This window comes from Rissa tridactyla, chromosome 1 (assembly GCF_028500815.1).
Source record: "Rissa tridactyla isolate bRisTri1 chromosome 1, bRisTri1.patW.cur.20221130, whole genome shotgun sequence".
NCBI lineage: Eukaryota > Metazoa > Chordata > Aves > Charadriiformes > Laridae > Rissa > Rissa tridactyla.
Window position 1 is genome coordinate 131262909 of NC_071466.1, and position 244538 is coordinate 131507446.

General features: G+C 39.1%; 1 protein-coding gene across 4 annotated transcripts; it reads left to right on the top strand.

The window, feature by feature from the left end:
• Nucleotides 1–27211: 27211 nt before the first annotated feature.
• Nucleotides 27212–238435, top strand: STXBP5L (syntaxin binding protein 5L). 4 transcript variants are annotated; one of them, XM_054212115.1, is made up of 29 exons: nucleotides 27227–27424; nucleotides 45067–45164; nucleotides 99671–99752; nucleotides 102985–103085; nucleotides 122418–122552; nucleotides 135093–135156; nucleotides 142422–142505; nucleotides 155486–155609; nucleotides 157224–157302; nucleotides 157482–157636; nucleotides 158932–159004; nucleotides 160323–160470; nucleotides 162145–162212; nucleotides 163449–163489; nucleotides 166804–167021; nucleotides 170979–171151; nucleotides 179492–179617; nucleotides 184064–184215; nucleotides 185850–185921; nucleotides 193033–193098; nucleotides 201455–201505; nucleotides 213394–213564; nucleotides 225555–225653; nucleotides 229374–229613; nucleotides 230573–230933; nucleotides 231898–232063; nucleotides 234584–234695; nucleotides 235084–235304; nucleotides 236378–238435. In XM_054212115.1, the coding sequence occupies exons 1-29, from the start codon at nucleotides 27227–27229 to the stop codon at nucleotides 236417–236419; spliced, it is 3720 nt and encodes a 1239-aa protein (XP_054068090.1). In that variant the 3' UTR covers nucleotides 236420–238435. The 4 variants fall into 4 exon arrangements, with proteins under 4 accessions (XP_054068081.1, XP_054068090.1, XP_054068098.1 ...); XM_054212106.1 differs by lacking the exon at nucleotides 201455–201505 and having other exon boundaries at nucleotides 27212–27424; nucleotides 225552–225653; XM_054212123.1 differs by lacking the exon at nucleotides 225555–225653.
• The last annotated feature ends 6103 nt before the right edge of the window (nucleotides 238436–244538 follow it).

Here is a 244538-nt window from a genome sequence, read left to right on the forward strand (position 1 = left end):
ACCTCTTGGATCATCAAATCCTCCTGCTAGCTGTACTGCCACACCAAATAATCCTCTTAATTAAAATAGTGATATTAATCTTAAAGTAGTTCTTTTTGTCTCCAGATCCCAAGGGGTGAGGGGGAGCGTAGAAACCATTTTACAACCCTCCTTGTGATTTCATACTTAAACTTGTTTATTGGCATTTCATACCCAATTTTTCCCGACAAAAAACATCACTCATCAAGTTCAGTAACTTCTCTTCCCTGTGCTAGTCCCTGTAGGTCCAGTGTTAAAGGAGGCAGAGCTGCCAATTGTGATACACAAAATGAAGACATATTCATTGAATATTTATGTTCTGTATTTGGAAACAAATGGGATGTGCTTATTTCTCAGGAAGGCTTATTTCTCTACTTTCTATCTCATCAGTAGCCGTAGAGGATGTCAAATAGCAAGCGTTATAGCAATACACGGTAGCAGTACCAGACAATTTGCGACCAAGAGTATTGAAAGAAGTACCCGAGCAGCTTCCTGAATCACTGACAGTGATTTGTAAAAAATACTGAAAGACGAGGAAAGCTACAAAGGACCAGAAACATGCTGAAGTTATGCTCTTGATTAAACAGCATGAGCCAGGGTTGTCCTCAGGAATCAGGACGTCCTGGGCACTGCTCCTCTGCATGTACAGCAGACTTGGTTGTATGTCTGTCTGGTCTCTCCCACAGACAGAGGGAGCACCTGGGCAGCTGGTACAGCAGGCCTGGTGCCATGCTGACCACACGCTAGCCAGCAGCATCCCAGCCCCTTCAAACTGTGAGTCTGCGCTTAAAAATGGTATTGCGATGACCTGGATTTCCCAAACCCAATTAGTCTGACACCAGTCCCAGGCAAAATTACGGCTAAGCAGATACAGGAGGCGAATAAAGCATTAACGAATGGTAGCACAGTCAATGCCAGCCAATGCCAAAACCTATTTTCTTAAAAGCAATCAATGAAACCTCTTATAAAAATGAGATTTCATATTTATCTGATTAAAGTTATCTTTATAGATCGCTGGAAACCAGAGATGTCTATTTGACAGTTTCATGTGTCCTTCTGATTTAAAAAAAAAAAAGAAGGGAAATTAAAAAAATTAGTGTAGCCTATACTACATTGGTGAGATTAAAAGACTGGTTCATAGACGTCCAAGTAATTGTCAAAGAGAAAGAGCTCAGTAAGTAGTTTTCATAAGAGCTTCAAGTTCAGTCCCGAGAAGATCAAGAACTGACTTTGGTTGCGTTCTATAAATACACGCAAGGGCAACAATTTCTGGCAGTAGATAGCTCTATCATCTTGCTAAGCTAGATTTGTCAAATAGCACAGCTAAGGCTGACGCTACGCAAGTCACAGGTAGGAAGAAGAAAAGATTTTGAAGGGGGAGCAGCTGACCATGAGACCAGCAAACAGTGGGTTCACCCCTGTTTGAAACCCTGGGCTGCCATTTGCCCAGACAAACTCTGCGCGGGCAGCCCCTGCGGGGGCTGGTGGCCAGCGCCAGGCAGCAAGTCCGCCTGACTCAGAGGAACTCTGTGCGCTCCACCATTTTGGAAAGGGGCATGGGTGTCTTTCCATCTTAAGTACTTCAGTTTAATCCCACAGCGCACCGTAGCGGTGTCAGCCCACACCACAGGACGTGCATCGTTACGAGCTCCCCAGCTGGTGAGCCCTTCAGTTCCTGGAGGACCAGCAAGAGCATCGCACCACGGGTCGGTATTTCAGAGTGCCCGTCACTGCGTCTGAGCTTTGCCTCTCTGCCTTTCTCTTGGTGGTCTCTCTATCTCCTCTCTTCAGGGCAGCCACCGAACCTGGGGGCAGATATAACAACAAATATTCACGATACCTCTTGCAAGAGCCATCATCTGATTGTTGCCTGCATGCAGTTTTCAAACAGCCGCTCGGGCTGTTTTCAGGCAGCTGCTTGCAAACATTGCAGATACACACACATTTGAATTTCATTATCTCATCTGTTGCATGGGAATCACTCAGCTAGATATTTGGGGTCATATCACATCACTTCTGGCACTGAAATTTCTATGAAGTTACCTTCGGAAGGGAGGAATCTGCATAACCAACTCCCGAAGCACCTAATCTCAGTAAAAGACCACTTCTGGGACAACCTGAAAAGCAGGAAATGATGGGCCAAGGGGTTTAAACTGACAGACAGACTTGGCTGACCAACAACACCCACAGGACTCCTGAATGAGAACAAATGCTCTCCTGGTAGGAAGATCACCTTGGCCCTGCCAAAGATTCCAGTGCCATCTGGGATCTCGCTGCACCGCATGGCTGCTGCTTAGTGGATAAGCAGGTCTCCACTTTTAAAACAAAAAGATGCAGAAAGGGCAAACTTGGGGTAGTCGTGCTAATGGTATCTCAGGCACTTTTCCGTAAGGCAGCAGTGAAGTAGCATCAGAGCAGACCTGTGGAGTGAAAGAGTTGGTGTTTGGGGTGCAGGGCAGACTAGCTCTGGTTTGGACCCATGGATTAAACCACCATTAGCTATGGACTGACCCACCGTTATCAACTGGCTCATGTTAGGAGTCTTCCTGGAGCGTGACTTTGGCTTCCATTTCACATGAAAGGAATCTGCTTGTGTGCTCCACGGCTGCTCCATGTTGCAAGCCAAAGCAGGAGATGGGGGACAACCAGGAATGTCTCAGCAAAAGCGCTCACCTAATCCAAATTAAAATGCTGACGTTGAGACACCTACAGCTGCTCACGCTGCAGTATGCTGGAGACTAATGGAGCTGAATATTTAGGGTTATCAAACTGTGATAAAAATTGCTACCACTGGCGCATCTTTTTCTTTCAGGGAAGCTGCTTAACAGGGAAAGCTTTTTTTTCCTTCAAGTCATCACAGATGGTCATCCGATTTTGTAAGGGTGCCAGACTCTCAGTCTACTGTTAAAGTGGTGGAACTTCTGTTCCTAATCGCACGATGGCTGATAATGACATGGGAAGGACGATCTTGCACATTCTCTTTCTTTCCCTCACTTAAACGGGTAGCTTGAACAAAATGGATGTACATACTACATGGCTTCTTCCTATGCCATTGGAAGGAAATACAAATGCCCCGAGTACATTCTTTCTTGTATAGCTGACCTTCTCTGTAAATGCTGGTTCTTAGCATACAGAAGTGTCTGCTTTGAATGCAGAATCAGTGTTGGACACATTCTGCACAATCTGACCCAAAGCCTGTTGGAGTCAATGGAAACTTCTTTTATCCTTGGCAGGGCTCTGAACAGACTTGCAGAGCTGTTTCCCACAATGTGAAGCGGAACGGCTTAGATGTACCACGATAGTTGTTTTTCCTAAAATGTCCACAAAATTGAGGCATACGGAGTGAGAGACAGACAGCATGCAGGAGAGATCTACCTACCTGTCCTACACATTTCAGCAAAACAAATCAAAACACCTGTCAAGACATACAAGGTTGAGCCTACAAAGCTCTAAGCAGTCTTTGAGGTGATGACAGCTCTTACCTCTCATTGACCTCTGTGGAGAATCATGCACTGTAAGTGTCAAATCCCAAGGTTTAGTGAGGCAGGAAGTCTTTTTTTTTCTACTCTTTTTCCTCTGGACATCAATGGCTGTGTTTTGCTTTGCTCTACTCTGGTTCTCTGAGCAGTGTGTTACAGGCAGGGAAGGAGAACGACTGAAGCATGCAAGCCCAGACATTTTCTGTTGGCTTATGACACAGCATGAATATGCTGTAATGGCAGGAGTTTGTATTTATCTTCGGAATTTCATTTCAATTATTGTTCTATATCTGCCTGTCTCTTCTAATATTCACTGGATACAAGGAAATGGCATTGCAATAGCCATCGATATATTAGGTAGGGGATGGTTACTGGCACAATAGTGATGATCAAAGGATGACATGCTGCTCTTCACATGTATGAAAAGACACTTTATTTATTCAGAAGCAGCACTGAAAAAGCTACATCCCAATTAAGGTGTAAACTGTGTGGCTTGGAACGTGCAGGGAAATGGCTGCACGTCCCCTCTGCAGAGACTGCTTGAGAAATGGCAGCAATGGGGGCTGCAACAGTAGCAGAGGGAGAAAACATCACAAAGGTGAACAGGACGGGAACAAGTGATACCATCATCATCCATCTGTGTGAGCTTGTCTGTGGCTGTGGAGATGGCAGTTGTAAAAGGTTCCTAGTTTTTCTAATGCCTGTGAGCACGGACTGCTGCTAACCCTCTGTGTCCGCGCCAGGTTGCATGACTATGTCCCCTTGCTGTAGCTGGCTCCCCACATGCTGTGGGGAACAAGGCAAAAATTTGATTCCTCTTCCCACTAGAAGGTTTTTACCTTACCTAACATCAGCCAGCAGCTTCATGGGTCTTCCCTTCTAGCAGGTCAGTCACGAGTGCCCATGTCCCCATCCGTCTTTTTCTAATCTCAGCTGAAAACATCACTGGTTTTCCTTTCCTGCAGTCTCTTAACATCCTTTTTTTTATTGTACACTACTATTTATTATGTAAGGAGCGCCTGTATTATCTAACTCACTGAGCATTTTGGGGATATGGTTTCCGTGAAAGCGGCTGTGCAGCATCACTGTGCTGAACTGTGAAATACCACCACCGAGGGTACCTCCCGCCTCTGTTGGAACAGCTTTCTGCTGCTAAACTCTTCACAGGTTTAGAAACACCATCTCTACTTATTCTCAGGTGTTTCAGAAGTCCATAAACATACACACACATGCATATATATGTGTCTGTGCATACAATTCCACGTGTCTATGGTGTGTCTCAGGAAGATGTGATAACCTGCCATATAATCTGTAGTCTTGGCTCAGCTGCAGCTTTCTGCACCCTGGGCTGGTTACCATGCATCCTTGGCTGCCCCACCGGCACACCAGTCTATTTCCCAAAGAGCTTTTGTCTGTAATGCTGTGTCTCAGATCCCAGCCACAGCTTTTCTCCCCTCCACACCCAAACTGGCTACTTTCTCCAAACAAACTGGCCTACCGTTTCACGAACCCTGATTCTCCCCTTTAACCCAAAAGACATTTGTTTTCCTTTGTCCCGGGGGTAGACCATCTCTGTTTTTTCTACACGCTGACTCTCCTTTCTGCTGATCCACCACAGGACTATTTAGCGACTCCATCTGAATTTTTGGTCTCGGGGATTAAGGGCTGTTGTGTGATTTATTTATTTTTCGCCCATGATTTGTTAGTCTTTCTCTGACTTCTCCCCATGCCACTCCTCTTCCTCTCATTCAGCCATAGGTTTGCCAGAGCCCTGGGCTATGCGTACTCTGCGGATCTGTTTTAGTTCCCTGTCAATTATTTCTCCTTGTTTACGGTAACGGCTCATATCACATTTTATTACTGAGGCTCATGTGCCTTTCACATCATTGCTTTCAGAACACTGAATTTATTCTGAAATGTGTCTGGTTTTTAGTCTAGCTCCTCACTGTTTCCTAAACCCAGGGGGATTTTGTTGTTGGTTTTGCATCTTTTTTTGCTGGCTGCAACTGTGTCAATGGTCCAGGTTTATTGCTCAAGTTTCTGTAAGAAACACGGAAATTTTTTTCCTTCTCTTCTTTGACTTCCAAGCCTTTTAGCCACCTCTGCCCCTACATTCTCTCCCTTCTGAGCCTTAAGTGCTGTGCTCCCTTGCCGGTCATTGTGTCGAACACAAAGATGAAATGACTGGGGTGTGTGAAAGCGCTCGCCGACACTTCAATATTATCTCTTCTCCTGCAGGATATCACAGTTAACCCTGCGTCTCCACTGCCCTCTACAACCGCCTCATTTCATTTGGAGGGAACTCGGTGCTCACAGCAGCATGGGATTAACACCTCCGCTGCTGCTGCGTACAGGCAGAGAGCTAGCTTCCTCTCCCATGGCGCCGCCGAAGCATCTCGCACTTGACCACCTGTGTCACTGCAGGATTAAGGGCAGCGCGGAGCTGTTTATCCCTCTTGCAGTTCCTCCAAGTCAGTAGCCCCTTCTGTCAGGGCCCGATTTCACCTGTGAAGCTGAATTTTCTAGAGGGCACGCGTGATCGTTTTAGAGGAGCTCCTGCTATCCCCTTACCAGAAGGAGGGAAGCTCATGTTTCTGAGGGCCACTTTTTAAAAAATCCACTATAGCTGATCTGGGATGGGGGGAAATGGGAGCAATGTACTCTGTTTATAATGTAAACAGGATGTAAGACTTCCCCAGATGCTTCTACTTTTGCCAACTCCAAATGATTAAAAAGCATCAGGTCTCAAAACACGCGACTGTCTTTAAAATTTGTGACATTTGAGAATATAAATTTAGAATGTTTATTCACGCTCCGCATTCTGGGGCTGGAATTGTGTTTAATAGAACCTTCCTTTTTCTTTAAGAAAGGAAGATTTTACCTCAGACGCTGGAGCATGGAAAACATGAACTGCCCAGCGAGGTTATAGCTCAGGAACGGCTCAATGCTTCAGTAACATTGGCAAAACTGAATTTTACTATTCCAGGATTTAGGGTCTTTGGAAAAGGAGACAGAAAAAAGGATAGGCCTGGGTGGAAGAAACAGGAGAAAGCCCTGGAGAGATGAGTTTGTTGCTGTTGAGAAGAGAGGGTGGCTACCTCTACCTTGAAGACTTGCTGTCCCCCACCAGTTCCAAAGACTCCAGCTCTTCTTTCAGCAACACCACGTAATGTGGCTTTCCATGGCTCAGGCAAAGCAGGCTGAAAAAATATGATGGTTTTGCTACCCCTAAGAGTCTGTTGTCTTAGGTGACAACGTCTTCTCTATGTCTAGAGCCCCATCCATCTTATCTCCTGGCAGAAGTCTCTCTGGAAAAGGATTTTAAGGAGATCAGGCTACAGAGTGCTTCTGTGAGATGGGGGAGACTGCCAGACCCACCTTTTTTCCTGTGACTGGCAAAAACGACCAGGAGAAATTTGGGGAGCATTTCACCCAAAGTGTGTATCTGGCTACTGCAAGAAGAGAAAGCATCTCAGGAAAGTGAGAGCTCCATTGAGGGGGATCACAAGCCAGAAAGCCATAAGATTGGGAAAAACAGGTGTTTCAAACTTCCTTTATGTTCCTGAAGCTGGAGGGCAGACCCTCATATTCCTATGTTGTTGTGCAAAACAGATAATTAAACATAGACATAGACAACTAGACAGAAGTGATGACTTGGGTGGTCTTAAGTAGGGACAAAGGAAAACTCTGAGTAGGAACTTGTAACTGTGATGAATCCTCTGCACAACAGCAGGTTAATAGATGTTATCTGCTGTTAGCAGATAACAGATCTCAAAAGGAAGAGTCTGTAACACTGAGCAACAGATGGAGTCAGACCAGGACAACCCAAGTTTTCCACCTTAATTGACATAAGGCAGCTGTTGTATAGCCTCTGCTGCTGTATCTGTCCACCAAAAGCGTGATACTGGCCTGTGACTTGGGTTGGAGGGATTTCACCAGTTGACAGTGTCTTACAGAGCTGGCAAAGCTGACTCCAGGGGGCTTCTGTACTATATACATATGCCAGTGTGGCCACTCTTAAGGCAGGTCTTACGGATTTCAATCACAGCTTGCAGCTCTCAATGAACTTGGAAAAACCCTACACCCTTTCTGTGCCTCAGTTTACCTTTTCTAAGGGATACCAATAATGATATTCTCTTATTACAGAAGGGCTGATGAGAACATATTAGTTCATGTTAATAAAGCAGTTGGAGACCCTTCAGTTACTACAGGAAAGACATGCAGAGTATTTTGTTTTATTGTAGTTGTATGAAGATTGAAACACATAACTACTTTCCACTGAAAAGGAGAATTCCTTTCGAAAGCCTTACCTAATAGCAGCTAGGAAGCAACAAGACAAATCAAAAACCAAATCTATGAAGTAACCATTTCAAAATGAAGACACAGAAAACTTGAAGATAGACTATCACCCAACGTAGCACAACAAAATGTAAGCTAGGTAACCAGTTGAGTAATCACAACCGCTGGTGATTACTTGTGAGCATTCCTGAAAGGGAAGTGTGACCCTAAATGTTATCTGTTGGAAAGAGTATAAAACAATTTTCTCTTTCAAGAAAAGAGATGACTTCCTCTCCATACAGGTAATGGAGGACGGGGAACTACAACAGAAAGAACACCTAGCCAAAAGCTAGAAAATAGGTAGAGGAATTACTAACGTAGTTGTGTAAGCAGCTACAGCAAAATAAGGTGATAAATAGCAGGCAACTGGGGCTTATAAGGCATCTGGCAAACCAACTTAATTATATTATCCGACAGGATAACAAGCCTAATGGACAAAAAATACTCCACGGTAGCTTTTTGTATAGTTCCCTGAGATGTCCTATATGTGGATTACTCAAATCTGAATGGTACTTCTCAAGCTCCAGCTCTTTCAGTGTGTGCCAAATGCAGGGAAGTGTGTCGCACCATGCAGTGTTTTGCAGCCAACACACAGTCATTTTAAACTACACGACTGTTTGAAAGATGTTTTTTCAACCTACAAATCTACAAAAGCCACTGAATGAAAAGTGGATTACACCATATCCTCTTTCATAAGAAGGATTTGAATCTTAAACTTCAATACTCCAGAAGGGCTCAAAACCACAGCTATGCAGATGTTTTGCTATTAGAGCAGACAGTAGAGGTGATGCATATAATCTTGGTTTATTTTGCCATCAGATGGTAGTTGGCAGTTTGTTGGAGGTGGAAAAATTGTTGGAGCTGTGAACGGAAACCTTCTTCCAAATTCATCAAGAAGGCTGTTGCCCAAGGGTGCATACTTCTCCTTGCTGCCCATGATGCCACTTACCCGCCTGATCTCTTATGGTGAGGTGGAATCGTTCATGCACCCTTACTTGTTTAAGCCAGCGTAGGATGAGATCTTTCCCTGGCCTTCTCTATAATACATTTTCAGGCAACTAGCAAGGGGACTAGGAGAGGCGTAGAATGGTGCAAACCTAAGTAATGCCATGCCATGTCAGACGCTCTCTGAAGAGGTTACAGAGCTCTGTTTGAAATGCTAGCCATGGTCAGTATACTGGCATTCCTACAGTAAAAGGTATTTATTCCCTGTGTCCTGTTTTTGGCTCTATAAACACCATGGGATCCAGTGGTTAAAAATTTCATAGCTAGCACAAGGACTTCGTTAGTATCACTGCTAGGAGCTGAAAACATGAGCCAGGTGTGGCATGGATGACATGGGTCAGATCTGCTGACACAGAGGTACTAGAAAATTCATGAACCTCACTGTGGTCTTGCTACTGGAGGAGGACAAAAAGCCATATTCTCAGCAGAGGTCACACAAGAACACAGTTTGGTCCATTCCTCCTGAGAAGGTGTGGAGCAAGTGTTTGAACTCTCTGTCTTCTACTGGTTTCTGCTCTCAGTTGCACCCTATATGACTTTGTACTCTATGAGTCCTCTCTTACCTTTAGGTTAAATGACAAGGAAACAGGAAAAGCTATTTCTTTGGGAGATGACAACAGAGTGTCCACTATAGGAATGTCAAGTGGGGTGAAAAACTTATGATACATCTGCCTTGTACAAAGCCTGTTGAGAAAGAGTCAAACACCCAGGAAGTGTTAGTGGTGGAGGATTAAGCAAGGAGGTCTCCTGTCGTGCCCAAGCAACCCCTCGCAACTTGAGAACAGACTACGCAGAGCCTAACCATACCTGCAGGATAGAAAGATGGAAGGATGTACGTAACTCCGGAGGGTGAGAATATACAAAGTGTGAGCTAGAGAAATGAGCTGAAATCAATAAATTGAAGTTCAACCCCAATAAATATAAAGGAAGGCATGAATAAACATGAGCACAGAGAAATGGAGAGATCACAGGAAAGAGCTGTAGGGTTAATGAGAACATAGTCAAGGGGGAATTGCTAGATGTGGCTGGCACGAATGCACAAACTGCTATATCAAATGGATATTGAGATTAATAGGTGTCATGACTTTAAGCAAGTAATGTAGCTGGAGAGTATCAAAGCATGTTTTGGTCAGCACAATTCAAAAAATATCTAAGGCAAATGGACAGAAATGAGGTGAAAGAATGCAAAAATCAGCGAATCTGTGCCCATTTTGTTTGTAAAAAAAAAGCCCCAATACTCAGTGTAAGGTTTTCTTAATGCTGATATGAGTAAGTCTCCTAACTATGGAGCTTAGAGGAATAGGACCTCAGCTTCCTCCACGGGGGAAAACGGAATCTAATTAGTCATATTTACAGGAATTACAGTTTTGTTTACTTGTGGCTTCACATGTCTTGTTCTTTTGCTTTATTTATGAACGGAACAACCCCTAACTAATAATGTGTTATTGCTGTGACTGTGCCCATTGAAAGGCACAGGGAATGTACGTATAGGCTTTAGAGAAGGTGAAATGCAGCTAGGCAATAACTTTCTGGATTTGGGACAAGGATGCAAAAGTATTAAGAAAGGGAAGAGAGCTCTGCCTAGAAGCCCCTAAATTACTGTCATGAAGCCCAGACTTTCCAGACTTGGACCAGACCCTGGGATAATCCTTGCACCTCCCAAGCCTGGCCTGGTGGTGGTAAGGTGACTTCACAGCAAAGACCAAGTCAGACCATTTGCAAAGGTGCACAGGTGACATGAGTGTTACCTGACTGAACCAGCACCAGAAGGAGGGCAGGCCAATCCAAAAGTGATGAGCCACACCAGAAGGCACAGATTTATCTGGGGAAGACAGAGAAAAGTCTCTGTGCCCCTGATACCTGTAACTGTGAGTAAGCAGCAACAACTCTCTCCGTTCTTCCATTTACACAGCAGTGGCTATACGATGTTGAGATATCCACCCCAGTTTTAGATTACAGTGGAGGTGAGCATGGGCTACCACCTTGCCAAGAAACAGTACGGGATGATAGAGGAAAGAAAAAATCCCAAGGGACAACAGAAACAAATTATAACTCATCTCTGGTTAACTTCCGCTCTTGGCAACCTGTTAACTCTTTCACTGGTGGTAGTTACTGGAGAAATACCCAGCTACCACAGCTACATCTACATTGCCAAAGGCCATCCACTCTAAGACATGCTTGCCCTGATTTCCAAGACAAGTCATGAAGTGGAGCAGTCTCCCTGGTCAGGGCCAGTCCCCTCTAGAGAATGGCCATGTGCTTTCTGACTCGTGCTTGCTCTGGATGTTCTTCAAATTCCCCACGGAGCTCCTGTGGCTCTGAGACACAACTCTTTCTGGTGTTTTTCTTTTTTTCTCACTTCAATGTGTGTTAAAACAAAAGATCTGTACCGGAGCCCCACCTGTTTTTAAGTAGGTATGTGCCATGAAGTATGGTGGAGGTATTTCATTCTCCAGTCCTAGCTCTGTTGGCCTAGATAGTGACTCACCTCACATGTTTCAGATTCTTCTTTTGAGGAGAGGAGGTGTGATACAGGTCCCACAGCTGTGCAGAAGATAAGAGTTTGTTATGCTTGCAAGACAGATCTTAATTACTAAGTGCAAATTGTTATTTGGTGTTAAAGTGCTGGGAGAAGATAAATGAAAGCAGAGGAAATATTCAGTAGCTGCTGAAAAGGACCTACAACACCCAGACACAAGGAGATATCTCATTAATTACTTGCTTTAGTCCCCTTTGGGCTCAGAAGGCAGCGGCAATAGAATTACTTTTGTTTGCAGCTGTGGGTTCTGTTTTGACTGAGATACATGTTTTCTATTTATACTTTGACACGTTTCTTTTTGGTATGGGAATTAATTGCCTACAATTTACCTAGAGCCTGTACTTTGATTCACGCGCCAATCATTCTTGCCTCAGAGTGTCTCAAACCCAGCAGCAGGAATAGGGGCTGCTAAGGACCAAGCATCCTTCCAGCATAGACTGAGCCATTCAGGACTTCAGCCATTAAATGTCAGCACAAGTAGGTATGTGATATTCAGCATTTGATTCTACCCAAAAAAATGCACTGAAGTAGCAGCAGCTGTTGCTGGACTGAATTCCAGAGAAAATCTCTCCTCCTAGAGACCAGCTTTGTCATTCTGTTTCACTTGTCCAATATTTTCTATTACAAATCTTGAGAAAATCTCAGAGAAAAGTAACAGAAATTAGTGAGGGACTACGTTACTAAGAAGTAGTAAACCAGTATTTTTTCCACAGATAAAGCATAGCTACTTCAGACTGGCAAGGGGCCCTAACTTGTGATGCCACCTCCTAACCCCAGTCCAAATGCACCATCAGAGCTGTCAGAGGTGTCTCATGAGAGCAGGACAACTGTGAAGTCTGACCTTATGTCTGAATTTCCTGAAATTTGAAAGATACTGTGGGCCTAGGGACTTGCTTCAGAACCGCTCCTTGCTAAATGGAGTTTGTAACTCTCTTAAAAATAGCTTAGCCCCAAGAACCATCCACATTTGTACCGGCTTGCCAGGCGGGAGGGTCAGGAGGGAGCATCAGTAATTGCAGCTACTTTTGAGCTAGGACCCAGAATGCAGGTCTGCCTGTGCCGTCCTTGCTCCTTCCCACCTTGTCCCCAAAAATAACAGAACACGTGAAAGAATATTTGGTCACCTTTCCATCGTGCTTTGTCACTGCTACCCATGATCTTGGCAGTTTATATTTATCCAGGGAGAGAGGAGGCGAAACAAAAAACCAGAAGGGAAGATGGAGGAGTGGATGAGAAACTAACAATTTCTAAAACTGTAAAACCTGACAGGCTTTGGTATTACAACATCATGGTGGATGGCTGCACAATGAAGAGCTGGCTTCTGTTGTTAGCAATACTATCAGCAATTTCCCATCCAGCTGGGAAAGATTTTTTGTTAATACACATCATGATTTTAATAGCATGTGTGTAGGTGGTGAAGAATTGGATTTTTTTAAACTTTATAATCAAGGTGAGAGGAGGCAGGCACAGTACATGAGAGAAACACGTAGTGTCAAAATACTCTCATCTATTATCCCCCAGGTCACACTGGCAGATCCTTCCCACCTCCCACCTACTGACTGGTTGGTCTTAAAGTGGAGAACTATACCCTGCTCTGAGCACTTGGCTTTTTTGATTTATTTATTGTAAAAACTGAGCTAAAGGTGGAGAAGAAGTACCGCTGAGTATATCTCTTACTTTCTGAGGTTAAAAGTGATTGCTCACACCTTGCATCCAAAAAAATGTCCACATGCAGACCTCAGTGTAAACTGGGCCTATGGAAGGGAATCCAAACAGCGTTTGCTTAGTAGAAGATGAAAAGAAACGTGCAAAAATGCAAAACCCATCAAAGACAAGGCAATTAGTAGTTTTACTGTTAATATGTGTAAATGCAATAGAAAGAGCTTTGCACTCTGGTAACTTGGGTTTAAAGCATAGCCCGCTTCATCTTCACAAGAATGTTTTTACCCTCCCCTAATGACAAGGAGACCGGCTCCAGGGCTGCTTTTTGTTGCACTTTGCCCAGTGGCTGCTGGAAGGGGCCATCTCCCCTGTCCCAGCCGTGCGCTCCTGCTACTTTCCCTGCATTAGCTCTAAGCTCTAGAGGTTGTGCAACTGCCGGTTGAGCTGAGTGGACAGGCTGATCTGTAAGAAAACTGCCACAGCCAAAAAGAACATAGTTTCAACATATTGATCCGAGTTACGCTTGTGACCTCACAAGATCGGACACAAAGGATGGAGCAGGAGGCAAGGGAGAGATGGCTGGTGTAACGTCAGATTAAGCCAGGCCAGCTCTGCCCTACTATCATCGACACAAAGCCCAAATAAGTGGTCATCCGTTACTTAACTTCCTCTTTATAAAGTAAGGGGAAGATTGATTGAAAACTCAGGTGGTTGGCCTGGTGCCACTCCCATAATTAATACAAAAATGTTAGGCCCTGTGTGAAGTTTGCTGGCCCACAGATGTGCTGAGGACTCCTCTGCACTCGTTGTGGTGAAGGATGGAGATTCATTTATCCTGCTCACTGTCCACTGAACGGAGCTCTGTCTTCAAATACATATGCTGTCTCCAAGGCTGGCACGGCACCCTGGTCTCTGTGCTTCTGCGTCAGCCACATTTGGTTAGAATGACAGAAACTTTCCAACCCCTCCAATGTGTCTCTTATGTCTGAAATGTTTTGCGGTGGTTCCATAGCCTTGGCCCTAAAACTTTTTTTCTCTCTGCAAGCTCCCTGTAATTTCATCTACAAACAGATTCAACCACCATCACTACACTGACAAACACACTGCTGACTGGTGTCAGTCTCCTGTCCAAACTAACATCTCAGCTTTTGTCTGACATATTTTGGGGCTAGACAGCTGTCAACTTAAATTCAGTATGACCAAAACAGAAAACTGAATTTGTTTTTTCCCCTCCTGATTTTTCTCCCTTCTGTTTTTTCCCTTCCTTCTCTACCCAAATCAACATTGAAAACCTATGCCCTCCTTCTAACACACCGGTATCTATTCTGAATCAGCTTTCTCCAAAGTCTCCCACCCAGATTCTGTTTAAGTCTTCCTGGCTCCCATTATGTAATATTCTAAAATCCTGCCTGTCCTGTTCATTGACCAAACTACATCTCTCATGTGCTACCGGTTTATCAGCTCCTGCTTCTAATAAGGCTGTCACAACAGAGATTTTACTACTTCTGGCTATTACATTATTACGATACTAGGCCAGAGCAGGTTGCATGGCAAAAGAAGGAAGTGAAGCCCAAACAAGATGTTTCAATAAACACTTGTGATGCAGTCAGAAAAAAGCATAAGAGCTTCATAAATTCTGTACCTGTGAGTTAAGCTAGGCAAAAACTGAGACTCGGTATGTCTTTACACTTTCTGTTGTCAAAGCTTATTTAAAATTAATAGCAGTAATATTTTTATCTCAGCATGATAGCACGGGGTTGTAAATATGGTGTTTTGTACTCAAAATTGATTTTAATGTAGTATCAGAATGACTGTAATATAGGGCCTTACCTATCTCCCAGTATTTTATCTGTAATTGTTCCTAGAAGTTGGAAAAACTTCAAAAGCAAGTTGACATCAGCTTAAGTCAGCCACCTTTCCTGAGGTAAAAGAGCATCTGAATAAAATATAATGACCCCTCTGTTCTGGGAATGATTTTGTGAGGTAGGATTCTCCCAGAGCTCAGCGAACAGTCTTAGGGGATTTCCTTGCTGGATGAGTCTAGTGTGGAGGCTGTGTGAGCAAATGCCTTAGAGGAAGCTAGAACAGAATAGCTGCTTAAGGAGATTAATGACTGGATTCCTTAAAAGCTACTTATGGGATAGGTGATCTCTTATGTGTGAGCCAAAGACAATTAATTAAAATGGGTCAATTAGCCTGTCAAATACAACATGCATCCTGAGTTCAAGCTTTTATCTATTCACACCAGAAATTGTAAAATAAAGGGAGGGGGAAGACCTACTTGAATCACACATGGCAGATGAAGACTATGAGTTGCTGAAGAGGTAGAATAGTTCCTTCAGCTTCCATGAGTCCCACACTCGTGAATAGGTACATGCTGATGTGTTGGGTCCTGTCACAGTGTACATCACAGCAACCATCTGCATCTGCAGTGTCCTTTAGTGTAACAGAGTCATAACAAATTACAGAGACAGAAAAATGTGCCACCTAACACTGCAACAAAACCCTTTCTTGAGCGGAGGAGTCAAATCCCAACTATGTAAGCAAAGAGGGAATCGTAAGGAATTTGAGTCTTTTTTTTTGTCTTCTAAATAAACATAGTGGCATCAGTAGCATCAGAATAGAAAAACCTTAAAATGTTGAGGTTTTTGTCCTCAGGATGCAGCACAGATTGAATTGTAGCACAAATCCCTGTAAAGAGAAGACAAACCCACCTTGATAGAATCGGTTTTGGTGAGCCCAAACTAACTGCAGCGATTACAATACTAAGTCAGTTGGTTATGTGATATATTTTAAAGAACAGACTGATGAGAACTAGAAACCTTCTTTGTTCTATCAGTCACTCGAAATGCATTTCCTTCCAAATGTGTCTAGAATCTGCACAAGCATCAATGTATGTAAATTCAGAGATGAAAGCAATAATTCATACTGGTAGGAAAGCATAATGCATTTCTAGTATGAATGCCAATCATCCTCCATAGGTTATATTGCTGAGCAACGAATAGGAAGTGTACGTGCACCTGATCAAAACTGAGTATTTCAGACGGCACACAATCCATAAAATGTCTGGGGATCTTAATGTTCAAAATGAGTGAGAACTTTGGGTTTACAACTTGTTTGTAAGCACACGGCAGATGCAAAGCAGGGCTGGGATGCTGTGTTCATGTTAACCAAGAATGGAAAGTTTTAGACACACCTCCCCCTGATTTTTCAAGAAATGCTGGGCTCACAAGGAAAAGGTCAGAATCTGTCCTGTCTGGGGGACAAGAGTAAGGAGCCTTTGATGAATCACCCAAACTCCTACAGTCCAAGCACCAGTATGCAAACTTAAATACCAAATAAATTAGTATTTGTATCTGTTATACCTATTCACCTTCAAACCTGCCAACAGGTGAAACAAATGACCAAAATATATGACAAATGAGTGAAAAGTAAAGTACTTAGGTTTGGGTGCATGTTGTTTAATAACTGCCAGATTCTCAGTGTTATCCTTTAGACCAGGATTTATAGTTAGATTTATTTTACAGAAATGAGAAAACGAATCTCAAAAATACAGAAAACTGAATTCTATCATGAAGAAACTATCAAAATGCTCCATATGATTTATCAGTTTGAACAATTTCCTAACACTGGAGCCAAAGATTAAATGTGATTTTCCTTGTGGATAGAGATGAGCGTGATGTGACGTACATGAGTGGGCTATGCAATTATTTGCTAGTCACTTTGCTAGAACAATAGAAAGATTTTTGAATTCTTTTCCTGGATTTGGGCAATAAAGCATGGCTTTATGACACAGATGGGATAAGCAAGCACATCAGTCTGGTGTATCCCACCTAGAAGTCAGTGGGTCTGCCTGAGAGAGACTTGAATTTGCAACGTGGGAGCAGTTTCTACCAGATATTTCAGCAAATTCCTCCTGCAGCTTCTTGGGAAACTCCTTTAGTTCAATGGTCATCACACAAAGCTTGAGATGTAGGACAGCTGTGTTTAATTCTCCACTGACAAAGGCATCAAACTGGCCGAGGTTAGGACAGACTTTCACTGATAGTCTGCCCAATATTAAGCTCTCCCTCACACACAGACTTGCTAATGCACGAACTGTAATCCCCCAGCCCAACCAAGTGGCCACAGCTCCTGCTCAAGCTTGAGAATTTGATTCACATGAGGTTCAGAGGTGGAGCTTGGTGGCCACCTCTGTCCCTTTCCTGCCAGGAGCACGAGACTTTCCCTGTGCTTCTGTTCTGTGGGGCAGCTGCATCTCCCAGGACCTGTGCCGCAGCCCCCTGCTTCTGCTTCCTGGGCCCTGCTTCTCCCTTCTGCCACTCAGACTCAGAGGTCCTTCTGCTCATCCTTAAATGTCAGTTCAAACAGACCTTTCCTCATGCTCAGATTCAGTCCTGCAGCAAAACCAATGGACCACATTTAACTCACTCAATTACGAGGCCTAGAGATACATGGTATATATGATATATGACAGGCTGATCAGAAGCTACAGGAACAGAAACAACACCATCACCATAAGCAGGTGAGGTGAGAAGAATAGATATCCTTTCCTATAGCAGAAATTAAAAGCCTTCCTCAGTAATTAGAAATGGAATCAGGGCATCCTGGCTCTTTGTTTTTCCTTAGAAGAGAGGTTCTCTGGTCATCTCTTGCTTGAGATGCCTTATTTTTGAGTACAATGGAAGACGGAGCCTGGCACAACTGAACTGTAGGCTGTCCCTCAAAATGTAATTGTTCAAAATACCCTGGATTTTTTAGATTAAATAAGTGAAGCTGAAGTTTAACAGACCTGAGTCACTGGCAAATCCTTTATAAAATACAGGAGTGCATGTCAGTGACAGATATTTTGGGCTAGTTTGAGTCAACGGGAAGACTGAATAAGTATGTCAGGTTTAGAAGATGGTTCTGGTACAAATAAAATGCGAGCAACATTTTGAAAAAAATAATTCTGATATTTTCAAAACAAACATTTCCTGGTTTAATTTACATTTCGACATTTATTACAATATATTTACAAATATTTTAACACTGTTTTGAACTTCTGAACCAGAAACAAATTATTCCTGTCACCCTAAATAAAATATACTGATTATACACTGAAGAGTTAAGCTCAAATCTGGCCTGAGGTGGATAGCAGGCATTCTCATTTCTTCAGTGCCTGAAGAAATGGCCATTTATAGGATTACACACAGCACACAAATTGCAGAGGGACAGGCTTTATGTTCAGCATTGTGTTGCAGATCAGCACCGCACTAACTTCTTAGCTGGAAAGCACTCTGCAAATATCCGCTACCTGAAGGATGCAGATGGGACAGCAAGGATCCAAAGCCCCTGAGACAACTCAATCCTATCAGGCACTACATACCAAATTCCTATTTGATACATCACGTTGGCATAATGAAAATCCCTGACTGAGAGACAGAACAAGGGATGAGGAATAATGCAGCTGTCATTCCTGGCACGAAGAAACATTTTTTTAACTTCTAGGACTGATTGGATTTTCACTGCTAACATTTCTGCCAGACTTCCTCTCAATGAAGCGTCCAGACTAGGATGGAATATTTCGTAGGATACTTGCAGAGGAGACAGAATGGTCCGATCTGCCTTCAATTTGTTCTTAAATTAAGATTAAAGGGGAAAAATGGCATGATGGAGGGAGGGGAAAAGGAAGGCATAAGAGCCATTGCAGTGATCAGATTCAACCACGGACCAGCTCAGGCTGATGTAATCCTTAGACAGCTCATTAGGTTGTTTGCAGTCCTTCTGCGATGAAGGACCAAGGCATGGCTGTGGTCAGGATGTGGCCCTGGTTTGGGGAATGGTTTGGAGGGAGGATACTATAGAGTATTAGTTAGCTTTTCTTCACAGACTTCATAAAAGTGCTGGAAGTCAGACTGCAGGTAGCATTTCTTACCTGGAGCCTTCTGATGAGGCTCTTTATTGTGAAGTATTGCTTAGTCTAGAAGAGACAAGCATATTGGTCTTGCAGGTCAATAGTAATGTATTTGCAGAACATATCAATTGCTAAAAATGAAAGATGCAGGCATAAAACTGAATGCTCTTAATGACAGAAGGATTGAAATACCGGAATGTGGGCTCCATTTTCCCTTTGCTCTCCTTTTCTCTCTCTGCCTTCATCTTTCCAACTCCTCTTTTATGCAAATACCTACTCTAAATTTAAGGCCATCTACATGAATTGCCAGTCACCTGCTTTTGGACCAAGGTTATAACAGGTCTAGACTTTTCTATGAAGATTTTTTTGCCCAGAGACCAAGGATGTGATATCTGATGTTTTGTGAACTGACACATCATATTTTTGGTTCCTATGATTCATAGAACTAGTTTGAGTGAATGGACCTTTTTACCCTATAATTTAAACTGAAGGATATTGAAGGGCAGCTGAAATTTTCCCCAGCTAAAAAGAAGTCTCTTTTCTGTAAGTATTGGAAGAACACCCCCCCTAAAATGCAAACTGTGCTGATGGTTTTCCTATAGAGCAAGTGTAGACTCATTAAACATATTTTTTTCCTTTCTAACTCCTTATGCTCTTATTTTATAGTCTCCTGTAAGTGGAATATGAATTCAAAGATTATGTTTCAAACTCACAAGACTGTGTGGGCTTGAAAGCAACGAAGACAAGTAGCCCAGTCCTAATTGAGACCTTTGTTAGTGCAGAATCTAGTAAAATGAACTAACAATTTGGAATACATTAGCTGTCACTTCAAATGCCACTGATAATTTGCAAAAAAACTCAGAGCAATAACGGGAAAAGGCATAAAACGTCAAATTTGTAGCAAAGCTGACAACAAAAGGAATATTCACTGTGAATTACAGTCTTCCTGATTTGCTAAAGCTCTTACTGATTCTGCATTAATAAAGGATCTTGTTCTCTCACGGGATTTAAATACAGTAGATTATCTAACATGCTCAAGTAATGCTTTAAGTTCTTTATCTGAAAGCTTATCCTTGATGACCTGGAAATCTGTGATCTCTTGCTAACATGTTTGGGAGGGTGATTGGTCAATTTGGTGATCTGGCTGTATATTACCTGGACAGGTACACCTTTGGTCAAGAACCACTAGCCTTTCTTTCTATTGAGAACTATCCCATTTTCACAGCTTTTCTGGAAAGCTCTTCTGAGAAATAACAACTGACTTTGAAAAGGCATCAGTTCCTGCTGTTTTGCAGCTACTAGCGAAGATGAAAATGTTCAGAATGGAAAAAGGACCAATGAAAATATTTCGCAAGAAAAATCAGAAAAGGTACACATTGATCAAAAGTCAGACACATTTTTGGTGGAAATTAAAACTTCAGGGTAAGAAAATAACAACTTTACTTTCTGACAGTCTGCGCCAGTTACTAAAAATATTTTAATGAACCATTACACCTTTAGATATATTGGATGTGCACAGGCTGAATTGCAAACCTGGGTCATTAGAAGTTCAAATAGCCTGGCTCACAGCAGGACCTGGAAACGCCAGACAGTTTTGTCTAATCCTTACTGAAGGAGTAAGAGGGGAAAGAGGTAGCTAAGCTAAGTGACAACTAGTGATCTATAAAATGAAGTCTTAAGAAAAGGGCTTAAGAGGAAGAACTAGAAAACTGTGCGTGGAATACAACGCAAGTTGGCTGCAGAGAGAAGACCAAAAATTCAGCCTGAGAATTACAATAAAGGCTGATAAGAAATCTGTGGTGACGTGTTACATGGCATATATTAACTACCATAGTATTTCGCCAGCCTCTTAGACCAGTTTTGTGTCCCAGGCGAGGCCCCACATTGTCATGACTAGAACTCACGTTATCTCTATTAAACATGCTACAGTTTTGCATATTTTCTATAGTAAAGATACAGCACGTAGCTGCTGTGCTGATAATAATCACTGAGGCTCTAATTTTTCTGTGGCTTCTGTTACAGCCTGTACTCCACAGTGTGTTAGAAAAAGACCCCTGCTTTCAGAGCAACCAAATCTAAGTCGAGTCCCACTGCAGCCTTGGGAGAACCCTCTACAAGAAATACATTTCTCTACCACAACAGGACAGTCTGTAAAAACTATTCAAAATTTTATGTCCCCGACTGCTGTTTAGGTGGCTTGTGATAGTTCTTTACTGAGAAATGCAGCTCGCCCTGGGTAGGGCATATATTCAGAATGTAACTCAACAGGCCACCATCACGATGAAGTTACATGGCGTGCCTGAGCTGAATTAAGCTTAACAAACTGGAGACTACCCTCATCGCCCTGTGCAGGGCTGTAGCTCTGCCTGTCTTTGCACTGGCTCTGGTGCTTGTCTGACCCTGCACAGAGCTAATCCAGCTCATTAAACCAAAGGAAAACTATTGACTTTCCTAGCAAATTAATTTGTTGCTGAAGGGACAAAAAATGTACGAGCTCAAGTGGATACAGGACCTTCCCTTTCAACAGCTCAGAACTGATCACCTCAAGCTGTAACAGATAACTCTATCCATGGGCTAATTTACACCTGTACTTGGCCCATTATGGAAAATGGAGTTCTTATTACAAAATTATATTCTCAGTTTTGTACAGACATATCCCACCTTGTCGCAGCTTCTTCATTAAAAAATCTGGTCCCCGAGCATGCATAAAAGATCTAATTTTTATGGTAAATATTTCTATCCTGTACTTGTGAAGAAAAAAAAAAGGATAATGTATTAATATTACATGAGGATGAGAAATTATTTTTCTGTCCATTGACACCTATGAAGGATGAAAATGGCACTGCTGTTTTTCAATCAGCATCCTCTGTGGCACCTGAGTATCCAAAGATCCTAAAATAGTAGGAGACTTCCAGCTTTCTAATGTTGATTTTCAACAGCTCTCTGTGCAGCTACAAATTCGAAGGGCCAAAGGAAAACTCACATTATTCCAGGAATCAAGCAGAATGACCCAGGTAATAATAGACCCGGCATCTTCAGTAATCCGAGACAAAACAGTGATGTTATGTGAATTAAAGCAGTCGCACTATGTGTGATTCAATCAATAAGGAGTTAAAGGGTAGGAATATAATGAAAGCAAGTCCACATGGCTTTATGGAAACAAGTCTTGACAAGCAGGCCTGACTTCACTTTTTGATGAGATTACAGGTTTGTTTGATCAAGGTAACCACATGGATGTGATAGACTTGGACCTTCCTAATGAATTTGATTTAGTACTGCTTGACATTTTGATTAAAACATTAGCATTATATAGCCTTAATAAAACACATTAAATAGATTAAGATCTGGCTAATTGATAGAGTTCAGCAAGCTGTTCTAACCAGATACTCAGCACTGACTGGGGATATTTTTAGTGGGGCTCTGCAGGCAGGAACACTATGCTTGCTGCCATTTGATGTTCTGGAATTACACAGAAACATGGATAATATTGGCAAATGTCCCGAAGTCTAATGAGGAATAGACAGCCATGGAAAGTCACAGTTTTGCCTGCATTGGCATAAATGAGTTTCTGGTATTTGATTACGTCTTTTCTCTTCAGTTCTGCGCAAGCACAGAAGTTCTCTTGCAGGGTGTAGTTGCAAGACTGTGGTCTAGTCAGCTGCTGATGCGCGTAAAATGATTTCTCTCAAGGGTCATTGATTTTGGCTACTAATTCATGTGTTATCAAAAGGAGTATTATGAATTGTTTAAAAAGTGTAAACTGTGAAACCAGAAACCACCTGAGAATGATCTTTAAAAGGCAAAGATGGCTTACTGCACACTTCTACACGTCTTTATTTAAACTAGCACGAATATAAACCTGAGATTAAAATATGTTTGCAGCTTTACAAAGTCAGGAAATTCTAGCCCATTGGCTGAAGCAGAATTTGTGATCAAAAAAATAAAACAAGAAAGCCAGATGAGGCAAGCAAAAATACCCCCAAAAGAACTGACCAGAATGTTAATGATCAGTCATATATAAAGCATATACAACCTCTACTACTATCATTTTCTGGTCAGCTGATCTAAGCACATCTTTCCTCATTCTCCATTTGCTTGGTTAGCTCTTGAATTGGACTGAGATGACATAATGCTGAGTTAATATTAGTCTTTGCTAGGTTTGATTCTGACCAATCTTTTAATATTGCTACATGTAGTTACAAGCTTACCTAAGCAAAAATCAAAATGAGAATTCATACTAATTTTGATAGTGTAGACTGTTAAAGATGCTCTTTCTCAGCAAAATCTCACAAGCAAACTGTTATCCTTGTAACATTTGGTTTCTGTTTGACCTTGCCGAACAAGATGACTGATAAACGTAAAAGATACTATCCAGAAGAAAACACTGTCTCCCCTTACTGTCTAAAATACAGATTCAGATACATATATTCCACAATGGGGAATGTCTTCTTACATTTGTTATATATCAATTTAACATCTAAAATCTTTCCACATTTTCATCATTTTACAAACCGATTATTAAAACTCTTGGTGTCAAAACTATGCAACCTCAGAAGTGTGCTACAAAACATCGATACCATCTAAACACAGTGCAAACCACCAACTGAATGCCTCGTTTATCTACTGTTTTTTCCTCCACTAAACAAAAGCGGATGTCTGTGTCAAAAACAAATTGTTCCTTTTTCTTTTTTTTTTTCTTGTGTTTTTGTTTTTCCGTTACAACAAAACTCCTCACCAGCTAGATCATTCAATGGGACACCTTTCTGTGCACGTCATCACTATTATTGAGCTTTCCTATGTCCTGCACTGTCCTGTCTCCCTCTGCACCACCCCACAACTCTCATGTCCATTGCTCTGTCTCTGCTTCTGGATTTGTGTCCAGCTTGGAGCAAAATTTTCAAAAGGGACCTATATCCCTTACAATCACAAGTAGTGAACCACAGCATTTTTCTCCGTTGGTGGTTTTAAGCAGGACTCCTCAATGTTTTGTTAGGCAGTATCTGGTTTTGTTGTGGTTGGTTTTTTTTTTTTCTACAAGTCTGTTTTCTTAACAGGACGGTGGCAGCGTGAGGATCCTTGCCCTTTCGGATACTCTCATCTAATCATCAATATCCAGCTCTTCGTACTGATTCTCTGCAAGACAAATGTTGCTGATATTCCAAAAATGTATGCATCTAATTCCACTTCCAAATGCTTTTTAACATTCTTCTAATTTTGGTCCTTCCTTTTCTTTACTTAAAACTAACCATCTTACCTCTGTCCTCCCTAGAACTATGCCACCATTACATTACCAGATTTTCTCCCTAACACCTCCTGACTGCCAGTCTATTCTCTTTTTTGCACGTCTGTCCATGACATTTTCATCATCCTAGTTATTTCATTTTTAACCTTATCTTTCCCTTTCCTATTCACAATTCATATTGTTATCTTTCTTTTGGGTTTTGTTAGCTTGCCTTTTTTCTTTTTTTCACTTGCGCTGCCTATGGTGAACATAATATCACTAGGACATGTCATTCTTCAAATAGCTTCAGTTGAGTTTTTACTTTTCCTTATTCTCCAAAACTCTGCACTTATATCTTTACAGATTTGCTTACTCAGTTCCATCCTCTTTTTCATTTGTCTCTTAGCCATAGTCCTCATAAATTTTGTTTCCTATACAAAGTTCTGTTCCTTTCTTTCTGTCTACAGAAACCTATCAACCTTTCCAGTTTCATCAGCAATGTATCCTTTATTTTTCATGAGGACATAAGTGAAGCTACAGTTACTCTTTGAATTTCACGGTCTTTTTATTGTTCAAATAGGGAGTACCTGTGAACACACAGGGATTAGATGAAGGGGGAAAAAACTTATGGAGCTCAGTGTAAGAAGCTGAAATAAACACGTATTACCTTGATTCACAGAACTGTAGGATTTACAAAAAACTGTTTAGGTATTAGAGCTGGTATCAGAACTGTACTAAGTGCTCCTGAAGAAGCTGCAAAATGAGGTGACCGATGTGCATTGCTTCTATGGTTTTATTATACAAGAAGAGGTGCTATATATTTAGCACCGCACAGAACAAGTTTGTTCTTTACACGGTTTTAGTCATTTCCAAGCTTCCAACTATGTTGACAGCGCTGTGCCATGAGTCACTTTAATAGCTACCTCATTCGTTTCTGACCTGGATAACCTTTTTATAGAGCCTGGTGTACAATGTAAACGCTTCTCCTGCCACATTGCTAACTCCAGAGGCCGGAGACGCCATCCCACGTCGCCTGCTCCCACGACTTCGGGGCAAGCCTCGGAGAACCACAGGCCTGGAAAGGCAACTGTGGGTTACTTTATTCCCCTCAGGGATTTGTGAGGTGCCAGGCGGTATCGGTAGATGGGCTGGACACCGACCCACACAGGCCGCTGTGGAAATGAAGGCTCAGGGCCGTTGCGCAGGGCCTCACCCTGTCACCGCCGGCACTGCCACCTCCCCGGACATTTCGTGTTTGTTGGGCCTGACGCTGAGAAACAAACTTCATCTCTCTCCACTCACACACCAACCCAAGCGGGTCCTGTCCCCTTCATCTCCGCGCCCCCGGCCGCGGCTGCCCCCCCGGCCTCCGCCGCGGGGCGCCCTCGCCCCTCAGAGCGGCCGCAGCGCGCGCACCCCGCCGCAGTGGGGCGTGGCCAGCGCGCGGGGGCTACGGCCCCGCCCCCCGCGGCGAAACTGGCCCCGCCCCCGGAGCCCGGGGGGCGGGGCGGAGGGAAGGCGTCTCACACAGCGGTGCGGCCTTTTCCCATTGGTGGGAGCGAGCGCCCGTCGCCGCGGCGCCCCAATCAGGTTGCCGGGGTCCAACGGCGGCACTCAGCCATGCCGCCCCTACTGTAGCAAGCGGCGGCCTGAGGGCTCCGCCTTGGAGGAGCAGTCCCCACCCTCCGTCCCTCTCCGCCACTCACCTCCACCCAACCCGCCCTCAACAACCAATCGGAAGGCTGCCGCTGCCGTCAATCACCACCCTTTGCCCCGCCCTGCCTCCTTCCCGCTTCCCCCACACTCCCCCCGGTGGAGCTGGTGCGGCGGGCGGGGCAGGGCGTGAGGGAGGAGGAGGAGGAGGAGGAGGAGGAGGAGGAGGAGGAGGAGGAGGAGGAGGAGGAAGGCGGAGGAGGCGGAGCCGTTGGAGTCGCCGCCGCCGCCGCCGCTGGTTTCAGTACCTCGGAGAACGGCTGCGAGCGGGCGGGCGGGAGCCTCCGCAGCCGGCTGGGAGCGCAGCCGCCGCCGCCGTCGCCGCTGTCACCCTCCGCTCCCCTGCCCCGCTCCCCTCCGCGCCAGGCACAGGCGCCCCCGGGGCGGGGAGACAGTTAAGGAACCGTCGCCTCAGAGCGATCGGCCGCGCCGGGCGCGTCGCCCCCCCGCTTAACCCCCCGGAGCCAAGGGAGTCCCGTCCCCCCGGAGCGGTCCCGGGGGTACGGCGACGGCACAGGCTCGGTGACCGGGACGGGCGGGAGGGCTGAGGAAGTTGGAGGGGGGGTTGTCCGTCACCTCAGCGAGGGCCCGGGGACGACCGGGTCTGGCTGAGGGAGGCTCGCTCGTTAACCGTCGCTCGGTCCTGAGGGGGGAGTGAGGAAAGTGAGGGGCTCCCATCCGTCCGGGAGCCCGAGGCGGGGAAGGGGGGGTCAGGGGCCGGCGGCAGCCGGTGGGGTGGGCGGGTAGCCGGCAGCCGGAGCGGTGAGGAGAGAGGCGGCGGGGGGAGCGGGAATCGGGCTCTTCTCGAACCCCCTGGGCTGCAAAGGTTGAGCCCCTGACTGAAAAGGGGCTTTTTTTTTGAGGGGAAGGGGCAGTTGAACGTAGCCGAATTGTTGTCGTTTCGTTAAAAATAGTCAAGCGCCGAAGGCAAATCGTAGGCAGGGAAGGTAGAGAGATGGAGCCCGCTGTTTTGGATGCCGGCGTGAATTTTTTATTTACTTTTCAGTTTTAACCACTGCTAAATGTGGATTTTGTGAGAGAACCAGATGGCGGTTGTTCCATTGTTCCTTGTTTGAACGTAAATCTTAGTTCTGCCGCTTGTGGATTTTTTATTTATTTTTTTTTTAATTTCTTTTTCAAAAGGACCTTTCCAGGTAGCTTTCACATCTGACAAAATGAAGCCTTTGTATTTTTCAATCAATTACACCTAATACTGACATTCTGTTTGGTACAAGGGACTAAAGTGCTGCCTCACTCAGAGGACCATTAAAGACTTTTTCTTTCGCTACATGTAGCTGAATGTGTTACGACACATCCTTTCTCCCCCCCCAAATCTTCCGAAAGATTTTTCCAAAATGAAGAAATTTAATTTTCGCAAAGTTTTGGATGGTTTAACTGCCTCATCCCCTGGTGGAAGCAGTGGTGGTGGCAGTGGTGGTGGAAGCGGGGCTGGTGGTGGCTCCGTGCACCCCGGAGGGACTGCAGGAGCTGCAGGGACACCCAGAGATGAGATCCAGGAGACGCTCACTTCAGATTATTTTCAAATTTGTAAGGTAAGGGCTGTAATATTATATTTTTTTTACTATGGAAATAATGAAAGCTATGTTGTGTCGGGGGGGGCAGTAATATGATACCAATAAGCCTTTTACTTGAGAGCTGCAGTGGTTGTATAAGGACTTTGGAATGAAAAGACAGGGATCTCGTTGATGTTTTTTTCTTCCTGCTGCAGAGTTGGGGTGGTCAGTAAATTCATTAAAATCTTGATTTCAGCATTCAGGGCCAAATCCTAAATTCATGCTTCGACCCCAAACTAGTAACAGGATTGTGGGCAGGAAAGGAAAGCAATTGGTGCTAGCACAGGTAACATTAACAAGTTATTAGAAATTCAAAATTGTATACATCTACTTCCCTTCCTCACTCTTCTCATCCTGTCTTCCTTTCCCTCTCTTTTTTTAAGAAAAAGGCACAGTCTAGAACTAAAGGACAGTGCAGTGACTACTGAACCTAGCACTTCAATTATTTGTGAGGGATTGGGTGTAGATACTGGGTATTTTCTTAGCGTTAGTACTGAAGATTATGATTATATGACAGTAAACTTAGTGGGACAGCATAAATAGCAAAAGTTGCCAAATTTGTTTGGCATTGGTTTTTATGTATTGGTTAGGTCCTTAAGTGGGAATTTTCTTTGAGTAGAAAGCATAAGATAACGCTGTGTGTTTTATGTTTTGTATCTGTTTTCTGCAACAAAGCTTTCAGTGGTGTTCTTAAATGCACAAGTAAAATCAGTACAAACTATTTGGTACTTCTAACCAACCCTGGAATATTTTTGTAATGAAGACTAAAAATTAAAGGAGAGATTATATTATGATCCTCTGCTGTTATCTTTAACTTTGATATTAATTCTCTTGCCTTTTCTAGAAGTTTTGTTTGCTTATTTGTTTTGTTTAGAAGCTTTGAACCCAGAATTTTAAATTAGTGCAATTTACATTATTAAGAGTAAATGAACTTCATCTATTAAGTATACTTTCCTTTTATTAACCAGATACCAATTGATTTGAAATTTATGTTATGGCCAACTCCAGCATATTGTCATTTCTTTTTGTGTTTTGGGAAGAAGGAAGAAATATAAACAAACAAGACAAACCTGTAAGACAGTTTGTGTACAGATCTTGTGCTTGGGAAACACACAGCTTTCCTGATCTCAGATACCATGAATCTAATTCTATTTGGTTTTCAGCTACAGCTAGTGACAAATCTCTTTAAATAGAGTTCAGGGGAAGAAGCATGAACCCCCATGACTTGAAGAGTCAGAGACCTTTGGAGTAGGTTCTACATAATTCTAATTTCTGGAGGTTTTACAGTCCTTTGCCATCCTGAACCAAAACAGGTTAAGGCCTTTTGAGTCAAATTATTCTGTAGTTTAATAGTGTGTCAGTGAATAGTATATTAGAATCATACCTGTTTCCCAGGGTTGAATTCGACTCCTTTTGCTTATGTACACAGTAATTTAGCATTTTGTGAAACTCAGTACAGCGATTTCCCATTTTTGTCACTTCGGTAAAAAGGTAATGCAAATAACCAAGATGCATTAACATATCATTAGCAGGTCTGACATTCAGAGACTTCTAAGTAAAGCTAAAACTTAACATGGTTCTTCAAGTTTAAGTCATTTGATAGGGCCAAAGATCTGTATTTGGTATGAAATATTTTTATTTTGTATGGTGTATTTGCAAAAATCGTCAACATAAGATGAAAAGATATTTATTTTCTGCTTAATCTCCATTATTTCCCTTCTTTGGCTTGATATTACTTGAAGACGGTGTTATGTTCTGATAGATCTACTTGGAAATATATCTGATAGATCTACTTGGAAATAGATCCACTTGGTGTATAGAAATATGTCATTTTGAGAAGATTTTAGTAGGCGATATCTGCCTGTCTTAGTTCTCAGGGTAAAATGTTCTCAACAAAGTAAATAGTTGTATAGGAAGGCTTTTGGTTGCTTGCAGCAGCACTTGCTTATCAATGCACGGTACTGCAGAAGTCTACCCTATAGTATACAAAACACCAGCTTCCTTTTTTCAAGATACAAAAGTATGCTAAAAGCAAACCTCCAAAATACTCGGTTATTATGTGCTCATAAAACACTGCAGTGTTTATTCAACAAGCTCTACTTAATCAGCTATGTTACAGTTTAGTAACATTACAAGCATGTTTGAGTGAACCAACAAAATCCCCCAGGCTCCAACCCTGCGTTATGTACTATGCAAGTGTACCGAAGGCAGTGGGACTTCACGCAGGCGCAGCTTTCATCCTGCGTGCTTCAGGGTGCAGGATCCGAGCCATAATTTGTACCTCAATCAATTTGAATTCAATTAAAAATACAGCAAGACACATAACATCCAAGCTTTATGTTCCCCAAGCTTTTGTTGTGTAGAACTTCAGGTATTTCAACTGTCTATTTTCATGTTAAGTTACATAAGTTCTATAGGCTGCATATTTAAGGATCCATGGTCTGTGATCCTGCTGCACGCAGAACTGAGTAAAGCTAATGGCAGTTTTGTTTTGTTATGATCTGCAGGTTCAAGGCAGGTGGGCTCACAGTCTTAAGTAGCACCCCCAAAGTGATTTTCCTTTCTTTGCTGATTATAAAATCTTCATTTAGATATGAAGCATAAAAGCTGACTCATACTTAAGAATTAAAGGCCCTTACCCTGCAGGTTTTATTTAAATAAATTGCCTTTCTGAAGTTTGTGGAAGGTCTGCTTGACTAGAAACACAGATCCAGTCCTCTACCAGAACATAGTTTTTATTGGTAACACACCTGATTTCATTAGTAACACACCTGAAAGTTGTCTCTCCATTTTGTGACATTTTTAGGATGCTTATTACCACAGTGTCTTTTTGAGGTATAGATTAGAACTTAATAGAAGTAAATTGAATGTTTCATTTTACACTGAGATGTTCGTAATGAGTTACTTTTGGCATTTATATTTAAATCATTAATGTAATCTCCTGTATTGAAAGACTAAAAAGGAAATGCTCTTGAAACTATTACATATGAAATAGCTACGGCCTTTTTAAAGCATGATAAATTTATATGTTGGTAGCTGTACTAATGAATCAGTGGCACCATTTTCAAAGTATTCATGTAATGTGAAATTTTGTCAGAACTGTATTTTGTGACAACAGGAAATTGAGGTATAGTTTATGTTACATCTAGGGCTGCTCCTGGGATTTGGGTATCCGAGCGGAAATCATGAAAATATCGATTACAGTTCACATTAATCGAGTTGAATGTGTGAGATAGATAACAACACCGTGCCAAAAACTAGGCAGGATCTAGTAGAATATGTTAGTGAAGTTTATATTAATTTTAATAGGGATAGACCTAGTTTCCTTGATTTTGCTCCTTTATATTTTCCCTCTGTATATATGTTTTTTTTCTGACAAGGATTTTTTAGGCTCAACTATATTTGTCCATAGCATATAGAAACTAAAATACAGCACTTGGGAGAGATGTCCTATTAATATAGGAAGTGAGATGATCACAGTTAGGATGTTGTAAATCATTTAATTAGAACTTGTAGCAGAAAGAACATAAAAGGAGAAAACAGTGATTTTATTACGTTTGCAGAACATTGATTGTTAGGGGATGATGCAGTTGGGAAAAACTGAGTAAGAATGAAGATGTAAATTTTTTGAACGTAGAGTGCATATTCTTCATGAAAAGAAGCCTCCGACAGAGAACTACTTGAGCTTTCCTTGAAGAGCAATCATAGGGTTGAATTTGTAGAGCATGATGTTAATAACTTTATGCAGAAAATGTCTGAAATCAAAGACCTCACTTAAGAGCATAGTAACAGTTGCACTTTCCTAGACGTACGATTAATCTAGTCTGGAATTTTTCTTTAGCTGTAGGCAGCAACTTGATACCCTAGAAAAGGTTCAAGAACCACCAAATTCATCTTCTCGCAGAATTATTCCCCAAATGCGGGTAGTTATGGACTGCTTTTAAACCCCGAAGCATGAGATGTGTATTCTCTCCAGTCTTCAGTGTTATTACTGGGTAGTCTTGCTATCTAGTAAATGTCCCTTTGAATCTTGCTGTATTATTCGTATTGATAGTATAGTCATAGTTTCTGTATGCACATTACCCAGTTTTTATACAAAACCCATGGAGGCCACAATAGTTTTAGGTTTTTGTTGAAACTGGTATGGAAGCCCATGGCCGATTACAGTTGTGCCTTTCTAACCCTACTTATCAGACAAAAACAGATCCTCAAGATACATCCTATCAGTAGCCAATTTGAATACCTTCATTATCTGGATTTCCTATGAGGTGGTCATGAATTTTAATTCCCAGAGTTTATACATGGTAAAATTTTATTTTGTCAACCTATGAAGATGAACATTTAGTTCCTCTGACGGCAGTCAAGTAGGTACTCTAACTGCAAATGCAACATGATGCTACAGTTCAAGGATAATAGAAGATGAATTTTGGAACGGCAGTTTAAGAATGATTCTGCAGTAGCAAATAGTTCTATTTTTGCTTATGAAGAATAAAAAAAATATTTTTTGTTACAAGCTATCCATATTGTTTTAGTTAGCTTGAGCTGTTTGGTTAAGCTGTGTTGTTTCCTTAGTAAGGTCATTCGCGGGGAGGGGTGGGTGGAAATAGTGTGTGAAGTGCTAGATTTCAGAGAAACCCGATTTTAAAATAAATATTAACACGTATTTGTAAGTGCTCAGATTTCATGCGATACTTAAATGGTAAATAAGATAATGTTGGGAAGGTTTTTTCCTATATATCAGAGTTTGGAACTAACGTTCAAAACCCTATTCTGTTTAAAACTACCGTGTCATAAATGACACTTCTGTAATTAGATGATGATAATTTTATGAAATGTGTGATGAACATAATGTATTTTTAAAATGTTTGTATTCATTAGAAATAGGATTAATCAGTGGTAAAGAGCATAGCACATTAAAAGCTTCTTTTTTAAAGAACTTTGGGGATTTTGAGCTACCTATAGTAGTACAACTGGACTCACTTGTTTTGTTTTTTGCAAATACCTCTTTTTTGCATCACTATATTGTTAATCAAATATTAATCCTAAATGCATTAATGCAGACCCTTCATGGCCAACATATGCCATTATAGCTTCAAAACCATTTTAAGACTTTTAAGGGTGCAAAACAAAGTTCCAAATTTCTTAAGTTTGCTTGCGCATACAACCTTTAATTATGAGATCCCATTTTTATTCTGTAGGTCTAATTTAGTAAAACGAATAGTGTGTGCTCAATAGAAAGCACTCCAATATTTCTTTGCATACTTAGAACTCAGAGCATACCTGAATATTAAGTTCCCCATGGACTTTCGCAACAGGAGTGCTCACCACTGTAGTTTTGAAAACTTCATAAACATTAATGAATTGATCTTCGTAATGTTTCTGTGAGGTGGAGATATTATTATTCCTGCTGTACAGATGAGGAACCGAGGCACAGAAAATCCCAAATGCCAGATTGTTTAGCGTCCGCTGTTTTGAGTTTCTAGCTTGACCTGCTTTGAATCTGATTTTTTAAGTGTATTTAACATTTTTGTACCACTTACTTATATCTTCCCATTATGCCTCCCATTTTTTTCACATTCTGTTGCAAGTATTGTGCACACCTACAGAGTAGTCTTTAGGCTAGTTATTCATACTGTCAATTTGTATGTCCACCTTACATAGTCAGAACTGCTCTGAATTTCCTTCCTGTCTCAAATGACTACAGATGGAATTCTGGCTCCACATTGGACCTTTGAATTGTACCTAAGATGTATGAATATCATTAACCGCCATTATCTCAAATTGGCCCATCACAAAGTGGAAACAAGATTAGCAACCACATGTGAAAAGCTTAGTTCATGGCCCTTGGCTTGATCGTTTATAAAACTAAGTGATAAGACCATTGATAGAATTTCCTTTCTGCAATTTTCTATCTGAATTGTACCTTGCACCTTCCTATTTGGTACCAAATAGACAAGTTTGGCAGACATCAGCTCTTTAATTGCTTATTTTTGTCTTGTCTGTAGGACAGACCAGACTGTACCGTGCATGGAGTGAGGCAAAAGTTCTATGGCAGAAAAAGATAATTTAATTAATCCCTACAAAAGGGGAATAAATTCATGTTCCACAGATTATCTTAGTTCATGCATGTTCGTATTTTTCTGCTTTTTATGGTTGACCTTGCATTTTTAGCAATATAAGAATCATAGAATATCCTGAGTTGGAAGGGACCCACGAGGATCACCGAGTTCAACTCCTGACTCTGCACAGGGCAACCTAAAAGTTAAACTATTTACTGTAATTTTGTATGTCATTCCAAGTGGGAGGTTTTGGATTTGGTTTTGTTTTTTAATCCAAGGATTTATTAATTTCAGTCACATGGTGTCCGTGGATAAAGAATTGAAATTCAGGATATACTTTTTCCTCACAAGAAAGAGACAACATCCCTCCTCACTGAAAGTGCGTATTAAGGATAGCTTAATATTCTTTCTGTACAGGGGTCACTTTTTCACAGGCACTTGTGCAGAGATCAGACCATCATAACAGAACTCCAGCCTTACTTCCCTGAGCTGATGATGAGACTAGGACATCCCTAGATATTCCTGGAAATGGTGAAAAAAACATGGAACATACCGAGTAACACAGCGTCTTCACATTTACATAGCACAGGCCTGACCTCTACAATCTGGTGTGGTGATGCTGTCTCTCATCCTGTGAGAACTGTATTGAATTTATACCTGGGACACAGGGCTTTTCTCACAAAGTTAATTCCCATCCCCAAGTTTCCTCTTGTTGTCTCTCCTTTATTTTGGGTTCTATCATTTTTATCCTCTTAACTGTTATTGCCTGCTAGTGGGAGCTGGACACACTGGATATACTCTACATCCCCTGTGGGTCGCCAGTTAGTTAAGGAGAAATTTTCTTACTATTGTAGTGGGAAAAGCGATTTTTAATCTCTTCTGGGGATGTTGGTCGACTGCTGGCTGAATATGAGCCAGCAGTGTGTCCAGATGGCCAAGAAGGCCAACAGCATCCTGGCCTGTATCAGGAACAGTGTGGTGAGTAGGACTAGGGAAGTGATCATCCTCCTGTACTCGGCACTAGTGAGGCCCCACCTTGAGTACTGTGTCCAGTTTTGGGGCCCTCACTACAGGAAAGACATTGAGGTGCTGGAGCATGTCCAGAGAAGGGCAATAAAGCTGGTGAGGGGTCTAGAGCACAAGTCTTATGAGGAGCGGCTGAGGGAACTGGCGTTGTTTAGCCTGGAAAAAAGGAGGCTGAGGGGAGACCTTATCGCTTTCTACACTACCTGAAAGGAGGCTGTAGCGAGGTGGGGGTCGATTTCTTCTCCCAAGGAACAGGGGACAGGACAAGAGGAAATGGCCTCAAGTTGCACAAGGGGAGGTTTAGACTGGATGTTAGGAAAAATGTTTACACTGAAAGGGTTATTAAGTATTGGAACAGGCTGCCCAGGGAAGTGGTTGAGTCACCATCCCTGGAAGTATTTAAAAGACAGGTAGACATAGCGCTTAGAGATTTGGTTTAGTGATGGTTTTTGATAGCGTTAGGTTGATGGTTGGACTCGATGATCTGAAACATCCCTTCCAACCTAGGCAATTCTGTGATTCTATGATTCTGTGATATAGGAAATTCAGCCTGGTTGGTCCATATCGCAGAGGGTGTTCTGATCATAGACCTGTCGTGTAAAACATCGGTTGTATAAGCAGCTTTTTTTTTCTACTTATTTCTGAAAGAAAAAGACTTATACTTCATTTCTTAAAGAAATTACTGAGAAATTACTCAGAGGTTCATCACAGATAAAAATATGAAGTAGGGGAAGATTATTTTTTTTCCAACACATATACTGCGTAAAATGTGTAGCTGTCCTCAGCAGAGGTGGACTAAATCTAAGACAGACGCCATTCTCACTTGATTAATTTAGATGAATTTCCATTCATATCTGACTGTTATTGTGAGACATCTGATACTACCCGGTGTATAGTATATGCCCAAATCCTTTTTTAAGGTCTGTGTGGAAATACTGTGAAAAGTTAGTATTAGTACGTTCACTTTATAAACAGAGAAAAGGAAGCAGTAGAGAAGTGAACTAATGTACGTGTTTATTGTCTATTCCAAGACAAAGTGTTTATAAAAGCAGCCTATAGAGTTATATTAATTTGTCACAATGTATGTTAGAATCATTTTAGGGGAAGATTAGAGGACTGTGTGATTAGAAGTATAAGTAATGTGCATCTGTGGAGAGGAGAGAAAGCAATATCGTTAGGTACAGATGGCTGGTAAATACACTCAAATGTAATAAGATGTTATCTTTGTGCAGTGCTGTGTCCATTCCTAACAGATCACCAGCAAAGACTATGAATAGCAAAAAATACTAGAGACAATCTGTTGCCTGTAGCTAGGGTCAAAGTCTGCTGAGGTACACTTTTTATGGTTCCTTTGAAGTTAAGTTGTATACAGTACTGAAAGAAAAATGACCCTTAATATTTAAAGCTTTGAGTTGATAAATGCATGCACTCAAAAGCAGCCTTACTGAATCCAGTGGTAAATGTGCAGATACAGGTGTAATACGGTAGCATGTCTTTTTGCAGAATTTGAATACAATCAGTTAAAAATAATTGCTTATATGCCATTAAAAAATCTGCTATATAAGAATGCTGTGAGGTCAAACACTCAGAAGTCAGGTCCCTTATTCAGCTAATATTCAGTTAATGTCTGTATGTGCAGCAATCCAGTCTTTCCGACATCTTTTTATTCTCTTGAAATGTCTGGTTATATTTTGTTCCTGTCCTCCGTCACATTTAGTCTGAACAGTAAACAACACTGGGAAAGATGGATGCTATTCTGTGTGTGCACTTTGCAATGGTTCCTGTGAGAAAATCTCTGCCTTATCCATGGGACATCACAAAAAGTCATACTAAATAAATCATGAATGTTCATCTCAGCTTCGTTCATCCCATTCCATCTATTGTATCCCTTAAGGATGGATATGTGCTTTTAGCTACACCTGTCCAGCATCAGTTGTATTACAGATACATGCCATTGTAGCTGTGGAAAAATTTAATTGTAGTGGGTCCAAAGAACCCTAGTTTATTCATCATTTGTCTCTACATATATTTTTAAATGTTCACTGAATGAGGCCAAGGCAGGAAAACTGGCATGTGGTTATGTAAACAGAGATCTAATTCTTATGATCTTTGGATATAGTGTCTTCATTTGTGTCTGTGAGCTATGGCCTTGGTAGCATTATGGGCAATGCAGCTGGGGATAGTAATATGCAATATCTGCTGGATTTCACTGCTGTTAAAGGGCAAAAAGCTGCCACAAAATATCTCCATTTCCTTTGGAATGTATCTTCAGCATATATGAGATGAGATGCTGGCCAATATCTCCAGATTAACTTCTGGATTCAATATCAGAAAAAAAGTCCTCAAATTGGGTACAATGTGCATACAGAAAGAAGGTAGGAGAAGATTAATTATGAATTAGTAATAAATAGTAAACAATGTTGCAAATGCTAGTCATGAAATCTGGTAGTAGCATTTGTATACAGGAATGTCAATTTATGTTGCAAAATAAAAGTTTTCCACAGGAATACACCAATAATACAGATTATATCAAAGTAGGGTTTTAACACTGTGTTTCTATAGCTTTAAAAAAAAAGCAACAAACAAACAACCTTCAAGAACTTTGTCGTATTGCAAAATTTTTTTCTATTGTAGTAGCATGGAATTTTCTTGCAAATTTTTTTGATTCCCCAATATGACTGATTTTTTGAAATTAAAATATTCTGAAAGCGGGAAACAGAGCATCTACTTCAGAACAGTAACCACAATCAGGCATAACAGAACAGGACATAATCAGCCTAAAGTAGCAAAGTTCCAGAAAATCCAAAAATGGCAAGACATGCAAAATTAATTAGAGTTATTGCTATGTTTGTCTGGTGTAACTTTAATAAAAACAGATTTTTTTTATTATTTCTCATTAAAGTTAAGAAATCATGTTATTCTCTGCATCTGCAGTCATAGTGAAGACAAGAATATTTTGAATTGACAGACAATTGAAGACAAAGATATGTTGAATGATTTTACAATTCTTGTAAATACCCATAAAACAGATCTCCATCAGACAGATGATATTCTGAACCAAATTATTTCAAGGTCTAGAGTAATATGGTTAAATGATGCAACAACAACAACAAAATCAATATGAACTACTATTTGAATTACTTTGACTGTGATGATTCCCCATTTGGACAGTAGTCTTGCTTAAGCAGGTAGGCCAAACTGAGGTTTGAAATCAGTGGTTTTGCGTTGGGGCATTTTTAAATTATTTTACATTAAAGCAAAGGCTAAGTATAGTTTTATTAAAGTCCGTGGCATTTTTCTACAGGTTGATGCCCTATTTTTTCTTGCTAGTTTAAATGGCAAAAGTGGGAAGTCCATTACAGCATACTTACTGAACAATAGATCCAATTCCTTCATTGTGTTCTCCATTTTCCTCCCTTTTTGTATATATTTTTTTTTAACTTGATAGAGTTCTTTTAGACAGAATGGGAAGGGAAGAGGTGGAATCATTTTGCATACAGTGTCTTCTCTTCAACTTAGGGTTTCTCCAAAGAGGATAATACCTACCTTGGGATGATTATATTCATGTGTATTACCCTGTAACTTATTTTATTAACTTATTACGCTGTAACTCAGTGCTGTAGTAGATGTGTCAAGACCGTGTAGCTGTCAAGTGGTTGCTTGGCCACAGCAACAACACTGATTTAAATAGATCAAACAAGTAAGATTAAAATCCAACCACTCTGCTTTGAGCAGGAGAGGTTGGACAAGACAGTGTAGAGTTCCCTTCCAACCTCACCTGCATGTGAACTGGGAATAATGCAGTTTGAGGATCAATGTCATTTTATTTATCTGTGGATTTTTTCTGTCTGAATTATATTAATTTGGTATTTTTTACACACTACAGTATATTTCAAAGAACAAGCATTAGGAGAATGCTTTTGGACCTTCCGAAGGCCTTATTTTTCCCCTATGGTTCACTTAACTTTGTATTTGTATCAATATGAATCATATGCGAATAGGAGGACCATCCTTACTTGAACATAGAATCATAGAACTGTCTATTGGAAGGGATCTTTCAGATCATGATAGTCTTTAACATCCAGTTTGCAGAACTGAACATGGCAGTAGAAAAGTTTCCGCAGAGATCTTTGTCATGAAAAGAAGGACTTTAGTGAGGACTGCAAGATTTCTTCTTAATTTTACTTATTTATTTTTAAAACTAGTTGTCTGGAAGGTGCCTTTGGATGTACTTTCTTTTTCAGGGCCAAGCAGTAACAGGAAACTGAAAAATTATGTAATGTGTGGTAGAACTAGCATGTTTCAAAAAAACAGTCATATGGTCTGCATACAGGCTTTTTAAAAATAGTAGAATGAAAACAATACATATTAAAAATATGGACTTGATACTAATTTTTGCAAACTTATGTTTTAGTTTTTAAAAGTACATTAAGCTGTTTCTAAAGGAAAAAGGCTTTCATATGTTCATAGCACAAAAATAGATAATATACAAATCAGTTCATTTCAAATACTCTATCTCTGATTTTTTCATATAAATGTAACTATCAGTGTATAATATTTGTGAAACTAAACTGTTAAAATTCAGGTTGGGTCTGAAGTTCATTTTATGTACAGGACAGATATTTTCTCAAAATTCTACCATAGCTTATTAAGTGACCTTTTATAACAAAATAAGTTTTGTAATTTAAAAAGTAAAAGACAATACAAATTTGCCTATTGCTGAAAGTACTACTCTTCTATGCCAAAAGCTGTGTATGTAAATATTAAGAAACTTTTTTACTAATGTGATTGTTCCCTGTGCATATCTTTTCTTCCTGGCCCCGTATTCCCTATTTCAGTACCACTTTTCTTTTTCCCTTGTGTACCCACATTTTCCATGTTTTTTCTGTACTGTGTTTTTCTCCACCAATACCACTCTCCTTTTTCTCCCTCTCTCAGATGCACTGCTGCTGGTGAAGATAATAACCTCATAAGAAATACCGTGCTGAGACAAACCAATGGTCCATATCGCCCAGCAGTCAGTCTCTGACAGTGGCAATAGAATATGTCATTTAGGGAGAGTAATAAGTTAGACCACTTTCTGCAGTCCATTCCCTTTCTAATCTCCCATCATCCACCATCACAGGATTGGAGATGTCAGAGTGTATCCTTAGCCAGTCCTTTTAGAATCCCTTTATCGATAATATCCATGAACTTGTCTAATGCCTTTTTGAATCTGCGGAGGCTGTCAGCCTTCACAATCTCGTATGGTGGCAAGTTTCAGAAGTTCATTACCTGTTGTGTAAATAACTATTTTCTTTTTTGCTGTTTTAAACTGATCTTTCATTTGTTTTGAATGGCTCTGTGGTTTTGCCAAATAACAGTTCCACATTTAGCTTACCCACTCTCTTGAATATATAAATTTCAGTCACATCCCTCCACAGCCGCCTTCTCTCCAAACTGAAGTTGCACCACTTTTAGTCTTTCCTGATACAGCTTGTGTCCATCACCTTGAGCATTAGTTGCTTTCCCTCTGTCAGCTCTGACTACTTCTTCAGATGTGGAGACCAAAGCTGCATACAGTACTCAAGTAATGGGCTCACAGATGTTTTATGTAGCAGCAAAATGATGCCCTCTGTCTTATTCTTAATACTCCTGATGATTGGACATGTTACTTGGCTTTTTGCGTTGCTGCTGCACATTAAACCAAAGACTTCAGAGGAACGCCAACCATGCCCACAAAATCACTCCTGAATTGTAAATGCTAGTTCCAAATACAGCATTGTGTAAGCCTAGTTAAGATTTTTGGTTTTCCTCTAGATGCCTTATCTTACATCTATTCACACTGAAGCTCATTTATCACTACCTTGCCCATTTATTCAGGCTAATGAGGTCTTTCAGGAGTTGGTCACCATTGGTACTGAATTTCACTATCCAAAGGAGCTTACTATTGACTATGAACTTGGAGATTTCAGTGTTTGCTACCTTTTATAGATCATTAAAGATGATGATTAAAATGGGTCCAAGCACTCATCCATGGAGTACCCTACTTTTGAGTTTTCTTCATGATAAAAGTACATTAAACCCTATACTTTCTTTTCTGTTATCAGCTTCCAGTCCACAAAAAAAACTTTTCTTCAGTCCCATGACAACTTTGTTTCTTTAATAATATTGTCGTGGAATGTTATTGGAAGGCTTTTGGAAAACTTACATATATTCATATCCCCAAAAAAGGTAGGTTGTAGAATATCCTGTGACCATGCTCAGAAGCTCTGGCTCCTAATGTAGATTAAGAGCTACATGAAATTGGGTTTGAAATTTTGGAAAGGTTTAGCTAAGCTGGGATTTTTACAAAAAATACCCCTTTGAAAAATTAAAATTTAACTAATAAAAAACATATCCCTTCTGTATCATTTTCTTAAGTTGGAACGCTACTGATATATTGTCCTCTTTCCATCTTTCGTGAGCAGGGAGCAGTCTTACCAATCAGAGATTCCAGGTGCAGAAGCCTATAAATGAGGGATGTCATGGTCTTATAGCGATATAATGCATGGCAGCTCATCTTCATAAGCACCCATTTTCACCACTACAACCTTGGTGAAAGCTGTAATCGTTTACATTTTTTAATTTCCTACCTAGCTGAGTAAGAAGCTATATAAGTTTCAGTCAACACTTCATCCTCTATTCTGTAAACCAATCAATTACTTGCTTCAATGAGATTTTTGCATGTGGCATGTTGGTTGCAATTTGGAAGTAGATTCTACATGCTGAGTCACAGGCTTTGACTACATAGTTCAATTTTAACAAATAGGCATCTTCTCAAAAAGTTATTTACCTAAGTAAATTGGTTTTGCTATCAGATGTTACAGAAAACGGTATCTGTAAAATGTTAGTAGAAAAGTTACAAATTTTAAGTTTATGCAAATTAGCAGGAACAGTTTTGACTATTAACCCTATTGCTTAATTGATATCGTTTAAAATTGAGTTTATCCCATATTTTCTGTAGCTATTTAGAAAACGTAAAAATCACTTTGAAAAAATTGTGTCTTTGCAGTCTAATATAAACTACTGTACAATAGAAGTTAAGAAAAAAATCTTTTACTGAAAAATTGCATTATACTCCACATGAACAATTATACTGGATATTGCATATTATTACTAGTCTGATTTTCTTTTTTCAGCTAATGAAATATATCATGGTATCTTAGACAGAAAGAGATTGTTGTTGAGATTGTTGAACATTACCAAATGTTCATTGGTAGAACACTAGCAAGCCCAAATAATCAATTTCCTATATTCATTCAGGTAAATTGGTTGTGTAAAGATTGCTGTAATGATATATACATGCAACTCACAGTAAGAATAGTTGCTTAAAATTATTTAAAAGAGAATTTAAAAGAGAATAACAAAGCTGAACAAAGATTTATGCTGAAATTGTAGCTGCATTTGTAATCGTTCCATTTTAAATAAATTATTTCACGTATTGCACATAAACTGTATGTCCTGGGGAGCACAGACTACCTCTAGAGACTGCATGCCAAAAACAGAGACATAAAAGAAAGCTGGGTAGTGTGCAGAAGAGTAGTCCTGGCTCCATCTGCTGTCTGCTTTTTCTCTTTTTTTCTTTTTTTTTTTTGAACCCATGCTGATGTTTTAGGATACTTTTTTCTGCTTCTGCCTGCTATTGAGGTAGCTTAATTTTGGAAAAAGATCTACTTTGTTCTGCGTTTTCTGCTCACCATTGATAGTTTTGGTTTATATTGTTCCTACAAGACATAACTCAGATTAAGTAGGAACATACTTTTTTTTGTCACCCTAGGATCAAATTAATTTTGTGGCCTTCCCCTCTTTATCTGTATTAATAAAGGCTGTAAGGAAGCCCAGGCACAGTTCTAGAATCATCACTCGTTCTTACACGTATGCTTACACTAGCTTTTTCAATGTGTAATTGAAAAATCTACTTCAAGTGCTAGCTTTTCATGTCGATTTTTCTCAGAGTCCTTGGAAATAGAAGGGTTGTTGGACTAAGGCTGAGGAGAAGAGTCTGAGGGTATGAAGTGTTACAGCTTGTCCCTGTTTTTCCGTTGAATAGGCTTGATCTTCAGAATCGCTTCTGAGGCTTCTCTAATTTATGCTAAAATCTCAATCATAAAGACATCTTTTTATGCCTTAACTGTGTACAATATAGCTTGGCTCTCTTTCCAAACTGGTTTTGTCCTTTATTTAGAGTCCTAATAAATATAAATATTTTAGTTGAAAATTGTCATTGACGTCGATGTTCAAAAGACTTCAACAATACATATATTAATTTATTTATTCTACAAATGTCAGAATTTTGCATTCACATGAATTTATCAATTGGAATTAGTAATTGGAATCAGTGTAAATACTCAAATTTTAAAAATGGCTGCAAAATAGAAGTAACACTTTTGAGTCAATCCCAGAGTTCAAGAATTTTTACTGAACTATGACCCTGAAAAGATATACATCACTGTGCTTCCAAAACATAGTTATGTCTCAATAACAGGACACAATTAAAAATTCCAAATGGAAAGTCTGACTGTAGATTGCAGAAATACTGAAAATACAAAGCAGATGCTAAATACATAGGCAAGAATGCAAATAAGTCTTTAAAAATATTGATCTTTGCATTCTTACATCTAAAAAATAGTACTGCAAGCTAGAGTTGTAGCTAAGCATCAGAAAAACTTGCTGTGACTGCAATCCCTAGAAATTCAAACTTCATTCTAGAGAGGATTTCTAAAAATTAATAATAAAAAAGAAGATCGTTTGTGAAATATGTTTTTTTTCAGATAAGGAAGAGCATTTATTCACAAGAATACAGAAATGTCAAATATAATAGAAAATTTGTAGTGCAGTTAGGCCAAACATTCAATACACTGGAAAACACTACAATTCATAATTCCTGATGTTTTTGTGCCATGAGAGGTAAAACCATTTTTATAGTATGTAAGTCTAGTTCCAGCTTAGATGTCAGAATAAAAAAAATTGTATTTGAGTAATCATACCACTCAAGAAGATGAGAAGGTTAAAAAAAAGAAAAAACACACACAAAAAAAACCCAAAACCCAAACCCAAAGCAAACCAAACCAGAAACAGTGTTGTGGAGATCTTTGATAAATGTCTACATTAACATAAAATGTGAGTTACTTTTCTACAGCTTACTGAAGTAGCATGTGTTTCTGGATTTTTGCAGTCTAGAAACTAATAACTAGACATTCTTTTAAAAGACATCCCTTATCAGCAATAATTAAGATATGAAATGAGTAAGATTTCTTTTAAGGAAGTGGTTATTTGCTGAAAAACATACATTTGGTTGTTCCCAAACTACTTGTGAATATCAGTTCAAGTGTTTCCAGCTGTAATGGAAGAGTTGGAGTGATACAGCTGTAGAAGTCATCAGCTGCCTTTTACTCAACAGGTCTGCAATTAAGGAATCCCTTTGGTTGAAGTTGTTCCGTAGGGCCTGCTGAATGCTTCAGCAGACACAGTACATGAACAAGATAATTTCAAGGAAGAAAAAAAATCTTAAAAAGTTAAATTCCATTCAGTTCAAAGTACTTCCTCTCTGATCCCAACCATATACCAAAAAAAGAGTCAATCCTAGAGTTCAATATTATATTATATTAAATATTCTAAAACATTTTTATTATTATGCTAAAAAAAAGATACTATTTATTACCCAATTTTAGGTAAGCAGGCGCACACATAAAATGAATTACAGTTCATTTCTGTGTATATTTGTATAGTTTGGTCTAGTTATTTTCATTTTTTTTTCTTACGTTAGTGCTCTCCCTCATAAGAATAAGGAAGGTCATATTGGTCATAACCTCCAAGTTAAGATAACTTAAAATATTATTTGAGGCAGTCTTCAAACTTAAGGATGTGTTGCGTCATGCTCAGTTCATTTATTCCCCAAGGTATCTCTGCAAAAATTAGAATTAAAAGCATAGTATTATAAATAAAGATTAAGAAAGGGTGAGTGGTTCAGTTGCTCATTTTGAGAACATCTTCTCTGGCATCTTTGTTTTTTAAATTGATATTAAGGATTTTTACCTTGTAGACTCAATTCAGTTTATTGGTTTATTGGATCTATTCCCTTGGACACGTTCCATTTCTTTCTGCTGAAGCTGTTCTGTGGAGGCTGAGGTTATTTGTGACAGTGTTTTAAAAGCATATTATGTGTCTTTTTTTCAAGTTACAGTTCAGCTGCCTTGCATATTGAGGTTATCTTTCAGTATACCATATAAGCAATATATACCAGTTGTATATTGGCATATCCTTTACAATCTGCTTTGTTACAACAAAACCATTTAAAATATTGCTGACTAAAGAGCATATCTAGAAATTGACATGAGTGAAATTCATGTCTGTATTCAAAATACTGTATCTTTTAAAATACTTTTCTTGAAATGTATTGCAAATACTACAACATATAGCAAAATATAGATTCTCTTCCTATAGGCATAACATAAAACATACATGCTGTTATCAGTGGTTACAACTCAATCACTTTGCTCGTTTGTTCTGTTTCAGACGGTGCGCCATGGTTTTCCTTATCTACCCACTGCCTTAGCTTTTGACCCAGTTCAGAAAATTCTGGCAATTGGAACAAGAACAGGAGCCATACGAATGTATCCTTTCTCATTCAGAATTTACACCATTTCTATGTATTTGTAATATTGTGGTGTGAATCATCATCTACAAGCACTCAGGTAAGGTTACTGTTTATGTTATCTTCTTCTTCGTTTTTCTTTACTAGATGGACTGGAAACGCATGTGCTGTTGAGGAATTACCATTAGCTCCTTAAGGTGTCCAAAGAAAAAATTTTGATTCAGTTTTTGGCATGTGGTTTTGGCATATATTGGTTAATATAAAGCAGAATTGTTTTTTGTTTTTCAGCGTGAAAAGTGGACACTTCTCAGTATGTAAAGTTAGACTACAAAGTGGTAGTGAGCAACTTGTGAATGTGCTAGCAATAAAAAATTCATTGCTGCAATGCAGCTAGCCAAATCTTCACTGTAGCTATCTATATATGAGATATTGTTTAGGCTCTTCCAAATGAATGGTGGGAAATCAGTGATTTTAGGGCAGAATTCATCTTTTCCTGGAGGAGAAGTTGAAGCACTCTAAAAGTGCCTGTTTCTCTTCATTAATTATAAAGATGCATCAGTGCCAGCACTTTATGTATTTTTTATAGAGTAGGAATTTTAAGTTAGAAGTCTACACAGAATATAAATAAATTGAATATAAATTTAATGAAAATTCGAAAACTCTGATTTAAAAAAAATGGGAGAATATTTAAACATGATGTATTTCAAAATGTTTCTCTGCATATATTTCTTGGTTTGTCATGGTTCAACTGTATTCCAATTTGCTGAAAATACATATAAAGTAAGGAAAAAAAGTAGAAAGACTTACAGGACGGTTTAAAAGTTACAGGATACGAATTAATAAACATTTTTTACAACCTTTTTGTAGCTAAATAAATTCTGTGTTTAAAGTAGGGGACAACACTGTATAAAATACCAATCTAATCTTTCCTGATTCTTTTGCTACCATTGGTCCCAAGGTAACTATAAAACTAATGAACCCAAAGGCAGTTTACAAAGAAAAATATCCTCCTGAAGAATCAGTCTGTGCTTCATGTAACATGACTAAAACTTTGTTTTCTCCATTTTTGAGTGCTCTTGTTCTGAACAGTTTCGTTTTCATAGGCCTTATTTTATATCTGGTCCAGAACTTCTCACAAGAGTCAACTAAATCTGTAGTTATGCGACAAGGTTTGTTTTGGTAGTTATCCTCTTAATATTTACCTATATGAAGTAGATTGAATATATTCTGTTCAATTACAAAGAGGAAAATCCCCTTGAATTTGTGCGCTTCTGGGAAGGTGCAAGTCTAGTAGTCATACTTTCTTCTTTTGGGAGGTATGCAAGATGAGAAAGCTGGAGCTGTGTCCCTGGAAACTTCACTGGTATCTTCTGTGAGTGAGGGTATTGGAAATTTCATGGGTAATGTAGATGTACGAAAATAACCTTGCAGAATATTGACTCCTGAGCCCACTTCTTCTTTCCATCTCAGCAACCTGGCTTTTGTTGGAGCAGTGCTGTTACTGGCTAGGCATCCTATACCTTTATAAATCCCTCGTTTGAGAAAAATTCAAGTACAGAGCCTGCATTAATACAGGTTCATGTAGAATTAAGTTAAACCTGCATGTCCCCTGCCACAGGAATGGAACATGCAGTAGAAAATCAGTTATGTCTCTAATCTTATATGAAACTCTTTATTATATCTTCTATGGAAATGGATTTTAAAGGGTGAGAGGAAGAAGGGAGAAGAATGTTTTTCAAAGCACCGTTCCCTTTAGTATCTCTTCTCCAGTTTTGCTAGCGGACCCCCACCTCATTCACAGAAAATTTTCTACCAGTTCCAGTAATTGAATCAAATGAAAGCATCAAGATTACCAGGGAATTTAATTTTTTTTTGAGATCTCATAACATAAATGCATCTCGGCTTAGGCACACAGAGCCTGGTTTGCACAATTGAGCACTGAATTAATGGGAGCTGTGCTTTGAAGACAGAGGGTGCCTTAAAAGGAATTATTTATTCATTTTAACTAAGACTTCTCCACTTGGCTCTCAAAGGTTCACAGAACATATTATGTAGAAAACCTAGTTGTGGACTAATAACTTTGCATTTGTACACAAGGTTGAACAGTAATCAGTGAAACAGCCTGGGACCACACAAGGAACACCACTCGTTTAAGCCAGTCTTGCTGTAACCATTTTTAATTGTTGAAATCAGGCAATAAAATTCAAGTCAAGATGTAACAGATTTAGTATAGCATCTGAAAATACAATTCAGAATGAAATTTTTTGAAGCAAACTGAGAAAAGTATAAAATTTAATTGCTGAGTCTTACACAGTATCCTGTAAAAATACTTTTTAACAGAGCTGCACGATTTCATTCTGCTGTGATTGTGTTAGGTAACAGAAAGAGAGAATTTGTTCCACACATACTTGTGTTTGACCGGTCCTTCTAAACAGTACTGTGGATGTAGTGAAAGGACACTTTGGCTACCATCAGGGAAATTGCCCCAATTATTTGCTTATTTATTTATTGGTAGCACCAAAAGGGCTGAGTTTGGATCAGACTATGTTGTGCTGGGCAACGCAAAGACGTAGCAAGACAGAATTTATGTTTAGTATTCATGTAATGCTGTAGAAGAAGTTTTGCTGTGACCAGTGTTAAGTCACATAATGGTAATGTTGCTTCCCTGTCTTCCTAAAAGATTCACAAAGTGTTGGTCTTTCTATTGGTCACAAGTTAACAGGTCTCAAAAGACAAGCTGTTTCCCAAGAAAATGAAGCATGTACCTCTGTGTTGTGAATTAATGTTTAACATCACGCCTTCAGGTGATCATTTCAAATGATCCAGCAGCAGTACTGAAACTGACTATGCTAAATTGGCCTGAAATAGAGTATATTATTCATAAGTTGCTATTAGAGTACAGAGATAAATGAAAGTTCATTTTGGTATGACAGTCAATTTGTCTTCTCCTAGATTTCTTTTTAGCCCGCTTTAGATGCAGCTGCTATAGCTTCTACAGCAATGGGAATTGCTGTTGCTATGCTCTACTGATCCTAGCAGTCTCTGTGGGATTCTCAAGGAACTTCAAACAACAATGTAGGTTTTACCTACACTGATGACTGCTGGGTACTGGATCCTCGTAGGGACAGCTATGCTCCAGTCCACAGAATGAGAGTGGACTGCAAATCATCAGTGAGAGAGTATCTTCCTATTACTAACACAAGCTAACAAAATCTGCAAATAAAGGGCAAAAAACCCACTCCTGAAACAATTGCTGTGCCATCTGGTCATTCTTTTCCTTTGTCCTAAACACAGCAAATTTTATTTCTCCTCTGAGGACTTTTTTTCCTATTCGAAGCCTGTTCTCAGCTCCCATACCTTTGATCGTTGCTCAGATCATTTCTTGATACCACACTACCTGGACGATCCTTGCTTCAGGCAAACACATTCAGAAGAAGATGGGCTGTGCAACTGAATTCCTTTTCATACCATCTCCGTATCCTTCTTCCCTAGTCCCAGTCTGGAGAACCTTCTGACATTACACACAAAAAACCGAAGTGTGTAGTCTCTGGTTACTATCAGAGAAGGTTCTGTATCACCATACAAGGGGACAAGAAATTAAGAGACTTGGTCAGACTTAAGCCTGTTCCTCATTTCAGAGGAAAAAGAGAACTCTGGGGGTTTGTCACATTCCCAATCTGAATGAATATATTAAAATCAGTGGTGTTAGCAATGATTATTCCAGTATCAGATCTGAAGAAGTGGCATGTTGCTCTCAGATTTCAGGGTGCATATTTCTATATTGTCATTTATTCAGCTAACAAATGCTTGTTAAAATTCATTATAGGTACTTTCTGTAGTCCTTGAGTCCTTTCCTTTGGAATTCTTCCATCACATCAAAGATGTGCTTAGCCAGTACAGTCACCAACTTCAAACATATAGAGTAGAGCATCTACATATTTTTATATTGAGCTGATGATTATTTGGTGGTCAGCTGCAGTAAGAAATTCTGAGACTCTTCTATAGCTATTATCACCTTTGCGTATTAAGAAATGAGAGAAAGTTTGTCTTAAATCCATTGTAAAGAAAACAACTTACTGGGTCCAGAATGGCCTCCACACCACTGAAAGCTTATCCATCATCAAACAGGCTTAAATTAGTAATGTGTCTTTAGATGTGTTTTAGTGTTGTCTGTTGTTGTCATTAATACATATTTGTTGGACTTATGGGCTTCATGTTGTCATGGATGCAGGTTATGGGGCATGCAAATCTTCATTTTCACTGTTTGTTGTTGTTTGCAACAAACAGTGAAAATGAAAATTTGCATGCCCCATAACCTGCATCCATGACACATTCAAGGCCTTTCTAATAGACATAACAGCTTGCTTTTATCAGACAATGTTATCAGACAACGTAGGAGCCATTTTATACCTAAGCAAACAAAATTACTCTGACTCACTAGCACATGAAAGTGGAAGTGTTGCTCTGCCCCCACCTTTTGTTTTGATGCATGGTCCTGACACTTTCCTTGCTCTGACTCTGGTGTTTATCACATATTTCTGTAAGCAATCAAATTCACTAACCTGGCAAAATACTAGTTCTTTTTTGCTGTGTTCCTTTTTTGCCAGATTAGTGAACTGAATTACCTGGTGCATACCTCTGGTGCTAGTCAGCATGATGCATAAGGAAACTGCAAGGAGTGCATAGTTGGGATGTGACATAGAGGAGAAATAGAAATTTTGGCAGTAAGGAGCAGGTTATTAGATTGACTTGTCTTACTATGTGAAATTGCATCCTAGAAATCCAGCTATGGCAGAATGCAGTTGTCTGTGAAATTTGCTGCAAAATGTAGAAATAGCCTATCAATTTTGAGTGATATGGAGGGTAGCCTATCTTTTACTTATGTTTAAAAAATCTTCATGTAAAGCTATTTGCAAATCACAAAAATTCTACAGGCTTTGCTCAAGAGAGATTCTGCTTTAGGATCATATTTGGAATAATTTTTCTGACCTGTTTTATGTGTTTCTGCCAAAGCTTTGATAGCAAGGGTGATTTTTGAATGTCAAATACAGTACATCAATACATATTTCAATAGGTACATTTTGTGAAAAACAAAACATGGCTTCAAGATGGCCAAGAAGGCCAACAGCATCCTGGCCTGTATCAGGAACAGCGTGGTGAGTAGGACTAGGGAAGTGATCATCCTCCTGTACTTGGCACTGGTGAGGCCCCACCTCGAGTACTGTGTCCAGTTTTGGCAGTTTTGCCCTCACTACAGGAAAGACATTGAGGTGCTGGAGCGTGTCCAGAGAAGGGCAACAAAGGTGGTGGGAGGTCTAGAGCACAAGTCGTATGAGGAGCAGCTGAGGGAACTGGGGTTGTTCAGCCTGAAGAAAAGGAGGCTGAGGGGAGACCTTATTGTTCTCTACAACTACCTGAAAGGAGGCTGTAGTGAGGTAGGGGTTGGTCTCTTCTCCCAAGTAACAAGTGATAGGACAAGAGGAAATGGCCTCAAGTTGCACAAGGGGAGGTTTAGACTGGATGTTAGGAAAAATATTTACACTGAAAGGGTTATTAAGTATTGGAACAGGCTGCCCAGGGAAGTAGTTGTGTCACCATCTCTGGAGGTATTTAAAAGACGTGTAGATGTAGCACTTAGGGACAAGGTTTAGTGGTCGACTTGGTAGTGGTAGGTTAACGGTTGGACTCAATGAATTAAGGGTCTTTTCCAACCTAAATGATTCTATAAGTTTCTGTTAGTTCTTTCCATGAAACAGCCAATAATCATATGTTTGATTCCAGAGTTACTAACCCAAGTAAAGGGGAAGGTGAAATCTAAACCTAAGGTAGCTCTTTGAAACAACATGGATCCTCAGCAGCTGATGTACACAGAGAGACTATATTACTGGGAGGTAAAACTGAGGCTGTTTGTGTGCTCTAGAAAAAAACCTGGCAAAGAAAACAAATAACACTAATTAAATCATCGCCTGCAGAATTCTGAGGAGGCATGGAATTTTACAGTAAAGGAAGTGTGGTAAAGAATGTTTGACATCAGGTTGGATGTGCTTTAAAAGAAAAGAAGAGAATATAACTTGAGAGTTTGGTCTGTGAGAAGGATGGCATAACATCTAAATATAAAGTGTGACAGATTTACTCTCCCTGGAACTGCTGTCTCTTAATCTAAACAAGGTTTCAGTAGATCTTTATCCTTAAAATAAACCAACTGTGTTCCATGCTGTTTACTCTATGTGATATATTAGGCAGATGGAATGGGGGAAGCATAGACAAGATCATAAGACCAAAGTTCTGTTGTTTGACTTGGAAGAATCATTGATGCATTTCATCTTTATCTCATTGTGGAATATAATTGGGTTTTTTCCAGAGCACTTGAGTGATTCAGTGACACGAACCTCACTGATAGTCAGTACTCCTAACATAAATTCTTTTAAAAATCCTCCTGGGAATCAACACATACATATTTTATGTTTTTATATGCATAGATACCTAAATATGTTATTACAGAAATGAATTTATTGTCAGTCTGCAAGAATGAAAAATTTTTTATAAAAGATATAAAAATAATCAAATTTACCTGTATGATTAAATCTGACAGAACCAGAGTTTGGGGAATTTTAAATCCATACCGAGATTACCATGCATCTGGTTATGTGTGCAGTCATATATGTATACATATTAGGTCTCTGCATATATGAATAAATTTGGGTCCATTGGTCTATCAAGCGTCTTTCATGTTTTTTAAGTAAGCAGGTTAAATATATTACAGTTAAATGTACTGGACTTCCTTCACTTTCAGTTAGTGTTTATCCAGGAGGTAAAAATGGAATCTGACGTCTGCAAACAAATCTACTAAGAAGAAACAGATTCTCATATATTTGGAGATGCACCTAAAAATGGCATACAGGTGGATGGATCTGGCAGCATTTTAATTGAAGCTGATAGCTGCGTTTATGATCACTGTATGAAAAAAATGCTTTCTGGATGTTTGTTGCAAGAATTTTATTGAGTTTAATAAAAACCCCATAACTTACTGTGATACTGAAATGATGACTAGTGGTGATAGTCAACCATTTCAAAGAAGTCACGTGTCTTAATTAGACTTTGTGTGAGCTTTAGAGCTTTCCCTAACTTTTTTGTTCAAAACTTTGTCATTAACAGAAGTCAGGAAGTAAGGCACATCAATTTGCCCTCCTTTCCAGTCTGCTAATTATCTTTTTTAGACAAATATCCATGACTTAAATTTGGCAAACATCCTTAAAACCCTGAAATTTGTAGTCATACTACGCACTTCGTTATTTATTTTTACTCTCTTTTTCTTTTGCTTTTATCTGGCAAATACTCTTGGTGGGAGAGAGAATTGATATTTCTCCAAATAACTTAGAAAAACTAGTATCTAGGAAAAAGGAAAACCCAAAGTACATAGGTGCCTACATACACAGAAATCTTTTAGTGCTGTGAAGAGAGAGCTATTTTTGTCTAGGTACAGGCACTCATTCCATTTAAATTCTCGATGACTTCTTAAAGTTAGGTGCCTTTCTTGCACATATGTTGTTTATGGAGGGAGGCCACGGACAAAGGGGAGCTGTGGAGGGTTGAATGCCCGTCATGAGTTAGAAAGGCTACAATGACGCTGAATAACTGTCTCTGCATTGGGAATACCAGTGTAGATCTTTGGAAGTTTCTGGAACCAAAAAGATCCGTTTGTGAGGATCTTCTGTAGCACGGAATGTGAACCACATGTTGGTGGGTCAGTAGGAGATGGGACAGACATAGGTCGCACACTATTGTTCCATATTTTTTCCTGAGGTCTGAAAAATGGGGAGATGACAAAACAGAAACTATGTTCTCATTCAGGAGAAGAAGAGGGAAAGGTTTCCTTGGAGAGATTCTTTTCCCTTATCCATGGCCAGCTTAGTCCCTCTTTCCCTAACCGTGACCTAATTTCACTCCAGTTCCCATAGTTTTTACATTTCTGTTCCTCAGCCCTGACCTGTCTTTTCTTACTGGCAGCAAACAAGCAATATTCTTTCAGTCTCCTCCTTTCTTCGGACCTCTGCAAAGCAGTCTCTGAATGACATATTTTTCTAAGGAAATTGTTCAAGTCAAGAACCAAGATGTTTCCTGAGTGCTTCAGATAATAGCTTTCAAAGCCACAGATGAGTACAGAAGGAAGAATCAAAAGAGCATCATGGGAGAAACCAAGCTTGTGCAAAAGAGATTGTGGATCAAGAGATATCAGAAAGTGAATAGCTGAAGCAGCCAAGTTTTAGGGAGGCATCAAAGAATGTAAGCATAGTATCAATCTCCTCATCTGCAGGCAGGGGAAATGACCCAGAAATTTTGGGGGCCTGTTCCTTTTCAGTGTTATTGTGAAGGAGATCAAAGGTAGTTTAGAAATTTATATGTAGAATTTATCACCATTTAAGCACATTTCTACCAACCCACTCAATCCCCTTCTGGACACACAGTAAAAGTTGGTAGCCCTTCTCAATCACGTACACGAGAACCATCCTCAGTATGTGGGAGGTACTGCTTCAAAAAGAACTGTTCCTTACTATTCCTAGCTGAATGTAAAGGCTGCCCTGAGCCCTTGCAGAGGTTTTAAAAGGGACAGCAGGAACCTATGATTTGAAGACAACTGGGAATATTAACCCCCCGTCCCTTACGTAACCCCTTGCACTCAGACAAGCACTTTTGACTTCATGCCTACATGTCCTAAAGGCCACTCAAACCAGAAATGGGCTCCATCATTGTCATGGCATATTCTCATGACCTAGCAGCATGAAGATTATGCAATGTCTATTCCGGTGTAGACAAGGACCCAAACAGTGTTAAAGATCCTGTACCTGATGGTAAATAAGGCATTAGTCTTCAACAGCTCTTAGGCCAGAGTTAGGTAAGGCACAGCCATCATGCCTTCTGGTGAAGCCTATTAAGATGCTTCTAAGTATACACCGATGGTCCTCCAAGGCTTGCATAGCATGAGGTGGTAGTTCATGAGGTTTAGGTAGTTATAGGAACCCTGAGTTGTGCATTAGATAGAAATGATAAATAGTCCTCCAGTCCAACCCCCCTGCGATGAGCAGGGACATCTTCAACTAGATTACGTTGCTCAGACCCCCATCCAACCTGACCTTGAATGACCTTGCCTTTTCAAGTCCTTTGGCCTTTAACTTGGTTCCTGCTGTTCGTATCTGTGAAATGGAAAAGCATCTACCAGTGTCAAGAAGTTTTATAAAATGTAATGCATGGTTGTAAAATTATTTTAAGATTAAGAATACCAGAATTGTATTTTCCAGAGCTATAGAAAAAGGAAGTCAGTAAAGACATTCACAACAGTGATAAGCGCTGTTACAAACATTTGTGAATTATCCTGTGCATTTTGATCATGCCTCCAGTGTGTGGTTTGTATAAAGTGAATGACAAGCCATTCTTGAACACATATTTGTCAATTTCACATAAATTGACATTTCACATAAAAATGGACATAAAATTAATTTAAAGATAACTCACCTAAATGAAAACCATCATCCTGACCATAAGCTTTTCAAGCTGCCAGCTTCCTCAAGGAGGATGTCCCAGCTAAAAAGAAAACAAAGCTAGAAACTCCAATCTTTTCTGAAAGAAGAGAAGCAAATTCTTCTGTGAGAATCATCCCTAAGAATGTCTTTTCCTATGCTCCTAAAGTTTGTAGCTTAGGGTTGCTAGCATTGCGACTCTCAAATTAAAGGAAATATCAATGAAAAACTGTTTCGTTTTGTAGGCTCCTTTAGTTTTAATTGAAAGATCATTCTTTTGTACTTGAAAGTAGAAGAATCACTTTGTTAGGCTGACAGTTTTTACTACAGGGAAGAAGGTTTCTCAATTTCTTTTAGAGTAAATTAAATTACAGGAAAATCAATATCTGCAATAAGAAAACAGTGTAATTTTCAGGGCTGCTGAACAACTTAAGGACTCGAGACATTTTCCAGTTGCTTAAAAAAATGTTTAAACTATTTTTAGAGGAGTATAAATAGTGCTATATGCTACATATTCCTACAAGCATGCTACAACCTATGCTACAAGAGAGGACAGAAGAACACTAAGAGTCCTTGCCAGTTTCGTTTAGATGAATAATTCTCTCCTGACTTCAAATCCATTAGTTAATTTAATTCTGAGCAGGCAGGTAGAATGTTGTACCTTACTTGACTACTTTAGCTAGCCATAGCCATTTCTAGGGCTTCACAGAAAGATACTAAGAGACATTATATTAAAAGTGAATATTTTCCTCCTACGTTCCTACCCTAACCAATGAAATTCTGAAACACAGAGTTTATTGAGGTACAGTACAACTAGGTCTGCACGTTCAATTAATTTATTTTCCATTATTCTGCATCAGTTCTGTCCCCACACCTCTCCAACTTCGCTTCTGCTGCTGTCAGGACTCTTCACCAACCTTATGCTTCTGGGCCTGATGAGGAAGAGCTGTATCAGGGTCCTTGTCTACTTTGCCATGCTGTTCGGTGTAGAGAAAAGAAGAAGCACAGACATTCAACTTGGAGGAAAGGAGGATGAAGGAATGAAATGCAGACCCTTTGAACTACTGCATTCTTTGTATTTGTTTTTCTGTGTTCTATCCTGTGAGCTTGATGTTATATCATGAGGAGAAAAAGAGAAAATTTTGGTGGTTTCCTGAAGCAGTCTAGTTGGTTGCCTGCTTCCAAAGTAGAGGAATGGAAGTGTCTGCTCTGGTTCCCCTAGCATGTTTGAAACTTATGAGAGGGACTGAGAGTTTTTCTGTTGTTCCTAGAGGGGTATCAGATGCAGCTAAATTTATTCATGAGGGCAAAAGCTACCAAAACTGCTGCCACTGATTCCGTGGATACAGAACAGTTTAAAGATCTCTTCTACTTCCCTGGTTTAGAATAGGATCCAGAAAGTTGGCAACTGAGAAATCATAAAAGCCCTCTTCCATCAGTTCTGATGTAGTTGCCAAGACACTCCCCATGATATTTGAAAAGTCATGGCAATCAGGTGAAGTCCCTGGTGACTGGAAAAAGGGAAACATTGTAGAAAGGAGGACCTTGGGAACTACCAACCTGTCAGCCTCACCTCTGTGCCTGATCATGAAACGGAGTCTCCTTGAAGGCTAAGGCACATGGAGGACAGGCAGGTGATTTGAGACAGCCAGTGTGCTTCACCAAGGGCAAATCCTACCTGACCAACCTAGTGGCCTTCTATGATGGAGTGACTACATCAGTGGACAAGGGAAGAGCTACGAATGTCATCTATCTGGACTTCTGTAAGGCCTTTGACACAGTCCCCCACAACATCCTTCTCTAAATTGGAGAGATATGGATTTGATGGGTGGACGTTTGGTGGATGAGGAATTGGTCGGATGGTCACATCCAGAGGGTAGTGGTCAATGGCTCAACGTCCAGAGGGAGACTGGTGACAAGTAGTGTACCCCAGGGGTCCGTTTTGGGACCAGTACTGTCTAATATCTTGATAAATGTCATAGGCAGTGGGATCAAGTGCACCCTCAGCAAGTTTGCAGACCGCACCAAGCTGGGTGGTGCAGTTGACATGCCTGAGGGACGGGATGCCATTCAGAGGGACCTGGAAAAGCACAAGAAGTGGGCCTGTATGAACGTCATGAGGTTGAACAAGGCCAAGTGCAGGGTCCTGCACTTGGGTCGGGTCAACCCCAGTATCAATACACACTGGGGGATGAAGGCATTGAGCAGCCCTACCAAGAAGGACTTGGAGGTACAGGTGGATGAAAAGCTGGACATGAGCCAACAGTGTGCACTTGCAGCTCAGAAAGTGAAACGTCTCCTAGGCTGCACCAAATGCAGTGTGGCCAACAGGTTGAGGGAGGTGATTCTGCCCCTCTACTCTGTTCCTTTGAGACCCCACTGCAAGTATTGTGTCCAGCTCTGGAGCCCTCATCACTGGAAAGACATGGACCTATTAGAGCGGGTCCAGAGAAGGACCACAAAGATGATCAGAGGGCTGGAGCACCTCTTCTGTGAGGACAGGCTGAGAGAGTTGGGGTTGTTCAGCCTGGAGAAGAGAAGGCTCTGGGGAGACCTTATTGCAGCCTTTCAGTACCTAAAGGGGGCTTATAAGAAAGATGGGGACAAACTTTTTAGCAGGGTCTGTTGTGATAGGACGAGGGATAATGGTTTTAAACTAAAAGAGGGTAGATTTAGACTAGATATAAGGAAGAAATTTTTAACAATGAGGGTGGTGAAACACTGGACCAGATTGCCCAGAGAGGTGGCAGATGCACCATCCCTGCAAACATTCAAGGTCAGGTTGGATGGCGCTCTGAGCAACCTGATTTAGTTGAAGATGTCCCTGCTCATTGCAGGGTTTGGACTAGATGACCTTTAAAAGTCCCTTCCAACCCAAACTATTCTAGGATTCTATGAAAGAGATCTCTGAGCTTGCAAAGATAAGGAATCAGTAGTTAAGTAAGGATATGTTACCTGTCCTTGCTTTTGATATTTCCCATATTTAAAACTTCACCTGTGTTATCATCAGCACTTAGTTTTACAAGGGCTGTGCTTTGACAGAGAACAGGCAATGAAGGACTATTACCTCGTGTTTTAGAGCGCCAATCCAGGGTAAATATACTGCACTTCTGGACTCTTTGATATGATGTTGGCATCGTGATCGTAATTAATACACAATAGAATAGCAAATCAAGGTCGTACATGCAAATTTAACTCCTGCAGTTGGTAATCTTTTTGAATTCTTGGCTTTAATATACACTCTTTAACATTCCTTTAACACTTCAGTGTGATAATATAGTAAATAATTCTCTAAGAACTAGAGTTAGTTTTCCACTAGTGTAGGAATCATAACTTATTTTCTTGATTTAAATGTATTTTAAAAGGAGTGTTCTGAAGAAAAGGATCTGGGGGTCTTGGTAGAGAGTAAACTATCCATGAGCAAGCAATGTGCCCTTGTCGCCAAAAAGGCCAATGGAATCCTGGGCTGCATAGGGAAGAGTGTGGCCAGCAGGTCAAGGGAGGTCATTCTCCCCCTCTACTCTGCACTGGTGAGGCCACAACTGGAATACTGTGTCCAGTTCTGGGCTCCCCAGTTCAAGAGAGACAGGGAACTACTGGAACGAGTCCAGCGAAGGGCAACAAAGATGATTGAGGGACGGGAGCATCTCCCTTATGAGGAAAGGCTGAGAGAGCTGGGACTCTTTAGCCTGGAGAAGAGGAGGCTGAGGGGAGACCTTATTAATGTTTACAAGTATCTAAAGGGTGGGTTGAAGGAGGATGGAGCCAGACTCTTTTCAGTGGTTCTCAGTGACAGGACAAGGGGCAATGGGCACAAGCTGGAACACAGGAAGTTCTGATCAAATATGATAAAAAACTGCTTTATGTGAGGGTGACAGAGCCTGCCCAGGAAACAGGCTGCCCAGGGAGGTTGTGGAGTCCCCTTCTCTGGAGACTTTCAAGACCTGCCTGGATGGAGTCCAGAGTAATGTGCTGTAGGCAATCCTGCTTTAGCAGGGGAGTTGGACTATGTGATCTCTAGAGGTCCCTTCCAATTCTGAAAATTCCGTGATTCCGTGAGTGCAAATATCGAATTGATTGTTATGTAAAATTAGCTGAATTTCAGAAAAAAATAGATTATATAAAGCACCTCTCAAATAAAACCAGAATTAGAAATAGCCAAACCCATTAAACCCCTCAGTTTATTTGCCTTTTAATTAGCAGCTGTACTTTCCTAGTTAAAACTGGAATTGGTTATCATCCTGCTTGCTAGAGATACCTTTAGAGTCCAAGTTTCAATTCAATATTTCTCATTTTTGCGTTCTCTTCTTCTTCCTTAGTAGGGAGTAGAAAGAACTAATATTGTCTATGGTTCCAGGAATGATTATACCGGAAAGTCTGTCAGTACGCCATGAAGCTAAGAATGGCTATTATGAATGTAGTTAAGCCTGGTATCAAAGACATAGAAGATCAAGTTCAATCTGCCCATGTTGCTGCTTGTGGAATAATTATCTTGAACGATGCCAAAAAAAAGCTTACCTAAACTAGATAGCTTGAGAATTTAATACGAAGTATTTTCAAGCTGCTTGAAGAATCAGCAGAACCTTTTGTGAGGAGCAGACTCATGCAAGCGTCTTTCACCTAAAAAAATTAGGAAAACCTTTTGATTCTCTCTTACAAACTTTCTTAAATGCATATTTAGAAAATTTTTTATTCATCAACCAACTATAAGACCAACTACAGCTCTATCAAGTGTTATTTAAGTGAGTATTTTTATACTGTCCCTGAAAAGGATGTCTTTTTTTTTAAGTTCTAGTCAATCTATGGTTATGTAATCATAGTATGTATGCCCTGGAGCCTTCTTGTCACTGCTCATTGCAGTTATTATTCAGACATGATTCTGGAAATTTAGGCAGGTTATTTTTATCAACAGAATCTTGTAAAGTTATCTTTTAAGGAGAAATTGAGCTGTGAATCTTCATGTCAGATTCAAGCTCATAAGCATACAGGATCTCTCAGGGGGCTTTTTTATTGCAACAATTGTATTCATCAACAAACTGTATACAGTTAGTTATAGGGATCCACGGATCTCTTCCTTGAACTCCTGCTGTAAGTTTAGGTTCTCCTGATGTGCATAAGCAACTATACTTATTTTTTCTTCTAGTGGAAATTACGTTGAATTTGTCAACATTGCACAAGGCCATCATCTTGCTCTTTCACTAAGTTTGTTTAGGTCTTTTTAAAGATCCTCACTATACTTGCTAAACAAAATGACTTTGTCACATATTTAACTCTCTAGGTCTTTAACAGATTAAGAAATATAGCAAACTTTATCAGATGTACACTGAAATATTGTGACTTCAGCCTAAATGCCACTGCTTTTGGTGACACTGTATTCAGAATCTCAAAATCACATTTCAAAGTGGACTGTGCTCCCCTAACTCCTATCCATTTTGTAAATGCTTTTCAATTTCTTGAACATGCTACTGTAAATTTTTTAAGTCTGTTAGAATTCAGCTTTTCAGTTGATTGACAGTTAATCGTACCCCTTTCTTTCCTACTATATTTTTTAATCACCTGGGACGTTTTCTCTTATTCTGTGTCTCTTCAGTTTCTGCATTGTTTTCTGGTTAAGGACCCTATCTGCAGCCTTCTAACAACTGTGGAAATAGCTGTCCAGTTTCATCACCTTTTAGAAGGCCAAGCAGTACCAAGAGATCAATATCACATGAACGTTTTGGGAGGAATTATTGTTATTTTTAGGGAATAACGATTATACTGAATTCTTTATTGTTATATTTCTTATTTTAATTTTTAAAAGTTTGCAAGGTGTTAGTGTAAGACTTACTGGTTTGTGATTTCCCAGATCACCTCAAGTAGCTTTTAAAAGTATGTATTATTGTCCATGCAGTTGGGATGGGGGGGGAGTGCGGGAGGGAGGAGGGGGTTGCTAGCATCCATTCTGCTTTATTCCTATGCTCCTTCCAAAACATGATGTAAATGGCATCTGGACCTACTAGTAATTTACTTAAGAAATTAGCTGATGGTTTCTGAACCTGTGTTTCTGATATCCTCATCTTTAATAGTAATAACTAACGCATACACAAAAAAAAAGGAGCGTACATAAAGGATCCTTTGCCAATACACTCTGTTAAAAGCTGAATCAAATAAATAATTAAGTTTTTTAATATTGTTGTTTGATTGCTTCCTTTAGCCCTGGGTAACCCAGGAGATTCATCAAGTTTTGTTGTCGCTACCGTTTTGTAAGCTTGCCATTTCCAATGTGATCAAAACATTTCACTTTTTTTTTTCCCTTTACCTCTCTTAATACTCTGAACACTAGTGTAAACCTAGAGCAACTCTTCTGAGTTGAATGGGGTTGTTCCAGATGGATGTTGTACTTTCCACCTCCACATAGCTTGACTGCATTTTCCCCCAGGTTTTATTCTCCTCATTAAAATAAAATAAAATGTTTGAACAAAAACATATATTTGCTTTTTACGATAATGGGCAAAGAGTTGTATTAAAAATTGGTTTTGCATAAAGAAGTTTGGACTGTTAGCCCAGCTACTGTTCTTATAAAATCTTCATTGTAAATATTTTCTTCTACCTTTTGCCGGAAAAATAGCATCCATATTGGTTTTGTCATGTTTAATAGGTAACATAGCTTTTACTTGAAGTGAATTTGGGCTTCCAGGGACTTCTAAAACTAAGACGATATCTCTTATTAACCAATGCCTATGAGTGTAACACCAAGCAAAGTACAGGGAATCATATTGTTGGATCTCAGTCAGTTTTTTTAAAAAGGAACTTTAAACACTCTTGAGAAGCATTGCATGTAAAGGAAGACAGAATTCATTAGTTTTTAATGTTTCCATTTTGCATTTGCAGATTTGCACTAACTTTCAAATAGAACGGTTCTAAATCAGTATTTTATAATCTATACTGATACGAATTAAAACTACAAAAAAGCAACACTATAGAATGGGGAAGAGACCTTTAATCACCAAGTATCAAAATGATTAAAATGGATATCGGTACAGCTATCCCAGTTATACTGATGAGGAAACTGAGGCACTGAGTGGTAGAGTGATTTGTCCCAGTCTTTAATGAGAGATGGTTAAAGACCATAGATGCGTTGATTTCCAGGCTGGCACTTCAGCCACAAACTGTTTAATCAATGGCGTTTAGCCTGAAAGCTTGTGTGCATGTTTCTGGTGATACTCTTGTGTGTTGTCTTCCAGATCACAAGGAATTTAGGATTGATTACACTTTTGCATTGTGCTGCTGTGATAGCAACCTAACCGTGTAATGTGTTAAGGATAAGTCAAGTATATTCTGTATCTTATTTTCCCCATATACTTTACTGTTGCTCAGGCTCGATCCATAGGTTTTAGTTTACGTATCACAGTCATTGAATGTCGTATATAGCATACATGGAAATTGTTCTCAGAGTCAGGTTTCGAGCACTCTGATAGCATACATGGGTATTTGTTTAATGTTCCACTACATACAAAAATGCTATATAAAATTTGGGGTTTCATTGCCCAAATGTGCGTCACTGTGTGTTATTTTAGTTCCTATCTGAAGTGAGGAAAAAGGAAGCAGTATACACACAAAGAGAAAAGAAAAGAAGATATTCTTGGCAGTTGTATAGTTCCAGATTGCATTTGCACTGTGGAGGGACAGGTGGGGGATCTGGGAAAACACTGTGTAATGTGGCCACCTGTCAGGAAAATTACCACCTGTCTCCAGTCTTGATCTTAGTTGTTCAGAATATTAACGGAACAGAAAAACAGTGGCATCCCTGTAAGTGAAAACAGTTGATGGGTTGATCTTTTTTAATATGGTTACAAACTATTTATTACCCAGGTAATAAGACACTGAATAAATTGTTTGTACTGTGGATCAGAATATCAAAGTCTCAATCACAGTCAGACAGAACTGGCTCTTGATATCTATCTGTATGTTAGTTTAGAGGTTCTGTAACCCCGCATATTAGAAACCTCTGTTTAAGTTTTTCTTTTATCTTGCTAGTGCTCCTTTCATTTTGGTCACAGTGGCTAATTTTAATCACTGTTGCTTATGGGTTCAAGCAATTACCAACCTTATCATCCATACTGTAGAATCCCATTGTTGTTTTCTCTTACCACCTTTCTTCCAAACAGGGAATGAGAAGCTTCCAAGCTCTCCTTTGTCACTTCTTCCCTCTCTTTTCTCTCTGAAGGATGAGGCAGGGTTAAGCATTGAACATTCACTGAAGCTATGAATGCATATACAAAGACCTCAGTCTTCAGTAGTACATTGCTGCTGCTACCACAGCCAGTCTAGAGTCCTCAAGCTACTCACTATGAATCACGTCTTAAAGGAAAAACTTTCACAGGCAAGCCCTCTACCTCTTTCTTGCCTCCAGCTGTATTTTGTGACTAATTTCAATCACTTGGGCAACCTCACCTGCCACTAAATTACACTAACCTACCAGGTACTTTACATCTTGCAGCTCTGAAATGCTTCTGTTCTGCTGCATCCTCACATTCTGCAAAACTTTAGGAAACCAGTTGGTATTTTTCTGTAGCTCTGCTTATGTAAGGTTTGTCATGCCTCCTGGATTGGAAGCCTGGTATTGTCTATCTGACTATTCTGCTGAGATCTACCAAGAGAGGATAAATAGGAGAGAGGGGAGCTGAAACAACTTCATCTCAGGGTGAGGACACAGTCTTCCCAAAGTCTTCTGCTGTAGAACACTCTCCTGGTCTTGCAGAAAAATCTATTATTCAGTTACAGCATCTTCTGACTACTTATTCTCCATATAATGTAGTATTTCTGCTATTTCACAAATCTGCAGCTGCTTTCTTGCATCCTCTCAGTATCAGCAGATACCCACATTAAAGCTGCCTTAGCAAATCCAGGAGTCCTTTACTCTTACCTGCCTAGCACTCTTCTGCATGTTACTATGCCTCTATAAATTTCTCGGGTCTGATAATTGCCTTTCATTCTACAGTGTCTCAGAACTTCTCAATATACCCTGTGAGACTTACCCCCATTTGTTCATCTGCCAGGTTTTGCAGAGCTGTGACCTTCTTTTGCTACTGTTTGCAGCAGGATATATTGACAACGTACACTAATATTTGTAGCTGAACACAAAGTATTTGCAAGTATACAAAATAACTCAATAAGTAATTATAGAACTTGAAGATCTGGTGGTCATAAAGTAAGAGGACAATTTCTTGTTCTTGCAATTGAAGAACATTTCCAGTGACAGCTATAGCAGTTGCTAATAATGGAACATAAAAAAAGAAAAAAAAAAAAAAAGAAAAAAGTACTGTTTTTAACTTCTTTCAATGCAATTAGATCAGTTGAAAGGAGGAGGTGAATGAATATCATCTGACTTGGACGGTTCTCTGAATTCATCAGCAAGTCTCCAGAGATTGTTCAAATACTCTTGCATTTTCAAGTATGCTTTTTTCCAATCTTCATAAAAACTTTGTAACTCTTTGGGGTGTAGCACCACTGCAGAATCCACCAGCTGTGGGCATACGTAAGCTGGGTGCCTGGAGAACAGTTGTGGTAGGAAAGAACTCAGTGATTGAACTCACATTCTACCTGAAAATGTGAGTACATGTTGGGAGGTCAGCCCATGCTGATTGTCGTGCTGCTGCAGAGAACATTGTTACAATACCTGAGCTTTGTGAGCTCAATGTGAATTTACCTGCCTGAACTGTAGTCACATCTTTGCTGGCTATATGATTGTCTTTTTGTAACTAGAGGCTGTAATCTTTTCATACTTTACAGTAACTCATAAATGTTTAAGACAGCTTTTGAGCAATTAGTGCTGCTTCTGCTCTAGAAGTTATGAATTTGTTATGTGCAATGATTTTCATAATGTGTCACCTTAATTGATTTCAGTCAGTTTGACAAAGAAAAGCAGTAAAACTGAAAACATGTAAGATTGCAGTTTTTTAGTTGCATGAATAATGTGCAATACGAATTCCAATCTATTTTCATGAAAAAAATAACAAATGGCTTATTCCACTCTATTCTTAGCCTGGAAATGTGCTGACACATCTAATGCATCATAAGAAGTACTTTACACGTGAGTTACCTTAGTTAGCGGCTCACTGGGTCCCCACACTTGTGCTTCCTATTTATGAAGTGGCTTTACGCTTGAATGCAGTTTGTTTCATAATGCTTAAAGACAAATAACCCTTTACAGCTATTAAAATGTGAAAAAATACACTGGGCTAGAAATATCTTTTTCTGCAAGTGTTCTTTTTTTCCTTCAGAGATGTAGCCATCATGTATTTCTTATTCATCCCTTGTGCGTGACCTATCAGATTGAAGTGGCTCGCAGAGAGGAAGAGCACTCCCAAGATAAAATACTAGAAGCAGCACTAGGAGAATTCTGGTGCAGATTTATTTTTTAAAATCCACATCAAAAAGCCATTTGAGGCAATTATATCTTGACTTGTGACTATGGGCAAGCATTTTTTCAGAACAAGTTGGAAAATACATCTTGTTTATCTGTAATCATTCTCCTCTGAGAATGTGATCACATGTATTTGATGTACTTCCTAGAAATCTTGAGGATTCATACCTTAGTGAGTTCTTGGGTTGCAGCTGAGGTTGGTTGGTTGACCTTCCTAGAGAAGGTCACTTGCCAAGGCTAGGAGCCACTTGGGTAACTGGAAATGGTGAGCTGTGCTGCATACGTGAACTGGATAAGGAAGTGCTAAGGAAGAACAGTGCTGCAGTTCCTGGGACTGTCCTTTCCACCACTGCTTTCTCTCATTAGATCTTCTCCATTTGCCTCTTTTTATCCTGTTTTTTCCTCTTTGTGTTGAGGAGAAGCTTAAGAGGGGTCTCTTTTGAGTAACTCCACAGGGAAGGTCAGAAAAAAGCACTGAAATCATGAAATTGTTTCACTTTAGTAAGTTCCTAAGAATATGCAGATCCATCTCTTTTGTCCTGTACTTGGATTTCCCTTACAATGCCTATTTCAGAATTCAGAATCATAATAACTCAAGATAATCAATTTTGAAATGTAATCCAGAGCAAACTATACCACAGTGAATGTTCAAAATGAAAAATGTTCTCCTAGATATCTACTTGATACACTTGATAGAAATTTGGAGTTCCAATTGTTTGGATTAACTTAAACTGAAAGTTGCAGAAGAAAAAAAACCTTGCAGCAAAAAAATGTGTTCTCCTCTTTTCTGCTTTAATGTGTTCAGAGCCAACTCACACATTAAATAAAGTCGCTTTTGATTTAAAAACTTTAAGATATTTTTTCTTTTTAAAGATTCTTCAGCCATTAACACTTGTATGACTGGTTATATATTTGCCTAAAGCTTCAGCTCTCTCTCCATCATCCATGAGCTCAGTGAAGCTTTGCTTGAAGTTTTAATCATATTGTTAGTTTTATTGTATTGGTAGTGTGAATGGCTGGCAGCCTCTTTGTTGAAACTGTTCACCAAAAAGCTTTTTTTCTGTGCAGATGCAAATAGTGCAAGGAATAAGAAAAAAGTAAAAGGTTATTTTTCTGTTTGCATACTCTCCCATTAGATAAGTGTTAATTTACGGTCTTTTCCTTTGTAAAATACCATTAGAAATAGGAAATAGGATTAATACAGAATCAATCACTTGCTGTTTGCTTTTGCTTGCTGACTTTTTGCTTCTTAATATATACTGATATTAAGTATGACGGTTTCACTTTTGATTGTCACATAGTAATTTAATACTACCGTAGTTCCAAAATCTGCAAAACCAAATTTAAATTAGAAACAAAAATGCCAAAGAGAAGTTAAATATATGAAAGAAAGTAGTAGGAAAACCCACCAAAGTATTGTAGGCTATAACACTCTTTTAGAACCTGGATGCCTTGTGTTAGGTTTCTAGTCTGTTCAGGCAGATAACAATAGGTTGATTTTTTTCTGAAGTAAAAAGCCAACAAATCCAATGTAATTTAATTTAATAAGATTTTTTTAATAATGAACATGCAGAAAAATCACACATTTTCACTCTTTTAATCTATTTTTGAATTTGAGGAGTTCAGGACTAAAAGATGAAAAAGGTTGGAATACAATATTTAACATTATCTCAGAGGGTGCAGCTAATCTGCATGTGTTCCTACTCTGAGGACTGGTTCCATTCAGTACCCTTCACCACCAACCAGTATTCGCATCCTTCCCTCCTGCTGCCTGGTGCGCTGGAACTGGGAAATACAATCTGGGGGAAAGAAGTTGTTTTGTCGTTTGTGGTGGAGGTGTTTTCCAGCACGAGTGGTTCCCTGTTGTGTTTGTGTAGCAGTGGAATGAGCCGTAGTATCAGCACGAGGACGATGGAACTGTTCAGCCAAGGGCAGCAGCGAGAAAGTCAGGAGCATGGCTTTTGTTGATAGTGTGGACTTAAATTTGTTTAGATCAATCATGAAACCACACAGTAGGATTTCCTCCTCTGCTATTTAACGTTTGATGTTATGGATGAACTGAAGGTATTAGCTAGACTGATTTTCAATTTGTCAGGCATCTTGCAAACATGGTTTACCATGAAAAAGACAAGGTAAGGCAGAAAGACCAGACAAACAAGCAGGGCGGAGTCAGGTCATAGAGTTCCAAATATAAAAAGATGTTTCAAAAGACTGAGTGCAGTTATGTAACAGTTGTCTGTTGGTCACTGAAAACTGCAAAATTCAATGAGGAACATCTCTGTTTTCAGCAGCTCCTCTTGGGATGTAGGATGGCTATTTAATCAGAATTTCCATATATAAGGCCTTGTCTCAACAGTTATATTTCTTTATTTCAGAAGGATATCTATACAAGTAGTACAAAATTCCAAATAGCTTTTCGTCATCATCTTCAAAAGGGTGATGTCTGCATAAGCTACCTTGTTAATTAGTTTTAAATGATACCATAGTTGTAAGCTTTAACATTCTCATTCAGATGTTATGGGAGAACGTGACTGTGCCTTTCCTATCATTGACAGTTATTTATATAAATATTTTTAATCACGTTTTTGCTTTATGTTGTTTTAATCCCATCAGATAATAGAGGTGATCCAAAAACTCCAATATAACCCTTAATCCACGATTTTAATGTTTGCTTGAGTCTCTAATTTCCATCCTCCTCTCCCTTTACCCTTTCATTGTCATGGACATTGAACCATCAACATTTTGCAGCCTACTACCAGAAATGAACTACTGTTGACATCATTCCTGAATCAGTTAAAAGCAGGTTCCCACAGGACAAACACTGCATGTGTACAAATTGTTTACAGCTTCTGTGTGGTCGGTGTTGATAATAAACGTAGAATAAAGGTCCAGGGAAGTAAGCCATGCAGAGATTTGCTCTTTAATTTTGGCACTATATTGGCTGCTGCATGATCTTCATGCAAGCTAGAAATATCAAGTGCAGTTCTTTTTAAAAAATCAGTCCGTGGCTGAGACAGATGCTCTTTAGAATGAAATTTAATGATATGTGGCATTCAAGTAGTCAAAATGTTTTTTCACGTGTCAGCCTATTCCTTATCTTACTCTATTTAGCTAATTTTGTCGGATCTTATTGTCTTACTAACTGATAGCTTGTCATGGAATAGTGAAGAGTGTTATGACTCTGTCTTTGCTCTGTCCCTTTTCCTTTTCCTCCACTGTTCTCTGTCTCTAAGTGCACACTTTTCTCTTGTGAGCATGATTTTATGCATAAGAATCTGTTCTTCATTGAGTGGCTGAGTTTTAAAATGTTTTATAACATGCAGATATCACTATTTGAGCTTCTGTTCCTTTTATTTCCCTGTTGCAGTTTCATTATTGCTGGTGGAAATCTTTTTTATATATATATGTATTGAGTTTTCAATCCAAATACGTTTTTAATTGACATAAAAGCAGGTGTGTTTCACCAGTCAGGCATAATTTTACAGTTTAACAAATATCAGAAATCAAACAATATGCACGTAACAGTTGTACGGTATTCATGTACCTTATACAAAACAATATACATGGAAAAATACACACGGAAGGGTGCAAATACTATGAAACCTTTGATTTCCAAATTGGCTTAAATTAAAAAATGCTGTATGTTGAAGCAATATTCAAGTCTTGTTTCTTAAGCACTAAAAGGTTGCTGAACTCAAATAGTTGAAAGGTACTAAATTACCTATGCTATGCTTATATTTTATGCTTCAAGTGACTGTGCCAGGGAGCTTGCTGAATACATGCCCTTGCATCCTCAGAATGTAGGATGTGGGTAGCAGTTTCCTGTTGCACAAGCAGAAAAGACCTCAGCAAATTTGTATGCTGGCTGTTGCCCTCTGGACTATAAAGATAGAACAGATATACGGGGGTGAATTACAACACATTCAAGATTGACATGTGTCATACTTCAGGATTTTCCTGGAGCCAGGGGAAGTTTTTGCCATCTATACTTATTTTCAAAAAGCTTGACCAGGCTACATAGTTATCCTACTGACCTTCTGCAGTCTTGGAAAAGGATTGCATGGCCCTTAGGTTCTTAAACAATTCTTTTAACATTCATAGAAGGAAATCCTTCAGGATTAAGGTTTTTTTAACCTCTAGAGCCAGAGCATTCTTAGCTTACCATTTTTTTACCATAGTTCATATTGCTTTTTATCACTCTACAGGCTTTGACAGTAAAGCAGAGTTTAGTTAGCTGGACTTGAGTTCTGGATTTTATGAACAAGATTATATTTTACACCTGATTATTTGTGGTCTTTTTCCTAGTCACTATTTATGACAAAATCTCTTCACCTGTTTCAGATTTTCCCCACATAAATTTTTTTCACTTTTTTCTTTTGGTTGTGTGTGCTGGTGACTCGGAGGATGTATGGGCAGTGCAAAAATGTGTCCATCTGAGGGATCTGTTGAACTCCAAGAAATGGAGTATCTTGCCTCAAAACTACTCAGGTCTTTCTGTTTCTTGAGATGTCTCCCAGCATAACACTTGACCGGGGTCCACTGCGCGGGCCTAAGATTTTTTACTTTTGTTTTCTCTTTTCACTTCAAAGCCTCTGAAATAATGTGAGGGCTGTGTTTCAGCCTTATAGCACAGTGTTTTTATAACACAAGACAAAGGATGTATCTTACAAGCTCCAGAATATGGTAGGAATGCATGCAGTGGTATTTGAGGATGAAAAAACTTTGGGGATGGAGCTGAAAGACTCTCTAGGGCAGAAGAAGCCAAACCAGGCACAGCCTTTTCACATTGTCTATGGGTAGTGCTCCTTGGAATATTCCTCCCTCTGAACCACTCCCTGGTTAGGTCTCAGAGTGAGCTAAATGCATCTCTTCAAAACGGAGTCTGGGAGCTAAGTAACAATTACGTCATATGGACAATCAGGGAATCTGCTCCTAGCTGTGCTCCTGGGTATTATTTTACTTAGCAGAGTAGATGCAGTAATCTGCTTTCCAAGTGCTCCTTACATGTTGGACTACTTCCACATTCATCTATTGCATTTATATTCCCCTGCATTTAAACAGTAGATGCAAATGCATTTGATGACAGTTGTCAGAATCAGGCAGTCTGGCTACTTAAAGGTACCTACCTAATTAACCACGAGTTATGGCAACTATGGCAAAGTCACTGAGGTCTTTTCCTAGGACCGGGCATCTTAGTTAAATATCATGTTCCTCTGTCTTGTCAGCCAGTTTTTTATTTTACAGTCACTGAATTACTAAAGCCACCAATACATGAATTTTAAATATTATACAAGATATCTGTTATGCGTATATTTCATGATCTTTGGTACCCATCCTGTCTTCCCAGTTGTCAATGAAGTATCATATTTATAAATGAACATATGATGCTTTATTATTTATTTATGCTTACCTTATCAGTAAGACATATGACTTGATGTGAAGACATAAAATGCACGATTCACCCTTTTTCACTGGGTTCCTATATTACCCTCATTATTTAAAAAATAATAACTTTGTTCCATGTTTCCAGTTTGCTTCTTTTTCAAATTCAGCTTTCAGGAATTGCTTCTTGTTATGGCTTTCTCAGATTGAAGAGCTTTTCAGCAGTAATTTTTTCTTTCTTGTAGCAGATTTATAGACAATAAGCAAATAATCTCAATTGTCTTTTTGATAAACTGTACTGGTAGCTTATATACTTTCTTTGTCCTTGATTCTTTTCTGTTTTCCCTTTCTGTCTGCGAATATCACAATATTTCATTAGCTCTTTTAACATTGTCTCTAATTTCATTGTCACATATCCAAAGATAGCATTTGGTTTTAGAAGTAGTTCATAATGAGTTGCTTGTGTATTATGATTCCTGAATCCTACTTAGTCACTACTTTTCAGGATTCGATCCTCCGTTTTGTTGCGCAGGCCACACGCACTGGAATTCAGCGGGCTGACTTTCCTCCTTTTGATTTTTCCTCAAAGAATAGCCTTTGTGTTACTTGCAGATTTTACCAGCGCTGGTTTAACTTTCAAGTCACTAAAGAGATGTATGAATAACCTTGACCGGCAACTCTTTGGAGCCTTACTAGAAGCATCATATCTCTGATGACAGGAAGGACCTCATGAAATTATCCGATATCTTTGTTTCTGGCAGGTTAGCAATGCATATTAATAAAGGCATTTTGGGACAACCCAATGATCTCGGAGGAATGGACTTTGTCAGTCTTGCCTTACATCTCTTTAGGAAGGTCATTCTCACTGGCTAAAAGATTTTCTGCATTAGTGATCTATATTATAGTTTAGGAATGTTTCTTAATACATGCTGGTGATACTCAATACATCCACTCTGAAGTACTGTATAGATTTTGCAGTGTCTTCCACTTCTTGGTCTTGAAGGTTCACCCAGTAGTCATCTCATTCTTTTTTAGTTATAATCTATCCCCCCAAAAAACCTATTTATCCGATGAAATACTGTTGGCTAGTTTTCCATAAGCAAAAATGCAGAGAAACCTCTAGAAGGAAAAAAAAATCATTTGATTGTAGGTGTTTTCTGTTTGAGGAAGTGACTTCACGTTTACGTAACTATCCACCTTCCATGTCAAAGTTTTGCATGACAGCAGGATCTGTGGTTTGGAAAGAGGAAAGAGCCGGTAGGAGGCATGTATTTCTCCATATCAAGTAAGAGAATGATACCATCTTCGTGCAAGGCTCTTGTCTGACTGTGGCTTTGTAAGACAGTTCTGCGGCTCAGTGTAATATGGAAGAATGTACAATCTGCACTCTGAACAGTGCTTCTGTTCACATCTTTAAAGCAATATTCAGTCACTTTCTAACTTACGTATGCCTGTAAGAAACAGAATCACAATAATGCAAGAACCACATAACAAAAACCCATGACCTGTATTATGTGAAAGATAAAATTATCTCATTGTAATAATCCCCTTTTGCCTTAAAAACTCATTATGAATCACTTTCTTTTTAATGTAATTATTAACAAATCATCACACACAAAATCAGGAAGGCTATTCTGTTTTCCAATAACTTGTTCATATGCCTTTTGAAGATATTCCAGAGATCCTGCTAGCAAATAATTTGATTAGGTGAAACTATTTCCTTTGCTGTTTCCGAGCAAGATATTACCAAATTTAATAGCACCAAAAATATACTCCATAACTTGATATTTATAAATTGCCATGCTCCAAAAGGAAGCTCGATTATTTTTACTCCTAGTTCCAGAGTGGCTTTTTGGGATTCTGTTTAGACCTTTTCTTTTTCTGTAGCCCAGAAAGTTCAGAGTTTGAAACTAGTATCATTCCTTGAGGTTCCTAGTTTTTTAGAGTAAAATCTATTGCACAATTGCTGAATGCAAACTTGTAGGTAAGCTGCAATAAATCAGTGCATCACTGAGAATTATACTGACTCTAGGGAACATTTAAAGGTTCTCTCAATGAGTTTAAGTACAATGAATTGACCATTGTTCACGTATCTGTTACCTAATGGTGATACTATATCCAGTAAAGTATTTATTTTAAGTTAGACTGGAAAAATGATTTTTATTATGATAATATGAACAGAATATAACTCAGGAAGCCAGGTGTTTAAAATAAAAGATTGTCATGCTTATATCTGCCATTCTAATTTTAATTCTTTCTCTTGGAAATACTCTAGAGGTGATCTTTAATTACCTGAATACACAGTATTTTTTTCACAGGATCTTTAACACCATTGAAGTCAGCTGATGGATTATGTTTGGGATAAGATATACATTCAGTAGTTTTATGAACTTTATTTGGTTACTTGCCTCTATCATAATTATTCTCCTTTGTTCAAATGTTGCAAAGAATACACTGGGAGGGTTGGGGTTTTTTTGCGTCTTTAGAGTACTGCTAGCTGTTAGCACAAGCTTGCTGCCATCGTAATGCTGCTACATGGCTTCGAAGGCATGGATGTGGCCTGCTTTTGGTCTACTTGCATCCCAAAAAACTTGGATGAGTTACTGCAGTTTTCTATCTGGGTAGACTTAACTAGCAGTACCTTCTGGCTGATGTTTAGACATCTTAAAAGAGGAGACAAGAAGGGCATTGGTGACATCTGTTAAAGAATGTGAAGCAATCTGCTCATGTTCAGACCAGCTTCTGGACAGTAGCCTACTACCCACTAGAGAGCAAGGGAAGCTGCTAAGTTTCACTTGCGTACCCGTCATGACCCAGTTTGATCTCCCCAGCACTTATACTCTATGAAAGCCAGCAGAGGGAATGAGGTGAGGGTTTATGCAGAGAAGCAGAACAGCAGTAACTTATATCAGTACCCACCCACTGCTGCAAAACAAACTCACCCAGACTTCTGACAGCATTATTTTGGGAGAGTGGTAATCTTAATTACTCAGGTATCCCTGAGTTCTTGTCTTGTCCTGCTTGTCTTTTTAATTCGGTAGACATTTGTTTTCTTAGATTTCTATCTTTGATTCTAGTTCCCCACACTGACACCCCCAGTGAGGGGGAAGTATTGCTCCCCCTCACAGTTTCTGAAATTTCTGTCCAGGACGTTGCACTAAAGTAATTTCAGTGGTTTTACTAAGAGCTCTTACGAGTTCTTCAGACTTCTAATATTGCCAGTTAAATAAGTATGCTGGATCTGTAGAATCTAGTCACTGGATCTCTTCTTTTTCTAACTCCTGTGAGAAAATAGGAGGAAAAAATGGCTGGTCCACTGAGGTTTTGTATACTTTGAGGCATGTTCCAAGAAGCCCTGGTAGCACAGCTCCTCCATGGACCACCTTGTCCAGGAGCTAAGGGGAAGGCAGTATCACGGCTTGTATATAAATGAACATTCTTGACTCAAGCGTCCTTGAATATTAATGTTTGTAAGGATATGACACGTGGCACCATGTGCCTGTGTATCCTCCAATCTATTCCATGCAAAACCCCCATATATTCAAACTTCTGCATTTTTCATTTCAAAATGTACAGTTACATGTGCAAAAGGCAACCTGTTATAATATTCTATAATGATGACCTTAACATTTAGATACCCATTTATGGAAAGTGATATCCTAAAAGAATGAGAGGGAAAAAAAAACCCATTCAAATGGAAAAAATAGCAGAATAGAACAAGCAGAGCTATTTAGAAGTAGCTTCACCTCACTGGAGTGTGAGGATAAATCATCATTTTGGAAAGGTATGTGAATGAAATGTAAAATGGACATTCTCACAGTTTATAAAATCTAGAGGTGGTATTGCATGTTTCCTTTCAAGGCAGGAAAGTGTTATCACTGGTCTTTCTCTTCGAAGTAGCAAAATGAGAAACGCCAATGACAGTTCCAAAGATAGGCAACATGATTAAAAAACACTGACTAATGCTTTATACAAATGCAGAAATGGCAAATGGGCATTTTGACTGCAATGTACTGCCTGAATTATTAAATAGCTGAGGAATGAAAATGAGCAGAATTTTGGCAAGCTTTTTAAAAAGCTCATGCAGAGTTTGCCTTTTCTTTAATTGCTGCTCTTTCTAGGGGAAAAACTCATACATTTTATTAGTTTGTTTCATCTATTTAGGTTAACTCATTGATATTATTAGAATGAGTTCTCAAAACACAACATTTCAGGAATCCCAAAATCTGTAGAACAGTCTGCCCTCTGCTGCTTTCCATAATAAACTAGAAATCAAGAAGGCCTGAATTCTCATCTGCGTTCTTCCTTTGATTTGTTCTTATAATTTCCTTGTGCTTCACAGTCCTAATCTTTGTTGACCAAATTTAATTACCCTGTCTCAAAGGTGGGATTGTTGGGGCTTAAAATGTCTGCCTACAGTAGTGTTGTAGTGTTGAATCCTTTAGCACACCAACAACAGAAATGGGTCTATAGACAATGTTTCCACTTATATTCAGATGTTCACTTCACCATTGTGAGTACACAGCAGATACTCTCACCAGTGCTAACATTATACACCACACAAGTGGGATGCTGCAGTATTAGTGGGAGAAAACAGGTAGCTGTTACTGTTGGAGAAAAAGACGTGGTAACACGGGAAAGGAAGACCCTTTGTAAGTTTCCAGGACCTGAAAGTCTACAAAATTAAGCTGCCACTCTTGAATAGTTTCTTTATTTCTTTACTGCTTCAAATAGTGAAAAAATGGACAGATCTGCAAAGAAAGTAAGTTGCAGGAGCTTACAATTTTTTATCACTTAAAGGTTTTGTAAGTAGGTACTGTAAGGAAATCAAAGAATTCCAATTAATGATTTTCGGACATCAGGTAGAGCAGTGCAGGATAAGAGGATGGACTAGATGACTTTTTAAAGTCTTTTGATTGGTTTTCTCAGAGTTCTACCTTTTTTTTTATGTTACAGAGAATATCTGCGCTGCATACAATTTGAAAAAATACATAAATTTTCCTACAACCTCATACATAAATACATGCTACTTTTCTGTATAGCCACTTATAACAAAAATCTTACTTTATCTATATGGGTGGTTTTACTACTTTAATACATTAATTAATTGATACATAGTTTGATGCATTTTTCTCTCCTACATGCAGGGTGTATGATATTAGACATCAGAAACTTATATCTAGCATCAGTACAGCCAGTGTTGTTCATAGTATCTTTGCTTTCCAAGTTAAAAAAGAAAAAATATCTTATTATTGTGCTAGCTTTTGGACATTTTACTTGAAGAAGAATTTTTTCTGTGTGCATTAATTACCAAATTATAAGTGTGGATTAGGATTAAATTCAGAGAACGTGGATTCTGTTACCATACATACACTCAGTTTTTTAATTTTACAAACTGTGAACGTTGGAACAGTGTGTCATTGGGAGATGATTTGGTCTATAAATGGTTATTGCTGCAAAAACTGAGCACACAAGTTTCTAACTACAGAAATTCTTAGATCAGTAGACAAAGGAAACTGAGCTTGCTTAGTTCTAAAAAACAGATTACTTTTTAAATTGCCTAGGCACATAACTTGAGGTGTATCATTTTAGGCTCATAATTTGAGAATTGGGGTGATTCTTGCCTTCTTGGCTTAGCAAAGGACCAAAAAGAAAGAAATGCTTCAGCAAGGATTGGTTCACGTTGACACTATTGATCTGGTTCCTCTTGTGACCAAAGGTCATGCTGACTGCTAAAAAAAGAAAGTGGTTGAGCAAAAGACCACTGACTTAGAGCAAGGTTGTTATTACAGGTGGCTCAGTAAATATTGTCCTTTCAGCTGTAAGCTGAGCTGGGTTTTCTGCAGAAATTGTTGCTTCGGTTTTATTTCACTGAGTTCAAGAGGCCAATTCTCAGTGCTGAACCAAATAATACAAATAATGTAAGGTTTAGGAAAAGTACAGATTTCCAGTACAGCAGTCATATTCTGTTAGTTGAATTTTATATATGTGTGTGTATACGTGTTTATATGTGTGTGTGTGTATGTATATTTGTGTATGTATAGGTATATGTGTGTAATTCCGAAGTTTTTTGTTTTATTGAAAGGACTTGGCAGCAATTGAAAAGGGATTAAGGAGCTATAAAGTGAGATCACCTTCCTTCAAAGCTTGTGTCAGTTTAGAGCATGGGATCTGAAAACCAGAACCGGGGCAATATTTATTTTGTGTATTTTCTCCAGGTTGTCTGCACAGCGTAGGTTTTCATGTTTATTGCCTCAGGTTAGTTTCCATCTCTACATGTTGCAAGAGGAAAAAAAAAAGAATAGACAATGTTTGCTAGATTCTGATAAACGAACTATTGTGCATCCATGGATTCCTTAGAAGTCTTTTAACTTCCTTTGTTCTTCTTTTGGATTTTCTAGTGTCTTCTCTGTGTACATCCGTCTTGTTTCCAAGGTCTCCAGGAAGTAAATGGAAGGACTTTCACTGTAAAATTCTTCTATATGCTAGCAACATATATGTACCTATCAGTCTGACATGGAGGTTCAGTAGTTCAGAAATAGTATTTCACAAGCTGGGTATTGTTTGTTCCTGAGTGTCCTTCAGGTTGAAGTAGCTTCCTTTCTTCTGTTCTAGGTTCTTCGGTCACCATTCTGGTCACTGTGCTTTTAACTGTTTCAGGCAAATGCACACTGACTACACAGAGTGCTGCAGACTACTTTCATGTTATCTATAATCTTTCTGATTTTTGGCTTGCTTTTTTAAGGAGGTTTCTTTCATTTTCTCAATATTTTGTGCAGACCAGCTTTTACCAGAATTTACATTATTGGTTTCCCCACCCATTACTGAGTTCGTAGTTTATAATGGGAGGTGACCACATCAGCATTGTAGAGTCAGTTTCATAATACAGATTCTGCTAGTTAAATGCTGTGTCTCCAGAGCTTTGAAAGTGGTCTCTGAAAAATCAGCGACTACTTCATCTGAAGAGTGGAGAAGCAGCACTGAAAACTTACTGCAGGGTGAGTCAGATGAAACACAATGAAAGAACATTTTAGGGATTGCTGCAGTTTCTGCAATCGTTGGTAGTGACATTGACATTTTCAAAGGTAAACTTTTGTGTCTCTGTAGAGTGCCTATACAAGCGTTATGCATCATACAGCCTCACTTAAGCTCTTTGAAAGCTTTAAATGTTCCATGGTCTCCATTTGTCCTTTACAAGAGAATAAATTTCACTGTGATGAGGCAGTGTCTTTACTTGTTGAGCAGACATTGACTATGTGCCAAATGCAGCAGTGAACAAGTTGAGTTTGGTTTACTTACCTGGAGGTTTTGTTCCAGGCTGGGATGGCTTTTAGTGTTGTTTTCTAGGACTGTAGAAGAAACATCTTCTGAACAGCAATCCATGAGAAAATGAAATGGGGAGATGTGGGGTCTCGGGTTTACTACCTGTTTGGGGAGGGAAAGTTAGCATATGAGGTCTCAGCTTGTCAGCTCTGTTTACATCTGACTCATATAAAGAGTCACCGTGCATGACAGCATGTCTGACAAAACAAGATGGGCCTCTTACATGGACAGAACGGGACCAGAGAGTGGGGAGTGTGCAGTGAGGGCTCTAATTTTGGCAGAAGTATATGGGTTTATGGCTGAAGAATGGAGCATGCAGGTGCTGTGGTACAACCGATGGCCAGAAGAAATGAAGGGTGGTCTGGGTGTGGTACCTTTCACAGTTAAATGGAGATTTTTGACATGTGCCTCATAAAGAAAGGAAGAATTGTATATTCATTTTATCAGTGCTGCATTCTTCTGATTGGAGAATGATGTCCAGATTGGACACTAATGTCCTTGAATAGGATGAAGAGAAAGATATTTTTCATTAACAACTCCAAGATAACTGTCTAATTAATGGATTTTAACTATTTTCAAATATCACTTTATGTTTATCTCTAACACTGTTTTAAGTCTTCTGAAAAGATAACCCACTCATGCACATTAGTACATGATTTTTGGAGCTGGGTTAAGAAAGGATCATGATCAGCAGAATTGTCGCAGACTTTGTCCTGGAGCTGTGGAAAGATACTACGGATTGAATATTTCATAGTTAGCAGGGCTAATGTCTTTGGGAAGGTTAGGCCTAAGGTGAAACTAAACTATTTTCTGTTGCTCCTCTGATTACGTTACCTTACTTTGTTCTGTGGGCTGCAAATGTCTGAAGACTCTGTTTTCCTCTTCTCTCTACTGCAGTCTTTCCATTTCCCATTTAGGGATCCATGGGAGTTTTCACACAGTGTAAGAACAACTGCTGTTTAATTATCACTTTTTCATTCTGAAGAAATAAGCATAGTGAACCATTTTTCTGAAACTCTGAAATAAAAAGGAATTACAAGTTGATAGTGAAAGATAAATTACAGCTTTTGCTATTTTAATAAGTAGTATTTATTCAGTTACAGGACCACATGAATATTTTCTGTGATTATATAAATTACAAGATAACCCACATTTTAAAGTACAAACAGCAATAGTAACAACCATGTAAAATTTATAACTACTTAACTTATAAATTATTACTGTAGACCAAACTATGAAAGATCACTGCTGATATGTAGCAGTAAACAACAACTATATTTTCCTTTTATAGATTTACATATCTTTTAGTACAATAGCCTTGAATTTTCAAAATATTGCTGGTTTTACTACCTTGTTTGTGTAACCGATTTCATGTGTCAGGTGTTGTTCTACTGATTTTTGGTGCCTTACAGGTACCTCAAAGGGAATGGGAGTTTAGCCTTTTGTAGGAATCTATAGGCCACAAATCATTTGTCACTGAAAACTGGAGGTTCTAATGTATGTGCATGCTATAGACACGTATGTGTTTGTATGTATTTATGTGTGTATATATATATAAGCTGTAGTGACCAATAGTGTTCTGCATCTAGAATAAGACAGATGGTTTGATAGATTGAAAACTATAGGTATGTAAAGATAATTCAAATCGAATACTTTACTTATCTGTAGAATTCGATGATATCTATTGTTTTACCTCCAGATATGTTATTTGTGAAGGGCAGACAATAACTGTCAAGGAAAAAACTGAGCTAGTTGAAAACAAAACCTCAAAACATGGAGGTCAGAAAAAAATTCTAGGTTTTAGTAACATAAAATAACTATCATCTGAGGTGTTCTTCGAGGATGAGTATATTTAGTCAATCTGATTCTTTTGAGTCTGTGAAATAAAGATATCAAAATAGTAAGTTAACAATGCTTTTATGCATTTTATGCTTTTACACTTTTACGCATATTTATATATCCCAAATATTGTAGTGATGGAACTATGTACAGCTGTCTGCAGAGCTTTACTGCATTGCTTTTTATTAAAGCCAACCAAAGATAATAAATTGCTGTATAGCTGATACATTTTTAAAAATAGCTTATTAATCATAGGAATAGTGTCGTACAAATATCATGTGACAACAGAAATAACTGTTGGAAAGACTCATTGTATGACATAACTGAAAATATAAAAAATATCCGTTATGCGTCCCCAAGTTTTTCCAGATCCAAAATCACAAAAGTTATTAATTTCTAAGAAGTCCCATATGGGTTTTGAAAAAGCTCTAAGTGTGGAGTCCCTCATAGGTATAGACACATGTAATGTGTGTGATAAGTATATCCAGCACAGCATGGGCATAGTGTGGTCTTCCTCCTTGTGGCAGCACATTAATCATTGACAAATTTGCCAAGAACAGTGTAGGTGAGTTCTATTACCCATATCACTTCTATTCATGACAGCTTCTATTCGGTGTGCAAAATGTGCTGAGACCTCATACAGGTTCAAGAGAAATAAGCTTATGAATACTTAGTCTGTATCAGCAGGTCAGAATTTTGAGAAAGTTTTTTGTCAGAGAGGCATCTTTCACTTCTCTTTTTTTTAGCCTCATGGGGAAAGCAGTGACTGATAGCAACACAGCAGTAGGTTGTAGCAATAGGCAGGTCATCTACCTGCACTAGGAGGTAAAGTGCACGTGGACTTGCAGTACGTGGAACTGTACTATCCCCAAACTATTCAGTTCAAATTTTAGAGCATTGTGGGAGCACAGTTCAACAGAGGCCTCTTGGAGTAAAGCAACAATGCCACAGCCCTCCAGTTGGTCGGCTTACCTTCCCCAGCAGAATGATGTAGTTCACTTGCTCTCTTGATTCTATTGCACCAGCAATGTCTAAGAGACATCTTTTTTTTTATTCCTAAACCAACAGATGTAATTATAACAGATGGCATCACTTTTGCTTGGCTGGTTGTGTTTTGGTAAATGATTGTATTGGACAGCTGAAAGAGAGGTCTTCCATTTACCTTGTGGTGGTTCCTTCTACCTTCTTTGCTGGCTGGATCCCTGGGGGGAAGGTTGCATCTCTGGTGTGCTGCGGACTACTCTCAGCCACGGGAAGTTTCCAGCTGCAGGGAGAAGAAGAGTAGGGAGTGGGAGACAGAACTTTGAGGAGCTTGGTGCACAGGTGGCTCTGGTGGATGACAAAGAGGAGATCTTTTGTAGGTGCCAAAGGGGGACTGTATAGGGTTAATGTGCCACTTTGCAAGTGTACAGTGTGGAGGTTTCTTCTCATTAACTTGTATTTGGAGCTACCTCACTCGCACCAGGTCTGAGTTTTCTTCCTTTCCCTTGTTTTGGTTTGTGCCCTGAGAAGACCTGATGTCAGCAATTCTGAGCCCTCAGGGAGCTCTGGGGGTCGTCTGCTTAGGGGGAAAGGAGTAGGCGGTTCTGCTGTGATGTATGATCATGGTGGGGCCAAAGGGCAGTGCTTCTCCTGTTTTCTGATGGGAAATTTTCAGGAATAACAGAGGCAAGGCTGTGTTGTGTTCTCTCTCTCCGCTATGGGGAAATAATGTCTGAAGCGGTTCTTTGTGCTTTCCACAAATGTAAGCCTTTCTGTTCTGCAGTCTTAGGGTAGCTATGCATCATTTAATAGATCTTCTCTTCCTACTCAGTGGCTACCTCCTTCCATTCTCTTATCTTCTTGCTAAAGGCAAATGTGACCTGAAGGATCGAAAGAATTCCTGCTCTTCCTTATCTTGCATGATTACAAAATTGTCTTCAGGCTTGTCCTGAGTTCCCTACAGTTTCAGACTTTTAAACAAATTAGCCTCTTAGTCTAGCAGTATTTGTCACCAAGCAGAGTCTTCACAGATTGTGTCAATTTCTGCTTCAGTGACCTTTTTATTATGCACACCTGGAACAGATTCTGTATCAGATTCTGTATCAGACATCAGAGCTTGGAGAACTAATTTAAGTGTGAGGTGACAAGATTTCCTACCCGTGTCATTTCAAATGTACTTTTTCATAAGTTATTACAAAGACTAGTTACTGGGTTAAGAGTGTGTTACTCTGAAAAAGTGATCCTTCTTGATCACTACACTTTTTTTTTTTTTTTTGAAAAGCAGCCAGTTGATATGCATACTATGAGAAATGTTTTTCAGTCTCTTCTGAATACTGTGTTTGTGCTAGTCAACAGTCAAATTACATTAATTTGCAGAATATATACATGCTTTCATGCTGTATGAGGGGTGATGACAAGTAGAAGGACTACAGACAATACTCTAATTTCAAAATATCAGGCAGATATTGTATGCTGTTGCTTACCTGATATGATCTGTGTTATTTATTTGTCCACCTGAAATTTTCCTCATTTTTTTTATTAATAATGCAGTTTATATAGTTAGAGAATCAAAAAGCATTTTGTCTGAAGTACATGAAATTATTTCTGTTATTTTACATGTTATCTTAATTTGTTAGGGAATTACCAGAACTAGACAAGAACTCTGGATCTAACGCAAAATCAATCACAGTTGTTAATGGTTACTAATGTCTCACTTTTGAAAAATCACTCTGTTGTGCTTGGGAGATGTTTATTTTTAGTGTATTGCAAAATGTTTATTTTTAAAGGTTTAGGTGCTTTCTTTGAAACAAAAGGAATTTTATGTAGTTCTTTAATAATGCAATTATAATTCTGGGGTTTGTCTGCTTCTTTCTCCGTAATAAGGGAAAAAAGGGAACTTCTAAACCACAGTCACATTCATGAACTAAATAAAGGTTAACCCTCAAAGTGAGAGGTGCTGTTAGAGTTGAGGAATGCATTCCTCAACAACTTCTTGGTGCTTAACTACACTATAAGGCTAAAAGTATTTTCATTAATGGGTTTTCAGACTAGCCGAGGCTTTATAGGTTGAATACAATACCTTGAATGGTGCCATCAAACAATTTAGTAGAAATCTGTAGCTGACAGAGTAATTCTACAGCTAGTGAACATATTCTGAGAACCTGCACTAGGACAGGGTAAATGTTTTTTACCTTCAGTCTTGAGATGATACTGGGATTCTTCTCTAGGTAGAAATCTGTTTTTGAATATGTTAGAAGTCCAACAGCTGAGATGATAACTGCTATTTTGAGCCACAGAGTGCACAAGAGTAGTCTGTAATTTAGAAAGGTCTACCTGTCTTTTAAATCATATGTTGTTTTAGAAGCCAGGGCAGAGGAGAGGATGAAGAGACAGCAAAATAATCAACATTGAGAAATGTCTTACTTGGACAGAAATGTTCCCAAAGTGCCCTAAAAATTCATCTGTCAGCCTCTCTCTTCCTGCTGCACAGTAGCAGAGACTTTGATTATACCAGCTAGCTACAGACCATTACATTTCTGGCAGCCTTCCTGGTTAGGAAGCACACAAGTCTGATTATAGGTGGCAGCCCAAACCATCCCAGAAGCTCCAGTACTTTTGTGAGTAGCAGCAGCTGTGGTTTACATACCAAAGACTTCATACCTGCCATACCAAAGCACAGCTCAGTCTAATCTTCACCTGAAAAGAAGGTGCAAACAGAAAGAGTTTGTATTTACTTTTTCTGATCTGGGCATACTCACTGCCCCTGGACTAATTATGATGACAATTTTGAGACAAGTCTCTTAAGCGGCTGCAGAAAAAGGCCAGTAGATGACTTCAGAGACAAGGATGTCTTCTCATCAAGCAGCTGGTAATTTTAGATAAAGATAGAATTAATAATTTTATTTCCCATGAAGAAGCAGAGTGCATGCCTCATTTTCTTGAGAAGTGAATACGTGATATACCTCTCCATTTATGATTCTGTACATTAATGTAAGGGTTATTATTTATAGAATTGGTTAATTGCCTTACCAACAGGAGTGTGTGTTACTGGTACTGAGAGTTAACAGTTGGCTGCTACGTTACTAGTTTAATCCTGCACTAGTGGTTGAGGTGTTTCTTGTATTGGAGATATAAATTACCAGTCTGTGAAATCTAGATAAGGGCTATGTAACAAGAAGGCAAGGCTTATTAGGGAAGTTTTCACCATTTTCTCTCTCTTTTGCTTGCCTTCTCTTTTTGTTTTTGTGAATGAGATAGATAACTGTAGAAATCTTGATAGATTACAGCAGAGTTACAAAAATGATTTGGCTGGAAGAAGTATGGTATAATGAGAGACTTGAGGATCTCAGTCTGATTTAGTTTATTAAAAAGAAGACTGAATGATGGGTTTACTGCTTTGTACGTGTCCTTTCATAGGAATAAAATGTCTACTGAAAGGTTTTCTAAGCTAACAGAAAAATATATTAGTGGCTTGAAATTAAAGTCTGACAAATTGCCTTAATATTTTTAGCAATATGTGTAGTTAGTCTTTGAAATTAATTACCAAGGAAAGTCATAGGATCCTCATGTCTTGAAATCTTAAAATTTATTACCTTTCTGGAAGACAGGCTTCTGTTAAACAAACAGTACTGCATTCACTGAGGTGATACACGAGGTCAGACTAGATCTTTTCATGCTCCAACAACCAAGAAAATTTGCTTTTTCTCCATTAACTATCAGAGAATTTTAGTTCTAAAAATTTAATATCAGCCAGAGTAATCTTTTTTTTTTTTCAGTACTTTGTCTAGTGGTTTGTCAGGTTTTTTCTTCTGACAGTTTGTTTTAATGCTAACCCACCAATTCTAGTATGATTTGTAAAACTGGAGCTGAAAACAGAAGAGAGGTAATGATGAAAGGATGTAAGAATTTGGGTTGGACAATCAATAATTGACTACTCATACCTTTTATAATAACACGATGTATTACACAGTGATCTGAATAAATTCAGCTCTAGAAAAAGTGAGAAAATCTTGGGAAATTAAGAATCTGGGTCAAGTTTCATAACCTGTCTTGCAAAAAAAAAAAAGTCAAAACATACATAAATTAATGCAGGACACTTTGACATGTAAAGTGCCTTGGTGCAGAGCTTGGAATTTGTGGTATCTGACTCAAACAAGGCTTAAAACAAAGGGCAAGCTGCCTTTTATGCTTTGTCACCTGTATTTCTACTAGGCCTTTGCTACTAAACAATTACAGTAGGTTTGCTATTTTATGATTTTTTTCTGTTCAACAGGCTGCAGAACAGTGAAACCAGGGTCCAGCTGCGGCACCTGCATTGCACTAGAGGAGCAATATTGTTGGGGATATCATTGTGGGCCAAACATGGCCAGCATCTGAGGATTTAGTATGCAAAGACAGCGTCTGCTACGGGAAACGGGGTTTTTAAAACATTGCAGTAGAGTGCGTTAAAGCTGGTGTCATTGTCCTGGATTCACTGTTAGGTAAAGTAGGGTGCATAATGCATTGGTCATCTTGAATGAGTATCTTGAAGTTAACAGAGATTTAGGGTATTACCTGTATTACTTAAAAACAATCCCTCCCCAAAACCAGAAGGAACAGAAACAGCAAAAACTTTCCCCATGAACCTCTAAGTATCAAAAGCTATTTTCCTCTTTCAGGCATCATAGACTACAGTAGTAATGGGACAGAATAGCCAGAATAGAGGAAATATGAAATTTAGCATTGTAAAGTAATTTCTTACCATTTTTTTTATTTCTGGACCCTATTCATTAACAAACAAATACAGCAGGGAAATAATGTGCAACATGTATATTCAATGAACAGAAGTGCTTGTACTTTCCAGATGAAACAAAGTCGCTGTAGTAGTTTGTGTCAGTGGGTAGACTGTATGTACCCTCATTGCAGAGTTGTAATTCATAAGAAATGAAAGAAAATTACAAGTATTTACTGTCATGAGGTACTGAAGGGCAAGAATAGCTTGACTTGCAACCCTTGATTCTAACGTGCTGTGGATTGCCAGTGCAAAAATTAATCCCCCTAAAACTGGCAGACAGCCTTTTCTATTCTATACGGTAAGCTCAAATTTAAATTTTGAGACTTTTAATGTTTTACTGAATAGTATGTATTTGAGCTATTAGGTAGATAAACCATTCAGAGACTTTAATTGCTGTTTGATAAATATTGTTGAATATATTCTTTTTTTGATGTCAGAGGAACCACTTAATTTTGATACTATCACTATCATTTTACATTACCATTAATAATAAGTCTGTCAGAGGATTAGCGTGCAATGAATATGAATGCTGAAGATTAGAATAGGCTGTAGGAAATATAAATGTCTTTGTGAATTGGATTTAAAATCTGCTTTGGTGTGCATGCCTTTATTCAAAAAAATAATCATCATAATTTTGTTATGGGATCCTAGAAAACATGTTGAGCAACCAATGCCGTCTAATTGTAGTCAAGGAAATACGGATCATAGTCCCAGGAAAAGCTTTGGTGTAGTGAGTTTATGGTTCTCTTATTCTTGACAGTATCAGCATGGGGAATGTTTGTTTATAGGCTAGAGCCAGGGCTCCTTCTCAACAGTTGATTCTTTTAAAAAAAAATAAATTGAAGTCAAGCCACAAGAAAAATGGGACACTGAGTTGGATAGCAAAGGTCTGGTTTAAGAATTAACCTCTTTTATGTGCATAGAGCTGAACTCATTGGCAAATCTGAATCTAGAAAAGAATGTTTCACTGTGGGGTACAACAGCAGAGGACTTTTTGCGAGGTTTTCATGTTCCTGTGAAAAAATGAGTATATATATTGAATTTACATAATCTACATAATCATAGCTTAGCTTGCAGGAAAGTAGCTGTTGTAGACACCTGTCACTTTCAAGTTCTGATGCCTGTCTTTGTCAGAGAGGAGCCGAAGACCCAGTGAGACAGCGGTCAGTTTGACATCATCCCTTTCAGTGGCATTTCTTCTCTTTCTGTTTACTTACTGATCAGTTCAGTTTCTCACACTACAAATTAGTGTTATGATGTAAAATGTATAAACTATGTAACTTTATCCAAGCTATGGCCTTACATTTTTATCACGTATTAGGATGTGAGTGTATTTTATCTTTAAGAGAGATCCATCAGCAAATACGTCAGTATTCTCAGAAGACCTTCTTGTACAGCTCTTGCTTTATCTATACAGATACTGGCATTTCCTTGTGCAAACCTAAACTCTGAATCTGTTTACCTACTCTTTGTAGATTCCAAGTCCTTCCAAAGTATAAAAATCACAACACAAGAAGTCTGTGTTGAGGGGAACTGGGGTTTTATTTTTGTTTAGGGTTTTTCTTTTCTCTCTGGAGTATGCCAGAAAGCAAATTTTTTCTTTCACTGCCATTCCTTAATTTTTAAATATTTTTTGCATTACAAAGTTTTGATTGTCCTGTGCTGAGTCAGTGACTTTCTGGTAGGAATAATCTCATTTTTCTGCCTCTTGCAAACACTGATCAGCTATATCCTTCTTTCCTTGCTATCTTCATAATTCCCCTCCTCTTTTAAACACATTTCTCTATCCCTGGGTGTTTGTGTGTGTGTGTGTGCACTTGTCTTTTCCAGTCTGATTAAGTTTTTTGAGCTGATTTAGCAAATATATTGTGGTTCTGTCCCACAAAGCCTTCTTTAATATATACATATTCCTTTGGAAAGTTGATAGGCTCTTGAGCTTCAAGCATTGGAAATCTGCTCGTTTTGGTAAGTTAAGCCACAGGGCAGGGGTGACAATTAAAGGTAGGCATTCCAGTTTCCAAATTGAGAATCACCCTAATGTTTTCCTAGACAAACATCCTAAGCAATGTGGTGCTTATGTGCATTGAAGTGAAACGGAGATAAATATCTGTCTTCCTCTAGACTTTGCTCTATACCAACCTTTTGTATTTATATTATTTTATCTAGCTTTAAATTAATCTACATGCGAGTTTTTATGCTGAATTTGAAACAACAGTGGTAGGAAAAAAAAAACAAACCAACTTTTTTTTTCCCATTTACATTTGTAAAAAAGCAAGTCAGGAATGTAGAGGTGAAGGAGGCGTCTGTGCAGAGGTGCTCTTTATATTTTAATCTGCTTTTCAAGTCTTGCAGAGAATATAGGATTAAAGAAGTGCAATTTTTGTGACTATTGTTAGCGGGATGGAATAGAATAGATACAGTTTTTATGTTACTGAATGTTCAGTAATGTTTGTTAGGGTTTAACAAAATGAAAGCTAACAGTACCTCTCCACGTTTAAACTCCCACAGAAGATTTCTGGTTTGACTTTTACCCTAGTGAGAGTCAAAGGCTTTAACTAGTCAGTGGTCACCCTTCCTCATCCCACCTACAGTTTATATGCTAAAACTTCAATATGGCTATGTGAGTAATACCTCCAGCTTGTGAAAATCAATGTGGGGAGAAGCTCCCACAATTGATGTGTGTGTACACTGTCAAGCTGGATTTCTCCCTGTTTTGCTCCAGGTTTCTCTTCTCTTTTTCTCATGCAATATGTGTGATAGATTGCTATTAGGATTCTGTTTGGACTGTAAAAGCTATCTCTCCCTCGATGAAACCTAACTTAATAATTAAAATTAATATGGGGATCTCTCCAGTATGCAGTACGGATAAGCCTACACCATGCCTTGCTTCCTCTGCCCAGTTTGTTTCCATGCGGGCCTCCTCCCTCACAGCACACTGCAGAAACACAAACTAGATGAGTTTAAGGCATTTTTCTCATTGTCTGGAATAGAGACCAGGGCCCTGGTGGTGTTTCATATTGTGCTGTGCTGCACCTGCAGCTGTTACTGTAGATCTACTTCCTGAAGTAGATAACAAAGCCTGTAGATCTTGCCAAAGATTATAGCAATGGTAAAACAGAGCTGGATTGATAGTCATCCAGCCTCAACAGTCTCTGCTGGCTCTCTTCATTCTGTCGAGAGGAATTTGGATTAATGGAAGCCACCACCCCCACTACACCATCTTGCTGTCAGCTACCTGGCAGAGCCTCAGCATGAGAACTGTGCTTCAGCTATGGCAGCGTTTCAGTTCTCTCAAATTCTGCAAAGAATAATCCCTTGGAGGAAGGCAGAGCTCTCAGTCTTTTTAATTTGTATTGCCAAGGAAGTGTAAAAGTAGTTTTGATCCCTTTTGATTCTTGTCCAACAAGATCTAGAATTGGGTTATTGCGAAATAATACCGTATTAGTATGGTAAGTTCTGAAACAGTGTCCTGCTTCACTGAAATATGCAAACTCTCAGTAATTGGCATGGAAAAAACTGGGATCCTGAGAGATTTCTGCTACGTCCTGTTTTATTCCCAGAAGTAGTTTTTTCTTAAAATGTAAATGCTCTTTGGAAGTTACTCAGTATTCACCAGCTATGCCTTCAAACCTTTACTCATATTTTAACCCATGTTAACTAATGTGATTATAAATTTTTATTCAAATGAAACGTAAATGCTTAATACAGCTGACATCAAACATGAACATAGTTTGTATAACACAATCTACAAATGTCTGTTTAAAGTGACAAAATCATAGTTCATACTCACTTAGACCAAAAGGGCTTCCTGAAATACATTTTAACCAGCTGCTGGTAACCTATTTCGTGTAAATTGAATGGAAGGGCTGACTAACTGTGGCCTGTAGTGTACTTTATTTCAAAATCTGGTAAAATAATTATGTGGCTCAGGAGGATCATAAGAGTTAAGAAATGTAGAAAACATTTAACCTGTATTTTGCACTAGAAAAAAAGTAATGCCTCTTCCATGTAATTTGTTGATGAAAACTTTTCTTAAAAAAACCCAAGTTTTTACAGTAATAGACGACAAAACTATTTAAGGATGACTGTCTGTTATTTGGAATGCCTTTTAACATAGGCACATTTATATTATCTTTTCTATTGAACTAAACCTAAGAAAAAAAAGCCATGAGATAGTTCATTGAAATTTTGTCAAACTCTAAATTAAATTTTCTTCAATTATTATTTTTTTCAAATTTTATTTATTCAGACTTGAATAGCTTCATTTTCAGTTTTGGCTTCTGTTGATAGCACATGAGTGAGTTCCTGTGTGTTTTATACATCTATTCTTGCTTAACAAATGAAATTCTAGATTAACATCTTTATTAAGTGTCAAAAATAAGTATATTGATTTGCAAAAGTGCTGAGTATTAATATAGCTTAACTGAAATTTATAGAAATGTCGTTTGTCTGTTTTTCTAAGGCAGGAATGAAATTACTGCCTAATTTAACATATTGAACCTCCTTTTAAAAAGTTTTCCAATGTGAAGTATTTTCTGCCTTGTACCAGAGACCTCCTGGAATCATCCGATACTAAAAAGATGATAATAGAGCTGATGCAGTTGATGAATTTGAGGAATTGCTCATAACAGACTAACAAGCTGTGAGCAGTTTCCTGTTAAGTAATAAAATTATTTAATATTTTGGGCAGCACTGCTCTGCCTAAAAAGAACGTGGTGTATGATCTCAGCATCTATATTATCTTGTAGTTGGATAAACACTGAAATATTTGAATGAAAGTCTTTCAAAGTTAGTATTTCTTTGGCATATTGATGTTATAGAGCACATTCCTTGGAAAAATGGAAGTATTCAAACGATCAAGCGAATGAACCTCTAAACCACCTACCACTTATAAAGCCTGAGTCAAGATCAGGTACTGACTTTCTCAGCGCATTTCAGTGCATCAATACCTGTGTATTAGTGCAATTTTTTCTGACTGAAGTCCTTGCATAATATATCTCTCTAAGGATATACATAATTATACTTAGATCTCTCAGTTAAACAGAAGTGTTCTGTGATGTTATGCATGGAAATTTTCTGACATATTACTGACTAAGACTGAAAATGTATCATCACTGGGCATCACCAGACAGTCCACTTTTACTTCATTATATTTGCACAGTATACTTTGCTGCTTATTCCAGTATAATCAGAAGACTTAACAGAATGATGATTTAATTTGATTTATGAAGTTGAGTTCTTACGGTAAATATGTGAATCAGAGTACAAGCTCTACTAATAATCTGTTATTGGACAGTCACCTCACTTTCATAACCAATTAACTGTCTTGATAGCTAGTGGTCTGGAGATTTGCAGGGACTACATTTCTTAAAATTAATTCTGGGATTATTTGTTTGTTTGTTTGTTTTAGTAGGTTGATTTATTAGGCTCTGCATGTAACTGAATTTAACTTTAAAGAAAACATGTTGATTATAGAAAGCATTTATTTTGTGGTTAGAGAACTTCCTTTTGAATGCCTTGTTAGGATGCCCATAATTTTTCAGAGAAGTTTGGAATTACCTCACCGTTTCAGTAGAAACCTTTCATTCTTTGTTTCAGTTCTATGTTGATTTGTTGATAGGCTTAAGCAAGGTATGTTTGGGGGGGTCTTAGCACCTGATAAGAGCAAAATTCAGGACATTCGTATTGTAGGACTGAGTGCAAAATTGCCTATGTTAAGTCGTCATATGTGTGCTCCTGATTGCTTCTGCTTTGACCAAATTAGGAGTAAGACAATAGTGTGCACAGCAGAGCTTGTCTTAAAGTTCTGTAATAGCTTATGAAACACAGGACTATAGTAGTGTGGCAGTCATTGCTGTGAAGTACCTGGCATGAAGAATTAGCCAGAAGTAATCAGGGCAACTGTTAATTATTCTAACACCACTAAACAAAGCAGTTTTTCTTCCCCCACCCCTATTAGCCAAAATAGACAGTGAAACGTTTTTAGATAAGAGGGAACATTATTTAATCATCCGTTCTCATCTCCTACAGACTACAGGATTTGTGGTAGGTCCTTCATCACCTTATTCCTAGTCCAGTGGTTGGGGCTGGAAGTAGCATTTGGGAAAACATGCAGTCTTGTTTTAAAGATTTCCTGTAATTGCTGTTTCTGTTTAAAAGAGAAAGTGCAATGTGTGTTTTCAAGCTCTGTCATGGTATGGATGAAGGTTTAATGTATTACTTTAGTTGTATAACTTTTCCATAGCAATTACAGGAGGAATTAATATTTGGGAAAAAGTCGTCTTTTTTTTTTTTAGATACATTTAGTTTGACAGGTCTTTTGACCTTTTTTAAAAAGACTTATTATGTGATCACTTTTCATTCTATCTTCTGTCGTCACCAGTTGTTCTTCATAACTGGCAGCTCTGAAGAAAATCAGCACCTTGTGATCACTGTTACAAATTGCTAAAAATTCAACAACTACTTTAAAAAAAATCTCTGCTGTAGGAAAATATGGGAAATCTTAACGTTTGATCTTAGGTAGAGTTTATATGGATAGTCTTCCATTTTTCACTTGAAGAGCTCAAACAAAACTTCCTAAAACCTTCTCTAAACCTGTTATCAACAAATTCAGTGGTACAAGCAGGGATAACACAAATGTTAATACAACATTCGCACTTAACTTTTAAATGCAATGGGGGTTAGTATAAAGTCATTGTAGATGGTTGCATTTGCCATCAATGTGGTAACCTGCATGTGTTATGTGTGTTCTGGGTGTACATGGAGCAGATACTGTGTTAAATATTCATATCTGAAGGCTGAGAAAAAAGAAATTTAAAATGGCTGAGTTAAAGCTACCTGCCTGGATTCTTTTGTAAGGTAGTGTATATTAGACTACCATCCGTGCCCAGTGTGTACAGAAGGCCAGCAAATGGTATAATTTGCATAGTCCTCTTAAAAGGCAGTAAATTGAATAAAATACAGTTGTGTTATCAATATTTTTTATCTATATCTCTATATGTGGTTTTTCAGGCTCCTCTTGGTTATGTTAAAGTGACTTTCTGGCTTTAGGATGTTCCAAAGTACACGGCTCTCATTTGTGGCTCAGTTTAGTTTTCCATAACCTCCAGTGTACATTAGGACAAGAATATTAGTCTGTCCCAGCATATTCTCTTAGTAGCTTTTTACCAGATGTGTTTGTAAACAAGCTTTATAGATATGCTCCTCCTTCTGTTCCCCTATTTGGTATGCTTTTGACTAAACTTATGTCTGCATTTGTAAATTTCTCTGAAACAATAGCCTCTGTGAATATAGTCAATACACTATTCAGTCGCTTCTACAGATTTCAGTTTTCACTCATTGTTGCCTTTCTTGTTTTTATCTGTATGTGTCAGTGAGCTTGCTGAAGTTTATGACTACCTGACAAAAAAAGAGGAAGCCCACTGTAAATGCAAACTCTTAATGTTGTTTGTTACTACTGCAGGAAGTACAACCTCAAAATATAGATCTTTCAGGGTGGCTGCCTGGCAATGTGGAGCTTTTACAGACTAGTGACTAGATGGCTCCTTTTTTTGGAGGTGAATTTAGAGCTAGATGGTTTCTGTTAATACGCGCGCGTGTGTGTATGCATATGCAAATGCAAAATTGAAAATTATTGATATTCCACAAATGAAATATGAAATTATTCACCTACATGTTATTTGTGAAACATTGCTAGAGTCATTACCTCTGAGTATCTGCTTTTCACAATTTGCTATTTCACGTCTAGGGTTGATTGAGTTCAATCACATGGTGATTGTATTTGTATTTTGTTTCCGGAACAGATGATTCCCAATGTGACAAAGATCTTGGAAGGCAGTCTCACAAAGAGATGAAAATATATAGTCCTGTTAGTGCTCGTAATGCTTGTGGTATCTGCAGATATTTTGGGAAATAAAATAGCTTCTACATTCATAGGAATCAAAAAATTGTCAATAGTGTTGGTGTGAACTTGCATTTTACTTGAAAAATGGTCATATTTTTCATAGCATTCATTCAGCTATCCAACTGTAGCCTAGGCTTGCCATTAAATACAAGCTATCTATTAGTGCTTTAACCTTGAAGAAATCAAAAAGTTGCCAAAACCAAATTTTTTGACCTGTATATATCATAATGGATATTTAACTCTTACATAATTTGAATGCATGAACAGAGAAATCTACGTTGACAAAAATAAACAAGGCAAAGGTCATTGTAGACCAAAAGCTCGTGCTTATTGGTGCCAAAAACGCTTGTCTGTATTTATAAAATGCATCACATTTAGCATCCTAAGAGAGGAGCAAAGCACAGTAGTATTTCACCTTTTCATAGCGGAGGGGGAAAAAAAGAAGAGCTCTTTATTTAAAGAGCCGAATGAACTCAAGACATAATGAAGCTCATTGTAAAACTGAATCCTCCTATGTTTAAAACAAAAACCACTAAGGGTTATTGCTTAATGAAGCAGCGTTCAGTGAATCCACAGCAAATAGAGGGCCATAGAGCTAGGATTATGTTGCATGGTTTTTTTAAGGAATTCAGTGAGCTCAACTACACGTAGTTAACAGAATGAAGCTTGGTAGGGGAGCACTTATTTTTTGCAAAGCACTGGAGAAGTGTCAAAAATATATAAAACTATGGTTTCGTTATTTGTTAAGGTAATTAAGAGGTATCACACACATGTATTAAAAAAACTATATTGAAGTTAAGGAATAATAAAATGCTGTATATGATTTTACATGGTATTAAAGCAACCATTATGAAGCTGATATTTAGCTCTGGGTTTGATACTCCGAAGAAGTTCAGCACACATTTAAGAAGATGTGTAAAAAACCATAAGAACTATCCAAGAGCTAATAATATTGCTGTGTGACATCAAAATAAAGGAGCTCAGGGTGTTTTGTTTTGGTTTATGCAGAAGATGGATAAGGTACAGCTTGATCACAGTTCCAAAGCAGGAAATTTCTGATAATAGAAAGTTATTTAATTTAGCATAGAAAGGCATAATGAGATCCAAAAGCTTGAAACTGAGGCTAGATGTATTGATTCTACGTATAGCATGATATTCTTAATAGTGAGGATAACTAAACACTGGAGCAATATACTTTAGAAATCAGGAAGATGAGTCTCTCATGGAAAGAGGGAAAAACTCAGTTTGAAACCCATTTGCCTAGGACTGTGGCATTTATTTGTACCAGAATATGCACTCTCCTTAGTAGACAGAAAATTAATGTATGTGAGACTTACAGAAATTCCACGAAGGAACTATAAGGCTATGTATTCCAGGAACTGAAAGTAGCTATGTTCAGGACTGAAAATCTAGGTGGTAAAGATGATGTTTTCATAATTGTTATCTTTTTACAAAATTCATCCTGTGACACAGATAGAACTGACTAACCTTGCAGTGGGTGTAGTTGGTTCGTCGTGTGGCTGAATTCTTCGACCATTCAATTACTTAATTATTTAGTTAAATAATTGGTGCTTTTTTAACTGATAAATCCCTCAACTCAGTGGAATAGGTATTCTGCAAGAAAAAGCTGTCCTATATTCAAGTTACACGCTAAATCAATTTTACAGTTGGTTTATATAATGGAGTAACACCAGCCCACAAGCATCTGCTCTTAGGGTGCTGCATATTCCTACTCAAACATGTACCAGTCAATGCAGATCAGATGACAGGACTCCTTCAAGCAACAACGCTACTTCTGCAGCACCCCACAATTCCCAAATGTTTTAACAGAGAGGCTATAAATGTGGATTGCCCATTTCTATGTATGTCTTTTAATAGAACGGTGGATGTGAGACCATGGTTTCTGCTTAATAATTATAACCCCTTACTTTAGTGTTAATTTCTGTACATAGATTGTTTTTAGTCATAGAAGAAGTTAGTTAAGTAGTCAAAAAAAGTTAGAGTTACTTATTTACAGAGCTTGGTGTCGTTTTCTTCTATGGAAGAGTTTTGGTTTTGAAAAAGGTGCCATATGTAATTTAACAGTTTTTACTTGACAGAGGATATTTGTTAGCTGCTTGGCATGCCTTGGCAGGAGGTCTTTTATGATACCATGTCTTCAGCACCTCTGCCTTGCAAGGAGGAACGAATCAGACTGCAGTCCTTGTTGTTGTAAAAAGATTGAATCTGACACTACTAAAGAATCACCCATCTTAATGAAGAAAAACATGTCTTACCTCTGGACTTTCTGATCCTAAGAACCTGTGGCAGGTAACACTGGTCTCAACTCCAGGAGTTACTTCTAAAGTATCTGCACTTTGGGTTCTCAGCAAACACACAAGACTTTCAGGTCTTTGGATTCCATTAGTACTAATCTCTGACAAGAATGAGAGGCATCAGATCTGTATGTAGAGAGGCATCAGATCATACAGTAAAAATGAGTCATGGAATAAGAAAGTTGTGGGATGCTGTGGAAATTTTGGTTATAGATCACGCTTATGAGAAGCTCTGCCTGTTGATATGTCTCTTATGTGTATTCACTGGCATTCACTGGCAACTTTGGTTTACAATAAAACATATCCATGTATGCATGTGCTCGGACATCAGGCATTCAAGATACAGTATGAATATGACACGACAATACCAGATATATACTAACTGATCGTTATACAAGTGACCAAAAGGATCTGGAGGAAAAATCTGAATCGGGTTGTAATATTGGGAAATGGAAATTTTCTTAAATTTGTGATGGAATGGCCCAAGACATGAGGGTGTAAATTCTTTGTTAGTGATGTATTATGCTGTCATGGAAGTCTGCATCTTGGAAGCTGAATTCAGGTACTTAATATTAGGCATCCTAACAACTGATTTAATTTTTTTTTTTTCAAATAATGGTAAGCTTTGGAATAACAGGATGTTGAAATTCTCTGTGAAAAACTGTTGCATACAAGTGAATACAGAGCAAAATATCCTATTTCACATATACAGATCTTAAAACCAGGATTAAATGTTGTTTCCAGAATGAATTTTTTTCTGTTAGACTGTTATTACTGTTACACTTTTACTGCTTGATGCACATAATTCTGATTCTCCTTGTTTCCCTCTAGATCCCAACAGACATCCAGATGTAGTTTTCATCTTTTTCCCTTTTATGTATAAATTAGGATAATCTGGCATGTCTGTGAAGGCCCCTGGGAGATCCAACATACTGATAAGAGAGGGAAGATAGTGAGAGAGAAGATAGCATTTATCCTTGAAACCCATGATGTCTACTTTGAGGTATTCAGATATATCTGTATTAGGTCCCCCTTTTAATATCTTCAGAGATATTCCACTCTCCCTGATAGCAGAGTCATTATTTAATAAAAAGATAAAAGTAAAAGAATAAATTCAGTCCGAAGCCTGTACTATAGCTACTTGTGCTGTATGTCGTGGTAGAGTACACTGGTATGAAAAGATTTGATGAGGTAAGGTTGTACTCCTCCATGCTTGGCAGCAAAGCACAGAATTTGCAGAAGATGCGCTAAAGTGCCAAGAACGTGTGCCAAGTCATCATATCTCTTCAGCTCCTTCTGCTCGAAGGACCTCACTGCAGCTCCCAGAATGTTTGAAAACGACCATCAGTCAGTGATAATGCTGCTATTTAAGCCATCAGTCCTTACTTCAGGGCAATTGGCCAGACTGAAGCAGACGGCACAATTTCTCTCTTATTTTAGTAATTTGTGAAGTATTTCAGGCTGAACGTTTATGCAAATAAATGTGAATTATTGGAGAGTGCTTTGTTTGTTTGGGATACGCTAAATGAAATCATCTACTTTGTTAGGATATTTCCTAGAAAACTGACTTAGCATGATACTGATGCTGAAGGGTGACAGACACTTAATCGGGGCAATGCTAGGGTAATTTTCATTAAGGACAATCATTAGCTACTGCCATGTATTTATACTGAATATAAAGTGCAAGTTAAAGGGAAAACACTTACCTGTTAAAACTCCTACTCAGTTTGAAATCCCCAGTGGGTGGGTGGGTTGGTTGGTTGATTGATTCATTGGTCTTGGCGCTAGTCTTGCTTCCTCTCACCTTACAACAAGTAGTGGGGAACAATATAAAAAAAGTGTGCCACAGAGCAGTCATTCAAAATGGACCAGAGGATTACCATCGATCCTTAAAAAGTATTCCAGACTGCCATATATCATAGAATCATTGAATGTGTCGGGTTGGAAGGGACCTTTAAAGGTCATCTAGTCCAACCCCCCTGCAGTAAGCAGGGACATCTTCAACTAGATCAGATTGCTCAGACCTTCATCAAGCCTGGCCTTGAACGTCTCCAGGGATGGGGCCTCCACCACCTCTCTGGGCAACCTGTTCCAGTGTCTCACCACCCTCATTGTAAAGAACTTCTTCCTAATGTCTAATCTAAACCAACCCTGCTCTAGTTTAAAGCCATTGCCCCTCGTCCTATCGCTCCATGCCCTTGCAAACAGCCCCTCCCCAGCTTTCTCGTAGGCCCCCTTCAGGTACTGGAAGGCCGCTAAAAGGTCTCCCTGGAGTCTTCTCTTTTCCAGGCTGCACAACCCCAGCTTTCTTAGCCTGTCCTCGTAGGAGAGGTGCTCCAGCCCTCAGATCATCCTCATGGCCCTTCTCTGGACCTGTTCCAACAGGTCCCCATCCTTCTTGTGCTGAGGGCTCCAGAGCTGGACACAGTACTCCAGGTGGGGTCTCACCAGAGCAGAGTAGAGGGGGAGAATCGCCTCTGTCGATCTGCTGGCCGTGGTTCTTCTGATGCAACCCAGGATGCGAGTGCACATATCTTTATTGTCCATTTTAAATAGGCTTTTTTAATAGGCTTTTAAATTTAAATAATGCACAGTTTGGTTTTATTTTATCAGTTATGGTCGTATTCAGGCTACAGTTTGGGAACAAGTGGCAAAGAGAGTTACTTAGTTTTTTTCTCTGCCTTGCTGTCCTATAATGTAGTTATGATGGCTTATACACAGCTTTTCATCTGTAGATACCAGTACACTGAGATCACTGTCAAAGGAGGTACTGTATTCTTTTGTAAAACACTTGTCTCCAGCTTACAAACAGGGAAGAAAAGATACTTTTTTTTCCCCCTAAGTTTATCCAGTAGACCAGTTAGCAAAATCAGGAGTAAACCTCGGGTCTTGCAAGGTCAGTGGTCTCCATTCAACTGCTTGTTTAACAATTGGAAAAGTAATTACTTAATACTTTAAAGTTTTAACCCTCAAATTTGCTAATCTATGAACTTTCCTTCCCTCAGGCCAATTTTAGAATAGTTTACTACAAGTCTCTTCACCTGTAAAAGCGAAAGTAAAGATTCTGACATTTGCCTGCAGCATAGGTGGACAGTTGGCTTTTTTGTTCAGGATTTTAAATATCCTAATATGATCGTGTATAACAAGTAGATAAGGCTTTATGTTGTAAAATCTTGTTTCTGATCATAATCTTGATGTTTTGAATACATATGAAGGTGTTTCACGTGTTTCATACAACATGGTTGTTAATAATATACTTCATATTCCACTCTTTTTTTTTTTTTACTTTTTATCTTTGATAATTTTCTGGAAAAGCAATTTCTTGTTAAAGTTTCTGACTCAGATGGGAAAGACCTCCGTCTAAGTTAGAGAGATGGCAATTTAGCATGCAGAGAAAAAAACCTAAAGAGAACAGATAGAAAGCTATGTTAACGATCTATCTGGACAACGAGATATTGCTGCAAAGCAGTGTGTCGATGTTGATTCCAAGTGAACTATCTGGGTTGACAGAAGCAGTGAAACCGTGGTTTCACTCAGACTGGGGATTGGACTAGGGAACATAGTTCATAGCTAGACTTGGGCATTGTACTTCGGTTGATGAGACAGAGAGCAATAGTTACATGTGAGCTTTTATGTAAGTGTGAAATGACTCACTCTAAAAAGCATTTTCTCAGATTTAAAAAAGAAATCCTGCTACAAAATTGTGTTATTGACCTTAGTCCTAAATTATTAATAAGTACAAAAATCTGATACATTCATACATTCATGTGTTATGTGAGCCAGTAATGTATAAAAAGAAATTTAAGATGTGTCATGCTGAAGTTTTGTATTAATTCATGCAATTTATTCCACAGGCAAAAAAAACAGGCAAGAACAGATCACTCACAATTGCATGTGTTTCAGCCTGAAGATGTTGGTACTTATATTAGAACAGTGGAAAGTCAGCATGGATTCTTTTGTTTTACAGAAAGCAAGAAGAATTGAGGTCAATGAAAGGTTAATCAGAGTTTAATTGGTAGTTCTTTTTTTTCCCTCTTTACTTCTGGTGATAACAGGAATGTTAGAATCCTTGACTTTGATGGCAACAGATTGGGCAGGCCTGGTGTTGATTGCTACTGCCAACATGAAAGTGGTGCTGCAGTTCTGCAGCTCCAGTTCTTAATCAATGAGGTAAGGACATATTTACTCAGATTCTTCTGTATAAATTTCGTTGAATAAGTCAATTCATGTATTGTAATTGAGTGATATAACTTTTCACATTGACAAATTTTGCCAACAAGTAAGTGGCATACATCCAGAGGACATTCACCATGCAGCCTTTTAGAAGACTATTTATGGAACTGCACTCAGGGAAAAGTATTATCTTCATATACATCAGTATAAAGCACTGAACAAAAGGCAGTCAATATATGAATGTGTGCAGGTAGATATAAAATCCATTAAATTACTAAATATGCGGCACAATCCTGTTTCAAATAGAAATTAATAAATGACCTAAATCTTTCTATGGAAATATATTGATGGGTTTTGGCTGAAAACTCAATAGTTGGGGATATGCTGCTACTTGAAGCAAGGAAAAGCAATTGCAGGGGTCATCAATCAAACCAAGATGCTTAGTCTTTGTAAATGGCTTGTCGAAATCAAGTTGAGACAACATGAAGAGACAGTGACAGATTATAGCTTGCTCTGTGCAGAAGATCTCTGGAGATGGTAATAGGCGAGATGACTTTCTGGAGCATAGTAAGTCTGGGTTTTTTTCTAGAACCACATAACTTGGCCAAATTATAAGCTAATCATAGTTCAGTTTTAATTACTTTTCTTCCATGATATAAGGAAACACTTTTCACAGTTTCAAGTCCTCTTTCTAAGTGTGGAGATCTTAGAGCTTCTCAAGGAAAGAGTTTTAGTTTTGTGTTTTTTTAAACCTGATAAATATTTCTTTTTTTCTACACCTGTTTGGAGAAAGTATCTGAACCACAGAAACTGAGGAGGGAGGACTGAAACTTTAGAAACAATCAGTCCAGTGTAATGCTTTAGAGGAAGGCAGGGATGAAAACAGGGAGGCCAAGGTTTGAATCAGCATTCTTTCTTTTCATTAGGTGACCAGCAGAACCCTTAATACATAGGATTAATTTGATTTCTGTGGTGGAGTTTCTCTCTGATATTGGTCCAAACTCTTTGGGAGATGAGAATTAATGCATGGATTACACTGCATTAGAGAAGTCTTACCTTCAGAAATTTCATTTCATAGAATCGTTTTGGTTGGAAGAGACCTTTAAGATCAAGTCCAACCATTAACCTAGCACTGCTAAATTACCACTAAACCATGCCCCTCAGCACTACATCTACATGTTTTTTAAATACCTCCAGGGATGGCGACTCAACCATTTCCCTGGGCAGCCTGTTCCAATGTTCGACAACCCTTTCTGTGAAGAAATTTTTCCTAATATCAAATCTAAACCTCCCCTGGCACAACTTGAGGCCATTTCCTCTTGTCGTATCACCTGTTGCTTGGGAGAAGAAACCAACACTCACCTCGCTACAGCCTCCTTACAGGTCATTGTAGAGAGTGATAAGGTCTCTCCTCAGCCTCCTTTTTTCAAGGCTAAACAACTCCAGTTCCCTCAGATGCTCCTCATACGACTTGTGCTCTAGACCTCTCACCAGCTTTGTTGCCCTTCTCTGAACATGCTCCAGTATCTCAATGTCTTTCTTGTAGTGAGGGTCCCAAAACTGAACACAATACTCACGACTGCTGAGTACAAGGGGACGATCACTTCCCTAATCCTATGGCCACACTATGTCTAATACAAGCCAGGATGCTATTTGGCCTTCTTCTGGCACACTGCTGGTTCATATTCAGCCAGCTGTTGACCAACACCGCCACATCCTTTTCCACAGGGCAGCTTTCCACACATTCTTCCCCAAGGCTGTAGTGCTGCATGGGGTTGTTGTGACCCAAGTGCAGGACCTTTTAAACCTCATATCATTGGCCCTGGACCATTGATCCAGCCTGTCAAGATCCCTCTGTAGAACCTTCCTACCTTCAAGCAGACCAGCACTCCCGCCCAAGTTGGTGTCATCTGCAAACTTACTGAGGGTGCACTCGATCCCCTCGTCCAGGTCGTTGATAAAGATATTAAACAGAACAGCTCCCAGTACTGAGCCCTGGGGAACACCACTTGTGACCGGCGACCAGCTGGATTTAACTCCATTCACCACCACTCCTTGTGCCCCACCATCCAGCCATTTTTTTTACCCAGTGAAGCATACGCCTGTCCAAGCCATGAGCAGCCAGTTTCTCCAGGGCAATGCTGTGGGAAACGGTGTCAAAAGCTTCACTAAAGTCTAGGTAGACATCATCCACAGCCTCATCCACTAAGCGGGTCACCTTATCATTAGAAGGAGATCAGGTTAGTCAAGCAGGACCTGTTTTACTATGCATATCTCAGCATTGAAAAGAACAGTTGCTAGGATTAGGAAGGAAATCCAAGATGCAAAAAGAGAAGTTTACTGGTCAGTTATACTTGGTATGCACTGATCTTTCAGTTACAACCTCACCTTTCCTCAGAATAAAGCATTGCCGTCTGTTTTGGCAATATCTAATTCCTCTCTGCCATAGTAATACCCAGGGATAGATCCTTTGTACTAGACCTGATCTGAGGTGTAAATGTAGTAAACCACTGCAGCAGCAGTAGAGAGCTTCCTCTGCAGTCCATTTTCACATGGCATCACTGTTCCATGGTGAGGAGAAAGACAGTAGGAAGGAGGTAGAATAAAGTTCACTTCAAGTTGCCCAGGCAGCTAGAGGTCTCAGCCTTGGAAGATGTCCATTTTTGGGGCACCAGTCTTCAGAGTATTTCTGATCTGTGATAAAGGCAGTCCTTTTGTGTACATCTCATAGTTCTTCCTAGGTCCTGTCCCCCTGCTACCTGTCCCTACTTTCTTATCTGCATCTTGATATGACTACTAAACTGTGCTTGGCACTGTCACTCGTGTGTATCTGTGTGCACTAATCCCTTTATCCTTTAGTTATATCCTTCATGCTCACCTTTTTAAGTAAGTGTTGTCTGTTCTCCATTTTATTAATCTCTATGCTTATGTGGAAATACATGAGACTTCACATGTATAACCTCAGTTCAAAGCTTTAATTTTCATTTTGAATTGATGGAGTTTTAATTTAACTTTGTCTGATCTTGTATTAATTTGAAATATTTACATTTACCAGATCAATTCAAATTGACTATTATTTATGGTAAAACATATTTTTTCTAGAAGAAACCAACCATTTTTCATAAACAATGTTTTCTATGGGTAGGTCATTAACAGGGAGGATCACTTAAGAATAAGGAGGAATCTGCAGAAAAATAATATGTTGTGCTGTATTTTGTGTCTGCTCTAGGGTGCTTTGGTCAGTGCAAGTGCAGATGATGCACTTCATTTGTGGAATCTTCGACAGAAACGACCAGCTATCCTACATTCTCTGAAATTTAACAGAGAAAGGTAAGACTATATGAGAAAAAAAAAATATCATGAAACCCGCAAACTTACTTTCGGTATTTCTCATAATACATGCCTGTTAGTTTGCCTTTCTAAAGGTGGGTATAGTTTTGTCTTGAAATTTTTTCTTCCATTGCTTGAGTCTTGTTTCCATAGAACAAAAACTTCGCTTTCTCTTTCTGCAGCCTTCCCAGAACTAGAAAAATTTTGTCTGCTTTTTGTCAAAATGTTTTTCATTTTACCTTCTATTTGCATGAACTGGTGTGAACAACAGTGTGTTTGTTTTTCTTAAGACCAGACGCCAGCACTGTGATCCTTTCAGCTGATCAGTACTAGCTGTTCAGTACCTCAGCTGACTGCACCCAGGAAATAATTCTTTTCTGTACCTTGAAAGGGTTTTATTTTAGTGAAATAGTGGAATTTTAGCAGAAATAAATTATGAATTTGGGAAACTATGGTAAATGTCAAATGAATCAGAGACTGTTTTTCTAAATTTTATCGTATCAGTACCTAATTGTAGAAATCTCTACTGAAAATAGATTAAATGAGTGGTTGTAATTTTCAAACTCAAACAGAAACTGAGCACTTTAATCTGTATTTAGTCATTCAAGTAAAACCTTCTATGATGTTATGGAGCTTGAATGCTATACTTTTCTTAAAATTGAGAAGTTCCATGTTTCTATCGAGGAATTAAGCCAGTAGACAGAAGACCAAGACTCAGTGCATAAATGCAGCAGTTGGTTTTTTTTGAGTCCTTGAGCAATACAGTTATTCTGTACTTCATCTTTGGGATGGATATTTTTTAAATTTGAAAACCTAGATGTAATACATAGTATGGCTTTGTCTGGAAGTTTTAAGTGATATTATGATTTTCTTAGTATATACATTCAGTGTTTATGAAGGTGCAGCAACTTGGTTTAGATATTTATATATTTGCTTGTGCAGTGGTGAAAGATCTCAGTGCTTTACCAGAACTATGAAGTAAACAGGCTCATCAACGCTTTAGCTGCAGCAAATCTGAAAATTATTATGGAAATAGACTTTGTTGTTTATTATTCAGATACCTGTCATGTTTGCATTTAAATGTCACCAAGTTGCAAGTTTTGTTGTAGGAAGTACTACATAATAATTTAGAAAATATACGTCCTGATTCCAAAGAGTTTATAACCTATAGCAAAGACAAATTGTATGTTCACTTGCTAGTTACTTCTAGACAGTAAGTCATCATTTTACATATGTTGATATATTTGAATCTTGGTATTCTCATCAGATAGGTACATTATCCACAATTTGTCATTGATAAATCTAAATATTGTTGGTGTTATTCCAGTACATCTTGGTCTATCTCTCCCAGCTAGCAACCTTCCGTACAACTTAAGGAATCAATGCTTATAAGAACACAGTGTCTATTCACCTGTTTGCCTGTCATTTCTCTTCAGAGACATTAGCATCGTATCTTGGTCAAAATTTTATCAGAATTTCTTTATGAAATAAACTCACACACATATAGGCTTTGCTAAGAGCAAAACACTTATCATCACATTAACCTAAATTTTCTTTTGCTTCTGACAGCCTAAAACATTGGGCAAAATATTTGGAAGCAAGTTATTTGGAATACTGGAAACCTTTGCATAAAAACAAATGTTGTGTAATGACATTTTTGAACTGAGGTTTAAAAAGGATCTGAGGATGTAGGTTTTTTTAACAGATGCATAGCTATCTATGCTGCCTTTTGTCAAAGTCTAGTAAGTTGTGAGTAAAAAAACCCAAATATTATGCATATTTTAAGTAACCAATACAACTGCCATTTACGTAATTTTTATTAGCACATCAAAGGCTATGAGGCAAATATCCTGATACAGTGCTATACAATATTATCAAAGAAGTAAGTCCAGTTTTGAATTAAAAAAGAGTTTTCAATAAGTATGCAGAAATAACTTCTTAGGCAGTTCTTTTTTTCTCAGGGTTCTCTAGCACTGCCCCAAGTTTTTGGTTTTTTGTATTCAATGAAATGAAATCTCTTCAAATCAAATGAATGAAATCTCTTCATTTTTATTATATTTTCTTTTAACATACATTTCAATTAATTTCAAATCATCTAACTTTCTATTTTCTAAGTTTGATTACACATCTGGTATGTAAAATTCAACATAAGCCTCTGGGGAAGTGGCAAAAAAGTAAGGCTAAAACCCTAATTAACCCTCTCATTAATTTGGAACATTTCTCTGTATATATGCCTAACAGAGTTAAGTCTAAAAGGGAGCTTCCTTTTTTTTCTGAATATATTTTTTGTGTTAGAGCACAGACGTTATGAATTACGCGATGCTCAGAGAAACAGCAAATAATGGTTGCCTTAGCTATAAGAAATTTATGGCAAAATGGATGTAAAGGGAATTTGGGATGCTGATAAAGCAATAAGATCAAAATTGATTTTCTTCAGGAAATTCAAGGGTCTGTCTTCCAAAAGTTAATGTCTTCTTCACTGTCGGAACAGTTAAAAAAATAATTATTTTCATCCTCTCCTCTTCTCTTGCAAGGGGAGGTTAAGGGAAGGCAAGATTCATAGTTAAGGGAGAAAGATTCTTTCTTTTTTCTTGTTTTAAGTTTTTTAAGTTTTTTAAGACCCCAAAATTACCTGGTTTTGATGTTTCTTAAATGGGGAGAAATGCTTGTTGACAGAGAATAGGTTTTAAAATACTGATGCATGTTTTCAGAAAACAGCAAGGTATTGAAAAAGGCCATATAGGGAAGTGTTTAGACAGTCAAAGGCTAGTTCTCACAAGAACAGCATTTGTAATTTAATTTAATTTTAGATTTAGACAGCTTTTACAGAGCCAAACACATAATTATTCAGATGCATTTTACCTATGAAAATGGAGTATGTGACTGCTTCAAATTTTTCTACTTGCATGTCTCTCTGGAGGATTTATAAAAATTGTAATTTCATTCATACAGTATGTTTGCCTCCTTTGGTTTTGATTTTTTTTTTCTGAACAATTGGCAAATTTACTTCATGAAGTCACGCAATATAATGCACTTTTACTTAAAATTCTAATATTTTATCTGCTTGTGATGGAGAAGATAATTCTATTAGTCCACATTCTTGATTAATTTGACTTAAATTAATTAGCCTTCATGTCAAATCAGTTTATTATGGGTTTTCAAAATATTTGATGCATGAACCAGACAGCTGTTAGATTCTGTTAGATGGATTAACGCTACTTAAGTCTTTGGCTATTACTCAGTGCACCAGTCTTCACATTGTTGAACTGTTTAATTTGCAATTTTCTTCCGTTTCTTGACATTTAAGATTGCAGGATAATGGACTAAAATATGCTCTGAGCAGTGTTTCTGTATGTGTTTATGCAACTACTTGAGTGAAATTTCCCCAAGCGTATACATATATATATATTCCCCCTTTGCCTCCCGCAAAAGTAAAAAACCGTGTTTGTTCTTTTCTTCAGATGTTGGTAAAAACGTGGATGTAAAGACCAAAGAACTCTTAAATGCAGCACACTGGTTATCTTTCACTTACCATGTAGCATTCAGTACTAAGACACTGAACGCTTTATGAATAATAATTCACTAACAGAAGGCACTTTTGTAGCCATTAAGTCGTAGTTTGCAACCTCTCCAGATTTATTTTTTGTTCTTCTTCTGACCTGTTGTTAAAGTAATGCTGATGCAACCTCAGCAATATTAACTTGTCTCTGATAATTCACAGCTCCTTTACTAGGTGTCTCTGCAGCAAGTGTAGAAGGAACGCTGAAGAATACGACATAATGGCAAACTGATATTTTTTGTTCTATAGTGTAATGCTCTGGACTTCTTAGCAAATTATATGGTTTTGCCTTGTATCAAAATATAAGGTTATCACGTAAAATTTCTATTGCTATGATTGGAATGTAATTCAATTCAGTAAGAACCTTCAAGAAAATATAAATGTAAGCAATGTGTTTCAGTGCTTGGCCCCATGCCAAGAGCTGTAATGGTAACACAGTTGCTCAAAGACATGCTTGACAGTAGCATATGGTTGATAATATATGATTTGCTGTTCCATTTACAAATAGGACGGACAGGTAAAACGTTTTAACCTCTGGAAACACTCCATAAGAATCTTTTCAGTACTTTTGAAGGATAACATTTTGGTGATGTTCCTTATGTTAGTCCCTGCTTTTCATTCTTCGATGTCATAGGAGATGCCAGATTCATCTTCAGTAGACATTTTAGGCAAAATAAATAACTCAGCTACTGGAACTAGACACTGTCTCTATCTGCTGCAAAGAACATTAGGATTAAGCTAAAGCACTGAAAACTATTATAGACCTTAATTATTTTAACATAGTCAGAGCAGACTTCAGGAAGTATAGCTTTAAATATACTACAGTTTACGTAAGTTTCCCATTTAAGATTAGTGCAACTGGGATAGGAAAAACCAGCAGGGATCATCATACAGTCCTGCCACAGTTTATAGAAAGGATTTAAACTTTCTCAGGTTAATGATGGAAAAAACTGAGGAAAGCAAAACAAGCCACCTTGCTGATTGGCATTTGCTTCCACATCTTGCAGAAGTTTTACTTTACAACTTCTTTGTACAGAATATTTTTTTTTTTTTTGCCTTATGAAGTGTGTATTGCCAAGTATAAACACAGCACAGACCTCAAACACGTAAAATAAATATTAAATATATGTGGTGTGGCCTTGCAGCAGCGTTTGTCACTTTTGAAAGAATGATGCTCAGGGATTTCAATAACCAATTAATATTGTTAGTATGCAGTTATTGAGCTTGGAAAGATTCCTAAAGCTCATAAAGAACACCTCTGGTCTATAGGGCTGTGCCTTAGTACTGCAGGGCAGGAAAGTGAACTTTGTCAAATAGCACTTCAGAAAGACAAAAGACTGGATACAAAGTTTCTCCAGTGAGACTGATCCAAATCATGTTCATGTAGTTACTACACACCTCTGTCTTTTCTGTTAAAAAAATCACATTGCATTCTTTTTTTGGGCCTTACATCATGTTATGGCAAATTTCATAGTACCCTTGACCTGTAGGATCATTAAGAGCCATAAGCTTTTCCTGGACCAGTTGAAATGATGAATGTCTTGGACATAAAAAGAAGTTTAGCACAAGCATTTGGGTTTTTTTCTTCAGCACGCATTAGCTAAACAATCGACAAAGGCAAAAATACAAAACATATATTAGCTTGTTGATACCAAGAATGACCAGTTCTGATTTGATAGATTTATGAGATTATGCAATTCCACTAAAGTAGAATGAAAATTCACATGATCCCTAAGATTTTCCTGTAAATAGATCTTAAATATATGGGGCCTTCTAGTGGGCTGGAGCTGAAGGGACGTCCTGCTGTGGCTACTGGACTGGCCACTGAAACCTCCTCAGTCTAGTTCCCTGCAGACCAGACAACTCATATCCCTCCTTTTATATAATGAACGAGCTGACTATGTCATGCATGAAGAGATTCTGGTCCCTTGTGATCCCAGTAAGAAAAGCACTCAGACTCCATAAGTTATAATTCAAAGTGCTATTTATTAGAGCTAGCACTATAAAGAACGAGATAATATCATATATAATCTTACACCCCTGTTGATGCTGGGAACCCTGAGTTGTGCATTGTTAAACAGGCATCATCAGGAGGCTGTGCAGACCCCATCCATAGCTAGAGTTACCCCATTTGGGTCATTCAAGTTTTTCTTCTATGAAAACAACTGTATTCATTATTTCTACTACCAAACAGAAAGGACACTCACAGTAAAACTTCCTTCTGTGCTGTTAGGTAAAGGCAAGGCCACTCAGGTGGCGCAGACACCAAGTGGGAGCTGCCTGCAGGCTCCTCTGATAGAACAAGCTGGCTGCGTTTATCCTGCAGCCAAGGGTCTACAGCCTGAAGACCACACTGTACATGCAGCCCAGCGCAGCACCGGCTTGCATCTACTCAGGTCAGCTGCTGTGTGGATCACTAACTCCTCCACATGTAATGATCTCCCAGTCAGGATCGTGACACTATTATATAACTATTTGAGCTTAAGTCCACTACTCCTCCTATTAGGGAAAATTGCTTCATGCTAATTTCATCCTTCTGATGGCAAGAAACCTTCTAGCTTCAAGACTAAATTTATTTTTATGGCTCTTTTATTCCCCTTTATTGTGATTTTCTGGTATCCACACTGTCATGCATTTTAAATATTTTGTCTCTCCTTTGCAGTTAAACAGCTCATTCATATCCATTCGCAACCTGCTTTTTTCTTTTTTTTTCCACTACAAAAGTCAAGATTCTGTGTTTTCCTTTATAAATGCATGTCTTCATTCCCTTTTCTTTTCTATGGCCTTTCTTCTCATATCAGTTCTCTCTGAGCTGTTGATTAGACAGGGAAACATATTCTAGATAGAGTCCCATATGTGCTGTGGACGTTGACATTACCATTTTCTTTTGTAATCTCTGCAGAAATATGGTTACTGCTGCATACCATAATAACATCTTCCCTTTACGTGGCTGCATCTTATCAGTGCTTGTGGCCTTGCTGTGATTGACTAATACGCCCATTACACTTCTTCCCTGATGTCTATCTAGCTGGCAGGGAATGTGCTGCTTTTCAGTGCAAGCCTTTAGGAGTGGAAGCGAGACAAGTGAAATTGAAATTATCTTTTTCCATCACTTCTGTTTCATGAGTTCCAACCCTAAAGTGGAAGCTCTTATTCTTTGAAGTTTGAGGCCCTGCCCTTTGCATTTTAAATTTTATTCTATTTCCTGTACTCTTACTTGTGCAGATTGTCCTTCCTCTGCAATATTGTGTCCCTAAGAGGTTTCATTAGTATTAGTAACAAGATCATTTATGAAATTACAAGATCAGCTGTAAAACTAATACTTGAGAATCCCTTGAATATCCAGTAAAATATTTCCTTTTTCAGTAAAATCAAGAGACATTAAAAATATAATTTTATACCGATGGTTTTTATAAATGCTGTATTTAATTTTGACATATGCTAGATTTTGTACAGTAGGAATATTCTGGAATAGCCTATCTTTGGTAAACCTACCTTAGCAATACTTCTTTTCTAATCTGTACATGGTGCAATAAGCTCTATTCTGATTACAGAAATCCCGGACATATTTTTCATTCTAGAATATTAGAAAGATCTCTGTTTATATGCAGATCCAACCTTGAATTTGAGAATGTCTGTTCTTTTTTTAATGGTGACTTTCACAGTCTTCCCCAAAGTAATTTTGAGTCCACCAGGATTCTGCCAATATTATTATTTTCAGTTTCATTTCAATTAAAAATGTCCTTAAGTATGTTATGCCACAGTATCTGCTTTTATACCTCTTTGCTAAACAACTTCTCTGAAGGCAAATAGAGCTGTCTAAGATATTTAAGATCTATGTTTACACAGCTCTGTACATAAAGGTTCTATTTCTATAATGAGAATTTAAAATATGCAACAATATCATTAGCACAGTATATCCTAGAATCACAGAATGGTTTGGGTTGGAAGGGACCTTAAAGACCATCTGGTTCCAACCCCCCTGCCATGGGCAGGGACACCTCCCACTAGACCAGGCTGCTCAAAGCCCCATCCAGCCTGGCCTTGAACACTTCCAGGGATGGGGCATCCGCAGCTTCCCTGGGCAACCTCTTCCAGTGTCTCACCACCCTCACAGCAATGAATTTCTTTCTAATATCTAATCTTAATCTACCCTCTTTCAGTTTGAAACCGTTACCCCTCATCCTATCACTATACTCCCTGATAAAGTGTCCCTTCAAATATAGTAATTTGATTTTTGGTAACTTCTTAGAAAAGTCTCAAAACAGCAAATACAGTTGCCATGTTACATTGGTTACATATATGTCTTCATTTTAAAAGCATGTATCCAGGACTTAAGAAAACACATGGCAAAGCATGTAGAATAATTTGGCAAATGTTTTTCTATTTCATGGTTATCAATCATTTGCAAATGAATGCACATTTTCTTCGCATTGGTGCATTAAACACAGGTTGACAGAAAATGGCTGGTAAGCTATATATGAATTACTCTTAGAGATAACAGATGTATTTAATAGTGCAAGGACCAAAAACGGTGAAAGATGACTTACAAACAATTACTTTCTCCCTTTTGCTAAAACTGTACCAAATGAAGTGGAGATAGCCTCCACTTCGCCCAGTCCACCCCTGAGCTGTTCATTTGACTTACTACTTTATTTGAAGCTTTTTACATAAAATATTTTGGCACATACGTAGGAGTCTTGTGATTTCGTCTGAGTCTGTGGAAAGCATATCAAGTGAAGGTTTCTAACAAGAAATTTCTCAACTCTGAAACACCAAAATCACTGTTTCTAGCTGGTAGTAGGCCAGATGTTCTGGCTACAAATACAGCATAGTTAAAATGTTTGAAAGGTGAAATTTACTTATAACAGCTAATGAAATAACTTTATGAATTTGCTGTATGTATATGCATGTATGTGAATGCACATATATCTGTGTGCGCATGTGTGTACACGTGCATACGCACACACATACATGAAATAATCATGACCCACAGAGCTTCAGGATTAAAATGCAAAGCTAGCACAATTGTCTGAGGACTTAACATCAGTACAAGGACTAGAGGGCCCTCTGGCCTGACAAACCCTGTTTTCCAATTTACCTCTTCCTCTGTGTCACTCTGGCAGTAGTTCCTTTTATTATTTCTATGAGAAAACAGGTATTTCTTCAAAATTCCATTTTGCAAAACATCTTTGTGAAGTTTTGTTTTTACTACAATATGGAAGTAAAAAATGTTCTGAATTATCTAATTTTTATGTCACCTGGCCATCTCTGATTGTCTGCCTGAGTAACTGACGTGTTTGTTTCTTCCCTCAGAAAAAAATCCTTTAGCTCTCAGCAGAAGACATAATGTTGTTACACGCTGCAAAACTTTAGATCATACACTGAGCAGTGTGCTTGTTGTTTCTAATGCTTTGTAGAAACCAAAGGATGTTTGTCAGTAGATTACTGCTTTTTTGAGAAAACACAGTGTAACATGTTATGTTATTTTCACGTAGCAGCTGTGTTGCCAAATTGCTCTAAGGCCGGGTTTGGATAGCAAAATTTAAAATATATACACAGCCATACATTGAACAACCGTGTTTCATGGCCTTAGTTATAACAAATGAGAAGTCCAATACTGTAATACCAAAATGCATCATCTACTTCATATCATACATAGTCATATTAGACAAGAGCAAAAAAAGACTTTTAAAATTTAAACAAGTTCAGACAGCATAAACAGTCTACATTGTCAGTTGGAATTTTCAGCTTCCCGCAGTTAGAGTATCGTTACAGGAATTCCGTGGGTTTACTTTTTGAAGTTTTCAAATTCGAGTTTTGAGACGTCTTTCATAGTGCTGTTCAGATCTATCCTTTGACCTTTGTTACATTAGATTTCCAGTCGTGTACTAAAGCAGTGGAGAACATGCAGCCATTCTGCTGCAGTAAGTCACTTGCTTCTTGGAAATCGCACCACCCCTTTCCTGCCCAGGCACATGTCAGCTTCAAGCAGAATCCAATGCGATGATTTAGGATACTTTTCCTACTGTCACAATAAACTCTGGGCGTTATTCCAGTAAATCAGAAATAGAGCTAGTAATGTCAGTGTTGAGATTATCTCATTAAACAGTACATGAGCAGGAAGAGAAGAGAGACTACAGATTGCAGAAAAACAAGGACCGTTAATCACAGAGTCCCTGTCTACTGAAGCATAACAAATGAGAACAGCTGGTGTCCAATAAGTCTACATGATTTTAATTGATGGAAGCTGTTTAGAAAAAAAGTGGGTATACATGGAAAAAGTATACACATATAAAAATGCATGTGTTTTTTTACTTTGAAGTTAATTTCAGTATTTCAGTATTATCCTGGTAGTAGAGTCATTCAAAATAGCTTGATCGATATTGGTATAAAATAGGTTTTAAACTCATTATAGTAAGAATATATGATATAAACACAGATTAGTGTATGTTGCAGCAAACAGGGGATCAAATACTAGCATATCTTTAGTTTACTTTTCTAGCAACTACGTAAAGTCAAGCTGTTTAGCAAAAGATGAGGTTCAGCCTTTCATCTTTGATCTAAGTCCTTTTTTGAAACTATGAGATTGGGAGGCAAAAACTGTGTTTTCGATTTATAGCTTCAGTGTTGGGTGAGAGGATGAGAGAAACTCTACCCTTAGGTGTTGGGTTTTTTAATGCAGCTGCTACAAAATCAATGAAAGAAATAAATCAAAAACTTTCTCTTTTGAGAACATCTCCCTCTTCCATCCTTTATATGTTGTCTGTCTTTTATTGCTAAGAAACTCGGTACCTATTATAGCGGTCTGTATTGCCCATCACTGTCACTATCCTTGGTATTACAACTCCAGTTTTACTTACCCTTCAAAGAAATTAATGGAGAACAAGTGAAGTATTACAAATAAAAAATAGTGATTTCACAAGCCAGTAGACAAGAGAAGAATCATGTACGTTGTCTTTCCCCTAAAGATGAAAGCCAGAGTCTGTTTGCCAACCCTGTTTCATTAATTTGCTCACTCCACTGATTTTGTGGAACTTTTATTCTCATTTTTGTCGTCTAATGACCTTGAGTTGGCATCAGAAACAAATTCTAAGCCAATGAAAAGTATGCTGGTTTCTTCCAGCATCTTTTTTCTTTTTAAAGAAGCAAATTTCCGTCTTTTTTTCCTGATCCAAGCCTACACATTACACCTGTTCAGTCTACTGCATTACTGTTGTGTAATACTAAAGATCTAGCAAGGGAGGGTCAGCCACTTCCAATGTCAGGGATCCTGTTCCCACATGCAAGACATCCCAATGAATTTACAGTCAAAACATTTGTCCAAAAGGAATGAAATTAATTTTTTGTCATCTTGAAGGTTAAACAAATTATTAGTAGCACAAGCTACAAAAGTTGCCATCCCCTTGCACACTGGGATTTCAAGAGCGACTTTTAAGTTGTTCTGGAGCTCCAGTAATGCCAGTTAACGTGATGCTGTGCTGCTGTTAAGGCAGACAGCCACTGAGTTACTGAGGGTGTGAATTTAAATGCCTGCAGCGTGTGTTATAGGAAGTTACCGTGCAGCTGTCTTTTCATATATGTTACGGCATGTTGAAACGGCCAGGATGATCTTTTATGGAGTTGTAAGAAGGTTACTTATAAGAAATAAAACTGGTGAAACCCAAAGGACGTGTTGCATGCTGTATACATTGACTGTCCTTGTGAAGGGCTCATGATAAGCTCATAAGCTTTTATCTAAATACATAAATTCAGCCTTTATTCAAGGGAGATCTCCAAGTTTACTAGTCTAATAAAATGTAATGCATCTAATGTGGTTTGGAATATGCTTTTTCTAATTTATTCTAGGTTCTTTTAGGTTTGAATTAACTACTTGTAAATAATTTTTGTTAACACCCGTTATAAAGGCTCATATAGTCGCTACATTTTGTGTAGTTAACATAAGCATTTGTGTCTTAAAAGAAGTATTTATGGAATGCTGCAAATTATTAATTACAATTGTGATTGCACATTCATATGAAATAGTAAGCTCACAATTCAACAATGGGCCTAACTTTAGGCTTATAGCGTTATTTCACCTGTCTGGAAGTTTTGCATAGGAACTTCTAGCCTTTGAAGAAGCAGAGGAACAGCCTGATTTTACTTTCGATTGTTTTAACAGGGGAAGAAGGAAGATGAGGACCCAAATACGCTAATGGTAGTGCTTTGCTTTGCACTCTATATTTTAGTTTTTAACACTTTAGAGGATTAATAATCAGTCCCAATTTCTAAAAATCAGGATGCTTCAGAATGTGCCAATAGATCCAAAGAAAAAAAAGGGACCCAGCTAGGGACAAAACCAAAGTATCTTGAGAAAGAAATGGTTTTTCAGTGCATTTCGTAAAATTCCACTTCTTTTTTCGGCTTCTTGTATTCCTCTTTCTTATTCTTGTAACTTGTTTAAGTATAATATTTCAGGTAATGGACATCATGAAAAATGCAGGTATCGTAAACACTTTGAAAGCAGCAGTGGGCCACCAGCCAGTTGACACATCTAAGTAATTTGCAGTAATGAATACTTGTAGCTAAAGCAACATAAAGACAAATACAACTGTTTTGTGAACTGATTGGGTAAGATGAATAATCATCTGAGATACTGAACTTAAAAGGGACTTGGGCAAACAGATGTACAGCACTAGAAAGTATCTGTTACCACTGCTTTGACTCTATATTTCATTCCTGTTCCTTTGTAAGGAACATGTATTGAATTGCCTCCTGTAAAGCAATTCATTTTACTGTCTCTTTCTTTAAAACATTGATCTCTACAGACTATGTTAAGAGGCCTAAGTAAGTAGTCCTTCAAGTGGTCCTACTGTTTGCAAGTATTGATAGTTCAGTCAGGAAACAGACAACAGTGGCATGTGAGCTAAATGATCTCTTGTTTCACAGTGTTTAATTGTAAATAGTTTGTGACTTTCATTCATAACCTAGAATTTATTGCTAGATATGATTCACTGAGTAGTTATAAACGGAATAGTCACATTCAGCTCCTGACTAATTTGATGGAAAATAGAACTAAGTTCTAATTATTACACTCTTCATTAGATATTCTTCACCTACGCAGTCCTGTCATAACCTTTAAATGTAGCATATGCAGGATAGTCTTAAAGCAACAAAGAATATCGTAGCAGTCTGTATAACACTCAACCAGAAAAAAATTCAGAGATGGAAATGTTCATGCAGTATTTTGAGAATTTACCTAAATATTCCCTTTTGTTCAGATATCCCTAAATAACAATGGAGTTTAATACTCCAATGCATTTGTTATGCTGTCACCAGGATTCTATGCGATTTATGTACAATGTATTTTCAGCTCTACTTCACTTTCTTCTATATAAGTAATTAAAACATAAAATAAGAAGGACCAATTGATTTTAATTCAAAATAAGTGTTGACTGATGATGCTATATATGTGAAACAGCAGATTTTTCTTAATTTAAATTGAAACTAAATCACACTTTTAAAAACCAGGTGGACCACAAGAATCAGCCTCACAGCCATGTTTGGTTCATTCACTGCTAGGATCTGCATCTATAATTTTTGAAATGATCCTGTGTGGTATGTGGAGAATCTAGTTTGAATAGGAGAAAGTTTCATGTTGTGATATACTATCACCAAGACCCCGAAAGGAAAAACTGTCTGGATGTATTGAACTGCTATATATTTCACTTGACTCGTAGTCATGCCAGTTAGTAATTTACAGTATTTCCTGTGCTCTCATGTCAGCCCTAAAGACTGTGCATACACTTTAAGTAAATTAAACTAGATGTTTAAGTTAAACACTGGAAATCCCAGTAATGGAGGTCATCTTGGATTTCTGCCTTCCTAGGACTTCCTGGTATATAATCACTCAAACAGTCCATGTTGCAGGGGAGACACTGTTATTGCTACACACAGACCCAGCTCACATCTTTCTGGGGAACTGCACAACCAGTGCAAGCTGCAAACCAGTGCAAGCTGCAAACACATCACATGATATGAACGGCAAATTGCATGGATTGCTGCTATTGTACATGTCTTTTACATGTCTTACAGAGCTGATGAGCTCCAAATTTATATATAGTTCGGGGAGAAGAGTAAATACCTCCAGAGGCCAAATAGCTCATAATTTACATCCTTTGCTTGATCTGCTGGAAGCAGCTCCTTTTCTTCATTGTCTATAGCTTTAGCCTGTGCTTCTGTTTAGGTACTTGTTTTAGGCACACTTTCAGGTCAGCTACAAATTACTTTTCTTGAATATCTCTCTAAATCTTATGTTGTGCATTTAATGACTTAAAGCAATAATCTCAGCTATAACATTCCCTTGCGAACTGACAGAAAAGCAACCCTACATTTTCTGAGAATGCTGGCTAGCCAGAAGCCCCCTCAGAAAGGCCAGTCTGCTTTCATCCGCTGGAGAAGGAGGGGCACTAAATGAGTCTGGTCTTATTTGTGTGTCAATAAGGACATTTCATATTACTTCTGTGCGAAAATACCAAAACATTAAGGGAGTAGTGGGGGAAAAAAAGGGTTGGTTGGAAATAATTTGTGCTTGCTGATGGAGGGAGAGTGGGACTGTATATGAAGTCATGAGGCACGCTCGGCAGCTGTAGTTTTCATTGCTGGGAGAGGTCATCCTGCAGAAGTCAAGAAGGACTTATCTAGTGTTTTTCCTCTGGTGTGAATGTTCATCGCGGGCTACATAGGGCACATATTCCTCTCTAAAAAGAGCTGCTTTGAAAGAGGACCTGACAGAACATCAGCCAGTCATTGGCTAGTACCGGGGAGGATGGCCAGTCTATCAGGTGTCAGTGCCAAGAGAACAGCTTGTGATGATGACCAGCTGAGGTAAGTAGCATAAATTAGTGGAGAGCACTGAAAGCACCAGAGAATGCTGGAGAAGATTCCTTGAGTCAGGAGGGGAGCGATAATCACTGTAATGAAAAGACAGACTTCTGATGTGCATAAGCTTCTTAAGAAGGTGATCAGCTTTCTCAGCAGCTGAACTGATCCGTGCTGGGACAATGCTCTGTAAATTGGATGTAAGACAGTGGCTGTAACTTAGTAGTCACTGACAGCTGAGACAAGGTTGGGCCAGGACCAGGCTGGTATGCCTTGTAGCTACTGGGCTTACTTCCTGTCAACTGCTCATGTTCCCAAGTTAGTGCTTCTTCATGTTTCATCTCCCTCTTCTCCTGTAAATTTTTGAGGTTTCCATCTTTTCTGAGACCCTGGACGGTGTAGTTTATTCTGGTAGGATTCTGAGAGGGAGTTCAAGATGATTGTTTTTTGTAGGAACTTAAACGGAACCCTTCTGCCAGTCAGTGCTGGGCATAAGGACTATACATGTTCTATGCTTGTCCATATTTAAGATTATCTGTATAAAGGGAAAAGGCATAGTATAAATATAGTTGCAGTTTTGATATCAAGGAACGAGCAATTAAATTGGAAAAACTGTTCATCGTTTTGACAAAAATGCAATTTATTCTCCCCTCTTCCACAGCTCTCCCCAGTCTCCACCAGGAATAGTGTTCTAGAAAAGTTCTCCATAGTAAGAATTGGAAAACAAAATTAACAAAGCAGAGGCAGAAGGAAGTGTTCTCAAAATTATCTTTCATTTTTCTTAGAGCAATATGATTAGTGTATTAAAGACAACTTTAAGCAATATTTCAGAGAATGTAGCAGTCTAATTTACTTTAACATTGTAGTATTCTACTAATATGCAATGGGGTTTTTTGGTCGGAGTTGTTGGACTGTAGAGTGCTCTGATTTTCTGAAAAATACACCTTTTCAAGATTTGCTAGTCAGAATATATTCCTTTCTGAAATGAGGTTAAATTTTTCTGACAATGCCTCTTTAAGTTATTCCATTATCTCTCTTACATTGTTTACATAATTTTAGAAATGTTTTCAGGACTTTTGCTAAAGAGCTTTTGCTTAATAAATTCTGATTTATGTGTCTTATATGGCATGTATTGATTTTTTTTAAATTATATTTTATATCCTGTTTCCATTGGAAAACTGATGCAATGTTCCAGAATGTTTTGGCAGCATAGGAACACCTTTTTTGGTATCAGTCCATTTTTTACTATTTCTTACAATGATCAACGAGATTCATATTGTGGTTGGCTGCTCAGAGTTTATAATATCCACATTTCTGTCTGAGTTTTTCTTAAGTGATCATCATTGAGCAAATTCTCAGGTCTCTCTTTAATTGGGTTCCATGTTATCTCAAGCAGATTGACAATCTGATTAAATATTGGCAGAAGTACTTCATAGTGGCATAAATCACTACAACCCTTACCTTCTTAAGGAGAAAAATAACCTCTCTTTCTTTCTTTCTGTCTAATTGACTGTTTTTTGTAAAGGCATCAAAGAACATCTTAATTTCCTTGTGGGATATATGACTAATAGAGGGGATACCTTTCATCCACAATGAAAACTACAGTATGAGACTTCATTGTTTTCTCTTGAAGAAATCGTTATGTAATTTCAGTACTTACTTAAATGGAAGATGGTCATTAAAAATCTGAGGCTTGCTTCAAAGCTTTCAAACCTCAAAGTTAATATTTTCTGTAAAAGTGAAAAGTCAATAATACATAAAGCAGTTTGCATTTAATTTACATAATGTAAAAGAAAACTACTTCAGAGCAGTGCATAGTTTTCTGAAAATATGAAAATCATATGGCTTTGTTGGGTGAAGCCTAAGAATGTATTGTATTAAAATGCCTAGTAATCCCTATGCTCTAATAGGTTTGTTACATATCTGGATTGTCTTTAAGGGAAAAGCACTTTCTTATAAGCTCACATATTGTAAAAGGTGGTATTTGATAATGCGTAATAAAAGTTTGGGTAAACAGTGAGGACTCGTAGGGCAGTTTTCATTGTAGAAGAGAGAACATGCAGAATACTTTCTTATCTGGCTGTCCCATAAATCTATCAGAATGAAATGAAATTATTCAAGAGGAAATAGCTGAGCTCAAAACAGAAAAAATTATGGTCATTTTCTTCATTCTTTAGCAACACCTAATTCTCTTCTGGTCCTTCCTACTATATATCCAGACTTAGTAACTACTGGTGCCTGGGATTTCAGATAGGCCAGCAGGAAAATAAGTCTAGTAACTGATGGCCAGCAGTTAGTACTTTAGTCTGATTTTTCTCTTACTGTAGGACCTTGCTTTTGAAACATTCTTGACATTTTAAACCTACGGTGGGCAAATGGAGGACATTCAGTAGCTGGGAAATTAGACACCCATTTAGTTTGATGGTTGTTGTGGCAGTACATGCTGGAGATCGTAACCTAGAAGTCAATTTGAAAAAGGAAAAAAAGCAGACCAAAGCAGCCTAATATGATGTCTGAGGTGATTTTGAGACTTTATTTCCATAAAGTCTCAAAATCACCTCAGACAATCAGGGTATTGGATTCAGTCTTGCACTTTGGAGACCAAGTTCTCAACATCTTTTGCTTGTGAATGGATTTATCAGAAGACAGAACATTAATATGGCCGTAGGTGGACTTGAACCTGCTTAGTCTGATGACACAACTGCAAGAATTTGGAGTAGCAGCATTCAAGTCAACTAGGGCTCACTTCATGAGTTGTTTGTCAGTCACTAAACAAATACATTTTCAACACTTTAAAAGTCACAAATATTTTCTCTTCCTGTAATTTAACAGTTTACTACAAACAAGTGCTGAATCAATCAGTGTGAAGTGGTTAAGAGGATTTATCAACCAGGGACCAGGGAGGTTTTTGCACAGGCTGGGACCTAACAGAGCATGCATATGCTTTGGAGTGCAAGAAAGAAAAGTAGAGCTAGTACAGAAATGTGAGAAATAAAAATAACTTGGACTAAATATGAATCTAACCAGAAGTGTAGCAAATGGTTCATCTGAAGAGAAAGCAAAAGAAATGGAGTTATTTAGTTTTAAGGAGAAGGATCAGGAAAGATGTGAAAATCAGCTTCACATTTGTAAAACTACAAAGTGAAAAGGGCAAATTGTTCTTTGCATCTGTTATGAACAGAACAATAAAGCTAACAGCTTTAACTCCAGCAAGGAGTGTAGGTGGCATGGACCACCTGCGGTTCTGTCTGTCAGATATTTGTCGATCAGCCTGCACCCGCAATATAAGTACTAAGTTGCATTTTCATTTGTGCACGCTAAACTGTAATTCCCATTCTCAAAGCAATTCTCTTGAAAAACTTGGCTCTCTTTCCACTAAAGGCAGTGGAATTATTGCCAAAATTAGACAAGTAATGGTAAAACTTAGCCCTGCACAGATGGATAGAACAAAGCCTATATCATACTTGAATCAACAAAAAAAGATTTCTGTGAAGCATAAGCCTTATTCTAGATTCATGATTCAGTAGTAATTTCCCCTATAGACTAGGATGGGAAGACTGCATATTTCAGCTGTGTTCAATCCAGTGTGACACATAAGGCAAAAAAAAATATTTTGCTCACTTGAATGAATTCAATGTTAAATGTTCTGACACATGATTAGGTATTTGGAAAATTGCAGAACTATCCAAATACTGTACAGAATCTGTTTGGAATCTTTTTGTTTGTTGAGAGTACCTTACAGGGAATGATTACAGAAAGTATGTGAAATTTGCATAAATATTGAACAATTCCTTTCATTCAAAGGGTGGCAAATGTTCTACTCAAAGGGTTTTACATGACTGGGAGGGCCAAATTACTGGAAGATAGCCAGCACCCCTCTCTCTCCTTTATAGTTAATTCAGAAAGATGGCTGTACCATAAGAATGAAAAATTGAAACATGTATGTTCTTAAATACTGTTTATACATTTGTGGGGGAGGAAGTTGTTAAGGATAAAAGTTGTTGCATAGCTGTTAAATCAAGTTTTTTTATACGAAAGCTAGAAATAGCCTGCTTGTGGAACTGAATGATAAATATAATAACGCATGGCATACCAAGCCAGATATCAGCTTTTTGTCAATAATCATGAGTCTATACTATAAGATCAGATTAAGTTTCAGTCTCTGTAGGTAGCACGAATTCAATTATATTTCAGCAGCAAATGGTTTTGTAGATTTAGTTTTGCCTGATTGTACATAATATCTCTATAATAACTGTAGTATCGGAGAAACCTGAATCTCCTCATTCATCATCTGTGAAAACTTTTATGTATTATTGGAAGAAAGTGTCATGACATCTTTCCAAGCTAATACAGCACTGGTTTATCACCCTGTAAGAATCACGTGAGTGCAGGAATCAGTGTGTCTAGGATGTAATACTTAACTGCACTTGGTAATGCTCTTATCTAGTGCCCTACCCTCCCAGCTAGCCAATAAAGTGGATGTTTTCTTGTGTGAATGATGGTGTTACGCTTCTGTTGTACAAAACATTAATCCTGATGATGCCCATTAACCTCCGTTTGTTGAACTGGAAAAAATTGCTTATTCTAAGAAAGCCTAACTTGAGAGTCTTGAATACTATCATCGTGCAATTTACATACGCAGATAACATGACTTAGTTCAGTGCTCAAGTGATACGTCTCTTTTTTCCTGCCCTTAATGTAGGCAGGCAGGATGGCCCTGCTTTCTTTCATGTTCTCTTTTATGATTTTTCTGTAAATGACCCCCAAAACCTGTACATTCTTCAGAATGCTGTGCCTGCTGGGCAGGCTTTTCTCAAGTTATAGAATGGAAAGAATAGTTATTTCATCTGTAAAAGTGTTAAAAAATATTGTTGATGTGATACTTAGACACTGTTTTTGGTTTTCCTTTCCAGGATTACTTACTGCCATCTACCTTTCCAGAGTAAATGGCTTTATGTTGGAACAGAGAGGGGAAATACACACATTGTAAATATTGAGTCCTTCATTCTTTCTGGATATGTTATCATGTGGAACAAGGCAATAGAACTGTAAGTGCAGACTTTTTTGCATTTGTGTCTGTGGTCATTTTCGTAACGGTCTTAAGATTAATTTTTAAGAATCATTTATTTTTACAAATATTAGCAAATCTTTTGAAAACCTTTTATTTATTGAACACGTGCAGTATTAACTGTTTTGTTACAGGACATTGGGAATTCAGATTTGTGATAGAGACCGTGTAATTATATTTTGTATAGGTTAAAAAGTTACTTGGCAGTCTGTTTAACTATGAAGTTCCATGAAACACAGATAATAATTAATCTCACAAATTCAGATTTTGCTAGTTTTATGAGGGTAGCTTGATCACCGTCTCCTCCAAACATCCTATTAAGAGAATAATGGCATGTATTGGCCCTAAGACTCTATGGAGAACTTTTCTTCATTGAACTGTAGAATCATTTAGATGAGAAGGGACTGTAGGTCTCTAGTCCAAGCCTCCTGCTCAACATAGGGCTAATTTCAAAGTTAAATCAGTCTCATCAAACCCTGATGAAGTGATAGGAAAGGTAATGAGTTAAATGTCAGTTCTGCAACAAGCTAACACAGGTGCCTGTGACATGGATGTGAAATGGAGGGAGACTTATATAAAAATCTGAATGAGATAAGTCTGTATTTCCTGCAAGTAAAAGCTTCAACAGAAATGAAAAATTATTTCTCTGCTGTTTCCTCTGTGAAGTTCCAGCAAGACTAACTGCTGCGGGCAAACTCATAGAAACATGTAGATTCTTCACGTGTTAAGAAACGTGTAGATTTGGCACTTCAGGGCATGCTCTAGTGACAGAGATTGTAGGGGGTGGGGTTTTTTTGTGTATGGTTGCACTCGATGATCTCAAAGGTCTTTTCCGACCGTGAAGATTCTATGATTCTATGATAGTATTTCAGGTAGTTTCTGAGCCACCACTTCATGTTGTGAGGAGCCTGTAACTTCGGGTAGTAAACTGAAATTCACCAAGCTTAGTGAACCAAGAGGACAGTATCTAAGAAGAGGCCTACTAATCTACAGGCCTACAGTGGTGGATCTAATTCTCTGTCCCAAGCAGAGATCACATCGATAGCAACCACTCTTCTCCAAAATTCTCCACTTCCACTTTTTTAGCCCTGCTATTATTACTGGCTTTCACTAATAACTGTGTCCTCCAGGCAGACAAAAGTGATGCCTCGTTAACTTTCCTCCCCTCTGCCCCCACCAAATTTCATAGGCACAGTCATAAATATCTAATTTTATCTTCAAAGGAGAGGAAAACAAGGATTCAAATGGTAATTAGGATTCAGACAGTCTGCTGGTAAATATTTTGTCCAGTTCTCAGTTTTGGAATGTTTGTTTGTCCTGCCTTTGTAAGACACTGCTCAGCTCTGCTCAGTAGTTTTGGCTGAAAAAATACTTCTGGAAAACGTGGTTAAATTAAAACCAGAATTAAAATGTTCGTTTTGATGAATTCTTCAGGTGGGAAGTATCTTAATTATTTTCTCTTTCTTACTTTGTTTTGGTGATGTCAACATATTAGAGGGTTTTTTGATTCCTATGTTTTAATATGTATATATTATATTGGGTAGATAACATGTTTGAGATTTTGAGAACAACACATTTTGGTTTCATGTGCATTTGGAATTTTCTTTCCTCCAGACATTAGGATGTCTATTCTGTATGGAAATAAATCTGAAAGTTGTTATGAAATGGAAGCCTTCCACCAAGTTTCCCTTCCTAATTCTTTCAAAATTCTTTTGGATAAATCTTTTTTTTTTTTTTTAATGGCCACAACAGACCTTTTTTATGAGAACAGATTAGAATGATGCCTCTCTTCAGTGAAAAGTATGTGGCAAATAAAGGCTCCTTACTATAACAAGCTGAGTTGTTGAGATAGGCTAGATGCTGTGCAAGGAGCTACCTCTCTAGAACATTTTTGTAAACAAGCAGCCTTTCCTAACTATCTTCTTGGTATTGCCCGTGCAGGAGTACACCTAGATTTTCCAAAATTTTTCTTCCATAAATTGTGAAAGGTAATGACAGCATTAATACAGATAAGCCATGTCACCTCAAGTATTTGGAGGTGCTGCGTGATTACCGTGATAGTTTCTTCTTCCAAAAAGCCAGTTTGCCATGTACTGTTTTGGTGACAGTTGAGCACAGGTATTCATTCATGCATCTAGTTCTATCAATCTTCTGAGTATAACTTGATCCCTGTAAGTGGTGTGCTAGAAGGCTGTATCCTCTCCATTCAGTCTGATTATGTGCTTCTTGATATGAAATGGAGGAATTTATCCTTGTCTGTATTACAGAGATAGACAGAGGATCCTGTGTGTCTCCAGATTAATTTCTCTGTATTAGAGCAAGAGGCTAGTGGGGATAATGGTGATGCTTGCCACAGCAGCTGCCTTTAACAGATCTTATAGCACTGCTGAAGTTGAAACTAGGCGACTTTTCTCGGTAAAGTAATTAGAACTCTCTCTGGAATATGACAGAAAAACAAACTATGATGTCTCTTCCAGTACTATTGCTTTTTGGCAGGAAAAACATAAGTTAGATTAGCTTTTAAAGGGAATGATATTAACTCCACATGTACTTCATGAGGATAGGCTTATGGTAGTAGACTTTACTTTAAAATTGTACTGAGATATATTTTTGATAGAAAAAAAATTATTTTGGGACATGAATATGTTCTTATTTGATTATATTTTTTTAATCTTCACATTATTTTCACACAATCATCACATAATTTTCCCATTTTAGTATTATAGAATCATATGATAATTCACGTTCAAAGGACTCTCTGAAATTTTCTAAGCCAACTTCCTGCTCGCAGTAAGGTCAGCTCTGAGACCAGGTTGTTCAGGGCTTTATAGGTTCATAGGGCTTGTTGATGTTAGGTCCTTTCAAAGGTGAAGGAAAATAGGAAAACATATGTATGTAAAACTTCAGGAACAACTGAGCCTTACCACAAATGATATAAGAGGTAATAGTGCTCATAAAATTGTTTTTCATTCTGAGATAGATTATATCATCTCATAGTGTGGGATTAGTTTGAAGATGTTACTATTCTCTATAAAGCATGGAAGGAGAAGGTGTACCTTCTGTGCGGGCATATTTGTGTCAAACTTACTGGCAAGGAAAGACCAGTGATTGCTCTGCTGCTATATTCAAGTCCTCAGTTTAGATGGAGGGTTTATAAATAGAATTTTGAGTGTGTCAGATTTGTGTGTCATCTGCACAAACAAGCCTGAAGGAGAGTTCTTCCCTCTTCATGCAACTCTCATACAGTTTCTAAAATTGCAGACTAAGTCTACCAACATAACTTGACTTTCTTTCAAAATCCCTCCTAATCTTTTTCACTGAGTTGTACTTAGTTCTAATGAAATCTCTGTGAATTTTCATAATGTGGATTTAACTCAGTTGTCATTAAGATTTCAAGGCTTTACGGTGAAAACTGATAGGAGATTGAACGGGTTAATTTTTTAAAAACCTGAAATGCTTCCACTTTGGAATGTTAAACTGTGTATTACTGTACCAAAATCACTATAAAGCCAGATTACAGCTCATTTTGTGAGAGTACAAAAAAAAAAAATAACAACCACACCAAGCTGACATTCCGGTTCTTTTAGTTTTTCAGAATATTGTTTGATTGAAGAGGGCCTCCATATACATTGCTAACACTACGGCCAAGGAAACCCGCAAAGTTAAAATACGGGACATAGAAAATATATTCCAACATTTTAGTCTGTTCGTGGACTTACCAAGGTTTCAGCCCCACAAAGAGTTTGTTCACACTTCTTGAGACTAATTCATTCCGGAGAACATAACTCTCATCCTCAGAAGAAAAAAACATTATCAGTCAGTGAGGCTCATCAAATGACTGCAAGAATTTTTTTTCTAACAGTGATTCTGTTGCAGAGAAAGACTGAGGCGAAGAGGCTTAGTAGTTTAAAGAACTGAAGGAGAAACAGGATTGGATGTAACATTTTTAGACTTTGAATATGAAGCAATAAATCTTATCACCTTGTCCTGCTTGGCTACTCGACTTATAAAGTTGGCTTTTGATTTGGTTTTTGGTGTGTTTTTTTCTTGAAAGATTGTTACCATTTGTGATTTTGTTGCCTATTTTTGTATCAAAATATACTGAAAGATCTGTAGAGCACTATATTTTGGAGTGATAGTGGTTTTTCTCCCTGTGATCTGTTCAGAAGCATCATCTAGTGGGGATATATGTCAAAAAGATGGTTGCAATGCCTATTTTATCATAGGGACTATTGTCTTCTCATACAGGAGAGGTTATCCAGCTTACTTAAACAGTGTCTAATATTAGTGAGAAATTAAGGCCTAAATAGACAAATAACACAAAGGAAAAATGAAATTTTTTGTTTGAGGTGATTTTCAGTACTGACACAACTGATTCTAGAATTTACAGAAAAATTGCTTTATAAATTGTGTGCATTATCTAACTTTCCATGGACCTGGCCTTATCCTGAGCTGAGAAAGAATATTAGAAAGAATATAGGGCATTTTAAAAACATTTTCTCTAGCATTTCTTGTCTCAGCCATTTCTATCATATCATGTAATGTCACTACCTCAGACCACACTAAAGCATCTTTTCAGCTAAGAATGAAGAATAACTCAAAACTTTTTCACTTGTCATTTCTCTGTCATGTAGCAGAGCCTAGTCCCTTGCCAGAGATGTTTGGGGATCATGATACTGTTTGGTTTTCCATTCTCTAATAAGCAAACACTTTCTCTCTTTTCCTTCAAAATGTTTGGAAATAGGTCTGAAAGAGAGAAATAGTCAGTGAGCCCAGCGTGTCTCCATTTACTCCAACTACAGTGAGATTAATTTTCTCAGCCTGCAGGGTCATACATTTTGGAAGGTCTTCTGGTGTTGCGAATGGAAGGAAAATCTTGATATGAGTCCACTACACTCCAAAAATGAGAGCTCTGCATTGTAAGCACCCTTCCCAAGCATGCAGATTCTGCTGTTTGAGTACCCCACTAAGTAATGAATGAATAACTGAAACTTGTCAAAATTTCTGACATTTGGAGTATCAAAGAATTGGGCAAATTGAAACTCATTATGACAGAGCTATTACTTGGTCTTTCCTTTCTTAGCCCTTTCCTTGCCCAGCCCCATTTCCTTCTCGGAGCCAGCAGTTTCACAGCAGGAAAGTGGCACGCAGGAGGAGAAGTAGCAGTCTAGGAGCAACTGCTACCCCCTCTGTGCTCAGGCCTAAATGGAAATAGTTCCTAGTATAAAGAAAGTGCAAGTTGCCAGGCATCCTTCTTCTAGACATTTTGTAAATTGTGTCTAAGACTCAGAGTTGCACCTTGACGTTGCACTGATTCTTACTCCAATTCCCAGCTTTGATCCACAATATGTGAATGATGTGTCTAACTTACTACTTCTTTTTAATTTCTATGTGATTCTACCAATGAAAAGAAAGTCTTAAAATCTCTGGTGCGCTGCACCTTTGTGGAAAGCAGAACTGTGGAAGATGTCTGAGTACTGCCACTAAAGAATTGTCTGCTTATGTACATGCTTTTCTCAGCACTGTCACATTCAGTCATCTCCAACTCTGGAACAATGACTAATATAGATGGTTGTCTTTTTTTTTTTTTTCTCTGCTGCTCACACAGTTCTCGCCCTTCCCCCAGAAGGGCAGGGAAAAGAGGGAGAAAAGGAGGTGAAAGAGAAAGAAAAAAAAGCAAAATGGGTTGCGATAAAGACAGTTTAATAGAACAATAACAGAACAGGAATATAATAATAATGACACAAATCACTCTCAGCACCCGGTGAATTGGTACCTTCCCAAGCAGAGATCGTGAGTACCTGCTGCCCAGCTAACCCCATTTATATACTGAGCATGACATCTGTGGTATGGAATATTCCATTGGCCATTCCATCGTTCTGTCTATGCTCCTTCTCAGCTTCCATGGGAAGCTGAAAAAAGTCCTTGAAAAAATATAAGCATCACCTGGCAATAACTAAAACAATACACATTATTGACATTCCTTTCATACCAAATCTGAAACACAGCAACCACTAGTAAGAAAATTAACACTGTCCCAGCTGAAACCAAGACAGCAAGATAATTTTTTTCAAAAGGAAAATTATTTTCTCTTGGGTTGATTCTATTTTGTCATATATTACTTTTACCTGCTTTAAAGATTGTCTTCATATTTGACGTTCTTACAACAGTCACTCTGTTTCTTAGACTCCATAAAACTTCCCAGAATGATGGGGGAACACATCATCTATGTATTTTCCTGGGTCCAAATTATAACATTTATGAAGACTTCTTTTTGAGCCTTCTAATTTTAGAATAAAATAGTTAAATAAAAGTTTCCACCCTGTTTTACAGTGAACGGTTTCTTCATTTCAGTCCTGTTCTTCTGAGTAAGAGTCAAGTCAGCATATTGGCTCTCTCATCTTTCAAAATGAACGTGCATCAAATAAATTAATACCTGCTGCTGTCGGGAATAGCTTCTGATGAAGTGCAAAACAGCTCTAAGTATCACTTGTTTCTTAACAAACTTCTAGTTTTGTACAACTGTCATAGGAACCCTTTGTTCCATTTTTCAATTCTTATGCAGTCTGGTTTCGTGGGCTTTAAGGTCAATGAAGGCTATGAAATGTTGCAGTCTTTTGTATCATTAGCTCATACTTTCTTCTTGCTCAGTTGAAGGTAGCTTTTGCTTCAGGAATTTTTTACTGCAAAGCATTGCTGGTATTTTCTGGACTCGACCTTCATTTTTTTTCTTTCTGCTGTGTATGGACTTGGCTTTCTCTTTTATCCTTTTCATGTATTTTCAGAGCTTTTATTTTCTCAGTCATTTTCAGCTGTACCCTAGCTAGTATTTGGAAATGAAGAATTCTTTGCTCAACTATTTCACTTATGCCTTATTTTCACCTGCTGAGTATTCCTTATTTTCCCCCTTCTCAAGGGATAGGGTCTAGTTAGTTTTTACAGTCTCCTAAAGCCAGTTTAAAGGAATGCCTATACACATGTATTTGGCATCGACAGTAGTGTGTTTTATTCATGATAGCTTCAAATGTGGTTGGTTTCTCAGCACCTCTTTGTCCTTTCCAGGAGCTGTTGGATCTCTGCTTTTGCTTTTAATGTAATTCAGCAGTGTTTTTCTTTCTCTGTAGGCTGTTCCACAATGACAGCATATAGCTTTCCAGTCTCCTTGACAACTCTACTGTAATAGCAATGAGGGGAAACAAAAAACTTTATATATACTAAAGCTATAGGAGGCAAAATGTTTTTGTGTGTATACGTTTCCACATGCAGTATAATTTACTGTATGAAAGTAGTAATTACTATATGTGTAGCTCTGATAGTGTTTTGTGACTTCTGTAAACTAATATTATTGATATAATATAGTTAACTAAATAATTGCTTCATTTAATCCTACTTATAGTGCAGTCGTGATGTCTACCCTTAGGAGAAATTGACTGTAGAGCCTAATGCCTGGCACTCCTTTTACAAGCAACGCTTCCCTAGGGCTCCAAAAAACATTTCTGTTATTTCTATTTATACATACTTCCCTTGAGGAAACGAGAAGATGCAAGAAGTAAGGCACTGATCTGCCTCTGGCAGACTACTTCTGGTCTTTGTGTAGAGCAAATGACTGTCTTTGGGTTCCAAGCCACAGTCCAGCACTAGGAAAGAGATAACATCACTTCAGGAGAAGCAAGCAAGATGTATTGCCAGAGAAGATTTATCATGTCTCTCTTTCTGATTCCAGCTGAAGGGCAGGTTCAGAGCAACAAGCGAAAGACCGTGCCAAATGAAGACAGTTATGACCCTTTCGTGCACAGTTTTTCTCCCGTGCTCCATCTGAACTGGTGTTATTTTCTATCAATATATCCTCCCCCAAACATCTCCCCCAAGATGGGACTGTGCATGTCCCATCTCAAACCAAACCAAAAGCTTTGTGCTGCACCTTGTGAATATTCCTTGTTGTTTGGTCCAAAGAGGAATCCGTTTTGATGCAAGTACTTTACTTGGTATGTGTAAAAAAAACAATGTTTCTTGGAGCCCTGGAAAGGCAGTGCAGGAAGGCCGCCAGGAAGTAGGCTCTACAATTCAAAAATGCTTCAAGAACATCTGTTGTCATCACCCCAGAAACTCTGTGTGTGATCTTATCTGTGATGGCACATCTGAAATGAGTTTTAGCATATACACCTATTTGAAAAGGATCCTTTCTCATTTCCTGACTGAGTTAGTGTTATGACTGACAAACGTAATAGCCTCTCCCTTTCCTCTTACATATGTATAATCAAAGCTGGCAGCTGTTAAGGGATCAGGGTATTTGTGGTGGGTAGACCCTGGTTGGTTGCAAGACCCCCACCCAGCTGCTCTCTCACTCCTCCTCCTCAACATGACAGGGAAAGAAAATAAGACGGAAAAGTTCATGGGTCAAGATAAAGACAGGGACATCACTTACCAATTACTGTCAATAGGCAAAACAGTCTTGACTTGGAGAAAATTAATTTAATTTATTGCCAGTTAAAATAGAGTAGAATGGTTGAGAAACAAAGACAAAAACTAAAACACCGTCCCCTCAGCCCCCATTTTTCCTAGGCTCGACTTCACTCTTTCATTCCCAACTCCTCTACCTCCTCCCCTTCCTTCTCCCTAAGCAGTGCAGGGGGATGGGGAATGGGGGTTGTGGTTGGTCCATCATTACAGCTCTGCTACTCCTCTCTGCTGCTGCTTCCTCCTCATACTTTTACCCTGTTCCAGCACGGGTCCTTCCACAGGCTGCAGTTCTTCAAGATAAACCTGCTCCAGTGTGGGCTCTCCACTAGCTGCAGGAAAATATCCACCTGCTCCAGCATGGGCTCCTCCACAGGCTGCAGGGAAAATATCTGCTCTGGCATGGTCCTCCCCACCAGCAGCAGAGGAATCTCTGCTCAGGCACTCAGAGCATCTCCCCCCTCCTCCTTCCCAGACCTTGGTGCTCGCAGGGCTGTTTCTCACCCTTCTTTCTTTACTGCCTGTGCAGTGTTCTTTTGTCCTTTTTTAAATTTGTTTTCCTTGAGGCACCACCATTTTGGCTGAGGGGCTCAGCTGTGCCGTGTTGTGGGTCTGTTGAAGGTGGCTGGAGCTGGCTGTGTCCAGAACAGGGCAGCCCTGACCTCTTCTTACAGAAACCCCCCATACAACTTCCCACTGCCAACACTTTGACACCAACATCCAATATTTGACACAGATCAGCTAACAAGAATGGAACCAAAGGCTAGTGGTGTGTGTGCCAATGTGTCAACTTTGCTGATAATGTATGCGAAGCTCTTACTCAACAAAACTAAAGCAGTAGCTAGGAACCTAATAATAAAAAGATAATACTCCTAAAAGAAATAAGAAGTGCCTAATTTCCTGAAAAGCAAAAAGAAATTTTATTGCAGTGTAATAAATCCCAGGATCCTTCAACTATTGTTTACAATAGAATGAAGAGAGAAATGGAGGAGGTTGGAAAATGTACTGTATTAGTGAAGGTTACCCTTTTTAGCTGAGGTCTTAGCACAGAAATCTGAGGCTACACCCCTGCAAGAATATAAGAGAAAAGTAAGACTGGTAGTAAAAGACAGTTTTATGTCATTTACAGAGGAACAACTAGTTTGTGTGACAATAACAGTACAATTAGCCTAAAATTAGATGTAATGTAGAGTGACTGGAGCTCATGTAAGGGTTTGTTTCTACCCAAAGACGGATACATTCTTTGGTAAGCAATGACATATGTATCTTAAAAAGAAAATGGTGGTTGCACAGATTTGTCTAAATTGGTCTTGATTTTTAAAACTGATAGGTACAAAGAGCAGCCTAGATGGGATCTACCTGTAGCTTAGAAAGACAGTACGCTCTTTCCCATTCTCCCTCTGTTTTCCCCGATTTTTCCAATATTCTTGGTCAGGTACTAATATTTCTATGGCCAAGCAACCCGGTTTGCATACTGGTGGGTTCAATGGGCTGGGGTAGCGGCCAAAACCAGCATGCCTTGTCAGCCTGCATGTGCTCCTTCCACCATTTTGTCTGTTGCCAGCTGAGTCGTGCGTGATGTTCACTTGGCTCTGCTCCCTCTTCTGTCATCTGCCAGTGGTTCTTCTCTGGCTGCTTCTTATCTTCTCTTCATGGTTTTCCCTCTTATTCTTATCCCTCCTCCTTTGCCGTCATGGTGTAGGCATCATGTACCTCAAACAGACTTCGTTCTTCCCATCAGCATATTCTGACCAGTTCAGGTAGGTGAACCTATGTCCGAAACAAAGTTCGAAGCAGCCTAGAATGTCCCAAGATGTCGTATTCACTCATCTTTCCCCTCGGTTCCCCATCACTGCCTACCTACCCTGCCTGCTCCAAGGTCTGGTGTTGTGGAAATGATTTTTTTATTCCAGTACAGGTTGCTCAGAAACAGAAGCTCGGTCAGAGAGGCCCCCTCTGGGGAGTTGACTTGGATAGGAATGTCAGCCACATCTACCACTAACTGCATCTCTGCAAAAATTGTTGCATGCCATGTCTTAAGCCGAATGGGTACTTGCTGCTGGCACCATTAAAGACAGTCTGTACAGAATATTGCTGTATAAACTGGCTGTCCACTGCTTTCCTGCTGATCTCACTTCTGTGCTGGAATATGTTGCAAAACGCTCTTGCAGAAGCCTTGCTCACCCAGACCTCTGGTAGAAAAGTAACATGCTGCCAGTATCTGTGGAAACATGATCTGCCAAAGCTGAAGATGGTGGCATGGGATCATCTCATGGAGAAGTTTCACCAAGGAAGAGGCTTGCCACATTGAGACTAGCTTTGTGCATGCAGCTAGCAGTAATGTTAAAATATATGTGAAGGGGTGGGGTACAGTCTTGGAAGACTGTCTGGCCTTTAGGTGACTTGAAGTTTTCTATCTCTTTGTCCTGGAATAAATTCAGTTTGGAAAGTCTAAGGATGCCTGAAGTAATTTTTCATTGTCTTTAGCTCAGAGGTAAATATCAGACAAGGTCTTGGCCACTCTGCTTTGGCCTAGCTTTGGTGCATGACCAAATACCTGAAATATTAAAAACATTCTATGGGCAAAAAATAGAGGCCAGAGAAAAACGTGCATGCTTTCAAGGGTATTGGAGCATACTATTTTGGGAAGGAGGAGTCTATGAGGATATGGACTACTGCATAGTATTTTAATGTTTCATTTGCCTGGGAATTTTTGCATACCACTCTCAATCTTGATTTGGAGTCTGACCTGGTAGAACAGGGGCCGGTTTTGCTATAGCACAGTATTTGAGCCAAAGGAAGAGGAACACCATTAATTTAGGAAAATCCTTTGAGCAGTTTGGCTGGAGAACCTTGTTTTGGTTTGGTTTTTTAATTCTCTTGCAGATTGTTTTAAAACTTGGAGCCTTGGTAGTTTTAGGTATGACTTCCAGATAAATTCTTAGCTTTAAGGGCCTTGCCAGTCTCTGCCGTATGTTTTTTTCCCAGTGACCTTTGGTGAACCAAGACCAAACACGCAAGTCTAGATCCAAAGCTGAACTCCAAGGGGGATGTGCTCTGATCCCAGAACACAGAGGGAAGAAAAGTCCTTTTCTGTGCAAGCATTCAAATAGCCTAAACTTTTGTGGATTGGTGCTTGTCTTCTTGCTGTGTATAACTGCCATGCCTAAAGGTGTGGTCAGAAAAGATGACAGTTGAAAAATCTTCATCTGTCCATTCAGTTTCCTACGATTTGCATTTGTTTTTAGGTGCTGGACATCGATGACTTAAGCAGCAGTCCCTGTACTAAGTTGCATACTACATTGTTGGTACATGTTACAAAAAGAGAGGGGAAAGCAAGACCAATAAGTAGTCTTTATAAAGGCTTACAAAGACTCACGGGATGGGTCTTATGGCTGAGAAGCCTCACTGAATATGCATTGTGAGTGTAACTGTATTAGTGGGTCTGAAGACGTCATAAGGCTTTACTGATTAGACAAAGGCAAGATGCTCCATTTCTGAAACCCCACTGTCGTAATGCTAAGAAGCTAGTAATAGAAGATAGAGCAGTGTAGGTGCGAGAAGAAGCTAGAAGATAGAGCAGTGTAGGTGAGATATTACTGAAGCCCTGTCATTAATGAGACGGGAACTTGGTGAATCTTGTTATCAGTATTTGAAATGAATCCAGTGAAGACTTTGCAAATCCTTGGCAGATTAGACTTGAAATCAAGCAAGTGAGGAGGGCGGGCAGAAAGAGAGGGAGTGGAGAACAGAAAAGGCAAAAAAGCCTCAGAAATAAGAGGGGTAAAAAATTACTGTAATAGGAGGAATAGTGAGATTTTTTTAAAAACGGAAGAAAGGATTCATCAACAAAGGAGAATCTTTGCCTATGATGGCAAAAAGGAAACAGAGGAGGACATGAAAAGATATGGATAACTTTCAGATTGTTATCTTCCCCTGCTGGGCTTTTCAGAATGACTTTTAAACCGTTGGAGGTACACATTAACACACCTAGAAATTAAGGTAAGCATCTAACTCTTCATACAAAAACATTCACAGATTTGAATTTATTTTTGTCTTGCAGATCCACAAAGACTCACCCTGGGCCAGTTGTACATTTAAGTGACAGCCCAAGAGATGAGGGAAAAGTGAGTACAAATAATGGTATAAAACATTGCGACATTTCATAGCCTTTATTTGCCTTGGTAGCTCTTTCTTTTTGCTTACTGATTTTATCATCTGCTATATTTCCAAGGTCACTTTTACTATTTTACTGTTTTTAAGAAAAAAAATCTCTTTGTACAATTTTAATGAGTAAAAATCCATGAAACAGGCAACACACTGTACTTTGAAACCTATAGACAATCAAAATTGTTCCTGATTAAATGAACTTGGCCTTGCATTAAGTAAGGATTGACTAAAAACTGTATCATGTCTTCAGTACTTGGATAAACATGCTATTACGAAAGCATTATAGTAGGTTTTCATAAGAAAATAAGTCTTTTCTGCTATGAGAATAATAACAATAGTAGCCCACTTTTGGAACTTGCTGCTGTTTGTGAACAGAGTTGAGAATAGCAAAGAGCTGTCAACAAGTGGAAGCAAAACAGATAGTCAGAGCATTAGGGTCATGATTGATACCATCAGGAAGCAAAATCAGAGTTGCCTTTATTTCTACGGTAGCTTTTCCAAAATTAAATTTGTTTGCCAGCATACTAGTTTTATTAGAGCTTTTTTATTTATGTATTGCTACTGAATTTTTGAGCATTTTGCCTGTGTGGAGGGGGCATTTAACTATCTCATATTTTTTCATCACTTTTGCCAATTGCATTTCAGTGTGTATTTATAAAGGACTGCATCCTACAAATGATGTATCTATTTGACAGTGTGCCTCACATAACAACTGACGGTTATTGGAAACTAGCATCAGTATGAATTTCTGATACTGATATGGGAGACATTTTGCTGAAATTAATATGGGTACCTAGAAAAACACCAATGACTATATCTGAATTTCACTTGCATTATCCATCCTTGGACTTACCCATAGTGCAGGGTGAACTCTGCCAGCTAGCCCTCCAACAGGTCAGATTGCATCTCTAAGCTTTTTTGGTTGAATCACAATAGATGAAGCAATTTAGAATACAGCAAATAAAGTAATTCAATGCTATGAAGGGTAGTATTTAGCCTCAAACCAAGAAGCCATCAAGAAATGCTATTTAACTATGTATGGCAAAATACCTGATAAAAATAAAGGTTTATTGATGAGGCAAAACTCTTGTTTTCGGGCCACAGCAGAAGCTGCTGATGACTGAACCGAAAGCACATGGTGTAGGGAAAAGGGATATGAAAGAAAAAGAAAAAATGGTCTTGTGAGTGAACATCTCTTACAGGAGTATCATGCACCGTATCCAAACAGATGCCTAAAATATTTTGACTTCAGCAGAAAGAGTAAAGATGAAAAGGTCCCAGGAAAGGGAATTAGAGGAGAACTTGCTTAGAAATACAATTGCTTGTTGCTCAGAGGGCACATTGGAGACATCAGGGCACTGATGAAGTACTAGCATACTAACAACAATAGCAACAGCAAAATCAGAGGGATCCCTATGAAAAGCAAACATTGGAAATTTATGAGAAGAAAGAGTAGAAAATGTAAGCCATACTGAAACCATTCCAGTGCAGCTGTTTATATCATTGATAGATTGAGAGTGGTGTAAAGAACAAATTGGTGCTAACAAAATACTTGCAGATTTGCAGAATGTAGAATTGATAGTGTTTGATGTTTACAGAAAGATATCAGTAAAAGGTACACACAAATATAAGAGAAGATCCAAGCACTAAATCAAAAGACACAGCTCTAAATCAAAAAAATCCAACAGTAGTGAAAAAAAGAATAAACTAAATTTTTCAACTAAGTCTCATTAAACTTTGGTTGAAAGAATCACAGAATCTTCATGGTTGGAAAGGACCCTTAAGGTCGTCGAGTCCAACCAAACAACCTACAATCTCTGCCACTAGAGCATGCCCTGAAGTGCCACATCTGGACGTTTCTTAAACACCTCTAGGGATGGTGACTCAACCACCTCCCTGGGCAGGCTGTTCCAGTGCCTGACCACTCTTTCAGAAAAGTAATTCTTCCTAATATCTAATCTAAACCTCCCTTGCCGCAACTAAGGAAGGATAAAACAATCTTTCTTCAGAATGGGGAAAAAACAGAAAAAAAAAACCAACTTCTGGGACTTTTGCTGTTCAGCATAGTCATAAATAACCTAGAAAAGAGAGTAAGCAGTGATGTGATCAGGTTTGTGGGACTTTAGACGGCTGAGAAACTCGCCAGTAAAATGGCAGGTTAAATACTATCTTTTGTAAGTATTCAGTGTAAATGATGGGAAGTTATATGTGTGTGGGAAAATATTTTTGACTTTACATATAAAGCAATGGGCCTGAGCTGATCATTACTCAAGAGTTTTGGCTGATGATTGATAGTTCAGTGAAAATGTCAGCTCAATGCTCAGTAGTGACCAAATAAAGAAAACCAAAATTAGGCATTATCTGGAGAAGAACAGAGAACAAAACAGGGCTATTGCATAAATGCATGGTTGACTTGCCGGCTGAATACTGAGTATTACATTTATGCTTCTATCTCAAAAAAGAACGTAATTGTGCAAAAGAAATTCAAAGAAGGGGCAAGGTTTTCTATGAGAGACACAACTAAGCGAGACAGGACAATTCATTGTGGAAAAGAGCTGATTGTGATTCTGAGTTTGAAAATCATAATTGTTATGAAGTGGGTAGAAGCAGTTCATAGTCTCTTTCAATACAAAAACTAAAAGGAAATCAATGAAGCTGACAAAATTCAGATTCCAGACAAGCCAGTTAGGTGGTTCTTCACATGTGCAATGGGTAGCAGCTATAGAACTTTTTTCCAAATAGTACTGTGAGTGCTGAAAATGTATGTTGGTCAAAAAGGAGACTAAAAGAGTTAACAGAAGAGAAATCAACTTGAGGGTTACGGAAGAGGCTTGCTGAATTTTCCTAAGCGTTTATTAAAGATGAGGTTAAGCGGACTCATGTCTAGTTGAGGAGCTGGCTATCTTTGAATGAGAAAATCATGTAAGCTGAGAGAATATGTGAGAGTATGGTAAGTACTTGCCCTCCTCATATATTGTTCTTTGGTATTTGTTCATGGACATTTAAGTACGAAATACTGTGATAGGTAGACCTTTTGTTTAATCTAGCAGAGTTTTTCTTAGGTAACAAAGCTGTTTCAAGATAGTTCTACATACTCTGTTTAGCTCCTCAGCTTCAAGTAAACCAAAGACCACCAAGAGGTGTTGGTGGGATAAATCAGGCTCCCCACATCCCTTGATGGTGGGCAGTAGATGAAAGCGTTCTTTACCTATGCTTCAGAAATTAAATAGTAGCTACAAAAGTCATAATCATTGCTCAAAATACAGCTATTCTCGTACTTTACAAGTACAAGGGGATTGTACTCTGCAAGGGTCCAGTGGAATATACTTCTCTGAGGCATCACAAAGTTGTTTAGAGATCTGTGCATGTTTCACTGAAGTAAATAAGTGGGATTCTCCTATGGGCACTGAGTGGTGGAGAGTCCTAAAACACAGATAAACCTTTCCAAATCTAGGACAATCATAAGATCTCTTTTTGAAAGCCAGGGAAATTTGTGTGCTGACTCTCTATTTATCTTTTTAAAATTCTTTAAATCCCTAAAAGTTCCAGTGTGTATCAGTGACTGATGACCAGTTTTTCTGTGCCGAAACAGTGAACGTAATTCCAGAAGACCTCTGCCATTCAAAATTTTTCCAGAGTGCCCTCCAGCCAAACTTTGGAGACAGTCTCTTTTATGAATCTAGCAAGCTGTGACTGGAAGACAGGCGACAAAGAGAATTTGGGCATTTAATGCTTCACCTAAGAACAATTTGGGGACCTGGTGATTAAGTCCATGAAATATAACTGTGTCTGCCAAATCAATGAAGAACTGTACATTTGGAACAGACTGAAGTGCACAGACATTTTTAAGTGGCAGATCTGTAGCAACCATGATTTTTCTTGCTGACACAGAAGACATTAACTGCAATAATCTACAGTTTCCCAGCAACTGCAGAAAGCTAAATACGAAAATCTTTAATGTTATTAATTATTAGCTGGTGGACTAAATTTCCTATCTCTGAGTCAGTGTTCTGAGATCTAATAACACCTAAATACAGCCTGCATTTGGCCGGCTTGTTTTTTTTTTTCTCACAGCTGTTTTGTGGTACCAGGACAAGGAAAGGGCTGGCTGGCATGTACCAGGATGCAATTAATTGATTGTAAAGGAGAAAACTCCCTAAAACACTGTCATCAAAAGCATTTCATGGAGAAGGATTTGTTAAGTCAAAATGTGGAGCAACTGCATTAGACAAGGAAAATCTTGCCAGGAGTCTTCCCTCCTTCAAATTCTGTGCAGCCTTCTGCATGATTCTTAACCTGATTAAGCATGAGCAATTAAACAAGGTGCCAGGAAACATAAGCTAAAGAGAAATCTTTGGGTTTTTACTCCTTGACTCTTTTTACACATATTCTTCTTCTTTGTCTATGTTTTCTCCTTAAACTGCATTTATGGATGTTTTCTTTTTTACCTCATTGAATATTACAGACAGAGAGCTTGTCCTATAGATCTCTCAAGTGCTTACCATGGCAAAGAAAGAGGAGTGCGAATATTTGAGTTTCCTATGGTTCAGGCAGGTCAGAGTTCAAACCATCATAAATATACTGGTGATGGTGATGACACTAATCACATTCACCCATTTGGAATTCTGACTTCAGTGACATACCACAGTACTAGTAGACTAAGCAGCATGGCTACCATCTGAGCACTGAGAGAGAGATTCCCGGCTATGCAGTAGATCTGTTTATCTTTCAACTTCTTCCCTGAAATCACAGCACTTTGTATCATGCAATTTTGTAGTGCTGCTGTGCATTAAGCATTTCAGCAATAGATCAGGTGAAATGCTGTCTCTGATAGGAGGTATTTAACCTTTCAGTAATTACCTGGAGCGTGATATCTTTGCAAAAAAGAGTGATAAAAATCAAAAGACAAGCTTACTTCACTGGGGAGAAATGCTTATTATGAAACAGGGTCACATATGCTTTTCTATTCCTTGACTTTCCTGAATATATTTGTGCAAAAGCTGAGGTGAAAAGAATACCGGTACATACGAACTGAACTCAACTAGTTTGGTACCCAGCTGTAATGCACTGGTGCAAATTCTTTGTATGATAAGAGTAAGGAAGGCACTCAAATTCTATAACATATTGATTAAAATACCATTTATTAGAGTTGATACGAAAAGGAAAAAGAAGATAATCTTACATTCCTTCATATGGTGGGAACCCCAAGTTGCACAGTATTGGATGGACCCCCAATAAGGGCACGGCACACTGTGCTGGTCCTCTCTGTGAAGAGGTTTGCCAGCTTTTTGGTCTTCGGAGATCTCAAAAGATTAAAAAAAAAAATCTATTCATTTCTACTGTCAAGAAAAAGGAAATTCACATGAGAACATACTGCCTTACGTTAAGACAAGGTCACAAAAGTTCTGTACTTGCCCTTACCAAGTGGGAGCTGCCTGCAGACTTCTTCTTTACAATTAGACAGCAAAGTTTATCTTGTGGCCAAGGAATACATGCAGCACAGCGCAGGCCTGAAAGCCAAGTGCTATGTGCAGCTCAGCATAGCACAGCACAGGCCTGCACCTACTCAGGTTAACTGCTATGTGGATCACTAACTCCTGGATACACAATTGTCTTCCATTTAGGATCACTGCGCTAACAGCGAAAGCACACACAGTAAGGCACTTCTTTGTTCACTCTCTCAATGGGAATCTATTATCCCAGAATACCATATGGCATCCTGACACAAGTGCTATCCAGTTAGCTGCATGCTTTCTGAACAGGATGTCTTTTCACATTTACTTTGCCGCAGTATCCCATATGGGCCTGTCCACAGCAAAAACGATAAATATTCTGGATTTTCTCCAGAACAGTTTGAAATTTTTTTCCGGAGCAGATTTCTTAAGTAATCAGGTATTGTTCATATTCAGGTGTTAAATATACTGACTATAAATCATTCCTAGATTAGGTAATGCATTTCCACATAATGAACTTCCTCCTGGCAATATAGAGAATCATATCTAGTAGGACTGAGGGTATTCCCAGAGTCTTTTATAGCAGTATTGATGTATCAATTATATTTAACTTGGAAACAAAGTGATGGTTTTTGTTTAGCAGTCCAGCCAAGTTTCATTTTCATGATTTATGCACGCAAAGTGAATGATGGCAAAGATGCTGTTGAAGATCTCACAGACTAAGAGATAGTCTCATCATTCTTTTGCTCAAATTCCTAATATAGAAACTGTAAATCCTTGCCTGCATTCTGTGATCCATGTCTTTATGGACAAAGAACAACTGCAGTTATCACTGTCAGTTGTATAAAATATTCCATAGCAGAAATGCATGAGTCTGTCAGTTTGGTCATTCACAGTCTTCATGTCCAGGACAGATTCTTAGGAAGATGGGCTCTATGGGAAGCAATTTCCAGGATACTTAAGTAGGCCAGACTTCACACCTTCCATAAAATCTGAAATTAACTGTGTTCCAATGAAGAGTACTCAATACAGTGCCAGAGGAATAATTCAGTTCTTTTCAATAGAGACAAGGAGAAAGGACTGTGTTCATTCTTAGTTTTCTCCCGAGCACCATTTTTCATCTCTTTCATCTTTTGACAAATCTTCTTTGCTGGTATTTCTCAGGTGTGAATGATGATACGACATGCTAGTTCTAGCAGAAGTAAAAATTCGCGTACCAGTTAATATATTTTCAATTTCTCGGAAAGCAAGTAATTTATTCTCTGCAAGAGGAATTCTTTAAAATGTTTTAAAGCACTGGAAAGCAGAAATTAAAGGAATATATGCAGCTGAATGAGAGTTTAATCTGATGACTCTTTGAAGTTATTTAAGTGATCTCTTAGGTGTCAAATAGTTTTCCCTCCAACCAGGGACAAGGAAGGTAAGAGCTGAGAGGAACACGCTACAGTCTTATTTTCTCAGCAGCTACACAATTGTGAAGACTGTCCAGACACATAATGTTGCAGAAAAAAATAAAAATAAAAAAAAGGAGTATAAAGCACATCTTTTTCTTCCATATTAAAACTTAAGTTGTCAGTAATGAGAAGTAATTTATACTGAAAGATAATTTGAAAGCTGGGCATTACACGTAATGCAAACTACAATCTTGCACATCAGTTTGGCATTTCTTTTTATAGTGCTTATTTATTTTTTAAAAATCTCTTAAAACCATGATGTTCTTCAATATTTTTGAATCAGAAAGTATAATTGTGTTTGTTTCCCTCCTCCAGCTATTGATAGGCTATGAAAATGGGACTGTAGTACTCTGGGACTTACGATCTAAAAGAGCTGATCTGAGAGCTTATTACGATGAGGTAAGCAGTTTCCATTAATTCAGAAAAACTGTTATTCAGCAGTTTGTTGTATGTTTTATCAAGCAGATGGATATTTATCTTAAGGCATTGCTTGTTCTGGAAATACTGTTTGTGCTATGCTTTTGAACGAGTTATTGACAATAGTAATCAAAACCTCAAATCTGTAGTTGTAATGCATGAGGCTCTTATGAGCGTACTACGACACTGAGTCTCTTCCCCTTGTTTCTGACAAGTTCATCAGCTTCTATGTGGGAATCCTTAGTTGAACAGAGTGTAGTAATGAGATAACCTGAGATATAGCTACATTAGGAATTCTATAACTATCTTTACTGAGTATTACTAGACCATTAATTAGAATGAAAGACAAATTATTTTGTTTGGCTATTGATATTACCTCGTACTCAAGATCTGATTAAAAGAAAAGATTTTCAAAATTGTATTCTCGTAGTTTTATCAGACAATTGCCTCTTGCCGTTTGTAAGCAGATTATATAAAACACGGATGCAGTTCTTGTATCAAGAAATAGGTTGTTTCAAAAATAGATATATTCCTAGCGATTATGATTTTAGTACCAGTCCTAGGAAAAAACATCCTTTGTTCTGCCAGTCCTTCTGTAAAGTTCACCATGGATGAATGTGCATGCAACTACAACTGAAGGTAGAAAAGGACATTTTCTTCAAAGTGATCCAGACAATAATTGGTTTCAGGTAGTTCTCTTTCCTTCTTCATCTTGCCACCTTATTACATGTAAGGAGTATACACATTTATTTTCATGCTAAAAAGTAATCTCAATATATCCGAATCCTGCATTCTTTCAGGCCTGTTTTCACAGACACATAAACACTACACTGAGCTTCAAGGTTAAGATTCTGAGCGTCTACGTAGCAAATGTTCTAAAAGACAGGGTAATTCAGAGTTTAAACAGGCCAGCACATAAGCCTGCCGTGGTTTAGCCTCAGACGGCAACAAAGAACCACGTGTCGCTCGCTCGTGCCTTCCAAACACAGGAAGAATCGTAAGAAAAGGCAAGACTCTTGGGTTGAGACAAAGGCAGTTTAATAGAACAGCAAAGGGAACAGGCAAACAACAACAACACGGATAGGGGAATATACAAACGCGATTACGGAACCGCCGCTCCCCCCGCCGCTCGCCGCTCGACGGCCGGACCCGGGCCGCCCCAGCCCGCTTTTAAGCAGCAACTTCCTGCCCCCTCCCCCGGCAGCTCAGGGTGGGCGTGGCTCACATGGCATGGAATACCAGGAAAAGTTAACCCTATCCCCACCGGAACCAGGACATTATCCACCCCTTATTCCATACCATCTATGCCATGCCCAGCAGGTTCCAATGAATTGCCACCACTTTCCCCTGTTATATATATATATATACACACATATAATACCCTTAGTTTATGGGTCATCCCTCCAAAGTGTCCGTTGAGTTCTTTTAATCCACGGCTTTGGGCTCCATCTGTTAGAACAGTCTCTCAGGGCAGGTGAGATGCTGGGTGGTGCTGGTCTGTTGCATGCTGTATTTTTCGGAGCTTGTGACTGGTGCACCTGGTGTGGCTCATGCACGCAGTCTGTAGGCTGAAGATGTAGATCTTGAGGAAACTGCTAGGCGCCGGCTGCTGAGATCAGTTCTTATCCCATCACCCCTGTGCCTTACTTGTAGTACAACTGATAGCAATGAGGACATACAGTGACAGTGTTACTTAGCAATTAACAGCACACAATCTGATTCATTGGCTATTCTCGCCCAAAATCAGATCTCCATGAGGTACACATCGGACTTCCCCATCCTTCCGCATCACCCACCAAGTGCACCCAGGTCCTTGGGCAAAAGCAATCCCACGGATGGGTTTGCCTTTGCCTGAGGCAGGACTAACCCAGACTGTCTTCCCTAGCATATTCTTCATGTGCACTACGGGGACTTTATCCCCTTCTACAGTACGTGGAAGTTTTGATTGGGCAGGGCCAGCCCGATTGTTAGATCCCCTGGTGTTAACTAGCCAGGTAGCTTTTGCTAAATGCGTATCCCAGTGTTTGAAAGTCCCACCACCCATTGCTCTCAGTGTAGTTTTTAACAGTCCATTGTATCGTTCTATCTTCCCAGAGGCTGGGGCGTGATAGGGGATGTGATACACCCACTCGATACCATGCTCTTTGGCCCAGGTGTCTATGAGGCTGTTTCGGAAATGAGTCCCATTGTCCGACTCAATTCTCTCTGGGGTACCATGTCGCCACAGGACTTGCTTTTCAAGGCCCAGGATAGTGTTCCGGGCAGTGGCATGGGGCACAGGGTATGTTTCCAGCCATCCAGTGGTTGCTTCCACCATTGTGAGCACATAGCGCTTGCCTTGACGGGTTTGTGGCAGCGTGATATAATCAATCTGCCAGGCCTCCCCATATTTGTATTTCAGCCATCGCCCTCCATACCAAAGAGGCTTCAAACGCTTGGCTTGTTTGATCGCAGCGCATGTCTCACATTCATGGATGACCTGTGCAATAGTGTCCATGGTCAAGTCCACCCCTCGGTCACGAGCCCATCTATATGTCGCATCTCTCCCTTGATGGCCTGAGGAGTCATGGGCCCACCGAGCTATGAATAGTTCACCCTTATGTTGCCAGTCCAGATCCACCTGAGCCACTTCAATCCTAGCGGCCCGATCCACCTGCTGGTTGTTCTGATGTTCCTCCGTGGCCCGATTCTTTGGTACGTGGGCATCTACATGGCGTACTTTCACAACCAGATTCTCTATCCGGGCAGCAATATCTTGCCATAGGTCAGCAGCCCAGATGGGTTTGCCTCTGCGCTGCCAGTTGCCCTGCTTCCACTGCTGTAACCATCCCCACAGAGCATTTGCCACCATCCATGAGTCAGTGTAGAGATAAAGTACTGGCCATTTTTCTCGCTCAGCAATGTCCAAAGCCAGCTGAATAGCCTTCACCTCTGCAAACTGGCTCGATTCACCCTGTCCCTCACTGGCTTCTGCAACCCGTCGTGTAGGACTCCACACAGCAGCCTTCCACTTTCGATGCTTTCCCACAATACGGCAGGACCCATCAGTGAACAGGGCATATTTCTTCTCATTTTCTGGCAGTTTATTATATGGTGGGGCCTCTTCTGCACGCGTCACCTCCTCCTCTGGTGACATTCCGAAATCCTTGCCTTCTGGCCAGTCCATGATCACTTCCAGAATTCCCGGGCGACTGGGGTTTCCCATTCGAGTTCGCTGCGTGATCAGTGCAATCCACTTACTCCATGTAGCATCGGTTGCATGATGTGTGGTGGGGACCCTTTCTTTGAACATCCAACCCAGCACCGGCAGTCGAGGTGCTAAGAGGAGCTGTGCTTCTGTACCAACCACTTCCGAAGCAGCTCGAACCCCTTCATATGCTGCCAATATCTCTTTTTCTGTTGGAGTGTAGCGGGCTTCGGATCCTCTGTATCCACGACTCCAAAACCCTAGGGGTCGACCTCGAGTCTCCCCTGGTGCTTTCTGCCAGAGGCTCCAGGTAGGGCCGTTCTCCCCGGCTGCGGTGTAGAGCACATTTTTAACATCTTGTCCTGCCCGGACTGGCCCCAGGGCCACTGCATGGACTATTTCCTGTTTGATTTGTTCAAAAGCTTGTCGTTGCTCAGGACCCCATTTAAAATCATTCTTCTTCCGGGTTACTTGATACAGAGGGCTTACAATTTGACTGTAATCTGGGATATGCATTCTCCAAAAACCCACAATACCTAAGAAAGCCTGTGTTTCCTTTTTACTAGTTGGTGGAGACATAGCTGCTATTTTGTTGATCACATCCATTGGAATCTGACGGCGTCCATCTTGCCATTTTATTCCTAAAAACTGGATCTCCTGCGCAGGTCCCTTGACCTTACTTCGCTTTATAGCAAAACCAGCGTTCAGAAGGATTTGGACTATTTTACTCCCTTTCTCAAAAACTTCTTCTGCTGTGTTTCCCCATACAATGATGTCATCAATGTACTGCAGATGTTCTGGAGCTTCACCCTGTTCCAGTGCAGTCTGGATCAGTCCATGGCAAATGGTGGGGCTGTGTTTCCACCCCTGGGGCAGTCGATTCCAGGTGTATTGGATGCCCCTCCAAGTGAAAGCAAACTGTGGCCTGCACTCTGCTGCCAAAGGGATTGAGAAAAATGCATTCGCTATATCAATCGTGGCATACCACTTGGCTGCCTTGGACTCCAGTTCGTACTGGAGTTCTAGCATGTCCGGCACAGCAGCACTCAGCGGTGGCGTGACTTCATTCAGACCACGATAGTCTACAGTTAGCCTCCACTCTCCATTAGATTTTCGCACCGGCCATATGGGACTGTTAAAGGGTGAGCGAGTCTTGCTGATCACTCCTTGAACCTCTAGTTGACGAATCAGCTCATGGATGGGAATCAGAGAGTCTCGGTTAGTGCGATACTGCCGCCGATGCACCGTTGTGGTAGCAATCGGCACCTGTTGTTCTTTGACCCTCAACAACCCCACAACAGAAGAATCCTCTGAGAGACCAGGCAAGGCAGACAACTGTTTAACTTCCTCTGTCTCCAAAGCAGCTATGCCAAAGGCCCAGCGGTACCCTTTTGGGTCCTTAAAATACCCTCTCCTGAGGTAATCTATACCAAGGATGCATGGAGCCTCTGGGCCAGTCACAATGGGATGCTTTTGCCACTCATTCCCAGTTAGGCTCACTTCTGCCTCCAGTACAGTCAACTCTTGGGATCCCCCTGTCACCCCAGAAATACAAATGGGTTCTGCCCCTCTATAGCTTGATGGTATTAAAGTACACTGCGCACCCGTGTCCACTAGAGCCTTATACTCCTGTGGGTCTGATGTGCCAGGCCATCGAATCCACACCGTCCAATAAACCCGGTTATCCCTTTCCTCCACCTGGCCGGAGGCAGGGCCCCCCTAATACTGGTCATAGTATCCATTACTCACTTCTTGCATAAATGACTTGGAAGTTCCTTCAAGAGGATCAGAAGCAAGATCAAGCCTTCTGCTTTGTCTGGGGAACGGCCCACTGGAAACTGGGGCGGCACTTTTCCTGGAGGGATCCCCTTTTGTGGTTGTCCTTCCTTGCAACTCCTGTACCCGTGTCCGCAGGATCGAAGTAGGTTGTCCGTCCCACTTCCTCATGTCCTCTCCGTGGTCCCGCAGGTAGAACCACAGGGTGCCTCGTGGTGTGTACCCTCTGTACTCTCTCTCTTGAGTGGGGAAATGCCTGCTTCTAATAGCTGAGATGCTGGCCCGTGCAGGTGGGGAGTAGGACATATTCTCTTCAAGTTGCTGGACCTTCCGCGACAGTTTCTCCACAGCTGAGACAAGGGGGGAAGAGAGACTTTCTTCATATCGCCGGAGCCGGCCAGCTACCTCATCCACCGTTGGTCCCTCTTCACCTTTCCATTCCATTACTGCCAGGGAGTTGGCATATGACGATGGTGCGCTCCGTACAAACTTCCGCCACATGGGCCTTGTGCATCGCACCTCATCAGGGTCTGTGGGTAAGTCTGCATTGTCCAAGTCATAATAAATCATCTCCCGCACGGCTAATTCTCTCAGGTACTGGATACCTCTTTCCATGGTAGTCCACTTGCTTGGCTGACATACAACATCCTCGCTGAAGGGGTACCTCTCCCTCACGCCTAACAGGAGTCGTTTCCAGAGGCTGAGGGCTTGGGTCTTTTTCCCGATCGCCTTGTCAATGCCGCCTTCCCTAGACAGGGATCCCAGCTGCCTGGCCTCCCTACCCTCTAATTCCAGGCTACTGGCCCCATTATCCCAGCACCGGAGCAGCCAGGTGACAATGTGCTCGCCTGAAAGTCGGCTAAAATCTTTTCGCATATCCCGCAGCTCACTCAAGGATAGGGATCGAGTAATTATCTCTGGTTCTGCCTCTTCCTCCTGCTCTCGTGATGGCCCTGGTTCATCATCATCTCTTACTAAGCGAACTGATTTCTTTGTGTACTTCTTCTTCTGTATGGGGGCAACTGATACTGGCATGGGTTGGTTCCCTGGTTCAGTGGCAGTGGCTACCACGGGGGTTGCAGTAGCCGCAGTGTCTGTCGCAAGGATTGCAGTAGCCGCAGTGTCTGTCGCAAGGATTGCAGTAGCCGCAGTGTCTGTCGCAAGGATTGCAGTAGCCGCAGTGTCTGTCGCAAGGATTGCAGTAGCCGCAGGGGCCGCCGCAGGGGCTGCAGCAGCCACAGGGGCCGCCGCAGGTCTGGTTTCCATCTCTTCCCCTTGAGGGTGCTGCATAATTCTGAGCAGTGCCTGGTAGATACTGGCCAGGGCCCAGCACAGCGCGGTGAGTTGTGCCTCTCTAGAATAGCCACAGCATTTTCCCTTCAAATATTCTACCACTTTATCAGGGTCCTGTAATTGTTCAGGGGTGAAGTCCCAGACCATTGGAGGTGAGTAGTTCTCTAGGTACCTGCCCATGCTCTCCCACATGCCATGCCACCCCTGACTATCCAGCCTCGGAGCAGATCTCCGGGTGGTAGTCTTAAATAGTCGCTTAACCCAAAACAAGACCTGGAACGTATTCAGGAGACATAGCACTACGAACACGCTAGTTTGAGTATCCCAAGGATATTCAAAATTCTCAAAAGCTGTCATACCTGACCCGAAGGAGAAAAGGGAGGCAAAAGGGCTGGGGAAATTATTAACAAATTCTGAGAGACGGTGTCCAATGTACGGACAGGACAGCAAAACCGCATAAACACCCCAAAATAGCCGTCTGAACAGTGATGTTATCATATCATAAACAGATATCGCACAGGACAGCAGAATGATAATCCTCATCCCTGTTCCAGACATGGTAAACAGCATCGCAGGGAGTACATAAGCCATATAGGAATTTATGTAACACAGCCATGAGAACAAACCAAGCAACATGATGACCAGTGACTACTTACCTAATAAAATAAATGCATACAAAAAAAAAAGCAAAACCGTTTTTTCCACGTTCTAGTTGGATTCTGTCGTTATCTCAACCCTTCGAGCCCCACGTTGGGCGCCAAAAGGACTACCGTGGTTTAGCCTCAGACGGCAACAAAGAACCACGTGTCGCTCGCTCGTGCCTTCCAAACACAGGAAGAATCGTAAGAAAAGGCAAGACTCTTGGGTTGAGACAAAGGCAGTTTAATAGAACAGCAAAGGGAACAGGCAAACAACAACAACAACAACAACACGGATAGGGGAATATACAAACGCGATTACGGAACCGCCGCTCCCCCCGCCGCTCGCCGGCCGGACCCGGGCCGCCCCAGCCCGCTTTTAAGCAGCAACTTCCTGCCCCCTCCCCGGCAGCTCAGGGTGGGCGTGGCTCACATGGCATGGAATACCAGGAAAAGTTAACCCTATCCCCACCGGAACCAGGACAAGCCTCAGGATATGCCCACTAAATTGTCTCTAAGTGACAGTCTGCCTGTGCATACTTGTGAAATCACACCTCTTCTATGACTTAAGGCTGGGCAACTTTTTCCTTTTACATGTCTCCTGGGGAGGGTCTGTTCACTCAGTGTCCTCTCTTGTGCTCAGAATGAGACTACATAAACTAGGGGCTTCATAATACTGTTTCCATTATTTTATTTTATTTTTTGCTTGCTGAGACAGGGTGGTTGAGTGTTGAAAATTTCTCATACAATTTAGTTGTTCCACATTTTTCCGTGCTGTCCAAAGGAACTTTTTTTGGCCTTTTTATCACTCACGTGCTCTCCTCATTTGTGGTTACTTGCTGTGTCATTACTCCACTTTGTGCAACTTGTGGTGGCTTGGTATTGGCCACTGAAACAGTTACAAGATTCTTCTTGCCTTTAAAAGGGTTGTGTGACTAGCCATTGTACTTTATTCCAGACTTTCAGGCTCCAGATTGATAGTGTTCCAGATCTGCTAGGATTCCCACAGGGAGCCTCTAAAAAGGGTTCCTTTTTAAATCCTGGGTTATATAGCTTTTGTGAGTCACAAGTGATTAGTCCGGCATGTGCCACTTGGTATTTGGCACCAACCCAAGCTCTCAAACCTAAGCCTGTTCTTACAGATTGGTCGCCTAAGATCACAGTCCAGAAAACATTGTTCCTGCCCCCCTTCACCATTGTATCTGGGCTGATGCAAGGCTACTGTGCCCTGTGATGTCTGACCAATGTTTTACTATTGTTCTGGCGCTGAGCCAGCCAGTCGCAATTGCAGGGTATCTGTGAGGTCTCAGATAAATAGCTGTAAATGTCCTGTATCTTCATTGAATACCAAAGTGCCTCTTTGAATGGGGTCTGAATGAAATTAATCCAGCCTCATTTTTCTTACTATCATTACGCTTTCTTTAGCACCAGTTTTGAAACTAATGTAGTCACCCTCTTTGGTGAAAGTACTGGAAATCTCATCTAACTGGACTACTTCCTCTCCTGTCATCTTTAAGGATCATCAGATGGCACGATCTTTTCTGGCTTATCAGTGAAGCAGATACTTCTGTTTAGTATCAAAAATTCCTCTGGCACCAAGCTGCTCCATTAAGGGGCACTTGGTATGTTCTGTGAGAAGCAGCTTATTTTTTTGTCTTTGATGGATTGTGAGTGTTCATCACCAAGGCAAGTTCTTTATTCTCTGCAATCTTCTCATATAGCTGTCCAGCTTGGTAATGTCACTCAAATGTCAACAGCCTCAAGACTCCATCCGAGTACTCATCCTTTCACAGGATCAAGCCTCAGCTGGATTTCTCCTGTGTTACTGCTGACAGCATTGGATTTCAGTCTCCCCAGACTGTCTGTTGAGAAGGAGGCTCTGTGTTGTTATTCAGGTCTGTAGAACCTCACTGTGCAACACAGGAGCGAGAAGTTAATAGCAGATATTTTTTGATACAGAAGAGGAAACAAGGCTGGTAACTGATTGTCTGTCTACCAATCTAAATATTCTTCCCTTGTAAGTTCAAGATGGAGACTATATCTGCTGACATTCAATTGTTATAGAGAGGAATAGTTTCATATCTCATGCATTTAAAGATATTTCTTTTCATACAGCCACAAGAAAAGCTTTAATTTCATTGTCAGTGAGAACCATTATTTAAAAGGTCTCTTCCATTCAATTTTTTCACTATGTTGAGTGTTGTTTTTTTAATTGAGGTCTTAGAAATAGAGGATGCCCAGCTTGGATGGCATAGGTCCTCTTTATTTGCACACTTGAACAGTTGCCATAACAAAAGGATCATAAAGAGGTAATGGTTCTCAGTCCATTAGGACATCATCACTGTGAAATCTTGCCTGTCCGTTCTAGGCTGCATGGCATTGTGATACCAGTGCGATGCTTTACTTCACATAAGCCTTGCAGACATGGGTACGAGATACATGTTGCAGACATCTCCTCAAAATATGTGTGATGTTATGACAGGGAGGTGAGTTGTTTCTTACAATATTACCAGGATCCGTCCAATAATTGCAGAAGTATGCCCTTGCATTTTGCTTACTGTCCAGGTTAATGTCATGGAACATTGTTCCTAGAATAAAGAGCTCACTGAGACAACCAAATAACTTGCAACTGGTGCAGCTGAAGACTCTGACCCCTGTTCACAGGCCTGCAATTGCAGCATTTACAGCTGCATTCCTTACTCCATCTTTGTCATGCTATACTTCATGTCTTGAAGACGGGGAACCTTTCACAGAAAAAACATGTCTGCTCATTTCAAATTAGAGAGGTTCTCACCAAGGGTAGGAAGAGCTGTACAAGTTGCATTATCTGGAACTTCTCTGCTTGGTGTTTTTGTAAGCCTGTATCTTCCCTTTAAAGCTTCTCCCTGATACTTATGGTTTACTCACCAGAGCTAAAAGTAGTCCTGTCTCTCTTTTAGCCCCGAAGTTAGAGACTGCCTCAATTCATCAACTCCTGACAGAAGGAGTTTTTCTGTATTCTTCTCTACTGTGTCAAAGGTTCTCAAGAGAATAAAATGTTCTTGCTTGTGAAATACCTGGTGCCAGCGTGGAGCTTGAACCTGCTGCTAAACAGTCTTGTGTCTGCTCTTCAGGATCTCAGCTGCAAAATTCTTTGTGTGATGATGATTGTCATCTTCTCAGTAGTGATATGTATGAGATATTCAGGCCCTTTCAATCAATGCTCCTATATGATGCCCTCTATAAAAGACTTTTCTTGCAAGCCCTTTTATAAAATCCTTCGAAAGTTTATTTCCATCAATTTCTATAAAAAGAGATCACATAAACAAGCCAGATCCTTCAAAGGATTCACAAAGTATTGTTGATAGTTGGCAGACCCCAAAAAACCAGCTGTCTTCATATGCAGACTGTATAAACGTTTGACAGGTTGTATCAATGCACATTCAGAGCTTCTTGAAGCATAGTCATCGTCTTTCATTACAACACATCTACAAAATGAACCTGCAGAGTTCACAAAGACATTTGCCAAATGACATCTCTCTACTTTTATCAAGCACTATGCCATTATGGAAGTATCAAATCTGATGTGGCCCTTGCTGTAATGGTCCTTAATGGTAAGATTCAAGCAATAGGATGAGTATGATGCTTTTTCAAAATATGGTTAAAAGTGGTCCTAGAGTCCCCACGAGTTCTTTTCAGTGGAAGAGGTTTGTGGATGGGAAGGAACTGAAAGGGTGTTGGGCATGCTTAATTTTAGTACATGCTGAGTATGAGAGAAGGTGGATGCAACCACTGTGGGTATTGCAGAAGGAGAAACATACCCAATCTGGAGTGATATACTTTATGTACATACACTGTGTGAACATTCACATGAGTCACCCACCGTGATGAACTCCTGTTCTAAGCAAATAACTGCTCCTTTTTTGTGTGGATGCTAAAGAAGTGTATCAGAATGCTAGACATTCTAGCAGAGAGAAAATTAGGGACTTGTTCGGTGCCACTTTTCAGTGTTAGTCATGACCCCCAGCTGAGACCTTCAAAAGCAATTTGAAGTATTTCTTGCCCATTTTGGGGCAAAGTCTAACAGGTAAGTTTGAGTTGCTGCTATTCCAACTGTCTGTGACAGGAGCATTCCTCCTCAGCTCCACTCAACAGGAGGTTTACGCTGGCAGGTGGCACCTAGCAGCTGAGAGGCAGTTTAACAAGCAGCTTGGTACAATTTTCAGCTGCTAGTTACTAGCTCCTGCTCAGACACAGTTAGTGACTGTAACCATGTGAAATGTTTCTGTGTCTGACAACACATCAAAAGCAGATTCAAATTTGGCATGATAGCAAGCATGAATGAGCTCATGTCAGAATTATATGCACGAGGATAGACATGCCTTCAGTGTAAGTGAAGCAGCGCTCCCCACAGATCTAAGGTTCTCACTACCTGAGGACAATGGCATTGGACTCTGTATGAGCCATCTTTCCGTGTTATCTTTTGTTGCTTTGGTTATAGTTTGGTATCTTACGGGTCTTTAAAAGGAATTCTGTGCCAACCTCCCTCTGGTAGGTAGAAGTTTGAGTGTCATTCATATCATTTGAAGATAAATATCTAGAGTTCAGTTTCTTCAGCTCTGTTTGTTGAGTTTTTATGGGTATGACTAGCTTACTAGTGTGTTAGCAAAGCATTCATATACAAGGCATGTCAGATTCCTGTTAAAACATAGGAGTCATCTCAATGCAAAGGCTCATTTGTGTCTATGCTCTCCAGCCTCAGGAGCTGAGTAAAGTCGCAGCCTTTTCGTTGGTTCTTCTGATATTCCCTCCAGACCATGAGCTGTTACCAACCATAAAAATCAAGATACTTATTAAAAGAGGTAGACCAACTGGGAGTTTTGAATAGTGACCAATAGCACTTAGGTTTATTTCTTGTCAGCTTAAGCAAAATTGATATGGAGAGCTCCAGTGCCGATTTATGAATAACCAGGCATGATTTTGACGAGAATAAATTGGGTAAATGGCCATAAGCAATTGTAAGTGCATTTCCTGGGTTGCAAAAGTGGAAATTTATTAAACTGCATTGAAAAATAAGACTCTTGTATATACATATACATTAAAACATATTGTTAGCTGCTATTTGGCAGCTAACATTTCTGGAAATGGGTTCAAGAGAAAATCCTGTGAGTTTGTGCTTCTGAGGGGAGTGTTTGAGAAACTGTGGTATACAATGAAGCAATACTTTGTTTTGTCAGAAAATGGCTTGTGTTAGTTTCCAGCACATACCAATGAAAATGAAGAACTTGCACCATTATCCTTTCAGCTCGTTTGATGTAATTATGGATATTTTCGGTCAGTTCGACTAATTATGCATGAAATACTAAGAATGGTCTATTAATTAAGTGTTGCTTTTTGGCATAAGTAACATTCATCACGTAGTACTTGCGTTGTGTACATAGGAGTATGGTATTCCTCTTCTCTGAAGCACTATCTGTTCCAAAAGTATCTTACATCATTGTTAGGATAACGGAAATTAACAAATTTCCTTTATCAATGAAACAATCTCTTGGTCTTGGTTTTATATTAAACATCCCAGATTTCTGTATACTTGCTCTGAAACTTAAGTATATGGGGGGAAAATAACTCAAGAACAGAGTACTATTTCTACTTTTCCTTAATAGTCCTCTGGGGAAGACTGCATGTGTTGTATGTTACGTGTAAAACTTGTCACACAGAATTTCCTGTATGTTTGCCAGATGAAACACTTCTAAGAAGAGCTATCAGACATATTACAATTGCACTGTATGTCCCTTGTTCTTATATTTTTAGCGTAACACCCTGTTCCTTCAATTTTTTTCTGATTCAGTACAGGCTTTCTTATATTCTTGTGTTATGTTAGCATTTGTAATGAATTGTTTTGCTTGACGAGCAGTAGGTGACAGCCGTTGGTTACTAAAAAGTGCTGATAATGGACTTTAGACAAACAAGAAGCTTCCAACCGTTGATAATACCATGAGATTAATATAATCCAAAGTCATATGTTAAAATATCATTAGTGTAAACACTGTATTCCATTTCTGTCTCAAATTTTTCTTTCATTTCTGTAGGCTATTCATTCTGTTGCTTGGCATCATGAAGGGAAGCAGTTCATGTGCAGTCACTCCGATGGCAGCTTGACCTTATGGAATCTCAAAAGTCCTAACAGACCATTCCAGACCACAATCCCACATGGTAATTTTCATAGTTAAAACATATAACTAAGAAACAATACAATGTCCTCCATGTTATTTGCTAATATCTGTGTTTATTTCATTTTTTATTGTAGCCCAAATCCAGAGTTGCTTCTTGCATAAATATTTTAATCTTTGCAGCAAAGTAGTTGCAAAATACTATAAAAAAAGGAGAGCAATTTCTATCAAACTTTTTTTCTTTATTTGGTGTCGTAAATACCTCTTACTGGGTAATGTTGCTCTAATGTCTTCTTTTATCCAATTCAACTTAATAGTCTACTGCTAGTCTTTGACACCCTCAGGCTATGCCATTTTCACATTTCTTTCTTCTATATTTTGTACTTACGCGCTCATACGTGCAGTTTTCAAGAAGTAATATATTTTGCAATCTCTGCCATTACAAGCAGTAATATATCTTGTACAAGGCACTGTGTTGCTTGTTATAGATATGGTACAAGGCTTCCCAAGTCACCGCAATGAAGAATTTAAAGAAGACATATTATGAAATGGCTGTATCTTTTATATCTGGCATTTTATGTGCCATTGCTTTCTATAAACAAGGTTAAAAGGTATTAATTCTATTGCAAATCAATACATTACCAACAAGCCTGACTTATGGAGAGGGAGGAAGAAGGGGAAGGCAAGATCTATGTAGCCCAGAAAAGCTTTTGCATTTTCTTATATTTCTTAATTCCTTTTATTTTATAATTTTAGTCATAGAATTGTACTTTATGTCAGAAGGGACCTCTCAGAGGTCATCTAGTCTAACCCCCTGCTCAGAACAGGCCTGATTAGATCAGTTAGCTCAGGGCAATGTCGAGTTGACACTGGACACTTGAACACTTCCAACAACAAATTGTGCAACCTCTCTGGGCAACGTCTTCCAGTATTTAATGACTCTCATGGTACAAATTGTTTTGCTGATATCTAACCAGAATTTCCCATGTCTCAACTTCAGTCCTTTGCCTCCTGTCGTGTCACTGTGCGCCTCTGAGAAGAGCTTTGCTCCAGTCAGGTGGTTGTTGAAAGCAAGCATAGGCTTTCCAACGTAACAAAAGCAAAATTGTTATTTTTTTTAGTTTACGAGTGACTTTTCTCTGACAGGAAGGAAGGAAGTGCTGAGGCATAATTAACCAAGAATCCATGAATTTCAATTGTATGCTTCATTTAATTTTATCACTCAACTAGTTACATTCCAGAACTTGTAACATTTTGTCAACAAAAAGAATTGAGTTAATCTGAGAATGACTTAGGAAAAAATTAAGCTGTTTATGGTCGTAATATGTTCAGAAAAAAGGTATACATTTGGTCAAATTCATTAATTATTAGTTAAGAGTCATCCTTTTCAGTAATCTGCATGGTTTTTAGATGTCTTTGAAGTGTGGTCTATGGTCCTTTAGATGGATGTGGCAGTAAAAATATAAAGCTGTAATAGAGGTAATTAATTTATACAAATATGTATTTTACAGAAATAGGAGGTAATACTCATCATCTTCCGTAGCTTTAAAGTTCCATTCTTTTACTGCTTATGCAGTTGCTTCAGTGTGTGTGGTTTAGTTTGATAGTTTGTTATCATGATGTTTTAATACAGTTTTCATCTTCTTTCTTTCCTTAGGAAAAATTCAAAGAGATGGGAAAAAACCTGAATCTTGTAAACCAATTCTTAAAGTAGAGTACAAGACCTGTAAAAACAGGTATGTTTTTAATTCTCTGATTAACTCAATGTTACACTCCTGAGTTAAAGTAATTTTAGAATCTTTCCCTCTTTCTTTTTGCAAAGCTATTTATTATTATTTAAAGGTACTAAACCTATAATGTAAACTTGTATGTACTATGTAAACTTATAATTACTATGTTGATTTTTTTAATACAGTGAACCATTTGTGATATTTTCTGGTGGATTGTCATATGATAAGGCTTGTCGAAGACCAAGTTTAACAATCATGCATGGGAAAGCAATTACAGTTCTTGAAATGGATCACCCTATAGTTGATTTTTTAACTCTTTGTGAAACCCCATATCCAAATGGTGAGTTTATTAAGCAAAACACATTCATGGAAAATATAAATGAAGAGATCTTCTCTCATGACTTAATTCCAGGGACTTCCATTCTCACAATTGTCTCCATCTCAAGAAAACCACATCACTGAAAGTAACTGGAACTTCTTTGCATTCTCAATATAGGAAGCAAGTCGTGAGTAGACAATAGACCATGCATAAATCTCCAGATGTAAGCTTGAAACACGTGGGCTAGTGTGATGAAATATTGCTATTAATCAAACACATGTGGTTTTATTTCTGGCATTTTTCATGAGGCCGAAAATCTACAGATTGCTAAATTATTGAAGATTAAACTGTCACTTTTCTGCGGAAAAGTTCTTAGACTTTAGCCTGAATTGAACTGTTAAAAGTATTTTACTGCATATCGTGGGGCTGCTATATTCTGATGTACGTTCACAGAAAACTCTAGAAGGTAAATTAAGAAAAGCTGCAAGTCAAAAAAACCCTAAGTTTAGCATTTTAAGCCCTCAAGCAGAAAAGTAAAACAAATCCTATATATGTAGCTAAATCAAGCGCATATTAAAAACGCTTAGAAAAGATAAAGTGTATCTTTGTTTCAGCCTTGCTGTTGAAAAGAGAGACATAATTTCACATTTATATTTTTTAAAATAACTTTTATGCTATGTAAACTAATGCCCCCTACGCATCAAGGGAAGGATTTGTCATTTTAATTGTTCATTTTTGTTTAACCAAAAAAGCATTAAAGAAAAAAACAAACAATATAATCTTCTAAAGAGTGTACAGGAGGAAGGAGTGTGTCAGTATCTGAATTGAACACAGCAGACTTACAGTATTCCTTTGAAATATTCCTTTGGAATTGCTTTGGAAATGAGGGCATTGAATATCATCAAGTGGACTGGACCAGCTGTTCACAATCTGTTTTTGAAGAAGAGGTGTACACAGTAGAACTCCTACTACTGGACAGCAAAAATACATTTTCTGTATATTAACTGGATTCAGCAATGCAGTGATACATAACTTATTCATATTCTGTTTCTTTACTTTCAATATACGATCATGCTGGCATGCTATAATATGCCAATTGTATTTCTGCTATGTATGTTGGGCAATAGGGCCCAAAAGTCGTTTCTCAGTTCCTGTCTAGCCCTGGTTTGCAAATATGTCTAGTTTGTGGATATGTCTAGGATTTGTGCTTTTGTTTAATGTACTGTGAATGTTTAGAGAACATAAATATGACTTGCTTGTTTAAAATGACTAATAGGAGAACTCCATGTCTTTTATCCTTGATTCCTTGCTTACAGAATTTCAAGAACCCTATGCTGTAGTTGTGCTTTTGGAAAAAGATCTCATTGTTGTTGACCTGACACAAAGCAAGTAAGTATGAAGTCTTATATGAAGTTAGTTGTATATATTAACTGTCCAGCAAATTATGGTAAAAATCCAAATGTTATCATGCAATGTCATTTTACTATGCAAAATCATTCACTCTTGGTAGTAATTCACTCTATATGTTTACCTCCACTTTAAGAGCTAAGATCAGCTAATCAACAAGAACTTATATTAACACTTGTTCTTAAGTTTGGGAATACATCTAAATCTGCAGTCCCTTTGTCATAGCTCTCAAACATTCACTCAACATAGAACTTAAGTAATACTTGGTCACATGGTGAATTATTACCTGAATGTATGTTTTGGAAACCAGATTGAACCACTACTTATATGCATGCCTAACTTCACCAGACTCCACAGGTACTACCACTGAAGTATTTACTTAGTATCTTAATAAATAATGGCATTGATTTATAGTGGATCTATAGGATTATTTCATGATCCAGTCACTGGTTTAAATGACAAATAGTACCTTCATATCAGAATCAATGTTCGTATCAAGAAGGAGCTATACGTCATGTAATGAAGAATCCAATTCTTATTTATTTTGTTCTGCCTCCAACACTAGCAGTAATGTACATCCACATTCACAGTGATATAACTAGGAACAGATTTTGCCCTTAATGTCTTGAAACATTTTAAGCAAATCATATTCTGATCTCACTTACTTCCAGGAATAATTCAAATCATCTCAGCAATATGAAATGGATGTAACTGAAATCAGAATCGAATTTCCTACATTTTTGAATTGTGAATAACATTGTGTAAAATGCCAGAAGTGAGGCCTTCAGACCCTCCAAACTGATGGAAGTGAGAAATAAACTGAGATCTACTTCATCTGCTATTGCAATTATTGTTCATTGTAGAATCAGTAGTCTACCAACCCAATAAGCTACAGTGTTCAATATAAAATCCACAGTTGTAGAAGTAGTTCTTAGGTCATAGTATATATCATATCCATGAACCCAAATCTTCTAGAAAACGTATCACTTCTGTATAAATGAGATTTTGAGATGTTGGGGAAAATTGGTTCCTAATCTATTAACCTTAGGAACCATTCACATGTATGGCTAGTTATAAGAGGATTCTTGTCACAGCAATGGAAATTTTTTGTCCTTATTTGAGTAACTACACATTATTATTGACATTAAAAACAATACTGGTGTTTGAATAAATAAGGGAAAATGTACTTTATTAGCAATGATTTTACTTAGATTCTGCTATACACTCTAATATAAGAATATGTTTTCTTCTATGGCTCAATGTGTCACAGGTCTTCTAATAAATTGTCTTCCTTAACTAGTTTTCCAATCTTTGAAAATCCGTATCCTATTGACATTCATGAGTCACCTGTTACCTGCACAGAATATTTTGCGGACTGTCCTCCAGATTTGATTCCTGTGCTCTATTCTGTAGGAGCAAAACATAAAAAGCAAGGATACAGCAATAAGGTAAATGAAACCAATATTATTTTTAAACAAATAAAGTTAGATGTGCAACCTATTTTTTGTAATGCCTTACCAAAATATTTTAATTTTACTTCTTTAGTCATCACTTTCAAGTTGATCCTACCAGAAGCTTAGCAGCATGCTTACAGCCTAGTGTTTGCCCCTCAGAAACACCGTCACTTAAGCACAACCATTAATGACTGTTACCTAGGACTCAATCATTAGGCTGCTGGAGTTATGCCAGATCAGATTGAGGTAAACGAAAGCCATCAGTGTACAATTCAAATTTGTATGGATAAGTTATGTCTATCAAAGAAAAATGAAAAAATTACAACTAAAAGAAGTTAGCAGAAGAGCTTCAGCGTTGTTCAGAACTTCAGAAGTTGAGGGTTGACAGCACGTCTGTGAGATTTTTATTAAAGAGGGATTTTAATAATTATTTTACTGAGTTACCAAAGTCTTAAGGTAATGCTTTTAGAAATAAGACAAGCTGCAGAAATAAAAAGAGAAAATGCAATTATTTTATAAATTTCAAGCAATAATCTGGTTTACGTTTTGACTGGAACTAATCCATCATAATAAATAAATTAGAAAAAATACTGGGTAAACAAATCAGACATCATCAGTTTTCTATTCATAGTAACAGAAGTATGCTCCTTGGAGCTGCCTTGTTTTCTATGAACTGAGAAACTGGGCCCTATCGACTTCTTTTGGATCTTGATTCAGCGAAGTACTTGAGAAAATTTTTTTTTCTCTTCTTTTAATTTGTCTGCTTATCTGTCCTTACCTTATGTACATAGTTTCCCAAACTTTTCACCACCTACCTGTATTCGTTGCACACTCTCTTGTCCCCTTGCTTTGTTTGTGCACATATAAATATACACTCTGAATATAGGTAGCCACTCATTTGCCACCCACCCATTTCTGTACCCACAAGTATCCACTCCATGTATCCACACAACCAATTTCTGCTTCCAGGTTTTTTCCACCCACTCATGCTCTGCACACATCCCCGCCCACTCTGTGCACACGTCATCCTCCACATCCTGTATCCTGTATCCATACGTGTCAGCCTTTAGGCACAGACCAGCATTTCGCTCTACCAGCCTAGACCAAGGAAGAAAATGGGAGTCTTGCCACAAGTAAACAACAAGCAGAGAAAAGATGATGATTTCATATGTTCTGTAAAAGTTGCGTGCCCTTATCTCATATCTCATGGCATCATGCTCAGCTATTTGTTTCTGAGCCAGCTTCTTCAGTAGTCTTCATCCTCAAAATAGATTTTCAGTCTATTCAGTGTCCTATGGAAACTCCAAGAGTCAAGCAATCTGAAAAGAGCAGCAGAACTCTTTGTTACTCCTTCCTCTAGTTCCTATTTTGGATTGTTGAGTGTTACCTGTACAGAAATATTTTAAAAACATAGAACTTTAACTGGTAACATAAAAATGTATTATAAATATGAATACATATAAATAGTGTATTAAGTTTCAAAAGACTTAATTGATAATATAAAAGTGTTAAGAAGCTTTAAAAGCCTTGAATGCTACATGGTTTTGTTCCTTTTATGAGTTGTATTTCTTTTTGGAAGAAGATGTTGTCTACTGTTGAATTTTAAAATTAATCAAGCAAGATTCATCAGAATAAGTTCTGATCTCTCTACTCTTGTTCTTTGTTTAGGAGTGGCCTATTAGTGGTGGAGCGTGGAACCTCGGAGCTCAGACATATCCTGAAATCATTATTACAGGGTGAGAATGAAACTGAGGATTGGTACTTTTAAAACATTAGTGTCTACAGCTTTTCATTGTTGGTTAGCTATAGATAATAGTTGACCCTTCACAGAGTATGTATATCCTGGGCTCTTCATCTGAGGTACGTCATTTTTTTCCTTACATAGAGTCACCACAGAAATTCCCATTTGCTGTAGAAAATAAAGCTTTGTACTCGGGGATGAACTACCATTAAAAATTACTATTTGAGGCCCCAGTGTTAGATGGCGAGTCTATGTACTTGTGAAGGTGGGGTCTTTGGAAAGGAGTATCCATTGCAAGAGAATGTTTTGACCTTGAAGGACATAGAGAAGAGCATTAAAAATGGAAGCAGCTGTTCTTCTCTAGCTGTTGTCCTTTGGCCTTCCTGAGGACTTTGTATCTGGGGACAGTTTGGGAATTCGTTTTAATACCACAGCATTAGTGAGGGTGTGGTGCACTGGGATGTAGTTCACCTTGTGAGTGAAGAGACAGCCGTATAAGAAAAAGGTGTAGAAAGGCTCAGATTGCAGGAGAAGCTCCATGAGCACTGCCTGATGGATTTTGAAGGGGCCATGCTGCAAACCAGAAGTTATTCAGCTATGATGCACTCTATGTTTCCCTCTGGTCTCAGCCATGCTGATGCTAGCAATATATTTGATAAATTGTTATTATCAATGATGCTTCACACCTGTTTTTAAAAATAAGATTATAATGTGTGCAATAGTACCAATAAGGTGATGAAGGGACTATTCTCATTTTAAACAGTAATGTCTCCTTTCTCCAGCTTTACTTCAGGGATGATTTTACGTTAACAAAAAGAACACAGCTGTAAGGTATTAAGCAAAACAAAGTTACCCTTTGTCCTTTCAAAGTTTGCTATACAGTTTTAGAGTGCAGAAGCTTGATGCTGGCCCACTGTAAAGCCGAAAGTTCCGTAACTTAAGCTTGTCATTTGTGTGGAAATTAACTTCTTGCTGTTGCGATCTTAAAATTCATTGGGGGCTTAGTTCTCTGTAGGAAATGCTTGAATAAGTGTGTTATTAACTTAATCAAACTACTAACAAAATATTTTCTTATAGTTAGTATATATATCATTTTATATTTTCAGTAAGGTATTCAGAGTTACTACGTGAGCAAAATACGGTTTTCCTGCTTATATATATCACTCACTGAAAGTAGATGTTTTAGAATTGCATCTTGTTTTAACACATTTAATTTTTATATTTTTTTAAGCCATGCAGATGGATCAGTAAAGTTTTGGGATGCTTCTGCCAGTAAGTTTCTAAAGTTCACTTTTATATAATGCTGACAAATCACACACACATCCATATATATATATTTTTATATATATATAAAAACCATGATATTTAACAGTATGAGTAGTAATATCTGGGATGATATAATTAGGAATAACGAGGTAAAATTAAGCATTTTTTTATTAAATTAGGGGGGAAAAAAACACTGCTAATGAGATGTATTAGACAGAAAAGAGTTAAAGTCTTTAAGAGGAGTAAAAAATCCAGATCCAATATACCAAAACCTATGAAGGATGAAGTTTTGTTAAAAAATCCCTAGGGCACAATTTTCTTGTGTATATAAAAGAGTGGGCTCAATTAGATCTAATATTCAGTTCCAGTTGCCATGTCTCTTCTATTCTGGGTACAATAAAGTCTTTTCTACAACTAGGTAAAAATAGAATATTAAAATACAATAATACATCTCAATACATGTCTAATCTGGCGAGGGTGGAGATGACCTAAATCTTTTCTTGTCCACACTCAAGTTCCAGGAAATAATTGGGAAGCATTTCCATTCATCCTAGCAGGGGAAAGCTTCAGAAAATACTTGTTCCATACATTCTAGCTATAACTACACATACCAAAACCCAGCATTTTCCCCTACAGAAAATACATATGATTATGTATTAAAATATGTGTATACATATATTTATTAAAAATAAACATACATTTTGGTTGAAAGCTAAAATATTCTGGTTCAAATAACGTGACTGTGCTTCACAAAAATTGCAGTATTGCCTTGTATCCTGTCTCTTCTGTGGTACAGGGATGTCTGGGTAGACTATCTCTTTTATGAGTTATCAGGCTCTTAAAGAAAAGAGAGTGTAAAAGAAACTTCTGTATGAAACGTTAGGCAAAGAGAGATTTAATTTGACCCTAATAACCAGTCTGTAATGGTCACTAAGAACACAGAGTATGCAATACTTAAACTACATGCTAGTTCCACGTTGTACCACAGAATTGTAATGATTAATAGTGCTACCATTTCCAGCCAAATATGGGGAATGTTTACAAGATTTTAATGTCAGCTGAACCCGATGACTTTATCAGGTAGCTCTCTTCTTGCATAACACCAAATATTTTCACTCATGAGGATGGACAATGACAAAATGAGGATTTCCAAAGCCTCATTTCACAAAGGAATTTTACATAGACTTGTTAACGGAATGGGACTGTGAGCTGGTTTTTTGTTATATAATTTATCTATTCAGCAATGGAGGAAAAACAGATACATGCTGCTTAGCGTTTACATCTTCCAATATTTCCAAGTTATGGTGAACACCAAAAAGAAAAACATTCAAATGATGGCAAATGAGTTTATCTGCAAAGACAGAAGTTTGAGAGAGCTTTAATAAGAACAAAAAAAGAATGACTTTTATTTAGAGAAGTAGTGTGAAGCATTAGACCTTGTCTTGTGCATATTTCATTATATACTTAACGCTCTTGACAAGAATGTGCAAATACAGATATTAAAGTTAGGGTGAAACAACACAGACTGTTGCAAGACCCCAACGCATTCATTGTATACACTGCATAGGAACCGGTGTGCTAGTCATTTCTTCTATAATTCTGGCAGCAATGGGGAAAGGAAAAAACTTCCCGTAGGGAATATAGACATAACCCGCTCATCAGTACGTACATGCTTCAACAGGAATTTTTCTTAAAGGTAAAAGCTTAGATGATTGTGAACATTCACAATCCCTGCAATAGGAATGGTACTTTCAGTGCATCTCTGATGTCCTGGTCTTAGTCCTGCTTTTCAGGGCATGTACTGCGTTACTGATACCATACTTGGTACTTTTTATTTCCAAGGTTTTAATTACCAAGTTTTATTATTTTCAAGGTCTTAACATTTTTAATAGCGTTCAAATTTCATTTGAGATTTCATAGCAAACATAATATCCCACTGGTATTTGCAAGCACAAAATACTTTGCTTTTAGACATATTTTAATTGTGTAATTTTTTACCTGAATGCACAGATTTGTGGGAGACAGGGAATTGCTAAGCCACTGCAGCAGGTTTCCAAACGTATATTTGCTCAAAAACCATTGGTGCAGATGGTAGCTAGTAATTCACAGACGCGTAGAGAGTCTTACCTTGTACTTGTGCTGTGTGATTCTGTAATTCTTCCAGTCCTAGTATGCACGGACCCGTGATGTCTGGTTTGAAGTGCCACTCTAGATTTACCACTGGGACTAAGGGCATCCTGAGGCCTCTTCCACCGCCACAGAGGGCAGGAAGAATTATGTATTCATTACAGAAGCACTTGCTGTAATTTGTGAAAATTTGGTAGCGTTTTAAATGCTAAAACTTCTAAAAATATTTTTTATATATATATGTGTAAATATATATATGCGCTAAAACTCCTGGAATATATCTGCACTGCAAAATGAAAGTGTAATTTTGCTCTGTTCGTCATCTGGTTACATAACTAAAACACTATTCTTTCATCTTTTTGTTGTGCTTGTTACACAAGCTAGCTAGACTCATCTCCCACAATTACACTAACATATGTGACAGCTTTGCCTTTATGTACATACAAACCATTACAGGTGCTGGGCTTGACCGACTTTTTCTGCCCTTATGCACTTATTAATTAATGCCACTGATAAATCAATTTAAAAGTAGTAAAAAACAGGAAGGAATGTCAATAGAACAAAATGGGGTTAATTACAATCCCTCCTTTACCTCCAGAATTCACTGCAGTGGAATTCTAGTCTTGATAAAGGCTTCTGGATATAAGGTTTTGTATACAAGTATAAATACAGATACGCTTATTCGTCAAGAAATTCAAAACATTTTAGAACTCCTGTTCGTTCAGAAAGTCTTTATGTTGCCAAGGCCACCAGAATACTTTCCTAATGTTTACTCTTGAAGTACCATACAGTCTTTACATTCTATCAAGACAATAACCTCAGACAAATGAAATCTTAGTTTCACATCTCATTAGGAAAATAGCAGCATTATCAGAGCCTCTCTATAACATTGAGTAGAAGCCATATAAGTATGGACATAATGGTTAACATCCACCTTTGACATCCTGTCCCAGAAAGTACTAAGAAGTATTTCACAGACAAATATCCGTTTTGGAAGTATTAGATACATATCCTACCAGTACGGCATACCAGAATAATATCTGTTATTGTATGATACCCCTGTTTTTCTCCTCTTAGGCCTTCATAAGATTCTTTGTTATGCCACAACTGAGAAGCAAATGGGAACTGAGGAATTTTATAACTGATTTGCTTCGTGTTAATCAGTATTTTTTATATGTTTTAATATATTCCAGTTACTCTACAGATGTTGTACAAATTAAAAACATCAAAGGTCTTTGAAAAGCAGAAAGTAGGAGAAGGAAAAGCTACAGCTGAGATTGTGGAAGAAGATCCTTTTGCTGTTCAGATGATGTACTGGTGTCCTGAAAGCCGAATCTTCTGTGTGGCAGGAGTTTCTGCATATGTGGTTGTTTACAGGTTCAGCAAACATGAAGTAAATACTGAAATTGCAGTAAGTCCTTCAAAATTTTAATCTCTTATAAAAGAACATAATTTCTAAATCAAATTGCCTTGCTATGTCTGTGCTCATATACTTGAATAAAATTAATATGTGGCTGTATAAATACAGATTTAGGGATATTCTGTTTTAAACCTTTTGAGTGAAATCTTGATCCTACCTAAGTTAGTGACAAAAATCAAACTGAGGTTTTGGAAGCCAACTCTCCACTTTTTTGCTGTAATAGTAACATACAGTACAGATTTCAGCCATAGTTTGCTTTTAAGACTTTATGATACAGCAAATCTCTGTTGTACTTACCTACCTTAGAAATATTGGCTGCTGTATGTTTTTGTTAGATAATGTACATTGTGTACGTTTATAAAAATGCTCTTTTTAACTCAAATATTTAATCTCTTTAGTTTATGTTCATAGTGTCTGCACAACACAGGGACTGAAAATTATCACTGGCTTTAACAAAATAGATTTTTTTTTTCTGACTTTGTTTCCCTAAAAATGGACATGATATGAAATGCCAGATTATTTATGGCTAAGCTTTCCTAAGCTTTCCGTTGCTTTATCCTGTTCAAATACTCCTTTTTATGTCTTCATGTCTTAAGCAGTCACCTTATTTCAGGTAGAATCACACAGTTCGTGTTCTTTTAGCTGCAGTGCAATCACCTTGTACTTAACCATTGTTGTATAGCAGGTAAGACTTTAGCTTAAACCTTACGTTTTTGCACAGGAGCCACAACCGTTACTAACCACGTGGCTGAACAGCATTTATAATGTAAAACATTCTTTCTTAAGTCTCAGAAGTTTAACAGGAGACTGCTCTTAAGGCAAAGCCAAACTAAACATGACTGCCTCTCCTTCAGGCTGTGGTGCTGGAGAACAGTTTGCAACTCCAGACGCTCTCTTGCCAGAAACTATTTCTTTGTGTCTGCCAGCTCTCAACAAACCCCAGGGGCTGAACCAAAATTTCCCTTTCATTTTCCACTTTCCCCAATTACAGTTCTTTTCCTTTTCACGCTATTTTAATGTACTTCAGAAAGTTTATAGTTGTAGGCTGGCAAAAACATGTGTCATTTTTGGCCTGTAGCCATGTGCCATCTGGTAAGGAAAGTCATTACCTATAGCTGTTCTGTTGTTTTCCTCTCGTTTTTTTCCCTCAGAGGCAGTTATTAAGCTAGCTGAACGTATCGTTTCAGGAAAGTTTTAAAACTAATGAACAGTAATTTCATGTTACTGACCAGCTCATAATACTGTCAAAATTACTACATTTCAGTATTCCTACATTGTTCCATAGCAAATGCACCTTATCTTTTATTACCTATCATTTAATTTCTTTATTTTCCTGTCTTTTACTTTTGTGGCTGAATTGCATCAGAACTGGTATTTTCTAAAGTGTTATAATATGTGCAATTTAACAGTTTCTCAGATTTTGTCTGTAATTAAGAATCATTTACATGAGGAATTGTTCTCTGAAGAGTTGCTTTAATATTATCTAATCTTGGTGGCGTAGTCACTGAGTTCCCCTGGGTTTTGTGCGTCTCTGAAATGGGCCTCATCTCTTTGTTTCCACATTTTTACTACAGGTGTTCAAGTCTTCACTCTTAAATGTTGTGAGTTTTTTTAATGAAAAGTGTGGGAGTCTTTGTTGGAATATGTACCTGACTATAGGCTGTCTGGCTTTGTCTATACTGAGACTGAGCTGGTCAGTCTCAGGATTTCTTTGCTACCTGAGGTCAGCCCAAGTTCTAGCACTTAGGGTCCTCCCTTGTCGGGGGGGACTCACCTTGAGTTCAGTGTACAAATCCCAGCATTTTAAGGACCCCATGCTGGTTTGACTGCCTGACATCGGTCTTGTCTTGTTATTGCTGTGGTAAATGGGAAGCATAGAGGCTACTTAAAGGTTTCTCCATGTAGCAGGGAAGTCTGCTGCTGAATATGCGTTAGAGGCATAGGCTGTGCCTGGGATTTCCTCAATAGAAGTATTATTTTCATCATTCCATGTTGGATTCTGGAGGCAAGTAGTATGCATGAAACAAATTCTGCTTCATATCCAACCTTGGAGTCCTTGCTATGCAGTTATGTAAAGAGCATTTGCCGTTGTTGTTTTCTTATCTGAATCTACTCCATTGGATACCTAGGTATCTATTAAATATGATCACTTTCTCAGTGATCAGTCCTTCCTCAGTGAAGCTCCTCTTCAAAGCTCTTGAGAAGAAACATAAGAAAAAAGTTTACACCAGTTTGAACATTGAAAGGAGAACCAATAAGCCTAGTGATGGGATCCTCAAAAAGGTCTTTATCATGTATCAAAATAAATTTGTACAATAGGTCTGTATCCTTTCCAAGGTCCAGTCAAAGCAGGGACCAAAACATAAAAAAAAATCAGTCATGTTATTAGCCTAAATTTTTCCTTCTCTCTGCAAATGGATGATAGCTAGAACATGACAAAATGAGTTTTAGTAGAAAAAGGAAGACACAAAGAAAAACATCCGAAGAAGAATGATGCACTTCTGACGTGGCAAGCAGAAGAACATACTCTTCAACATTTACTCCAGTCCTGCATGAAGATTGAACAGCATTATAAATTGTTTTGGTCAGCAGCAATTACCTCCAGGAGATTAGATTTTCCTGAACTCAATATTTCACTCATTAGTCCTTGAAGGCAAAATTTGTCCCTTGGTTTCTTTAGCTGATTCAGGCAAAAAAAAAAATCCATGGATTTTGCAAGGAGAAAACAAAAGTGAAATTTTGAGAAAGGACCCTTTCTCTTCTGGTTGAGTAGAATCACTTCTTTCTGAAATCTTACGCGCTTTAACACAGTGGTTGAGAAATAGGAGAGCCTTCAGTACTGATTTTTATCTCCCAATTCTCATAAAACAGGTATTTTCTTAATCTCCATTCTGGTACAGATGATGTCTCAGTGAGAAATCACTAAGATGGAGTTTGCAGTGTCTACACGTGCAATTGCTTCTGATGACTTCAAGCTACCAGCACTGAAATTACTATTCAGTTAGTAATCCAAAGACCTTATCTCTTTGAGGGCTGTACATTATTTTTTGTTCTCAAAATGGGGTCTCCTTGGACAATTTGTGAGGTAGAAAGAATTGTCCAATGTTTACTGTGATTCTTTGAGATGATTACTTATATAGGTTTGAGCTCCCTGTCCTGTTTCCCTTGTGTTTTGGAGTCTTTCAGTTAAGGTTTCCTGAATTAGTGGGAAGAATTGAAAGGTGGTTGGCCCTGGGTGGTCTCCCTTTCCTTATCTAGAAAGCCCAAAAGGAAAGCAAAAGTTAACTGGTTTGAACTTTGCTTTCTAGAATCCGCCAAACTCATGTTCAGTCTGAGGAATATGGAACTCTCTGTACTGTTATCTCTGATTTCCTGAACCCCACATATGGGCAAATGAGGTTTGTTCATCAGTACGCCCCACACTGTCAGCCTCCTGCATACTGGCTACTGGCTAAAGCCTGTCTTGTAGAGACTCTGCTGCACTAGCAATAAGGAAGCAGAGTTGATGATCATTCTTTTAATGAGTTTGTTTAGGAAAAAGGTAACAGACAATAGGCAGAAGATCTTCAAGACATTTATCCTGAATGATGCCTTCTTATGCTGAAATATTATTTATTTGGGGGTGAGTGATTAACTTCTCTTTTCATAATAAATTCTGGGAAGTTTTATTCTTGCCTTTCACTTACAATAAGAGGCTTGAATCAAAGTTAGCACTGGAAGAATTTACCTACGTATTTCTCCATCAGCATAGGGTGGATGACTAGTTCCTATCTGATGTTGCTGTTAGGCTGCATAAATAACAAATGACAGTATTCTTTGCCTGCAAATGATAATGATAAATGTGGGGGTTTATCTTTTAAAAAAGGCTTACTGATACTTATTTGAAAGTAACAGAACTTTAAGCAGCTTTCTTTATTAAATTATAACTTACCTTTTTATTTATTTAAGTCATTAGAAGTACGACTTCAGTATGAAGTAGAAGATATCATTACTCCTGAACCGGAAATAATTCCTCCATTTCCAGATGCCTCCTCCCAGCTTCCTTCTTTAAAGAGCCTTTCAGGCAGTACCAACACTGTAGCATGTGAAGGAACAATGAAGGATAGTATCCCATGTCTTAGGTAAGTCTATGCCATTGTTCAAAGATTTGTCTTTTTAAAAAGCATTCCTATCTATCTGTCGTATTAACAATCCATCAACTATCAAGAAGAGGTTAATCATATGTATGCAATACAAAATGAGAAGAAAACCTAATATGGAACAAACAAAAGAATTAAGGCAAAATAATTAACAAGGGATTTTAAAAGGCTAGAAGTAATTATGGAGAAGATAAACTGTTACAGTAAAGATTTGATACATACAATTTTCCAGTATGATCTAGGGGTAAATCTTCATCTCATAGCCACAGGTCTGAGTGAAATACAAGCACTACAGAATAAATCAAGGAATTTCAGAGGAACTTTTTTTTTTGAGTTCACAAAGAGACTTCCATAAAGCAGACATGTGTAAAGCTTTGCCTCCTTGATTAATTAGTGTAACACTAAAATCTTTCTTTGTGAAAGAAGTACATGCATTTTATGGTATGTAAGGGGAAACTATGTTCATATTCATGAAACAATCTTTAAAATATATAGTTATGAAACAGTTGCACTGTGTGGAAGTGTAGATATCTTTAATCTTTACAAAGAAGCAAATTGTTGTCTGCTAGAGTACACATTGCCACTGTTTGGAGTAGATGAATATGTTCTTACTAATGAGGCGGATAAATTATGGGTTTGAATAGTTTCTAAACAAAATTCTGTACAAAACTTCATAAACCATAATTTTCCAGCAATTATAGTGCACTGCTGATAACAATTGCTCTCATTTTAGTGAATTCATTATTATTTCAGTCTAATTATTATTAAATATTTTAAATGCCTCAATTATTTCAAAAGCAGTTGAAATGAACATTCCCTGACTTTGTACATACTTTGGGCTATTGAGCTCCTGAAAATAGCATTAGCATTTAAAGGCAATATCATAACATTGTTCTTGTAAAATTAACACTATTTTTTGGCATCCTGTTCGTTTGTCCACCTCATTCAGTCAGGCAGTTGAACCTCAGACCTCAGTTTAATCATTAATATAAACCATGAAAATCAATAGAAGAGACAGAGAGAAGTTATTAAAAAATTCCCAATGTGAAATCTATTTATGAAATTGAAATCAGCAAGAATGCAATTGATTATTTCAGTGGCTAGCATTTTCCCGTAAGGGATTCTTATTTGATTTGGTCTGGAGAGGAGAGGAATTGTTGATGTTGAAGGCAGAAAAGCTGTAATGAACCAGTAGAGGTGGTTAGTTTTTAGAAGTTTGCCTAACTCCATATAATCTCACATTAAGCTGGCCAACTAATTTTTGTCCCATTTTACACGAAGTAAATGTAAACTTATTTTGACAGAGAATTGATTTTTCAAATTCAAAGTAATTATACCACTAGAATTGCTGGCATACTCCCTCTTACATTTGTATAAAAGTATACTGTGTACACTTTCATCCTTTTCAATATGGAAAGACGTATAAAAATCCACAATTTTCCCCCAAAGCCTAACCGGGTCTACATTCCTTGTCTGTCAAAAAACTTCTGTTCTAGGTAGAATTATGATGATAAAATGAAAGTAGTGCTGGAAACACAGAAAACCCAGTAGAGACCTGGATGATGCTGTTGACTTTTTGTGCAAGTCATTCAGGTGGGCAGCAGTACAGAACCTAAGATACAGTGACAATAACGTAAAGCTGCAGCCACCTACACACAGAGCGTGAGTGCACAACTTGAACTATATTGACAATCCACGTAAAATTTTATATACAGAGTAGCTTTTAATCTTGGCTCCATTGTGTTTATTTTCATAACAAGGCTTCTCAGCCTTGTTAGGGCAAATGAGTGGCACTCCACACTATATAATTTTTGCTAGTCAGAATGACTAAATGTGTTTGTGTCAGCAAATAGGTACTAGAAAGAAAGTGATTGAAGGGGCTGAAGTGATAAAAACTTGTTATTTTTCTGAAAACCAAAGGTAAATGTTACCAAGATAGGCAAGCAGCAGTGTGGAGTAAATATTGTTCTTGCTTATTTCAGAAGATATTATCATGAAATATGCAGCTATAGTAACATAAGAAACTTATGTATTTGTGATTATGCAGATAAATATTTTTGATGTAAATACTGTCATCAAACCCAGAATGTAAGTTTGTTCCCAGACTTTTAGTATCATCCCAAAATTAGGTCAATCAAGGGTTTTGACAGTAGCTCCAAGTAGCTCCAAAATGATAAAGAACTGTGATTATCTCATAAAGAAAACTAAAATCCAAAACTTTGCAACAACCAAATTCAGTGTTGCATAACAAGAACATGTCAAGGAAATCACTGAAATATCTACATTCCTTCTGTGCTTACTCCTGCAGTCTGTTTAGGCTTATAATATAAACACTTTAAAAAGAGCAATCCAAAACAAGGTGAGGAAGAACGAAAGATCAACTTTACTGTTCAAACAAGATTGTTAGTGAAACGAAGGAAACAGTTCAAACATCCTTAAAGAGGAAGGTGTCACAGGAGCATGGGAATGACGAATTGAATCATGAAATCTGAAACTATTTTATTCCAGTCTTACAGTCTTTCACCAACTACAGCTTATTCTATGCTTAGAGAAAATGCCTGTGAAATAACATCCATCTTACCAAAGAAGATCCTCAAATTTGCAGTGAAAAGTAGAGAGAAAGGTGTTTGCCTTTCTTGCTCAGGTAACAACAATCTGAATGAAAACTTAGAAGGCACTTCAAGTTCTCTAGCTTTTTAAGCATATTGTACAAAACACATTGGAAAACTAAGATCATAATAAAAGCATGTTTTAGAAGATCAGAATTAATTCCACAGCCATTCTCAGGCTTACAGTAATTTGTTTAGAAGAAGAAAAGGGTAAACACATTGCCTCAACAGATATTTGTTGGAACTCACCATAGCAGTGTGCTTGACTTTTTTCCCCCACATCATCAGTTATCCATTAGAAAATATGGATGGAGAGTACATCTGCTCAGCTGAAAGGGCATTAGTCTTAAATCTTGCATCCTGGAACTCATTTACATGTTTTATATTTTTTATAACATTTTTAAGGGCAGGAGCTGAAAACTGAAAATGGGGTGCAAGATGGAAACACTGCCACTAGTATGCTTCTTCCACAAAGACGTGGAAGGGCTTCATCACAAGGATACTCTGGAGGACTGTTTGTATGAAATATTCAGCTTCTGCTTGCTGTCAAATTTCTTTGAAAAGAATCCATCTTCATTGTATACAACTCTTGTTCTAGTTTCAGTTTTTCCTGGTCTCAAAAGACCCCTCTCCTTTAGCAGCTTGAGTTCACAAATGTTTGTCCCTTTGTTCTCACCACGAATACTTCTGGGTAATCCAGGGCTTCTCTAAGCTTATGGATAGTGTCGCTTCAGAAATGCTCATGGATATGTATTTTATGAACAAAGGAAAGGGCAGAACTTTAGCGCCAGCAGAACAGGTAAGAAAGTACAAAACTTTGAGCAGAGGTTTGCTATTAATAGAAAGCAACAATATAAAGCTATTGCCAACTGTGGTGGGTTAACCTTGGCTGGCTGCCAGATGCCCACACAGCCACTCTGTCATTCCCTCTCCTCAACAGGGCAAGGGGAAGAAAATAAGATGAAAAAGCTCATGTGTTGAGATAAAGTTGGGGAGATCACGTACCAATTACTGTCATAAGCAAAACAAACTGAACTTGGGGAAAAGTAATTTGATTTATTGCCAATTCAAATAGAGTTGGATGATGAGAAACAAAAGCAAAAATTAAAACTCCTTTCCCCATCCTCGCTTTTTCCCCAACTTTGCACCTTCACTTCCAACTCTTCAACCTCTTCCACCCTGAGCAGCACAGTGGGGATGGGGAATGGTGGTTGTGGTCAGTCCATAACAGCTTCTCTCTGCCACTCTTTCCTCCTCACACTTTTTCCTGCTCTGGTGTGGCGTCCCTCCCATCGGGTACAGTCCTTCAGGATAAACCTACTCCAGCATGGGCTCTCTACAAGTCACAGTTCCTTCAGGAAATATCCACCTGCTCCACAACAGGGTCCTCCAAGGGCTGCAGTGTTGATATTGCTGAGGGGCTCAGTTGTGTCCTGCCATGGGTCTGTGGCAGAGCCAGCTGGAACCAGCTAGAATGAGGCTGTGTCTGGCATGGGGCAGCCCCTGGCCTCTCCTCACAGAGGCCACCGCTGCAGCCCCTCGCCCCCCACTACCAAAACCTTGCCACACAACCACTGTGCTTCTGCAGTCGGACAGGGGAAAAGGCAGAAGCAGGTCAAAGTCATGAAGGGGAGAGGAGATGTGTATGTCTTGGAGATCCAAGTGAAGGTCTCATTCCTCATCTTGAAATGCTGCATATATTCTGCTCTAATCTCCAGGTATGCAATACCCAGATATTTGATCCCATATCCTCAGGTATAATAGATATACTCTGAGATGGCTATGGAGTTTGAGGAGACTGCAGGACCTGAGAAAGTTGCAGATGATTGTGAAAGGCATCACACATCTAACAACAAACTGCCTAGCTCTTTCACCAGCTGCCCAGCTGGCGCTTCACTTGCACCAGCTGCTGTTTCTGCTGCGTCCTCTCTCCAGGCTTGACACAACCATGTATTAGTTCCAACAAGGTGTCTTGTGCAACCCTGCTACACCACGTGCTTACTCTGGCTTGGTCAACCTGTACTTCAGAAAGTCTTATCTCACTACTGCCAGCACTGCTTTTTGGCTCCCATAATTTTTTGGCATGCTAGAGTTGTGGTATGTTGCTGTATCAGTTGCAATCTGTCACCAACCCTGGGTAACAAGGCTCCTCATGCAAGAAAATGAAAGTGGTTATTTTCTTGTCTCTAACCAGGTAGATAAAGTGCTGTCCATCTCCACTATGTACACGTTATCACAATGAGATTCCCTTCCAGGTTGGGTCAAGGCTGTGGCTGTTGAGTGCTTTCCTTTTGCTCTTATGACTGCAGCAACCCTGAGCGGGGAATGGAGGAGTGGTTTTCCAGACCGGTGGCCTGGAGGTCTGTTCTCACAGCTGGGCCTGGACAATCAGGACAGAAGAAGAGGAGGACAAGGAAAAAGGATTCTGCTTGCTGAACTGTGCTGTTCTGTCTTTCCTATGACAAGATCCGAGCCAAGTGGCTGATTACTGCTCCAGATAAATGGATATGTAAGATCTGAACAGTACGGCTGGCAAAAGAAATAGAATAGTGTGCCAAGCTGCTGTTAAGGAAATGCATTTAGAAAGATAGATGAGGAGTGCCTTTCTCATTAAATAGTAAATAAGGGAAGGGTTTGGCAAGGCAAGTGAACCCTCTACAATAAAAATAGCAACAGTACAGCATAAACTTTGTTACTGAAATGGTTAAACAATTCAAGACAGGGTGTGAATGTATTTTGAAAAGGCAGTTATCAAAGATGATGTATCAGCTGCAGGTGCCCTGCAGGGGGGCTGCAGGATGGCCTCAGTGCGGAGCGGCCAGGGCTGCCCTGTGCAGGACACAGACAGCTCCAGACAGCTCCAACCAACCCACTCCAGGGTGAGCCCCTCAGCCAAGACGGTGGCACTCTGGGAAAACAGAGTTAAGAAAGGGCAAAAAATGCTGCACAGCAGCATTGAGAGAGAGGAGCGGGGAAAAAAGTATGAGAAACAGACCTGCAGACACCAAGGTGAGAGAAGGAAGAGGAGGAGGAGGTGCTCCAGGTGCTGGAGCAGAGATTCCTGCAGCCTCTGGAGGAGACCATGGTGATGCAGGTTGTCCCTCTGCAGCCCATGGAGAGACCATGTTGGAGAAGGCTCCTGGCAGGAGTTGCAACCCATGGAGAGGAGCCCACTCAGGAGCAGGTTTTCTGGCAGAAACTGTGGCCCATGAGGGACCCATGCTGGAGCAGTCTGTTCCTGAAGGACTGTAACCCTTGGGAGGGACCCCACACTGGAGCAGGAGAAAAGCATGAGGAATGAATGGCAGTCACAGAGTGCTATGAACTGACGGAAACCACCGTTCCCCATCCCCACTGTGCTGCTTGGGGTGGGGGAGGAGGTAAATTGAGCCTGGAAAGATGGCAGGTGTGGGGAGGTGGTATTTTTAGTTTTGTCTTTTAAAAAAATTTTTCACTCTTCTGCTCTATTTTTAATTGGCAATAAATTAAAGTAATTTTCCCCAGCTTGAGTCTGTTTTGCCTGTGATGGTAACTGGTAAGCAAGCTCCCTGTCCTATCTCAACCCATGAGCTTTTTCATCTTATTTTCTTCCCCTGTCCTGTTGAGGAGGGGGAGTGAGAGAGCAGCTGGGTGGGCACCTGGCAGCTGACTGAGGTCAACCTGCCACAGGTATTAAGGTCTTATTAAGAAAATAATCCTTATGCTTTAAGAACTTTTGCAAAAAGTATCTTGTTTTTTGGGGTTTTTTGTTTTGTGTTGTGTTTTTGGGGGTTTTTTTTGGTGTGTGTATGGTTGGACTCGATGATCTCAAAGGTCCTTTCCAACCATGAAGATTCTATGATTCTATGATGCAGGTGCTTCTACTGCTAACACTGAGCTGGAGATTTTATCTCATTGTGTCATAGGGTACATCCATGTCCAGTCTTTTCTCATTTTCTCTTATCAGACCATAAAAGTGTGAGAAGTATTGCACAGTCCTCTGTTCTTCTTGACTTCTGTCAGAATTAGAGCACTATTTCCTTTGTACATTGTTCATTGTGCTACTGTAGTTATCTTGTTTGGAACTTTTGCCCTGGTGTCATTCTGTGGTTCTGTTTTACTTCATTTTACTTCAGTTCTCTGCATCTATCTTCAATTTTCCAAGATTGCTGGTAGCCCTATTTGCCACCAAGGCCTCCATCCCAACAGATACAGTCAGTGTGGATACAAAAAACCTGATACCCCTAGTTATTGAATGAGAAGTTCCTCATTCAGTCCTCTCTTGAAAGAAGTGCTTACTTACTTGCTTCTGAATAGAAATTATTTGGGCTTTCTTCCAATCTGATCCACCATCTTTTCAGGTCCAGGGCTAAGGCTGCTTGGAAAGCTAGCTGAGTCACGTTCAGGAGATAGTCTGCATCATCAAAGTCATGAAAGATCTCTAAGATCCATTACGTAGGATCTGCTTAAGCATAAATAACTGCTTAAGTTATTTATGGTAGAGACATATGTATAGAGAAGCGCTTACGGCAGAAAGAAATATTATGTGCCAAAAATTGCAGTTCTTCAGAATGTGTTGTCCGTGTCTATATTAGCTAGCTACTCTCCTTCTTCTCCTGATTCTTAGTCTTTTTTTGAGTACTATTTTTCACAGGCATAGAGGATTATATGTGATAGGGGATTATATGCGATATACTGCCTTATGACTGTGTGCAGAGGGGTGCAATATAAGTGGTCTCACCATTTACAGCTACAGTAAAAATGCACTGGCTAGTGGGCTTTATGTATAAATTACTACCTACCGTGCAAATGTACTACTGAATAACATGAATACCTCAAAATATTGCTATTATTGCATAATACCTTCTTTCAGTGTATCATCATGTTAAGTTCTACCAGTCAAGAACACACATAGAGCAGTCATACAGAAGTGTTCAGTTCTTACACTCCCCCTTACTGTGTATACCTTCACTACCTGCTTTGCACGTCACTGCACTTGCCATAACAGAACATGAAGAAGTATTAATAATTGTATCAGAGTTTACGTAGTAAGCATTCATTCATTAAGACCAGATCACATATTAGGTGATTATACTGCTAAGAAAAAAACAGGACTTGTTTGCACTAGATGAACAAATTTAATTGTGAAGTCTGTGAGTTTTTGAATATGTAATGATAAGGACCACTGCAGAAAGGTACATCATCTCATCTTCTCTTGCCTCTTTGCATTTTTCTGTCATGTTTTACTTCAGAGCAAGAAAGTTTCAAAAATACAGAAATGTCCCATTTCAAAGTTCCAGAAGAAAGTATTTTAGGTCTTTCATTCAAGTTGATTATTCATGATGATTTTTTAAGTGTGCGTTACGTAGCATAAGAAAATATTTTGAAAAAGGAAAATCAAAGCAAAATTATTAAGCAAAAAATTATTTTTATTGACCCCCACCTACATATTCTCCAGAGTTACTTTTGTAGGGAATGTTGAAGTTTTCAGATTTATTTCTACAATGGAAACGAAAGTCAAAACCTGGAATTCCTCCAAAGTGTCCTTGTTCTGATTGGAACGCCTAGTCTCCATATACGGGTGTATGCACAGTATGCTGCAAGTGCTGGTACTGCTCTGGACTTTTTAAGGGACTGTGCTTCACAAGTATTTTTTCAAGAGAAGCAGTTGTTATTCGTGGCCCAGTCTGTTTGTCTGTTTGTTTGTTCTTATTTTGTACCCCTTTTTCTCTAGCGTTAAGACTCGACCTGTGCGAATGCCTCCTGGATACCAGGCGGATCTTGTTATTCAGTTGGTGTGGGTGGATGGTGAGCCTCCACAACAGATTACCAGTCTTGCTGTAAACTCTGCTTATGGACTGTAAGTAACTCAAAATTAAGGTTTAATTGATTTATTGCTTATTGCACTAAATCATGTATTTTCCAATTATATATTGCACTAAAACATGTATTTTCCAATTATAGTCTGAAGTTTCCCATGGACGATTTAAGTCAGACTAAAAATAATCAAAAGGTGCTATAACCCAGATTCTTTGGGAAAAATTATTTGAACTCACATAAAGATTGTAATATGAGATGTCGAACTGCCATTCTTGCCAATATTTTTACTATTCCTATTTAAAAGACTGAATCTTTTCACATTATTCTTTCCATCGTTTCAAATAAAATCTAATTACCTTTCAAATCTGTAATTTTTAAAGCTATTTTGAAAGGCTGACCAAGGTGAAATACATTTCATAGAAAATGGTGATGTGATTAAGTGTTCAATGTCGTTTATCATTACATCATGTCTAGTTGGAAATTATCTTATAAGAACAGCATTTTTATGTCTGTGCTAATCTCTGTTTGCAAGAGAACCAGTGACCTGAAATTGAAAATGGAATAAGGAACATTCAAGTGCAAAATTCTGTATGGAAATGCAAGTGAGGGTATCTGTGTGTATTTTTTTCCTTAGGTTCAATTTGTTTACCAATTTTTAACTCTCACTGAGAGTTGCCCAGATACATTAAAATGGTTTTCCCTGTAGAAGGTGTTACTCCAATAAAAACTGTAGGCTGTAATGGATGTTAGGTGTCTGACTCCTACTGATTTTCAGTAAGTCACTTGACTCTCTTCAGAGACTTTGCAAATTTTATGCAGAGCCTTTACATTGGTGCAAAAATATTGTCATTTGGGGGCTGTTTTGTCAAGTCTTTGTCCTGAATTTCCAGACAGTTTCCTATTCATGAATTCTGGAAGTTTCTTTTGTTTTACCATACCTATGAATTTATCACTTGTGCAAATTCTTGGGTATTGCCTAATGTGTTCCCTTGCAGGTCTCAGGCTTCAAGGCAGCATCTGACTTCAGGAATAATCACACCATTCTCTCACTTGTAAACTATTCTGACAGATTGCAGTTCTAGTACTCACAGTGGTTTCCTAAACATACCTGATTCAATCAAATGCTTTAAATTGTTTCCTTTGTTAGAAGCAGTAATAGTTTATAGGACAGCCTCCTTTAAAACACCGTATATTAAGTAGATGAGTGTTTTAGAAATAAATGCATGTATCAATAAAATAGCCCAATAACCTAAATTTAACTTTCCCACAAAAGCTGCCCAAGAAAGGCCTGTTTCTTTAAATATCTTCTGCAGAGTCTTTTCTCTTTCCCTCTCTCTTGTCTCTCTCAACTTTTTCCTTGGACCTATGACTTTTAACAGTACCAAGCTACCAATTAGAAGTATTAACACCTGTTTTATTTCTGTTGAAATGAATCATCAAAAACTTTCTTTATGGTATGAAAGTAGAAAAGAAAAATTGCAAAATGTTTCAATTACAACTGAAGATCTATAAGGTTAAATACAAATACTAAATTTGTTTTAAAGGATGTTTGGTTGGACTGAAAACACTCTCTGAAAATTAATACCAGCTCATGTTGATAAAAATTTTCAGCCAATCTACATATTAATTGTCAAGAAATGTCTAACAAGGATTTTAGGACATTTCAATGAAAGATACCAACAAAACACCTCCTAGCAACTATTTCTTGTCATCACTCAAAATTGATAAATTCATTATGCTTATTTTGTATTAGATTTCATAATGATTGGATGTTAGCAATTTATCTTAAGCCTTGTTAATAGTAATGTCTGTCTAGATTTTCTTATCATTCCTCAGAAATGTTATAATATCAATGAGTAATTTCTGATTTTTCTTGGTAAAATAATTTTTAGGTGTAGGAAATGCAATATCCATGCTTGTGTGTGAACTTAGAGTTTAGAAAAATGCAGACCAGGAAGTCATGATCCGTTTTGTGGATTTGCTGACCACAGAGTGAATGATCACTACCTCTTCTTGTGACTCATGTTTTCCAAAATAAATAAATCTCAGGTTAATCATTTTCAAAATGCAGATGGCATTAATTTTTGTTCCGTAAAGTATTAACAGATGAGATCGACACTCACCGTTTTTGTTCCTTTTTTTTTCTTCTCCACCTAGAACACAGGAATTGCTGTCATACATTACGCTAGTAATCTTTTCTACTTCAATATCCTTTCTCTGACAATGCCTATTAATGTATGCTTTAAAGCAAAATACAAGAATGCCAAAAACAAATAGCAAAATAATATTTTACTATTCTTTATCAGTCAATTTGTGTCAAGAAACATGAAGACATATAGAACAGAATGGTCTTCTGGCAAATGTAACACGTGGAGTTCCTTTTTGTCCCAGGGAAACTCTCTAAAAATTATTTTGTTCTTATTTTAAGCAAAACAGGCTTTAGTAATTGCTGAAAAAGATATTACTCTACATACATAAAACATGGGGTTTATTCCTCCGTGCGCCTTATGATCTTCCCTCATAAGCACAAAATATTGCCAAATAAAAGTGTATTTTTACACACGTTAAGCTGGTGTATATTGCTAGCTGCTTAAGCTACCGATCAATGAAAAGTCAATGGGGAAAAAAAGAGTATGTTCAGTGTGTCTGTAGATGCTGTACTAAAGTCACTGTTAAGTCAAGGGTAGAAAACACAGTGTAGTAACAACCAGTAGAATTTGACCCACTGTTGTAGATGGTGCCTTAATTTGCCAGTTTAACAAACAAGAAAAACTCACCTCATTTTCACCCTTTACCTTTTCTATGGAACCCTCTTTTTCACAATGGAAGCAGAGGAAGAAAAGCCACAAGAGAGGAAAGTGTTCTATGTGCCATGCTTCCCCTTCCTCTGTCTCGTTCCTTCTCTCTTTCCTTATTGTTTTTCCACACACAAATTCATATGTGTCCTTTAAGATATTTTGGAGCTATATTAAGACTCAGGTGGAGGTGAGTACACAGCTCACATTTAGTTGAACTGAGTGATTAAATATTTTGCAGGGCTTTGAACTGACCACCTTAATTATTTTTTACATAAAATGATGTAATTTGATCACAAGTGATTCCTAATCTGATGGAGCATGGTTTGGGATTTTGAGTTCCTTGTGGCTGTACCTTCAATCCTTTCTATCTTAAAGTTGAAATTGCAGTTTGATAGAAAAGGAGACAATTCTGTAGGATAATTGTCAGTATATAATATTCCTGCTTAAATGAAGTCTCCAACAATGCAGTGTCAAGAGTTTGGCATAAGGATCCTTTCAATAGCCGTATGCTTTGTGAATTTATTTGCCCTTATTTAAATCAGAAAGGAATGGGTCAATTTTGCTTGTCTGTTTTAATATTAAATCTTAAATAGGTTTAATGCTTTAGTGAGACTGTGAAGCAAAGATATTATCTGCTGAGATGTATGGGTTTCCATATGCTATGGATAACTTCAGACTTTCTCCCAGGTCTTACATATAGACATGTTTAGCATCTTTTTGGTTTCTTCCTTTTCCCTTTTTTTTTCCTTTTCCTTAGATAAATGCATTGTTTTCTTCCTTCCCCCCCCCCCCCCCAACCTCCACTTCTTCCAAGCTGGGGGAAAAGCAAGAACAAAAAACATTTTTATGGGAGAGGAGGAAAAAGTGCTGCTGGTCCAGTACAACTTCTTCCCTCTTTCTGAAACTGGTGTCAGAAGGAAATCAGTAGAAGCAATAGAGAAGAATCAGGGCAGAATGCTTTGAAAGGGACTTTGTAGGCAGCAAAGGAAATAAATTGTTCCATCTCTTTTTTCTTATAACACCACAGCAGTCCAGATCTTAGGCAGTCTCACGCCAGTTGAAAGATCTTGCCCATAAATCAAACCACCATCAAAATGCCATTTGTAGAAGCATTTCAGAGGGGTAGAGACTGTTCTAGCAGGAATATATATATATTTATATATATATATATATACATACTGTAGCCAAGCTGTTGGAGTTGGATCGAAATTTTATAAATACCTTTCATATTTGGGTATCTCCACAATACAGCTTAATATGTTTCATTTATATTTAGATTAAAATAATTATTTATACATGTATTTGTATTTATATTTTATTTTATATACATATTTCTTATATATGTGTAACCACTTTTTAAGATCTACATCCAGATTTGTAGGCTTAATTTCCATCATTATTACTGGAATTATAGTGTTCAGTAAAGCAACTTTTAGACGTTATTGCAATGCGTTTAGCACAGAAAGTAAATTCAAGTGGGGAGTCTGCTTTCTGGAAAGTCAATTACTGTGTTTCAGGACACAATTTTATAAATTCATGATTACAAATCTGTAAGAATTTTATAAAATGTAAGCCTTGAGTAGTTTCTGAAGAAAATGTTTGTGCAGAATGCATAATAATAAATAATAATTATTGTTGCACCACTTAATTACCTATTACTAATACCTTTGAGGAACATCTCTTTTCAGAGTGGCATTTGGGAACTGCAATGGCTTGGCCGTTGTGGACTTCATGCAGAAGACAGTACTGCTGAGCATGGGAACCCTTGACCTATATGGATCAAGTGATCCATACCAGCGTCAACCCCGTTCACCTCGCAAAAGCAAGCAGTTTGCTGCAGGTAGGAAATAAATTATTGCCTTTATGAGCCTGATATGTTCTTTGTTTTTTTTTGCCTGTGGCTTTTTATAGTGCTTTTGAAATGCATGACTATTTGCCGGCCAAAGGAGTTTCTATAACTTGATAAAAGAAACCTAACATGCTTTAGGTACTGACACTTTCTCAGAAACAAAATGTTTTATGAAGTTTATTCTTTTGGGATGGAGGTCAGCAAGTCATTCCCTTAGCTGAGTCTGTGAACAAACATAACGAGCAGACCAGTAAATTGTTTCTGTGGCAGTCACTTGAAGTGTAGCTTGTATGCTATTTTCTTTCTGCTTTCAATAAGTTCATACCAATAGGTAAGACTTCAATTTAAACTTAACGGTATCTTCTGCAAGTACTATTCATTGGTATTTGAATAGGCAGTTGTGTTTGGAGAAGTGTGACACCTGAGAGACATGTTATGTATGTAGCACAAGTAGCTCAAATTAGCCACTTTATTAGTGAATTGAAGCTCTTAATATAAACTTACTAAACCCAGCTGTACCCCATTTTAAAATTTGATACCAAGAGGATCACATTTGTAAGTCATAGCTATTATTATGCATTGTGTGTTAGAAATATTAGTCCATCAATACAGCTAAATTTTACCATACATTTTTGGTTATCTAAAGAATTTACCTGTATGAGAAAAAAGTCCAAAGATCATCTTTGTTTCAAGTCTTTTTACTCTCATATTCCATACTAACATACTTGAGTCAGACACAATTATAAAATGTGTTTTACAAAAAATCTATTTGCAAATGTTGAGTTTTAAATCTAACCATAAAATTATAAAAGCAGCAGATCATAGTGAGTTTATGATATCAGCATTTTCATCAGCAGACCCTGCACTGTGTCATCAAATCCTATTTCTCCATAGAGTCAATGGAAACTTTTTTTAATTGGGAATATGTTAGTACTCCAAACAGAACGTAAAATTTAGAGAATTCAGGCCTATTTCTGTTCCTGAAAGGCCATTTATCTCACTTTCTAGGCATTTAATCATGGCAAGCTTAGTTCTCATCTGTGCCAAGTGCTAAGGATATAAATTTGGCACAGCTGAGGAGAGAAGGAACAAGCAGTTTTAATTTACCTTCAGCTTCTCTGTCTCCTTCAGCCAGACTCAGAGCAGCTCCCAAAGTAATTTGAGCAGCTAACCACAAGTCACGTGCTGTAGAGCCCTGTACAAAAGGTGGAGGGTAGCTGGTGTAGAAATAGCTATTATCAGGACTGTACCACATCAGATTTCTCTGTGTTAGTGACAGTCTTGGCCAATCCTTCAAGGCAATGTTCCAGCTATGCAGTGCTGCTAGAGTGGAGCCCGCTGCGTATAAGTGACTGCTAAGAAGGAATACACACTTCTAGATTGCTCATAGAAACTATGCATCTAAATAAAGCCTCAGCTGCTTTCTCACCATCCATCCCATGTCCTTTACTTTTTTGATTATTTTTCTGGTTATATCTCCCGATTGGAAGGTAAGCATCTGCTGAAATTTTTTCACCTTGGCTGTTCTAGATGCTGGTTATGATATCAGTTCCTTTCACTTTAGACTGTTTTTTCTCTCTTTCCTCTGCCTGCTGCTGATGCTGGTGTACTGGCATGTTCCAAAGACAACTTTTGCATGCGTGGCCTGTCTAACTTTTATCCAGATTTAACGAAACGGATCCGTACTTCCTATCAGAGTAAGTTCTATGAAGGTTAGGCAAATAGCTTTATCATAATTGGACTATGCCTGACTTAAATCTATGTGTTTGTGCTTTGTAATGTGTTTTTTTTAAACACATTCAGCATGCATGCAAACTTACTACATTTTGTGATGTCAACCATGCTTAACTTTGAAAATTATCTTTATTATACAGATATCTGAAATCTGTTTTCGTCTTCCAAAAGAGTCAATGAGAAAACCTCAGTGACTTATATGGGGCAGACTGGGCCTTAGAAATGATTTTTCAGCAATGTTATGTTCTTGATGACAGTGTCTTTCTTTGGTTTTATATTCATTTCAGTGTACATATATGAAGCATTTCTTGTTTTGCAGTGGCACTGCCTGGTTATAGTTATTGATTAATTCTTCTATGTTTTCAGAAGAGCAATGTGGTTTAAAAGAGTACAGATTGGATTGGGCGCTGTGAAATTTAAAATGTTAATCTTGGCTTGGTACTTGAATATTTGGCTTTGGGGAACCATCCCATGCCTCTGATCTTTAATGGGGAATGTAAAGTGGGTTTAAAAATACATACATCAAAGAGAACTATGAAAATTAATGTTTTTAATATCTTTAAATTTTGAATTATAGTGATACTCAATTTAAATATTAGTATTCATCACTGCAGAATGCGATGAACAAAGCTATAATTAATTTTGCAAAAATGACTGTTCAACAGATGAGCTGTATGTATCTTAATTAACTGCAGTACTTATATGTAATTAGGTCTCCAGGATGCCTCTTATTCATCTCTTTTTAAAGTAGTTTTCACAGAACAACTGGGTAGGCAATTTTACATTAAATACTCAGTATAGGCAAGATAAAGGGGTGGCAGTTGTTTTATCATCTCACATAAATATGGAGTTGTGTAGCTATTGAAATACACTTGTACACTCACACAAGAAATTCTGTTCTGTGTCTCTAGACTAATTACTTGACAACTGATTTCTATGATTTTATCTCGTAATACTTCATAAAAGGTGGCCTCTTCAGTTAAAAGATTAGTCCAGGTACAAATCCAGCAGTCCATAAAAAGGTTTGGTGTATAATGTCTTAAAATTTATTAGTCTGGTCTTGCTAGTTTCAAGTCTGTAACAGAGAACCTGAGGGACAGACAGCAGTCAAAGGTTTGGGGGGTTTCCCCTGCTAAAAAATTAATAAATTCTAAGACCAAAAATGACCAACGTTTTCATTCAAAATTACAACCACAGACCATGGAGTTTTCCATAGCTGAAAATATATTACCTTGTTTCCATCTTCAACCCCAAAATCAGAATGGTCCGCAAAATCTTCGTAACTGAAGAGTATGAGTCTGACTCTTGTGTAAGACCGCATTAACAGCTTCATTTCTTTCCTCAAAGATTATTTGGTTATTGCTTTTGCTGTTCAATACTTAACACAGGAGTAGGTACTGTACGATGTACTGAAAGATGCACCAGGCACTAAGATAAGGAACAGGGCAAGACTGTGTCACAGACTGTAAAATATCTTGTTAAGTCATTCTCAAGTTATGTTTTGTTGTATGACTTATATATGAGTTTTAAGAGGGGTATTGAGAATGGATTTAGGATTTTGCTTACAGGTTTATCTCTTCTCGTAAGGGATGATTATGGGAAAAGAAAAATAAATTATTTTTGGAAGTTGTGCAGTTGAAGCTGATATTATTAAGGCGAAAGCAGGAGCAGTCATGTGATAACATAAGCATTAGGTCTAAAGTTTTGAGGGTTATATAAATGAAAATGGAAGTTAATGGGAAGACATATCAGGAGATGATTCAATTAAGTAATGAACCAGCAAGATAATTTCATGAGGATCAATTTGAGAGAACAAGACTCGCAGGCAACTCGAAGCCAAACAAGAGATTATCAACGACCAAGACACTTAGACTTTTGTTGGTCATTTTGGAGGTTATTCGCAGGGAGAAGCAGTCTAGTTTAGTATCCAGTCTGAATCTAAGAGTTAAAGTGTGATGTTCCAAGGATCAAACCAAAATTATGGATCAGAGTGTCGGGGAAGACTCGTGCTGTTGGCTGTGTTGAAGTAGCGAAGAGAAGATTTTAGCACAAAAAAATAGAGTTCATCTTGGCAACGTTAACTTCACGTCTGGAGGCTTGTGAGTAAATTTTAGAAAGGCAGGATTACTACTCTAACTTGGATGGAGGGAATCCAAGTTAGAGATGTGTATTTATGAATCATTAGGGTAAAAAGGTATTTATTGCCCTGTTTACAGGAGAGAATCCCCTCAAATACTGGGACAGAGAGATAAAGGAAGTGTTGATGTTTCAGTCTGGGGTGCCTTGCAACTGAAGAGGAAAAAGGGAAAAAAAAAAAATCAAACAGGGAGAAGCAAAGTGTTGGAGAAGAGAGGTTTGCCAAAGGAAAGACATAATCAACAATATGCAAAGCACAGTGGTGGAATAATTGTTTTAAAATTTAGCCAATAAATCTATAGAGAGCTCAATAAGAGTAATGTATGCATGTGTAAGCTAGACTCAAAAGCATCTAGGGTGGACATAGAGCATTAAGACAAGACATTCTCTGGTTTGGGAGCTGAAAGTTGGAAGAGAGAAGCAAGGGAAGAAATCAGAAGGAGAAATGTATTCAGTTCTAGGCATAGATAATGGGAGAGACTGAAACATAGTTGTCCTGTCAGGGGAAGTAATTTGAGGAAAATAAGAAGTTAAGATGAGGGTAAGTGCAGAGATGGAGGTAGCTTTCTGGTGTTGATGACCCATTCCATTTGCTATAACATCTGCTGGCAGCCACCTTTTTTTGTAGCAAGAATATGTGCCAAGCCAAATAAAATAAACTCTCTCTGCAGTGGTGCAGAACTGTGGTGATGTTTGTTTGTTTTCCTTTTTTTTTTTTTCTTCAATTGAAATCAAGTTGTACATGTTATTACCTAGTGGTAGATAACATATATTCAAATATTAAAACAAGTACATTTACTGCATCTAGAGAGAGAGCATTTGCAGCAGAAAGTAAAAATACCAACTTGCAAAAGCAATTTGCATCTCGTACTAAAAATTCATACCATCTGTTGGTAAAACAAGAAAATAAATAGTCTTTATGAAGCATCCAAAAAGTCAGCAAGTTCAAAGTATGTTGATCCATTGAAGAATAATTTTCAGAATGAAGACTTTTCAGTGAGAACTCCTCCTTCAGGCCAGTCCCTTGAGAGGATGTGAGCAAAAGTAACCTTGGTCTGACAGGAGGACACAGAAAACGGTGTGTTATGAGTCATTACATATCAGTAATTGACACTTTAAATCACACCTGTCAACACAGTAGAAGCTAATATAGACTGAGTTTTAAGTCAACAGCCATATTCTGAACTAACTGTCATTTCCAAAGAATGCATCCTATTTAAACATAAAGAAAACATAGCATGGCAATTCAATCTGAAGATGATGGATTAAGATGACACTGGGCTTTCTTATTGCCTTGTGAATATTTATGAAAATTTATTTATTATTCATTTATTTATAAGCAAAGATGTGCTGGCTTTCAGTGCTTTTAAGTAAATGATCAATCTGAATCATTTAATCATGGAGTAAGAAATTTAAAATTTAAAAAATAATTTTAAATTAAATTATGAGTTCATAAAAGTTGTTACTCCATGCTAGACAATAAGTTTTTTGATCCTTTTGTAAAGAGGAAATGGGAATCACAGTAAACTCTGAAAAGTATCCATGGGACATGTCTTTAAAAGTGCTTTAATGCCTTCTTTACATCTTGCACTATTTTCACATGTTTTTAATTTGTTGAAACCAAAGCCAATTTCTTTATAATGTCAATGGGTACATCTTCTCACAGGTGGTTTACATTGTAAAACTCCCTTATTTGCCTTTAGTTTTGCTGCTATGTTGTTCTTGCTCTACCTGGATTCAAGATTTGCTGGTGTGGGGTTTTTTTTTGTCTAAAAATAGCTAAAATATCTTGGGACACAGATTGGGTCTACAGAACTTCAAAATGAAAAGTGAAAATATTTTTGTAATCCAACTTCAGTAGCTGTTGTGGTCTCTCACACATTCAAGGGAAGCCCAGTTGCATGGAAATGCTTATACATGATAAATTATTGAAAAGATTTAGCTTGGTTTCCTTAAAAAGGAAATGGCAGTAGAAAATAAGCAGTAGTAAAAAAAAAAAAAAAGCTTGAGAGATCTTTCTTATCTCAAAGGGAAATAAAAGACAACATTTAGTGGAATCAAAGGTAACACATAAAAAATGACAAGTATGTTTATTCCTTTCAGAGAATAGTGATGGTGCAATTTATTGCCATATAACGTCTTTGGGATTTAGAATTTAGCAAGATTAAAAGAGACTTTGGATACATGGATGGATAATGAGAAGAACTCATTATAATATTTCTAAGCAGAAAAGATTTATGGCGGGAGAAAATCTGCAAGTAGCAGTGCTTCAGCAAATCTAAGTGTCTTAAGATTTGATTAAGACAATGCCCTTGTGCAGGGCACATAGTACCACTAATGCTTAACATGGGGACTTATTGCACTTTTTTTTTTTAAAGCATCTGTTGATGGTCATTGTTAGAGGTGATAGTGGCTTGACAACAAGTCTAGGTTTGTAGAGTTGTTCACGTGTTCACCACTTTTAAATACCATAACATGAAACGTGTCTTTACTGTTGTACGTTGTAAAACTATTGCCAAACATAAAGAGCTTGTAGCATTCTCACGGTGGTTGCTCCTGGGTTTTCAGAACAGTGGTGTGATTTGGTGCGTTTCCTACTTAAGTCAGTGGCACCATAGTTTGTATTGAGCTGTAATATTATTTCTGTGAACTCGCCAAAAAAAAGAAACCCTCTCTTTAGAAGCAAAATCAGACTGGATGTTAGGAGGAAGTTCTTCACCATGAGGGTGGTGAGGCACTGGAACAGGTTGCCCAGAGAGGTGGTGGAAGCCCCACCCCTGGAAGTGTTCAAGGCCAGGCTGGATGGGGCTTTGAGCAGCCTGGTCTAGTGGGAGATGTCCCTGCCCATGGCAGGGGGGTTGGAACAAGATGATCTTTAAGGTCCCTTCCAACCCAAACCATTCTGTGATTCTATGAAAATCTGACCTGGTGTGTGACGTTATAATTATCATCAATAGTAACTATACAAAGTTTAGAAGAACTTCATTAATCACAACATCATAACCATAGTGTTAAAATTTTAATATCTCCAATACTGCATTTGCAGTTTATGTATCATTTTATTAATCTAAGGCCTCTGATGCTGTGCAAATGTGCCAAACTCGCTCCCACTGTACCTTGCAGACAGTTCTGCAACAAAAATACGTTATTTCCCTAATCTCTAGGTACACAGAGAAACGCCAGAGTCAGACAGAAGTAAGATTTGCTGTAAGAAAGCTATACATAGAGAGGCTCTCTAAATGGTTACAGTTCCTGAATTCTATCATAACATCTAAAGTGGCTGGACTCACAATTGATTGGAATAAAAAATTCTCTCACAGATTCTAAGTTGAATCAAAGAAAGATTCAAGTATGTTTTCCAAAATAAAAAAATCTTTGGTTTTTAACATTAATATCTAGATTGTGATCTTTTGCTGTTTAAAAGTCAGGAGCAAATATTTTATTACTACTGACTTAAGAAGGCAAATCAATACTACTGTCTTTCCAAAGTGCTCTTAAAATTGTTCTAGCACTCATACAGATTCATTAGTGGTAGGAGCTTTTTATTCTGCTTGTTGGAGCTCTGGATTCTCCCTGTTCCTTAGAACAGTTCAGAATTCCATTGTAATAAAAATATCAGTACCTACATTAAGATCCTACTGATCTTAATAGAAAGAGAACAGCACTGGTGATCAAACGGTAGCAGAATTTTTTTAAAACAAAGAGTCTATATGAATTTTAGCAATGAGGGTCTCTGGACCTGAGAGTACAGAAGCCATAAAAACTAAAACATGTCACGTTGCTGGAGGCATGGTGCCAGATTAAAGCGGATTAAAAGGTCGTGGCAGGATGTTTGGCTTCCAGGATACAACGTATGCAGAGTGCGCATAAAGACAGTATCAGCAGAACAGTGAAGCACATCTGAACGTGGGCTGATGTTCACTAGGCTGTATGACCTGAGTGCTGTGAGTCCCTGTAGCTAGCAGATGATGGCTGGTGCTGGACTGTCTGCCGGTCCCAAGGAGTCTATGGCATGAAGGGTCAGAGCTCCTTATAACAAGTGTGAAACACTTCGCATAGGCCATAGGGCACCATGGGATACATATGAAGGGCACGTTTGCATAGGTATGGCCTTGCCCGGTTCACAGTTAGCCCATGGTAAAGGGTAGCATGAGCTCAGACTTTCTCTCCCTAGCATGCCAAAAAGCATGTTTAAACTTGTATGTGCAGCCTGTGCCAAAGATGGGTCTTAGTTTGATCACAGAAACAAGCCCAAGCTTAAGGAGTGTAAACTAAGATTACTTTACTTGTTGCTGTTTTCTCTGGTACGCTGCTGCAAATGAGTTCCTCACAAATACTTCTAAACAATATATAAGTTATCTTGTGGTGTATTCAGACAGCATTATCATTGCCTCTGTGTCCTTTTAAAATGAGCTATCTTGTGTGAATTCATATAAAAGTTCCTAATACTGCATAGTAGCGGTGATATTTTTGTATTCGCTCTCTTCTGGCTCAATAGAGACAGAAGACTCTACTGTCTTCTTCCCCCGCTCCTTCTACCCCTGTTTTAAGGTTTCGTCCCTGCGTTCTGCAGCAGTTGAAAGCATTGAGTTGTTTCCACATCAGTTTGACAGGGATGAATGAGTTTGATTCGAATCACAAACATTTAAATTTTAAACTCTATTTACTTGTTTTCTCTCATTAGGTACAGTCACTCTTTGTCTACCCTGAGGCACTCAGAAAACAAATTTGAGTTAATGAGAGGTGTGATTTTTAAACCAGACCTAAATTTCTGCAGTGACAGCCCGATAACTGCAGTTATCTGAAATAGATATTTCCCTCGCATTTCACGCCATTCCTTTCTCCAAATTGACTTTAAAGTGCAGAATATCATCAACCAAGAAAGTTGAAGCATGCCCTGTTAGATTGTAACTTAACTTTTTAACTCCGTTTTTTCAGGCCTGACTGAACTCAGTGACAGTCCAGTTTCCCTGGAGCTGGAGCGTTGCAAGTCTCCCACTTCAGGTAAAGGTGATTGGCTTCTCTTCCTGCAGTCTGTATAAGCCATTCATGTCATGCATCACTGTGTTTCATTAATCCCTAAGAAGTGAAGTGCACAGTTACAGTTACAAAGAGAAGAAATTACCGGAGACGTGCTTATTACATGGCACAATAAAATCCTAGGTCTGTTTACTGAAAGAAAAATTAAATGTATGTGGTGCATCTTGAGGTGAAGAGCGTGAAAGCATTTGAATTAACAACATTGTGCAGGTATATCCCTATATCCTCCTATTAGAGGCTTGTTTCTCTGTTTCCTTAAAAGGCTTTCTTTCTTTTTTCAGTAGGGAGTTCTTCTAATTTTATGTGTATATAATGCATATGTGCACGTAGAGAAATTATTTGAAAAACAGCAATATGGAGATGGTAAATTTTAACCATTAGAACCCAGCAGTGCCCAAGTTATGCAATTTGCAATGGAAGCATAACCTCAAATAAAAATATTCGCTTATCAACCACTTTGACCCAGCAGTGAAATCTTGGCCATTTAAAGATTTATAAATGTTTCCCATTTTACCCATAGTCCTTCAAAAGGTGGAGTTCATCTAATTCCTAGAGACTTTTTCTGCAAGTGCCTAATCTGCATTGATCTCTTTAATGTGAGTTCACTGTCTTAAAGATCGTTGCTTAGAGCTGTTTTGTGGTAGCTGACTTTTAAATGTGGTGGAAAATAAGGAGGTGTAGCTGTGATACACTCATTTTGCTTGTGGTATGCATATCACTTTTCGTTGTAGTTTGGTAAGTATCGATAGATATTTCTTTTTTTTTTCCCTAGGTTATGGTAACAAATTTCCACAAATATGCTATTCGAATCCTCTGTTATTATTTCACATATTTGACTGTGTTACAACAGGACACATTAATCTTGAATGGAGGCCACTAATTAGTAATTTACAAAAAGCTGAAACTAATAAAAGTGTTTCCCTGACACATCAAGAGCTAAAACAAAATAGCTGTTTTTAAATATGTATTTCCTTGTATTATTTGCAACCTAAATTCTGTAAAGATTGGAACATCGAAGTGAAATAGGCTATAATAATACTGGTGTAACACTAGGAGCTCAAACTCTAGAGCTGCACCTCAGAAACTCGTGATACGGGCTTTAAATTAAAAGTTGATAACTCAGTATAATTAGACTATTTATTGTGTGGCTCACTGGGATTCATCTTTCCAATCTTCTCTCCAGAAATGAGCTATAAATTCTTTTCTTCTTTTTACTGGAAACTAAGAGATCACATATGTGCATATGCTTATTTTTATAATGATGAGTGATTCCTATAGCACCTTACTACTTCTGCAGTTAACTTCAATTTTTTTCATTCTGCTATTGATCAAAAATATCTCTTTTAGATAAATTTAAGATAATTTGCTCTAAACTTTGTTCTGCTTTTCTGTTTTGGAGATCATTTAATAGGGAAAACATGATACATTTATGAATGTTTCCTATTTTAGCCCTTCCATGTTGTTTTCCAAGCTGTATTTGGATCTTTAAAATGTGAAATGAGGTGCAATTTGGTAGGCAGTAACTATTATTAGAATTAACTGCTTTTTAAAATAGAAGTTACTTCTACTGTGACTGATATTAATTATTTTTTAAAAATTAATGCATAGTTAAAATAATCTTGCTTTGGCGTACCTGCTCTACTACTGGGCAAAATCCAGTCTAATCACCTGGAGTAAATGACCTCAGAATTGCAACCTCCAAAAACCTGGGAGCAGAACTACCCTGTGCTTGTCAGCACAACCTCGCAGCTACATCAGCCTTTGCACTGGCTAACATTTCTTTCTCATTGAACACAGCTGATTAATCTGCATAGTCAGGGGTTTGTCAGGCAGGATCCTTCTACATCCAGTCTTGCCTTTGTTCTATTTAAAGTTCATGGCACACAAGCTCCGAAATGGAATTGTGCTGTACTCTGTAGAGTCCCGTGATATCTGTGTTTGTAAAAGCAATGACCAGATTCCTCTGCTGAAGATAGGCCAAGACTTCATCCTTCAGAAATTTAGCAGAAACAGAAAGAGCACTTGGCTGCTGAGTCAAGTGGTTCAAGCTGCTGCCCAGTGAAGGTCCTACTGGGTATGACTACATCACCAACTGATCAGGTTGCGAAGGACAGAATGAACGGAGTTTGATTTGTTGCAATTCATTAGGGATGCCAGACCACATCAACATCAGTTCTTCACCTGGCAGTGAAGTTCATGCCAGTTACTGGCCCGGAATATGCAGAATGCATACACAAAGTGCAAACTGCTGGAGGACACTAGTCGACATGACAAACACTACACACATGATGGCATGCGCGTGCGCAACTTCATCCTCAGTTCCATCAGAAGGGGAATAATTTGAGGAACAACATTGATGTGCTCATGTGTGTACTTTGAGATTCCAAGGCAATGCCTAGGAAGAATCCCTACAGCACAGTAATTTCCAATGCAGATGCAAACAGTTTTACATCTAAGAGAGCCATTAGTAACTTAGTCAGATTTCAGTTCCAGCCAGGCCCATAAGAACAGTGTTGATAAAGGCTTCTTGGAGAACTTGAAAAATTTCCTGCTTCCTCCTCTCTTGGTCTTACCCTGAATGTTGCTTAGCCTGCCTGAACTGTCTCAGTTTTCCTGAAAGATGTATTTTGCCTGTAACATATATTTTAACCTCTGACTAAGGTTCTGAGGAGCCAGCCGAAGTCAACTCAGTAATTCATCAACTCAGTAATTCACCTTTGTTCTTTCTCTTCTCTCCTGCCCCAAATCAGAATTAGGCATTTGTTGTTCTATCAGTGATGTGAGTGTTGGAGCACTGAGCAAGAGACTGAGTGCTGAAGAATACTCCTTATTTTACATGCAGGGCTGGTTTCTAATTTAGTACAAATTCAACTTCTTCCATTAAGCAATATTTTAAATTTCTTTCACAAGACTGTCTTTTCAAGTGCTCATCCTGAACTATTTACTAAAGCATGGCTTTGCAGAAAATGTAATTGAAAAATCAGATTCCCATTCTGAATGCCTTTCAGACTAGAACATGAAATTAAACCATTTGATTAAAATTTTTCTGAAATTCACAGTGCCACATAGGTGGTAGCAGCAAGTGAAGAAATACCAACCTTGCATTTTAAGAATTGTAGGCAGAGGAGAGGAATAATCTTCCTTAATCACTACTATCTTATTTTAATTAAATTACTATTTAAATACAGTAGTGATGCATTTCCAATACTGTACAGGAAGACAAAATCTTAATAAAGCCATTAATAAAGCCATTTGAAGGCTTCTGCTGATTTGTGAATATCTGAGTGGTGGCAGTTTCCACTGTAAATAAAATGTATTCCAGACATAGCAATATATATGGAACAAGATTGGTAAAAATTGTGGAACAAAAAACTTTAAAAATAAAGAAACAAAACACTTGTCTATGTAAAGCATGTTTCATGAGAACAGCGATGCAGCGTGGCATGCCATATAGCGGCATTTGAGTGGCTTGAAAAAAACCCTCAGATCATTTAAAGAACAGCGGAGATCGGGATTTTTCAATACTGTCAGAATACCTTACTCTTAATCATGCATGCCGCGTTCTTTCAATGGAGAAAGTCAAACTTCATTTTGATGGTTGATTTGGAGGTCAAAACTTAGGGTTTTGTACTACACTCACTCTATGATGGCATGTGAGAGCTCAGTAGCTCTAAAACTAAATAAAAAAAATGAGGCCTTGTAAGCACTCATAATGTAAATGGTGCTACATCCAATGCTGAAGTTAATTACTATATAATATATTATAGAACAGTACCCATTCCAGAAAAGTTTATCTTTATTTTTATCATCTCATTAGGAAAATGTATTCAGGGGCTTTTAGGAATAGAATATATATATAACATACATAATTATATAATATACGTCCATTACTGCTTTAGCCATTTATACGCAGCTTCATATTGAAACATGTAGTTGAGAATACACTGTGAGCACAAAAAATGCAAATTATCTTTGAGAGGTCATTTAACTTTGTCGTGTAAGATGCAATGGACTGTTTAGACTTCTTTCAAAGATCAGAAGGAAAGAATTTCGTCATTCTGTGTTATAGGAGAATGACTTCTCAAACGTGTGTTCTAAAATGAAAGTGCCTTTGTATTTTTTCTTAAGAAATCCCTAATGGCAAGATTATGAGTTTTTATACATACTGTGATTTCCAAGTGCTGCTGTCCTGTTTCATTCCACTGGTTCAATCTGCTGGGATTAGGCCCATGCTATGCCAAGCTCCCACTTTCCTACATGAAATGTTTTTAAATAGCTTTGTTTCAAGAGAAGAAGATTATTAAGTTTCTAACAGTCACTCTTTTTTGACTTGGGGGTAACTGCAAAGTAGCTGAAGAGATTTGACTCAGTTTGAAAATTATATTCTCATGGAAAACAAGCAAGGAAGTAAATGTTTCAAAACCTTTTGTGTGTTGAAAACATAGACTGTAATTTATTTTGAAACTTGATTATTGATAACACTGCCAGCGTAACCATTTCTACTTATTTATATTAAATTAAAAAGTATGTTTACTAGTCAGAAGGCAAATTAATCATTAAAGAGAGGTTAGCTCCTGCACTGTGAATAGAAGGTGCATTTTATCACTTTTTCCAATATGTGGAGGGGGTTCTGACCAGGCGAATTCATGCTTGCTTAAGATCTTGAGAAGGGATGTGTACGTAGGGATTAGCACGGAACAGGGAGCCGTATGAGCTGGCAGAGGGCAGGAAAAAGGGACCTGGGTTTGGGCCATGGTGTTTGGCTCCAGGAGAGCAGTGGGAAGGCTCCAGGGGGAGCAGTAGGCCCCATGCAGCCCATGGTGTATGGCTCGGGGTTCAAGGGGGAACTGAGCTCAACAACAGGGGCCAGCAGCTCTTATGGACCAGGGAGGCAGGAGCTAAGCAAAGGAGCAGGGCAGCTCTGGGGACTGTGACCAGGGCCAAGCACAGCCTGGTGATTGCCAGGCAGGTCCAGGGACAAGGGAGGATGTCAGTCTGTAAGTCCAGGCCTGGATCAGCAGGGCCACGTCCAGGCACGGGGATGGCAGCAGTGCAGCAGGAGCTGTAGCTCAGGGCAGGGGTGAGAGTTAAGTTCATCTTGAAAGCAGCTCCCACAGGAAAGTGCTGCCTGGGGCGCTCTGCCTGAGACCACCAAAGGAAGAGGGCTGTCTCTACATTGGTCTGAGCCCCAAGAACCAAACCTCCAGGACCTTACTGTGTACCTTGCCCAAGTGGGTATCTAAATACTGGGCTTTTAAATCCATGTAGAAGGAGACTGGGACTGATACTCCAAAGTATTACACAGGCTGAAGCTGCCTAATAGGAGAAGAACTGTATGAAGTCACCTTCATTTTGAATAATATTTAATTCTCTGACTATGGTCCTGCTCTAACAGCTGAGGGAAACACATCACCAAATGTCATAGGTGTGAGTGCACCTTTGTTTGTTGCTTGTGCCTTGGTGTTTTCATTGAAAGACTGATAGGAAACATATGGCTACAAGATAGGACATTGTCCAGTTGGGACACCTGGGTGCTCAGCTTAGCTAGCGGCCAGACCTTACCTATTAACTCCGTCTGTGCCTCTTTCTCATCCCACCCTTGGATAACTTGACTGTTTACACATTAAGCTTTTTTGGGCAGGGGCTGTCTTGCCTTGCACTGTGGCATCACGTTTCTGCTGGCTGCCTCCAGCAAGAATGCAAACAAATAATGCTAACAAACAACGCTGCTAGCCTCTTGAACCTTTATACTCGACCTCGTCCCTCAATTAAACTGGTTTTCAAAAGCTCTTTCTCAGCAAGATAGGTTTACATGCATGATCCTCCTTTATCATAAATGTAGAGACAGTAAAATATACATGATTTAGGTACTAAAAATATGTTTCATAGCAATACCCACATTCTGATCAGTTTAATAGTAAAAAAAAAAAAAAGTAATGTGCACAGCTTTAATCACAGTAAAGCATGAAAGCAACCAGGTCCTTCTTTTGTTTTTACCCTCAAAGATGGGGTCTATTGACAGTGGTCCAACGCTATGTTCTAGCACAATCGTGTCCTACACGAGGAATTTCCAAATTTGGTGGTGAAGATGGTGGTAGGAGTAACTCCTGGCTTCCTCATGCTGTGTGTCTCCTTTGTCCTTTAGGCCCCTACTCTCCATGTCCCCTGCTCTAACCCTGTGCCCATAAAACAACTCATCAACCATATACTCCTCTTCTTTCCGATCCTCAGTCCCTTCAGCATCCTGAGACTGTGTTAGATCGCAGCCTTCAGTATGGTATGCCTATTTTGTCTGTGAGAAGCTGTGGCAGCTCCCAAATCAAGCCTGTTTAGAGTCCTTCAGAGGAATCAGAAAATGCACACTTTGCATGTGCTGTATGAGCCTGCACGCAAATAGTTGGGAGCTATTTCTGCAGTCTTGCAGTTCAGACAGACGTACTGCAATTTGGGAACAGCTGTAGCATATAACACAAGACATATAATTCCTGTTATACAGAAACACCTGTAACATAGAAATAGAAGATGTTAAACTACCACTTTGCAAAGCTCAAAGCCTCCATGACAGCACTAATGAAGCTCCTTAGTGTTAAATGCAGCTAGGTTTTATATCTCTGAAATATCCTAATCTAGATCCTAGTCTGTTAGCAAAGTGTCCCACAGCCTTCCTTAGGAATTGATGATATTTTTTCAGAGGGCTGGTTGGACCAGATGTTGTCCTTTCCTTTAAAGGAGATTATATCACAAGTGATGCTTCTTTAAGCAACTGATTTTTTGGAGCAGTATCCTCCAGTCACAGTCTGAAAGAGGGTATGACAGCTGCCTGGATAAATGGAATGTTCTTAAAAGGCTGTTCTGAAAATCAACCTGCCCTTTGTGTAAATACCTAAAATGGATGTAGGAACCTAATGCTTGGTATCCAAATTTTCATGTCGTAGTGTTAGTGATGTATATTTTGTTGTTGGGTTGATCGAGAGATCTCTTTGCCTTGTCCCAAAGTGTCCAGTTAAAGCGACAGCTAGAAATGTGTTAATGGGAGGGCTACGCTGGTTCTACTGATACCAAAACATTTTTCAAGAGCCTGAAGGCCTCCCCTGCTCTTCCCTGAAGAAAGAAAGAAAAACATCTAGCATAGGTGCCAGCTGATGTTTTGTTCTGCCACATTGCAGGCTTTGTAGTTTATGACACTTTGCAAAAACATGCAGCAGAATTTCTTTTTAGGGTCTCTGTGACTTAAAATGGTAAGTCGCTGTTTGGGGCATCCTTCTGACCTAAAAGCTTATTAAACAATAACTTACATTCATTTGTCCCAGTGTTCCTGTCACTGTGATACTTACCTTGTGGGAATTTCATTAGGAGTATAATAGTTAGCTGACAAATACTTCATTGTTCACTTCTAGTAACAGACTGTATAGGTAAAAGCCAGAAAACAATGTGAAAAAATACTGAAACAATGTGAAAAAATACTGAGTGAGTGCAAAATGAAAGAACCATATTGGAAATTAAGTCTTCTGAATAATTAATAAAAGATTTCTTCAGGCATTCTTTTAATAAATTTAATGCTGTTTTGACTGCTACAAGACATGCTTCATTTCAGTTCTCTGGTGTTCATTGTTTAAAAATGTGCTCGTGTGTAAGGAAATGAAAACATTTTTGAACAGAAGCAAAATCACAGTTTTGTTGCATAATTGGAACACAACAGATAATTAAATCTTCAGTAAATTGAGTGCAATATTTTGATGTCTAGATAACACTACGTTATATCCTGAAGCTGCAGTATTTCGTTTCTGTGCAATCTGTCTTCCTTTCCGTAATAGTACAATAGTGTGTTCCGTCTCCATTACCTGTACAATGTGCCCTCTCTTTTTCAAATGGTATCTTGAGGTATGATGTCATCAGAACTCATGATTTCATTGCACCCTCTTATTAAATTGGTTTCCAGGTGTTTAAATATTTGTGATATGCTGCATAACCAGCATTTGCAATATTTGCCTTAATCTCATTTGTGTTTGTTTTTTTTTATCATTCCTGTCATCACAAGGTAAGATATTGCAGCGCACAGCCAAAGCTGTGTAAAGCACCATTCACTTCTTGAGAGCTGGAGTAATGTTTTTTCCAGTGCTTCTTTGTTCAGTTACATTTATTTTGCTGAATGGTGTACATGAAAATATCTAAACCGTAATTCTGCCTTTATATGCTGATTTTAAAAAGTGCTACAAATTTGCAACATGGTATTAACCAGAAGATGGCATGTTGTTTTCCCTCGCTCCTTTTTCTTTCTTACTTATTAACAACTGCCTTTCTCCTTTTTCTGTTGTTTCAGTTAAAGGATCAAGAAAGTTAAGTCTGCCAACAGATCTTAAGACTGATCTTGGTACGGTAGGCAAAAGCCAACAGCTTTAAACTTCCTTACATTCATTGGCAAAACATTTTACCAACTGATTCATGAGATAACACAATAACCCTGGAGGCTTTGTCTGAAAAGGCTTTCTAAAAACCACCTATTAACCCATACAGTTCTGTTGGCAGCTCTCAGCATTTTGCTTGTTTAATATTCATTTATTTCATGTAGACACATTTTGCCCGTCATTACACACTGTGTGTGTAATATTTTATTATGAAAAGGCTCTAGAACTTTTGACACACTTGAGCCATTATAACTGGTTGTCCATGATGTTTATCTCAGCCTATAACAACCAATGCATGCGCTAGTCTGTTTTCTTTATTTGATGTACAGATTCCGTGCCACAACAGTGACAAGACCATTGAACATGTATATTTTATGATGTCTTTGAACTTCTGAGAAGTCAGATCCAGAAATCAGTCGTTTGTGTCTCAGTCCTCTCCTTGAGACTTACCTCAGCCAACTGTTAAGTGCAGTTTGCTCTAACATTTTTCTCAGTTCTTTAATATTTCAGTGGAAATGCATAGTAAGTGAGAGAGAAATTTCACCTCAAAAAAACCTAAAATGAAAATTCAACATCTTGCATAACCTAAAAATGTTGGGGGTAGATCATGCCCTCTTAAATATCCACGTAAAGGGGATTGCTCCTGGCATTTGGGTTGGAATATGTGGTGCGCACAAAGATTTTTATAATTATCTTCAAATATTCTCAGTCTCGATGAGTCCTTTCTAGTTTTGTTCTCATGGGAAGTTTCTCATGTAAGATGACTGAAAAAGCTGTGTAGCCATGCCTCATTACTTTGAGTGTCTTTTTAGAGATAGAAATTAAAGTTGGATCACATCCTTGCATAATGCAGCTGAACTTAATTTCTGTCACTAGGAATCATGTGCATGTATTAACCGATGTAGCACTGTTCCCCAAGGCAAAAGTCAGGGGAATAAATATGTCTTCCACATTATAAATTACTGAGAAACTTGGAAAACTGCTAATAGCTCCTGATTAAAGATTAAGTAAATAAGTGTTGAAAAATCATTGGGAAATTCAGTCCAGATTGTGCAGACTTCAGTGTACAGAGTGATTTAGTTGAAATAACTTACTCCATCATTAACAGTGATGTTTGAGAAGCTAGGAATGTAGGAATACACCCCCAAAAAATTTGGTGTGGAAAATAAGTCTAAGAAGGTCTGTTTCAACATCCTGTGGAAATTAGTGTAACTCCATTAATTTCAAAAGCTTCATAGAAACCGAAAGGTATTATAAAATTGTCACTTAAGCATTCTGTTTGTTGTTACTGCCACAGCTATTGGTTGCTCTGTACTCACACTACCAAGAAGCCTGGTGGATTGCTAAGGATAAAGCATGTGGAAGCAACATTCAATGGATAAGGTGGCAGATACTCATGACTAATCAACTGGAGAGGAAGGTTAAAAAACAAAAAAAACTGAAAAAAAAAAAAAACCAACCAAAAAACTTGTTTCAGTTCTCCTTCATGACTGACCTAGAAGAGCAGAATATTCCTGTTAATTATTCTAGCTATTAAAACTGTGCTGAATTATATATTGCTTATTTTACAACAGTCTGGGAAAAGCCTCTCTTTCTCAATGTAAGGAGTTAAATTTTAATGATTGTTCCTGGAAAAAGTGAAGAATAATGTCTGCATTTCACTTACTTCTGCTCCAGAATGTCCTGGATACAATGGTAGAGCTCTTACAGATTATTTATCCACTATTTGTCTTTGCCTGAGATTGTACCCATAGTCTAAATATTCAGGGAATAACAATATCCTCTGGCCCACACTTCTTTTCAAGATATTCAGGTCACCACTTTCAAATTATAAGATATTGTACATCCTTCCCATTGGCTCTGGCTCATAGCTTTTCACAGAGTGCTGATACATCGCCTACTCTCAGCACCGACAGCAGCTAATTGGGAAATACGTTAGCATTTGGCAGCTTACAGTTCTGCCTCCCTTTTTAGGATCTGGCTCATGTAACGTCCTTGCTTTCACTTTGCTTTGAGTTGTAATAGTAGAGGTTAAGTAGAAGTTAAATCTATTTCAGGTGGAGGTGCTGCCAGAACCGAGAATTGCTTGGGGAGTAGTTTGCTAGCATTTAAGGGAATAATGTGTGATCTGATGACAGAGGGTGTTCTGGTTAAACCTTGTCAGGGTTTTCATGACTTAAAGGTACTTTGGGACTCCATTTTGACCCTTGTATGACTGACAATTGAGAAATGTGAGAATATGCCATATGTGGGGGATACGTTGAAACTTTTTTATAGTTTTAGCTACTGCAGATCATAGTAACCCAATGTTTATTTGAGTTGACCAGAAGGAAGATGTAACATTGCATATACTGTACGTTTTCCCAATTATCCTTTGAAGGCAGCTCTGAATGATAGTATCGTCTTTATTTTTGAACCTAATACTGTTTCCCAAAGTTTTATGAAAAGATCATCTACATTTCCATGCACTGTTGCAGGGAAATGGATTATGGGGATAATCCTAATCCAATTTAATCAAATGGAGAATCTGGGATATATCCAGACATATACAACTGCTTTTATATGAGAGTTTTCTAACTTTGCTTCAGTAGCCACTTTAAGCATCAGCTTGTTTGGGTTTTTTGGAAGTATTTCTGCTCATTTCATCTGCTCAAAGTTTCCATGTGATCACAGGGAGCTAGGCAGAAGTCCTAACTAAAGGTGGAGATACTCAGTAACTGCTAATTTTTATTTAATTCCTGTGAACAGATGGTTTCACCGTGTGAATTTATGCTATCACCTAGACTTTATTAGCCAAAGAACAAAAGAAAATGCAAGTAGAGACAGACATCTTTTGCTTCCTCATGCTAAGCTGTTATCTTCAGAAGATTTATATAATTTCCTACGGTTTCCGCAGGTATTTATAGGCAGTGAATGAATTCTTTACCAGGTCTTTACCAAGACCTTACCAGGTCTCCCATTTTATACAGCAGCGAAAAACTAGACAAAACTCAGGTTTTTTCAAGGATTTGAGAAATGTCTTCTGATGCAGTGACCCAAAAACTGTAATTCTGAAAGTTGGCTTCATAAAACACAATTGTAGGGGTCAGACAAAGAAGCTTTGATTATAACTCTGTATCTCTGTATTCCATTTTGTCCATTTTGTATGAAGTTTGTGGAGTCTGTCTGATTTTTCTTCCTTAAAGATTTATGCATATCATAATAGAATTATAATATGAAAACATCCACCACTCAGTGCCTTTGTAGTTCATTGCAAGGGAAGTGTCACTTCCTGGGTGCTCCCAAGCCTATGAAACAGTACCTGGATATCATAAAGAAGACCTCATTTTTATTTTAAGGATGAGCAGTGGGATTATAGCAATTCTTGATTTACACTTTCAAAGTACTTTACAGCAGACATTAGACACTGGCAACATTTTGAAGCTTTTAATCTGTTTTTGCTTACTGATGCATTGGACAAACTAGTAGATTTTAAGTGGAGCATTCTGTACTTGTTTTTATGGCTCTGGATCTGTGATTCCATTTACAATGCCAAAGAACATTTCAGAAAATTTGAAATTGTATGAGTTGGCTTCCTCCTTGGTCTGATGTTTTTAGAAAAGGCAATTCAGACATCCAACTTTAACAATGCTTCTCTTTAATTACTTGGCAATATACATTGAAAATGGTATGTATTTTTACATGCAAAGAATTTTATGGACTGTCCAGTGTGTGTCTCCTTCCAGGACAGTAGAGTAATTTCTGTTCACTTTTCAGCCTGAAAATACCAGCTGAACTGAAGAATCATCTGAACTCTGCTTGTAGTTAGCATCATAGCATAGTTAAGGTTGGAAGGGACCTCTAGAGGTTGTCTAGGCCATCACCCTGCTCAAAGCAGGTGTAGTTAGACCAGGTAGGTCAGGATAGTAGTGTCCAGTTGAGTCCCGAGTGCCTCCAAGGGCAGGGGGTCCACAACCTCTCTGGGCGACCTCTTCTAGTATTTGATCATCCACACAGGAAAAAAGCTTTTCCTAATATCTAACCAGAATTTCCCATGTTCCAAGGTGTGTCCTTTGCCTCTCATCTGATCACTGTGGACCTCTGAGAAGTGTCTGGCTCTGTCTTCTCTGTGTACTTAGTACCTTAGATTAGGTAGTTGCAGACAGCAATAAGGTCTGCCCTGAGTCTTGTCTTCTCTTCAGGCTGAAAAAACCCCACTTCTCAGCCTCTCCTCTTACATGATGTGTGCCTGCTCCCTTACCAGCTTGGTGGACTCCTGCTGAACTCACTCCTGTATGTCAATATCTTACCTGTAATGGGGAGCCCAAAACCGAGCACAGGACTTGAGATGCAGTCTGACAAGCACCAAAGAGGGGAAGGATTACATCCCTCAAGCTGCTGGCTATGCTCTCACTCATTCCGTGGAGGATGCAGTTTGCCTTTTTTTTTTTTTTTCTGCGAGTTTAATCTGTATTAAGATGGAAAACATTGTGGGTTGTACTAAAGGCTTTCACTGTTACAGAAATGTTTTTAAACGTTTGGCCTCTCTGCAATTTCACATTTTCAGGTTTGGATTTTGATATTCTGTAGCTAGGACCCTACTAGACGAAAGTCTCTTTCATCTGCTGAAGGTCAAGTGTATGACAGCACTGCTTTCTTCCTTAATTAAATAAGAGAAGGTTTATGGTCAAACATTTTTAAAAGAGAACCTATGTTAACAGATATATCAGCATTCTGCCAGTCCAAATAACCAGAATAAAAAGCAGCAAGAGGTGATCAGCAGGTTAAATCTGTCAGCTATTACGGCATAATAGGCATGGGGTGTGGTTATATTTCAAAGGGAGAAAGGGGCTGCGTTCTGACTTCTAATGCTTCCAGATAAAAAAAAAAAAAAAGAAAAACAAACAAATGAAAAAACCCTGATCTACGTGGGAGGTTTAACAAGCAAGTAGTTTAAAGGAAAGGTAAGTGCTTAAAATTATCAAAATGGTACCATAAATAAAATATTTATAACTGATATAGTTAAATGTAGTCATGAAGGAAAGGCAGTAAAATTTGTTTGCTGAAACAACAAAACAAAGCAGTAAAGATCATACATTTAAGAGCTGATAATAATAAAATGATATGCAACTGTTAGGCTCACAGTGCAATAGATATTCACTGTTCCTAAGTTCTCTGTTTTTACTTGAAGAAGAGTTCCTTGCTGAGGACTCTGCAAGGTAAGTCATTTTCCACTCCTTTCAAGCAATGCAAACACATTCTTCCATCCCGTGGTCTCTGTACACTTCTCAGGTTGTAATACTTTCCAGCAGGCAAAATCTGGGGCTACGCATAGATTTACCAGACATGCCTGGACCCAGAGGTCCTCTATAGTAAGTAACTTGGATTGGGATTGAGCTCTCACACAGATGGTCATCTGTAGGCAGAGACTCAGGCGTGAGACAGATGATTCTGTCACCTTGTGTGGACTTCAGGCGACATCCGAAGTCTTAGTAGCTCACCTGTGTGTACAAGCAGAAGAATACTTAGAAAGTAATAATTGTTTTCCATGTACAATTGTTTTGACAACCAATGATAACAAAAGAAGGATAAATAAGAACTCTAAATCAGAAGTTATCAACTGTAAAATTTGGTTTTGCAACATTGAAATAAGAATGAACAATTGTTACTAGTTTATTTATTACAATAACCTGCTATGAGATCTGTCAAAAATCTACCATGCATAATATTAACAGATTTGGAAAAATGTGGATTTTTTTTAGAGTTGTTTGATTGCTGCACAAAAATTATGTGTAAACTTAATGATATTTGGAATGCCTTATTTGACCATGTCTGTGCCTTTTTCTGTTGAGTATCTACAAGTATCTATGGAGTGGTGCTAGCTCAATTATTTCAGACATTCTTACCTCTAGTTAAAAGCAATGATTTTTGGAAAAATTGGGAAGAATCTGGAAGAATCTTATTAGAATAGACTAAAAACAATTTTGTTGCAATTACCTTACGTTCTGTTCATTCATTTAAGATTTAAAGGTGGAGTTTTGTTTAGAAAGTCTCCAGTTCATATGTGTCATGCTTTACGTTTGTCATGTTCAAGTTGGAAAAACGTCTCATGTCCAACTGCTTTGAAGAATTTTTCATTTTCAAAAATGGAGAATTAAAGCCAGATTTTTCCATCTTGAAGACGCAGAGGCAATACTAATAAGGGGTGCTCAGGGCTAGCTGTTGATATCCTAGATGGTCTTGTGGTTCATCCACAACTTGCATGTTTCAGTGTTGTCCTCTGTGCAGCTCGGGATGCATCATGTTTCATGCTTATTTTTCAGAATTAAATTAAGTTTTCTGTCTGTGTTTTCCTGTTTATTGCACAAAGCATAGCAACAATTTGTGTTACGTTATTCTGTTGAGGCATACTGAGTGCTGTGTACTTTTTGAGACAGTCAGTCCAGAAGTGTGGTGTTACATGATCACTAGAAATTCAGCAGAGGAATCTGAGGAGCAGAGTTAGATCCAAGTAGTCCAAAATTTTCCCGCTGTTCTCAGGGAACAAAGCTAGATTTACTTTTAGATTTGCACTGCCAAGTTTGGTTTTTCAGATATGATAATGTAGAGGTGATATTATGACATATATTCTTAATGTTCTTCATTTGGATAGTGTTTATTTTGTATTTTGGTTTCCTTGTTTGTAACTGTAGGCAAAAATGCTAGTTTTAAAAGGGCCTTTATCAGTGACAACACGCTTAACATTTTCAGCCACTTCACAGTATTTCATTTATCTGAATAATAAATCTGTTCACCCTGTTTTCAAAAAAATTATGATATCTAGGATCAAGCACATGGTAGGAGTTCATTACCATAATAACAATACCTTTATATTACATAGGCAGCATATTACAGTCACAGCACATTATATACTCTTAGTGTGGACCTAAATGTACTAGCAGTATGTCAACAGGGCAATTCATCCTTCCTCTTCAAACTGATGAAGACATTATGGTAAATATACAATTTTGCTGGCAGTACATCTATACTCGCCTCTTCTGCTAGGGCTAACAGCTCCTCTCTTGCCTGGTTGACAGAACTGCACCAAGAGAAAATTGTGATCCTGACTTTGTAAGGGATTTTGGTTTAAGTATAGTTTGTTAAAAATTTAAGGTGTCTGTCAGTCTATATTCTCACTAATGAACGATCACACTACTTTTACACAAATTTTGGTTATTTTACATGCAGACCTGAGGATGTTCTTCGGGCCATTTGTATAGTTAGGACATCTCTTTTTTTCTTTATTTAAATGTGTATCTCTTTGCTGTTTCAAGAAAAAAGGTCAGTCACACCCATAATTATTACCCAAAATCTAATTTATTGATAATACACAAAAATCCCCCAGTGGAACCAGATGGACTTTTCCCCCCTTTAACAGCAGAGATTGTATTCCTCAACGTTTGTTGAGGAGATTCTCCGGAACTCATTTTTCAGGTCCTTTCTGCTCCATAAGCATCTCTCCCTGGTCCTTTTCCCTGCTCTTTTATTGATTACTTCCTTACAATTTAGGATGGTATTATAATGCTTCTAATTAGTCATATTTAAATTCCTTTGTTCTCAGCCTCTCTTAGATCATTAGTAAGAACTGGATTTCAGCTAGTTTTTCTGTCTGAATTTATCCCTTTGTTGGAACTGAAAAAAATCGTTGGTCTTTTTTTTTTGTATTTATGTCTAGTGTAACACAACTTTCTAGGCAGCAACTGCAAATGCGTGTTTCTCCTTTCTTACTGACATTTTTAATACATTTGGTTTTAACAAGGGTTCTGCTTTTCACTGGTAAATTGTTTGTTCCTTTTGCTTTTTGCAGAGGTCACCAAGTAGTTTAAAACGGTTGTTCGTATGACAAGACAAGTTGTGTAACGCATATGTGTTACTGTGTGTAAACTAAAATCAGGATGTGTATATATAATATGCTTCCTGTCTGTGTAATACTAAAAAAAAAAAAAAAAAAAAATTGAATTTGAGGCTCTCCAGCAGACTTGCTGCTGTCATGTTGCACTTTGCCTCTCTCAGAAGGCATCTCTCAGTAGTTTCACCAAGTTCACAGAAACTGATGTTACTTCTTCAGTTCTTAATCTCATCGTCTCACTAGTATTTTTTGTGACACAGTGGCCTTCCATCCAGCACAGTTCTGTTTCTTAAGCGGTTTTTGGGGTGCACACTGCACTGAAGGGAGCTACCGTTTGTCCCACTGTTCAGCCTGCTAACAGGGATAGCTAAAGCATTTTTAATTCATATGGGTAACGCCATGAGCCCAGATGAAGGCAAACAATTAGGACCGGCACTGTAGGAGCAGCATGTGGAGAACATTATAGAATTTTATGTCATGAACTTCTCTTTTATACATTTTAGTACATCTTAGATGCAATTTATTGCTATCTGCTTTATTAAATCAGTGGACTTAAATTAGTATAAAATGGACTAAAGTATTGTCACATGGAGTAGTCTGCTATGATTACTTCCAATGGCTTCAGTGAGCCTTACGTTTTTAAATTAATGAACAGAATAGCTACAAACCGAGCCCTGGCTATTTAGTTCACTGTCCACAAGCAGGAGAAAAGGCTGCTGCCCTGGCAGAGGGGGACGGTTGTTACACAGTCTGGGGACTGCTCCAAGGATAAGCTCCGCTGAGCCAGGATGCCCAAGTGTAGTGCGTTGGTAACTCTGGCACATGCTGCTGGAATCTAGGAGCAGTAGAGAGTGTGAATTCCCTTGACCTCATGGGCAGCAGCACCCATGGGAAGGGATAGGAGGCGATGGTAAATGCAGTGGTGGGAAAGGGTACAAAAGAGAAGGGGGCTTTTTGTGCGGTGCCGTCTCCCTGAGCAACTATTTTCTGCCTTCTCCAGAAGAAGAGAGAGTTAGGAGCTGCTGCACTATTGCATCAACAGCACAGAGCAATCCGTGCACTGCTTCTTAAGTACCAATGTTAATGTCTCCGATATCAACTGGTGCTCGGTATCAGCTAATATTTCTGACATGAGAAAAGCCCCAGGGACCACATGACAAAAGCAGTAAGCCAGCAAGGAAGAAAGTTAAAATGTTGTTCTTCCTTACAAATTGAACAAACCTGGAAAAAAAGCCAAGTTTTTATAAGTCTCCTCTACCTGTTCTTTGGGGTGATTGGAAGACATCTGTCATGGTAGAGGAGGATCAGGTGACACAGGTCTCAGAGGGCTGGTAAACCATTGCAGTCATTTTGGTAAAGGGTGATAGGATTCTCAGTCTCCCTTAGAAAGTATGCTGTAGGAAACTAGTATTGTTTTTTATTACCACTTTTCTTGCACACTTCTTTTTTTTCACGCAATGATTAAGATCCCTGTCTTAAATAGTACATAACCTTTCTTTAGACGCGTTTTGCGTCACTGAGCTTATACCGTAAAAAACGTGGTAAATTAATTTTTAAAATACACACATAGGATTTTCTTGTAGATTTGGGTGGTCTTTATCTGCTTGATTCTTATCATCTTCTCTGCAGAAACGTTGCAGTTATACTTTCCCATAATTCTATTACTCTTTGTACAGTGTCTTTTTGTTTTTACTACGGTTCGAAGGGCTGCATTGCTCCTTGAGGTATACTTTTAAAAATAGTCATACCTAATCAGAAGAACAGAACAGTGTTAAAATATAGAAAAGTGTGTAGCTGATCACTAAAATCTCTCTTACGGTCATTGTTTTCGCACTCACTAACATTTCACCAACTTCAGTACTTGAAGGGATATACCTGCATCTTCTAGGATGAAGCCTGCTTTTCTTTTCTATGCAGGAACTGGCTTTGCTTATTCAGAAAAGCATTGTCAAAACATCCAAAGGGATTTAGGTGCCCAGATCCTACTGATTGTTTAATTTGGGTCATTGAAGGTAACTGAGACAAGCAAGCATAATAAGAGAAACATAGCAGCATTTGTCTTAAATGTGGATGGGGGTTTAGATGAATTGTGCCCATTCTGTACAATGTTCAGGGAAACGGACTCACAAATGTTGTTGATGTTTCTATAGAATATGATTCTTTCTTACTCTGTTATGTTCCTCACCACTCCGTAGGATTCCCCCCTGGAGATAATTAGATATCATGCTGAAACTCCTTCACACAAACTGAATCCTGAAGAAAGGAAGCAGCTGGATGAGGATGTGTCTGTTGCTGAGGTTGAACAGTCAGCCTGTGCCCTTGAACAGAGCCCCCAGTCTCAAAGGACTTTCTACTGAAATATATCAATAGTTCCAGCATATTTTGGAAAATTCCCTAACTATAAGTTGAATGAATCATCCACATCAGTTTTATATCTGTTGTTAGCTTAGTTAATAGCCATGTATTAAGAAACATGATAAAAGTCATGAAAGTTGTGTCTCCTACAGAGCTGTCTCGATATGCAGTAGAGACTAAATTGCTTTCTAAACCGTAATTCTAAACAATTCTTTCCAATTTTGTTCATTAAGATTGAACTGCTTTCACATGGAAAGGACACGAGTTACGTGTTGGAAGACTACATATAATGTAGTCTGCACACTATATGCCCTACTTAGTATAGAATCTGTTTTATTATCTAAATATAGAAATAGCTTTTCATTATGTACAATGGAGCTATCATGTCATGGTAACCAAGAAACAAATTTATTTTGGTATATTAACATTCATCTTTTCCTTGGATACAATACAAATCAAAGAGAGTTAACCAAATATGATACTCATATACAGAATATTAAAGACTAATCTAATTCTCAGATATAAATAACCTGACATTTAAAATGAAGGGAGAAAATCCAAGTTTGTCCTTACCTATAGTACTGACCTTCCATAGTTTTGAATAGAAATATTCAGTGTGCTTGCGTAAGTCTGAATTTTTGTTATGCTTATTACCTGCTGCTCACTTAAATTAGTAAGTATGAATTACCTGCTGACCAGAAATAATTCAATTATACCTAGGTGTTCATCCTTTCATATGGTGAGGGGAAAATTCATATTCAGTAATTCTTCTCATGTTGTCTTATGCAACACGATAGGAAGGAATACATCGCATGAATGTTTTCTAGTCCAGTCCAACCCACTCTGAACTCTAATCTAAGCCTTGATTAGTGGATTGTTGTGGTTTAAAGACCTGTTGCCAGTAACGAAGAACAGACGAATGTAGGCAGAGTTTAAAGCAGCCGTGTTTTGTTTCTCACCCCTTCAGACGGCAGCATGCGCTCTGCTGATGGACTATGGCCTGTAGCAGGGGTTCAAGGACTTGGCCTCGCATCTTTAAATCTGTAGCAGACAAATCAATTGTTCAGCAGTCAGTTTCCTTAAAAATAAAATAAATCTATTTGTGACATATAAAGAATAAAATACTTAGCCATGTTATGGCTAGTTTTGTAATTATCCCAAATAGCAGCAGTTAGATGCCTGTTTTGTGCAGCTTCAAGTCAGGTAGGGTAGATGTCTAGCTGTAAATTCTATCCTGTAGTAAATTACGCTTGCAGTTCTTTATAAGAACAAAAATGAAAGATAGGTTTCAAATTTATTTGGCATCTGTTAGGAGACACAACATCAGGGATGGCAGTGTTACCAGCAGTATCTTGATAAATTCCCTGTTCACATAGGTCAACAAAATGCTGTGGGATTTGCAGCTGTAAGAACACGTACCAGTTCTATGTCCCTTGCTTTTTTTCAAAGTATACCTTAAAGATATGGGGAGATATTCTTCCATATACATGCTGGGCTGATAAAACAAATAAGTAGTTATTCTCAGAAGATTTGATGTAACCCATTCTTAAACATCAGAGCGTACATCTCTCCTCCATTCTGAATTTCCGGGAGCTGGCACTTCACCTAGCACTTTTTGCATTCGCTTTCCAGATCACGTGAATGGCCACTGTACAAGTCCGACATCCCAGAGCTGCAGTTCAGGAAAACGACTTTCCAGCGCAGATGTCTCAAAAGCAAACCGGCGGGGGCCTGGGAGGCCCCCCTTCAGAAAAGCCCAGTCTGCAGCCTGCATGGAGATTTCTCTCCCAGTCACCACAGAAGGTGGGTGGCAGTGAATATTTTGCTAGGTCCTCCTGAGTTTCTCACCGGGTGTGAAAGCAAATAAGTTTAGCATGATCCCTGTCCGAGTCGCTGCCCTGAACTGCTGTCTTCATCTGACTGTGTAGAATTAGAACAAACCCCTGTGTGTTAGCGTTGTTACTAACAAGCCTGCTCCTGAGCTCTGCGCTGCCTAGGGATGCGGTATGCTGAACCTCACCAAACTCTTACTCCCCACCTGTATGGATCGGGTGCTTTGTTCTGGAGAAGCAATTGTTCATAGCAGCTTATGTACAGTTCTTGTGACAGCTAGTATTACTAACGTTTTAAACTCTCGTTGTCTCTACTTACCAAGTCTGAAAAGGAGTTAAGATATTTTTAGAATGTGAGTTCAGGCTTTGCATGTGTATATTTATTTATTTATTGGTACTGAAGACTTTATAAAATTCCACAGTCCCTGGCCACCATTTATGGTAAAATTATAGCCCATAATCTAATAATTTTTTTCTATTTATAAGAAGTTTCTTGCTTTAATGATTGAAAAAAGTCTTCAAATCTTGACCTGCTTGAGTGCAGAGTTTCAATGAAACTGAGAGATACAAAGTAGACCGCTCAAGGCAACACTTTGTGCTTAAAACTTAGAATAAACCCATTTTAATTTCAGCAGTGCCAGCTATTTCACTGCAGATCGTTTAAGCAGAAGCATTCAGCTGTAGTGTTTTTCTTCAATCTTGATAGTGCTCGCACTCTGCTGTTGGTATCCTTGACCCTTGTCTCCCAGGCTTCCAACTCCCCTCTGTTCCTGCAATAGGACAATGCATTGCCTGTGCAGAAAAGATTCAGTCTATCAAAAACTGAAACAGAATAACATCAAAATAAATGGTGTAGGACCGTAGTGTTGGTTATATTCAATTTTAGTAATAGGTAAAAATTTAATAATATTTAAACAAAAAGCATAGGGTTTAATATTTTAATAATAAAATACTTAATTTGAACAATTAACTCTTTTAAAAATCCAGGTTTTAATTTTACTCAAGTTGCAGAAGTATTTCCTGAGGGCCTAAGAGATAATGATCTCTATGACTATTGTCTGGGCCATAGCATGGCCTGAACCCCCTGTGATGCTGTAAGTGATAGGTGATGGACAACACCATGACCCTAATCCTCTGTCTTGCAAGGAGCATTTGTATCCTAACCTGCCCACTTGCAAAGGTGTCTGCAGCACAGAAGTTCTTTACAGCTGGAACCAGTACTCCCTAATTTTGCTGATCGTTAATTGAGACGGAGCAAGGGAAATTATATCACTCAAGGTGTCTAATTTTGTATTTTTAATGTGAATTAATGCAAATAACTTTGTTACTAGTGGCAAATTGCTAGAATCTTTGATTTATTTTTTTTCTTTATGATAACATAAAATGGTAAATTCTTTTTTGGCCTTTCTTCTAACTACTGTGGGGATCACACAACAGAAAAATTGTGTCTACGTGTGTGAGACCCTATAAGAAAACATCCTCATTTGGCACAGAGGATTCTGAGATTATGTTCTTGACCGGAATGGGGCTGATATCCCGAAGTCTGTTGCAGTGTCCTCTAGCAGCTCCTTCCATTTGATTTAAGAACAGCATTTGCCTACATTCTTCCATGGGACACAGAGCAAAGCATGGTCAGAGGGTCTCTACAAAATGGCTGCACTCAATGAAGGTGTTACCATCTTCCAGCAGTGTCATCAGTTCTCTGGTAGAAGTCACCTCCCATCGTCAGAGGCTATCACAGCAGAACAGATACTGGTGGAAGACAGATCCTTTCAGTTGTCCCCTTCTGCTTAAGTACAGAAACATTTAGCGTAAACAGCTTTCTATATTGGGTTACACTATCCAGCTCCCTTTGCGCTCGAGCAAATGAGAAGCGCCCATGGGATCTATTTTTCTGACTTTACTAGACAAGTATTAACCTTCTGCAGAGAAACAGGGTCAAAACTTGGGAGCAGTCACATTTCAACCAACACTGCTGCTTCTTCAGTGACCACCCAACCATCTCTCCTTTAGGAGAATGTTACAACATCATGGACTCTTCAAAGATTATGTCATAGGCTGAACAGAAAAAATGTTAAATCGCATCGTGGGCTTTGTGTGACATATGACAAAGTGTAATCCTCAGCAATCAGTTATAAGAAGTAATCCTGTTTAAATACTAAACCTATTACAAATTTTGGTTTTAACTGGGATTAATTAATGGCTCCTGTGTGAACATTGTACTAAAGCAGATTTACAGAGCTCTGAGGTGTTTATAAATTCCTGTACATAAGGGCAGTTTTCATCTGCGTAATCACCAGGTTTCCTCCTCATTAGTTATTGTTGATGATCATAACATAACCCTTTCATCTACCTCTCTTTATGCACCTACAAATATGGTAAGTACCATTGTCATATAATAATATCTCTTGGTGGAAAATATATCACTGCCACAGTAGTTTCTATTGCTCTGTGGTTTTCTTCATCCTATGTAGTACCGAGCTCTTCTGGAATACTTGTATGCAGATAGTGCTGCAATATCAGCACTGCTTGTACATAACAGGGCCACGGTACTACCTAATTCTTTTATGCTGCTCTTCTTTTCTTTGTCCCTCCCATCCTCCCAGAGTAAGTAGGGTCACTGGCAGGCAGACCTGACAACGCCCCAAGGTCCTACTGACCCTTGCGTATAAAGTATTTAGTAATACAGTGATACTTTTGATGCTTTCTTTATCATGAAAGACTCAGTTTCTGTCGTTCATCACTAATTATAGTACCTATCAAGTTTAATATTAAAGGATATCTCTTTCTAGAGATAGTCATTTAACTTCCTTTCAGGGAGATGGACTAAATTCAAGCAGATGACATTAAAAAAAAAATCCCTATTTAAAAGTATCAGTGGTGTCACTGAATTTGTATTACAGCTCTTAGTAAGGTCAAGGAAATGGCCAGGCCCAGGTAGTCTTTAGAGTAATTTATATTAACATGCAATGTGATGGAGCATGGTTTGGGTTTGTCCTTGAGCGTGTCGGTTTGTGTACAAGTCGCCTTTCAGCAGGTCTATAGACTAAAATAATTTTCTGATTATTTATATTCTCACATTAAATCAAAGCCTGCTTGTCCAGCTTGTCTAAACTTTTTTTAGACACTGTGGTATTAGTCTTTTGACTTCTAGCTCTACTAACTGATCTGTCTGGAATGACTGACATTCCGCCATTCTACATGCATCTTGAAGTTCTAGGCATACTGTTTTGGCAAGTGGTTTGATTTATTTCTGAAGGTTTTTATACTAAGTAATATAGTGGAAGGTGGTATGGCCCTTGAACGATTCTTAGGCTGTGGGTACAGAGGAAAGTGAGGGAGAAGGAAGATGAGAAGCTAAAAGGTTTGAGAAAGAATATATAAGCTTTCTCTCCAGAATGTGGAACTGGCTTTGATGAAAACCTTCTGGTTGGGCTGTTACAAAATAAAATGAAAAAAATCCTCTCTGTGCTAAGAATTTATTGGCTACTTAGGAGTATATGCTGCAATAAACAATAAATGTATTCACAAGAAATTAGTTTTTTATATATATATATTTTCTCATGTGATGAATCAAGATACATATTTTTGTGTCCTTGCTAGAGAGGTAGTATTTCAGGTTAGCATTTGGTAGGATTTTATTATTCTACCTGAGTAGAATTTTGATTAAAGATTGCTATCTCAGTAGTGTTAAGCACTTTTTATACATTAAAAAAAAAAAAAAAGCAAAGCCTTTGTGTGTGGGTAGATGGTTCTTACCTTTTCTTAAGCCTGTTTCTGAGGCACTGGTAACACTTGGAGATTTTTTTAATAATACTTCCAGTTCCTGCTCTTTACCTCTTCCAATTGATTTGATTAAAAAGATTATACATTTTGGTGACTAATCATAAAATATCTATTAGAATAATAAATCAGTCTTCCTCTCTCACACTGGATTTCAAAATCTACTTATTTAAACCTGATCTTTTGGTACAATAGGAACTGTATTTCCAGCATTTTCATCGAGTGTATTTTCAAGCAACTTTCACACAATAAATTCTTCTGACTTCATTCCTTTTAGCTGATTGTCAAGATTTTGCTGACTCTTACCTCTTTATATGTGCAGAAGGATTCCTGATATAGAAAAGCATTTTTGAAGAACTTCTTTGCACTGATGAATCATAGGAAGAAAATGGGGGGGTAGGGGGGGGGGGGGGCATCTTGTTCAGTTTCATAAAGTGCTGATATTTCTTCCACACTTATAGGAGAATAATTAAAAAGCCAAGTAACAGTAGCAGAGGAGTGGTGTCAGTGCTTGCATGGTTACTGTTACTGCTTAAACCTATGTCTTTCCCGGTACCCTCATCTAACTTGGAAAAACTGGAAAAGCTCTAAAGCTTTTTAAACTCAAGTAGATTTTATTCCAAGCTAAAGATTACTGCTATTTCAGTTTCAAAGCCTTGTTTGCTTTTTTCTACCAAAAACACTGGTATGTAGATCACATAGCTTCTTATGGTTATATTTTTGTCAATAATTAGCCAGACATTTAATACAGCTCTTCTCAAATACCATGTATGCTATTTAAAATATTAGATATTGTCCTGTAATATCTTCCGGTTTCATAGGTGCCATGTTCTCACAGCTATACTAATAAATTCTGTAGTTGCTCAATATTCTATACCTAATTTTAGCAAGAAATTAGAATTTTGCATGTTCTTAATAGCATATTATTGATTCTAAACAGTCTTGTTTTCACATACTTTTAAGCAAGCTGTTTCTTCCTTGGAATAACATAAGAATTTATTTGCATTATAAACAAAACCAAAAATATAGGAAATTCCATCATTGAACTTCTAAATTCTAAACTACTTCTAGTCCTTTTTGACCAGAAGTTTTTGAGATTTTAGGAGTTACTGATTACATTTTTTTGATAAGGCTTTCTTGCACAGGGTATAAACGACATTTTTTATTGTCAAGTTAACATTGTGCTTTTAAATATCAACAGCGATAAAAAATATACATGAGTGCAAATTGTTCTTACTCAAGAAAATCCTTACAGAGATTCTGTCCCACCTAGAAAGGGAATGTGCTTTGTCTCCAAGCTTCGTGCGTTTCCTTGCAGGCTGCAGCCCTTTGCACCGATCGTGTCCTGGTCTGTTCCAGCTCTGGGCTCCAACTGGCCACTATTTTGTCTGCAGCTGTTCTCACAGAAACATTGAAATGGGGCTTATACTCACCTTTTGTTTAGCTTTGGTGAAAGTGTGTACCCCTGCCTGGCTGCCTTCTGTCCTGTTGCACAGCCCCAAAACAGTCCGTCTGGGTCTAAGAGCTAATACTGCGTAGTTCTCAAACCCATTAAAGCCCCCTTTCCCTCTAGACCAGCAGAGATACCAGCCTGGTCAAGAATTTCAGTGTAGAGGAATAGGACCAAAACATCTGCTCTTCTTGTGCATAGGAAAACAAAATCTGTATTTCGATCAATTTTTTTAATTGTGATTTTAGATTAAAGAACACAGTGAATGAAAGAAAACAGTGACGTTAAAGAATAAAAATAAAATTGTTGGGGGAGGGAACTCAGTGTGGCTATAGTTGTACAGCTGGTGGGTATATGGATGTGTGCACAGATACATATGTTGGCAGGCAGTCCTCTTTGCTTTAGTAAATTATAACTAATTCTGAGAAGTCCTTCAGATTTGATACTTCTTGGTTATTGCTTTTCTCAAGCATTCTGCTTTTTTTAAGCCACTTTGCATTCTCCAAAAGGTTCACTCTGCCATGACTTGCTAGTTGCCAGTAAGAGCTTGTGCCGGGAGACTCTGCCAGTTTTTGCCTCTTTGCCCACATTCACACAGAAATTGGTGCATTCTGTATATGCACATCCATATGTAGTTATATCATATGCCCTAGGAAGAAAGTAAAGGCAGAGTGGAGTTTTTCCTTTGAAATGTTGTGTTTGGAAATCTATTTTCTCCCACCAGCAGTGATAGAAAACTGACTTTCTTTTTTTTTATTATTTTTATTTCCCATTATGTAGTTTTTAATCACCCGAGACTAGAAAGGCCATTGACATCTTAGTGCTGCTAACAAGGATTTGCTGTGCATTGTAATTTTCTAGAAATGCTCTTAGCATTTGAATTTGCTTTAGCTTTTCTTTGAAATAATTCAGTTTCAGCATTTACCTCATCTTTTGGATTAACTCTTTTGATTATATGTAGTTAAAATTTGATATTGAGCACTTGAACTGAAATGTCACTGTGAGCTGGCAAAACGAACCACTCAAGAGTATTTAGTCATTATCTTTAATAACCTTATAAAAAATTCCATGGCAAGGACAATACAATTTCCATTTTAATAGATCCAGCACACATTTATACTTGAAGTTTTTCTTCTGCATCTGCATATAGAATGACTAAAACTGTTTGGAGGATAAGTTGTTTTGTCCCTTGCGTGATTTTGTCCAATTTGTTTTGGAAAATGGTAGTATTTGGTATGTACTAATACTTTAAACTTCTTTTATTATTCAGAAGTATTTGAGAGGATCACCATAAGAAGTTTGTAGACAGCCTCGCAGAGGCTTCTGGATTTTTTTTCCTGATGGATTTTGGTTTAGGTTTTGGTGTTCTAGGGTGCTGAGTTTTTTGAGATTTTTGCTTTGGTTTTTAGATTCATCAAATTTTGCAATCATTTTCTGTGTCTGTATGTCTGCCTGTTACTTTGGTCTGTTGTTTCTATAATAAGGTTTCCAAAGATCTGTACCTCAATCAGTATTAGCCTGTAAATACACATGTAAAGCCATAGAGAAGGGCTGACATTTGCTCTTGCAGGTCCAGTAGGCTGCAGCCAGGTTCTTGAAAATATGATGCTGGTTATCTTATAAAAAGTTCGCAGCCTGAGGAACCAGACTCAGCTGAGGTCGTGCTGTGTATTGCAGTATTTCCTACGTGACTTCTGTACAATTTATATCAGTTTTTCTCTTGTCAGTTACAGCTCTGCTGTTACGCTGTCTGCAGCAGCGCAGTATGCATAGCACATTGCATCTTTGTGGGCTGGATGAGTGAGTGTGACAAGTAGGTTTCCTTACCATGCGGTGAGGTGGGGGGGTGGGGAAGAGGGAGGGTTCTGTCTTTATCATTGTCTTCTTTTTTCTTGAGTCTCTTGGGTCTGAAGGCCGGGTGTGGATGTGAACTAAGTGATGATGGCCTAGAAGACGATCACTGCAGTTTTCAAAGGTTCCTAGGCCTCCGAGGAAAGAGAGAAACAACCGGGTTGTTTGATCTAGAAAAATGATTCAAATGCATGGCAGAGTACTGCAGAGAGGAAGGGAATAACCCGCTGTCCGTGTCTGCTGAGAAAAGGACAGGATGTAATGGACATAAATTACTAAGGCAGAAGCACGGCTTCAGGGAGACAGCAGAGGATTCATTTTTGATCACCAGGGTAGTTAACTGCAGAAATGGATTCTCTGAGGAGGTTATTGCATCTCTGGCAGGTTTTCAGAACAGCTCGTACTCTCCACCGCGTTCCCTTTGCCATGCCTCTCCATATTGCAGAGTGCATGACTTCTGGTAAACGTCCTTGCCCGAGCAGCCGGCCAAGCCGACACTTACCTGATCCACTGGGCATGTTACAGCAGTCACGGGACCACACTTCACGAGGCCCCTAAGTGCCGTGGCTTTTCACAGCTAGGCTTTCATAGCAGATGGAAAAGCCCTTGGCTTGCAATGTTTTAATTTATTTCTCGGTGAGGGGTTTATGGTGGCGGTGCTGCTTGTCAATCATTTCAATTCTGTTAGCATTTGAACTTACACCATTGTAACTAGTACCAGTAAGAATAGTATAATAGGAAATAACTTGGAGACACTATGGTAAGCCATGGTCTCCACCAGCTGCTCAGTTTGTCATCGCGTTTCTTGTCTGTGCAGAGAAGCAGATAAAAATGTTGCATAGAGGACCTGTTCTATATCTAGAAAGTCTGTTTCTTACTGCAGAAAGCTTTATTCAAATAAAAAAGAAGTTATTAGGAAGTTGAAATTATTTTTCCTGTATTTAGATAAATCACAGCACTTCTGGTCTAATGGGCACTGCAAACTCAAAAGATTTCGGAACAGCAAATTCTGTATGGCTGTACTAAAATATTTGGCACCAAAAATGCAAGTGTTCCAAGGAAGGATATACCAGCATTTTCTGTAGGGTTTTCAGATCTGTTTCAAAGTATTCAGTTTGAACGCTGAACTATGAGATCCATAGCTTATTCTCAGGGGGAAATAATTGTTTCCAGAAGTGACTTGTCCATAGTGTTAAGTTCTTTTTCAGTTATGGTGGAGATGAGTATGTGCTTGTTTTCTACTGTAGTTTAGGATAAAATAAAATGGAAAACTTCTCTTTGCCTACTTCCTCTTTGAAAGGAGGTGTAGAGAGATTTTAAAGGTGAGCAAGGGGCAAAACCCAGTCTGCCTGTGATACAAACGCATCAAAAATAATGGCAACTGGTCCTAGGAATAAAGGGACAATTCAGCTCACCCACTTCAATCTATCCCTTTTGGATGCAGTCTGAGAGAGAGTGCTTCTGAGAGTGGATGTCCCAACCAAATAAATGGGGCATGCCACTTGCCCAGGGAGTCTGGTAGAGGACATGCATAAAACGTAGGTTGTTATGGCAAGAGGGAGCCCAGTTTCTAGACCCTAGCAATGCTGTTCAAGTCCCCAAGAGCATGTTCATATTTTATATTAGGTCCGCAGTAAATAAAAAATAGGACCAGAAGAGCCAGAAACCATAGGCTCAGCCTCTCAGCTGGGCATCAGGGGCTCAGCTTCCAGGGAAGACAGGAAGAATGCTGTTCCTCATTATACCTTGTGGCCACAGATGCAGATGGATGGATGGATGGATGGATGGATGGATGGACTCGGTCCTCTTAGACTGATTTGTGTCTGCAGCTTACAGCCTCCAACTTTCTGCCAAGTGCTACAATCACTAGACTGCAAAAAGCCAGTGGAGCTGTTGTCGTTTAGACTGAATCATAATCTTTATCAGACCTAACCACTAGTTTCCCTCAGAAGTTTAAGTGGAGTTTAAGTGTGTGTCTTCCTAAATCTGGTCACAGCAGAGCTCATTGTCCCTATGTCCCATAGAGCCCCATGTCCCTAGAAAAAGCAGTGTGTGCGGGGTTGTATGAAGACTGAGGTACCTTATGAAAGAGCATGTCTAATGGCCAGGAAAGGCCTGGGAAGAAATGGAGAAGAGCCTTGCATGGGTGCGTGTGAGCTGCTGGTGCCTAAATTCCAATTCCGTTGGGCTACACAGAGATCGTGTTTGGTTTTTCCTTGGATACATTGTCTGTCGGGTTCTACTAGGATGTTAGTTTCCACTTGTTTTCTTACAGGAATCTGGAAATTTTTCTTGTTTTTAAAACAACCAACTAAATGAAAATTTTGTTCTTCTTACATTCACTGAATGTCTAGTGAGTTTTAATTTAAATGATGATTTGATTCCAAGTTAAGCTAATTTCACACTGTACTCTAGGCGTGTTGAATTTGGCCAGTGTGTTTTGCACTGCATACTCAACTTTAACATTTTTTTTGCTTGCTAGCAATTGCTTCAGATCAGCATAAACTGTTTTTCTACATCTGAAATAAATTTTGAAACATTTTTGGAAGTGGAATACGCCATTGGGTGGTTCCTGGTACCTCTGTGGCAGAATGGAATAGGTGATGGGCTGTTGTGTGTAGAGAATTAGGGAAAAGCATAGGAATATTCTGAGATTATTCATTTTATGGGATAATAGCTGTTCCAAAGGTTGGGGTTTTTTTTAAAGTCCTTTAAAATGCTTTCACTTGCTTCATTATAACATTAACTATTTTGACTTTTTTATTGAATGAACCCAAGGTTTTTCTTCTATAATGCCTTTTCTCTCCTCCTTATTCTTGGGTACTTCCACATATGAAAGTTATACAACATACCATTCTTTCCCAAACCATCAATGTTATGAAAGACGCTTCAGCAGAATGGATATTTTAGTTTGAGATTTAAGTTCTAGAGAATTGTGATGTCTTTAATTAAAAAACCATATGCACAAACTTATAGCCTATATCCAAATTGAGCTTTTAGCGATCTAAATGTGAAGACAGTTTGCTTGTGTAAGTAAAGGGAAGTGATTCATACAATTGAATATGGAAGTTTGATAGATTACTTACTGTAAAGATCTCTCACATTTTTGTCTTTCTATAAAACTGCTTATTTCTACATAATTTTCAATATGAAGAATAGTTCTGTTTTTAAAAACATTCTGAGATAAAACCTAAGCCTGAACTTTTCCATATTCTGGAAATATCAAAATAAAGATCCAAGTCTGGTGACTTGAATCTATTTTCTCTCTCAGGCCTTTATTTGCCATCGTTTACATGAGTCTTGTGTCAGTATAATTCCATGAAGCCATTCGGGTTACACTGCTATAACTGCAGCAACTTCAGGACAAAACATTTCAGTTTTTCCAGGGAGGGTGAAGCATCCCACAAGCGTGAGCTCCGTGTAAGCGCAGACGTAGCCACCCTGGTTTGAATGCTCTGCAAGCAGTATATTCAGAGGCTTTTCAACGTGGGGAAAATGTTGAAAATGTTTCCAGTTCAGGGAAACTTATTTGAGTTGATTCTGCAGAAAATAATTCGCAGCAAAATTCCAGATTATTATCGCATTGTTTGTGCTTGAGACAACTTCTGCTGCTTTCTAGTGAATTGCTTTATGTGGAATGCAGCTTTAGAGTGGTGCTATTACGATGTGTTTGGAGATGTTCTTAGCCAAGCAAACGTGCGGCGTTCTTAAATGTGTGACAACCTTGCAGCGTCACTTTCCTGCCCCTTTCTCCTCTGTGTTGCTGAAGCATTGCTGTCAGTAATATGGTTCCGTCTCTGTGTCTCTATGATGTTACTGTGTGCAAATTCATGTCTGAAGTATAATTCCTTTACTGTATGTTCACACCGGCATTCAGAGCTCTGCATGCTTTCCTAACGATATAATTTTAAAAGTGACAGATTTCTCTTAAAATTTTAAGATTATGTTCCTTAAACCGCAAAATGTTTTAACAGTTTCGTTAGGTTCTGCTAGGCCTGATATTTGGGATTAAAACTTTTAGAAATCTCCAAGTGAGGAGATTTAACTTTGTTTCCAGAATGTAGCGATTTCCATATCAAAAAAAAAAGGTCGATTTCAGTGTATGTTTTATAAGTAGATCAATTGCTTGGTATGTTAAAAGCAGGAAAGGACCTATAAATAGCATTCAAGATACTGACAGTCAGTTGCAAAACTGTCCAGTAATGAATGTAAACGTTTGCAGTGAAAATGTTGATCTTTGTCACTGGTAGTTTACTTTCATTCGTCATAACAAGTGATACTTTTACTTTAGTGATTCCTAACTTCAAGAAGAAAAGGACTTTATGCTTCTCTGTTCGTGCTAAATCCATTATTTTGGAATAATCGTAATGACAATTTCTTGGACGAGATGTGAGGATGTGTTCCCCTTGCAAAGCCTTTGCTGCAGTTGAGAATAGAGATTGAGACATAAAATTGACATAGAGAATGTCAGAACGTTCCCCTGAAGATGCACAAGTCAGTGCCATAAGTATATTTTCATTAGTATCCTCCCCCCCCCCTTTTTTTTTTTAAATTCCATAGGAAAGTAAGGAAATTCCGGTTTTATTTCCACTGGACTAAAGGATGTTAAGAAAATCTCTGCAAGTGCTCTGTAAAGGTGACAGTTGAAATACATGCAATCGTTTACTCAAATTATCTTTTTAAATTCTCCGAATCCCCCCTCCACCCTAAATTAAATCTTCTCCTAGACACCAGTGCACTGCAGCAGGAAGCTCTGTCGTGCAAGAAAAAGAACTAGGACAATTAACTGCTCAGGGCTGCTTTCGTATAAATGTCATGATGACGGTTGGCTCAATTGTTCTTGTCCTTTTGCAATGCATGCGATTTTGTGGCAGTAGGTTACATTTCCAGACGGGCAATGCTTCAGCAATTACATGGAATCAGTACATTCTCACACGACGAGCGTCACTATACTGCTCACACATGGATGAACAAAGGTAAGACTCAAAAGCACTGGCCTCGTTTTTATCCTAGCATGTGAGTTGAAGTGTCCTGTGTGTTTCTGTTCAGTGAGGTGGGTAGCAAGTTAGAGGTTTTGCAGTTACTTTTAAATCACAAGCCTTCTACTTGTATGCTGCTGCTCATAGCTGGAATTTAACAATCGGTGGCTCCTGAGTGTCCATGTGCATCTCACTAACCCAAACCATGCACAGGACAGAGGGCTGAATGAAAACATCTTCAAGAAAGCAGGACTACTCTTAGGAGAGTAGCAGTGTTTATATTGCGTGGCCTGAACCCATGGAATGCTGGATTTTGAAAGGCGCTGAATGCAGGTAATAATGCTTTTGCTCAGAGCTGCTCATAGTCTGAATAGCAGCATCTCCCAAATGATAGTCGCTCGCTAGCTCTCAGGGGGCACTGGACCCCTCTGATGATGCTCTCGGCTCCTCTGCTGCTAGCTGCAGGAACAGCTTAGAGACCTATTTGGAAAAAAAGAAGAGCCAAGAAATCCAGATTTGCAAGGGGAAGAGGAAAAAGGACATGGTCTCCTGAGAAAAAGATGGCTGGGTCGGAGCAGAGGGATCATGGGAGCCGGATACGTGCCTCAGAGAAAAGGGAATGCTGGACTCCCTCAAAGCAGGAAGCAATTTAGAGGCAGGAGCACACATATGAGAAACTGTCATGTAGCAGGATGTTCTGCAGAGGAGGAGAAGAGGGAAAGAGAGCTGAAGAGCAGGAAAGTACCCGCCTTTCACATATGAACATCCTGTCCCCTTACCGAAGGAAAAGGAGTCCAAATAAACTTTGTTTGACCCTAGGTTACAGGGAGTACCTGGAAGTGGTTCTGGTTCTTTCATGCAGAAAGATGTGGTAGCTGACATTCCTGCTACGCTTGTCATGCAGTGCAAGAAAAGGAAAATGTAAGAGAAAACCCAGACTACGGCGACTGGATTAAGGATTACTACAGATTGGCAGTCTTCATACAGGACAACTGTTAGAAGATGGGGCATCATTTTAAGACATAGCAATCATGCTAGGAAAGGATATGGCAAGTTTTTAAAATTTCCCAAAGAAAGTGCTTTTATGTTTCTCTAGGATACAATGGAGTGCTTTCTAAATAGAGAATTTGGGGTATAATCTCTTTGAGAAAGGAGTCCCAGGCAATAGGCCTAAACTAAATCTTATCTTGAAATCGAGGAAGAGGAGAGATTTCTACCTTGCTTTAGAGCTAGCCAATAAAGTCACATAGTGACTGCAGTCTTTCATAGGTTTTGGTTTGCTGTTCAGATATGTTTAATGACATCAAATTTTGACATGTGTCGTGCCTGTTTTTAGAGTTGCAGTTTGAGTAGTGTATTTAATAGAAAATGGCACAGTATGTTCCCAAAAGTGTCCCAAAGATTTTATCTGTTAGTGTCAGTTCTGCAAAGATGTATTAGTTAACTGTACTGCACAGGAGTGAGGAACATTTCTTGTTAATTTAGGGAGGGAGAAAGCTTGATGACACATGCAAATGGCACATTATATATTTTAAGTTCCGTGTATGTCGCCTACACTAACTGCATTTGTCCTTTCAACATCTTTTTCAGTTTGAGCACCACCACAGTTGAATTTTATGTGAGTGACTGTGATATTAATACACCTGTTAAAGAGAAAATGAATTACATAATAACATATTTTAAAAACTAGGCACCTTTGGGGGGGGAAATACATATATATATATATATATATATATATATATATATATATATATATATGTGCAGTCCTGATGATCTCTGCCTTGAAATTGCCGTCTTCGCCTTCTTTACCTGGCCGCTGTCACTGTGCTGAGGAAGGAGCTGGGCCAACCAGCCCACTGCAGAAGTACAAAGTGCTTGGGGTTATGGGAGACACTAATTCTGCAGGTATTAGAAGCTGTGTTTGCACATGAATAAACAATCCCAGTTTTATGCAGATGTATTTATCAGTACTGAGCCAGAACTAGAGAGCTACAACAGTGCCTACATGAAGAAGGTGAAATGGGGTGAGGGCGGCGCTTGGAAGTTCAAGTAGATGTAAATTTCTCTTCCATGAGAGTGGGACTGAAGTGCCAGGGACGGCTGTCCTGTAAAGCTCCAGTTTGACAAGTTACGGATGCCCTCAAAGAACAGAAGCTGGGCCAAGCGTAAAAGAGCAGCAGGAGAATCTTCACCCATCCCTGTGTGCCAGCTCGTAAGATGGCAGATGTAGTAACGCTCTGGTTCCAGTAGTGCTTTGCCATTGTTCTCTCCAGTCTTTCCCAGGTAGTTACTGTGAAGAGGATAATTTCAGCAGTTTACACTGAGTCGTCTGGGTAGGGGAATGCAATGCTGCAATACGTTGTCTGAGGAAGAGATTCACCAGCTAAACTGCTGCTTCTGGTGGAGAGCAGGAACCATATACACAATATGAGGCTTAGCCCAGTTTCAAGTTGGAGTATGTGAGAAAGTCCTTTTCTAATTTTATTCTTCAACCATGGCAGAAAATATTCCTCTTTTTAGACATTTCTACTGGCTCTGAAGAGACAGCACTCTCTTCTGAGCTATAAGAAGTATCATTTCACAGCACACACAGATCCATTGCATAATGATAGGTTCCAAAGTGAGCCTTTTATCTCAGGTCCAATCGCTTCAACTATTTCTCCATCTCCAGAACCTCCTGGTCCTCTTGTTGTTGTTGCTGCAGAAGAGCATGTGAGGTTTCCAATGATCTAGCCCTATTTTTGACTCCAGGTTGGTAGACGGCAGCACTGGCACAAATTGTTTTGCAAAGACTGTGCTAGCAGCCAGCCCTACTCCCTTCTTCCCTCTGCCTCCTTTTACTCTTCAGTAACTTTTTAGCCTCAGTGTGTTGCCACAGACGGTTCCTGCGATGGCCAGAAGCTCCCTCGCACAGCTCTGCGCATCCTGCCTGGCACGAGGCAAAGCAGAGTGGAGATCCTTAGCCCTGCAGCAGTCAGACCCTGCTCGTTCTTGTTTCTCTCTGAAAAGCTCAGAGAGTGTCTCCTTATTTGCGGCGAGGCCAATACGGCTCTGCCTGCAGCTGGCTCTCACCGTTGCCTGCTGAAGTTTAGGTGGAAGATGAACGGTTTGCCAAGGGCACAGAGCAGGTTTCTCACTTGGCTCCCTGGGAAGCCAGAGTTGATTTGTACCCTGACACGTTTTAGATGCTGGGATCAGTTTAGCAATGGGTGTCTTTTCCCCAGAGAGCGCCTGTTAATAGCTTGACAGTAAACGATGGCTGTGAACGCAGTGCTAGAACGTCCTAGTGATGGAAGCAAGAGCAGAGCAAAGGACGCGTGCTGTGAAGTTGGTAATGGCATCTCCCTTCGTGTCCTGCAGCAATGAGATACATGGATTAATTTTAAATGCATTGGTAACATATGGGTCTAAAATTATTTCATGCTATTTAGAACAAGTCCTTTGAGCTAAGGCTGTTGTAAATTCTAATTAGTCTATGCTAATCTCCATAATAAGCAGCTATTTCTAATGCAGATCTAACTGATGAGGTCTGACAGCATTTTCCACACTTATTTATACACTGGCAGCAAGCTGGTATCGTGCTAGTATCAGAATGTTTGCTCAGGTTACGAAAACTCTGTATTTTCTGTACTCTACAGGGAGTTTGTATTTGCTGCAGGCTTGTGCCTATTCTAGGATTGCCAACTTACGCCGGTTTGCTTGTATTTATTTATGCAGAAAATAGGGAAAACTCCTTCAGCCGTTCCCGAAGCTCCAGCGTGTCCAGTATCGACAGGGACTCAAAGGAGACAATTACTGCTTTGTACTTCATGGAGTCCTTTGCCCGAAAGAATGACTCCGCTATCTCCCCCTGTCTCTGGGTTGGAACGGGCCTCGGTATGGTCTTAATCCTCTCCCTTAATCTGCCTGCTAGTGACGATTTGCGGCAGTCAGAGCCAGTCATGGTGTCGCCAAGTGGTAAGAGTGCAGCTCTTTTCCTATTCGTTATCTGTCTTGGTACAACAGCGGGAATAACTGCATGATTTTGTGTGGCCTTTGGGGAAGACATTTCTCAATACGTGTATCAAGCAAGGGTCACTCACAACACAGAGGACACACGGCCAATAAAGATGCTTGTGAGAGACTCGCAGCTCCGTGAACTGAGTCCCTTTGGCTATATTAGTTCTGAAGATTACTTTGTGTCATGGGCAAAGTTACATGTTTATTGTCATAACAGGGAAATCGGCAGAGTTCCTTCATATTGTGAAATTACAGCCCCGTGTACGGCTCTGATGCAGTCCTAGCTGGGGTGCTGTGAACAGTTTGGCTGTCTTACTATCAGAAAGCTGCAGAGAAGCAGAAGGGAGTTCAGGAACGGAAACAAAAATGTTGGCAGGTTGCTGTACCAGGAGAGATCCTTGGCTGAGTGAGTGACAGATGGCGTAGCAGAGAGAACAGAGGGCTGGGAGAGGTCAAGTCTGAGGAGAAGCAGTGTGCGCGTAGTATGTTTAAAGTAAAATAACGACAAAAATCAGAGGATGCACAGGAATAGAGGTTTCCCACCCCTGGTTTGTTTAGAAAAACAATGCTTGGAAGGTCACCAGACTGAGGAGAGCGATTTTATTGCTGGGGAATAAATATCCTACTAGTAGAATATAGAGATAAACAACAGCCTGTCTTTATGGTATTCGGTACCGTGTATTATATAGATTATTTGATATAGGCTGCCTGAGACCTTTCCAGTACAGGCAGGCTGTTTGTTCACCTTCTTGTGTGGTCAGGAAGAACCGAGCAAGGAAGGCTTGTCACTTTAGCTAGATTAATCTGTTTGCTTTATTTACAAAAGCCGAATGTCAGCCGTGCTGCACGCGTTCGCAGTACTGACAACCAGTTTAATTGTGGTGCCAGTGCCAGTGAGAGGAAATTACATTTTGCAGGCACAGTTCTGACACTGAAAGGAGCCGTGCTGACCTTCGCGTGCTTGGACTGCATGGGGACGCTGACACATCCACCGTACGAAGTATGGAGGGACCCACACAGTGCTGATGACGGTGAAAAAACAAGGAAAAGGAAACTTGTCATGCATTCCCCTTCCTCCTCCCAGGATATGGGTGATCATCAATTTGCAGTCATTTGTTCAGAAAAACAAGCCAAAGTCTTCTCATTGCCTTCCCAAACATGTCTTTATGTCCACAACATCACCGAAACGTCCTTTTTATTGCGAGCAGATGTGGTCACCCTCTGTAACAGCGTCTGTCTGGCGTGCTTTTGTGCCAATGGGCACATCATGACACTGAGGTACTTATCTAACTAATCTTGTGGCAAAACTAAGCTAAGAGGTGGCATGGTGCCGTCACATTCCCCTTGCGTTTGCTCCGGAGTGCCTGATGCTCTGCCTTAACTCCCTGGTGGCTGCATTTAATGCCCTGCCTTGCCGGCTGCCGTACCTGTTCCTTGGCCTGTCGCCACGGGGGGAGTTAAGGCAGCTGCACAGTAAAGCAAACTCCTTTATTTCATAGTAATCCCCCGCCCATGACAATTGATGGCTCTTGATTTTTAACTACCGTAAAAGAAAACCCTGATAGTTCTGTTCATTTACGGTAAGTCAGGTATAGAGGAGCATAGAAAAAGTCAGGCGTAGAAAGAGTATTTATTGCTTATCCAGGGTGAAGTAGCAAGCCCCACTCTTGCCATTTCGGAAGATTTTTCTGCTCTGAGCACCTGGTTTCCCTTCCTTGTCATCTCCGCCATTGAGCTGACTATGCAGTAGCCCTGGAGCCGTGCTTTCGGCATGCCGCACCCCATTTCCCCAACCGGGCCATTTACATTTTGGAAAGAGCCATCCAAAATGTTGTACCAGGAGAAGCTGGAGGACAGCAAAGGCGATGCTGGAGCCTCTGTCCGCAGGGTGCAAGCAGGGCCCTGCCTTGCCCTTTTCCGCAGATGCCCGTGCGGTGACCGTGGGCAGGCCTTGCCTAGCAAACTGCCCAGACGCGTGGCACAAGCCACGCTGTGCCACACGCCCATCCCAGATCCAGAGGGTAGCAGAAGCCGAAGGGTCATTGAGGCAAGGCAGCTGCAAGTTCTCCGTGCAAGGAAACAAAGTAGGAAGGCAGCGCGTTTATGGCAGAATTTTTCAGCTTAGAGCTGCACTTTTAACTATTCCAGTTATGAAAAGTATAAATTTACATGTGGGTTTAAAATGCAGGCACAGAGGAGGTGTACCAACTGGTGACTAACCTAGGGATCTGCTTCTCCTCAGCTTGCCCAGCCTTCGCCCACTGCTGGACATCAACTATTTGCCTGTGACAGACATGAGGATTGCGCGCACCTTTTGTTTCACTAACGAAGGGCAAGCTTTGTACCTCAGCTCTCCCACAGAGATCCAGCGCCTGACGTACAGCCAGGAGATGTGTGACAACCTGCAGGTAGGGCTCCAACCCTTACTTTGTTGCCCTTGTGTTTGTGTGGGAGGGCTGGTGGCCTGACCCGTCAGATGTAAATTGCCATGTGTTTACTGCTAGGTTGCTCAAAATTGTCGTACCAGCCTACGGTTTCTATTCAAAAGACAATGTTTTAAATGGTTAAATAAGTAACACTGGCATTACCAGAGATGACAAGTTGTTGCCAAATAGCAAACATAAATGTTGGTGGGGGAAAGAAGTATTTTAGTATTTAGTAATTTTTATTATTTGAAGTGAAGGCTGTGGTGCAGGAGGAGGACAGACGTGTTCCTCTCCACTCGCCCTGGCCGAATGACCGTCGAAGCAGCAGAGAGACGTCAGCAGCTCTGCCGCTGTTTGGGCTTTTTCGTGACACTGTCACCTTGCTCCTCTGCCCGAACGGCTGGCCCGAGCCCACAGCCTGCCCGCAGGGAATGGCAGTCTCTGCTGGCTCTGCACAGAGGCAGATTTGTGCCCAAGCGGGACTCTTCATGGCCCGCTTCCCTCGAAGTCCCACCGTACGAAAGACCAACTGTTAAAAATGACTGAAGGGAAAGAAGGGGAAGCTACAAACGGATAGCAGCTACAGCAGTTGGTACCAGCATGTGTCCAACCACACGGCAACTGCCTCAGTGAAAATATGAATTCCTTCCCATATTTTTATCTTTTTTTTAATTTTAACTCTAAAAATATCTTCATACCTGCAGCTTTCAGTAGATAGGTGGGAACATGAGACAAACCAGCGTGGTTAGTATAAAAAAAAATGCTCTGTTTTAATATATTTTCAATTATTTACCATTGTTTTTACACCAATAATTGGTACTCCCCTTCTTCCAGATGAGCAAAGCATCTCCCATTGTACATTAAAATACAATAGCTCCAGAAACAGTCTAATTAAAATAATTTATTTTGAGCAAAGGGTCTTTACAATGTTAGATTTGGGTTCAGGGTTTTTTTTGCAATGAAAATGCGAATTAAAATGTCATTTACTGAAGAGGAGGAATTGTGAGAGGTTACAGGGAGAGACACGAGCAATAAAAGGGGAAAAAAAAGAGAGGGAATAAGTTTTAGGTTATATAATTAGCAGTGAACTAGGATAGAAATATAAAAGAAACGGTCCTGCCAGCACTCATTATGCCCCAGGGAATAACATGTGCTGAGCTGCTCAACTCACATCACAGCACTGTCTGTCTCAAGTCTGCAAATCACTGCGAGGAGCGAGCGTTGCACACAAGCTTTTGCGCATCCGAGATCATTTTGCAGGGAACCGATTTTAAAATGATCAAAAGGTTCAATCAGTGTGTCTTAGAAGATGGACCTATAGTGAGAGGCTGTTAGTAGCCCGATTGCTACTTTTTTTTTTCTTTTTTTTTTTTTAAATTTTATTATTAACCTTAATAGCATCATACAACATTGAACCAAAGGGAAACGCAGCCCTTGCTTCTCTGTACTGCCGGACTGTGGCTGCTTGTATCTTGGCTTGTGTGCGAAGAGGAGAGTAAAAGGCTTGCACAGTCATTATATGTGTGCAAAAAGCAGATGACCCAGTATCACCTGCTACCTAGGAAAACAAGCCAGGCTGCACGACAGCCTCCCCTTAGGCTCACAGGGCTGTGGTAATTTTTCTCACCAGAGCAGGTGCCTGTGTGGAGGAGCGGGAAGTGTGAGTCACAGCGCTTGTCCTCGCACTCGGCCTCCCGGGAGCCCAGCGCTCCGTGCAGCGCAACAGCCGCCGCGGCCTGTTGAGGCTCAGATGAGCAAACACAGAGCTGAGCAACAGGGCAGCAGCTGCTCCCGTTGCACATCTAGTACTGCTGCAAAGGAAGCCGAGCCTGAGATTCGTTTGGGTCCAAGATCTGGCACCGTGACGGTGCCTTCAGACGTGCTTATTTAGCCTCACTGATGGCACTGCCAAAATGCACAGTAACGGGGTCGGGGGAAGATTGTAAGGAAGGTGATGGGGATTTTTGGTTTAAAAAACAAAACAAAACAAAACAAAAAAAAACACACAAAAACCAACCAAACAACAAACCACCGAGCTCTCTGAACTGCTAGCAAGCACTGAACTCAGGTACGCTGCAGAGAGAAAAGAGAGGTGCCTGCCCTGCTTGTCTGGATTACCACTAAAGCAAAACACGTAATTCACAACAAATCATTTATTCAATTATCACGTCACCTCTGCTGTTTCTGAGCAAAACGTGATTTTATCACTGGTATTTTTACTCTGTATTGCTTATACATTTTTTTTCTTTGTGGTAATGAACATAAGACAGGAAAGTGACAAACCAAGTCCCTTTGAAAGCACGAGCGAATTGGGTTAGCCCAAGTATTTGCCTGTCATGAAACACAAATGTTAAGTACTCAATACTGTTCATGCAACAGAATCTTTTAGTACTAGTTGATTAACTCCAATGCATGTGGCTCATTAATGCAAATAAAGCAAACACCTAGAACTGCTTTCACCTCGCTGATTTTTCACATGGACTTTTGTCTGACTTTGCCTAGGACATGCTTGGGGATTTGTTTACTCCCGTGGAAACACCCGAAGCCCAAAACAGAGGCTTTCTCAAAGGTCTTTTTGGAGGAAGTGGACAAGCTTTTGACAGAGAGGAACTTTGTAAGTCATTTATTGCATTGGTTAATTTTTTTTGCAGCAATTAATTCATAGGATGCCCTGCCCTTGTCATCTAGGAATGGAGTGGTACGCAAGCTTTAGATCATTGATGAAAAAATAAAGATGGCATCGTGAAGAAAGGGGAGAGGGTCCCTCAGTTGCCTTCCCGTGATCCCTTCACTGTGGCAGCTTCTTTTTAGGAATTGAGCTGGGGGGGCGGGCTCAGGAGTGCGCTGTAGCTGTGCCGGTGCACAGAGCTAAGTCTTCCATGCGTGCCATCTGCACCTCAAACGGCATCACCGCTGCGAGGCTGCAGCTCGAGGACGAGAAGCGCTGACAGAGCCAGGGCCAGGACCTCATTCCTGTCTGTTTGTCCATTTCTCCTTTGCAGTTGGTGAGGCCACGGCAGGAAAAGCCTCTCGCAGTCTTGCCCAGCACATCCCTGGGTCAGGCGGAATTGAAGGCGTGCGAGGAGCCGCAGGCGGGGTCATTGGGGACTTGACTCGCGCGCGCATCGCCCTTGATGAGAGAGGACAGAAACTGGGAGAGCTGGATGAAAGGACTGCGAGCATGATGGCCAGCGCAGAGGCATTTTCCAAACATGCACACGAGGTAGGGGGGGGGGGCCTGGCACCACACACCCAGAACTAGGAATTGCCAACCTTGCAACTGAGCCTTGGCTTCCCTTTGGGAATGTCAAGTACAGTTCTCCCCATTCCGCCCAGTCATGTTGGTTGTGGTGTACTCCTGTTAACCGACACGCCATTTTTCCTGCTCCCAAGCAACAGGAACACCAAAAATAAACTTCTGTTGCACACCCCCTTCCTTTCATGTTTTCATAAGCGAGCATCCATTGTTAGCCTCTGAATTTAGAACCTGGCAATTCTCATCTCTCGCCTTTCTCACTAATTCATTATGATTTTTTTTTTAAGCCATTTAGTGCAGCACAGCTTTGCAGTAGGGCAAACAGGTAGGTGGGTGTGTATATAGGAACCTTTACAGATCTTATTGGGAAGAGAAGAACATTTCTAGTACAGTTATATAGAATAGGGCTTGCCTGGAATAGACAGCTTCTGGGCTTGGAGCTGGAAATGCAAAGCTCTTCCATCCCACGCTGTTAAGGCTGGGAATCAGCTGAAGTGATTTTCTTTGAAGATAAAACAACATTAAAGAATACTTCCCAACATTATTTTCTTTTTAAATACACAATGCATCACATCTCTGGACAAGGCTTTACATTTTTATTGGCTTTTGTAAGTGTGAGGCAAAAATACTCAGAAAGAACGTGCCCTGAAATGCAAAAAGTTTATATATTCAGGACGTATCTACTATGCTCCATAGATAAGCTTCTTTCTATAGGTGTAAAAAACAAGTTCGTGGTTATTCCTGAACCTCTGTACTTTTTGCAGAAGAAAAGTAGTTAAAAGTCCTCAGGAAAAAATCTTGTAATGAACAGCAATAGCAGGTTAACGTGGTGGGTTTTTTAATGTCGCAATTATGAAATTAAATACAAGGTCTCAGTGGAATCGAGACCTCATGACACTGTTAGTAAAAGCACTGCGGTGCTCTTCCTTTTTGACTTAGGAAGTTGTGACAGTGAATGGGTCTAAGTCAGTCACGTGTGATACCTCGCGTGCAGAGCAGTGTTTTATATCTGTTTGTTTGTTTGTTTCCCGTTTCTGTAGGTGATGCTGAAATACAAGGACAAAAAGTGGTACCAGTTTTAGACTTTCAAAGAAGCTGCTTGTGGCTTTATTAAGAACAATGTTCAGGGAAGCAACGCTCATTCCCAAATCTACCAGTCAGTGGCCAGAGACAGTTTTTTCTCCTAGAAGATGTTTTCCTGTTGCTATTATTGGATTCATCACAGTGGGAGTCAAGGAGAAATTTTACAGACCGTGAGACGGAAGCTAGAATCATGTGGGTCTTACTGCAACAGCTGGCTCATGCGGTAGCCAATTTTTTTTCCAAAAGGAACTCAACCATCACTGTGGCATGTAGTTTTTTCAGAAGCTGTAGGTATGAACTGTGGGGAGTGCGTCTGGTTAAAAATATTCTGTACAAACTCGAATGTTAATGCACTTATAAAACTTTGCATGACTAATTGACATCTTAAAAAAAAAAAAAAAAAAAAAAAAAAGAGAAAAAGAAAGCATGTTGTGACCGAAGAAAAATGGGATTTATTTCTCTTCTGAGAAAAAAAGAAAATTAAATGCCAAAAATATTTATTTTTTAAAAGTGACATTACAAAAAGCCAGTACATTTCGAGCATGTTTGCTACCGTTCTCAACACAAAAATGAGTTGAGCTGCATTTTCTTATCTGCTATTTATTTCCCTTAAAAACCTTGCTTGAAATCAGTGCTCTTTTAACTCCTACCAGAAAAAGAAATAACTTCAAAATTCTGTGCCCCAAATTTATAGATTTTTCACGTAGCTGGACAGGCACTATCTGAAATGTCATTAAAACATCAGCATAGATGGTTTATTTGCAAGTCAGAGCACATGACATGTCATCCTTATCAATCAGTACTTTTTAAATGTGCTCTAGATGCAGCTCAGTTGTCCTTGAAGGGGGCTGTGGCATTTTTCATCCCCGTGGTGTCTGTATCACTTGGTTGCCTTATTTCGCGGTAGCAGGAATAGAAAACCAGCTTAGGAAATGGCTTCTTCCAGTTCAGGAAGGCAAGATGGGAAACCACAGGGCTACAAGTTGGAGAGTCCTGGCAAGTTCTGCTCGCAGAAGCTGCTTAGCAGCTTGCGCAGCAGTGATTTTTCTGAAGTGGTCAGTTGAAATAAGGGAACTGCACAGTAACCCCCCGCTAAAGCTGGGCGAGAGAGATCAGAGCAGCAAGACAAAACGATGGGCCGGGGGAGGAGCATGAAAAACAATTGTCAACATACGGCACTGAATTGGCACATGTATAAAATGACGCCACGGGTGCGTGGCAATTGATTTTTCTGCTCGCACTGCTAAAAGTGATTTGCTTCTGCTTCAAAGGGGCTTGTTTGGTTTCTACAGTGAGCGCTGTGGAAAACTCTCCAACCCACAGCTACAGAAGAGAACAGAAAGTAGAACCTCCCTGTCTGCGCAAGTGGAGTCCTAGTCCATGGGTGTGCCACAGCCACGGTGGCCTACCAGAGGCTCACTGCCACACGGCTCAACTGCTCCATTAGAATTTTTTTTCCAAGATTGGCTTGGAAACAAAGCACTGGAGGCCTGGACGTAGTTTCAAATTAGAAAAGAGAAGTGAGGAAAAGGTGGAAAAGCAGCATTTAAAAATGTACTATATGAGAGGAGTGGCATCTTCTGTCTCTTCAAGGAGTCCTGATGGACGCTGATGCAGCATCCTCCTCCTGACTGGGCCTTAGCTTCGCTGGCATTTATATCGTCCCAGTGTTTAGATGATCTCGCTCAAAGATGCCGTTCCTATATCCTTCCTTTTCTTACAATAAAATGGAGTCCAGGAAAAGGTACAGTCCAGAAGTCTGGCTTTGCTATCAGCCCAGCTGCACACGTTAAAGGGTTGGAACAGAGCTGAGGTGTTAAGTTTTAAATTCACATTGTAGCACAACAGGAATGTCACATTTTACAGGATTTTTTACATTTCTATATGGGCAAAAGCAAAGCGATGCCCTGACAGGTCTAGCTCAACTGGGCACGAGACTCAGCCAGTTCCCCTCTGTCACAGGAGAAACTGCGCTATAATTGTGAGAGGCGCAGAAACCTGTGGGGAAAAAGGTCAAAGCCCAGGCAGCGCCTAGGTTTCTGCTGAGAGATAAGGAATTGGAGTTGTCCGTGAGCTGAGGGGATGTCTGTCTGTCTGTGGGTGTTTGAGGAAACGGCAAACTCACCGCTCTGATGCCAATAGGAAGTGGGTTGGGGAACTCCTTCCAGTGGCCAGGCCACAGACCTTGCGTGTGTGAGGAAGCACCAGTGTAACCAGGCATCCAGAATGAGAAATAAATGAGACCAACGTTATAGCCATCTTCTGTTTAAATAAGCACTCTGCCTGTGCTCTGGCCTGTGCTCCACAACAAAACTCTGTCTTACACTCTGGGCAACAAAATCACTTGGGGCAGCCTTCAAACCCTCCAGCCAACTTTTTAGACCTTATTTTTCTCCACCTTCTCTGCTTTTACAGAGCAGCTATAGCCACCTTTCGCTAAGACCAAGCCCAGGCTGCCCCACCAGCGTTCGGTCTGTACCCGGCTCTACGCTTGCCTCCGCGCTGAGCTGGTGGATGGCGAGGCCGTTACCGGTTCCAGTGTGGCACTTGTAGACCCACAGGCTACGGGACCAGTTTCCACTATGAACTGGCATAACACAGGCAGCCTTTAAGCAGATTGCAGGTCAGATTCCCGTTACCTCGATTCCAGTGGCGATGTCTTCAGACTGGAGGAGCTGGAAGCCCGCTCGCTCGTTTAAGAATCGGATGTAAAAACTGAAGAGCAACTTTTAATTGCGAATCACTACAGCACACCCAGAGAGAAAAGTGTCTTCAACAAGTCATTTACACAATGCCTGACTGAATTTGGCTGCCAACAGTCTCTAGCTTAACACGGGGCCGGGGGCGGGGGGAGTGGGACACCAAAAACCAACCTGCCGGTAGATTTCCATTTGCATTTTTATGCAACAGAGAAACGAGAATCTAGCATCCCTCAAACTTACAATTTTTAATACTAAACTTTTAAGCAACTTTTCTCCAGTACTCCCCATTGAGGTCACAGCTGTATCTTGCTTTCCACTCTTACATATTTTACATATTTCCAGACAGTTACAAATTACCATTTCTGTTCAGTTCACCTCTTGTGACTATAATTATCAATTTTCTTGTAGTCTGTAGAGAGATCTAAAAAGTTGTATATGTTTGTATATAGAACATTCTATATATATAAATATATATATGTAATGTATATGTTGTATAAGTTTGTTAGTGCACACTGTTAAATGCTTTCTATCACGATTTACCATGTATGTGGGGAAAAAAACCCCACCAAACTCATCACTTAAAAACTTCAATGAGGGAGGAAAAACTCTCGCCTGGTTGATTTACTGTGAGATGAGGGGGAGTGTGGGACTTCTGAAAGGCCTGACCTGAACGCTGCTAAAGGCTGTTAGTGAAAGGAATACCGATGCGGCATTCCAAGCGACGGGCACAGCATCTGACCTGACTTGCTGCAAGGAAATTGAGGACACTTGCTGTTGCTGGATGTTGAAATCATGTGCTTTCACCTTTCCCACTAAAACAGCACCACCTCAAGCAAAATCCTAAACTTAGCGGAATCTTCAACATCGCAATCCGCACTTAGAATAGTCCAGATTGGCTGGAAAGAGTTGTTCGACTTCTTAAAACGCTTTTTGTTCATTTGGATACCTTGTTTCCTCAGGTTCTTCCTTACAGGAGCGCTCCACCACGGCCACAGCCAAAACCAGACACAGAAGTCCCAGCAGCACACCCGCACCTCTGCGCTCCACCAGACGCCTTTAATCTTAGGCACAGAGCTGTAGATAGACAGAGTATACAGAGAAAAATGCATTAAATTAGATTATTTATACGTTTTCAGAGTTGGCAAGTCTCCAATGAAGTACAAGCTATTGTATTTTAAAAAAAAAAAAAACAAAACTAAAATCCATTCCAAAATTTTTAACTTAAGCTTCAAATCTTGAAGTAAAAGACAAGATAAAAGAAAATTTGAGAATCAGGTTTTGGTTTGCATAATGACCTGTTTTCTAAATTTTTTTTTTTACACTTCAACTACGTGCATCAGTTAGACACCCCCTATGTTACCAGACTAGAGCTCGTTAGAAAACTATTTAACAGAAATACTCCATTTACTACATATATTGTGTGAAGTTATCACAAACAGAAATTTTCTAAAACAGTTTACAGAGTCCTTTTAGAGAAGCCCTTTCACACACATGTACATTGTAACAAGATATGCATACAAAAATATTTTTTTTCAGTTTACAATTTAAGTGAAGAAAACACTGCGGCGTAAATAAGCGCTGCGTTCAACCTCAGGACTCCACCATTTATAAACTCTGTGTATTGTAACGCAGGCAAAAAGCCAGATTTCAGTTGATTACGCCCCTTAAATACCCCAGGCCCCCCCATACAACCTGTTCCGTACCCTAAAGGTGAATTCAAGCACAGTATAGTTCAGTCTCGAATGGTTTTTTTTGCCTTGGTATGGTCTTAGTAAGAACACACTCTCTCTCATTAAGGACCTACGCGTGGCCATTTGTAAGTCAACTCTTCATCTTAGGTGTATAAGCAATAGTCACGTAAATGAGTGTTTCCATTCATGTGTTTTGTTTTGTGATTAAATCAGCAAATCAAACATTGTACTTTTTTAAATAGCAACCAATATTCAGATTCAGTGTCGAGGAAACGTGGACAGAGTCTGTCTGGGGTTTGTTAACGAGTCACAACCTGTATCTCAGAAGGAAGGCTAATCTGGGGTGAATCACACACTCCTGTGCTAACCACGGCCTGTTTCCACGGGTATCCTAAATCAGCGTCACAAAAGGAAAACTAAGGCATCTTTAACTGAGGCTGTTTCAAGTCCCCAGTAACAACCAAAAAAAAAAAAAAAGAGGGAAAGAAAATAAAGGAAAGAATTGATATTAGTGGGTGTAGATCTCTTTTTTTTTTCAACCTCTACTCCTGGATTCTTTACAGTATTTCAAAGGTGCGTGTTTCACGTAAAGCCTTGGGTGGAGTTTACTCACTGAGGAATGGGGAAATGCAGTCACGGCTGTTGGTGGGGGGTGACGGCCACCTCCCATCCTCCGGCAGCTCGTGCAGGGACAGAACCTGGGCTCCAGCTGATGCTTTACCGCGAGGAGCTCACACGTCCCTCAGGATCACACCACCAGTCCCCAGGAATGCGATTAGCCTCGAACCTGGGCTTCTCAGCCGACCGAGAGCACCCTTCACCTCACTTCCACTTCGGGTTAAAAGCAGTCACCTACAAGCTGAGACCTCAGAAAGGCAGAAATGAGCTTGTTTCAGGGCACTTTACCAACAACATGTTTGAGTTGCTCTGCCAGGAGAGGCTCAAAGACGTCAGCCAAAGCTACTGAGCTTCCAGCTCCCTCTTTTCAGCTACGGATTTATAGGGGAACAAACAGCAGGAAAAACTCTACAACTCTCTTCGTGATGAAACGCAAATAGCATGGGAGAAAGGCCAAAGGACCAAGCCAGATCAGATTACTGTGTGTCGTCTTTTGTCACCTGCTTCTCTCCCACCGCTGCCCACCTACCAGAAAGGGCACGGAGCACTCTCGGTAGGCAGCGATAGAAGGAAAGCAGCAGCAGAAAGACCAAGCAAAACAAGCTTGTGGTCCGCATGTGAGGAAAAAGGCCTGAGTAGCTGTATCAAACATCAATGGCAGGAGTTCCTGCTACTGAATCCAGGGAAGTTCTGCCCCATACAATCAAAATTTGAATTTTTTTTTACAAGAAAGAGGATATGAACTGAACGGAACACGGCTGCTCGGCAGCCCAAGGGGACGGGGCTCTCCCTGCAAGGAGCTGGGTCACACGGGGCCACGTGAGGTGAAGACAAGGTGGTGCTGATGACCACAGCGATTTGTCAGGACTGGGTCCCAACCCAGTTTCTTCTGGCAGACGGAGACCCACCGGCTGGTGCAGCAGCTGGGCAAGGGCAGCACAGGGCACAGGGCAGGACCAGGCTGCAGCAGCGGTGCCGTGGACACCGAGTGACAAGGCTGCCGTAACAAACAGAACTCCTACCCCTTCCGCAGCATTCATCCGTCTTTTTGGGCTGCCGGACCACGCGTGTTACTGCACGTGCTGTGCAGCGCCGAGTAACAGGAGGCAGGAGTGGACTGCAAAGAGAAAGAGACACGTAAACTATCTGAGAAACAGAGAGCAAACACAATCCATGCATCCCATCCTGTCTACAAGACGACAGAGAACAGCCTGCACTCTGGTTATTGGGTCCTGAACTAGAAAAAAAACAAGTTTTCAGCTAAACACAGGCCTCAGCCCATCAGAGGTGGGGGGAGAGGGTCCCACAGGCAAAAAATAAGTAAGTAATGCGAGCAGCCAACCTCCTCCTACCAACCTCAGAAAGAGCAGGTATCATCTTCTGCACAGTTCCAAGCAGTGCCTCTGCGCACCTGACATAAGCCCTCTTCTGCTTCCCCTGCTTGGCCTCACTAATTGTTAAAGTCTAATCAGAATTAAGAAAGGTAAATAGCAGCAATCAGGCAACAGCTCAGAGCCAGTTCTAGTATCACGACTCAGACGCCACAGCCGCCTCACTCACAGAGCAGTGGCCACCTTTTATCTTCTCATTTGCTCCAAATTACTGCTTAATTAAAATGAACTCATTGGGGTTGTTTAGCAAAGTAAGTTTAGTTCTGTGTCAATCCCCTAATTGATTAGCATCACCCCTGTCTAGAGAGCTTGTTGGGAAATACACGTGAGATCCATCCTTCTGAAATACTAAAGACAGGATGCGGGAGGAAAATATTGTAACGTGCCAAAGAACAAGCAACCCAAATTACAGCAGCTCCGGTGAGGCCTGAAATACAGCACAGGTGTGTCACCGCATGACACCCCGGGACAGGAAATCATTAGCCCATGTGAATTGATAATGAGTCCAACCCAGCATCTTCACAGGCAGAGCACACAAATGGTCAGACGCCGGGGTGCCAAGGCTCAGATCCGTTAATAACAAAAGCTTTAATAAGCTTAAAAAAGAAACAACTGTCTATCAACCGCACGCTGTGGATAAAGGGCTTGGCCACCAGGTGACAGATGTGGTAGAAAACCACAGCGCAGAGCAGGCAGGAAGGAAACAAAACAAAAAAATCTCAAGGTAAAGCAAAATCCAAACCAGGAAAGAAGCCAAGTCGGTGCTGAGCAGGGCAGGCAAGGCATCCTCGCCTGGGGCTCGGACCCAATGCCACGCGTCCGTTCTGCCGCACAACAGACAGGTGGTGGGTCGGAGTCCAGGATGCGGCCTTTTGTACGCAGGCCCCATTAACGTCTTTTAAAACTCACCACGTTCTTGAAAGCTCGGCGCCAGGTACTTCTGATGTCAGGAGAACGGGCCACGCCAAACGCGCCGCATTTGAAGTTAACACGCTCAAGCGTGCTGCCAGGCTGTCGAAAGCCAAGTACGCATCCCCTCAGATCAGGCTATAAAGGCAACTTCAAAAGGACACATCTTAAAATGGATCCGGCAGAAGTTCAGAAATGAAAGAATAATTAGGGGCTTGAAAATTTCTCACAGGAGGCAAGAATGGAAAGATGGAGATTGCTTACATTAGGGAGGGACCGCAGAAGAAAGACATGATAAAATAATTAGAGGCATAAAGAAGATGACGGGAGGTACCTGTCTCCCTTTCTTGTAACATACAAGGGCTACACAATGAAAATAACAGAATTCAAGGTCAGGCATTGTACAAAGTTAACAAAAACAGCTGAACTCATATAACCATCGCAACCATCTGGAAGGGAAACGAAGCCACGTGATGTGAGGTTTGGCCAGAGCAGAAGGTGTCAGTGAGGAGAGCAAGTCCAAACAGTGGCAGATTAATTCCCTGCGAGCTCCTTCCTTGCCCCCTCTTTTGAAGCATCTGCTCCCAGCAGCTGCCCCGAGTCAGTCTTGGGACCAGGTCAGCTTGACAAGCCCGAACTCCCAGAAAAACTTTCTGCCTGATCACAGGGATGGAGTCAAAGATGCAAAGGCAAAGCGTGGGGGGAATCTGAGCAGTTTTTAGTGAAGCTACCAACGGGCAGGGTACGAGGCTTCCCTAGGAGACGGGTCTCTGAACGAAGAGCCGCAGGGTCACCCACCACCGCTCA

What these genes read in the sequence shown, in the direction of transcription:
- STXBP5L (XM_054212115.1), top strand. Translation starts at nt 27,227, where the DNA reads ATGAAGAAATTTAATTTTCGCAAAGTTTTGGATGGTTTAACTGCCTCA. An exon ending in GTTGACCTGACACAAAGCAA is followed by an intron (nt 159,005 to 160,322) that starts GTAAGTATGAAG and finishes TTCCTTAACTAG; the next exon opens with TTTTCCAATCTTTGAAAATC. An exon ending in AAGCAAGCAGTTTGCTGCAG is followed by an intron (nt 184,216 to 185,849) that starts GTAGGAAATAAA and finishes CATGTTCCAAAG; the next exon opens with ACAACTTTTGCATGCGTGGC.